The sequence below is a fragment of the Numenius arquata genome, chromosome 1, assembly GCF_964106895.1.
Source record: "Numenius arquata chromosome 1, bNumArq3.hap1.1, whole genome shotgun sequence".
Lineage (NCBI taxonomy): Eukaryota > Metazoa > Chordata > Aves > Charadriiformes > Scolopacidae > Numenius > Numenius arquata.
In genome coordinates, this window is record NC_133576.1 from 5,831,012 (window position 1) to 6,119,369 (window position 288,358).

A 288,358-nucleotide genomic window follows, 5' to 3' on the forward strand; every position below is an offset into this window, starting at 1 on the left:
TTAGGTGAAATGATGGCTTGTTTGCATTTACTAGGGCACTGCTTGCTTTCTTTGTCCCCAGGTACATTTTTTCTATGAAGACTGTAACCTGCTGAAGGAAAGGAATTCCTCTTATTCTCTGTTTGTACAAGACACAGTACAACAGAGACCTGATCTCGCCTGGGGCCTCTAGGCTTTGTTATACTGGTTATTCTTTAATAATAATTAAACATTATAAGCTTTTCAGAAATTAGTTGTAAGTCTCCTTTGTTTGCTTTATTTAGGGGGCTGTCAGAAAATAAGTCTGGAGTCTCCTCTTCCTCTGCCCAGAAACCTGGAGGACAGCAGAGTTCAGGATTTGCGGCAGAGCAGCAGTTTCTCAGTCACCCCATTTTTGTCTGCCACTGCGCATTGGCACGACGTACCCCACCTAAGAGTATTAAATAATTTCAAGAATAACGTATTGGACACTCAGCACACTTCAACGCAGATAGTTTCAAAACTCACTTTAGCAACGGGGGAACCAAGCCACAGCCAGGTTAAATGACTTACCCAAAATCACTTGCTGGTGGTTCATCTAATGGAGGATGTATCCCAGCACTCTTCATCAAATCATCAGAGGTTTTTGTGCCGTGCAGTAGGAACCAATAACACTTCCATGTTTTGGACATAAAACATTCAGTGTTCTTGCTTACTGGAGTAAATGAATTACCCGTATTTTCGGAGCACTCACTGTATTCCCATAAAAGCCTTATGCTACTGAGCAGAGGTGTTGACACTCTGCTACCAGAACCACAACCTCGCCTAAAATCAGGATTGACTCCTTAGGGCTGATGAATGAATTAATGCAAAGTGTTTGGGTTCCATCTAGTGGTTACAAACTCACCAGCAGCTGTGTCTCAAATGGGCTGCTTTTATCCCGTGCCTCTCACCCAGTAGCAGCCGGGTAGCTGTGACAATTTTTACTATGTCATCATAGTCATCACCACATATTTGGTCCCTAACTTAGTTTCTGACCAGTCTTTGACCCCTTGACTTTCTGAGTCCTTGACACCCACAGGGTTCTGCCTCCCAGCCACTGCTTTAGCTTTGTCCCTGCTCATGGGATGAGGGGCATCCAGCAAGGAGAAAAAGTCCATCCTGGTACCACAGCTGTGCAAGATGCTGGTTCTGCAGCTGAAAAGAGAGATTAGGAAGACCTAAGTGAAAAATTCCTGTACTTTGCACTGACAGCATGAGATTTGATGGGTCTGATATTAAGCAGGGAACAATCCAGCCTGCAAATTGCCCTGTTATTACTGATGGGATTTTTTTTTTTCATTCCATTTACATCCTTTATGACTGGGAATTTTTTGGATTTTTTTTTTTTTTTAACAATCTAAACTTTTGGTTTGTGTTGGATCTTAGCTTCATTTTCATTAGCTTAATTTTTCCTTCTCTTTAAATTCCTATAATTTTCCTCTACTATCGCTTACTCCATAGACTCTGAAACGTAGCAATCTTTCATGTAGCCCAAAGAGCTGCAAGCAACTCCTGCTGATTTTCAGCATCCCACTATCTGACAGCAAGGGGGATTACTGAAGAGAGACTGAGGAGCTCAAGGGACTCACCACGCTGCCTTCAGTGTACTGTTAACTCTTGTGAATTCCGGCTTATGGCTAACAACTGGTAATGTTTGTGAAGACTGCTAATAGAGAGAACGAGCAACTGGGATAAAAAGGCTGTAGCAGAGCATGCTGGCCAGTGTGACGAGCACCTTTAGCTGATGGCTGGAAGGTTTTGGCCTGCGCAGAACTAGAGCACTAGGAGGAAATTGTAATCTTGGACGATGCAGATAAAAGGGACCTGGCTAATGTGAATACTGAGATACAAAAGACTGTCTGTTTGTCTTTCAGAAGTTCAAAGGTAGGTAGGTAGGAGATAGATAGATAGATAAGATAGATAGATAGATAGATAGAAGAGCAAGTAGGACACAAGGTCAGCTGGCCTTGAAAAAGTATGTTTTCAAGAAAGCAAGAGAACCTGGAACCCTAGAAAATGGGGTATCCGTAACAAGGCAGGTCACAGAAAGCTACGCGGAGGCCTGCGGCAGTGCAGTACAGCAGGGGTCAGGTGTGGATATTGTGTTGGATGAGGCAATAGGCAGTGCTAGAAGGATAAGCCCCCTGTAACAGAACACAGAATGGGCTTGACCAGATGAGGCTGATGAGAACCACACATCCTTTCCACACTGCCCTGCTCTCTAGTTTTTGTACGACTGCAGCGTAACAGTTGTTAGTAGACTATCTGAGGTTTCAAGCTGAAATCTTTAACGGGGGGTGGGAGCTATTATCACTCCTCCTCCCCTCATAGAATCACAAGGTAATTCAGGTTGAAGGCGACCTCTGGAGGTCTGCTCATCCAGCCTCCTATTCACAGCAGAGCCATCTTCAAGATTAGATAGATTTTGCTCAGGGCCTTGCTTAGTCAAGCCTTGAATCACTCCAAGGATGGAGATCCAGCAGCCTCTCTGGGCACCTGTCCCAGTGCTTGACCACTCTCACTGGGAAGAGATTTTTCCTCATATCTAATTGTAATATCTCTTGTTCATGTCTGTTGACTCTTGTCCTTTCCCTGTGCATCTTGAGAGTCTGAATCCTTCTTCTGTGCAAACATCTCCCTCCACACTTTTCATAGTAGGGTACACAATAAGGTCTCTCCTTTGCCTTCTCTGCTCCAGGCTCGACAGCCCAAGCTCTTTCAGCCTTTCTTCACGTGTCATATGCTAGAGCCTCAACCAGCTTGGTGGTCTCCCATTACTCTTGTGCCAGTATGTCATTACCCTTTTTGTACTGGGGAGCCCAAAACTGGACACAGAATGCCAAACACTGTCTCACGTGTGCCAAGCAGAGGGGAAGGATCACTTCCCTGGGCCTGCTGGCTACACTTTTACCAACACCGCCCAGGATGCTCATGGGCTTCTTTGCCTCAAGGTCTCAACCTGTATGGTCGCATGGGGTTACTCCCTTCCTGGCGGCAGGACTTTGTGTTTGCTCTTGTTGAACTTCATGAGGTTCCTGTCAGCCCGTTTCTCTAGCCTGTCAAGAGCCCTCTAAGTAGCAGACCTACTTCTCAGCTGAGCAACTGCTCCTCCCAGTGGTCCGTGAGCTTGACAAGGGTGCACTCATTATTTAATAAGATGTTAAACATGATGCTAAATGAATTTCCAGGAGGGTTTGTTCCATAACCTTCTAGGACACTGCAGCTTGCAGTGAGGTTATCTCCACATGCAAGATATGTTAACATTGGACATAACAGGCTGGAGAGGTGGGCTCAAGTAAACCTCATGAGGTTCAACAAGAGCAAGTGCAGAGTTATGCACCTGGGCCGGAACAATCCTCAGTATAAATACAGACTGGGGGATGGGGTGTTAGAAAGCAGCCCTGAGGAAAGGGACCTGGGGGTGCTGATGGATGAGAAGCTGGACATGAGCAGGCGATGTGCTCTCGCAGCCCAGAAGGCCAATCCCATCCTGGGCTGCATCAAAAGAAGTGTTGCCAGCAGATCCAGAGAGGTGATTCTGCCACTTTACTCTGCTCTGGTGAGACCTCACCTGGAGTACTGTGTGCAGGTCTGGAGCCCTCAATATAGGAAGGACATGGACCTGATGGAGCGGGTCCAGAGGAGGGCCACCAAAATGATCAGGGGGTTGGAGCACCTCTGCTGTGAGGACAGGCTGAGGGAGCTAGGGTTGTTCAGCCTGGAGAAGAGGAGGCTCCGGGGAGACCTCATAGCGGCCTTCCAGTACCTGAGGGGGGTCTACAGGAAGGCTGGAGACAGTCTGTTTACAAAGGCCGGCAATGACAGAACAAGGGGTAATGGCTTTAAACTGGAAAAAAGCAGATTTAGATTAGACATTAGGAAAAAGTTCTTTACCATGAGGGTGGTGGAACACTGGAACAGGTTGCCCAGGGAGATGGTTGAGGCCCCTTCCCTGGAGACATTCAAGGTGAAGCTCAATGAGGCCCTGGGCAACCTGGTCTGGTTGGGGGTGTCCCCGCTGACTGCAGGGGGGGTTGGACTAGATGACCTTTGAAGGTCCCTTCCAGCCCAGATGATTCTATGATTGCTTCATTTAAAGGTCTGCACTGTCAAGTTTTCCCTAGTACCTCTTTCCTCAGAAAGGTTGAGAAAAATGTAATCCAGGGCTGAAAATCTTCCCCCTCTTTTCCTTCTACCACGAACGATGAGCACATAATTTGTATTGGGAAAATTGCTTTTTGGTTTAACTGGCTCAAAGTCTTCCTTGGCTGACATAAGCTTACCTGGAGGATTTGCAGTTGTAACTATGACAGCAAGACCCATTTTGGGGTGCTCATGGCCCAGCCTTGGCAAACGACCTGAAGAAACTCACCTATTAGAACAAAAATATGAGTGCACGCAGGGAGCGTATGGATCAAATATAAAAATTATCTGGAAGGTAGGTGCCCAAAACTGGTTATGTTAAAGGGGAATGTGATCATCACCCAGATCAAAGAGTAACTGGGGAACTTCAAGGATGTCTTTGAAATAAAGCAGCAGCATGAAAAGAAGTAAAAGAGAAGCATGAAAATTTGTGACAGCAGGAGAGAGACCTTGGACTGGAAACAGCAGGAGCCAAAATCTGGAAGTCTGGCACTGTCAGAAGTCACCCTGCAGTCATCCCGACTACTGCTTCGGCCAGACAGAGCAGCCTCCCTGTTGGGTGCCATGGGGAGCCTGCACCCAGCTAGCAGAGTCACCACACGGTGCAGCCAGTAAGGATCCACACCCGGGGCTGCTTATGTGAGCCTGTGGGGTGCTTTCTCACCGACCTGTGGACCAGGAGATGGTAGAGAGCAGCACAGGTACCCCTAAAGCTGGAGAAACATAACTGCAAGTAGGGGCACCCTTACTTCCAGAAGGATGGGGGGTTTGCTTGTCCTGTGAGAGGAGAGGTTTTTGCATACGCCTGTGTAACACTCTGTGCAACTAGAATTTCTTGAAAATAGTAATACTTTGATCCTGATTTTTATTTAAATTATTAAGAGCACCTCTTCTCCGAGACAACCCTCACAGCAAGGATTAGTTCAATTACATCGACCTTCTAACAGTGATCTCTGCCTTCTGTGATAGAAGGCATCCCAAGCAGAGGTCAGGCCATGAATGTTACTACGCGTTTAGTAATGTGGTGATGTACACTGCTTCTGGGCCTCTACGTCTCTATCTTTGGCTGAAAGAGGAAAGTGAAAACCCCAAAATAATAACACTAAAAACCATATATGGTGAAACAGTTATGGTAGAGGCTGCAGAGATGAGGAACTTCATCCAACAGCTCATTTCAGCATGCTTTTGGGAGCGTTGTGGCTGGTTTCCATCTTTGGAAACTCCCTTGTCTGCTTAGCGCCCCACAAAAGCAGGAGGACACAATTCACAGCCACCTATATTGTTGTCTCCATGGCTTGTGCAGACCCTCTCATCAGTGTCGCAAGCATGCCCTTCGTGCTGCTCCAGTTTATCTGGAGCAGGTGGATGCTGGGGAACATGATGTGCAAGCTGGTAAGGTACGTACAGTACCTCACCCCTGGAGTCCAAACATGCTCCTCTCGATATGCGCGGATCGATTCTACGCTGTTGTCTACCCCCTGAGCTTCAAAGTGTCCACGGAGAAAGCCAAGGAAATGATTCTGTCTTTGCATCACCAGCTTTTATCTGCCCGACTACACAGAACAGGGTGCTTCAGTCAGCTCTCCCAGGCTCCTTGTGTAGTCCCCTGAGTGTCCAGCTGAAGCACTGTCTAAGAAAGATGCTTTAACTAAGACGGTGTGAGCATCTCCTTAAATGTCTGCTTGTTTGACATATTAATGGTTGATAGCTCTGCCCATAATTGGCTCACCTGTAACGAAGACTGGAATAGCACACTGCTGTCAAGAAGAAAAGGACTTATGTTTATAAGCTGTGGCATAGTCTGTCATGCCCTGCCAAACCTATGGGCAGAACATCAGTTGAAGCTGTAGAAAGTTTGTTGCCTGCATAATTAATACATCCTCTGGACAACATGAGTTATTCCAGAAAAGCTTCTCCAGTACAAGTATTCCCCCTAGTGAGCAGCAATAGAGAAAAAAGAAGTTTTCCTCATTAGTGATTGCAAAGGAATTCAGATTTTCTACATGGCAATAAACAGAAAAAAATAACTTTCTGAACTAGGAAAACTTGTAGAGAACCACTAGTCCAGAGAGAACTGAACAGATGAATGAAAAGATCGGTTGGTATGCAATGCACAAAACAAAGGCCACTAAAGACAGCTATTAAAATTCTCTTCCACCACGAAGTCAACAAAAACAGTGACTGGAAATAGTTCAAATGCAAGCCAAAGGTTTCCAAACAGACTCCTCCATGAATCATAGGCTTAAATTTGCACAATCTTTGCTGACGAAGCAGTTTTAGCTACAGTGACTCTAGATTCTGCGGAGGTTGTAGGAATGGTCCCTATGGCAAAGGGATACGATTTTATAAGTAACTCCGGGTAAGGGTAATCCCCTACCCACCAGGGAAAGGCTGGAGGGATTGAGTGCCAGACTTGGCTGGCCTGCAGAAAAAGCTTCTAATCTGGGTCTTCCTCCTAGTACAACCAGGTGGGTGGCTGAAGACTATGTCAAAATTGGTTTTGGTGGTTTCTGACTCAGCTAACCTTTTTGAAAAGTGCATGATTTGCATGACAGTATGCTTATTTTTGCGGAAAGTTGAGACGGCTGAAAAGAAGTCCTCTCTTCTATTAAAAGAAAATACTGAAAAACAAAAAACAGGTATGTCTGCCACAGCATCTGATTAGCCTGGTACTTTGAGGCCATATGGTTAAATTATCCTCTTTTGGTGGATTTTTCATTGGGACTTCATTTTGCATGCGTTACAACTTCCTTTTTTCTTTGCCGGGGTGCCATGGTAGACATGACGGCTCCTAGCTCTAGAAGCCTAGCACAGGCACACTGATAGGCACAGAGGCATCCCAAAGCATGGCAGAGAGGGAGTAGCAAGCTTTTTCAAAAAGAAAAGGGAGTCCATTTGACAGAAGTATCCATAGACCAAATCCAGCCTGGGAGCTGTCAGCAGGATAGGTTTGGTCTTCACAATGGAATAATCTCCCTGAACGTCTCAATGGTGATACATCAGTCCTAACACTGTGGTTTATTTTCACTGCTGACTCTCGGGACCAACCCATAAAAGCTGCAGTGACTAAAAATACCACCCCAGTGTGCTGTTCTGAGGCATCAGCACTAGCCAGACATGTCCTGTTCTTGCTCCCACAAACCACCACACTACAACACAGGCAAGAAGGGGGACAGTTGGGTTACTTCAGGCTGGAAGCCTGGTCATGTCACTGACTAGAGAAAGAAGGTGGATCTGAGCTTTCTGGAAAGCTATTCAAGAAAATAGCCTGGAGAAGAGAAGGCTGAGGGGAGACCTTATCTATGTTTACAAGTACCTACAGGGTGGGTATGATGGATGATGTGGAAGGATGATGGAGCCGGATTCTTTTCAGTGGTTCCCAGCAATAGGACAAGGGGTAACGGGCACGAGCTGGAACATAGGAAGTTCCATTCAAATATGAGGAAAAACTTCTTCAGGGTGAGGGTGACAGCGCACTGGAACAGGCTGCCCAGGGAGGTGGTGCAGTCCCCTTCTCTGGAGATTTTCAAGACCCGCCTGGATGCAGTCCTGAGTGATGTGCTCTGGGCAATCCTGCTTTGGCAGAGGAGTTGGACTAGATGATCTCTAGAGGTCCCTTCCAACTCTGACAATTCCATGATTCCGTGATTCCCCACGTTAAGCAAGACCTCCTGGCAAACATAAGCCACGAGGAGTGCCAAAGGAGTGAAAGTAGCTTTGGAGTAAGAAACAAGTGGCAGTAACATTCTCATGAGATGGGCTAGCACGAGGCCACACTATATGAATATACCTGAATAGGGGGGCGCCCTCACTTTGCCTTATTGTTCATCATTTTCCTTCTCCTCCAAATAAGGAAGAACACAAGCAACCCTCTCACAGCAATGGCACAGACTCCTGGCACAGAACTGCTATGGACAAAGTTACTAGCCACAGCTTCCCGATGTCATTTAGTTGGTCACAGGAAACAGTTTAGCTGGCTGAGTCCAAGGCCAGGTCCTTCGTCGACCAGAGCTGTTGTGAAGAAAGCTGGAAGTGAGGGCCTGTCCCTCCTGTCCCTTGGGAACCAATTTTAAGATGAGGCTTTACTGCTGGCCCCTGCCTGCATTACACTGCAGCTGAGCAGAAGCTACATCTATGCTTAGTCTCAGACCTTTACCGGTTTGGCTCTGGCTCAGACCCAGGAGCTCTGCTTCCTGGCTTGACCTCAAACCTGCCCCATCATTTGCCCTGAGCTGTGTCTGACCTTGACTGCTGTCTCCAGCCCTGATCCCAACCCGGACTTGCGGCTCTGCACGGGGGGCTCCCTTGGTGGAGTTGCTCATGGCTGGCTCCCCTGGATGCCACACTGTGCTGCCAGCTCCCCTTCCCACACTCCCTGATGTCTGCAGTGCAGTGCAGCAGCTGGAGAGTGAGAGAAGCGGTAGCCACAAGAGTAGCCACCACCGTACATCACTTGCCAGTGGCCAGGCACAGGCACAGGCCCGGCACAGGTCGGGGTGAGGGACGAGACATTTGGTTTAAACAGGATTCCCAAGCAAAATAAGGGCAGCCCCCACGGAAACGCCAGCCAGCTTTGTCTCAGAGAGCTCTGTTCAAGGCCAGGGAGCTTCTTATCAGCATTGACCTAGAGTCCAGGCAGACACAGGGTGGGGAGTGAATGCCACCAGGGCCCTGGTGGTCATGGCTGCAGGAAGAGTACTGCGTAACAGAGGGCATGGTAAGATCACCTCATCTAGGGAACGCGTAAAGATACTCTTGCTTATACCATTTACTAACGGCTACGCAAGCATAAACCAGTTTTCTTTGAGAGAGGTTGAGTTGAAGGATCTGCAGGGGTCAACAGTCGACAAGTTACCGTTGTTAAGTTGTACAGTTGGGTGCTGAAGCGAGAGCAAAGTAGGCATATAATGGTTTAAGGTAAGAAAGGTTTTACAGCCCCTACTAATGGAGCAATAAGAGCAGCCGGCCTTGCAGAGTTTGCACAATAGGTTCTGGAGATATTTTAATATCAAGTGTTCTTCAAAAGCACTAGCACAGTAGGGTGCGTTTTCCAATATATCTAGAGGTTTGGTCTTTGACAACACCATGCCTCTAGTGATATAATAACTGAAGTGCAATGCTCCTATGTTACTGTATTCCCACATAAAAAGATTTACAAGTCTATTGTGAAGGAACTAGATGCTGGATTTTGTTTACAAATGCACATGTATAAAGCATGCTTAAAGAGAGAATCTCCTTCCCTTAGGAGAAAGCTCCAATATACATCCTATCTCTTACCTTTGCCAAGTCTGACAGAGCGGTTAGAAGATCTGCTAAGGATTTGGTTTTTCACGAAAGCTTTCATGATGACTAGAAAATGTATTAAGGTTGTGTCTCATTATTTTATTCTGCAAGTTACGATTGTGTGCTCCCCCATGGGCCCCAACCTGACCTTTATCTCCGGTAACCCTGCCCAAGCGATAACCACCCATGGTGGTCATAATGGGTGCATCTAGACGTGATGGTAGGGCTCAAAGGTGGTTTCAAGGAGACAGATAACAACACAATAGCCAAGGGCTAACTTGACCAACGTGCCCACCTCACCACAATACCGGTACTGTGGTCAATATGCAAATATGACTGTAAGTCAATCATCTTAACCCCATAAATAGTGAACAGCCCAAGAGCCCATTAAGCTCTCCTGCACAGCAGCGGGCTGCATGTCAGGATCTCCCCTTGAGTAGGGACGTCGCTCAAGGTTATTCCTTGAGGTTAAGAGATTCCTTGCTGCAACAGGTCCTCAGTAAGTGGTTTATAGCATGCTAAACTTTGAAATCTTAGTTAACTGATACAGAGGATTGATTGTGCGTATATAATCCTTTAGATATAAACCATTGACCAAGCCTGGGACAGGGACTGGATCCAGCTGCACTTAGACTCCTCTCTGAAAAGGAGAGGAGTCCTTTCTAGCAAGTCCTTTCTGCTCCTTTCTAGCAAGGAGGTCCTCAATTCAATGGGAGGGTCTCCCGGACAGTTCTGCCTAACCCTGTCCTCTGTGCAGTAAATAGCCAAGTGTACCTTGCCGTCGAACCTTGTTAAAACACTGACATATTTACTATCAAAGTTTGTTAAATTGCTGTTTTATATCAATAAATAATTTGCTGCTTCTCTCTCACAAGTGAAGTGAATCACTCCATCCCTGACAAAGGCAGGATGGCAAGCAGTATCACCGATTATTTGTGGAGGCATGGAGTGAATACGAGTCCCAGATTCTCAGAGGAATGGGCTCATGACAATTGACACAATTGGAAAGTCGTTGAAGAGAACTTAAAAGTAATTAGGCACTACACAAGGGACGGAAAAGAGAAAGGAGTTATCTGCAAGATGCTAGGTATCTGTTTAGAAGCTGCATACTGAGAAAGGGATAACAGAAATAGCAAGAAGGACCTAGAGAAGGAAATAAAGAGTAGGAAAGCAACTGAGTTACTGCTGTCTTGAACAGCTGCAAAAACAATTACAGGAAAAAAAAGGAAAAAGACAAAACTTGGGAGAAAATGTCAAAATTATACTTATACAGGCTCCCCGCCCCCCTGACATTGTACAGATCAGGAAACTAATAGTATACCCTGAAGACTGGGATGGAGACATTTGAACTGATCCCGATGATAGTGAGCCAGAAGACGATGATCCTTTGTTCCCCACAAATCCTCCTGAATGTGAAGTCAGACCCATTGTTAAAACAGAAATAACTGTGGGACCGTGGGGTGGTCACCTGCGAGGTACTACCCAAACCATCCCCTGGGATACGTTTCAATTGAAAAATTTGCAAGAGAAACAGAAACGCAGGTGAAACTGAAACTGAATACTTGTGGCAAGTATGCTTAAGTGGCAGCGACAATGTTGAGTGGGGATGAAGCAAACAGCTATTGGGGTCTGGGAGTTTTTGGGAATTTAGGACTCGACCCAACAGATACTTCTATCACCAGCTGAGCAGCTTACTGGGCTGGTGGAATCAACACCATGGAGTGGGGTGAACCCTCCATGATCCCCATGAAATATGTGAGCAAGCTATCTACAGCCATCACAAAAGTGGCTTGCATACAAGCCATGCATGAATGAGGATGCCACGATGTTCCACTATCTGCTACAGTAGATTCCGCAATGTTAAAACCACTAATTAGAGGAGCCCCAGCAATCCTTAATCCCCATCTAGTTGCAGAGATTAAAAGAGATACTGAATATAATAAACAGGGCAATAATGCTCCCAAGCAACTTCCTACACGGGTAGAATTAATGCACGGCATTGCTAACTACAGCCATGAAATGGGCTGGGACAATGCACCAGCTGAAAAACAAAACCAGAAATCCCGGGGAGGAGATCACAAAGTAAGACCTGTGAAACAGGGAACAGAAATTAAAACAAAGGGAAACAAATTTAAAAACTTGCAAACACAGTCTTGAGAACGGAGGAATGAAATATGGAGGAAAGTACGAGCCCTATGCATTCCCAGAGCCGCGATTCAAGGTCAGCCTACTGGCATTATCTTGCGTCTGACTGAAGCATTCCAGAAACAAGATAACAGTTAAAGCAAGAGCTGTGTTTCTACTTCTTTGAAGGGAGAATAATCCCTTTCTCCCACTTAGGGAGGAATTGCAGGACATGAAGTCAAAAAAAAGAGTGATGTCCGGAAGGCAATTGGACCTGCCTGTCCAGAAAGTAGTGGCATATCAGTGGATAAGTGATGATGGCCAATACATATTATTAATTCTAATTGGTCCTTGAGAACAATTGGTGCAGTTTTTAATAGATATGGGAGCACAAATTTCAATACTAACACAATAAGATGCTGAGAAGCCGGGCATGCAGTCCAGCTGGCTGCCAGTTAGACTTTGCACTGCTTACACCTCTGACATTAGTAGGCCAGCCAAGTTCCTACCCATCTTATCATCCCCTTACCCAGCCCATATTTGTTTAAACGGAAACTATGGGAGACTATGTCAAAGGCCTTGCTAAAGCCAAGGTATACATCATCCATTGGCTTCCCCTTGTCCACAGGGACAGTTACCTTGTCAGAGAAAGCAAATGAGGTTGGTCAGCGTGCTTTGCCCTTGGTAAATCCATGCAGACTGCTCCCACTTACCTTCTTGCTCTTCTCGTGCCTGGAAATGGCTTCTATGAGGATTTGCTCCACAACCTTCCCAGGGACTGTGGGTGAGGTCAATAGATTTGGACCATCCTTCTTGCCACCTTCTTGCAGATGGGTGTGGTATTTGCCTTTCTTGAGTGATCAGGAATCTCCACTAACTGCCATGACCTTTTGAAGAGGACAGAGAGCAGCCTCACAATGATGTTGGGCTGCTTCTTCACCACCCTTGGACCCATCCGCTCCGGTCCATGGGGGTATGTCCAAGTGTCCTGTATGTCCAAGTGGGTTAAGTGATCCCTAATGTTATCTTCCTCTGCTGTGGGTACTGCTTCATGCCCATGGACTCTGATAAGAGGCTTCGGGACTTGGGAGACCTTAGGGCAAACCCTACCAGTGCAAACTGAGGCAAAAAAAAGGACATTGTGAACTACAGCCTTTTCCATACCACTTTTCACTAGGTCTCCTTCCCCATTGATCACTGTGTGCACACTCTTCTTGGCCTTCCTTTGCTACCAATGTCTTTACAGAAACCCCTCCTGCTGCCCTTCATCTCCCTTGCTAATTCCAGCTCCAGCTAAGGAGCATTGGCATTCATCACCACATTTCTAAATGCTTGTACTACTCCCAAATAACCTCTGTCCCTGCTTCCACCTTCCGTGTGCTTCATTTTTGTGTTTTGGCTCAGTCTGGATCTCCATATTCACCCACGCTGGCCTTCTGCCATGCCTGCTCAACTTTCTGCACACTGTAATGGACTTGGACTTCTTGGACTCTGAGGATGTTGTCCTTGATGATCAACTGGTTCTCCTGGGCTCCTTTGCCCTCCAGGGCAGTTTCACATGGAATTCTGCCAAGCAGGTCCCTGAAACAGCCAAAAACTACTCTTGGGAAGTCCAGGATTGTAATTCTGCTGTTTGTATTGCTCACTTCTCTCAGGATCTTGAACTCCACAGTGCAGAAAAGGCTGCTCTCAACCTTCATATTTTCAAACTGTTCTTCCATGTTGGTGTACCGCAAGGGTATAGCCTCCTCTTTGCCTTCCTACCCTGTCTTTTCCAAAAAGCCTCTATCCACTGGCTGCAATGCTCCAGTCAGGAGAGCCATCCCACCATGTCTCTGTAATCCCAATTAAGTCAATTCTGCAACTACGCATGGACTTCTGGCTCCTCATGTTTGTTCCCCATGCTGCCTGCACTTGCCTACAGGCATTAGAGCTGAGCCCCAAACTGTGCTGCTTCTACAGAGGAAGTGTGAGGGCCCCCTCTGTCATGGTGTTCCCCAAGTACACTCACTGTGACCCTTGCCCCCTCACTTCTCTCAGGTTGCAGTAACCTTGAGGTCTAGTTGCTGCCATATGCTGATGCTTCTGAAGAAGATGGAAAATGCCACGTAATGGAATACATTTAGCTAGCTGAGCAGCAGGATGACAATACATTTCTCTGAAACCTCTGCGGGTGACTGCATGAAGCTCACAAGTGACATATTTATTTATAAAGAGTTATTAAGTGTTTATATTTATTTATTGATATCCTTATAGATATGTAGCTGCAGGAAAACCAGCAATTGCCTACAAAGTCACAACCACCTTTACCACTTTAAGCGTATTTGGAAGAGAGCTTCCATGTCAGCCAGGATGAGCAGGATTAGGTTCTGCCTTCCATGTTCTTTCCAGCTACTGTCCTAGATGACTTCCTAATCTGTCTTTGTAGCCATTGTTTCCTTTGCTGTGGTTAAGGGAAGACAACTGGGGAGCTAAAGAACAGAGGGGGAAAGAGAGTTTGGGCTTCAGGAAAGACCCTTTTTCTAATGAAGAGAACGAAGAGCAGAGGCTTGCTATAGGAGCTCATATTCTGTGGAGTTAAACTGGACAGGATTGTCCATCCCAGGAGAGTCACAGGAGCAGTGTCCTGGGAACGCTGGTCTTCATTGGCAGTACAGGACATTCTGCTGTCTCTTCTGGTGCTTTGACATATGCATGGTTCCATTCATGCTGCACTCATATCAATATGCCTATTTCTGTTTAAAATCCCTACGCTGGTACAGCTTTAACATATTGTCACAGCCAGCCTTATGTACAGAGCTTATTTTTCCTCTGTAGAGAAGTAACTTCTCAGAAAAAAAAAAAAAAGGTCTGCTAGGAATACATTCATGTTATGAGGTAAAACGTCAGGGTGCCATTCTGGTTTTAAGGAAAGTCATTTCCCCAGCACAGATTTCAAACGCACAGAAACAAAAGCCTTTACAGTAATCTCTGGAAGCTAAAACCAGTGGAATTGTTCCTGGTAGAGGAAAACATCTCATGCCAGAGGCAACAGCCTGAGAAAGGTGAGGCTGCTGCAGTTCCCTGTCCCCAGGTCCAACTAGTAGCGAGGCTGAAAACGTATTCCCAGCAGGCACATGCACACAGGGGACATGCACTCACCACATACAGACATACACACATTGACAGTCACACAAATCACAGACACTCAGAGCACTCACATGAACGTAGACAGCACCAACGGCCTCTGGTCAGGAGTATATATATATCATACAGCCCACTAGTGAGAATATATATACACATAATAGAACCATAGAATAGTTTGGGTTGGAAGGGACTTTTAAAGGTGATCTAGTCCATCTCCCCTGCAGTGAGCAGGGACATCTTCAACTAGATCAGATTGCTCAGAGCCCCGTCCAACCTCTCCTTGAATGTTTCCAGGAATGGCACATCTACCACCTCTCTGGGCAACGTGTGCCAGCGTTTTTCCACCCAAGTATAAAAAATTTCTCCCTTATATCTAGTCAAAATCTACCCTCTTTTAGTTTAAAACCATTACCCCTTGTCCTATCCCAACAGGTCCTGCTAAAAAGTTTGTCCCCATCTTTCTTATAAGCCCCCTTTAAGTACTGAAAGGCTGTAATAAAGTCTCCCCAGAGCCTTCTCTTCTCCAGGCTGAATAACCCCAACTGTCTCAGATTGCCCTCACAGGAGTGTGTTCCATACCTCTGATCATTTTTATGGCCTTCCTCCATACCCACTCCAACAGGTCCATGTCTTCCTTGTGCTGAGGGCTCCAGAGCTGGACACACTACTCCAGGTAGGGTCAACATGGGCCCGCTTCTCGCATATGTCCAGGTGCTTCTGGATGGCATCCCATCCCTCAGGAATGTCAACCACACGACTCAGCTTGGTGTCATCTGCAATCTTGCTGCACAGATGTAAACATACATCTGTGGATGTGGATCTCTCCAGCAACTGGGCTCAGACAGTCTGCCCAGTCACCGCCCCTGGATTCCAGTCTCCCCAGTTGCTGGCACCCAGACATACAAGTCCCCAAGGCGCAGCCTTGCACCAGTACAGACTGTCACACACATACTCCCCTAAATTACTCTGTCCCTGCCCAGCCAGCCCCACACCCCAACCCGCTCCAGGAAGGGACCTGTGCAGGGTCACGGTTACGACTTACAGTGAAACCAGTGTCAGCCCCAGCCCAGTCCCCACACTGGGGACAAACCTGGTCTGAACTGATTTCACTTATTGGGTGGTTGGGGGGGGCAGGCTTTTCAGGTGAGAGGAGAGCCCTACCTCCCATCAGATGGGCTTTTATCACATAACCTAACAGTCTCCACACAACAAAACCCTCAAAATTATGTTGAAATCCTCAGGCAGATGTATACCCAGCCATCAGCTGATGAAGCAGACAGTACAGAACCTGGGGAAGGTTGTGCAAGAAATGGGGGAGGGACGAGAAAGCAAAGGTCCCAGCACGTTCTGCAAAATGCTATCTGAAACAGCCTGGGGAAACCAGAGCCAGTATAATAGTTGGTTGCATGGGAGTGAGCCAAAGCTGAGACATGAAAGAGGGTTCTCAAGAAGTAGAATGGCACCAAAGATGAGAGAAACTGAACGAGCCACATACTGGAAAAGAGGGGAAACGGTTTGGCACCATCATTCCCAGGGTGTTTCTGCATACTTTAGCCATCCCCAGAGGGACAGAACTGCTGATGCAGACAGAGCTACCAGGCAAGCCAGGCTGTGCAGGCTATTTAGAGCAGGAATAGCCACTTCTTCACACACAGCAGAGAAGGGTTCACACAGTCCCACAGGATTGAGCATAACAGTATATCGCGCGTTTGGGCAGGCAAGGCAAAATTGTTTATCAAGATCCATCTGCCTCCAGTTAAGCTGCAGAAGCTGCATTTCGGTACGCATGCATTTCACTCAGTTCCCCCGCTTTCATTCACCTTCATTCAATTTATTCAGCGTCATTCACACTGTCAAACCCCATACTCACAAGCAGCGAGGTGCGTGTGCCCAACAGGTCTGGCCAGCCCCCACGCTTGTGTGCAATGCAAGGGAAGATGGGCACCAACTATCACACCCTTATGGCATCTCTGGAGTTATTTCTCACTGGCAGTGGTAAACTGCCTTGGACGGATCTTTTGTGCCCAATAGTGGGTATGAAAATGGGTATGAAAATAGCCAGCACTTACTATGGTGGCATCCCTGTGCTTCACAGTCTGGCTACTTCTGCCTCCACACACTTCAGGCAACAAGTTTGCCCATTTTCTGTGTTTCTTCATTTTGAGTGTCTGAGGCTGTGGTCTGCTTCCTGTTGGACTAATAGGAAAAGAAATGGCATTTGTGATGTGCATGATGGTAGGGTCTTCTGCAGACAAGTTGTCTATGATACAGAGTGCAGGTCTTTCTGGTTTGAGAGAAACAACGTACTTCTCAATTTTACTGCCTTAAACTGTGTTTTTGCTCACCAACACAGGTCATTCTTCCCACCTTTGTTCTGCTGTTTCTTCTGGTGCTTACACACACCCATTTCCATTCATACTTCGCTCGTACCAATTGATATTTCACTTTCAATCTCTGAAAGCTGCTTCAGCTTACTAGAGAGTCAGGTGAATGCCAGAGCCAAGGTAAACAAGGAGAAGTTACAGACGGAACTAGAAAACAGCAGAGAGAAAGATGTACAGGGATTACATTTTTAGCAGCAGCAAGAGGTTACATCAACCCAGCCACTTTTTCAGTGGTTTCTAACTTTAAGCAAATGGCTTGATATATAGGGCTGGAATTGTTCACCGTCATGTGAAAAGAATACCGATTTGGGACTCCTTGATAGAGTGATCCCTTCTGCCTCAACCCGTTGTATCGTTTCACATAAATGGGTTCGGTTTGAAGCTGGTAAGGAAGTCAAATATCTGGGGCATTCGTATTTGCAAAATATTATACCAACAAACAGAACAAATCCAGTAGCATTTCTGTTTGCTCTCAGTCAGGACTGATCCAAACCCCTTCTTAAGCATACTTAAGTGTAGAATACAACACGCGTGCCAAGGCTGTATTGGCAGATTCTTTCTGCTCGCAGTGCCTCACTTTACTTTCCTGCTCCATGCTGTTAATACTGTTCCAACAAGCTATCCAGTATAGCTCCTCTGCTCACATAGTTCAGATTTCTAAGTGGATTAATGTACAAATGCATGTTTTCACTGGAACTGGCTGAAAAGCAGAAGACAAATACAAGCAAATGACTGAAAGGTTTTCCTGACGCTTGATTATTATTTATTTACCGTTTCAAGTTGGCAATACCTTGCTGACTCACTGTTTGAATCATTCTCTACCTTATCTGTCAGTCTTGAAACTACATCGAGCGTGGATCTGAGTTTTATCATCCCTGACAACCTGCTGACAATCTGAGAATGCACGTATGCACACCTAGAACATAAACCAGCCTCGAACTATCAATTTACTTTTCTAGAGCTAGAACTGATGCAGAAAACTCCTCCTTCTACCTCTCCTTTCTATTGCTTTTTAAAAATTACTTCATTTGTTCAAGTATCACAGCAAGAGGGAAATATGCCCAATGAAAAGATCCTTCCATAACCTTCCCTTCTGCAAAGAAAGAGCAAAACCACAGGCTGTATCACCTTGGTCCCATTCTTTGAGGTGGTTCCCTTTCTATGACGTGAACAGAGATCGTGACTGCGACTGTGCAGTTTCACATACCTTTCAAATCGGGCATTAGCACCAGGCAACGCAGGCTGGCATTCACTTTATTTTTGAGGTTAACTTCCTGATCCAGAGGGAGCGGCTGGTACTTAACTGTTTCTTACGCTTGCATTGCCGAGGAGTTTTGAGTATGAAAAGTTCATCTCAAATGGATTTAGCGCTCAGCCCTCTCCCCACCTTTCCAATTCAGTATTTGCCATGCTTCTCCCCAGCCCTGCAGACCCTCCCAGGCTCTGCTTCAGCGTTAACAGGAACCAGGGTCGCTTGTGGTTTCATAAGGGGGTATGAAACCAGACTTGATCTGTAGCCGACTGCCAACGTGAAAGAAAGAAAAGTAATGGAATTGCTACATAAATACTGGAATTATTAATGTACGCTCAGTTTTTCTCCTACATAATAGGCTTAACGCTCTGTACCACGTTTGTGTTAGTGTAACGTATAGGTAGAGAGAGCAGAAGCTAGCAGGAAGGTGAGGAACTCCTTCAGAGGATGCTAGTGCTCTGCTCTACGTACACATTCTGGGAGGGACTAGCTGGCATCCACACTTGATATATAGGTACCAATAACAATACTATATATGGAATTTCATCCCAGCAGCAGCTCATGTCCAAATCCAAACATCAGAAACAGCAAAGAATCTGGCATTTGAAAAAAAAAAAAAAAAGAAAAAGAAAAAGAAAAAAGAACTCCCCCCTCTTTCGATCACTTCTTGCATTATGGCAATGGAGCTGGAGAGAGGTCAAGAGCAAGTCCTGGGAGGAGAGGCTGAGAGAAGCGTTCAGCCTGGAGAAAAGGAGGCTGAGGGGAGACCTCATCGCTCTCTACAACAACCTGAAAGGAGGCTGTAGCCAGGTGGGGGTCGGTCTCTTCTCCCAAGTCACAGGCGACAGGACCAAGAAGAAATGGCCTCCGGTAGCACCAGGGGAAGTTTAGGATGGATACTAGGAAAAAAATTCTTCACCGCAGGGGTTATCAGGCATTGGAACAGGCTGCCCAGGGACGTGGCGGAATCACCATCCCTGGAAGTATTTAAAAGAGGCGTAGACGTGGTGCTTGGGGACACGGTTTAGCGGTAACTTGGCAGCGCCAGGCTGACGGTTTGACTTGATGCTCCTCAAGATCCCTCCCGACCCCGACGATTCTATGCTTCTATTTGCTTCCTGGCTGTTCTTCAGCCGCCGAGGGACCTCCCCCGCCCTCCCCCGCCGCTTCCCGCCTCTCCCCATCGCCTCAGGCGCCGCTCGCCGCCCAGCCCGCCCCAGTTTCGATTCCCGCCGTTCCGGCTGAGGCGACGAGGGTTGCGGGGCACGATGAGCGACCCGGCGGTGTGCTGCTTCCTCACCAAGACGCTGTGCGTCCAGGGGGGGCGGCTGGGGCTGCCGGAGTTCCAGCAGCTCGTCGGCCTGTCGGCCCAGCAGCTGGAGGAGACGCTGTCGGCGGCGGGACCCCAGCGGTTCCTGGTGGTGCGGTGCGGCGGCGAGCCCTCGGTGCTGGCCGTGTCGGGCGTGCGGGTCTGCACCCGCAAGGAGTGCGGGGGCTGCGAGCGGCTGCACCTCTGCAAGGGGCACCTCTTGGGCAAGTGCGGCCTGGGCTCCAGGTGAGGGCTGGGGGGCCGGGCCGGCCGTACCCCCCCCCCCCGCGGAGGGAAGGGGAGGGGAGCGGAGCACCCCCCCCCACATACACACACCGGACCCTTTCCCCGGGCTTCTCCTCGGAGCGCCGGTTCCGCTGGAAGCGCCGCTTCGGACCCTTCTGCCCCGGCTCCCCGCCGGAGGAGAAGCCTCGTCCCCGGCGTGTGTCCCCCCCCACCCCGTCCTCGTCGTGTGTCGTCCCTGTCCCCCGCCTCGTTCCCGTCGTGTCGTCCCTCCCCCCCCCCCCCTTCCCACCGGCCGGGGGTCGGGCACAGCCTCCTTCCGGGTGTTTCTTACTCGCGAAGGGCCCGTTTGCGATTCTGGCTGTTTTGGGTAAAAGCCCGAAGTGATAGGTTACAGTTTTCTAAAGCCGGGTTTTCTTTGTCGGTATTGTGTGTGTGTGTGTGTGTGTGTGTGTCTGTGTGTGTCTCTGTGTCTTAAAGCCGCTTGGCCGCCACACCCGTCCCTCAACACCCCCCCCACCTCCCGGCACGTGGATGAAGTAAGTTTGCAGCTATTAGTTTATAAGTTATTAGCTATAAGTTTGCAAAGGGATTGAGAGCACCATCAGCAAGTTTGCAGATGACACCAAGCTGTGTGGTGTTGTCGATACACCAGAGGGATGGGATGTCATTCAGAGGGACCTGGACAGGCTGGAGAGGTGGGCCCAGATGAACCTCATGAGGTTCAACAAAAGCAAGTGCAGGGTCCTGCACCTGGGAAGAAACAATCCTCGGTATAAATACAGACTGGGGGATGGGGTATTAGAAAGCAGCCCTGAGGAAAGGGACCTGGGGGTGCTGATGGACGAGAAGCTGGACATGAGCAGGCAATGTGCTCTCGCAGCCCAGAAGGCCAATCCCATCCTGGGCTGCATCAAAAGAAGTGTTGCCAGCAGATCCAGAGAGGTGATTCTGCCACTTTGCTCTGCTCTGGTGAGACCTCACCTGGAGTACTGTGTGCAGGTCTGGAGCCCTCAATATAGGAAGGACATGGACCTGGTGGAGCGGGTCCAGAGGAGGGCCACCAAAATGATCAGGGGGCTGGAGCACCTCTCCTATGAGGACAGGCTGAGGGAGCTGGGGTTGGTCAGCCTGGAGAAAAGGAGGCTCCGGGGAGACCTCATAGCGGCCTTCCAGTACCTGAGGGGGGCCTACAGGAAGGCTGGGGGGGGTCTGTTTACAAAGGCCTGCAGTGACAGGAGGAGGGGCAATGGTTTTAAGTTGGAGAAGGGAAGATTTAGATTGGATATTAGGAAAAAGTTCTTTACTCTGAGGGTGGTGGAGCACTGGAACAGGTTGCCCAGGGAGGTGGTTGAGGCCCCTTCCCTTGAGATATTCAAGGTGAAGCTCGACGAGGCCCTGGGCAACCTGGTCTAGTTGGGGGTGTCCCTGCTGACTGCGGGAAGGTCAGACTAGATGAACTTTGGAGGTCCCTTCTGGCTTGGACCAATCTATGAGTCTATGAATCTATTACAGGCTGGCCAGAGGTGGTCCTTGGTTTAAAAATAACGGTAAAGGGAACCAAAAACCAATGCAGAAGTGAAAACCGGTGACAATCGATGGCAGCAGTGAGCTCTGATGGGAGAATTTGCAGTTTAAGACCCACCCCTCCCCCCCCCTTTGAACTGTTGCAGTGTTAATAATATGCTGAGACCGCACCAGATTCTTCCTCTTCTGCCCCAGCAAAAAACACTTCCCTGTGCACTCCGGTCTGAAGAATGTGGAGGGCAAAGGCCGTGGTCTGGCTCGGAATGATATCAGCACAATACTGGGATGCTGAGATTTTCTCACCGTTTCTCGCTTTGCAATAGGCTTCTGCGTGATTCGCTGTCAGAAATATCCTGTATTTCTAACATACATACATGTAGGCACTTGGCGACGGATGATGCTGTGTGAACTAAAATGTGCAATGGGGTGATTTCCTTTGTAACGATAAACCCTTCTGCCCTCTCAATAGCACTACATACTTTAAGTCACTTTTGTATGTGATAATACTTAATAAAACGAAGAGTATGCCTTTCGTGGCAGGGAGGTTGATTAAAGTTGAGGGGGGACAGAAATACCGCTAGGTGGACAACATGGGGGCAGAAATACTGCTAGGTGGACAACATGGATCAAGACAGAATATTTTTTTAACTGATAAGGTAAAATCTAGCCTTGCTTCCAGATCTTGCATCTTTCTTGTTTTAGAATCTCAGGAAGAAAAAATGTCTGTGCAAGTTACTGGGGTCTTCCTGTTTAGTGGAATCAGGATTCTAGTCCAGTTAAAGCTGTTTCTGGCAAGTAACTTTTCATTGCTTTTTTTCTAAATGTGTTATTAAACTCAGCTGATTAGTTATCACTGTATTTGTGGACTGTTTCAGGCTTTGACTTAGAAATATGTACTTAATTGATGTAGATCAGCGTGTGACTGTTGGTGGAATCTGAAATGAACTGTGGAGGAACTCCCAGTGATGACTCCCACCTTGAATACTCTGTTGCTCTCTACCTTCTCTCTACCTTTGTAGCCATTAGTCGAGTATCTACAAAATCTAGTTATCCTTAGAAAATCATTTCTCAAGACCAAAGATGGCACACTTCAGTTGTTCAGGTTTCACATTCTTCTTTATTTGCTTAAAAAGCAACGTGTGCAGCGGGTAGTGGGGTTCAGCAGTGAAATGTCCACACAAGGGTCTGTAGAAAAGGATTGGGTCAGATTGGGTCTCCTCTTTCATGAGGAGAGTTTCAGGAGTTAACTAGAGGCTAAAAGGATAAAGGGAACAGAGTCTTGAATCTGATAGATTAACAGGTACTTTTACTGGTTGAGTACGTCTAGACTTAAGGCTGTATCAAATCATGCTTTTGAAGAGCAGGGCGTAAGGAAGCTATATTTTGCTGCACTGAACTAATGCACAGGTTGACCATGGTTTTCCTCTTATTATTGATTTGCAGTATCTTTTAAAATAGATGCAAAAAAAAATTGCAATCTCTCTTTCTAATACATACTCACTTCAGACATTTCTCTTGGGTTAGTAAGTGCACCAGTATCTTTGTTACTGGGTTTGGCTTTTTTTGGTTTTTTTTTTTTTTTTTTTTCTAACTTCCCAGCCAGCAAAGATAACAAATTGTGTTGTTTTCAGCTTCATTATCTCTGTTTTACACCCTCAGATTCTTGCATCTTTTTTTACGTGCCGTCCCTGGGATAACAGTCTTTTTCCTTCACAAAATCAAGGGTGTTGCAGCTTCCACCGTTGTTGATGTGTTGCTCTAAAATGAGTTTTTTCCTCCAGCTGTTCAGATCGTGTGACTTAACTTGCTTCTTGCTGGAGGGGAAGAAAGCGTGGCGTAGACTGACTTGGCTTCAAGTCTGTGCTGCTAGCTTTCTTAGAAGTGGTCTGGCCACATAGATGTTTAAAATGGGGGTAATAATGCTACTGTATTTCACAGGGTTACTATGCTGTTTGGTCCGTTCTCTAGCTAATTACAGAGACCATCTAAATGTTCACAGAAACTTTTGCCAAACTGTCTTTTCTCTCTATGGGTTTTCACAAGTTGCGCATTATCTGAGGTTCTTCTTTAAATCAACTTGAATGAAGAAGTAAACATTGATATTTCTGTGTATTTTCTTGCAGATCTTGCAAGTACTCACACGACATCACCAATGCTGAGAACAAAAAAGTTCTAAAGTCCCATGAGTTGTCTTGCCTCGATGAGAATGACCTGCGAGTCCTGCTTCTCCAAAATGACCCTTTCTTCCTCCCTGATGTGAGTTGTACTGATTTCTTAAGAGAAGCTTTTGTTAATTAAGAATGGGAGAGGGCAAAGAGAATGTGAAGTTTTGATCTCAGTTTCAAGCTGAAGCTGTTAAGATACGTAACAATAATATTAAGTTTAGTCTGGATGAAGTATGAATGGGAATGGCTCTGTGCGAAAGCACCAGAAGAAACAATATAGAGCCAGGGTTGTGAAAGTGCCGTGTACTTATTGTTACCGCAAACTGGCAGATAAAACTTTCTAAGACTCAATTTAAAGTTTTAGAAAGCAGGCATTCTTTATTGCAGCGCTGGGTGCGCAGGGGATCGCTCCTCCTATTGTGCACAACAAATGCTGTCATTAAGCCAAATTTATATGACAGGTATATGTATTCAATATAATATCAAGAAAACACTAGCATATACTTTACATTTCCAAGAACTCATTTACATATTATAATGAGCCTTTAGACATGTGTAGTTGTGCCTTCTGGTGGTCCTCATCCTGAATGAGAGTCGTTTCTTCCTCAATCTTCATCTTCTTCATCTGTCCTTTGGCTTACTTTCCATGTTTGCAAAACATTCTAACTGCTTAATTAGCTATTAGAACTAATGATCTTCCTGCTACCATCTGTTTGTCAGACAATGTCCGTATTTATTGCATCCTTGTCTTAGGCCAGCATGTTCTCAAGGCAACATACATCCTTTCTTATCTTACCAAGTCCTTGAAACGATTTAGGATGGTTACTAAAATAGCTCTATTTCTTCTCTAAAAGAACATTCCTACAGTTTAACCAGTTATGGAATACATAAAGTCTGCTTTAGGTATCGTACAACTGAAAAAAACTATCAGCAGTAAAAAAGTTAAACACTGAGGAGTGCTTTGCTTACGTAAATACCAGAAGGCTGGCACCTGGATAAGGCCATGTCATCTGTGACTTGTCAGCAGAAGAGGTGGGGTCTGACAGCAGGAAGTGGACAACACACTGATTTGCACGCCATTCCTGTTACCCCAACAGGATAGCCATAAAGTTACTCAAAGCAAGCAAGCAAACAAACAAAAAAAAAGTCAGCAGCTTCACCAGAGATTTACAGATGGTGAGGCAGGCAAAGCAGAGGTGAAAGATCACAATAATTGTACGTGTTTTATGGGATAAAAGGCCTGACCAAAAACCAGTTTGTTGGCTCTTCTCCAAGAGACGATGGAGACTAGGAAGCATATTTTGGTGCTTGGGGGAATAGGGAGGCGAGAAAAATCTATAAGAAAATGACCAAACGACTGCAGTCAGTTTTGTGTAAAATCTGCCCCTTTCAAAGTGCGCTGAGTTCTTGGGCACTAATTTTCTACGATGCAACCTTTGTCCGGTTTGTATGCAAGTCATCGATTTTGTTAAATTTGGCTGAACAATCCATTCTGGTTCTGAATGTGTGTATAAGGGCAATGGTGTCCTCAAGGTATGGCTGTTTCAAAGCCAAGAGTATCCTGTTCTGGCTACAGCTGTTCCTGGTTAAGAAATTACCAGAATACTGCCTGTTACCCTGGTCTTTTGGAGGTTATGATCTCCACAGATCTGTTGGCATAACAGTTTTATTGTTTTCTTATTCTCTTCTGTGACAGTGCTGGGCTTTGACAAAATAGATGCTTTTTTATTGTTGGTAGTGTTTTAAAATATGTTATGGTGGCAGATTCAAGGAGCATGGTGGTGATGAGCAGGGAGGATTAATAATATTTTTGTCCTGCTCAGCTGCATCTAAAATATAAGTGTTTCTTGTTTAATTAATCCTAGCAGTGAGCAGATAGTAGAAACCATCATTGATTGGTATTACTCTTAAGCTTTTATCTATAGATCTATTCAGCCATCACCACTGGCAGGCATCATTAATTACTCTGATTGAGCACCTTAACTCATATTATGGCTAAAATAGCAGAAACAACAGAAAACAGTGATTGGTGCAGGCCATTCATAAACCTGAGAGCTGGGGAGGGTGACGTGATAGCCAGCTTGGCTGTTTCCTGCTTAGAAATGCTGACTGGCTTTGTGTGTGCTGGCAAATGGCATATATGAAGCTCTCAAGCAAGAGGAAACTTTGGTCTTCTGTGACCTGAACTGGGGTGCAGGGTAAGAAAAACACAATAGCATTGCAAAATCAGGAGGTTTTACACCGTCTCTCACCTTTTCTCTGGCTTGCCCTTTTTTTTTTTTTCCTTTTTCTTGGCAAGTGCAAGGGGCGGTGTGCTTTCTTGATGGAGTTAAATAATGGATTCCCTGTTTAGCTGACACAGCACTTTCTTCTGGTTTGGTATTTTATTCTGATGCTCCCGTGTAAGAATTTTCTGTTGCATACTATATCTTTTAATGCATCTTCCTCTAGATGCTCTACAAAATCACTCTCAACCAGATTCAGTGTCTTTAAATCTCTGGGAGTTTCACTTTGTAGCTTAAGTGGCTGGTGTCTCCACTACTCTAAAGTAATATTTTGTGTAATGGATGTTCTACGCACTATGTTTATGTTTTTAGTACTCTCTCAGCTTTTATCTGATGCTGTATCTTAGTTGCTTTTTTTTCCTACTCTTGAGCAGGAAGATGCAAGCACGAAAGCAATTCCTATGCTCTGGCGCCCAAAACCAGTGTCTGACTTAAGTCTTATGCTTTTTTTGGTAGTTCTTAAACTAGCTTCAGGCTGTGTGAAAAACTGTGCTCTCTGCTTCTGGTTTTAATTAGCAGTATTTCTGCAGGAGAAAGTTTTAGAAAAGAGAGGATATTGAAGGTAAGAGGGAAAAAATGTGTTGGGGAAAGACCTGTTAAGGAAGCAGTGATTGTAAGTTTTTTTTCTAGAAACATCAGGGAACTATATTACTCCTTTGAACCAAGGGGCTGCTGTATAAATTCATATCACAGCCCTTAGTTTGTGCTTGACTTTCTGTCTCTGGTGGATGTTGGCCTAACTGCTCGTTTCCAGCTCAGTAACCTGAACAGTTATCTCCACTTGGAGAGGTAGAAAAAATTTGCATCTTTAAAGCCTTAACATATTCGTCTTGCTAGTTAGGCACTCGTATGAGGCATCTATATTTTAGATGAGGGTAACACTTCGGGTGGTATCAGGCCCCCAAAATAGAGAAACGTTCTTCAACTGAGGAAGACCATTCCTTGGCAGTGGTGTAAGATTTGAGTTCTTTATTGACTGAAGTTGCAAAGCACCTCCCACAAGACTGTTTGTTATTACCTAGCACTTGCATATGTTCTTGATACATAGATCTTAGAGTGCTCTGTAGATGATAAGCCTTTCTGCATTCTCCTTGGGCAAAGCTGGGAAAACGAAGGAGAGAAAAATGAGGTGACTTACCCAAAATTCTGGAGTAGGTGAATAATCGCTTGACATTGGCAGGTGCTGGTGCTTTTGGATCTCACTAAAAAGGCACATGATGTGTAAGATAAATAACTGGTTACTACTGTAGGTTATAATGAGAAGAAATCTTACGTGTCCCTTCTGATGTTGTGGGAACCCACAACAAGAATAGCATCAAACCTCTCTGGGAGGACCATGGCCTGCTGGGCAGAATTCCCATCCATGGTGAGGTTCAGCACCTTACTGTTCTTCACATCTTTACAGTATTTTTCTGAAAAAAAACCCAAAGCTATTCATCTTCTACCCATATAAATCTGTATGTTCTAGGTGGTACACCAAAGTTCACTGAGAGCATTAAGCTCTTATGCAATGCTATAGGAACAAGCTCTTACAAACAGTACATACAGGTTGTATTGTTAAAGGCAGTCCATGCTGATGGCATGGTATGTCCTCTCATTATGTGGCTGTCACTGATGATGACGTATGGGCCTCCACAACCAAGGCCTGCGGGTAAATTGCCTAGAGTTGCCAGAAGTCAGTATCTCCTCATTTAATGTCTTCCATGGTGGCCTGCTACATTAGCTGAAAATAGGTCCAAAATTCATTCAGAGGGTGATGGAGCTACTGGAAGAGGAGTTTGGCAAAGTGCCACTGAGATGATGAAGGGACTGGAGCACCTCTCACGTGGGTACGGGCTGAGAGAGCTGGGTCTGTGTAGCTTGCAGAAGTAAAGGCTCAGGGGAATCTCATCAGTATTTACAGACACCTGAAGGGGAGGGTGTGGAAAGGGCAGAGCCAGGCTCTTTTCAGTGGTACCCAGGACGAGAGGTGATGGGCATAAACTGAAACAGAGGAGGTGCTTTTTTACTGTGAGGGTGACTGGGCCCTGCCCAAAGGGGCTGTGGAGCTCTCGTCCTTGGAGATACTCAAAAGTGGTCTGGACACAATCTAAGGGAAGCAGCTGTGGGTGGCCCTGCAGGGGAATCTCTGCTCAGGCACCTGGAGCACCTCCTTGCCTTCCTCCTTCTCACCTTGGTGTCTGCAGGGCTGTTTCTCACACTTTCCCTGTCGCCTCCCTCACTATTGGGCAGTGTTTTGCCCTTTCCTAAATAGGTTTTCCCAGAGGTGCCAACAGCTTGGCTGATGGGCTCAGCTGTGTCCCGCAGTGGGTCTGTTGGAGCCATCTGTGTCTGGCATGGGGCAGCTCCCAGCTCCAGGCTTCTTCTCACAGAGGTCACCCCTGCTGCCAGCACCTTGCCATGGGCACCCAACGGATTGTAACACTACTGAAATCATTTTGTGATGCAGCTGAACTTCAATATATAAATTATAGGCATAATTGCAAGGGGGTAAATGGGAAATTGTGATGGAGTTGCACAAACGGGGTGCAGGAAAACATGTAGAAGTAAAATCTGCAAGATATCTGGTAAAACTAAAATCCTGCAGAGCAGGCAGGAGAGGTGTGTGATGGAAGCAGAATAATGCAGTAGAGCAAGCAAAACTGGAACAAGTCCAGATCCCAAAAATAAGATGTCTAAAGCAAATGAGAGCATTCTTTGGTGTGTTAGGGGTAGAAAAGCATAAAGCATCCACAATGACAGAGGGAAGATGGGGAAGAGAGAAGACAACCCCTTTTGGTTTCTGCTTCCCTCAGAGGCTAAGAACTGTCAAGGACAGTAACGGTCAGTCCTCGCTGAAATTACATCACTTACGTGGCTCTGTAAGCTCCCACCTAATTTAGAGTAACTTTGTGAAGGCTAATTGTTCTGTACACGATACTGACTGATGGCGATGAGAAACTCGCTTCTGGCAGTGGGTATTATTGTTAACAAGTGTGAATCCAATACAGAGTTGTTTTGCAGTTGAAACTGGCCTGATTTTTCAGGCTTTTAAACACTGCCATCCCAGCAATCTCCAGTTCCCTAGCTGATACATAAATCCATATGTACTCAGTTGCAGCACAGCGTAGAAACTGTCTCTGTTGCTTGGAAGAGGGGTTGGGAGGAGATTTGTGATGGTTCAGGTGTGATGCTGGAGCTGCCTCTGGACAGCTATGTGTCTTCCTCAAAGCAACTTTCTTGTTATGGGCTGCTCCTCTATGCTGCAGGAGCCGGGAGTGTTGCTGTGGTGCTTGGTGGGCAATATGAAGGAGTTTTTTTGGCGTGTGATTTGTTCCCTGGGTCCAATTCACTGCATGTCTCTTTTTCTTTTTTTTCATGAGCAGAGGAATATAGAAGTGTGTTGCTTTTTCCATACGTAACTCTAATCTCAAATCATTCTTCTTACCATTTTTAGATGCCCCAATCATCAATGCAGAATAAGCTTTACAAGTAGGAAGTGCAAATGCAGTTTCAGCTCCATGAGATAATGCCTCATTTGACACAGGATGTTTTTATGGAGACATTTGTTCTTTGTTATGGTTTTGATTTTGGGTTGGTTTGTTGTTGTTTGGTTTTTTTGTTTTGTTTTTTTGTTGATTTTTTTCTTTTAAATAGAGTAACTGTGAAATAGTCATTTGTTATGCAACTGTCTTGCTTAGGCATCCCATTCTTGTTGGACTGACTATTCTTTTTCTTGGACAAAAACCTCTGCACAACTTCAAAACTCAAAATGCATGAGTCAGCTGAAAATGCCTGCTCTTCCATTCAAGAAATCTGTCCGAATTAAAGAAATCACAATGAACACATGCGTTTTAGTCACAGTTTTTCCACTCTTAAAGCTGCATGCCTATAGAACAAAGAAAAAAAATTACTGATTCTAATGTGCTTTTCCATTTCATGTTGTATCTATCCTCCCTATTTCTAGGTCTGTCAGTTTTACAACAGAAAGGATGATGCCTGCATCCAGCAAAACAACTGCAACAAGCTTCATATTTGTCGACACTTTCTGCATGGGGAATGTAGATTTTTTCCATGCAAGAGGTCTCATAACCTCTTGGGTGCCCATGCACTGGCAGTGTTGCAAAATGGAGGCATTGATGGGCGCACAGCTTCAAACATCCAGACTATATATGATCACAAGCATGCGGACTTCAACAAGGAACTGAGGAAGGGGAAAAGTAAGTTTTAAGAAACACTGGGTTTGGCAGAGGTAGAAGTCATTCTTGCCTTACATCACAGCTAAACCCCATTGTCCTTTCTGTGCTTTCAGTGCACTACCAGAAACCAAGAGAAAAGGTATTGAAAAAGCCGGCAGATAGGAGGAGTAAAGAACTGAGGGTACCTTTGCAAACACTGGGCTCCATACTGCATACACCACCTTCAGAAGGTAAATATCTAGATAAGTACCAACTGCTTCCATGTGGAATCAGCTTTCCTAGTTCCCCACTTGCGATGCATACGTAGTTTTTCTTTTCCTTCTGCCATTGATTTGCTTTCAGGAATGGAGTAAGTCATGGCTGAGTTGTGTGGGAGGGAGAGCTGCATTACTGTTGCCTAAAATACTGCATGCAAAATTGCTGTCGAGTGGCTGCCGGTAACTGTGACTGACTGGGATTTGTAACTGCCATTGCTGATCTGTTGTATCAGCAGTGGGAGTGCCGGTCAAAAATTATGTGTGATGGACATAATCCTCAACATACAAATTGGGATGTTGCCATCTAGCTGAGGTTCTTGTCCAGCAGTGCTGTTCATTCAGTCTTCTCATGCAGGTCCCGGTAGCAATGTGCCTGATCAGAGCCAGCACCAGTTGCCAACAGGAGCTGGAGGTAAAGACAAAGGTATGGATTGTTTCTAACCCTCCAGTCTTGAGATCAGTGGTTCTCATTGGGATTTGGTTTCACACAGCCTTACAGCTCCCTATGGTAGTCAGAGTGCAGCTTATCTGCTTGAAAGCCATAGTACCAGGTGGCCTGCAAAAGAGTGTGATTTCTGCCCGAGCATTGTGCAGGTCAATGGGAAGTAGACTGGGATTGATCTCTGTACCGTTCTGGACACATTGCTTCCTTTCTGGGTATCTTTCCTTGCCTTCTGTCCCCAGGGAATGGATGTAGCTTTGTCAGTAGAGCGTTTGTTTTGATGTAACTTCCAGTGAGTGAATAGGAACTCGTAAATCTCCTGTCCTCCTGGGCAGAAGGGCCTTGGCTTTAAAGCCTGTCAGAGTCCAGTACTCTCTGAACTTTTAGATTCTTTTAGATATTCCATGCATGGAGGGTGTCATGTTTAATATCGAATTCACTTATTTGAAGATAGTTGATGTTACACGGGTGTTGTAGGTTAACCCCAGTGGGCAGCTAGGCACCACACACAGCCACTTGCTCATTTCTCCGCAACCCCCAGCGAGGCAGGGGAGGAGGAAAGAAAGAATAAAAGCAAGAAAACTTGAGGGTCAAGGTGGGAGTCGGGGGGAAGTGAAGGGTAAAGAAAGAAGAAAACAAAGCAAGTGACGCGAAGGCAATCACTCACCACCTCCCACAGATAGGTTGGTGCCAGTTCCCAAGCAAAAGGTAACTAACTCTCTTAAAACTCCCTCTTTTTGCTTCAGTTGCTGAACATAATGTTATGTCGTATGGAATATTTCTTTGGTTGGTTTAGGTCCTCTGCCTGGTTGTGTCCCCTCCCAACCTATTGTGCCCCCACCCAAATCTGTTCACTGAGGAGGCAGGGTGAGAGATAAAGAAAGCCTTGATGCTGTGCAAGCACTGTTCAGCCAAAGCTAGGGCATCGTGTGTTATCAGCATTGTTTTGGTCCAAAAATCTAAACCACAGCACCATGGTGCTATGGAGGAGATTAACTATGAAGGAGATTAACTCCATCCTAGCCAGGCCCAGCGCAGTGAGATTTCTGATGTAACAGAGTGATGCGAGATACATTGAAAAAACAATAAAAATGTTAAGTTATGCTTACCAAAATACAGCAATTGCAATAGTTCAATCACAATACCAACTTGATTCCCATCACAGGTCTGTGTACTATGCTCACTGTCATGACACTGGGTATCCCCAGTCCCCGGGAAGGAATAAGTGGGTTGAAGCGAGCTCAAGCCCGTTTCTGTCTTTGAAGTTCTTTTGCGAGGTGTGTAGTTTTTGTACTCCTGTGTTGGGCTGAGCTCTGTATTCACTCCCCCCGTGCTGGTCTGGCTAACTCAGGCAGATGCTTGTGGTCTTCTAATGAACTCAGAAGGAAGTGCTTATGCCACTGGTTGACCCACTCGTAGCCATTTATCTACAACAAAGGCCACCCTCTGGTCCCCTTTGTGTTGAGACCAAGTCAGCTTCTTTGCAGCAGCTGTGGTCAAGTCACACAGCTTCATGGCATCACCCTTGCCTATCTCCACTGAAACTACCTTCCATTGTAGGGATTTACTGGTCAGTCACAGAGCCCTAACTCCTGCAGGGGGCTGTACAGGGAATAGTCAGATCCCCAAGTGCTTAACTTAGCTACTGCAGTCAGCTCCTTGTTTTTTTCTGGGGCGAAATACCAAATTCAGTGTCCTTCTCTTAGAGTTGTGTGTTGTTAGGGCAAATAAGGACTGATGTATTCTTTCTTGTAGATAAAAAAGATGATTCCTCTACAAAAGGTTTGAAGGACGACAAAGAAGGCAATTGTGATGAAATATGTGTGTTCCATGTCTGGAAGTACTGCAAACACAAAGGTAAGCTTTATAAAAAGTAATGTTATCTTCAGAGAGCAGCAGTAGCAGAGGCACTCCCTGCTCAGTGCCTCAGACTAGTGGTGGCACAGGAGTGGTGGTGGCGATTGTGCCTTCTCACTTACTTACTCTGTTTACAAGTCACTAATAAACATTGTCAGAATTACTGTTGTGGTTTCCGCCGAATTTACCAAAACCAGACAGACAGATGGCCCTCCCCCCCCTCCCCTTTCTCCTCCCCCCAAGAAGAGGAGAGAGGAGGAGAAAGAGATAAGGAGATTCAGAAGTTTAGAATGAACTAAACTACTTTAATGAAGAATCAATATTAAACTAAAAATAAAGAAGAAAATAATGAAATAGATACAATATATACAAAACCGTATCAAGCTCCCAGGATGACAGTCACATCACTGGCAGGCACTGGGGAAGTCCCGGAGTGGACTCCATGATGGATGGGAACTGGATTCCAGCTCTGGAGTCAGGAACACACGGATTGGGATCAAAGGCAGATGAACAGACTGAGTCCTCTCTGGACATCGGCCATCGCAGGAAGGGGGCTGACCCTTTGATCCCTCAGCTTTTATACTGAGCATGGGGCAGATGGGATGGAATACCCCAGTTGGTCAGGTTTGGGTCACCTCTCCTGTCCACTCCTCCCCACCGATGTGACCCCTCTACGTTTTTTCCGTTTCCGACCCTCTAAGGGGGCAAATAACGAAATTGGCTGCCCTTGGTTGTTATAGCAATAAGGATAAGCAAGGGCCTCCCTGCACACCATTCCTTGGCATGGAGCACAAACATTGATCTTATCACTCTGAGAACGAGCAGTTTTCTCCACAATATGCCGTTAATTTCCGAGAGTTAGAGGAGGCCTAGCTAGGATGTAAAGTTACAGAACAGAAAATTGGTTCGATTTTACTTCAAACCGGGACAATTACAAACATAATAAAAAACACATACAAACATAATAAAAGTCAAGTGGATACACTTAAACCCTTTCTGCTCTAGATGATCCATCTATGTCCTATTTCAGTCCTGTTGATGGTGTCAGGCTTTGGGTATGTTTCTGTGGCAAAAACCCTTCCAAGTGTTAAATGTTACACTTCCTGTAACTTTTAGCATAATGCTGGCTCTAAAATGGATCTGTCATCATTGACAACTGGTAACTGTTTCTTTATTCCTGCTATATCTTACATACATCAGATAATAGCCATATTCTTCCCCCACTAAGTCCTTTAAAAAGTGATCTGAGGCATTACAACATCTTAAAACAGAGTAGGTGTACCAGCTAAGCTAAAGATAAATCTAGTCCTTTGTCTGGCAGTGGCAAATAACAGGGGTCTGGGGGAAAATACAAGTATAAACAATTGAATTTGGGGGCTGTCCCTGAACAGTGACCTAACCCCCAGGTTAGGCTCTTCCTTGGTTATGAGGAGGTACCATGAGATTTTTCTTTAAGTGAATTTGTCCAGTCACTTTCTAAAGGGCTACTCCTTTTCTGACCTCCTGGTCTTGGTAAAAGATCCGCTTAAATTAGATCAGACTGTGTTTGCTCTCGCTTAGGATGTGGATAACTGTGATAAGTTGCCTGATAACTGTGTGGTCTGAGGTGTTTGTTTGTATTTAGTATTTCTGTAGTGGGTTTGTGTTCTGGTAAAGGTGCATTTCTCCCATCAGAAGCTCCTTTTCTGAGAGGCAGATGAGTAAGTTACTTTGGGGCTTGATAATACCTCTTCATAACCATTACTTTGAAGAGATACGGTACTTTAAAAAATAAATTATCTCTTTTATGGGTGTATTATGGGTCATAGAAATGAAATCTGGCCAAGGGAGACCAAGTGTGGTTTTGTCTACAGTTTTTCAAGTTCATTTAAGCACAGTACTTTCAACACAGGGTGCTCTCCAGCCCTGTTAACAAAAAGAAGGAAGAAAGGACTGAATGACACTGTTGTCTTCATAACTGGGGTTAGTTTCCATATGTTCTGTGGTCACATACATCAGGGGTCAGGAACGGTGAAGCTCCTATTGGCTGTGTCTGTGCAGTAGCTTCTCCAGCCTTTTATCGCCTTTCTCAGACCCTGCTTCTTTAGGATCAGACTTGAGGCTTAAGTTTATGAACTTTTGGACCTGCATAGTGTGAATGGTATCCCTATGTGCTGGCTGTGGAGGTCAGACTCGGGGCAGCTATGCTGTGACCGCCAAATAGCTGAAAAGGCTTAGTGTCGGGTCCCTCTTGGGGGACGTTCTGTGGAGTATTGCAGTCTTTTATGCTGCCTCATTCATTGGCAGGGCCACATTCAGGCCCTGGTAACCACCCCATAAACTCTAAGGGACTAAGGGAAAGAGAAACAAATATATCAGAGTGCTTATGTGATGTGTGGACTAGACATTTTACAGCTGAGAAATACGGTGGAGTGACACAGGGACACACTTCCTATCTGTGGCCCTGCTCACCCAGCTGCCGAGGTAGAGCATCAGCAAAGGGAAGGCTGTGGTTTCTTTGAAATGCGTTTGGCAGTACCAGAGCTCATGTTGCTTTTCTAGATAAGGCTGGAGAAACACTCCCCCCTGTGGTTCAAACGTATTTCCATTTTCAGCACTTTGTCATTATTGCTCATACTAAACCCCGTTAGATAAAGCCAGAGTGTGAAAAATGCTTGGGTTTTTTTCTTCTCTTGTCTTGCTCTCTGTGTTATGACTGCAGAGCTCTTGACTGTGTCTGATCTCATTACAGATAAATGCAGATTTGTTCATTACCATTTGCCATATCGATGGCAGGTGTATAACGGGATCAACTGGAATGACCTTTCCATGATGGAGGAAGTTGAAAAAGCCTATTGTGACCCAAAAAACAGCAGGTATAATGATGCTGGGCTGCTTGCTTAGTGGTTAGGCCCCTGAGGAAAAACTCTTGTTTTCTTCCTAAAGATGTCTGACTTCTGATTCTCAGCTTCTCAGAATCTGTGAGGATGTACAAAGGAGAATTTTTCTTTAAAAAGAAAAGGTGATTGCATGGAAATACCACCCCATTTTTGTCTTCTAAAAATAACACAGCGGTATCTTGCATTTTAAATTTTTTACAGGGTAACGAGAAGTAGGTGGAATTTAGCGCTTAGAATATTAGTATTTCAGATAATGAATCATAATTTATTTATAGTACTTAAGTTGGGCCTTTTAACAGCAGTTCAGAGATGGCCCTTCTGTATGGCTATTCTGTTCCTAATACAACTAGTACCTATAATTATAATACCTATAATGTGCCTAGATGAATTTTATGAAATGCCTTTTTTTTTTTTTTAAGAGAGTTTGTTTTCCCTTTAACTCCTTTCTGAAAGCCCCACTGTAGTTTGCCCCCCTGAATTTGTAGGGGACGCCAAGTTTGACCTCAATAAAATGGTATAATCATTTTGGCCCATGCTCTTCAGACACCAGATGATTTTGATTTGCAGCTTGACTAGGCTGCTGAATGCTGCAAATCACAAGCAAGATTCCAAAGAGGAGGCTGCTTTCCAAAGTCTTTCTGCCTGAGAGTGAATTTTTCAAGCCTCCCAGGAGTAAGAGTCTAGGTGGCTCCAGAGATGAATGCTATTTGCAGAACTCACAGCTGTGATTGCATCCCCTGTAAATCCTAACCACAGGATAAGAACAGAGTTGATAAGCTGCAGGTGTTTGCTGGCAAACTCAGTCAGGTGCTTATCAACTTCTGGTTTTTTGTACTGAGAAAAACTGGAACCATGTTTGTTTATTGCAGAAATACCTTTTGCCACATTGTACATGTAGCCCCAGACTGTCTGTAAAGCTGGCAGCACAACATCTGGTTAGTGATTGAGGTGGCATTCATTGTCTCAGAGGCCATAGTTTGCTTCTGAAGACTGGAAACGGTTTTCAGAGCTGCCGTGCATGCTGTGGGAAATACTCCTATTTCAGACCCATTCAGGCAGTCACATATATTAAAGAAAATTGCATCATGTTAAACTGGGGATTAGAGCATAAAAGGTACACTGTTAACTATAATAAACCCAAATTTGTCCTTACAGCATACCGGATAAGAACATTAATTTCCAGACAATGACCTGCTGTTCTTCTTCACTTCGACGCCTCTCTACACCATCATCAGTCACAAAACCCGGATTTGTATTGACTACACAGTGGATTTGGTATTGGAAGAATGACCAAGGGCAGTGGATTGAATATGGAGAACAGGTGAGTCCACGTCCTGTGCTTTGAATCACTTCTGAAGAAATGCGTGGAGCCTCTTCCCCCTGTTCCCCTTTACTCAGCAAGGTTATTTAAGCCAATACTTGTGCTTGAATTTTATAGTATCAAGAAAGGCAGTGAAGCTACAGATGTTAACAACAGATGTGATAAACTGATGACAGGCTGGAGGGGAAGGAACACAACACACCCTATCTCCTTCAATATGAACGGTTGTCTGTCTTCGTGTCTGGATGCTTTCCTGACAAAGATCTTGTTGGTAAATGCAGGAAAGCAGAATTCTTTTTTTTTTTTTTTTTTTTTTTTTTTTTCAGCTTGTGTTGATCAGACTGTTTCTGATGACGCATGCTGGTGTTTCTCGTCAGATTCTCTTTTGGAGTTGTCCATGGCCTCTATCCACATTTAACATGTATACACTGTTCCTTGAGATATATTGCCTTTGAAATTTTTCGGGAACTAGTCTTGCTTCTCTTCTGAGCATTGTCCTGCTTCCTTGGACATTCAAGGATTGCTCTGCTCTCTCAAGTCAAATGTTACCTTTTTCCTTGGGTGGCCAAATCCTCTTTGGGAGTGATCAGTTTGAAAAATGCAGGAAAAGAAATTAATAAGGAATCTGTCCTTCCCCCAAGGCAGATGAGTTTTCCCCATCGGGTTTACAGTATAACCGCACAAATGGCAGAACACAAAGGTGACCCAGGGATGTGGAAAAGTAGGTAAAGATGATGGATAGAGTGACTCTTGTAATGGTGGGCCTTGATTTCAGTAGGCAGCTTAAATGGAAAGCATCTCCATCAGCATACCCTCGTATTTGACATTGTTTTGTACATTAGAGAATTATACTTGCATCGTGGTTTAACCCTGGTGTTGCGGGGCGCATTTAGAATCTACCAACTACGCCAGTTCGTTGCAGGGGAGATCTTAGACTGTTTAAAGAAACATTGCCAAAGGTAGCAGCAAAAGTAGTTTTATTGAAGTAGGATGTTGTAAAGGTGAGACTTAACAAAGACTGATAGCAAGGTTCACTCTATTGTTTACTGCACTGAGGATATAATAATAATAAAGTGACCATTACAAAAGCTTAGTATGGTATAATACAAGGCTATGCGCCATATCGGTCACTTACCAAAGATCTGCAGCTGGAAAGGGGTCTCTCAGCCTCAAGGAGTAACCTTGAGAAGCTTCCAAGCTCAGGGAGAGATCGCTGCTGTGCAGCCTGCTCCTTAGCAGGGAGAGCTCAAAAAAGCTCACTCAGGCTGTTGTACTTACGGAATAAAGTGGTTGGCTCATAGTCAAATTACATGTGGTGGAAAAGGTAAGCATGAGACTCCCTGTACCCACAACTTCCTTTGTTTCTTGATAAATTAGTCTTGGAAGGACCACCTACTATTTGTTTGTTAGCCACATGATCAGTGTTCCAGTTCCCAAGCTCCTGTGCGTCAATGCTCACCATGTCACCCCGTCTCTGTGTGGGTTTTCAGATTGGAGCTAGAGAAGTTCATGGCCCGATCATGGCCTAGGCCTTGAGAAGGAGGGTGGTTCAGGCTCCTACTTCCTTTGGAGCCTGAACCAAACTAACACTAGTTTGGTCAAGGAGTTGAGTGCATCTGTCACACCCAGCTAGGTACCACGCAACTGCTTGCTCAGTGTCCCCCGCAGCGGGATGGGGAAAAAATCGGAAGGGTAAAAGTGAGAACTCGTGGGTTGAGATAGAAACAGTTTAATAGGTAAAGCAAAAGCCACGCACAAAAGCAAAGCAAAACAAGGAGTTCACTCACTGCTTCCCATCGGTGGGCAGGTGTTCCGCCATCCCCAGGAAAGCAGGGCTCCATCACGTGTGAGGGTTACTTGGAAAGACAAACGCCGACACCCCAAATCCTGCCCCTCTTCCTCCTTTTCCCAGCTTTTATTGCTGACTATGACATGATACGTTACGAGTTATCCCTTCAGTCAGTTGGGGTCAGCTGTCCTGGCTCTGTCCCCTCCCAACTTCTTGTGCACCCCCAGACTACTCGCTGGTGGGGCAGGGTGAGGAGCAGAAGAGGCCTTGACACTCTGTGCAAGCACTGCTCAGCAATAACTAAAACATCCCTGTGTTATCAACACTGTTCTCAGCACAAATCCAAAACACAGCACCATAGAAGCTACTGTGAAGAAACTTAACTTTATCCCAGCCAAAACCAGTGTAACTTGTTACAGAAATTTAAATGGGATACATGTGTGTCTGTCATTGCTAATTATGTACTTATGTGTATGTTATGACTGTTTGGTAATCACACTTAAGGCCAAATTAGTTCTTCTGTCCTTCTACCCAAACTACTTATCCAGGGTTTAGTCCTGACTGTGTTTATTCATTACTCTTCTCTCTTTTTTTTCCTCCAAAGGAAGAAAAGAATACCATGAATGCACCGTCTTCTGCTATTATTGAGAATTTGTATCTAGCAGATCCAGATACCACCATATCTTTCCAGGCTGGCTTGCATCATTACCAGCTCAATTTTAAAGGTACTCACTTTAAGGGTTTTAATTTACAACTCTGCAGTGCTTTACAAAGACTAACTTCCAAATTATCCCAGCTTTTGGAAGCTATGATTTTTTACTAACACTACCAGATATATGCATTGGAAGGAAAAATGAGGTAGCGATTGCCCAGAGAAAATTCTATATAAAAGTAGCATTCCCCCTTACTCGTTGACACTATCCAGATTCATGTAGGATCAGAAATAAAAAGATATGTAGTCTTCACATAAAGTCATAGTAAACTTTAGGTGAGTTAATGCTGTGAATAGTAAAAATGAAAAACGAAGCATTTTCCTGTGCTGTTGGAGAAACATTTAAAGAGTGTGAATAACTCAAAGGAGCAATGAAGATAGACACAGGTTAAATAACAGTGTTAAGGGAAGGACAGGAAGCTTACATAGGCTTCGTGCAACTGTTGTTCAGCAGATAGAATTGACGATGAGTATGCCACTTCTCGTTGACAAATGACTGGCATTCATAAATAACCCCATCTTACAGACTTGTTCATGACTTCTTCTTTTTCCTCCTCTTTTCTCCTCAAGAAATGACCCAGACAAACATCTCTTATAAAACTCGAAGACAAGTCTGCAGGCGACCAAAGTTTGTGTCTTTTGAAGACATGCAGAAGATAAAGAAAGGGTAAATGGTGCTTTTTAAGTTGTTGTTTTTTCATATTTCAGAAGTAGTTATAAGGCAGCATGGCTACCAGTGGTTGCAGTAATCGTGCAAAGAATGTAGCTGTTGCTAGAAGGAAACGTACCCATTTGACTGAACAGAAGCTATATCACGAACTCCCAGCTTGATGCATCACCTGGTTTCTGGGGTACGTGTTACTCCAAGTACCGCACCCGTAGGACTGGTGATGGACAGTTGTTTCATAAAGAAGCAAGTGAAAGAGAACTATGGCAATTGAATGGCAGCGTACAAAACCCAGCTCACAGACTGAGACCGTTCCCGTGATTTGTTTTGTTTATTTTTAAGTGTAGGAATTGGCCAAAGGGGATGCTTCTGATCTGAGTGTTCAGAGCAGGACTATAATCACTAACACTTTGTTTTCTTTCTGATTATAAACAGCCAGAAGGATTCTTCTATTCCAAATCAAACCTGTCCTGACCATTGGGATCAATCTGCACTGCCTGAGTTGGGATACAAGGTACCTTTTTTTTTTTCTTCTTTTTTTAACCCCTCCTTGTAATTCTGATGGAAAGGAGTGGTTCAAAGGAGGATGCTGCTTAACGAAGCAATTGTAACTGGGTAGATGCTAAAAAGGGACAGGATTGATTTCTTGGGTAGGTGTGCTAAAGATCCAGATGGTCTCCCAAGAGCTCTTGAAAAAGGTGCCAAATTCTCATTAACTTCATCTGCATTTTAGGCATCTATCTACATGCAAAACCAAAACTCACCGAATTCAAGATGAAAAGATTCACTGTTAAAAAAGTAAAAATGGCTTACTTTGGTGACTTAGTGGACCAGTTAAACAAGGGGCTTTTATGAAGTGTGTATTTCTTCACTAGAAGCTGGGCTGAGACCAAACCTTTTCTGTGTAGGCCGTTAAAAAGCCATCCAGTAATAATACCATCATGGCTGTTGGTGGACTGGAGATCTAGGAAAGGAAATCTCTATGTGCTCTTTAAGTCACCCAGTACTGTCGCATACATCATGGATCTGAGCACAGACCATGGCCTGAAGGAACGGCAGACATAAAGAGGTACAGCAAATAATATCAAAAAAACAGTTGCAGTGATCTCTTCAACAAAACAAACCCCTGTCAGCCCAAAGTCTATGGTCCTATTTGGTCTACCGAGACCAAAAATGTGCAGGTGTTTTTTAAATTATTAGGTCTAATGGTATTAGGAAGCAGTCCTGGAAGAGCAACAGAGACTGTGGAAATACTGCACTGTGTTAGAAAAAAGGCATTTCAGTGATACACTTGTCCTTTTTTATAGTGGTTCTGACCCCGATTAAGGGACAGCACAAAATGTGGAGCATAAGAGGTTTTTCTTGTTGACTGTATCACAGAATCTTGTATGATGCTGTCCAAGTTGTATTGGCACAGGTATCGTGATGGCTAGGGACAGGAGAGAAGTATAATAATCATATTTCCAGAATTCTTTCTGGCTACTTTCAGTTAACAGTTCCGTTGCTACTCTCGCTCTTTGTATTTTCTTTTTCCTAATGTAGTTACATTGGCAGTGGCATGAGAACCAGAAATACCATGTATCTCAGCTTCCATGGGCTGGTTTCTGTTATTCTGCTTTGTGCCGAATGTTTCATTATACTCTGACTACTCTTTTGTGTTGGATTATGCCTTACTCAATGTAACACTAGTGTCTGGCCGTGTGTGTGTGTATAGCAAATTTCAATTAAATAAATTTGATATTTCATCAGAAGTGTAGGTCAGCTGCTCAGTACATCAGCTGCCTTTAAATAGTTGTTCTTCAAAATTAGCAAAAACCACTTAATTTTTCAAGATTGTAAAAGTGTCAGGTGTCCAGCACCTGCTGAATGAACTAATAATGAGTTTGTGTGGAAATCTGGCAGCCAGACCTTTTGAAGATTTGGACCTGTGATATTTTCAGCTCTGTCAAAATAATACAGGATGTAGCTCATCAGCTCTTCCTTTGGCCTGTCAGCAGCTTAACTGATTCACATCAGCTTAAATTTTTCAGAAGAACGCTAGGAAGACAGGTAGCTCAGTTCTTTTTAGGTCTCCAAGTTGTATGTACTTAACTGCTTCCCTTATTTACTCTGAAAACTTCAGTCTGAATTTTAGTTGGGTCCATTTGAGGTGTTTCTGGAGTCGCTGAGGTGAGTGTTGAGAGGCCTTGGAATGCCATGTGCGGATCCACGGTATCCCTGGTGGTTATTTGTGGGGATGCATGAAATAGAAGGACCATCTCCTTTCCAAGAGCTGTTTGCTTGCTGAGTTCACACCTAAGAAAACCATCTCTTGTAAACTGAGTGCCTTTCATAGGAAAGGAGGAGTTAATTCTGTACCTAAAAAATGACAAAGCCCACAGTACCTATTGGTACTGAAAGCCTGGGCTAGATTAAATATTTCTGTGGGACCCTAAGTTTGTTTTTTTTTTGCAGTAGGTAATATTGGGACTGGCTGGGATTCTGCATGCGTGTGGTGACCATTGTAACGTCTGAAAATTACGACTTGATGAATTCCCTTCTCTTCAGACATTGACAAATAATCCTGGCAAAATTTGCTGCGCTGGAAGTGACCCATTTTAAAAAGGAGCACCTAAGTGAGATAGGGAGAAAGTCAGCTTTGCTTAAAAAGAGCGGTTCTGTTTGGGTAACATTGCTTATTTTTTGAGTGTTGCTGTGTCTTAATCTCTAAATCATTTAGCGTCGTCGTTCTGTAGAAAGTAGAGTGTAATGAAATGCACAATGGAAATTGGAATCACCAATTGGAAAGTTGTTGTGGATTTCTTCTGTCTTTGTTTAACAAAGTGGAATTGGTAGTTGGGAAACCTTTTAAAGGCCAAAAAAAAAAAAAAAACGGAATTGATACTCTCTTGGAACTTTGTGCTTGGTTTTAAATTGTTTCTTTAATGTACAGCTGAGGAATGTGTGTGTGTTATGTTGGGATCAGTCATCGTGTGGCCGCTGTGTTGCTGAATCCTGGCACACGTGCCAAAGATTGCTGTGCTGTAGCAGGAATGGGAGCTGATGCAACATAAAGAGTCTGTCTGCGTACTCGATAAAACATTAGTTCTAGTTGGGTCACTGTCACTAATACAAACTGTGCTGCTTCCAAAACCTAAGTTAACCACAGATCGAGGTTTGATACCGCAGAGTACTGTTCTTGTGCAGTCATATGCTGTCAGTTACTGTCAGGGCAGTGATTCTTTCCCTGCTTCAGAATCTCCACTCCTTGATAGTGTGTTAGCTAATGCTTATCCTCTCTAGGATTTTGCTTTTTAGGTCTGAAGATGAAAAGAGCTAAAGAAGTTACGTTGATATGAAAGTATCAACCTGCAATAGCAATGTGGTGTTACCCTTTATTAGCAAGGCAAGCGCCCTTGGGGACACAAGGACAATCCCACAAAGTTTTCGTGCAAAAGAGAACTGGCTTCGTTGCTTGGAGGCCATTGTATGCTAAAATAATTGAAGTACCTTTCTTACAGGATTAGGCCTTGTACCATGTGGCTGACCCTCTGTTTTACCCAGAAGGGTTACAGTTCCTCAGTAAAAGATGCAGCATAGCAAAAGCATATTTGGAGTCTAAGTAAGAATTGGTTATGGATAAATAAAAGACGTAGTACTGGAATATAGTGACATCGTTTTCATCTTGTAGGTGATGGTGAGCAACTTGAGCTGTGGTGTCACAGAGCATGCAGATAATAAATACTTGCCTATCCAATTTGGTTTGTGTGTTGTGTTGTAAAGAAGCTTTGGAAATTATTCTTGTGTTAAGACACGGGAAATTTCATTCAACGTTGTAAAAGCTTTTTAATAAATTTAAAGAAATAATTCTTCCTTGTGCAGCTGACTTTATTCTTAATCCATAGAAGGCTTTCCTATGATAGACCTCTTCTTCAGTTCAGTAAATATTTAATGCACAAGCTGGACGTAGTGTCCAGAAAACCACTTCTTTATTTTCTTTAAGCAGCTGTGAAATGTACATCCTATTTCATCTCCTCTCTAAACTGAGCCTTCTAAAGCGTGGAGCTTTTCCCTGCCAGGTTAAGATGTTGATTTCTTATTACCTCCTAGGACAACTAAAGCTTTCTTGCCTAAAACACAACTCTGATGCATGGGATGTTGGGCGTTCGCTTGAAATCATCTTGAGTTCCCATTTGGCTTAGGCAGCAGTAAGTGGAAGGTATTAGCAAGTGACATCAGCCTGCCACCATGACGCATTTTCAGTCAAGTTTATGGAGGATAAGTGTTTATTCTAGGAGATGAAGGCACAGATTACATTGGAGGAAAAAATGGAAAATCTATGCGTGACATAAGCAGAAGAGCTCAAATCATGTTTTAACTGTGTTTTGCATTAACTTTTCTTTGGGAAAAATGTGCGTTTCTTGATGGATTTCTATACATGAAAAGTATGGATAAATAGACTTTGTTTCCTTTAAGAAAGGAGGAGAGATATTTGTTTAAGCAGGTATTTAGTGTAACACTTCTATTAGAATCTTAATTGTTCCGTTATGTTTAGAAATGTAGATTTTTTTCTGAAGTCTATATTTAAGTGCAACTTTCCAAGTTTTAACTTTGAAAAGTTACGGAGCGACGATGCTGGGAGGTTTTATGTATTTTGTTTCTTTCCTCTTTAATAGCTGAAGCTCCCTTAAATGTCTGGTTACAGATAATACTGTTGTCTAACTTCCCCCCCCCCCCCCTTAATCAGCTTTATATATAAAACTAATATTATCTGGAATAACCAGTCACGCTTTCTTTTTGAAATTTCTGTTTCATTGAGATTTAAAGTTACAAGTGTCAGCTCTTACTTGGAGTGTCTGTCCTAATTATTCACATAGTCATGATCTAAAGCATTAAATTAACCTTCATAAGTATAGTTTGGGGACCCTTCTGAAAGTATATCTGCTGTAACTAGGTTCTACATGTTATGAGCTAACTGAAGCCTCATGCCTTCTTTTGTTTTGGTTTATATTTTATAGGCAGTGGAGCTCAGTAATACAACCTCTGAATACGACAATATAAAGCAACTGTTCCATCAGACTATGAAAGGCTACAGCATCCTTAAAATACGGAGGATTCAGAATCCATCTCTCTGGAAGGTGTTTCAGTGGTTAGTATTTGTTTCCTCATCCTTCCATATGGGGAGGGAGTCTCCAAGAGCTGGTGTCCTGTGTCGTCTTCTAGGAAAGGGAAGATGTTACCACCTGTGCTTTAGCATGACTGGTATTTCCTTCTTAGGGGCAGTTTCAGGAGTGAAATTAAGTGTCTAAGACATTCCAGAGAATGCTGTGCCCCCGGATGGAGGTTCCTTTTGCTTGGCTCCTTGGAAGATGAGGGTGGAGGATGGACGGAAAGACATGGATGATGCAAAATTGGGATGAGGATATAGGATGTGGAATAGTGTATTGTCGCTGGGGTTGAACACTGACTGCCTGCTGCACATGTGTTCTCTCTGTTACAAATGTCTACCATTAGACTGTGTGAAATGCTTGCTAAGAAAGAAGTGGGCAAAGGTAAAGGGTGCTTGGGCCTTTTTATTTTTTTTCCTGTCTGATTTATTTAAGGCTTTCTCAAGATTTGAGTACTTTTACTGAATGTAGTTAGTGTTCACTGAGAAAGGATCCCTGTGCTTTAACTTGATGATCTCTGAGTTCCGGAGCTCCTTTCTGGTCTTCAGCATCCGCACCAGTGATACTGAACTCCAAGGACTTACGCTCTTACAGCATTTAGCAGATATCACCTAGTGCTAGTGACAATAAATGACCGTGTTCAGGTTAATTTGGTTGCATAGAACAGTTGTGTAGTTTGAAACAAAAGCACTGATATTTAATGGAAGTATTCAAGGACTGTATGGGTTGGTAATGGAGAAGAAAAATACTGCTCGAATAAGTACTTTCACCTGTGAAGTTCCTGAACCCAGGAAGTTATCAGCTAATAGTTTCATAAAACCATCTAGTAAAACTTAAGACACTTCAAAACATGTACTAGTGGGGACTTTTTATCCCCCTCCAATGGGATAATTAAGCTGACCAGGTAGAGTTTGCCAAGTTCTCAATGAGCAAATTCCAGTCCGTTGCTCTTAGCTTCTGATTTCCGCGGTTTACAATTTGGAAGGATTCTTGCCTCTCCCCAGCTCTGCTTACTTTGTAGCTGATTAATTCCTGAAGAACATTACTGTGTTACCTGCTTCAACAGCTTCTGAAAACCTGTGGGATGTCTGGATGCTGGGAAACGGTGATGGGATATACTAGCTTGAGCTTTCCATTGTGATTCCTCTTTTGATGCTGGTCAAAGCTCGGTCTGACTCTGGCCTAAATCAGTAAGGTCTTCAGTGGTGAAAGAAGGCTGGGTTTCTCTCCTTCTGGCTCTGTCTCCTCAGCTGCGCTGATCTCACCGAGGGGCAGGAGCTCGGGGTGGAGGGCAGTTTGAGTTCGCTAGGAGAATGAAGAACAAGCTGCCTCTGGCTTTTACCCACTGCTGGAGCATGGAGGCTCTGGTTAGCGCCACCTCCACTCTGTGCAGAGAGTTTGGGGGTGGGAAGGGACAAGAGGCATTAAAGCAGAACTAGTAGGACCCTACAGAGAAGCAGAAGTGGGGGCTATAATAGTTTCAACGCTTAATTAAATTCACTGAAGCAGCCAGAATTATCTAGAACTGCTGGGCAGTGGTAGCAGCATATTGCTCATCTTGTAATTGTCCATCGTACTGCTAGGATGTCTCACCTCCCAAGCTGAGAGAAGAGAAAGCAGACTGGAATCTCATCCAACCAATATTTGCATGTACATGGTATACTTTTTTTTTTAAAAAAAAAAAAAAACCCTTTCACCCTTTTTTTCCATGGTTCTTACTCTCCTCCCCTGCATTTTTATATTAGGCAAAAGGAGCAGATGAAAAGGGAAAATGGAGGGAAGGATGTAAATGAAAAGCTTCTCTTCCACGGAACCAAGACCTCCTTTGTGGAAGCCATCTGTGTTCACAACTTTGACTGGAGAATTTGTGGAAGCAATGGAACTAACTATGGAAAGGGTACGTAGGAAGTGACTCTGCGTGTTAAACATCTACTTAGACTCCCCTGATAATAGAGCAATAGAAGTTTTGAAGTCTTTTAACTACTGAGGGTGGAAAAAAAGTGGTAAAGAATTGGTTTTATGCTCTTCCTTCTGGAGAGGGCAAGAATTTGCTTGGTGCAAGGGTAAGTCTTTTCACAAGGTCTTAAGAGAATTAATGTAGGGATTTGAAAAAGCCTGTGTTGCTGAGGTGGGATCTTCTGAAGCCTCAAGGTCATAATCTGAACTTGCCAGAGAACTGACTGCTGGTCTTCATGGTGGGGAGCAAGAAGGTTGTGCATTCCCTCAGTATGATTGTGCAAGGTCCTTGTGTTTTCTTGTCTATCCCTCTCACCATAACACACATACCTGTAGTGATTTTGTATGTTTTGAGGTTTTTTTAAATTATTCCTTAAATAGCAAATTCTGAATGGAAATTCTGTGGTGAAATCCTTTCTCTTGTAAAAATTTCTATGGTACTATGTAAAGTAAGAGGAGGCCTGAAAGTTGGGTCAGATACCTCTTAAAAAGCAAGGGGATGCTCAGTTTTCACCGTCACTTCATACATATTCCTTATAACCGTGTTTCCGTATTGTTTTCTAGGAAGTTACTTTGCTAGAGATGCTTCCTATTCCCATGCGTACTGTCAGCCTGCAGTGAAAACAAACACCATGTTCGTGGCTCGTGTGTTGGTTGGAGATTATGTTCGAGGCAATGCAACCTATGTTCGGCCCCCGGCAAAGTCTTTTGATGGGCTTCGGTTTTATGACAGCTGTGTGGACAATGAGATAAATCCCTCCATTTTTGTTGTCTTTGAAAAATACCAGATTTACCCAGAGTATATGATAGATTATAAGGAGGAAGAAAAATGTATTATATCTTAGAGGAATCGGAGCTGTTTGTATCGCTCGTTTTCCGTATTGCAGGTGTTCTCGTATTTGGTGACTTCTTTTTTTTTAATACAATGCCTTGGAATGTTAAGCCAAAGAATTTCTGTATTGAGAAGGGCTGGCAAAACAGATGTTAACGTGTGTTGAGACTTAATTGCCTTCTCTTCTTGTCTTCCTCTCTTAAGTAAGCCTAGACACTTGGGTAACCATAGCAGGAAAATCAGTCATGGGATGGGAAATCGAATATTACAACTTCTGTGGGCAAATAACTGTAAATGCACTTCCTTAGAAATCGAGAGGATTTCTCTTTGTGAACAGTTCACTTAGGGGGGAAAATTAAGACTTCAGTAGTTCTTAAGCAACCTTTCAGGTTTTTAGTAGTCAAAAGATTCTTCTCAGTCCAGAATGTGGCTGTTCTTGATCTATTCGTCTACCACAATTCTAAACTAGTCAGTGTATGTAAGAATGACTTAACTGAGTTTTCAAAGTTCTGCTTCTTAATGCTGATACTAGTTTCAAATTTAAAACGATAAAAACAAAAAACATAAAAAGCTTATTTTAAATCTGTATCGTAAGTTCTCAAGAAGTTTCATCTGTACAATGGCAGGTAACGGTTGGATCATTACCAATGATTGTTGGATCGGAAATTTGTTGGATCAGATTCTTTTCACAGATCTGCAGTAACTTGCTCTGTAACCTATAGAAAAATAGAGCTCAAGCGAAACTGTGAAAGTAACAAGCTACGAATAAGCAGGTACTAAAATTTGGCTGTTTGTCTGCAACTAATGGCTGTAAGTGTATAAAGGCCATGGGTCATGGTTTAGCCCCAGCTGGCAGCTTAGGACCATGTAGCTCCTCGCTCGCTCCCACCCCTGTGGTGGGATGGAGAAGAGAAGCAGAAAAGTAAAAATGAGAAAACATGGTGGGTTGAGATAAAGACAGTTTAATAGGTAAAGCAAAAGCCGCGCACGCAAGCAAAGCAAAACAAGGAGTTCATTCGCCCCTTCCCGTCGGCAGGTGGGTGTTTAGCTATCTCCAGGGCCCCATCACGGGTAAGGGTTACTTGGGAAGGCAAAACACCATCACTCCGAACGTCGTCCCCCCTCTTCCTCCTCCATCCTCAGCTTTATATACCGAGCATGACGTCACATGGTATGGAATATCCCTTTGGTCAGTTGGGGTGAGTTATCCTGGCTGTGTCCCCTCCCAGCCCGCTCCTTGGCAGGGCGGTGTGAGGAGCAGAAAAGGCCTTGACTGCCTCGCAGCAACCAAAAACATCAGTGTGCGATCATCGCTGTTTCTCATCCCAAGTCCGAAACATAGCCCCACGCCAGCTGGTAGTAAGAAAGTTACCTCTGTCCCGAAACCATGCCGTTGTGTCACGACGAGCCAGCCTTTCAAGTGAACGCGACCACGTATTTTCTCAACGTGAACATTTGTTTAGCAAATGCAATAGGACAGGAGAAGCATCTTAAGAAGCATTGATAATTTCCGTCCTATTGGTATAGACTTAATTTTCGTTTCTTCGGAAATACGACACGGCCGGAAGGGACCAGTTATGTTCTCTAGAGGCCGGTAGCAGAACTGCTGTCGGAGACGTTTCGTGTACGTGTTTTGTTGCCCATGTTGCGTTGGGCAACTCGCTGGGAACTCGCTGACAAGTGTAGTTCCTCCTTGCGTTTTGAGGTCGCGGTGGGTGATCCTGGATATTGCTTCCTTGGGTCTGGTTTTCGATCCACTGGCTTGGTCTTTGTCAGTGATGTACACCCCTACTAACAGTGGTTAAGCCTTTTTTTATTTTTAATTAAGTTACATGCTTTTTATTGTCCCCAAAAAGAAAATATAGAAACTCTTAGAGAATTTCTACTGAATTTTAATATGGAGTTTGTAAGTTAATAGAACTTGAAGACCCTCTGTACAAAGATGTCTTATTCGGGACGTCCAGCTGTTCAGAGGGAAACTTGCTGAGGGCAGAGGAGCTTTTATTTTTGCTTTCAGGTAAGCTTTATGGCAACACGAATAGCTTCCCGGTTATTTGCATCTTCGATACAAAGCTGACATGTACCACTCGAAGTTTCCAAGTTACCAAGAGGATGGGGAAATACAGAAAAGTAGGAATTAGAACTAAAGGAAAACGTGCCGGTAATGCATTAAAAGGGGAAGATTTTACAACTTCTTAAGCTCTCTCTCTCACTTTTGTTTGCCTGTAGAGTTCCTGAATCACTGAGTTTTGACATATTTGCAAGCAAAATGTGTTTAATCATTGAGTTTTGCCGTATTTGCAAATAAAATGTGATTTTACTTACATTTTGCTTGTTAGCGTGTGGTTTGTTTATGGTATAACTAAACAGAGCTAGTGAACTAGGCACTTAATAGATGCGCTCGGTGTCTTCCTTTCATCTCTGTTTCTAAACCAGGGAATTACGTGGATGTAGTTTTGCATTTTAGTGTAGGTGCTTAGCTAAGTATGAAGGATAGAATAGAGTCTGGTACACGGGGAATGTTTCTGTAAATATAGAATCATAGAATCATCTGGGCCGGAAGGGACCTCCAAAGGTCATCTAGTCCGACCTCCCCGCAGTCAGCAGGGACACCCCCAACTAGACCAGGTTGCCCAGGGCCTCGTTGAGCCTTACCTTGAATGTCTCCAGGGAAGGGGCCTCAACCACCTCCCTGGGCAACCTGTTCCAGTGTTCCACCACCCTCAGAGTAAAGAACTCTTTCCTAATGTCTAATCTAAATCTGCTTTTCTCCAGTTTAAAGCCATTGCCCCTCGTCCTGTTGCTGCAGGCCTTTGTAAACAGACCCTCCCCAGCCTTCCTGTAGCCCCCCTCAGGTACTGGAAGGCCGCTATGAGGTCTCCCCAGAGCCTCCTCTTCTCCAAGCTGAACAACCCCAGCTCCCTCAGCCTGTCCTCACAGCAGAGGTGCTCCAACCCCCTGATCATTTTCGTGGCCCTCCTCTGGACCTGCTCCATCAAGTCCGTGTCCTTCCTATATTGAGGGCTCCAGACCTGCACACAGTACTCCAGGTGAGGTCTCACCAGAGCAGAGTAAAGTGGCAGAATCACCTCTCTGGATCTGCTGGCAACACTTCTTTTGATGCAGCCCAGGATGGGATTGGCCTTCTGGGCTGCGAGAGCACATTGCCTGCTCATGTCCAGCTTCTCGTCCATCAGCACCCCCAGGTCCCTTTCCTCAGGGCTGCTTTCTAATACCCCATCCCCCAGTCTGTACTGATACTTCCTAACTAAGATAACTCTTAATACCTTAATATGAAGGGGGCCTACAGGAGACGTGAGGAGGGACTCTTTGTCAGGGAGTGGAGCAATAGGACAAGGGGTAATGGTTTTAAATTGGAAGAGGGGAGATTTAGATTAGATACCAGAAAGAAATTTGTTATTGTGAGGGTGGTGAGGCACTGGAACAGGTTGCCCAGGGAAGTTGTAGATGCCCCATCCCTGGAAGTGTTCAAGGCCAGGCTGGATGGGGCTTTGAGCAACCTGGTCTGGTGGAGGTGTCCCTGCCCATGGCAGGGGGGTTGGAACTAGATGATCTTTAAGGTCCCTTCCAACCCAAACCATTCTGTGATTCTGTGCTGCAGTAGTTTGGTTGGATTCCATGTAATCAAACAGCTGCTTTGAGCAGTTGTTAGTCCTAAAAAAAGGGGAAGGAATAAGGTGAAGTAGTAGCAGAACTACTGCTTTTAATACGTAGAAATAGCCCGGTATCGATTTATTCTAAGGATTTACTTTTTTGAATATCAAGATGAGTAACTTTTAAAGAATCTGAACTAAGCACCTGTAAGACACAGGGCTGCGCTTCTGTCCGCCCCTGCGAGCTCCAAGACAGGCAGGTAGATGGTGAATGCCAGCGAGACGCTGACAATTTAAATCAGTCCAAATCACAAAATGCAGAGGAAGGACAAGGGAAGGAATGGGAACTCCGGTGCTGTGCTTTACATTGTCAAAACTGCGCTTCCATAGGTCCGGCAGGAAACGCTGCCCGGTGGGGGTACAGCTCTCTCGTGCGCAGCGTGTTGGCTGTTTGATCGGTGCAGGGTTGGGCTGTAGATGAGAGGTGCCCCGGGAAGGAAGGAAGACGAGAACGTCAGTCGGGGTAACTGAGCTGAAGAGGGAAGAGAGCTAGAAAATAAACCATACTCTGAATGCAGGAGGATGGAGCACGAAGGCAAAAAAAAAAAAGATTCCCCCGCCTACTGGCGCTTCAGCCTCTTCCTCACTGACGTCAAGAAAAATACCGTGGAAGAGAAATGCCGTGTTTGCCACCGGCTGACAGGAATCCTCTGCCCTTTCAGCTTGGTAAAAGGCAGAGTGTGCGAGAGGAAAGGTGTGACGCCTCGTGTGGCAGCTGCGTAGCCGCGGGGAGGAATGATGGTTCCCGGCGCTGCTGCAACAAACCAGCTTCAAGGTAAGAGACCAAATCAAAGCGCTTTTTCCTGATAACCCACAGAATTTTGGAAGTCATTGTTTTTCATTCCTAGTGACTCTGAGCAGAAACCGTATTTGTTTTTTTCCTAGCAATCCTAACACTGCCTGCTGAGTTGTCACTAGCGGGCCACGTTTTTGACTGAAAACAGCCTACGTGTGATAATAGCACTTTGTCACCGCTGATGCTTTTCTTGGGTTTCTGGATTGGCCAAAAGCAGGTTATTGACTGCCCTGCTCTACCCGCCTCGTTCACTGGCCGGGTATTATAATCCGATTAACGGCTCTGGGGGAGTTCAACAGGCGCGGAACAAGCTTGTTCAGAAAAGGTTAAAAATGCATTTGCTAAGGGTACAGTCTGTGTTTAACCCACTAACTTCACCTTCTTTTAGGCGCAGCATTATAGGGGCTATACGTGAGAACAGATACTGCTGCTCTTGACTTTCGGATGCCTTGCTTTCCTGTCTTTAAACCGAGTGAATAACTACTGCTCGTGTCTCAAACACAGAGCCCGCAGAACGGCATCACGGAATGTGTTATAAGCAGAATTCTTGGAAATATCTGGGGGGGGGGAAAACCCTCTTAGGAAGTTTGTTGCGGCTCCTTTGCTTAACAACAAAGCGTAGGCCAGAGGCAATCCTCGCAGTCAGCAGCCGCCTTAGTCACGTCTCCTCCCTCCACCCCACCCAGAACCCTTCAAGTATTAAAGACAGAGCGTGTTTTGTGGTATCTGTGAAACGGCACGGCGTGAGCAGAGCTCCCTAGCCCCTGCGAGGCTCCGGGGCTTTGTTTTGCTTCCTGGCGCGTTCAAGGCCTCTGCAAAAAAAATAAAAAATAAAAAAATAAAAAAAAGACGCGCCGTTGGTGACAATGCTGAAAACGTGGAGGCTGTGAACGTGCAGCCGCGTGGTTGTTCTTTGGGTTCTTACATCTCAAAGACAAGGCGGCCACGGGTGGGAGGCTGCAAGACGAACGCAACGCCATTTTTTGGAAAAAGGACTTGAGGCCTCGGGGCAAGCCCGTTCACTCGTGCCAAGTGTTGTCGTGGCCTTTGAGACTGCGTGGTGGATGTACACAGGTAAGCACGATGTCTCCTCTAAAAGTCTTGGTCAGTAGCTATGCACGCAAGGAAGTTAAAGAAGCTGTCGCTTGCAGAGGCTCCTGCAGCTGACTGAAGCCTTTATTTTTGTATTTGAAAAGATCTATACGTAGCATGGTCCTCGGTGAAGTTCTTCCTTTCCTGTTCTGCTTCCCACTGAGCTACTCTGTGCTCAGCGCTGTACTGGGCGCTGGTGAGGCCTCACCTCGAGTGCTGTGTTCAGTTCTGGGCCCCTCACTACAGGAAGGACATTGAGCTGCTGGAGCGTGTCCAGAGGAGAGCCACCAAGCTGGTGAGGGGTCTGGAGAACAAGTCATATGAGGAGAGGCTGAGGGAACTGGGCATGTTTAGTTTGGAGAAGAGGAGGCTGAGGGGGGACCTCATTGCCCTCTACAACTCCCTGAAAGGAGGGTGTAGAGAGGTGGGTGTTGGCCTCTTCTCCCAAGGGAATAATGACAGGACCAGAGGAAATGGTGTAAAGTTGGGGCAGGGGAGGTTTAGATTAGATATTAGGAAGAATGACTTTACTGAGAGGGTGGTCAGGCACTGGAACAGCCTGCCCAGGGAGGTGGTGGAGTCGCCGTCCCTGGAGGTATTTAAGGAACGTGTAGACGTGGCACTTCAGGGCATGCTCTAGTGCCCGAGATGGTTGGTTTGTGTCTGTTTGTGGGTGGGTGCGGTGTGTGGTTGTGGGTGTTTGGTTTGATTTGGTTTTGGTGTTCTGGAATTTTTGGGTGTGGTTTTTTTGGTTTGGTTTTTTTGTTGTTGTTTGTTTTTTGTTTGTTTTTGTTTTTTGTTGGTTGGACTCGATGATCTCAAAGGTCCCATCCAACCAAATTACTCTGTGATTCTGAGCTACCTGCTTGTTAATTATTTTCCATAATGGTAACTGAAAACAGTTCAGCCACAGCATGGTAAAGCAAGACAGAATGATTCGAGTATGTCAGCTAAAAATAAGGGGAAGATAAGGCAGAAAACCAGAAGATCTCATCTATGGGCAAAATGTGTAGTACTAGAATGAAAAAGCTTCTAGTCACGTTCATGGAAGAAAAGAGGACACATACTGTTACGGGTTTATGAAATTAAGCTGAATAACCCATTTAAAAGCTTCATGCGTACAGGCAAAGAAGTCATATACTTGCTGCTCAACTGAGCACTCTTCGAATTTATTGATGTAAAGCAGCCAAAATTCTCAACCACATTATATCAAAAGTACTACAAGCGTCATCCTTAAATTTGTGTAGCAACGGATCCCATAAACTACAAGCGTCATAAACAGCCCCCAGATTTCTCAGGCTTTTGTTCCCTAATAAGGTTTGTTACATTCCTTGAGTAAAAAAGCTACCTGGTGAAAGTCATTGCTTGAAATGCGCCGATTAAAATAATGGGAAAAATGTAGGAGAAGTTCGGCACAGAGTGAGCCCATCACAGACACGGCTGGACAGCTAAAGCAGCGATGAAGCTGAAGAACAGGTATCTTTGACTGTGTGCAGGTTTCAAAAGGCTGCACACAAGGATGCAATACCCTTACCTGGTTTCAAAAATTATCCCTGATTTCAAATTAAACTTTTTTTTTTTTCCTCAAGTGAGGGCTGGCGGAGGAAGGGTTGCAGCAAGGCACTTCCACATCTTATTCCTCTATGCAGGAACTCCAGGGGTAGTGCAGGGCCAGCTACGAAAGTGTTTTTTTAGGTCAAAAGGAAACTGTATGTGGGATGGGGCTGCTGTGGGACATGGGGAAGAGCCCGAGCCAGACAGGAAGAAGGGGCAGGTGTTTGTGTCTCAGAGAGCTTGCAGATGTGATACCAAAACCAGAGCTTGGGCAGTTGAAGATTGTGGCGTTTCCATTCGGATAAAAGAAGAGGCATTAGTTCATTTTTTGGCTTGAAATATCATCTTTCCCTTCATTAAGGATTTCTGGGTTACTGTTGCAAGGCAATCTGTTAGCTCAGCTACGCTCCAGGAATCCAAAGGCACCAGAATTTCACAGAAGTACATGGCTCATATTGTGCCTCTTTTGCAGCACCAAAGTTTGTCACATCACTTGTGCCGGGACAAAGCTTTGTATCAGTTCCCCTTAGCTCTTTTCCTACGGCAGAAGCTCCCTTCCAGTCTTCACCTCCTCTGAGATAGCCCTATAAAGTGCACGCTTTAACACTGGTTTTAAACTTTACTTTGGTAACACGCGGGGACTCGTGCTACTGAGTAGTAAGACCTGACTTTCCAAAGGCTCAGGTAAGCACAAAGACACCAGTCTAAACTACCATTCAGAGATGGCACTGTTTTAGCTGAAATCCAGACTTTTGTTTTCCTGAAAGATGTAAAAATGCCAAGGGAGTACCCACATTAGAATAGTCGCAGTCAGCTATTATCCCTCTTGTCGGGTTTCGGTCACATAGTAATTTCAGAAAGCTCTGAGGTGCTATATTGAATGGAAAAAGTTTAACATTTTATGAGAGGAAGTTTAAAAATATGCACCTGGAAAGAGATCCTGAATGCAGAGCAATCTGTAATGCCAGTCTCTGACTCATGCCTGAATGGACTGGAAGCTTGATACGGAATTCAGTTGATGCCTGTATTGGCTCTAGCCCCATACTTTCCTATTAGCCACATTTAAAAGGTCCGTTTGAATTACCCGAGCAGTTTACTGATTATTTAACATATTAACAAAGTAACAAATCGGGCCAATGAATGATTGAAATCCAGGCACTGTTACTGTACTGTATACAATCAGAGTCAGAGGGAACTTTCAGGAAAATATACCAGAAAAAGCAGTGTCCCGGGATGCTTCAGAAAGCTGTGCATTATCAGCAGGTTATCTTCTTTTTTCTTTGTGGAATCATCTAATCTACAACCTCCTGAAATACAACAGCTGTATAGTTTTTTTTTAAAGAAATCATCACCAGATCTCTGATTCATAGGGTACTCTTACCTACTATGAATCTCTAGCATGGTTTACTAGAGATTACTAGAGAGTAGACTGGGTTTACTCCCTGCGCCCAGTCTTTGATTGGAAAGCTTATTGCTCTTTCAGCTGAAACACAGAGGAACACCTTATGCCATTGAATGAACAGCTGCTGCCTTCCTCATGAGTCGCTCCGTCATTGGTGAGTTTGGTCTCATCCCATCACGTTCCCTCAGGAGGCACCTGGGTAAAGAGGAGAGGTAGGAGAGAAACGGGAAGGTGGTCATGATACAACATCAGAGATCACCAGCAGTATTCTTGTAAGAGGAGGAAAACGGTAACCAAAAGGCCTGCAGATTTCCCTTATTTGGCCTTGGTGGTCAGTTTAGGCAGAACAGCATTCTCCTCAGCACTGATAGAGACTGAACGTGAGCACTCAGAGATCAGAGCGCATGGAAGAATAATTCCGATATTTCGTTTAATTTTCATATATTTCAAAGAGACCTCGGGAGGTGAAGAGGCAAGGCTTCATATTGGCCCGAGGATCCATTCTTTAAAGAGCGCAGGCAGACCCCGTCAATACGTTTCAACAGAACTCAATATGGGTCAATGAACAACATCTATGATTTTTACCCAACAAGGTTCTTGTGATTTGTAGTAAGGCAACCTCACAGATCAGGCTCTCCACGTCTTATTTACCAATAAAGCGCACGTCATCATTAGGATATACTTGATTTTTTAGCAGTTCACGGACGTTTAGCAGTCCATTAAGTAAATACACTGAGGAACAGGCAGGAGGCCACATTTTAAGACAGAACCATTTGAAAATCAACTGCCCTTGAACAAATACAGATCATTCATCCAGACTGTAAGACTGTACTTTTGGAACTGGAAGCTATTTTACTTTTTAATCCTAGTTAAATGTTACTACATTTAACACAAATGCTTGCACATAATTTTAGCCTTAATTTAGGGGTTTGAGTACACTCACTACTCCTTACTTTTAGTAACAGTACTACTTCCACAAATCCTCATCAGGAAAAATGCTCACCTTGCAAGGTTTCGTTTGGCTTGTGATTTAGAATTTAAAGCGGCATGAATCAGTAACTGGCTGAAAATATCTCTCTGAAAAAAAAAAAAGTCAGCAAAAATACAAAGTAATAAGTAACTTATAAAATATTGCTGGTTACAATGTCTCGTTTACCAAATTATTAAAACCAGGAAGGAAACATGTCACCAAGAAAAATTAAATAGCTAACTGCTAATAAGTGTTTGCAAACAGGATTCAGTCAACAAGCAGAGTTTAGCTTTTCACTTTCTGAGAATGAAGTGGTGTTAATACTGTAAGTGCCTAATGGAGGCTACTGGAAGAGGATTAAGTCGTATCAAAAAGTCTTTTCTTGATCTCCTTTACCTGAGCATTACTGCCTCCTACTTGGATTAGTTGATAACGGATTGGGTACAGCAGGTCTACAGCTTTATCACAATTCCCATTTTCAAACTCTACAAAAGCCTGGCACAGCGGCAACCCCAAACTGGGAGCCAGGGAAAGCTCATGGTCTTCACAAGGTGCTCTGTAGAAGGAGAAAGTGGTTAACTCCTGTAAGTCAAGTTATAAATATGCATATTTTATTGCTAGTCTGTCACTGCCTGCAGATATTTGGTTTTTTCTACAAAAAAAACCCCAGCAAACAGCTCGCCACACAGCACAGTGCCTCACTGGCTTTGTAATATAAACTCTATTCCCAGTGACAGTTCTCCAAGTCTGCTCTTTTATTCTAACCATGACAGACTGCTTTTAGGCCCACAAACAGGAATGGATTTTAGCTAGCTCTTAAGTTTTTTTGGTTTGTTTTATTTTTTTTTCACTTTTTTATTCTTAGTGCTCGTATCCTAACTCATTTAAGAGCAGAAGAGGCATATAGCATGACAATCTGCCTGCAGAAGGAAGTATACATTCTAGCAGGTATCCTTGCCAATATTAAAAAAAAAAAAAGTAAAAATACAAGTAACCAAACTGTAGCTCTTTGATCGATAGGCAAGACCTGCAGAGGACAACATGAAATCATGTTTTTCCACTGCTACAGAAGGAGCTTACAGTGATTAGATCTTGGAGGTGGTGTCATTTCCGTGCCAAAAGGCTGGCTGGCAACAAGAGGGCTTTCTATCCCAAGTAATATAAATTATTCCTGAGAATACAGTGTTCAATGCTATAAATTCCATCTATTGTTTAGAACAGATTTTTTCTGTAAATTTTGCAATTAAATCTTTAAAATTGAGGAACCTTAGTCACTGGCTTCTGTTTTGAGAGCTTGCAACGACAGCTGAGGGTCACACTCCCACACTAGTACCTTAAATTTACGAAAACACAGAGCATACCCTGTGCCCTCCTTCTTGATGAGTATTACTAATTGCTCATTTCTTCCACTAGGTCAGTGTTGATTTTTCAGTATGCGGTGTTGCCCTATGTGTTTATCATTCCTTAAACAAAATACGGCACCCTGGAAAGTCAGAAGCGCACAACAGATGTGCATGTTAAGTAAGCAGTTTGAGATAGTTAATGATGAAAACGATGAAACAATTCTTCATTTAAGAATTTGTTCCAGCTCTCTGAGAAAATACACACAGATGGAATTCACATTTCCATCTGTGAAAATATGCACATGATATCAACCACCAGAGAGCGCCGTGGAATACTTTACCAAAAAAAAAAAAAAAAAATATATTCTTGCCAACTTCAAATTTCAAAGGCTAGGGAAAAATAGCAAAGAAAAGCCAAGAATGACTGTTTTTTGTGTCAAGGTTTTATAAGTGCTTTTTTAACAAATACAAAACGCAACTTGGGTACCATTTAGCTGATCACGATACACATAGATTAATCTATTAAACCAATCATTAATATAATCCCTTCATCTCACTGTCTGTTTTCTCAGATCAAAATTAAGCTTTATAATACTTCAAACTACAGCTAAAAGTGTCCAGCTGTATTACTACAAAAGACTGAACACATAGGCCAAAGGAAGCACCGGGTGAAGGGATAAGTAGCATACAGTCAGTAGTGCTTCCCTGACGTGGTGTGTGTGTGCAGTTTGATTTACACTTACACATTTATACACTTACACCTACACATATTCACCATTTCCTACCTTAGACAAATCAGACACGCTTAAGGCTTGATTTGACAGTTATTTGTTTTCATAAGTACTCTTAAAAAGTTATTTTTTAATTATTTTTGATTGATGGGCATTATAGCTAGGAACAAATAGTGACAATTTCAGGTTCTCCTTCCTTCTTTTTTAAAGGTAGCAATAGATGCTGAAACAGAGGAAAAACAGGGTGTAGGGGGGAAGAAACTGTATTGCTTCAGCAAGCCAGACATCTTATCACCCTGAAGTTCAGAGGACAAAATATTTATTGAATACAATACTTTAATTCACTTGCTTACTTGGCAAGCTCCTGAAGAGTTGTTAAAAGCTCATCAGTAGTTTTGTGGTCTTTGGCTCCAAGTGAGGACATCAAGAAATGTACATCATTGAACAGAAGAATGTGATCTTTGGTGTGCTGCTTTGTAAGCTTGAGAACGTTGTTCCACCTGTCTCCAAGCTTTACACCTGATAGTAAATAAAATATTTTCCTCAATAAAAACACCACATGCAAAAGCATGACTTTGCAATATACTTTTAGTCAGCCAGCATAAATAGCATTCCTACTAAACTCAAGAAAACATTTCCTGATGTGGCAAAATTTAGAGCGCAATGATCAGCCTGGCATATTTGGGCAAAGAGTTTATTGACTGTCCATAATTTATAACCAATATTCTAAATTGCATTATGTGAGGTTCTGGCTTTATTACGAGATTACTCATGTCTTCTTGGAGATGATGTTCATAATGAACTGCCTGTAGCAATCAAATTATACAGAGTGATAAGATGGGTTTCATAAACAAACCCAATGCATGATTAGTGTTTCAGCAGAATACTGTGAAAATAATACTCTCCCCCCTTCATGAACTCGAGTATATAAACACTCGCAAGGAAAAATGCCACTTACTTAGGAGAGTGCACAAAAGTCAGAGGCTTATACACGTGTACTAGCTATTTCAATTAGTATCAAAATAGAAAATTAAGTATCTAAATTAAATTTACTTCAAGGAAGCTCTACAGCTTTTGCGAGGCTTATGTACTTGATTGTCCAGCCTCAAATCTCCAGGGACAATACAAGTGAATTTGTCAGAAGAGAAATATATGACCTATGCTAGCCTGAGCTGAATGGAATACCACAGTGCAGTGGCATGGAAAAAAAAAAAAGTCTTGGGAAGAATAAAGGTTATGCACATTATTGGGAATATCCCATTGAGACTTTTCTCAACAGCAGAATTTTCTTCCGTAACAGAAGATTTCTTCTGTAACACTGACCAAGCTTGCTCTGTAAGTATCTTTAAATACTTCTCCAACGTGCAAGGCAGGGGAAAGGAGAGGCAAACCTGTTCCCCTTACAGTTTAAAAAAGCATGGCAGGTGGATATCCTACCTTCCAGATGAAGCCTATACAGCATCGAGCAGTTATCTACTATATCCAGCATGCTTCCACTCAACAGACACCGGGGAGCAATCTGTAATCACAGGTATTCATAAGCTGCCCAACTGATGTGCTAGTGGGAACTTACTCAGATAATCAAACTTATTTTCGCAGTATAGAATTAATTTTATCTTCTTATCATTCAAAAATACCCTCATTGCAGCACTTTGCAATGACAAACACTTATATTGCTTTATTTGTGTTGTTTTTCCAGCTATGAAGTTAAACTCTGTAAGTATGGCGAGTCACCAAGGTATTTTAGTTTTTCCAAAATAGTACCATAAATATTACTTAACTTTTTCAAGGTTAGCAGATAGGAGTCTGCCCTGTAGCTTTCTTAATCCTTGCATTATTTGTATAATCCTTACAAAGATACATTATCCTATCTAATTTGATATTCCTTATTTACAAAGATTATTTTGAAATCCAGACAGTAAAGAACCATAATAATTTAACTAGGAATGAAAAGCATGCTTTTGTTGACTTAGTAGCTAACTCAGTTCTTTGCAAAGATAACTTGACTTCATAGGAAAATTATCTTACATCCTTTTAAAAAGCTTTTTTTCAGCAGGAGCATTTAGACCTACAAAGCACGAGCATGAAACACGGACAGAATGGGAAACAGTACCAACAGTGCCATTGCAGCTCTTTCAAGCACAAGTGTAAGAAACACTTGAACTATGTAATAACATGCGCGTCCTTTGGGCATTTTAACAGTTAAGAAACAGTTTCCCTAAAAAACTGTAACAACAGATGTAAATAATACATATACATATATGGCACACTGTGATAGGTTTCAATCTTACACAGAAGGAAGAACGCACGTATCATGGTCTTAAACACGTTCTCAGTAAAGAAAAAAAGGCCCCTACTCACGTGATTGTCATAAATTGTCAAAGCAGCTTCATAGTCACCCTGTAAAAGCAAACGAGGACTGCATGATTAACCAAAGACATACCTACAATTAATAGATGTCATAACATTACTTCACAACTGCCTCACGACTTAATCAAAACAAACCAAGTCAGAGAAACCCTGAGGTATTAAAAGAAAGAATGAAGCCTAAGATAAACCAGGATTTACTAGGCAAAATAATCAGTATGGCCAGGTTTCATTTAATAATAGAATCACAGAATCACAGAATGGTTAGAGTTGGAAGCGACCTTAAAGATCATTGAGTTCCAACCGCCCTGCCATGGGCAGGGACACCTCCACTAGAGCAGGTTGCTCAAAGCCCCATCCAGCCTGGCCTTCAACACTTCCAGGGATGGGGCATCCACAACCTTCCTGGGCAACCCGTTCCAGTGCTTCACCACCCTCACAGTAAAGAATTTCCTCCTAATATCTAATCTAAATCTCTCCTCTTCCAATTTAAAAGCATTACCCCCTGTCCCGTCCAATAGGTACCAATACTGGTGTTAAGTTACACATGAAGGAGAAAGACAAGCTATTACCTCTCAATTCTAATGTTCCTTTCAGGGATTTCTGCAAAAATTAGTGCATCCCACGGTGTATGCAAAAAGGTAGGAAGAAAAATAATTTTAAGCAGCCAACAAAAACGTTGCACAGGTAGAAGGTGGCAAAATAAACAAGCTACTAGACTGCTGTCGAGAATTATGCTCCTTCTATGTTAATAATACGGAACACAAGCAAGTTGCTCTGTTCTCAAGTACACTGCCTTCTTGATGATGTCACGTTTGTCACCCTACTGAATTGAACCCCACGAGTGCCAAGCATTATTAAATACAAGGAAATTCAGCATTGCAACCAGACAGGTTGGATAAAATCGCAACCATTTTTAAAGTGTTTCAATAGCAAGAATTAGTAACATTAATAATTAATAATATGGGTGACCAAATTTAGAGCTCCTTGCCTCTTCTTTATAGTCAGCAAATTTTTGGGCCAGCAAATTAGTACTGAATTTGGAGAGAATTTTGTCTAATTCTTGTCTGAAAATTAGAGATCCAAGTTCATCTTTCTGTCAAATAACTCTGCCAAGTGTAATTAGTGAGACTCTTTGATCTTCAAACATGCAATAATCTCACAGCGATTTTTCAACGTGCAAAGATCATGTAACTTTGACCAATGTAATTAAAACTTCTCAAAATAACTGTAATAAAGGACTAGCTTGTAAAAATGGCATTGTGCTGTTTTATAGAAACACCTCTTTAAACAGCTGGAAAAAAAACCTGTAAATGTTAGGTCTGCCTTTTAAATAGCATTAGATGAATGACCTATCTGGACAATAAAACACCTATGTGAAAATACCTCCTACCTTTTCAATAAAGTATAAAGCCCAGTGCCAGTAATTATGGCAAGCAAGCATATCAATGTTCTGGAAAAAAAAAAAAAGAAGAGAGTAGAGAAAATATTATTTACAAAATAACTTCCTATTTAAACATATCTAGTCAGATTTCTGTTTTCAGCAAAACTGAATACTTAATGAGACAGAAAAGACAAGAACTTTAAATCAACCTGCCAGGATACCTTCTCAATTGGTACGTTTGCTTCTTGCTCAGGGAGACGCCTCAAAAACAATGTTTCCCCCACGTCATTTTCCAGAGAAGAATTTCAATTGCCTCAGAATTCACCCTTCTGCAGCACTTTTTTTTTTCCTTAGGAAAAAAACCCCACAATCTATAACAAGAGTGAGATTTATCCTATCCAAAATTAAGGAATTGTGTCTAAAGTAACCTGGATAGTCAGTGGAGAGAGATACCCACTTTATGAGGGCCATTTATCCCATCCGTCCAGACATTCAGCTTAGACAGAGAGGAATTTCTTCTTTAACATATGTTATATTATGGACCAGATACCAAACGCATTGGCAGTTCACAAGATGAGATGAGTATTTGCTGAACCGTACCAACTTTGCACTGTCCTTTTCAGCAAATCCTCTTCCCTAGCCTGCACTTCAAGACAGCATCATTGCAGTTCACTTTAGTGAGCACACTGAGAATCGACAAACAGGAAAATAATTCCATAATCCTTTGGTCAAAATTGAAATACCAGAAAGGTTCATCCCTTTCCTCTCATTCTCTCCCAGTGCTGTAGTTAATGTTCTCACAAGTGGAAAAAGCATCTTCGTGAAAATGGTGACAACTGTCAGGAAGCACAAAGGTTCCTAGTGAATGTCAGAACTTTATGGTGCTAAGATAAACATTCTGGTAATCTTTACTTGCTTAATATTAAATCACAAACCAAACCTGAGCAACTGATGTAGTTAAGTGCTTGGCTGATAATATCAAGTTTACTACAATTCCAAATGTCATACAAACAAGAACATGGGATTACCTCACTGAATGAAAGAACCCCCTTTTTCTGCTGCTGATTTTGAGTTCTGAATGAGATTAAATTGCTAAAGGAGAATGAAGCTTGCAGGTTACTAAATAAATAAATAAATAAATGTAGGCTATGGGAACTCATTCCAACACCTCATGAGAAAAAACATTCCCATTTAATACTAAACAGCACTGTTTTGCCAGAGGAGACCTCTCTGCCAATTTGCCCCTTTTGATTTTGTGCTGAAATGTACGTATAAAACAAATGGCATCCGATTTTGGTGGAGGGTGGTGGAGAAACAAAACTATAAAGTAAAGAAAACCTGTAGCAAATCTTTGCCACTTATTGGGAAGGAGAAAGATGGATTAAAAACAACATAAGGAGGCCAAATACTGTGGCAATACAGGTAGATGATCCTGGTCATTAGATAAAAATTTAAAATCACCAGGCAAAATACAAGCAACTTTATTAAATCCCTGAGAGAGACTTGCTGTTTTTTGATGCGTTTACATTTTAACGCTCTGTATTCATGATGGCTAAGATGAAAAATATTGCACAAAAGAAGCGATTATAAAAATCACTATAACATCACCTGTCATAGATCTTAACTATACTGCGACAAGCACAAAGGTACATCAGACAATTCTACTTATTGATCTTGCACTTTATTACTTTATTTTAGTTGGATAAAGGCTGTAAATGACAAGAGGCATGCAACTATTTTAACAAAGGGTTCAAAAATTGATGCAAAAGTCAGTGATGGGGAGTTTTTATGGTATCACCCAAACTATCAGCCCCCTGTACCACCGTTTCTTTAAAACCAATAGAACAAGGGGCAAAATACTTTCTGAGAAATGACAGATATGAACCTCAAGCAAGGGTTTTCTGCCTGCACTTCCAAGCTTGGTATCTTAACTTAAAAAAACAAGGGCAAAATAAACAGTCCTTCTAACCTCATTTTCCAGCCCTGCTCTTTGGGTGAGGTGGAAAGGTCAGCTCAGATGACTCTAAAAATAGACTCTTACAGGTTCTAACAAATTCAAACCTCTCAGCCTTCTACTTTGAATATGACACACACAATCATTGGGAAAACACATGCTGTCCAACACAAATACAAATTACAGCAAAGGACCATATTACTGACTAATTAAGCTGTTCAATACTCTGAGAGATACTAAAATTTGCTGGGAATATAAAGCAACTCCAGTACCCCAGAAGAGAAAAAAGCATCATTTCGCTTTTCTTTACAGTTGACCTTTAAAAATCCTTCCCTATCCAGAAGCAAACAGATATTTTATGCATCTTCTAAAACCTCTTATTTGACTGTGTCGTTTCACACATCATCTCAGGTGCTCATGAAGAGCTTTAGCCAGGTTCCTCAAATGACTCTCGGTGCCCACCTCAGTCTCAGCAAAAAGCTTGTGAACATATCACAGGCCACTTTAGTTTTATACACCACACAATAAATCACATATATATAAATCATACACCAATAAATCACAATTTTCACGTCTGATGTTTCACCTGACTGTAAAAGGCCACGTGAAATACCTAATCAGTTCCACCAGGAAAAAGAAACTAGCAGGGAGGGCTGCGTGTGCGTGCACATGCATGTACAAACCACACACTTGCTGAAAAGAGTATTTATTACAATATTCCTAGTTAAAGTAAGGCAGTGTGAGAGGACAGTCTGTGTGAATCCCGGCCTACTGACATGTTTGGTGTTTGTGTACAGTCATAATAACGATGGCTTAAAGTAGTCTACAGTATGTGTCCCTCTAATACACCATTTTTTTCTGCCTCTTGGTTCAAAAGCAGCATGGATAGTAATAGTACCTCAAGTGATAGTCTCTTCTAATATGTAAAATTTTCATTGTTTGTAACATGTCTACAGATAGGAAGGAATTGCACACAGAGAAATCAAGAGTTTGGCTGGAAGAGATAAAGAAGAGCTAGAAGGACTTTTCCAGAGATGCTACAAGAATGTTTACCTTCCAGTTGGTTTCTGTTTCCTTCATAAATTCTAACCCTTTCTTCACCTCTGCTTTCATTTCATTTATGTGAGCTATAGTATGTACAGACCATGCATCTGTTTGATTTATCGCCAAAGCCTATGAGTGAAAAAAGGGAAAACATGATGAAGCTTGCAAACTTGCAAATAACAATATTTATCACTGCTGATATAGAAACAAGAGCCTACTTTTCACCTGATGCATGTTAAGTACATCCCTGTACCGTTCCAACTAACCACAGCCAGGAACTGATTTGGACAGTAAAGGAAGAAAATATTTATTGGCTGACTTCACTTCCCAGCTTCTACTGCATAGAAATGAATACCTGCAAAATACTTTAAAATGCAGGCTTTAATGAAGATTATCATATGATGTTTATTTCGCAGACGTGCATCAGTACCGGCCATGAAAGAACTGCATGCATAGGCATGGTATATTCCAGGACGTAGGGCATTGCAGGTTACCATTTCTTTTACAAGAACATGGCCAGCTCTGACTATTCAGCAAATTCCTCTTCCTTGCTCCAACACCTCCCACTAGGGTTTTAGGCATTTCACAAAGTTAGCCGTTAACTTCATAGACGCTCAACGTTAACTTCCAGTCTCTGTTGTCACTTTCAGCAATTTGATGTAACAGAAGTTTGGCAAAAACACCCATTAGAAATTAATTGTGTCTGAGACTCCTGGAGGACAGGGATAATCCTAAGGACTGGAGAAAGTCAAGTATAATTACTATCTTCATAAAAAGGAAACAGGCCAGCTAAAATTGATCCCCAGGAACATTATAGAGTTAATTGTTCAATAATCAAGAAACAAGCATCTGGGAAAAAAGGGAGAGGGAACCCAAACAGGATGGATTGTCAAGAGTGGATTACATTAAACCAATCCAACATTCTTTAATAGGAGTAAACAGCCAATTATACACGGGAGAAAAAGCAGATGGGATAATATATGGATTTTATACAGTGTTCTGACACCATCTGACAAGGCATGCTTATAAACAATGGAAGGAAATACAGTCAAGATGAAACTGCCAGGGTATGGCATAGATGTGGGAATCTTCCTAAGGAATAGTTCGTGAACTCTTTCTCTTCATAAGCATTCTCTTATGCAACTCTACGAGCGTTTCCATGTTGAGCTTTATCTCTTTGCTACTTCTACTAACAGCTGGGATGATGGAGCGAGTCAGTTCATGGCATTTGCACAAACCGCCACCCAGAGATAGGGACCAGGTTTAAGAACTCTAAAACCTTTTAGCGCTAACAACAGGCAGTTTACCTCACGGGCAAGCTCCTCAGCACGATCGAAAAAGTTTGTCTCCATGAGTCCAAAAGAGTAGTAGCCCTTCACGTAGCTAAGCAAAAGGGAAAAAAAAGTGCATCATCTATTTAGAACTAGATTTAAGCTAGGACTGAAAAAGCCTATTAGAAATAGCTTTTAACTCAAAATAGTCCTTACAATTCAAGTTACAATGATGGTTCAAGTTTGCAGAATAAAGCACAATTAGCTCATACTTACAGGAAACGAGAGGCCCAGAGACACCAGCATGGGAAACACTAACAAGATGCACATCACCAGTGTTTTGAGAACTGAGATCTACATCTTTGTTCTGTGCAGCTTTTAATTCTACCTTATATAATCTGCTGATCTCCATAACCTTTGCAAGACGCAGAATTAGAAAGCTAGGAGACAGTGCTGTCACCACAGTGATCTCAACATCTCAAAAGCAACACCTAAGGGTAGCCTTTTGCACTTGCTCCAGTACCCACAAAACTATAGTCAAGCAGTTTCATGTGAAGTAGCCCTTTAAAACTGGTTGTAAAGCATCCCCATTAAGCCACAAATGCCCAATGTAAAGGAAAATTAGGGCTGTTACACGCTCTTACACATATACCTGATGCAGTCATCTTAAGAAATATTTAACAAGTGATAGGACAAGAGGATATGGCCTCAAGTTGCACCAGGGGAGGTTTAGATTGGATATAAGAAAAAAATTCCTTCACCAAAAGGGCTGTCAGGCATTGGAACAGGCTGCCCAGGAAAGTGGTTGAGTTACCATCCCTGGAGGTATTTAAAAGACACGTAGATGTGGCGCTGAGGGACATGGTTTAGTGATGGACTTGGCAGCGTTAGGTTAATGGTTGGACTCGATCTTAAAGCTCTTTTCCAACCTAAATGATTATATGATTAACTGCTATTCTATTTGCAAATTCGTAGACTGCAAAATACCACAGGATATGTTTCTGCTTCTCAAAGTAAGCGTTGGGGTTTTGGTTTTAAACTCCTGAGGCAAAGGAACTACTAAAATGTGTGTGGCATGTTGCAACTGATTTATTTCATGGATCGAGATGAATAAAAGTTGATTTTATATTTTTTTTTCCAACATATGAATTCACATATAACTCTACATCCCTGTAAACCTGAGGACAAGGAGTACTTGCCAGGTTTTTATACTTCAAGAAATGCGTGGCATATGGGCTTTTCCTGTTGCTTTACAATTAAGAGGACAACAACTGGCACTTTTGTAACATTGTGTCCAGAAAAGTTTCTAAAAATGCAGTCAAAACTGCCAAGTCGTCTTACTTCCCCAACAAACGAAACCAGCATACGGTAGTAAAAACAACTAAGGAGTTTAGATTTTTCCGAGTTGAGGTAACACAACTGGAAAAATGAGACTCTTGACACTCCCCTCTGTGCCATGAGATTGTGGGTACCTCAGCTTCATTATTAGGTTAGCCTTCAGTCTGTATTGTCTGCACTGTTTGTGGCAGAAAAAGAGGAGAAAAGATTGTGCTGGATATGGAGGTACAGTGCATGGGTCTACAGCAACATTCATAAAGTATTCAGAAAGTTATGGTTGCCTGCGGGTTGTCTATTCATCTGTCTCTAAGGATATGTCTTAACTTAAAATTTAACAATTTTTTTTTTTGTATAAAGGTAAAAGCTTTCAAATAGTTTAGCAGGTCTTAAAAATTTTTAAAAATTATCCCAAGTAAGTTTTTATTAACTATTCACAATGGATTCAGATTATCCTGAATTAACTTTGGGAAACCAAAACTTTCAGAATTGAATTAAAAAATTTTTTTAAAAATTCTGCCTTCCTGTCAGTCTTCGCTGCACCAGCTGTTATGGTATACGCCAGAGATTTATTTCAGAACTACATTTCCAAGTTACAGCTTCCTTCCACTGACGTGCTCTATCACCCACAATGTGATTCCGAAGGAGTTTTGCCACTGCTCTCAGCGAGGACATGATTTTATCCTGTTTGTTACACGCCATGTGCCATATTTGACAGCAAAATTTACTAATTGAGCCACAGGTCGCTTAAGAAGAAACACTCAACAACAGCGTCAACAGGGATACAGGAGAGATGTGGTCAGGTTTGATTCACATCTAAGCCCTCGATTTTGTCTACATGTTTGTTTCCAACAGATCCTGCTATTTAGATGTGTCTGAACTCAAAAAACACAAAGTACGCGCACACCAGATAAAAAGTAATTTTCAAAAAGAAGCATGACCCACCTGCTTAGTGGAATATCGGGTGTCCAGAAAGGATAAACCCGGGCAACAGAATCTCGCATCTGTATCTGATATCCCAGGTAGAAATAAGTGTCGTGGGAAAATTTGAGGGCTAGCAGGTCAGTTGGGTGGCTCTGCAGAATCTGTTCCCATAGATCACAAGCTTTTGGAAGCTGGCTAGAAATAAAAAATTAATTTCATTGCTGAGAGATGGCACACATACCTGCCTCTACTGTTAGTTCTAAACTCATGCTGTTCTGAAAAATAGAAAATTCAACATCAAATGACTTTGTTTTTTTCCTTGAAGGAATTCCTTAGTCTTTTCGAAAGTAATAACGGCATTATCTTCACTGAGCGCCTTCTGGGAAACCTTTTGACAGAAACATCCTTGGATTAGAACAAGTCACTGTAACACACACGGAAAATGAAATGAGCTTAAAGCGTAAGTCTAAAGGTTTTCCTACAGGGCTGAACAGTTTTTACAGAGACCTACCATAATTAATATAACTTCACACGTGCAAAGACACCTTCCCTCTCCTCTAGCGAAAATCAAACCCATAGTAACAGGGCTTCAGTAGCTTCCTCTTTACCTTTGCTAAGAAGTACACGAGGCAAATCCACGCTCACCTGTTTGTTTGACAAACAAATGATGGAAGTGAATCATTACCCCATACCTTCTGCAGTGCACGTTCATCATATTGAAGGGAACAGTGGGCCTCTACACCACTTCTGACTCTCTGCTATCTCCCTATTTTACAGAGGAAATAAGTTTTGACACAGGGAGAAAACAGAAGAAAGGTCTGTTTGTAGCTCTGCTTCTGTGGATCCAAGTCTGTGTTATATTATATTGGACCTTACTGTAGTTACGCATTTAGTTTCCTAGTTCTAAAGCATATATTCCACTGAAGGAGCTGTGACAGCTTTAAAACAGAGAGTGCTTAACGATGTGAAGCAGTAGCAATAGAGCATCTCCCCTCCTATGGTGCTGCTCACTAACTAGCCGTGGTGCTTACAGTTTGGAGAGATAAATTCAAGAACAACCACTGACATCTCACCCTGATCTTTTGCTAGATCTCAGCTAGTGTCAGGCAACACTAATACCAACTATCTCTTCCACCTCTGGCGGCTAAACTCTTCACAGTCCTTTAAATGGGATGACAGTGAACTTACCCACTGGCAAACATGTCCAGTGCTGATACATGAAGCTTCTCCCGCTCAGTCAGTGGCTGTGATTTTGAAAGCATCATCATCGTTCTCATTGCACTGTCCAGCTCTTTGTTGAGCCGCACTGAACTTCCAGTGCCGATCAGCTCCAAACCATTAGCAATGACATGTCCCATTACTACAGAAAATAGCACGTTACAACTTGAGCTGTACAGCATTGCAGGTAATTCATCTCTACGTACAGACGAGGCGGGGTTGCTTGTTTATTTGGAGCAAGACTTGTACACACGGGGGTCAGGAAGTCTCATAAGCCTAAAGTTTTTACAGGCTTTTGATGATAACCACTTGAAAAGACTTGAAATGAAAAGAAAAAAAAAACAAACGAAACCACACAAAGCCATCCCAACCTGCTCTAGACTCTGAAGAAGTTTTACAGAATTCTATAACCCAACACTTTGTTTAGGCAAGTGGGAAGTAAGTTAAATACCAAGACAGAAGGTATTATCCAGCACTTTCCATGCTCAGAATTAAATGTTGTACTTACCAAAATTTGGATCTGCTGCTTTTAACTTCGAGAGACACCCCTCAATACCTCCAAGGCTCTCATCATTGGCCCAGGTTGCGTACTGTAAGAGAGACAGAGAGATGGTTGAGGAATGCCTGGTGATATTGGGCTTTTTTTCAATGTCTCGTGTAAAATCCAAAAGCAAGCAAGACAAATGGCTAAAAGACAAACTTTGGATTTGGACAGGGTCAGCATAGTGGGAAAACAGAAAAACTGTTTTCTTTAAGGTAGCTTGGCCACTAGCAGCACTAATAACCATGGATTTCTAGGTGGTTTATGTCCACTGGTTGATTCTCCCACGTCAAGCAGGATGAGTACACTGGCTGCAGTTTTCCCCACAGCTGCAGCATCCAGCATAGCCCTCTGCTACGAGGTTTTTCTGCTGCCTGCTAATGGCTGAACTCTTTTAGCAGCCTGATTGTGAGGCTCTCCCAGTTGGTAAGAAATTTAAACATTGACTACAGCAAAGACTGTTTCATGCACAAACCCCTTCAAATCACATTTTCTTACACTTTTTGGTCATACCTGGGTCAGCGTAGCATCAAATAGTTTACAGGCTTCATTGCTAGTAGTGGACAGGACAAGTCCAGCATCCTGCCAGGCCTGCACAATAAACAAATAAAAACCTGCTCATTTTACACGCTCATTTTCCAGACTACGCCAACAGATTTTCAAATTGATGGTGTTTTGATATTTTCGTCAACTAAGCCTTTTTTTTTTTTAAAAAAAAAGAGAAAAGCTGGAAGGACAATGTAAGCAGATACACAAACAGTTGTAGTTACATCTGAAGACTCAGTAAATTGGGGTTAACAGTGGGAATAAAGAAGCAACAAATTATAAAGTGTAACAGAAAATCTTGATGGGTTACGCATCTCATAATGAGACTAATTCTTAATTCATTAGAACTCAAGTTTTGGCTAGTGCCCTGCTGCCGACACATCTCGTGTGAAGCAGACACGTTAGAATAAACCCCTGTTTTCTTATAACTGAAATCAATACCTTAAGTAACTTGTAGGCCAAATAGCCTGAGAGAGCAAATCCACCGAGTCGTTGGAGTTCAGCCAACAAAGAACTTGGATCACAGGCTTCTACACAAGCCTTATGAAAGAACAAACATGAGCATTTGATAAAGCCAAAATGCAGAACAGAATCAGGCTGCCACAGTTTCTTAGCAAGCTGTGTAACAGTGACTGAGGTGCTCCATCTCCTGGCTAGCTGCCGGAGAATGAAAAGAGTTTATAAGGCAGATGTGCAGTTTACTCAATGGTGGAATTAAGCAGCAGCAGCTACAGCACCCTGGTTCACGGCTGCCTCCATTACTGCTCACTTAAGTGACTCAGGCAACAAAATGAAAAATCCAATGCCTATTTCAAAATGCCTACAATGTGGGTGCCTACAGCAAACAGGCATGTAATCTCTAGTTGCTTGCAGGCCTTTTCTCCCACACAGTATGGCCACACAGCCACAAAGCCTGTCACCTAACAAGCTGAGGTGCTTCACTTGGCAACCCATTCATGTATTTTAATAACATCTGGGTTTACTTCTACTAAACACTCTCCATTCAGCATTCCTTTACCATACCCATCACTGCCTCAATAACCGTAGGCTTCTCAAGCACAGTCTTACATTCAGCACACCATATATATTCTTGCTTAAGTATACCCACATTTGAGGAGCTGCCCCAATCACTTCAGCATTACTTTTATTCCAGTACACAGAACACACAGGATAGACATAAAAAAAGACCTAGGGCAGCCAATTCAGACTCCTCCTAATGGGGGATCAGTCCTCGCAGATGCTGCAAGAATTCAGTTCATCTCATTTTACACTTTAGGTATCTCCTGGTCCAAATGACCCAACTGTCAAAAATGTTAAGTAACCAGGCAAAGACACCTACATAATACTATCCCAAAGCTTTGCCACTGTGATTGGATTAAAAGCTCACATTCCAGCAGCTCAAGCGCTTGCATGTTCAGTTACAAGCCTGAAAGACTAGACTGGAATGTAAAATTACAAATTTTCTTTACAATCCATGCTATATCCAGAAATAGTGTAAGAAGAAAAGTCAAGAGGGTAGCCAAGTTAGGCCTGCTACTTACAGGCTGCCTTTCAAGGCGCCCTGCAAAATAGGCCACAAACCACTTTCATCTTTAGTTGTCTAAAACAAGCTCCATTTGAAGCAGCTCTCTATGTCACTGACTGTTTTGCACAACAGCTCGAGGTATTTGCCAGGTAGAAATTGTCATCCCATTCGGAGGGGATTTGTTAATACCAAGATTCACTGGAATGAAAACGTCTGCACGAAAGCATGAGAAAAACAAGCAGAACTAGGGTTACTGAAAAAAAGGCCTGCATCCATCACGAAGGACGTTGCTGATCTAGTTGAGGTACATGCTGTTTCCATCCTCTAGAAAGCCTCTGCTCTGCCAAGGCAACTCACCCCTTACTGGAAGATTCCTGCTCTGGCAACAGGAGGATGGCAGCAAGGCTACCATGTCATGTATGCCACTACTACTCCTGTCGGCATGCCGGTAAAAGAGACTGCAGGGAAGAACCAGCCTGTAACAGCTGCTGGCTCCTAAAAGATCTGTCCTAAAACTTATCTGTTGTTGCCAACCAAGAACCAAAGAGCTACAGGGAGTACAGATGAGCCAGCACCCCTTGTCCTCTGGGTCGTACGCAAGTGGTCCTTCCCAGACTACTTGGGACACTCATGTCTTGGGGGCTTGTCTGTACTCAGGTATCAGACTGTGACTGAAGAAATACACCAGAGGGGGGTGCAAGCAGGTAAAAATCAACCTGGAGAGTTTGTAAAACAGTTATCACCTCCCATTTCCATACACGCTGCCTTTGAATTCTGTTACGCTAACTTCCCACCACCTTCCTCTCTAACTCCAGAAGAGACTCTTCTCTGTGATGCTTCTTGAAGCGCCATGGCCTTGGCTCTTCTTGCTGCTTCTTGGCAAGACCAAAGCCTTGCCCTTTTCTCCTGCTTTAATATGAGAGTTTAGTCACAGGATCTGGCAACTCTTTATTTGTATTTTTGTTCCTGCTAGAATCCCAGCTGGCTCTGAGGAACCTCTGCTCTTTGCAGTTTGCTGTTAGCACATCCTCTGATACTCCAGTGGCAGCCCTCCAGAGTTCAGGAACCTACAACACTCTCTCAGAAGATCTTCAAGGCTTCTTTTGCTACCTCCTCCTGCCTAATTAACCAAAAAAAAACCAAAAAGGAGTAGAGTGAACTTCATCAGGAAGAAAGCACGCAAAAGACTAATCAGTAACCAGCTCCTGCAGACAGATTTTGAACCCTTGGACTCGAAGCTGGTTTAGAGTTAAAAGAAGGAGGCCCACAGAAAGGGCAGGCCTGCACTATGAACGCGACCCAGAGATGTTCAGGGACGAGTTTGCTTCCCCCGCGGAAGGGAAGGCTGCAGCGACTCATCCCCCTTTGCAGATCCCACCAGCAGCCTCACCCCACCTCAAACCCACCCCGAGTGTAAGGGTTACTGGGGGGGGGGGGGGGGGGGTCTCAAGGGGACCAGCTCCCACAGAGGCCTCACCACACCGGGACGGCCTCTCTGCGCCCTCCCGTCAGCCTCAGCCGGCTCGGCTCAGCATCCCTCCCGCCTCAGACCCAGCAGCCCCTCTCCCAGCCGGGCTCTCGGAGCCTCCCCAAGGCCCACACGGCCGCACACCGCTTCCGGGCGCCCGGCAGGAGCAAGATCCACGGGCAGAGCGGCCGCAGTTCCCCGCGCTGGGTCCCTGCGGCGGGGCCGGGGAGGGTAGGCGGGTCGCCTCGCCGTCCCGCTCCGCCTCAGACCTTGCCCTCACCTTACAGTCTCTCAGCGGCGCCATAATCCCCCAACGGCGGCGGCTCCGCTGCCGTCGTCGTGCGGCCCCGCACCTCCCGTCCCTGAGGGAGGAGGAGGAGGAGCCGGGGCCGGGCCAGCAGCGGGCGGGGCCGTGCGCCGCCCGGCCCGTTGGCAGCGGCTCCCCGCCCCTCACACACCGTGGCTCAGAGGGGGGGCTGCGGTGCTGGGCACGGATGTGGTTCGTGAAGGTTATTGGCCCCGAAACGCTTGTTTATGGTGGCATCGGGTACATCCACACACGATCCGCTGTTGCTGAAGGTAAATACCTTTCTCACCAGCCGTGCTCGGGGAGGAGGGTGGGAAGCAGCCACTGGTCTCCTTGGAGCCCTTCTCCAGCAGTTGGGACACCCCAACTGTCAACCTCCATCAGGCTGCACTCCACTCCAATGGCTGCGCTGCCTCCTCTCCTTCGCCTCCTACCGCAATGAGAGCGCTCCATCTTCTCCTCCTTCAGCTGCTCGGCTGCTGCCCCCGAGGCTGGGCGGCCTCCTCTCCACGCCTCCAGCCACCGCCCCTGCTGGTCACCTGCTGGGGCCCTCAGGGACAAGTCTCTCAACGGCGGGACAACGAGAGCTGGGTCTCATGCCTGTGGAACAGCACCATGACCCTGCGTTACCAGCCAGCCCCAGGAGCAAGACCAGAGGTGGAGAGGAAAGAGGGGCGGCCACCACTCCCACCACACTGCTTCTGGTACCTGAACTCGGCCTGGGTGAAGAAGACAACACGCTGGTCAGGCCAGGTCATGCTGCAGGCAGGCCTCCTACGTGAACACGCTCCTCCAGCCGTGGCCTCCAGCCTCCTTACAGTGCAATGCTCATCTGCTTCATGTGCTGCACCCGAGTGCCTTCACCAGAACCTGAGCATCGAGATGTCTGGGCAGGATATGCATCTGTTCGTGCTTTGGCCGCAGACACACCTGATCCGCGTGTGGCAGCCAGTACATCTGGGCTGGTGTGCACGCCTCAAGAGTGCCAGCTGGCAGTACCGCTTCAGCAGCCAGGGAGGCAGCCCCTCTACCCTCCTCCTTCCCAGCAGCGAGCACCAAGACACGCCACCACCTGCTGTCTACCCAACAGTTGAGTTGCAACAAACCTGTGCCACCTACTACAGCTACAGCTTGACTGTGCGGTACAGGCATCAGGGGCTCCACGTTGCTTCAGTCAGCATTGAGCAGATGCCTCAGATAAGCCTCAGCCTCTCTCTCAAGGTAGAGCCCGACGTGCTGCACATTCTCAGTGTCGGCTCCAAGCTCCTTAATGTTCCTCAACAGCCCCTCAGCCTCTCCTGGAGGCTTCAGCCCCTTATGCCAAGGACGCTGGCCTACAAACTGGTAGACACGCAGGCTATAGGAGGTTGGCTCTGTTCCTACAGTTCCATTACTCTGCAGAGCAACTTCTGTGCTGTTCCCGCACCTCAGAGCCCAGGTGAGGTGGTGGTGGCCAGCATTTATTTTCATGTTGATGGAAAGAGGTTTGAGGAATTGACGGGAGAACTACATCTACTCAATGGTACCCTGAGCCTAACAGCAGGCAGAGAAACTCCCACACATGTCAACCTTCACCCGGGAAAGACTGACAGGAGCATTTACATTTTCAGGTACAAACACGGAACGTTTTACACAACCAAAGAAAACAACAGCCCTATTTCCACAGATAGCCCTAACACACGCACTGTGTTCTACCAACACAAGGAGCTCTCCTACTTACTCTCCATAGAGTTTGTGGCCTTCCAGTGGTACAAGTTCAATATGTACCTTTATATGAATCAGAAGAGGGCTTTGTTTAGGTCTCTGGCAGAAAGAGACCTTGAAGTCCACGTTTTCAGCAGTGGCTGTCCTTTTCTGCAGAGCTTTACTTATTTAGTGTGGTTTATCCCTGCACAACATCCGATGCTACAATGTGAGTGGACCTTCCATCTGCAGCTTTTTGCAACACAAAAGGACCACCTTCTTCAGAACAGCACGTACACATACAACAATCATGTAAGAAACGCCACACGTTTTGTCCGTCGCTCTGCTTTACCCTTTGATCCAGAGAAATACACGGGGCTTGTGGCAAAAGTGAACTGTACCAGAAGTGCGCTTAAACCGGCTCTTTTAGGAGTCAGAGTCAACAACTATGCTGCAAAAACCATAGAAGTACCAGTGTCAAGCCAGAAAGAATCCTGTTTCCTACGCCAAGTGTTCATTCAGAGACCTGTTCTTCATTCCAATGTCCTGCACCAGAAAAGGGGGGTACCTTTTTTCCTCTATGTCAGATTGATATCAATCTGCAACGTTGGTGTATTTACCAAGTCCTTGTGGCGAATCTATCGTGTTCAGGACACAACAACTCCTCCGGACTGGGATAAACCAATGAACTCTTCTTCATTACATGGTATAGATACAATACTCTTAACTGTTCCCAGTTTTACTTTCGATTACGGGTTGTATCTGTTTAATTTCACTGTTGAAGTAATGCCAGTTGGTACCAAAAATGTCCTCAGGGGCTCAGATAAAATTTATATTTCAATTGAGCCTGCTGATCTAGTGGCACATATTGCAGGAGGCTCGTTCCGCAGAGTGGGTTTTTCTGATAATTGGATTCTTGATGGCTCTGCATCCTATGATCCTGATTCACAGGAAGGACTAAAAGGAATCACATTTACTTGGTATTGCACTAAAGCAGTATCAGATTATAAAAAAATGACACTCAGCCCAGGAAAGGAATGCCATCCAGCCCAGAGGGATTTGAAATGGTTAACATCCTCAGGTCCAGTTCAAGTAATGCCACCAGAACCCCTCCGAGGAAACGCTGTATACTACTTCCGTCTAGTGATTCAAAAGGATAGAAGGAGGAGTAACGCTGACCAAACCATACAAGTGCAGCCTGGCTCCCCACCCCTTCTGGACGTGATATGCCTTGAAAACTGTGGTAACACTCTAATTCCAACAGAGAGATTTACCTTGTCTGGAAAATGCCTAAACTGTAGATTAAGCAGCCAGACAGCCTACTACTGGTCCCTTTTTTCAGGAAACTCTACAGAAATTAGCTTTGACTGGTCTTCCAGAACCTCAACAGGGAGGTCTGGGGCTTACCTGTCTATACATGCTCTGACTTTTACAAAGACTGCACATCGATCCTACATACTTCTGTTGAAAGTGACTACCTGGGATGGTAGGTCCTCAATCTACAGACACGCATTTAAGGTAAATTCTGCTCCTAGGGCTGGCAAATGTAGCATCAGCCCACACTGGGGTACAGCCTTTCTGACAAAATTTGTTGTTCAATGCAGTGGATTTTCTGACAGCAATTTACCTCTGACATATAAAGTGATAGTAGCTTCCACAATACCCCAGACTACCAAAATAACTTCTGTGATGGAAAACACATTTGGCCCAATTCTGTACTTTGGTTATCAGCCTAAAACTCCTCCATCTTTTCTCCCAGTTGGAGTACCCTCTCAGAAGTACATGTTGACACTTTACGTTCAAGTCCACAATTCCCTTGGGGTGTTTACCCAAGTGACTTTAAATGTCCGTGTAAAGGACCCAGTCACCAGACAACCACTAGCTCTTGTGTTTCACCAACTGCTGGAATCAGTGACCGGTTCAAGCGCACCGATGACATCTTATCTCCAGACTGGAGATTATTTTAGCGCAGGTTATTTGGCTTATCTGACAGCCTCGGTCTTAAACTATATTAAAGCTAAATCAACTCCCCAGTTCCCTAAGGTTTCGTTACGGGAAAGGCTGATTAATACAGCCCTGAATATTTCAGTTGACAATGCAATGGAAATCAACCAAGTAGTTGCTTCTCTTTCTCAAGCCACAGAGGAAGCTGATGAAATGAGCATTAGATCACAAGAACTTGCCATTAAGAAACTGAGAGAAGTAATGAGAATGCTGAAGATACAGAGGAATGAGAGCCATTGGTCTGAGGAAGTAGAAATTCAGACCACTGGAATACTAAGATGCTTGTTCAACATCCTGAGAGCTGCTCTTCTGCCTCGGAGGAATGTCAATGTAAGTGGAGTTAAACAAGTCTTCTCCATCATGGACTATATAACAGAGATAATTTTCCAGGGCAAAGTCCCTGGAGAAAAAGAAACTCTAATGGAAACAAAACTTTGGAATATCACTCTGAGGAAAGATGAAACCTGGAACATTTCAAATGCTTTCTCTACCAGAAATACCTGCAGGAATTGCTTTTATCCATCGCTAGAAAAGAGAATGTATTCAGAATTGCCCCAGAATGCTGTGATTTCCACTGCCCTTTTTGAGTTTGATGAGAACCCCTTCCCTTGGTTAGGTTACACATCAGAAATCACAGCGGTCTTGGGGTTCAAAATGGCAGAGACCAGGGCTAACGGGGATCTAGTAGGGATCATGCCTGAAGGAGTACAAATTACTATTGCTAGGAAAGAAAAGGATATTTCAGCTTTTTGGTTAGCAATAGGACCTGATAAAACACAAGCTTACACAACTGGAGGATTTAGTTTTGAAGTCAACAGAAATGCCAAGAGCATATACATCCAGATCCTGACAAAATTAAAAGTTACGTTCAAGGTGCTAGTATTTACAGGTACCACAGTCACTGATGCTCATCCCATAGCTTCATTTGCTGCTTTTCACAACATGCCAACAGTTGCAATCAAAAATGAGACAGCTAGTGCTGACTGTAACATTAACAGTCCCTATATTATTTGTCTCCCAGAGTCACTGCTGAAAGCCACAGCTCAAGAAAACTGTACAGACACTTGTAACATCTCCATTGTCTTGCTGACATCCTACATTGTAAGGTATCAAACCCGGAGACTGGTGAATGTACACATTTTTAGTGATCGGTGCTTATTTATGGATGGAGTTCAAAGTCTGTGGAGAGAAGACATGTGCAGGCTTGGCTCCTTGACTGACTGGCAGAAGGTACACTGTGTCTGCAAACTGAAGCAGAGACGCAGAAGTCTGTCAGCTCACGCTCTATCAAATGCATCCATGTTCAACATCAGGTTCCTGGCAGCCAAAGTAATAATTAGCCCCAACACAGTAGATCTGGGACAAACCCTGATAGCAGACATACCTAAAAACCCAGTGACCCTCTTAACAGTGCTTGTTATTTTTGGTGTCTATGTTCTTTTGTCCCTCTGGGCCATTAGAAAAGACAGGGCTGACAAAGGCAGCAAAGACAAGATTATAGTTCTGCCAGACAATGACCCCTTCGATAAAGTGAGCTATTTGGTCACTTTATACACGGGCAGTCGTTGGGGAGCTGGAACTAAAGCAGATGTCTTTCTTCAGCTCATCGGACAGAATGGCACAAGTGACGTCCATTGTTTACGGCACCCGGATTTTCTGCCTTTCCAACAAAGAAGCACCGACTGCTTTCTCTTAACTACCAAGAAAGACTTGGGAGACATTTGTTCCTTCAGGGTCTGGCACAATAACAAGGGCTTATCTCCAAGCTGGTTCTTAAGCAGAGCCAAAGTTGAGAATATGTCCACCAGGAAGACCTGGTTCTTTATGTGCAGGAAATGGCTTTCTCTTGACAAGGGTGATCACTTACTAGACAGGACATTTTCTGTCACAAACCCCAAGACACCTCTGCCCAGAATCGATTATTTTTTGATTAAACTTGCCAACAGCCTGGCAGAGGGCCATCTGTGGCTTTCGATTTTTTCTCACTTTCTCACTGGCACTTTCACCAGGCTCCAAAGGTTGTCTTCGTGTTTAGCAATATTATTATTAAACTTGCTTGTTAACATTATGTTCTTTAATGCTGACAAGAATGAAGAATCTCCAATACACTTGAGGTATCTGAGATCAATAACAGTAGGAATTGAATGTGCTTTGCTTACCATACCTGTGGAAATGATTATAATTGCCTTATTTAAGTATTCCCAGAAGGAATCTTCTCCTCAGGGTGTGGCTCAGACAGACCCAAAGGTAAGTTCACCCCTCCCGGCTGAAAATTGTAAGAACTGGAAGGAACATTTTTCAAAAACTTCAGCACAATCGAGTAATAGTATTCCCTTGGAGAACCTTCCTGGTCCCAGCAGCTCACAGAGCCCGCCATGTTCCAGAACGACAAGAAGCAAGGGAGCTTCCCAAAGCTGGAGCAATTGCACAGTTTCTGAAAGGGATGCAAATGTAATTGGAACAGAGGAGCACACGATAACCGCAAATTCCCCTCCAATGGCTAAGGCCTGCCAGAGAAGGCCAACATCAAATACCAATTTTAATAATGATTACGCAGAAGGAGGGGGCAATTTTCAGAAAGGAAGGAAACCGCCAAGCATTACCTCCATGCCCGTTCACAAGAGACCACCCATAGTTCTTTGTTGGTGGTGTGTCTATCTCTCCTGGGCGCTAGTTATAGCTGTCACTGGGATATCATCATTTTTCATTGTCGTATATGGTTTGTCTTATGGTTATCAGACTTCACTGGAGTGGCTTATAGCATCTGTAACGTCCTTTATTGAGAACGTGTTTTTCCTTTCAATTCTAAAAATCAGTTTTTTCTCAGCTATGAGTACAATTCTTCCAAAATGCTGTGAAAACATTGCATGGTCAACTCAGGGAAAGTATTCTGAGATCAAGTTGACTAAAGAAAAGATGACTGCGGATAAAATGAGAGAGATGCACTTGAAACTTGCTGAAGTCAGAGGCACCAAGCAGTATAAGCCTTTAGAAGCTGATGAAATTGCAAACATGCAGAAAAGGGCAAAAATTGAAGCCAAGGCATTTACTTTCACAACAGGTTTCATCAGTCACCTTATCTTTTTAACACTGGTATTAATTCTTGCCTATTCCACTGAGAACACCAACAGTTTCCACTACAACCGATTCATCCATAGCCAATTCTCTCCCAGACTCTCCAGTGTAGATAAGCTAGAACATATCTACGTGTGGCTGAAAGACTTGTTCTTGCCTTTGATCCACAATGACATTCAGCCAACCTTTCTCCCCGAGAGCTGGTCCAAAATCATTGGTTTGCCTAGGATGAGGCAAGTGCGGGCTAAAAGCACTGAGAAAAAATGTTTCCATCCTCACAGCTTTATAAATAACTTTGTGATCAGTAAAAGCCAGTGTCTTCACAAATATGGCACTGACATCCCAGAGAAAGGCGACTATGCTGGCACTTGGACAAAGGTTGCCAACCAGTCTGTTCCTAAGGATGCCAGCAGTTACAGTGGGTTCACTTACCAGCAAAACAGGACTCCATGGACGTATTATTCATATGGAGATTTGCACACATATGGACCAGCAGGATACACGTTTTACTTTTTCCCTAATGAAGGAAAACCTAATTCAACGACAAGGCTGGATGCTCTACAACAGAGCAACTGGCTTGATGATAAGACATGGGCTGTGATCATTGAACTAACTACATTTAACTCGGATACAAATCTCTTTTGCACCATCTCAGTCATATTTGAAATGTCTAATTTAGGGATCATAAAACCAAGTTTGTCAGTACATTCTTTTGCACTCCCCCTTTTTCATCAGCAAACTAAAGCTCAAAAGTTGGTGTTCGGAATTCTTCTTGCCTTTCTGATCATTTACATTGCATATGAGATTCATACCATAGGCCAAGAAAGAAAAGATTATATTAAAAACATTTCCAATATAATCAACTTGGGCTTAAAATCAGCATTTCTCCTTTTTGTTCCTTTAAAGTTCACAAAGTTTAAGATGGGAGAAGATACAGTGAAGTTTTACTTAGGTCACCCAAATGATTTCATTTCTTTTCATGCAGTTTCTCATTTAGATCAAATTTTAAGGATTACTACGGGCTTTTTAGCATTTCTTGCAGTTTTGAAAACTCTCAAATATTCTCAATTCATTTATGACGTGCGCCTGGCACAAAGATCAATTTTGGCAGCCCTTCCCGGGATCTCTTCAATGGCCCTCGTGGTAGTGGTGTACTTCTTTGTATTTATGGCTTTTGGCTACCTTGTGTTTGGGCAGCATGAATGGAATTACAGTAGCATGATTCACGCAGCTCAGACTGTATTCTCTTACTGTGTCTCAGCTTTCAGAGATACTGCATTTTCATCCAACAGGTTTCTGGGTGGTCTTTTCCTAGCCTCTTTCATGATGGTGATGATCTGTGTCCTGATCAATCTCTTCCAAGCTGTTATTATGTCTGCTTATGCAGATATGAAAACACCCGTATATGAAGAACCATCTGATGAAGCACAAGTAGTTACTTTTGTATTGCAAAGGCTCAGAAAGATATTTTATTTTCTAATCTGTAACAAATCCAAAACCAGTGAGCCTGATCTTTTTCACAGTGTGCTCTATGGACAGCCTCAGAGAAGACGTCAGCAACATTTAGGGCTCAAGAACAGAAAAATAAACGGAAAAAAGATGGTTTATCTTGTCATATAAGGAAGGAAAGATTTTGTATCCAAGACCACCTTTACTCTGTAATACTTGCATTTCAAATAAATGCTCATAAATAAATTACTTGCTTTCAAGAATTTCTTAACATTCAACCCCTTACTAGTGATTGTGCTCAGATTTTCTCCAGACTATTTTGCATCGATTTCAGCTGTCATGGTGTGTGTGGGGGCGGTGTTTGAGCCCAGCTGGCAGGTAAGCTCCCACCCGGCCACTTGCTCACTTCCCCCCCAGAAGCATGGGGAGAGAATCCAAGGGCAAAAGTGAGAAAAAGAACTTGTGGGTTGATATAAGGACAGTTCAAGAAGCGAAGGAGGAAAAAAGCCCCAAACCATAAGTGATGCAAAAGCAGTCACTCACCCCCAGCAGATGGATGCCCAGCCGGTCTCTGAGTAAAAGTTACTTCCAAAAAACTTCCCTCACTGTAATTTTCTTGCTAAGCATGATCTTCTATCTCATGACATTACTAACTCCATGTCAGCCAGAGCCAGCACACAGGGGAGCTGGTGGCTGTTTCACAGAGGTGACGTGCTGGCAGGTAGCTCGTGAGTCTGAGCCGGACTCTCGCCTCTGGCTGAGAACATGCTAATACAAGAGCAAAATATGGCCTAAGATCTGAAAACATTGATAAACCCTCCCTACTCACAGCATAAGACTTTAAAAAAAAAAAAAAAAAAAAGACAGAACAAGTTAGCAAGGTGCAACTTGACAATTAAAATTAAAACTTTCAAAACATTACATTGCATTTGCATGCAGAAGACAGAGTCCCTTTGGAAGACACTAACCACTGACTACAAAATCCCGTTATACAGCCTCAGAGGGGTTAGTAAACTTCTGTATTATCAAACAGGGCCTGCAGACTGGTCGCTACATCACCTCCTGTAAGGGAAGACCATCATAAATGCATTCAGACTATTAACCAACTGGTTAAGTCAACTGGGAAGACCTGTCAACTTGGTCAAACCCCCTATTTCCTATTCATTATGCTGGGGGCATCCTCCAGGCAGTTCGCTTCGAATATAAAGAGACCACAGACTTGTAGTAATTATTAATTTTAAATCTCGCGTGCTCTTCACGGTGTGATGAGTTTCCGGGGCCCGTTACAGCTGACGGGCGTTGTTGCCCACCGGCCCTCAGCCCCTTGCTCCTGCCGCCGCTGGCCACGGCCTGGCAGGACCTGCCGTTTCCGAAGCCAAAACGCCTACCCCTCCCCTCCCCTCCCCGCCCCGCTCCCCTCCCCTCCCCGCCCCGCTCCCCTCCTTGAACTCCGGGTGCTTTTGGGCTCGGCCCGTCCCTCACCGCGGTACGGGCCCAGTCCCCGAGACCAGCCCGAGCCTGCCCAGGCCCCGGCCCAGGCCCCGGCCCCGGCCCCGGCCCCGAGGGAGGCGGCGGGCAGGCCCCCGCGCATGCGCACAGCGCCACCTGCCGGCGGCGCAGCGCGGCACCCGGTGGCGCTGTCCCTTTTAGGGCTGAGCGGCGCCAGGCCCTCAGGCCGCAGCGTCCGGGTGGGCAACTGGGAACGCGGCCTCTGCGCCCGCCCGCCTGTCGCCACGCGTGGGCGGTGGGTGCCGCGCAGTTCGGGTGGGCAGAAATCGGGCGGCTCTGGTTGAGCCGGGCTGCGGCCTTCCCGCCTCCCCCCTCGAAAACATGGCGAGCAGGGCGGAGGGCCAGGCCCTTTTGGCAGCCAGGCCCCGGTGTAGGAGCAGCGCGGGAGACGCGGGCTCCCCGGGAACGGTTCCCGCCGGTAGATAATATTGTAACTAATGAAGGGGCATGGGCGTGAATGATTCTTTTAATCTCTCTTCGGCAGGCAACGTGTCTGGGATCTGAGAGGAGAGGGGTGTTTCTGTTCTCCTTGCCTGCCGGGATCCCTCACTGCAAGACGGGTGGCAGGAGCCCTCCTCAGGGCAGGACCCAGACTGGCTCGGCTGTTGCTGCGGAGGCAGAGCACAGACAGGCCTTCTCCGTCACGGAAGACAGCGAGGAAGCCTGGCTGCAGAGGTGGGAGAGCAGTGTCCAGCACCCTGCTTTGCGTGGGGCGGGAAAAGGTTTCAGATGTGCGCTTCCCGCCTCCGGAGTGCCTGACTCCCTGGAGCGCAAGTTACACTGAGAGGGGGGAACCTCCCCTTCAAACTGCAGAAGCAAATGTGACAAGAGTCTAGGCGAGAGAGAAAGCATGAGTCTCCTGAGCAGAAGCCTGCTGACCAGGGTGACTGCTTAACAGGAGGGATTCATGATTCTGGAAGTAGAGCCAAAGCTTGGTTCTGAGTTGGTTTTTTGTTTTGTTTTGTTTTTCTACATAAAGGCTTTAATATAAGATCTGTTCTTTGTTTAATAGAGTGTAGTGGCCACGGATTGCTTTTTCTGAAGAACTTTGTGAGTTGAGGTCAGAGCTACAGGATGTTGAGGTCAGAGCTACAGTCCCCTTGAAGGGGACTGGGGAGAGGATTCCAGGGAAGTTCAGAGCTGTGCGAGGGCACTGCTTTTGGACTTGCACAGAGGAGCTTCAAGGAACCTAGGGAATTTAGGGGAAACCTTTGTTTCCTGTCGTGTGTAGGCATGGCCAGTATGAGGTTGCACTTGAGCAAGGTGGTGTTGGGATCACAGCTTTGAACTTAAAGCACCGTAGAGCCATGCAAACAATCAGGTACTCAACTCCCCATGAAAAATGAGGGGGAGTTAGGAAGCTCACAAGATACATGAGAGATGGGGTACCACAGTTTCTTACTGAATCTGCTCTGAGAACCTCAGTAAATATCTCCATATCTCAGTGCTGCTAGAAATGGTCTGTCTGCATGAGGAGAGAGGCTGATCATGTGGTGTTCCTTCACACTTAATCCAGACTTGCTCGCGGACCTGTTCGTTGGTGTTTTCTCTAGCTGGCTGTTCACAATAGCTGGGATAGTAAAACTTGAGGAACACATCTTCCAGAGGAAATGGGCATGCCAGTAAGAAGGTGTGTGGGTCTATGTACATGAGAAAGTATATGTATAGTAGGTACAAGTCTTTATTCTCAGGCTTTCTTGAAGATGACGGTCTTTACCCCATACCCTCCTACCCCTCCAGCAGTTTTGTGTGTTCTTTTCTTTTTGAAGGTTTTGATTTACTTTGTTGTGCAGTCTTCAACTTGAGCTCAGTCCTAACAAACTGAGGGCCTCAGTCCCATTTTACTGGAAAGAATTCGCTTGTCTGTGTATATTAATACTGAACATCTTGCTGGTCACAGGGGAAAGTGGGCACTGGCTGTCGCAGCAAGGACACTGTAACATGCAACCCCACATGGTGGTGACTGAGTATTTGCTTACGGTACCAACTTTGCTTTCTGTAGGGAGATAAATCAGTGAAGCTATATATATTTCTTTCAGGATTATGTCAACTTGCAGCGTCTCATTTCCCAAAACACTGTGTTAGCCTCTCCTCGTGTATTTCCACAAAATCTTGGTGTTGCTATTTTTAAACTCTGTTGGAAAGTGTTGCACTAAGTTTAGATTGTGCTTAACCAAGCTGATACTTTCAGTGGTACATATGTGGCCCTCCATAACTTTTCTTTAAGGACAACTTAAAAGGAATGATCATCACTTATATATTAATAGAACCTTACCACCTTATTCTTCCCCACTATGGATATTAATCTAACAAAGCTATATAGAGAGCTACAGTTTGAAAGGAAGACAAAATCAGTTCAGGGCAGGGGGTAAGCTATAGCCATAGCATACTTATTTGTTGTGTCTATACCAGAAGGGAGATTTAATGCAATCAGAGCTCAGGTCTGGTTTCCCTGTTTTGGCAAGGAATAACTGTAATCCAGAACTGATGTTCACTTTGGTGAACACGTCAACATTTGGATCTCCTGCATTACCTCCTCTCCAGTAAGTCCCTATAATTGTTCTGTGAGAAGAGCAGTAAATTTGCCTTCCTTTAATTTCTAGGCCATTTTACGTATAGAATACTAGAATCGCATCATGGATGATGATGTGATAAGCTTTGTACCCTTCTTAGAAAAGCCTGTTGTAAGAGAAGGAGAAGAAACGTGAATGAGAGTGGTCAAGCAGAAACCCACATATGACCACAGATTGATTCTGGGGGGAAGGAAAGGAAGAGCTAATGACACTGTCGTTTTCCCTCCTGTCAGGACTGTTTGTTCTGTTACACAGCAAAGAGATCCACCATTCGCTGTGATTCTGCGACCGAATGTGGAGATGGCCTCTACCATAAATGCTTGGTCAACTTGTTTTTATTTTATTCTATCATTCATTCTTGCTGTGTGATCCACTTAGCTGGGCTTTTAGCAACTGAGTAACTTTTAACTGAGATGCTGAAATGAGAATTCCCCACAGCGACTAACAACGATATTGCCAGAGGCTGGGGCTGTACAGGTCCAATGTGTCCAGTAGAGGACAGTGGTATACACTGGTTAATCGGTGCCTTGTTGCAGCATTCCTGTCTGAAGCTGTTAAATTCTCGCCTAATTTGAGATTCTTCTTTATTAAATGCTGTCTAATTCAGAGCTGGCTGCCTGCCATACTCAAGTAAGGAGTACTCAGGCAAGATTTTTTTGAGTGTTGGTTTCTCAGCTTTGTTAAGTCAGGCAACAATGGATGCCTTTTTGAGATTAATCTTGTGTTTGGAAAGCCTTTTTACCTAAGGAAGGGGTTTGATTTGCTTGCCTCCTCTCTTTCTGCTGACACACCCTGCTCAAACATTCGCTAGGACTGTTCAGAAAACATGCTTGCTTTCACACTGTGACCACCTAGGCTGTTTATCATACAGCCACAGGGAGTCCACACAAGCTGTTGTTAAAAAGCAGGGCATGGGGCCTGCTATATGACCCCATACCTCGAGGGAAGCCTGTGTGCTCCAGTGACCTCAGTTCCTTCAGAGCAGAGAAAACACGGCAATACCAGCACAATCCCCCCGGCTTGAAGGGAGAAGTTGCTGCAACAAGTCAAGGCTTAATTCAATCAAGTGATCTTTGGGAGAGAGGTAATAAGGGTAAAAGTTCCAAATGGCCACGCTTGGTGAAATTGCATTGCTGGGCTAATTCGTTAGCTAAACCCATGGTAAGTCACCTCAAAGGAAGAGCAGCGAGGCAGCCAACAAGTGACCTAAACGTGCCTTCAGGGCAATAACATGAAGGAACTGGAGGGAGAGAGTTGTTCACCTGGGGATTAACTAGAAAGTGAGAAGGTTCTGCTGTTCCATCTATTACCTGAGCAATTAGGCAACAGATCACTTTTCTGAAGGAGGTGAGTGCATTCCTGGTGCTGAAGTGTATTTAAATTTATATCACACCAAACACTGCAAAATAACTTGGCATTTACCAGGCTATGAACTCAGTGGCTCCTACGCTTCTATTAGAGAGCACTCCTTCCCATAGAGAATCAAGCTGTGAATATTTTAGTAGGTCATTGTCATCAACAGTGGATACTGCAGGAAAATCTTGGCAGAAAAAAGAAACAGGGGTTTAATTGGAGAGGATTAAAGGTGTGTCAGTGTTGGTTTTATCTGACACCCTTTCAAATCAAAGTCTATGTCTGTTCGTAGGCTGTTTGTTTCTTGTATAGTTTCTCTAGTTTATCGGTGACTCAGAAATACATGAGTCTCCCGTGGAGTATTAAGAGGGGCTTAACCTATGCATTGTAAAGACTTGTGCTAATGAGGTTTGAAGCAAAGAAAATCAGATTACTTATCTGTGCCACTACTTTGCCACTGACCCTGACAATTTAATGGTGATTTATTATTTCTGGCATGCCTTCCAGGCCTGTTAGCAGAATGCTTCGAGCAGAACTGCCCTGAAGTTTTTAGGAGTCCCTAGAGAACTGCACTGAGAGCCGTTTCCCCACATCCATATCATGTATCAGTCACAGCGTGGAGAAGCACTCCTATAGCGCTGCTGTCTAACCCGTGCCTTTCTTTTACTGCAGTTTTTTCCTTAGTATGGCATTTAAATCTGTGTGCTTTACCTTTCGCCGTGACACGTGGGCCAACCTCGCACACGTCCTGCAGCGTTCTGGGCTTGACTTGGCAAGTTTCTGCTGAGCGTGCTAGTTCAGTGTTTGCTTCGTAATCATGCGAGTGTGGGTAGCTGAGTTCTTTTCAGAAGAGCTATGCATGTGCTTAAAGTAAGTATGTGTTTAAGTACCTTGCAGCTTCCAGCCAAAATGGCAAACACTTGGGCAGAATTCAGTTCTAAACAAGCTGTTCTAGAAGACTTCTTCAGTACATACCAGCCAGCCAGATATTTGACATGTTACTGGGACTTGGTGCTGCTTCAAAAAACTTCAAGGACAACAGAAAAAGCCAGTGTTAGCACTGATGATGATTTGAGTCACTTGAGGTCACAAATTTGCTTGATGATGATTATGAAGGGATTAGTGCCCTGGACTTTTATCTCCTCAAGAGATCCTTCATCCTGTTGTTGGTATGCTAGAGAGAAACGACTTCTCACTCATGCTTCATATGTCTGCTTGGAGGGGAGGCAGACACCTTGTCATAGTTGTCATATCAGGCATCTTGCTAAGATGGTGTATACGGCCAAACCAGTGAGCTTTGTGATAAACCAATGTCTGTCTCGACTGTGGTTTTGTACCAGAGTTGCTTCTCTGCATTTGCTATCTCACACAAAGATGCAGTTCTTTTAATTGCAGATGAGCTTTTTGGAAGCACTAGAAGCTGTGTGAGAGAGTGCGTCTTAGGTCTTGTCTGCTTGGTAGTTTAGACTAAGGATGTGAAACACACACATAAACTGAAAGCTTGTTAACATCTGCCATTAAATGTCTTTCTTCAGAAGGAAAATGGCTTTGTTTTGTTACATAGCAAATTTTACTTCTGAATGGGAGCATTCACTCTGAAATCTGTACCCTCATTAACTTCACACCTTGAGTTAGTGACCTTAGCTTTCCCAAGTGTTGCTGTGTAGACAAGCTCTTAGGACAAATGATGTTCCCAGTGGAATAAAACTTGGTACAGCTGATACCAATCACTTGTAAGCTAGGAGTAAAATGGAAAGCATCATAAATTCATCTGTGCCTTGCAGGCAGGATCATATGCTTTTCAACTGGCATAGCCAAAAATCTGTTTGTACATAGATATCATTCCTTCCCAGTGGTAGTCACTGAACAGATTCTGTTCTACATGCCGATGGCCTGTAAGAGAGCAGGTGTTTCTATATCTAACGTACTTCGGCTCTGAACCCAGGGCTGTTATTTTGACTTGGAATCAGGACATATTCATTCCAAAGTGTATGAGCCTCACTGCCATAAATACTTTTTTTTTTGTTGTTGTTGTTCTTAGTGTTTTGCTTTATTTTAGAGAAAAAAAATCACCATGATGGTCTTCTGTATTTGACTTAAGTGACTTTCCATACTCTACCTTTGTAGTTAATTATTTTCCCTTTTTAAAAAAAGGCTGATTACAAAAAATTGCATACAGTGTTTGGGACTGAATCTCATTCGCACAGGTGGGTGTCTTGGTATTACCACTGATTACCTACAGACAAGGTATGCTTAGGTATGTTTGGGGGCTTATCTGGTAAACCTAAAGTGCAAGGTCCCAAAAGCAGACTTCTTAGTTGAGTTTTGTGTATAGTTTGAAGAATCACTGTTTTAATATACAGGGAGAAATAGGTAGCATGTACGTGCCTTCTATCTAACTGAAAAATCTGAGAGCGCTTAGTTAATTAAATTCTCTCAGGCATACCTGTGAGGTAGGGAAAATATGCGATATCCAAGGGTTACATCACTTTTGAAAAAATGTAGTTGCCTGAGGTATTCACAGGGATTTATTTATTAAACCAGTACCCAGCCCCAGTTGTGTTACATTTGAAGAGCTTCCTGTACTACCAAAATGCCAGTAACAGCAGTGGAAAGGCTGGTGGTGAAGGAATGATGACGTAAGGGAGATTATTCCCAAACTTAAGTTTCGGGATTTAACAGGACTTTCTGAACTGGGTGTCTGTTACGAAGCCTCTGTAACCTCTGAGGATCTTGGGGCTCCCTGTTCTTCTGGAACATTAGATGGCAAGTAGTCACAGCTCTGCTTCACCTTGCCCCTAATTCACCTTAGCAGCATATGTCTCTAAGGATTCAGTTTCACCACATAGGGTGAGCAGAAATAGCAGCTTACTGTCATTGAAAGAGGGAAATACAGGTCCCTCATCTCAGCCCTCCCTTTTCACTGGCTGTGCAGTTTTGCCTCTTACCTTGTACTGCTGTTAGCAGTTGTTGGATTCCTCTGCAAGCCAATTTAGTTCCCTAAAACAAGAGGAAAAAAAAAAAAAAAAACCAAGTTGGAAAAAGAAAAAAAAAGGTATTTTTTTCACTTATTACCACATTAGTAACTAGTGTGATGCAGGAAGAGTGAAAATGTAGACCAAGTGTTTGATGTTGACTACCAGCTGCACACTGTCTGTGTTTCAGGATGTTTCAGACTACCTCTGGTCCTAGCCTGTAGACTGAATGGCCATTAGTTGGGCATTCACGTTGAAATGTGTTGGGTGTGCTTCTGGAGCATGTCTTTCAGTTTAGTTTCATCTGAAACTGTCCAGTTTTGTGCACTTTAAGGTTGTTCCACAACACAAACCAAGTGGGGTAAGCGAAGCCAGGCAATTTTTTCTCAGAGAAAACCCCTGAGCTGAGCTAAAACATAAATAGAACTATGGCCTTGGTGAACTGAATCAGCTCTGCTGGGGAAGGGTATGGCTGCAAAGCTAGAAGAGTGGGAATGACCTGCTGTCCTTTGGCAGGCTGTATATCTGCTCAGCTGTGAGCACACACAACCTAAATGCTGAGATACTGCCCAAATCGGCATTCCTAGTGCTTGCCTTCCTAACGGCTTGATGCCAGTTCTGCTTCAGTTAAAAAAGCTGGCAGGGCTTGCAAGCAGAAAACTGCATGCCGTGGAAAGTGTGAGGGCTCTTAGCTAAAAGCTTAAGTTTTCTTGCTAGCTGCAAGGCGAGTGTGTCTGTTCAAGACAATGGTGCAGGTGAGTGAGGATAACCAATTTGCAAACTATTGATAGCATTTCATTTATGGATTGGGGCAATTTTGGGGCATGCACACAGTTAGCTGTGCTTGATCTGATCATACCTACCAAAATCAGTCCCAAGAGCATACTTGCCACACCATGCTTTTTTGAAAAAGCATGTGACTTTCAACTAAAGTGCTATCAGTGAAGGACAAGCTCCCAAATGTAAATCGGTGGTCAAGATTTTAAACAATTCATCTTGTAAGCACCAAAGCTGATGAAGCAGGGCTTCCTATGTTTTATGTCTCGTGACTGATAGCTACGGCTTTGTAAGGGGTGTCTGAAATCTTTCAGACAGATGGACAGTAGCTTATCTATGTGCAGATCCTCCGATGGGTATCCTCCATGAGGATAAAGCAGAGTCTCCCTCTCCTGCCTGTTTTCATAAAAGTTGCAGGATCTAAACTTTTTTGAAGGTACCTCCTCCTCTGTCCTGTGTGGCTTGAATGGGCCAATATCCTATCTAGGCAGAGGGTGATTACATCAGCCTCATTTCCATAGGAAGCCAGATAAGAACAGGGAGCCAGGGTTAAGCTCCCAAAACTCTATTCAAAGGTGAACCAGAAGCAAAGAAAAAGACACAGTACATCATTGCAACACCTACCTTTCTGGTACCTGTCTCCTGAGCGGGGTCCCAAACCCTTTCATGGCTCCATTTGCAGTTTGTGGGAGGAGAAAGGCATCGCAGAACTGGATTGGAATTAGGTACAACAGATAAGAAGTCGTTTCTTGGGAAGCGCCTTGGTTGAGCAGAGGATTTTCCAGATCACAGCCATACACTTTGTTACCTAAATTCTTTTATGGATCAAGTTTCAAATTGATAGGTGAACTTCATAGCTAGGCTCCCAGGCTGCAGTTTCTAAACCTATTTGAGGAATTTGGAAATCTAACTGGGACATGGGAAACCAACTTGATTTGGGAGAAGATTTACTAATCAAGGTTTGCATAGTCAATTTTCCATTGGATTTTAATTTGCATAGCCAAATCACAGAATCATAGAATGGTTAGAGTTGGAAGGGACCTTAAAGATCATTGAGTTCCAATCCCCCTGCCATGGGCAGGGAGACCTCCCACTAGAGCAGGTTGCTCAAAGCCCCATCCAGCCTGGCCTTGAACACTTCCAGGGATGGGGCATCCACAACTTCCCTGGGCAACCTGTTCCAGTGCTTCACCACCCTCACAGGAAAGAATTTCCTCCTAATATCTAATCTAAATCTCCCCTCTTCCAATTTAAAACCATTACCCCTTGTCCTGTCACTACACTTCCTGACAAAGAGTCCCTCTCCGGCTCTCCTGTAGGCTCCCTTCAGATATTGGAAGGCTGCTATGAGGTCTCCCCGGAGCCTTCTCTTCTCCAGGCTGAACAACCCCAGTTCTCTCAGCCTGTCTTCATAGGGTTCCACATCATGTGGAATGTTCCGCATCAATTTAATCCTCTTGCAGGTGTGTTCCCAGTATTGCATTTTGGAGCTAACAGATTTTTGCGTTTCTTGTAGGTAGCTTAAAGATGGACGCTCCCAAAGAAGTTCAGCCTACAGGAGAGTTCAAATGCCAGCTATGTGGCTTAACGGCTCCATACACGTACTATGGGCAGAAGCCACCAAATGCACGCTCTATTGTGTAAGTACAGTCTTTCATGTTACAGACTTCATTGGAAGCCCTGTGCTGTGGAATGACGTGCGCTGCATGAACCCGATAACATGCCATATTGCCCCTGAATATGAGGCTTGGTACTAAAGTGACCTTCTTTTTCCAAAGGGAAGAAGTGTTAAAAATTGTCAGCATTGATAGCCAAGACAAAAATCAACTTTCCCGTCCTGCTTCAATGCCATGCAAAGATTTAATCTATTCAATAGTTAACCTATTTCCTAGCTCCACTGACCACCCTACTATTTACCTATACCGTTATTTTCTTACTAGAATATTGCTGCCTGTCAGCCTAGCATTTCTGGGAATAGCCCTTTGCTTACAGCTGTGTCAGCTGGGCAACACGTAAACACAGCATGAGTTAAATATATATGGCAAAAAACACTTTCTGAGAGCTGTTTGACACGATGTGGAGTTTTGAACGGCAATGTTTGTGTTTGTTTTTTTTTTTTTAATTAATTAGACAATTCTTTGGCAGATTGTATGACATTAAAGTGTGTGGAAATTTAGTACGTATTTACATTTTAGGAGACCGAAGCTTTTTCCATTTCTGCTAAGTAGGGATAGTTTGACTAGAAACTATGCAGTTACGACTTCGCAGACATTAAATTCCCCATAAAACAAAGTACTTAGCTTTAAATGTACATGTAGCTCCATTGAGGCCATCCTGGTCAACAAACTCATGAGGCAAATATGGTGAGGAATTCCCTGGAACTGGAAGTCAGGCACGTACTCAGCATTTCACCCCACTAAGGTGGCTCAGTTTCTTATAAAATGGAAATAGCTCTTGATTACCACCTGCTTGGGCTGTTTTCCTTGGGCAGCTGTGTTTTTATCATTTCAAATCCCACTGGTTTTCCCTTTTCCACTCAGCAGAACAGTGGCCCACCTTTGATCAGATCCATTTGTAAAGAGTCTGAATCAAAGCTGAACATGAATCTTAACTTTAGGTTATCCAAGCTCAGTGTTAACATCTCAGCTTTATTTGCATTACTGAGATTCAAAAAGCGAAAGAATAATGCTGAAGCATAAGTCTTCTGTATATGCATATAAGAATATCTTTACACACTGTCTATTGGCTTACTTTCTGGTCTACTCATGTGTCCTAAATGCAATGCTGCAGTAAACATATGCCAGACATGAAGGTTTGTACAATGGCCAGGTCTCTACACTGATGATGACTGCATTAAGACTGTGAATCTTGCAAGAGGAGCTTTGCAAAGGCAATCCAGTCTTTTGTACACTAGGAGACTTGTTGTCAAGGTGATCTGCCATGTTAAGATGCCTGATCTTTCCTAACAACGTAAGGCTTGAGCCATACCATTTTTTGAGTAGACAGAAAAAGGAATATGCTCACAGACACACACATACGTGCGTGTATGTATGTAATACAAGAAGAAGGCAGTATGAGTTAACAGAATACCTTTTAAATATGTATTGTACTCCATATTACTACAGAATCCAAGTTTGATTTAAATCCAAGAATAAGCCAGCCTTGCAGGTTGCCCTGTGCATACAGATGCCCAGCTGACTTCTGTAATATTTTGCCTGGAGCTCCCAGGAGGAATAAGGCCTTAGTCTTTCCCAAGCAGGTTGCCAAATTATTAATAAATGCACTCCCTTAATACCCTGAAGGAAACAGTACATTCTGTGACATAAAGCATATTTCAGGTCATTGTAATGCTCCGTAATTGCAAGCATTGTAATGCTTGCAAGAGGTGGGATCCTTACCTTTACAGCAGAGACGTAACTAAGAGCAGTAAACCTTTTTTATTCTATACTCACACGTATGCAGCTTCGGAAGAGAACTTCTAATTAGAAGCTGTGCAGTTGAAATGATTACTTGACAAGGTACTGAAGTTAGCCATACTAAGGAATGCCTGTCATAAAAATGGAAGATAAAAAAAATACTTTAAGGTAGAGCACTGAGAAAAACCTAGTAAGATAATGCTGAGAGGATCACAAACTGCCCTACTATTGGAAGACAGATAGGAAGTGCGGTATAGGAATGAAGGCAAGGCACAATGTTGGTTTTGAAGAGGAAGGGAACTGCGTAGCTTGCTGCAGTGTCTCACGTAAAGCACTGGGCCAAGCAAATCAAGTAGAAAGGGCTGATGCCTTTTCAGCCTCTGCAATTTCCCCATTTCGGCTCTCCCCTACTGTGAAATCTACCCTTAAAAGCCTGAAATTATTCTCTCGTAGGGTTTTGGAAGAAAGCTATGTCATGAAGGATCCTTTCACCCCCGACAAGGACAAATTCCTCATCCTTGGGTCTCATTGCAGTTTGTGTAGCAAATCAGTGTGCGTTGGTACAGTAAGTAACAAGCAAAACAAGCTTCTCCAATCATTTCTTTTTGTTCCAGTCCTGGTGACCTGTTAGAGAAAAAACAAACAGCAAAAACCCAAACAGCCTATTTTTAAGGCAAGCTAATTGTATGTTCTTGTTGAGTCCCCCAGGTAAAGCTCTTTGTGTTAAATTAAAATGATCAGCAGCTTTAAGTGTTCTATTTACAGATGAGCGCAGTCCAGCCTCACAAACATAATGAGTGCTCTTTCCCACTTTCTCAGCACATGAAAACGCAAGGGAAATCACATATTACTTCAAGACCTTTAAGGTTGGGTAGATTGTAATATACTAACAGTAGACTTTTTTTTTTTTTTTTTTCTCCTGTAAAGGGGATATAAATATCCATGGATGGTTGGGTTTGCATCCACAGCACAGGGCTACCATTGTATTTGCAAAAGCTAAGTGAGAAAGAGCGTGAGTAGGGAGTTGTGCAATGCTGTGATAGCTCTACAAAGAAGATTGAATTTGAGTAGCAGCTGGTAGGCAACCTTAAGCTATGAAATCTGAGTGCGGTTCAGAAAGGTGGTGTAAAATTACACTTGTCTTAATTCCTTCTCAGCGCAGAACTGGTCCCTTTGTCTGCTGTGAGTTCAAAGCAAAAATGAAGACAAGTTATTACACAATTATCAGTGTCTGGAGGCTGTACTGCGCTTCTTTGAGGCAGTACAATGAGTTGAGAAAACTGAGGTTCCACTCCTTTCCCTTGGCAGGCCAGTTCTGTGGTTGAAAGCGATTTGGGACTCCTGCAGTAGTCAGAAATCAAGCATGGCTCAGCCTGTGAGGAGACGTCCCCTGACTGTTTACACTGTTCACAATGGCATGTATTTGTTACGCCAGACACCATTGCCCTTACAGCAGCCGGATCCCAGCCTTCTCTTTCCAAGTTGTTTGCTATCCTAGGGCGACGTGCATAAATCTAGAGTGCAGGTAATAGCCTGTGTGAGAGCACACCTTGGTCTTAAGTATCATCTTTAGCAGTTTTCAAATTCAACCTTTTCAGCCCATTCTCTAATTACTGTGGTTAGGGGCCAGTTGCAGTGACGTGACCCTTACTGAAAGTAGCTAGTAGCAGGAGTTTGGAAACAGACGGACCTGTTAAAGGCACCTGTGAAGATGTAGAATATTTTTTTTTTTTCCATGATGTTTGGTGGCGAGTTATATTTCTGGTGGGACAAAGTAATTCCTCTGGCCTCCTCAGACCATGAGGTGATATAATCCAAGCAACTGAGACAGCTCTTATGCCAATGCCAGACAACTTCTTTGTGGGGACTTGAGGAAATTCTCTTGAGCAAAACAAAGGGTCAAATTACACTGTCAAAATTTAGACGCTTGAGCAGACACATGCAAAAGGAAATTGGCACACTTGGACAAGTTTAGCTGCTATTCTGACTTGCAAGGAGTTAGCACTAAGGTTGGATTTGGTCCACTGTCTTAAGAGGAGCGTGCAGTTACACCTTTCTCCTGATCAGGTTTGATTCCTATTTCTGAAGTCTTTCTGTCATTTACATGAATGAAAATCACCAAAAGATCAGACTAGAGCTGCAACTGAGATTTTTTTCTTTTTTGGAACTACCTGAGGACTACACGGGAGTCAGATGAAGTGCTCTCTGGTTATGTCTTTGATAGCTGGGCTCAAGTTTCCAGAGCCAAGTAGCTCAAGGCAGTTGTGTGCAGGCAAAGCTCGTATGTGAGCAAGATCTTCCGAGGGACAGTGTCCTCATCTTGGCTGGTAGTTGACTCACTCCCACGCACAGAGGAAGAGGCAAGTGCAGCTCGTCAGATAGTTTGGGCTTATGAGCTTGATTCCTGCCCTGACACGTCAGGTTTATCCCTCCTTTTTAACAGCAGAGGATTAGCAACTCAGACACATTTTGGGCAAACTTGAGCACAGTTAGCTATTTTCATTCCCAAATAAAGGATCTTGAATTTATGAAGAATTCAATGGATATTTCCAAGTCTGACAGTTAAATCTGTCAGAAATAGTTTCAGCCTCTCAGTGTCTTTCTACGCAGTGTGTATTTCTGAATGAAGGTGGGGCTTTTTCTTTTTAGAGATTTAATAATGCTTTCAGTTAATCTAGGGCATAACAATGTAAGAGGATATTAGCAGTGAGCTAATAGAAGTCTCTTCTAATCTTTTTGACGTTGCTGCCTATTTTGGCTATTGTAGAAATACATCAATCACTTACTTGTTATCTGAGTCTTCAAGATTCCCCTGATGGTATCACTCAAAGCAAAACCTTGATTGTAAATAATTGAGAATAAATTTCTTACCCAACTGGCCAGGCCAGATAGTGAATCACACGTATGACTATGGTTTCAAAATGTATTTAGCAATACTGCTTAGGTAACATTGAAAGAGATCTGCAGAAATGATAATTAATGCTTTAAAACACCCACACCACAAAACAGGTAAACACATACTATTCCTCTTTCATGTGGGGAAAATTAAAAGTCCAGAGAAGTAAAAACTTACCCAAGGCAGTAGAGAGAGCCAAAGTTAGGATAACATCTCTGTGGATTGGGTTTGGTTCCTGCTTGTGCTTGACCCAAGTAGATCAACTCGGCCCTACGCTGAGTGTTTCCATAATGTTACAAGAATTGAGGCTGAAGAAAATTATGCTTTCTTGAGCCTCTTTGGCAAAGAAGCTGGACCAATTTGATGGAAAGGTTTCAGTGACAGGTTGCTTTCATTTTTATGTTAATTCAAAATAGTACTAGACTAACCTGTGGCAAAATTAAGACACTTCTGACCTTAGATTTGGCATATGGCTTGGATTTCATTTGCCATCTTTTGTATCTAAGGAGGCTTAGACACAGATCAGATTTTGGGCTTTTCATGAGACAACCCATGCTAGCTGAAGTGTCTTTCCTTACAGTTGCTGTGCCAATGAAAGTGAAGACTTAGCAACTGTTCTGTATAATGCTCATGAACTGTCTTCAAGTTTTCTCTTAAGTCTCACTCAGTTCATTTACTCCAGTCACCCTACTGAACCGGTCTTTAGCACAGTGTATTGATAAGTGCCATTATTTCCAGCCCAACTGGAAATAATTCTAATGATTATCAGTAACGTCTTAAGACATGTCAAGACTCCACAAAAAGGAAGATCATAAAAATGCTTTTTAAAAAGTCCTTAGGAAGGTCGAGTGCCTTTCTTCCCATTTCCCTTTCAGAAAAGGGGAGAGGAAAAGGATATAATCTGGCCATATTAGTAATTTAAAACAGTTATTCTTTTATTGCAACACTTACTAAACACTGGAAAAGAAAAGATGTGGCTTTTGGAGGAAAAAGGAGGAAAGGGAACACGTTTCATCCCTTATTGCTCACCTCAGCAGAAAGTGACTAAATACTGACCTTGGACATGACTGTAGGTATTAAGTGATAAACATAATACTACAGCTACTTTCTGCTCGACTTCCAGTCATGTGAGGTCAATCCTGGACATGGTTAGGCTGAACTTTTCCTTTACATAGAGTTTCCTTTACAAACATGGTAAAGATAATATCCCCATATATATTACTTTCAGACACGATCCGTCTGAAAACCAAAATAAACTCTGGCATTATGCTTTGGTAGCTCAGTTTTGCCTGAATTTTACTATTAAGTTTGTAATTGAAATGGCCCCCTCTTGCCTTGGTCATGGAAGGGGTAAAACATATGAAAGAATGAAGTGTGGCCAGCAGGTCACGGGAGGTGATTCTGCCCCTCTACTCTGCTCTCATGAGATCCCACCTGGAATACTGTGTCCAGCTTTGGAGTCCTCAACACAGGAAGGACATGGACCTGTTGGAATGGGTCCAGCGGAGGGCCACGAAGATGGTCAGAGGGATGGAGCACCTCCCCTATGAAGACAGGCTGAGAGAGCTGGGGTTGTTCAGCCTGGAGAAAAGAAGGCTCCAGGGAGACCTCACAGCAGCCTTCCAATATCTGAAGGGAGCCTACAGGGGAGCCGGAGAGGGACTCTTTGTCAGGGAGTGTAGTGACAGGACAAGGGGTAATGGTTTTAAATTGGAAGAGGGGAGATTTAGATTAGATATTAGGAGGAAATTCTTTCCTGTGAGGTGGTGAGACACTGGAACAGGTTGCCCAGGGAGGTTGTGGATGCCCCATCCCTGGAAGCGTTTAAGGTCAGGCTGGATGGGGCTTTGACCAACCTGGTCTAGTCTCCGGAGGTGTCCCTGCCCATGGCAGGGGGGTTGGAACTCAATGATCTTTAAGGTCCCTTCCAACTCTAACCATTCTATGATTCTATGAATTAAAGGATTAAACCCAGAACCCTATCAGGATAATGGTCAAAGAAGGGCTTGACTATACATAATAGTCAATGAGGCTGAATAATCCCACGACAGAGAGCAGAACTAAGGGTGTGTGGAACCAGTGCCCAGATGTGCAATGGTTCATATTCATGATTTGCATGAGTCCCATTGGCCAAAATCAGCAAAAGTTGGCAACTCCTTTCAGCTAAAAGAATGCAAGTTGAGCACCTGTGAGGAGCTGCATCTGAACGTCGGAGTTCCCCAACTGCAGAACGGGGGACAAGCCTCTGCCCTCCTTTGCCGTTGCCCAGGAGCAGCCCGTGGGGCAGTGTCCATCGCTGTGGAGCCGTGAACTTAACCTGGAGGCGGCGGGGGGGTGGGGGGAAGCTGTGTGCCATTTTGCAATACAAACAAGAATAACAGGGCCAACTTAAAACTCTAATCTTCCCTTTTTAATTGGCAGCTTAAAGTATTAAGGATGCTAAAAGACAAAAAACAATAGGCTCTGGAGGTTGTGCAACTGAAATCCAGTTTCAGGGCTTTTCAGAGACCAGGGCTTCACACTGGCTCTGAATATGAAGGGGCCTGGCAGTCAGTGCAGAAAAGGACAATAGATGAAGAGAAGTTGTTCCTCGGGCTTGAAAGTCACACAGAGGCAGGCTGATTGTGATTTTGATATAATCATCTGCTGAAGTCCAGATAGTGATATGGGAAACAAAAGCAAGAACAGAAACACAGAAATATCCGAGCCGAGGCCTCCAGGGAAAGGCCAGCCACAAATGACCATGGCAAGAGGAAAACTTTGCTATTTAGGTAAAACGCACGGAATCCATTACTCCCAAAAAGATGTCCCGATCCATCTGAACGGATGTCTTTATTCATGCCTAAATCCCCAAGAATAATCCATCGGCAACACCAGCTCCAGCTTACTCATTAAATCCCATTTGGAATTTAGTGATCAGCATGCCAGGAGAACCGTGGGTTTCAGTCTTGCCGCAGGGCAAAGGAATAATACATTAGTAAGCTTTGCTTCCAGTTGCCCAAACTGTACTGCAAATAGGTTAAAATATTCCATCAGTTTTGCTTCTTCCTAGTCAGTAACTAATACCTGGTTAGAGCAAAGTAGGTGAAAAATAAATACTGGGTCTGTAACGCTTGCTAACCAAATCAACTGTGAACAAAACATGTCACATCATAGTGTCATTCCATTTCAAGGGCAGGGAAAATGCTGCCTTTATGCACAACAGCTTTTATACTTTGCCATCAGGAATTCAGAGAGGAGACATCAGCTCAGCCTTTAGTACCGTGTATGTTTTTAGCTGTTAATCAAGCAAGTGCATTTATTCAAGGTAAAGGTGGTTAAATGGATGAAATCTCTTAGAGGAATACTGTGCTATTTAGGTAAAACCGTGGAATCCATTACACCCCAGAAAGATGTCCTGATCCATCCATGCTGATGCCTTTATTCATGTTTAACTCTGCAAGAATAATCCATCAGCAGCACCAGCTCCAGCTTACCCATTAAATCCTTTTTGGAATTTAGCGATCACGCCAGGAGGACCATGAATGATGCCTGAAGGACAAGCCAATTGTTAGGAAATGTGTTGCTGTTCTCTGTAACAGGGAGCTGGTGAAGGTCACTTCTTTAAAAGGAGCAACACGATAGTCGATTTGGTTAGCGATTGTTGCAGACCCAGTTTTTATTTTTCACCCGGTTAGCTTTGACCAGATGTTAGAATTCTTGAATAGGAAGAAGCAAAATTGCTGGAATATTTCAACCTAGAAGAAGAATTTAATTTAGAAGAATTCTAAATATAAATGTGGTTTAATGGAACTAGAACTTCAGCAGTTCCATTTTGTGTATCCTGCTAATAATGTTATTTTCTTTACAGGAATGTAGTCTGTTCTACTCCAAAAGATTCTGCCTGCCTTGTGTGAATGAAAACCTAAAGGCCTTTCCTTTGGAAATACAAGAAGATATGAATAAAAGGAAGCCCCAACAAAAATCCTTCTGTAAAAAAGGCGATACAAGAACATAAATACTGAAGAGAGACAGTTATTTGGCTGGGGCTTCTCCTCTCTCCTTTTGGAGACTATCATGTTGCTCCTTTTAAAGAGGTGACCTTCATCAGCTCACTACTACAGAACACAGTAACACATTTCCTTACAATTGGCTCGGCTTCAAACGTCATCGCGCAGCGATGGCAGTGCCAGCAGTACGGCCTTAAGGTGTTGAAGAGCCAGAAAGGGAGGCAGACAAGCCTGTTGTCACCACGTGAAACGCTCATAGGAAAAAACCTGAACATACAAAGCGTAGGAACCCTGTCCAAAATTTCGCATTTCTTATTTTAATGTTTTGTGTTGTTCTTGACACTCTTACAGTGTTATGAAAATCCGAGAGAGATTTATCTGGCTTAATTCAGTATACATCCAAGAAAGTCAGTATACACCAATAGTTAACCTGACAGTGCTGTCCTGCTACGATTATAGTAGGCAAGGAATTCAAAGCTTTATTTTTAAAGTCTAAAATAAAACTGTTATGAGAAAACGTCACAGATGCCTGTAGAAAAATTCATCAAGATTATAATCCAAACACCATCACAGCATAAAGACTTCTGAAGGTAGGTGCTCTTAGAATAAAATATCAATATAATAAAATTAAAAATAAAATTATACTTACAAGTCACTTGCACTTGCATTCACTTTCCACTCAATCGTCCAGGCCATTTCGATACAGTAGTGGGAGAAGTTAAGGACCTTTAATATGTCTAGTTTATGTTTTACAAGTAGAGATGACTTCCTTTTCACTGTCACATCAATTAATCTGGAAATAGAAAAGTTCAGTTAATAAGCCCAATTCTTTCCTGAACCTGGCAACTGAACTGCAGCTAGAATAGGGATTTCGGAAACATCGTTTCAGTCAAAGAAGGGTAAAAAATTGTTGGGGAAACAGCAGGTTTTTTAGATCAAAAATTAGCTTCTCAGTCATCTGTGTTGACTTTGTCTTAATTACAAGGAAGATTTAGGTGACATTTATATAAAACCACTTAGTTACACGCCTTAAGGCTATGTCTAGAATGCTCCCTCGTCACCAGATCACGTTATTGACTCGAGCTCTTGTTGGTCATTGGGTCAGAACCTGTTCATGCCTTGGTTAACAGCTCCTCTTTTGTCAGCTCCTCCATCCATATCACTTGTCGTATGTCAACATCGAAACTCCATCATTTTAAGTAGAATGAACCATGTGTCTTGTTAGAGGAAATCAATATTATTTCAGTGAGTTATTTTTACTTCTTTAGGACACTTGAGTGTCCTAAAATCTTTCTTTAATCTGCTTTAAGACATAAAATACATACGCATCTTTAATTGCCAAAAAAAAAAAAAGATGCATGTTGGAAGTCAACATTTCAGATTCCTTTCCGTAGTAACGAGACTAAGCTTTCAAAGACATGGATATTAAACTTTATTTAGAATGGGTGCTATTAAATTTCAGGTCCATGTTAGACACTCACACGGTTTAAAAGCTGCAGGATGGCTCCTCTGTACAAATAAAAATCTCTCTCCTGTGCTAAAACCCAGAACTGTAACGAGAGTGAGATGCTAGAAGGAGAACGACAGTGCTTTTCCGTCTTACAATGACTCCAGCGTTAAGCAAGCTGACAAAAAGCAACGTCGTTCCGCGAGCTCACGTTCTGGGCTCGTACCAGCAAATGTCTCTCTAAAGGTCTCTCTAAAGGTCTCTCTTGTCTCACAGTGTTTGCCACAGGTTGTAGCTTAACTCTTAGCTTGGAAGTAGGTTTTAGAAGCTTGGTTACCGCGGTTCCTCTCTAAATGAGGAGGTGCCTTGGGGCTGGGAGATGCACCCACCGATGTGCTGGGAAGGACCTAACGTTCCCGAGCTCTTTTCCCTCCTCTGTGCCCTTTAAGAAAAAGGCAGTTAACTCATTAATTCATAATCATTATCTTTGCCATCGTGAGATGATGGAAGAATCATTTAAAGCCCTCAGAAATGACCCTACCTTTAAGTACTTGTTAAGTTGTACCAGAGGGGGAGTAGACTCAGAATTAAGGGAGAGCAGGATCTGTAACTACAGGCTTTTCAATTTGGCCCAGTACAGCTCATTCGTTTAGCTAGAGTCCAACAGAAGAAGCCAAGTTAAGAAGGACAGGGAACTGCTGGAGAGGGTACAGCAGAGGGCTACAAAGATGATCAGGGGCCTGGAGCATCTCTCTTATGAGGAAAGGCTGAGGGGCTTGGGTCTTTTTAGTCTGGAGAAGAGAAGACTGAGGGCGGGGATCCAATCAACACCTATAAATACTTAAAGGGTGGGTGTCAAGAGGACAGGGACGGTCTTTTTTTCAGTGGTGCCCAGGGACAGGACAAGGGGCAACAGACACAAACTTGGACATAAGAAGTTCCATCTACACATGAGGAGGAACTTCTTCACTTTGAGGGTGGCAGAGCACTGGAATAGGCTGCCCAGGGAGGTGGTGGAGTCTCCATCCCTGGAGACATTCAAAGCCCGCCTGGACACGTTCCTGTGCAACCTGCTCTGGGTGGACCTGCTTTGGCAGGGGGGTTGGACTAGATGATCTCCAGAGGTCCCTTCCAACCCCATGTGATTCTGTGATACCCATGTTTCACAGTTACCTGGTTCCGCATATCTCGTAGATGAAGAAAAGCATTACTTCCAGCAAGTACCACAAAGTGGTTCAGTAGCCCAGGGTCGTCCGATGTGTTCCGTCATCTCTGGTCCAGGCTTTAGGGATAGAAGGCTGACCTACGTGCGGTTTGGTATTTCCTGGAATGACAAAGGATCTGTGCCCAGCTGTTAAAACTGAGGTATCCTACATTCTCGTATTTATTCCCATTCAACGTGGGCGTTATGGTCCCTGTATCATCCTGTCTCGGTGTGGGTGTGATTTTGCAGCCCAAGTGCCATCATGAGGCAACTTCGCAGCCACGAGGCGTACTCTTTTAAGATCGGCAGAGCCTTTACAGTTTGATTTCATCAGGTTCCCCGAGTACTTTCAGTTGCTTAAAATCAGGCCCTCAGTGCTCCTGAGCACAGCCGAGGAAGAAATCTGGCTCTTTACCCTTTCCTTAATTTTCCTTCGGCACTCTTTTTACCAGCTTCCCCAGGTTCTTGAGGGAAAAAACCATTCTCTGTGACGTACCCTCCCGACCGATTTAATTGAAGCCGTGCTCATCCAATTAGTTCGTGTGCTACCCTTAGAAGAAGGGTATTTACCACACAGAAGCGTATTCGGTGCTTGGTGAATTTAAGAAGCCTCTGGAGCTGGTCATACTGTCAGTGGGAATGGATGGACACAGCAGGACAGCGGGTCGGCAGACAAACGGATGAAATACATATATATGTATGTTACACACATTCCTAATTTAAAAGGTATGTCTAACGGTTAATCAGCACTTTCAAGATGCTTCAAATACCATTCCAGCTTTAAAAGATCCTCGCAATACCCGCATCTTATTATGTAGTAAACGTATTTCATATAATTCGTTAATAGCTAGTTGATGCTAACCCAAAATATCTGGGCGCCGCTCCCCACCAAGGCTGCTTACCCACTCTTGTTCGCTACCGAAATCGGCACGATTACGCCCCCGCTATAAAGTGAAGCAGCTCAGGGTTTTCTGAAGCAGGGCTTTGGATACCAAATTAAGGCAAAAATCATTCAAGCCCTTCATTAGAGTAGGGCAGCACAAAACACGCGTCGACGCCAGCGGTACCATCGCGGAAGGAGCGACGGGCATCGCCATTCCCAGCTCCCGATTGCGTAAACGTTTAACACGGGCTATTCGGTTGGGATGGAAAGCGGTTGTACGAGAGCCCAGAACACAACTACTCGCGTGGACGTCCAAGTTACTGGTGCGTGCACGGTCCCTGGCTGAGGGACTGGGTTGAGACTTGGCAGCTGCTTCGGGTAACGCGCAAGAGGCAGCAGCCAGCAGAGGGGTAACGAGCACGTTTGTCTCAAAACCGTGCCGTTACAGAGACTTACTTCCCTGGAAACAAAAGATCAGCACAAGTCATTAAATTCACTTTTAAAAATACTTTATTTTTTTTTTAATTTTTTTTTTTATTTTTAAAACCATTAAGGCAAAACCGTGTTTCAAATTAACTGTGTTTACATTCAATCTTAAAGGATGACAGGTTTTTGTTTTTGATTTTGTTTTTGTTTTTGTTTTTCTTTTTAAAGCACATAGGTTCCTACCAGTCTCTATACAAACAGCATGAATTCAACCTCTTATTTTTAAAGGGTGGGGTGGGGGAATAATCAGAATGTAAAAAAAAAGCAGAAATATGTTGAGTTCAAGTTTTTTTTTCATCCTAGATCAGTAGGTCGGTGACATCTGAGAATGCATCATCCTATTCAGCTATAGGTCATTTTTACATTCACAAAAGTGCAAGAGACTTTGTCTTTCCTATAAATCCCTGGGAGACCGGGGCTTCCATTCTTTCTTGAAAATGACATTTGCATTGTTCCGACAGAAAGAAACTTGGGACCTTGGCTTGAATTAGTGGTATTTTACTGGGAAACGAGCATTCCATGAGAATTAGGTTTGACTACTCCCTGCAAGAACTGCCTGCTCTTTGTAAATTCCGTATTTACTGCAGTAAAACGTACCCCAAACCTCCTAAAAACACAGGTGACCGGAAACAACGATCTGGGTGGGTTTTTTTTCCCTCTTTAATATTGATATCTCGATTTAATTAAACACTTGTTAGCTCTAGCGATTAGGGTTTGGCAACGTTAGCAAAAAAATGTCCTTTTTTTTTTTGGTGTCATATCAGATAACAGACAATTTAAGCCGTGATAAAGGGGTTTTAACATCATGATGCAATTAAACTGTTGCGTTACGTTCCTAAAGACGACTCCAAGCAATTGTTGGGAAAAGCTGTGAAATAGCAGGAGCAGAATGAAACGCAGCTCATCCGAGGAGCTGCTACAACAGGCTTTGTCGACCAGTTAAGAGGGGTGTTCGTGTTAAAATGGGGTACAGCGAAGCCTTCATTAGATTTGTTATTACTAAAGAAATAACTGAAGCTATAAATGTTCTTCCGCTCCTGAAACCAGTATTTGTGGCTACGGAGATGGAGCCGCGGCTTCACGTACCCGCCTATCCCACGGATCCATTTCCCAGGGGAGACGGATGAACGATTTGATCGGGAGCGTCTCCCTCCCGCCACCTGCGCAAATGCCACCGGCAGAAGAGCCCCGGGAATTTGCTCCGTGTCCCTCTGCCGAAAGGCGCTGCCGGCGAGTGCCCCGGGGACCTGCCTCAACGCACAGGGGGCGGCGCCGGCAGCTCCGTCCCTAACAGGAGGGCAAAGGCACTGGGTCTCGGGGAAGGCCACCCGACGCTACCGCGTGGCACGACGTACCTGGAGCATCTGAAGGTGCCGGAGGGTGACCGAGTGGGGATTTGAACAGCGCTTGACGCGGTTGTTTGCGTATGAATCATTCACCAGAAGGTTTGCTAACCTTCTTGCAGTTCCTGTTGTGCGTCACAAACAAGAGTTTGAATGATTATACCCCACTCCTACGCGGCGGGAGCAGAATGCACCACTTGCGCGTTGCCAATAGTTTGGTTGGTCGGTGTTTTTTCCCCACACCATCCTTTGTGGGTTTTTCTTAAACCACGAAACTTCTTGCATTGATCGTAAGGCTGGTGTCTCTTCCACAATAGGGATTACTGTACCTGAATATTCAACCTGAGAAAATACACCGAAACGTTTAAAAACAACTCTAAAGTACCTTACGCCCAATCTTGCAGTCCTTATTTAAGGCCCAGCCTGTAATCAGATTAATCGCCTTTGTGCGTGCAGCCTATCACCTGGGCAGAGGCAACTCCTCTGGAATTGAGGTCCTTGCAATGGAATCGGACAAGGTGGACTAACACAATAAAGGAGTTCAAGAAAAAAAGCCAACAACCCACAAAACCAACACCCAAAACAGCTTCAGAAACCGAAAAATACTTAAAAAAAAACCTGCGAGCACGTTAGAGAACACCAAAGAGGAAATATCCTTGCCCTAGGATGGCTTTAGTTAACAAAGAATTTGTATCACGTGTTTACAGTGTAAAGTGACGCATCTGTTAGTACCTTTTACAGGGGTTTTTCACTGCTGCCTATGAAATAGAGGAAAATAAAAAAAGTAGCGGTAGGTTACCACAAGAAAGTCCAGTAGAGCTTTCACAAACGTGACACAAACATCTTAGTAGGCAATATACCTGTACGGCGACACCGATCAAGGGAAAGTTTCAATTCGCAGTGATTTAGGGCAATAAAATTTTATCTACTCCAAATAAAATGCAGTAAGTATTAATCACTGCTGGAACATTTGGAATATACTGTGCTTGTACGAGATGCTGTGTTTTGACTACAGCAAAATAAAAGGTATACTTTTAAAAAGGCAATTCACCTATATCAGGATTCGTTAGCAGGAATGCCGTAGGCACAGACTGTCACACCTGAATCAAAGGACACAGAACCCCTATGAACAGATTCCGAATCCGTCTCTACTTAAGCTCATGAAGGGAACGCTCCTGTAGAAAAGCCAATAATGGCATTTCAACGTTTTGTTTTGTACTGCCCAAATCGCGTCTTTTTAAATAAAGCTATAAAAACTGCAGATCAACCTCAGTGCAGGCAGCAGGAAATAATCCTGACAACACGCACTGTTGTTTCTAGGAAGCCACGAGTCAGTTCCTCAGAAAATACCAGTACCAGAGTACTAACAGAATGCAGCTCTTTTTAGCGCTCTGTTCAGACTTCGAAGGAAACGCGACTACCATGCCGTAAAGCAAAGATGAACCTAGTTCTACAAACTGTCTTACACGTTGGTGAATTCGAGTTAAAACATTAGAAATACGCACTTGATTTGGGGATTACAGCTCTTCCTCACCTAGACTTACTTTTATTAAAATTAAATAAAAGGAAGTCTACGTTCTCTGTGAAAATATATTTTTAAATTGCGTTACAATTGCCAATACCAAACACTGATAAGAATTGCAGAATTTGTGATGCTTCTTCACAAACGATACAGTAATAAAGACCAGACAGGAATAAATAGCAGTTTGTCTTTGACTTCAGGCCCATCATGCTTATCCCATAAAAGTAAATCTTTCCTGGCTGTACAAAAGGGTTCACAAGATAAAGTATGAAACAAATATTTAAATTAAATAATTTACATATTTTTCTTAAAGCACCTCTGTAATATAATTTAGTGAAAGTTTATACCTTGCAATTATATTCTTGTATTTTACAAATTGAAACATGAAGAAATGGTATTACATTAAATTAAAAAAAAAAATCCCACAATACATAACAATATCAATAATCTTAGATCAAACCCACATATAATTTAAATCTCTAGTAAAAGAAAGATAATAAAGCTGATTAAACCCAGACGAAAAAAAAAAATAATTATATGCAACTGATTATCCAGAAAGCACGTGAGATACAAGCAAGCACCAGATACCACACTACACCGTCCATTTCAACACTTACTAAAAGATTAAGGTTTTCAGGGAAGGACCATTATTTGTAAGACCTTAAGCTTAAGCAATATCACAACAGCTGCAAAAGCATTTGTTAAATGTAGTTGCAGATTTGCAACTCCATTAACCAGGGATGCTTTTAAGGAGAGACAGAGCTGAAATTGTTCCTCTTCAGACACAGCACTGGCAGCTACAGGGTAATCTTCTCCAACTGCTTTGTCTGAGACGGCGTGTAAGTCGTTCAGGTTTTCCATTAGAAATAAGGAGGAAATTCTAATTTAATAGTATGTGACCCAGCTCTCGTGATGAATAAATCTCCCCAAGTTTTAGCAGTTTGAATAAACAAACAAATGTTTAGATGCTTATTATAAGCTCTTTGATTTGCAAACTTGTGCTAGCTCTCTCATGAGAACAGACTTAGTGCAACTGCTGGTATTTCCTAAATCTGTGCGGGCCAGAAATAATGCAAAAATATGCTCTTTGGCAACACTTCAGCTTTCTAGCAGCTGGCTAGAACCAAAGTGCAAGGGCACATGGAAATGGCAATTAAATAAAAAAGAAAAAGACTTCCTTCAATGCGAAAAAAGATTCAATTTCTGTAAGTGAAAGACATTCCTATGTATTGCCTGCCAATTTGTGGCAATTAAAATAAAAGTGGGATTCTGAAATTAAAAAAGGTACAAAGTAACTGATTTTTTTAAATGGCAGTTGTGTGCTGTTACACTGAAGATAGTACACCTTTAAAGAAAATATTTAAGAAGGAGATAAAAAGTGAACATCAGTTTTCCCTAATGCTTGACAAAACCTTTTTTTATTCTTCTCCTTTGTCAAAGTACCTAGGGCATCGCAATTAAAAAATTTAAAAACCCCAAACAACCCCCAAAAATAAGTAAGCTGCAGGTTTGTTGAAAATTTAAGTCATACCATTGTTTCCTAGGACTTTTCCCTATCCATCTGTTGTCTCTTGCCTTAAGCTGTTTGTGGGTACCTGGCTGCTGACCAAGGTTATTCAGTGCTACGATAATCAAGTTCTGTTGATAAGAATCAGATCAAAACTGTACCTAACAAGCCACTAAATTTTTAATCCTAAAATCTGATCACTTTATTTCCTCCATAGAATAAAAGTATTTTAAAATATTAGATGATCTGTACAAGTTGGAGATGCTGAAGGTTCCTCGGTAATATTCCTCAAACTAGTTCAGATTGCCAACTTAAAAAAAAAAATAAAAAAAAATACCCTAACGCAAACTGAGCCCTTTTGAGATCTAATTGGCAAAAGCCTGTTGTAGTCACCTACTGAAGTAGCTAATTTCTAAATTACACTTTTAACGAAGTACATTAAGAACTTCTTTTGCCCATTAACACTCAGGAAGTGACTTGTCTGCCCTGTGTCGTTCTTTGAAGGGACCGTGGGTATGTGCAGGGTGCAGTGTGGGCAGTGGAATCCAGCCAGAATTTTAGGCTATGTTAACATCTTGTTCGTATTTCTGTAATCCAGAGATGCGTTCTTTCCATATTTTTTTTTTTTTTTCATTAAAGGTCTGCAGTTTAATTTAAAACAGGAATCGAGCTTCAGTATCCAAGGAACTAGTTAAAAAAAAAAAAATAAAAAAATGCTTGCTGGTTTTCAACTAACAAAACAAAACGGATTTGGAACAGGAAAAATGCACATTATGCACTTTCCTAATGTCGCTAATAGGAACCTGTTAGAAGCAGCTGCTAATACAGCTAAATGTTATGCCTTCCAACGAATGATGCTGGTTTTAATTCTTTATAAATTCTCAGCAAAACTAATTATTTATTATGAGATTTTCATGGGGTTTTTTGTTGGTTTTTGTTGTTTTTTTTTTTTTTTTTTTTAAAAAAAGTTTCAGTAAAGTGTTTTAACCACTTTTGAGAACAAGAATGGGAAAAATACCTTTTGTCCACACTGACTGTGCCTGATTTTCCTGAGAAACTTCACTACACCCAAACTATGGAACACAACTTTGAAATTTTCCCTTTGCGTAAATCTGAGCTTTGGGGGAAAAAAAACAACTTTCAGCTTATATTTTTTTTTTTTTTAAAACCTAAACTTAAAACAGTTGGCTATTAGAGTTTCAGCAGGCCATCGTAGAATGGCTAATATTTTGAATTTTTTTTTTTTTTTGAGTAAGCAATATTGGGTGTCAATTATTTCAACGCTCAATGTCTCATGCCTAAACCCCACAGTCCCTTAGTGAAACGTGGCTGACTTGAAGAAAGCAGCAGCACTGCTAAAATCCTGGTGTTGTTTCTGAGGGCATACTACCTGCTGCTGTAAGACACAAAAGACAACCTGTTTCTTATCTGCTGTTTCCTAGCTAGACCAACAATCCTCTCTTCAAATGAAGTGGTAGAAATAGCTGCAACGTAAGGCCTGTTCTTCCTGTTGCCGACTGGGGACAGGGGAAGGGGAGAGAGTTTTGTGTACGTGCATTTATTGTTTCTATCCTGCCCCAGCTGGGCACCAAATTTGAGTCCTATGCTTCGATATTTTACACTAAATATATCTGACGCTAACACCTCTGCTAATGACCATCGCCTGGATAAATACCAAATAGCTTTTAAACCTGTAATTTATCCACTGTCTAGCCGTGCCAGCGGGCCAGTAAAGAAACAAATGTTGTGATTAAAATAAGAATCATAGTGTGATGTTCTCATTTTATCGATCTTACTTAATTCTTGCAGTGAAGGTTTAAGATTCTGAAGTCTTCAAATGTGCTACAATAAAACAAGTACAAAGTGTCCTCCTGTGCCACTGAAAGCTTAACTATTGTGAAAATGCTAAGATTGGCTCCTGAGATCTTTGTGTTACAAAACATATAGTAAAATAAGGAAAAATAATGTGAATTTACCATATTTAAAAAAAAAAAATGAAAAGAAACACACACCACAGTGTCTTGCATGCAACTAGCATTTTTGTGTGGTACTCTGATAAAAGATCCTGTAAAATGGCAAAGTCAACCTGTTTTGCTATGGCTTATTTTGCATCAGGAGTAAGTGCTATTGTAAAATCAGAGCTTGCTCTCAGGAACACCATAAACTTTCAACTGTGCTCTCTTTCGTAATATTACACAATCAACACCTACAAACGCTGATCTTGGTAACACTGTCACCTTACCCACTATGGCTGTATGGACAACGACAAAGATTGGTGAGATAGCCTAGCTAGCACTTCTGTTGAGAAGGCCTAAAAAGGACTAGAAAGAAATATATCCGAGAGGATAACTGGAAAAAAAAAAAAAAAAAAAAGAAAATAAAGAAACTGTATTCATCAGAAAAGTAAACAGGTCCAAACAACTCTATACTGCCAAGACACTTGTCAAGAAAGAAGGTGCCTTTCCCATACAATCATTTCTTCAGAATAAGCTATCACTGCACTAGAATGCCGTGCAGCCGAAATTGTTTCTTCTGGGCTAGGATCAGCTTTTTCAGTCTCTCCAAAGCTCTTGCTAATTCAAAATAGTATTTTTAAGTCAAAAATGCATCTTGAGCTATTACAAGTTCTCCAAAAAATACATGGCATGATATTTTTCCTCATTTTCATATTTCATTAAAGCACTTTTGCAAAAAGGGTTCCATTGCTGTAAGAAATGGTGTAAGAAACACCTGAATAGAGCATCTCTGCTGTATTTTAGATAACTCTTCAGCTTTTATTTCATTTTGTAAAAAACCCATCTTTTAAACATGCTAATCCTAAGGTATACCAATGTAATACTCTATGAAGCTGCACTGCATTTCATGGAATTAAAGCAGCAGCGGATCAAAGGTCTTTCAAATTTTTTAGAAGTGTATGTACAGTAATATCCAACCATTTGATACACCTAGACTGACTGCTGTAAGAAAAAGTGTTAGTTGGTTCTCAGTAATTACCATTAGCCAAAAGTGCATAATCTTTATGATTGAGCATATACCGGAGAGAATTTGCTGAATTTGTTACATTAATTCTAAACTGACTATGCCGAGAGGAAATACAATTTTGTTCATTTCTGCTACTTAACATTCTGATTTATTACACAAATAACGTATTCCTTACCAATCTGCAAATTCCCAAATAAAAGAACCATTGTAAGACGCTTCGTGAGCACTATGATCGGTATTTTTTCGCAGAACTCTTTCAAAAGAAGACAAAAGATCCCGAACCAAAAGAAGCGTAACACTTCAGTTACCCAGTTTTTAGATTTTTCATGCTCCTGGCTGAGTGAACAGCAGATAACTGTGCAAGTAGTTTTGCTCCCATCTGTTACTAGTATTGCTCGTCTTTAAATATTGTGGAAAAAAATACTAATAGTCCCTAATACATATCCCTGTAGATTTCCTGTAGTAAAGGGTGTAAATGTGCATCGGATTCAGTCTTCTTAATTATCTGAACAAGTTGAGCGTGCTCTGTGACAAGTTGTCGGAGGTCAGCCATTTTTTGGAGAAGTTTCGGGAAGAGGAAGGTGTCATCAGGATGGTTGGTTTGCAAGTGAAGTTTCAGTACATGCACAATGCTCTCCTGCATTTTTTCAATGTATCCTACATTTACAAGACCAGGACGATCTGTTCTCAAAGCAGACAAAAGATACATGTCATAATTTTATAATTTTTCTTCAAAGTAGGCTACTTCATAGATTCTATGTTATAGGCTGCAGCATATATTTACATTGTACGCTGAGGGCAATGAATCTTAAAAAAAAAAAAAAAAAAAAAAAAGAAATAATAAAAAAGTAGTCTTCCTTATCTCTTTGGCCAAAGTTTGCCAACGCCCACAGTTATTTGAGGAGAGATTTCATACTACTAAATACAATCCAAAAGAAAAAAACCCACAGCCCCCCAAACCAGCATAAGTATCCAGCCTAGGAATCCAGTTCTGTATTCTGTATATCCTGGTAACAGAATTCAAACAATAAGGAGGGGGAAAAAGCATGTGGCTATTTCTAGAGAGTTCTTGAAGTTTGGTAGCAATACGGCAAGACAAATAATAGGCTTTCACTCTTGGTTCCCACATGTATATTGCCATAGAACAATTATTGACAGGATGTAGAGAAGCACCTATTAAGGATGTTTTACTCTTTCTAGTATATGATCTCATTTTCAGCTACTTACAGTCCTGTAATACCTTCACTTTCCAAATCAAACTTCTCTGTAAGAAGTCTGGGACAGCAGACTAAACATGCTTCTTGAAACCTTAAGCTAGTTCCAAGGAGAAGGATAGAGGGGGAAAAAAAAAAATCCAACCCCAAAACATTTTGCCTGCAAAGAACTCTCTTGACGTTTGAAAATACGTCAAAATACCAATGTATTGTGCAAAAGTAATTCAAGATTTGATGGGAACTTGCTGTCTAAACTAGTACATGAAGCTTTTGAAAGTCTACAGATTGTATCTCTCTTCTTGCAATTGCTGAGGATGCAACATAGGAAATGAAACATCCTCTGAGTTTGGCAGAAAACAAAAAAGGCAGGCAGGAGCAGTTGTTGGAACTTTCTTGATCTTTTATTTCCCTTTCTCTAAATGCTTTTGGATAGTTTTGAATTTAACCTTAAGTATGAACATCCTAACTTTCTAGAGGAAAGAAAGGAGTATAAATTACTATTACATTTGTGTCCCTTCACTCACAGGCAGTTCAAACAACGGGCATTTAAAAAAAATAAAAAACAACAAGCCTATCCCATATCCTTAGATACTATGAAATAATTTTTAAAAATACCATCAGCTTTTTTTTTTTTTAATTAGCTAAGCAAGCTGTTTGTTTAAAACAGCCTGTGATATTAAAATCAGAACACAGGAAGTGCATCAGAGCTGTGCATTTGTGCAGAAGTCATTACATGATGCAATCAGCAAATGTCAAAGATGAGCAAAGCTATAATCTGCACCTGCCTCCAGTCTCATTACATAGACTTTTTCTGCCCATTTGGAGGATACAAATACTGTTTCCAACCCAGCCTTAAACATCAAAAAAATAAAAATCCTCCAAAGCCCAAACAAAACAACCACCAACACTCTTCATATGCCACTTTTAAAAACAGAGAGTAACTAGACCCCTCTGTAAGTGAGCTTAAACAGTGATTCCAAGCACGTCTACAATGCTGCAAAGCAAAACACAGGATCAAGACTGTTAACAGTTACACAGTATCTTCCATGAAACACACTACAAGGGAAAATGATGTTGTTAGTGGTAGAATTGAATCTTCAAGAAATATGTAAGCTTTTCCATTAAAAGTATTAATTCACATGAAGAAAATGTTAAAATTTATTACCTTAAAGAACAAATAGGTAATGCTTACCTCCACAGCAAATGATGGCAGCAACAAAAAGGGATATATCGCTATCATCCAATTCTAGTGCATTAAATTTCATTGCAAAATCAAATTTTGGCTCCATTATATCACAGAATGGCTTTCTCAGGCTTTTCAGGAACTCCCGGGTTATGAAACCATTTCCATAGGCTACCAGCATCCCATCCTTGTTCATCACAGATGCTAACATGGCAAATATGGCTTCATAAACTCCATATTTTAACAGTGTCACTTGATCATTCAAGTCAAGACTGGAGAAGCCAGGGATAGATTTGGCAAATTCAGTAAGTTCTGTGACAGTCTCTACAGACGTACACTGGCAGCAGTGGAAGATTCGAACTTCTGCTTCCTTGTTCTGAATACCATTGGCTACCAATTTCGCCACCAGGGTCTTCTCTGCCATACATAAGGTATCCATATCATGTATAACAAATGGCTACAGAGAAAAAAAATACTAATGCAGTTACAAAATAATGGTTATTAATCATTGGTTTCCTAAAGAACGTGATTTTTGACAAACTTTAACTTTTGTGCTAGTCAAGTCTTCAACTATCAATAAACCTTGAGTTCTTTCAGAGCTCTGCATAAAGAGAAACCACATATTACAGAGCTACAAACTGCAATTTCTAGGAACAAGCCTGCTCTGTAAACAACAATAGTAAAATGTAAGTATGTATGACGTATCTTTAATCTAGTTTTATGTAGTCGTTATAGCAAAGATCCAGAAGTACTGTGCTTAGTATGCATATATCCAGTTCCAAGCAAGTCCCAGAAGGTTCACAAAAGACTTGTATTACCTTCTCCAGAAGTCCACGTTATTCTGCCTATGCTCCTATCGATTCCTAAGCTAACTACACTTGATGCACATCATGAAGTTTTCCTGAAGTAGCCTAGCAGGAATACAGACAGTCATTTAAATATAGGACAGCATATTTGCACAAGAACGTAAATCCTGTACTACTCTTGTGTTTTATTATCAGATTTTTATAGACTATGTCCCAGCTCATCTACCAGAGAAATTCAGCTCATCTTCCTAGCTACAGTTAGTGCCAAGTCATCTCTAGACCCAGAATCCCACTAGAATGTCAGGCAACACAAAATTCAGTCTTGATCATGGTCTTTTCCATACCCCCCTTAATGTATACGTCATGAGCCAGTCTCTTAAAATGTCATATAAAAAAAAAAGCATTCAGACTTTCTTAAGAACAGTCAGAACTCAAAAATAGTTTGATATGTATCTGAAGAGTAGTAATCAAAGAGGACAATTCCCTACAGCAAAACAACAAACCTCAACATTTCCCGGCCTACCAAAGTCATATCAGTTGACCTCGAACATAAATCTAGTTCCAGAAATGCTAAGAAAAGCACCTTGCCTGTGCTGTCTTGCTCATCTCAGATTAAATATCATGAGGAACACTTGGTGTCCTGTTAGAAACTCATAGAATTCACTTATTTCACTTAGAAAACTGTCAAACGTGCTGATTTCCCATAGTTTTCCACTTTTTAAATGCTTACGGCAACTACACATTCCATCCCATTTCAGTATTTAGAGTTGTATCGAACAGCACTTCCTACGCGCATACAGATACGAGCGGAAAGTGGCAAAGCAATAAACCCACCATATTTCTAAACCCTCTAAAAGAAGTAGGCTATCTTACAATCTTTTTGGAATTTATCATCATTTCACTATGCAGAAAACAAGTATGGCCAAAGACCATTTAAATTTAAAAGTGATACCTCGTCGTCATGAAAAATGTTCATTCATGCAGAAGTGAGTTAAAGTGGTGCCAAGAATTAGGATTCACTGAAATCAACTGTTAATGTATTGTTCAGAAACTGGTGGATTACCAACAACAAACCCCTCATTTTTTTTCTGTTAAAAAGTCAGAAGAAAATTAAAATGCCTGTTTTCCCAAGAGATGATGAAATAGATTAAAGAACCTCTCTTCTTCCCTGCAGACTGAAGAATGAGGAAGCAGCCTGTTTATAATATAGTAGATCTAATTCCTCATTAATTTTTACTTGTAAATTCACCAAGACACATGCAAGCCACTATTAGCTTGTCAGTTGGATGATTATAATCTGAGAGCTTTGATTGCATAAATGCTAACTCAAAAATTAGGGTGCAGTGATCTAGAATCCCTACATGTACAATACATATTGTAAGTTATGATTCTGACGTGATAACAAGCTTGAAAGGGACTTTTATGCAGATAGTTACTTGGTAAGGTGTTAAAACATGGTATTTACTGTAGGCTTCTGTCAGCTTGTACCCCAAAAAAGTTTAAGCCTATGCTTAATTTTAAGGATCTCTTTAATCCAGTGAAAAAGACTGTGATAATTCATATGTCTCTCTCTTAACGTAGAAGCCTGTATGCTTGGCTAGGCGAGACTATAATATGCCAAATTCCAAATTTAGAAGACAACTTGATTACAATTTTTATAACACTCATCCCCACAGTTATATGGTTTTTATTATGGCATATGTAAAACCTTCCCTGCAAATTTTTACTAGTATTAAGTATCTTATTTTACCAACAATTTTATCTTCTACATCTAATTAACTTAAATCACAACAGAATTAAAAAAAAAAAAAATGCATAAAGTGAAACAAGTCAGTCCTTACAATAGTTATACTATCTCATGTGCTACAAAACAAAAAGCAGTTGATAGCATTAGACAGCCAAAGCTCTTCATTGTCTAGTGATGTTTTTGTACCATATTCAATCATTTTTAGGAAAATTATTCCCAATTCTCAAAACAGTATGGCTCAGAGTCAAATCTCAACGATGTTGTGCAACTAGTAAATATTACACAATACATATTAATTAGTATGACCTAAGTACCATACGTAAAATTCTTACAGAACATTCACTATTTGGTATAATACTTTGCTAAGTTGCCCTGAAAGAAAAATGACCTCTACAGCGTATGTGTCTTCACAACCCTGCTTGCTTCTCCCTTTCAAAGTAACCATACGTAAAGATCAGGAAGGCTGGGTGAGGAAACGGCCAGAATTGTAAACAAAGAATTACAAACTCAAGTGTTCTTTCCCCTCCTGCCATTAATATTGTTGTGATTAAAACAAAAGTCCTACGGATCTCCTGTACACCATAAAAGATAACAGTATTTATCCTGGCATTTGAGCCCCAAAAAAAAATTGTAATTTTTTTTTCACTTTCATAACAAGAAATTAATGATGAACCATTTCCCCCACCTATACCAAAAGGTATTTACATTCAGATGTCACTTTTTTTTTTTTTGACTAAGAACTGATTTTCTTTGCCTTGTGTCTAATATAATTTAAGGTTATGAGCTTCCATTTACAAGTTAATCACATGATTTTCCCGAAGCTTCCTATTATTCTGATAGTGGCTAGAAAAACCTATATTTACTACAGGTATTTTTTTTGCATATTTCATGTCTGTATCAGCATGATATTTATTGTCTAAAAGATTTGCTTAAGAGTTTAACAAATCATTATAATCACCTTATGTACTCACCAGCTTTACTTTAAAGTTACAGCAAAAGTACTTACTGGATTGTTATTAGTTTTCCCTGCAAGGATGATTCTGGCTTTAACCTTGTTCATATTGAAGTTTTTCAGGTAAGCATCATGAATTCTTTTGGCAAGTGATTTAAGATCTGCCATTTCTGAATCTTCGACATAATTTTCACCTGTTAGAATTTCTGCTTTCAACTTGGCTTTCTCAGACCTTGGCATTCTTCCAAAACGTATTGCTGATGGGAAGACATAATTGTAAAACAAATGTAAGTTATACAAAAACCTATGCCTTTTACCGTTGCCGATTAGATAAGTAAGACTTTCTGTCTAGAAAAACTGAGGTAGAGGTAGCATCTTTATTATCATAAACTCATGAGTACAAAAATCTCATCCTTTCCAACATAGTCAGTGACTATTAAGTCAATATGCTAAACTGAAGGTAATCAGATGTTTCAAATCGCAAACTGGTATCTGCAGTGAGCTAGAACGCATGCCTTTTTCCTTCTACATTTCCTAAGTAGTTGTATTTTGTTCTCTTCTTATTATGTTCTACAACTCCCAACATGAAACTCAAAGTCCACCTTGGGAATTTCGAAAAACTGAGTAAACTCATGTCAGGAGCTTGGCATAGAGCACACATGCCTGCTGGAGAGCTGCCTTGGGAGTTACCCCACAGGGAACACTGCAACAGAGTTGGGCCCAAATCCCATTGCTGATTCTGAACCTGCTGGAACATTCAGTTCTTTATGCACCAGATGTTCAGTTCAACATATCTGTACTGGCTAGTGAGAATAAAACAGATGAGAGACCTGGATTTATGCTCAAAGCCTATAGTCAACAAAACCTCATCCTAGACCCAGCATTTTATGCTTCTTTTTTCAATAAATTCACCCTTCAAGACTGGAGAGGATGAGAATAGGGTTTGAGTACCCAGTCTAGTCACTAGGATATTATTTTGAGAGGTAGGAGATGCGAGTTTGAAACACCACTGGATATGGAGGTCTCCCAGTTCTTGGGCAAGTGGTCTTGCCATTTAGCAATAAATAGTCCACATCCTTCTTCAGTTTCAGTTTAAAACTAAACCAGCTTTCTTTTTAAAAGGGCCCTTATGCTCTGATGGCGTGCAAGGTTTTGAGATTGCTAATATAGCTGGTTATTCTTACCGCATTTCAGTGGTGTCCTCGCACCTCTAGTGAGAGGACAGAACCTCACTGCTTAGAGTGAGCAATTCAGAGCATGTGCAGAATTAGCCCTCAACATGCCCAAGGAATTTTCTCGTGACAAAAGGAGGTGTCTGTCCTGGTTTGAGGTAAAACAGAACCAACTTTCTGTTCAGTAATTTTACTTCTTAGTTAGGCCTCTTCTAACTCTCTGGAATTAACAGCATATTGTGCAGAAAACTGTCAGTTCTCAGAGTGATGAGACCTGTGTTTAGAGTTGATGCCAAGGAATGGTAGGCAGAGAGGCTCCTGCTTAAACTTATTGCTATAACAACCAAGGTCAACCATAACTTGGTTATTTGCCCCACTGGAAGGTCGGAAACAGAAAAGCGTAGAGGGGTCCCACCTGCAGGGAGGGGCAGACAGGACAGGTGGCCCAAACCTGACCAACAGGATATTCCATCCCATCTGCCCCATGCTCAGTATAAAAGCTGAAGGATCAAAGGGTCAGTCTTTTTCTCCAATGGCCGACATCCAAAGAGGACCCTGTCTGTTCATCTGCTTTTCACCCTGATCCATGTGTTCTTGACTCCAGAGCTAGAATCCAGTTCCCGTCCATCGCTATATCCAGTCTGGGACTTCCCCAGTGCCTGCTGGTGATGTCATCCTTGGGAGCTTGATACAGTTTTGTATATATTGTAACTATGTCATCATTTTCTTTTTATTTTATTATTAATATTTCATTAGTTTAGTTCCTTCTAAACTCATAAATCTCTTTATCCCTCCTCCTCCTCTTCTTGGAGCAGGAGGTGGGGGAGAGCATCTGTCGCCTGTAGTCGGCCAATTCAGCCTAAACCACAACAGTGTCTCATGACATATGGAGGTCACTCTAGGCATGATGTGAAATACAGTTTTGGATTTCAATGGAAGTCCAAAATAGAAGACCTGTTTGGAATCTGGCCATGGGTCTATTGGAAAAGTAGAAGAATATTTGCTCTAAACCAAAACTTACAGTTTTAAGGCCATTGCTGTAAATCTAGTTCTAGCTCTTTTCCTGAGAAGTATCGCCTGCAAGTTAGCAGTCATCTCCTTCCCCCGCTGCCTCCCATGTGTTTGCTGCAGTAAAACTGCTAGGCCCTTCAGCTGGAGCACAGGTGACCACAATGCTTTAGTAAGATGAAACAGCTTCAACTGAACGTTAATTCCTGCCAACCAGCACAGCTCCCTACTCAACTCCTGCCCCTGAGATGTTACTTTGTTGGCTGGCACACTTCCTAAGTCTGCTGCTTCATGAAGGTTATCACCAATACAGAAACTATCAACCCTCTCCCAATGGACCTTAATCTCGGTCAAGGCTCACCACAAGGGAGCCAGACTTCCCCAGAACCAGAAAGTCAACCCTCCAAATGTTTCTCGCTAGGACTCTAGACTACAGTGCCATAGGCAGCTTCCCCAACCACATCCCCGCCCCATCTATCTTGTCTGCATAGTTTTCTTAAGAAGTTTGTCTCTTAACCCACAGCTTTTTACCTAGCCCAGCATTTTCACCTACTTTTCACCAACTCCCAAATTGCATCTGCTCCCAAGTTCAGCCTTGACACTATCAGACCTACGTGAGAAAGGCAAGCTGCTGTCATCTGGCCAATCAAAATGTGCTTCCTCATGGCTTGGCCTCTCCCTCTTTTCCAAAGTTGCTTAGCAAGCTACATACTGTGCATAAAACTGCCTTGTGGGTTGAAATCGGCCTGTAAGCCACAGGCGTACCAGCCTTATCTTAAATCATTAACATAAACAATAACATAATTTTTAAAGTGGATATCTATACACTGAATTTTTACCATTCCATTTAACAAGCCACCTACTAGATTCCTGTTCCACAGTCAGCACAGATGTTCACCCTCCCCCCCCTACTCCCTGAACCATCTTCCCAAGAGCTGTTGCACTGTAACCTGAAAAATAACAAAGCCTGGTTTCCTACAGATTTCTGTCCTACGTCAATCTCCCCCACAATGAGCTAGTTGTTCTCCTCTTACTCCTTCACAATGCCCTTCATCAGAATTCTTCCGGTATTGAAACTCGTTTCAATGGGACTACTGGTGCCAAAGTTCTGGGTGAAGAAAGCAACTAAATGAACATTCATATGGACAAACAGACAGCCAGCACAATTGTGTAAAGCTCATAATAGTACATTTGGCAGCTGTGTATCAGTTACATTAACTACTCATTAGAGAAACTGGTGTCCCCCCACCACAATCAATACAGTAAAAATCCGACTCACGTGTAAGTAAAAAAGCTATCCAGTGCCTGCTTCTAGAAGCAGACCCTGGGCAGGAACAACTAAATTTATTAAGGGCACTCTTACCTACCATTATGTGACATTCCAACTGAAAGGCACTTTTGGAAACGACAGTATTGGCACTTATTACGATTTTTTTTCTGAATTTTGCAGTTGCGATCACATTTATCATAGATGAGTTTTAATCGAATCGTTCTTCTAAAAAAACCCTATAAAAAGGTTGAGAAAACAATATGTAAGTTAAAGAATGTTGAGTACTAAACTTCAATCATACAGGTAATTTTTTTTCTTTTATTGTTTATTGATGTCACTACCAAAATAATATGCAAAGTATAACCTGTCCAAAGGCAAGAATGTCCTGCGCTACTCAGTGAAGCGGTGTGTATGAAGGCATGTATGGAAGGGGAAACACGAAAGGAGGGAGTAGCTCAACGCTCTTTCTTGGGAGAGGACCAAGAGCCCAGAGTACCTGAGTAGATTTGCTCTTAAGGATTAAGCAAAACAGTCATACGCTGCTTTTGTATGTGTTCTCTCAGCGTCCTCTGTCAGAGACAACCTTCCTCTTTCATATGCATAAGTCACACAAACACACAGGTTTAACGCATCTTTTCTTCACGCAGCAGATGTGAGGGGTATGACAACACAGCCCGGTGTATAGAAAAAGCCAAAGACACAAAAATTAGTGCTACAGAGAAGCCTGTAACTCAACAGATCTTACCGTGATGTCTTGATAACTGCAATGTAATGCTAGTCTCATACTATGAAATCATAAGGTTAGCAAAATTTTTTAGAGACATTGCAGCATTTTGCTTCACATGACATAATAACATGTCATTTAGACTGTGGGACACATCTGACTATGAACTGGCTCCCTATCTCTAATAGAGATTCTAGCAGTATTCTGTAAGATTTATATTTGAATTATCATCTTCTGACATTGAGCATGAAAGAAAAGTGTACACATATACAATTCTTTCTTTCACCTTTCATTATCATTTAGAGAAGAAAAAAAAAAGGAAAACTAAAACATTAAAAACATTAGAAGGAAAAAGAAAAGAATCTTATAATTCCTGGGCCATATTATCCCAAAAATTATACATTAATGATAACATTGATTTGCCCCAGAGATGCGCACTGGCCCCAACACTACAAGAGGTACAATACTAAGTGATTCAGGCAGAATGTGGTGGAGATGAGAAATTCAGGATTTATTACTGCTGTTATGGAAATGTAGCAAACTCACATGCTTCTCGCAGCCATACTCCCAACACAAATAAAACACTAGTGGAGCAAGTAGGCTTTGACTTTTAGTCACAGTTTAGTGTTTTAAGTTGGTTTAGCATTTAACTAACTATATCCAGAAAAGCAGCATTAAAATTATCACTGTGAATTGCCCCTGCTTGATGAAGGTCTGGTATTGAGTTATGGTATCCAGTTATGGTACTGGAACAATTTCTTTCAGAAAAAAGATCACAGATTGGTTTATTCTTTAAGTAAAATATTTAATTAATATAATTCTAGCCATTACAATTATGTAACAAATGTTTATCTTCATAGAACCCTGTAAATAAAGCAACATGATTTAGGTTCTTAAAAAGAAAATTACGACTGTACCTTACAACCTTCACAAGCATGTACTCCGTAATGGTAGCCTGAGGCTTTATCCCCACAAATTCTACATTCAATGTTTAATGCTCCACTGGGTGATTCATCTATGCTACCTGGAGCTGTGGCAAAATTAATGGATGAAGGACTGGATGCTGGTGAAAGGGTGTCTAAAAGAAAAAGGAACACTTCAAAAATACTATACTATCAAGGTTGATACCATTTCTATACTAAATCCACACAAAAGTGAGCTTATTCTGAAAAATAATCATGTTAATAGTCATTAAGTGAACCAATAATTTGGCCATAAGTGTTTGAAAAATAATTAAAATGTATATTAACAATGCAAACACACACAACATACAGGGTGTACCCTGCTAATTTTGACAAGACATACAATGTCAACAAACAAAAAGCCTTACCAAAGTAACCCTGATAACAAGAACTAGGATGATGATAATGGTTCTTGAGGATTCAATAAATATGCACCACACAAAGTAAGAGAAAAACCAAGCTCTTTTGGATTTTCCCATATTCCATTTTTTACTTTGATTTTTTCAAATATTTCTCAATTTGATGTGAACGTGAATTTTTTTTATCCCACAACTTAATATAAATAACTAAAAAGTACTGAATATTTCTTTTAAATCAAGGAAATTTTCTTAACCTTAAAATGCATATATACTGTCTTCACAAATAAAATAAATTTGAAAAGCAGTATTCACTTGTATCTACTGCTCAAGACAAATGGCACAAAATACCAAAAATACAAAAAAACCCCCCAAAAAATCACAATGAAATAGAACCCTGCATGACTCCAAGCGTGTATCACAATATCTGTTCAACCTGTGACTCGCTCTTTCCAGCAAGGTTACTAATAGCTCATCTTGCCGTTACATCTTCCATCTCTTGTGCCACAGCGTTGAGCATCAGATCTTCTGCTATGGTACGACAAGAGACATATTCCTAGGTCACCCTGAGTTACCCTTAAGGTACACTTAAAGTCCCTTTGACTTTTGAAGAGCTACTCCTAGTTTTAAATGCTGGTCTAAACCAAGGCCTAAAAAGCAGTTCGACAACTTCTCTTTCTAAAGAATTTTCTCAAAGTGAAAGCATGATCCCGCTGAACAGATACTACAAGGAAGGTAACACAAATGTCTGCTTCTAAGATAATCCAGCAATAGAAGCCTTGCTCAGATATTTTACCTTTTGATTATAATGAGAAAAACATTTCTGAATTGTTGTACAATGAAATAAATTCTCCAGATATTTTACTACTAAATGAACGTGTTACAGAACTAACACATTCCAACCACAATTATTTCAATGAATATTTCCACCTTATTTGAGGAAAATATTTTTTGAGGCCAGAATTTCTTTTATCTTCCATCTTGCAACTTGCACCACAAGACTTCAGCAAATTAATGGGTGTGTTATTTTAACAGAAAGATTAAGAAACACTCATGAATGTAGGTCAGCAAGTATTATGTTGGAAAAAACCTTGGCGTAGAACTCAGAGTCTGCATTGCCAGCACTGACAAGCCCACGGGCATCAGAGTCATCGAGAACAGCCTAAAACCCAGGATTTTTTTAAAGTGTGATTCCTATTTCTTTTTACTTGCCTTATGGAATTTGAGCCTTAAAAGTTTACATTTTCCATCTTCTCTAACAGCAAAACTAGAACTTTTTGCAATGAAAACTGGATAATCAAATTAGAAAGTGACAGTAGAAGCCGATGTAAGTTATTGTAGGGCTTGTACACACGTACAAATAATTAAAAAACCTCATGTCTCAGAAGGACTATGTTATAAACCCAGCACGTAATAACTTCTCTTGTACAAGGCAAGATCTGCAACCGAAAAGGACCCAAATCATACTTCTACAAACATTCCTCTGGGCAATAGTGCCAAGAAGCAGGTCTCCTCCATTCAAAATTCACACTACCCATTTCAACCATTTTAGCAGAGGCACACCTCAGTAGTATTAGGGCAGTTTTTGTAAGATAAAACTGTGATCACAGCCTGGGTATTGATTTAAAGTAAGACACCCCAAATCGAGACATAATGTAAAACAACCAGAAAGTTAATCATGAACTGCTTAAAATGGCTCTACTGCTAAAAGATTTGTAAAACCAGTTTCAAAAGGAATACTTTACTGACATTGTTGCAGTGTCCCACACCACTTCAATTATTTATATTTTGTTGTTTCAAACAAAGCCTCTTGCAAAGATCTTTTGACTAGAGACTATATAATGTATTAGCACTCTGAGACTGTTACTTTAACCAGGGTAGAAGTCATTAGCTGAACAATGCTACTGTTGAGAAGAGGGAGAAACCAGCATGTTCAAAACATCAGTACGTTGAAACATACTGGAGCTTTCAAGGGTTAGACTGTACATTCTGGCAAACATTTCACAATACTTTTGAAATATATGTGATTTCAAGAAACTTTAAAAGATGGGGAATTACTTTTAGTGCAATATTGTGACTTCCTAAATGACTACAATATATAGTAACTTCTTTGCTAGTATAGTGATTTTTAAAAGTTATTTTGAAAAATGTGTTGACACTAATAATAATTTAAAACAACAACTTTATGTTACAGCAATTTTTCAGTGACATTTGCCCAATAAATTAACTTCAGCCTTAAATGTTTTAAGACCATACTATAATCAGCATATATATTTCTAGTGTCACTTAGTCATAAAAAAAAAATTACTGCATTAAAAAGTTTTTAATTTCTATCACTATGTATTTCTAAAAGAAAGTTTTATGGTAAAATCAAAAGTATCTTACCTGTTATAACTGACCCATCAGATCCTGGACCATTTCCCAGTGACTGGAACTCTGTTAAACTTAAAGCTCCAGAGCTATCATCACCTAGAGACTGAGAGAGGTCTTGAATGTTCTCCATACCTTGCAGGAACTCTCCAGATAAAGGGCTGCCTATATCATCCTCCTCTAAGGGAGTGAGGGGATAAAGCTGGTTTTCGGTGTCCACCATTTTGATTAAATAGAGCAGTCACTCAAACTTCTTTACACTGGTGAAAGAATAATTTAAAAAAAAAATAAATAAACCCCTGTACTTAAAATATCAGAATATCTATTTTTTTAAATATTTGAATCAGTTACAGCACACTGAATACATGAGTTCTATTCCAATAGTGAAATATTATACAACATTCTGTTGCTCCAGAAGCTTTGTGCAACATGAATCATCAACAGGACAGATTAAAAAAAAAAATCCCCCAAATACTTCAGTATGAATTAAAGTTATGACAACATCAATCTGTAGATTGTTGTTTTCTCTCCTTTGCTGATGAAAGTTAAATATTGTGTTTCTATAGCAGGCACTATGCCCTTCCCACCAAAATTTATAGAAAAAGAACAAATACCAATATGCACACGTATTATGTTTGAGCAGTCTTTGCTCACCTTATCTAACAGCTTTAGATATGTTGATTTGGTCCTCTGTTCTCATCTCTTTTAGATTTGTTCGATAGGTCTTAAGACACTGCAGAGAACAAAATACTGTCTTATACTAATATCTTTGTAGAAGCGGGCCAAACTAATACTTTTTAGCCTACTTCGAGCGCTCCAGCGTATCCAATCCAATATATCTGTAATTCCTAGAGTTAGTTTTATTTCCTACAGTGACATAAGTTTTTAAAGTTGCCTTCAAAACTAGCCACCAGTGTCATCAACTTTGAGTAACAGCACAGATTTCTAAGAAAATGTCACAAATTTTAATTCTTCTATTAACTTGCCCGATAAGGAATTAATAATTGTACTGCAGAATTTTACTCCTGCTGCGTATATATACTTCTGCTAAAAGAAACTCATCTTTTACACCCAGTAGCTAACACTTGTGTTACACTCGGTATGCGTACAAACACATACTGCTGCAGTCTTGGCCATGCAATGAATATGCACGGGCATTTAGAGAAGCTCTGGCTGTTACTGTGGTTACGGCTCAAAGCTGGCCTTTGCAAAGAACACGTGTTCGCTGCAGGTTATTGTGAAGCTTGAAACTGCCAGTAACTGATTATACGGGGATATACAAATGCTGATTTTACAATAAAAGTGCTATGTTATGATAACAAAAAAAAAAAAATCTTCCTTGACGTTATCTAAAATTTCAAATACCAACTAGTTTGATTCCTATGACACCAAACATTTTCTATGAAGGAATCAATCCTTTTCTTTGATCATCTGTGACGGGTTCATTCTACGAAATTCAGGCATTTATCCTGGAGAAAAAGCGTATTTTTTTGGCTATGTAACTGACCAAAAGGGTGCAGTTAAAAGTAATACAAAGTGCTGACTACTTCTTTACAGACTAATGACAAAAGATGTGAAAAAACCCTTCAAAACGTTTTGAAGCAAGATATCTACAATCAACCCTTTCATCCCCAGGTTGATGGCAAAAGGCTGCCTTCAATTACATTTGCTTTACACGGTATTACACAGATGTAACTGGGGGCAGAATGACCTACTCTAAAGAAGACTAAAAGTTTTTAAATGTATTTATTTTTCAGGTGCACTTACCAGTGCACGCTGCTATTTCTGTCTGCTATTTCATGGAAAACCAATAGTGTGTATATATGACTCCCATAGTGTTTTCCAATGTGTTCACTAAATGACTATAAGGCAAACCAAACAATTTTAAAAAATAATCTGTATTTCATAAGGTTTTCTACTCCACAATTTGCATCCTTCCAGCTAATCGATGTTATTTTAAGTATACACATTAGACTTGTCAAAACTTTCCTTTGATTTTCAGAGTACTCAATTTTTTTAATTGTGATACCAAATGGCTGTAGAGGTACATTCTATGTGCCCATTATTCGTTTTTAGCAAAGTGAAAAGGCATAAAAATGGTAACTGCTCAGGTACAAGTGTAATCATAAACTCTGACAATTAGAACAAAACGTGTTATATATCTTTAGACAATTTATTACAGCTCTGTGCACCACTGTACCTGGTTTTTTTTTGTAAGAAAATACGTCGAGGGTAAAAAAAAGTTTACTTAAACAGTGTCTAGTTAGATAAGCTTTCCTGCAATTCATGAAAATAATACTATTATAGTGTTTAGTTTGTGGCACATTTTTTCTAATCCAAATAGCATTGTAAAGCCAAGATACAGATTTTTTCCCCAGTCTAATAGCTTACCATGTACCTGGAAGGACAGAACTAAAGGGGTAGCAGACACAAACACACAGTAAAATCCAGAGCTTCTACTCATTTTACTCAGTTCACACACATAACTGGACTTCTTTATGAAAGTAAACACTGAAGATTTCAGGATCTGTGCACCTTAACTGAGATGACAAAAGTTTTCAGAAGGTTCATTTTATTTTTACTAATAAAACTAAGCCAAATACAATATACAATTCTTAAGGCTGACGACTGAAATGAATCACAAATTATAAGAATCGGATCTCTAAATATCAAACCAAACGAGATAAAATTCCACTCTCCCTTGAGTAAGAAAAACCCCAGCTGCTGTCACTATTACTAACATGCCGCCTCATACTACAAGGACCCTTAGTAAAGACCTATTTGCCCAATTTCTTTGAAACAGGGTAGTATTAACTCAAAGAAGTAAAATACGTTCTATATCACATAGCATAGTAAATAAGAATATCTAGGAGATTATGAATGTGAATTTATCCACGATGGCTAACACCAGTTACAGAGAGATATGTTACTGGTGATTTTATTTGGATGTATCACATTGTTACTCTATCGCTATGCACAACTTGCCTGTATTTAAAAATAACGCTCAAATTAAGTTTTCCAGTTTGATATATTAAATACTCATTAGGACATTGTGCCAGACTGCCAGCACTCTAATAGAATATTTATAAGCAACACAAGAGTTTTCACGCGCATCTCAACTTCTTTCTGAAGGGATCAGTTGAGATGCTGGTGCAGCTTTTAAGAGCATCCAAGCAATACTGTTTGTGATGCCTAATTATTTTACAACGTAACAGAACATTATACTGGAACACTGAAACAAAATAACTTCTTTCACATAGAAGACTGAAGAGTAATTACTATCAGTTATAGTCCTTACAAAATTTCCATAATCTGAAACTATTTAGTAAAAAAAATTCCAATTGTCACTTCCTTTTAAAGCTCGACAGTTGTCCTGTCTTATAGAACAACCTTCATTTCTCTTATAAATCCTACCAGGTTGTAACCTGAAAATATATTGAGAAGTATCTACATTTGATACTGTAACATACCTGACCATAGTTACTGAAGGAAAATAATAATCAGAAATTTGATGAATGATAACTCTAAATAAAAAACTACTTCAAAATAAAGTAATTAGCCAAATGCTTTAGGAATGTGTGGTTGCACACCAAAGGAAAATGGCACAGATTATTGCAGATTATCTGACAAAGATTTTATTGCTAAACCACCTGCATTTATTCAAAGCAACACTTCCAATCTCCTGAAGACTCAAGATGGAGAGTAATTTTGCAGATGGCAGCGTGCATTTATAAAACGTTACATTCACAAAGGAAGAAAAAGAATCAACTGCAAACATTTCTGGTTAATATCATCTGTTATTCTCTGCCAGTAGTTTCAATCTTGGACATCTTCGTAAAATTTCTCTGTTGAGGCAGCATGAACCTGCTCAGTAACACCTGGAACTAACTGCTGTTTGCTGTTAGTTGTCCAACAGAGTCCAAAACATTACATTATGCACCTGATATCCCTGATGAAACTGGAAGATAACATACTCCAGTTGAGAAATGAGAAATCACTTTTATGTATTTTATTTGTTAAAATGAAGTTAAATTGCTATTCCTGTGACATGGCTATTTTGTAGTGAGGGAAAAGAGTAAAGAAACCTTGATCTAAGTTGGTTTTGTACTGATAGCCGGGAATAATAACAACTGTTCTTTGGCAATCCAAAGGACAGTACCAAATGTGGCTCCCTAAGGAGCCATCAACAAAAAAGGAAGTAAGGAACGGCAGAGCATATGATCAGCACTGCTCCTCCAGTGTGCTCTTCATGAAGTTCTCCCAGGCTAAAACAGTTGTTCACAGCCCAGAAACATTATATTCCTCTGCAGATATGTATCCTGGACTCAGGATAGCTGGCGAGGTTCCAAGAGGCACTAGGCTCCTTGTACCCAACATTACTCCAAGTTCCCTATTGAATCACATTCACCTCTCCAAGTATGACTTCTGCGTCCAACACAAGTATTTTTAAAAGATTAAGTGAACACTGAAGCCTACCTTGAAACAAAACAGGTATCATTTGACAGGAAAACAAAGGAAAGGCTTGATAGCTGAACTCTGAACATGGCAACAGCTCTTTCAGCAGCTCATCTGGTATTGCCTAAATTGCACCACGCTTTACCACATTTTCAGTAAAAATTTAAAATTCAGCAGTCTTTTTAAAAGCTGAACACATATAAGAACAACCTAACAGCTAGTGAAATATAAACGAATTGCTTATTGTTTTAACTATTAAACTGCATACCCTTTTGTACTTTCAAACACTACTAGTAAATTACAGCTGCTTAATCATTACGGCTCTTGTCAATGATTAACTAGCTGCCTTAGTAAGCATAGCCATTATATAACCATTTCTGAAGCCTGTCAAAATATACCAGTATTATCATTACTGAGAACGATATAATGAATATTGTTTCCATAAGCACAGAAAACTTTTAAGTTAATAATAAACTGCCTTCTGTCTTCTGTGTATTTTGTGCACGTTTACACATGTGTACGCTTTAATTGGCGGGTTCCACTTAATATGCATTGATCCTTGCTTTTTTGAAAATAAAGCTTCTAAAATAAAAAGGGTAATGAGTATGAAGCTCATTTAAATAGTATTCACAGACAGTACTTTGCTTTACAAAGGTGCTATACATGTTACAACAGTAGATGTGGTAGCTGCAGCGTGGTAATTCCACTCAAACATCTGTGTAAGTCAACATTTGTTCTTGACTTTAGAAAAATTCTATACCACAAAGACATTGGCAGAGGATTGTCTCAGTTTCCCATACAATATTTAATCTCCATATCCCCCTTTCCTACACCCACATACAAACACCCACAAAGTAAACCGAAAACAAGGGAGTATGAAATAGAAAAGTGAGAACACAATTTCATGAAATTAAGGTTTTAAGAATAAAGAGGTTTTACTGGTGCTCTCTCACAGCCTGTTATCTCTGAAATATGTCTATTTTCAGAAGTTCTCCTTTCCCACCATCACACTGCAAACACCCAATAAGTATAAACCTATAAACTTGAAACAGGTCTTACAGAAATCGCAGTCAGATTATCAAAGGAAAATACCTAATCATGCAGCGATCAGTTATTTGCTTCATTGTTGGAAAGGGATGATGTCAGACTAAACCCCTGGCCCTTCCACATTTAATACTTGCCACGCTAGAGATAATCACTGTAAGGAAACAGGTCTCTGAGATGCAAAGGTCTCTGAGAAGCAGTAACAAAGTCTGGATTAACTGCATAAACAAATTGATCGTGTAAAGGGCTTGCTTGCGAATACAAGGTTAAAGTTGAAACAATCATTACCTCTAGGTCATTTTGAGAATGCTGTGGCTAAACACAGCACCCTTAAAACTCATGGCTGCAGTAGATACTTTTAGAAAACTTAGGTGAATGGGAAGAGCCTGAAATATGTAAGCTACAGGATATTTCCAATATCCTAATTCAACAAATAAAACCAACTGAAAATAACAATAACTGAAAATAAAATTTGGCACCGAAAATATGAGCTCCAATCCCCTATCTGGGAACAGATGCATGTTTTCTTCTCTATCCAGTGATATTTGATTCAGTTTTCATACTTTGCAACCTTACATACTAGTAACATTTTATAATTTATGAAGTATTAAGAACCTAAGAGAATTTACTATGCATGCAGTCTTCATCAAGACTGCCAGTTGCATCCCCCCCCCCAAAAAAAAACCAGAAAAACTTTGTATTTTTTCCTTCTACAGTTATACTCCAAGACATCATATACAACTTACAAGCATCACAACTTACAAGCATCCTTGCCTTTAAAACGAATCAAAATACCCTAAATTTGAAAAATGCAAAGTTAAGTTCTTAAAAGTTATGTAATGAAAAATTCTATGCAACCTTGATTATGCTACCTTATTTTTTTTATGCACTATGGTAGAATGTACATACATGCTGCACAATGTTCTTCTTTTCCCAAATCATTGCCCTTATAAATGGGCAGTGCACTAACCAGAAGTGGAATTACACAGCTTGTAAGGCAACCTGGTCTATGTCAGTCTGCAGCAGGAAAGAAGCTGTTAATTTATTGGTTGATCAAAAAGGAAGAACATTCTTTCCCTAAGCAAAAAAGGGAGAAAAGACAATCCTCTTTTTTCTGATCCATAAGTACTTGCAGAACTGGAGGAACACTAGAGTTTCTTGAAGGAAGAATACAGGCAACAAAGGCTAGTGTACTGGCTTCAGAAAGTGAGGACCATGATGAGTTTTACTCTGAATTTAGAATTTCTCTAATTGCATCAGAAGCTACAGAGATAACACACTTCTAATCTCACATGGGAAGAGTTGATAAAGCTTTGAAACACTGCAAATATTTTGCTGATTGATATTAAAAGTGTTAAAAACAATATAAGAATATTTTGTTGTTTTATATTACTCAAACCCAAGCAGAACTTACTGAGCCAGGCAGCAGCATTTCTTTGGTCCCAGGATTTTCTGTCCTGTTGCATTTTAAAAGACATGATCCAAAAAGAGAGAGGAAAGGCAAGATTTTTTTACTGAAAATTAACAATTTTTATCAACTTTTCCATACAAGTAATTAGCCAACACCATAAGCAAGTACTTTTAAAGATGGGACTAAAACAGAGGAATTAACAGGCTGTACAAATAAATCAGCAATAAGAAGATGCACACAAGAGCAGTGCTGATTAATGACAGCTCGGGCGTGAACAGTAGCACATAAGCAACTGCCTATATACGTTACACTAAGCAGAAGTATTCTTCAACTAGGTGTACTCCACCAGACTGTCAGGAGCATATATAATTCTTCTATGTTGCAGCACCAGTCGAAGAAAATGTAATAAGAGATTTTAAAATTACGATTATTTTGTGGCCTATTCCGAATGGATGTTTTCCAGCTATATAGAAAGGTATAATGGTGCTGCCAGAAACTCTTGTATCATGCAATATCCATGATATTTGGGATGCAGGTTTGCCACTAGTTTAACAAAAGCCTCAGTTCTTTGGATGTCACTGTTTTGTTAGTTGTTCTGTTACTTTTACTTTGAAAAAATAAGGAAATTACTTAATAAAAGTATAAACTGGAACTTATAAGTCAGTGGTACAAATCCACACTTTTCCTGGTGCAAACCACTTTCAAAAGTAAGAACATATGTAAGGGGACACTAACATAAGCAACACCTGTCACACGGCAAGAAGAGTATTACCAACAGTAAAACGTAATATCAGCATACAACTTTTGTAGAGAAAACAAAGAAGGGCTGTCAAAGAGGAGGCAGCCATACTAAATATGAAAGATTCCTTACATAATATTCATGTGCAAAGCAGCCATAATGCAGAATCTGTATTAATAGACATTTAAGGCTCTAGGAACATCTGTTTAACATTTATGTCCCTCCCAGGCAAAAATCTAAAACCTCAATCTGTATGATTAGAAAAACACTCAGTTAAAGGCAAGACATACAAAGTCATCTTGGATTGCTAGACAAAATGCTACCATATCTCTGTATGAAAGAGAACTTTGAATTGCTTATAACTGCAGCATATACAAAGACACGGTTAAATATTTAGCATTTGCAGCAATATCACAACCTACACAGACCTAAAAACCCCAAATACTTATTGAAATGATTGCTTAACGCTGCTCAGCTACAAAAATTTGGGCAGACCCTACACAGAAGCAGACAGAAAAAGACAGCCAAAAAGCAACTAATCGGCCAAGGGGAGGAAGGGGAAGGAAAGCACAAACTGAAAAAATACAGAGAACAATGACATAATCACTAACAGTCACTATTCAACTACTTTGCAGTTACTGAGCCAGCTTCAATCTCTGTTGGCATCTCCCTGTAGCTTCTTTCCAAGATTTAGTGGCACAGGGTAGAAGCTACTTCATAGGTCCTGACTCTCTCAAGTGGAGTCTCATTGCCTAGAATATATTAAAGGAAGATAAAGGTCTCTGAACGGGGCCACTCATCCCCCTTTTAAATGCAACATCTCTGCTTTAAAACTATTCAACTGCTTTCTATACCTTCATGATTATATATTCACTGCTTCCTCCAATGTTTTTCTTTCAGTTATGTAACACACGCATTATACTCTAAATAGTTCTAAAAATTGGGGGGGGAAGTGTCAAGATTACTGCTTAAGAAGTAACTAATAACAAAACTATTCAGGAAGTAATTAAACTATTTATCCTAAATATCATGCCCTCTCGCTTTCACACAACAGATGCAATTACTAACGGAGAAAAAAATTACAAAGCAGAAATCAATTTTTAGCAAACAGACGTAAGAGGCGTATTCATCTCACCTAATGTCAAGCACCTCGCTTACATGTTTGGGTTGCATGGAAGTCAGTGGACTTTCCTAAGCCGTGATGGGTCTTTGAGGCCACGATTACAAATTAAAAAGCAGTACTTTTTGATCAGATCACTTCCCTGATCTAGTTCACTGCAAAGCCTTACAAATATTTACGCTGTCTCAAGGGAGGGAGCAGAAATAATTGGTTGGGGAGAGGGATACACGTGCTGCTGCACAGCCAACAAATACATGTGTATGTGCAGCCTGAAGCCTCTCTGAAGAATCCAATGACTGTATCAACAGGCTGGACCTGTAAAGCAGGCACGTGCATTGCCTGAAGTAAAGCAGCCATGCCTCTTAAGTCTCTGATGAGAGCTCAGAACTGCTCTACGGATCAGACAGCATCTCTATTAGATTAAGCAGTATCATCTTTTTACAGGGCCAGGGAACTGTCATATAGGCTCAGGAGATCATGCATAGTTATTCATTATCCTTCCAGCAGTAAAACTCCCTCAGAAATCCAGTAAATGGAAGATACAGGCATTTAGTCCGAGTTGAAACAACACTCTCCAATAAATAAAATAACAATTCCAGTGCTGGACACTCAAACTGAGAGTAGAATCTAGCTCAAAGAAAGACTTCAGCTGCTTGTAAAGAATAAAACCACATCCTAGCATCAAATGGTGTTCTAATGGGAATTTTTAAATTCAACAAACCCCTCCAGAACTTGGTAACTAGAAACTCAGTTGAGAGCACTTTACATTTACATACATGACTTTTACACTAACTTTATATTAGACCAGAAAACATATTTCACCAGATTTGACCCACAACATTAGACTAGCCAACCTCTAGCAGACAGAGCTCAACTTAAGATGTAAATATCACAGTTATAGGTTATCAGTACAATGAGACCTGAAGCCCATCTTTAAATTAGCCATTGCTAACCCCTTTAACAACAGGAGCCAGACTTGACTTCATCAGCAATGGGACATAAAGGTTTTGTAACCTTTGCCTTTAGGCTCCAGAGACAAGACCTACAGGTCTACCACCTCAATTTTACATCTATCTGAAGTCATGCTTGCTTTCTTCCACATATATGGATATCAGATGTGACACTACTGAAATTTGCAGCAAGGTCCTGCTGATCAAAGATAAATCTGTTTTTCCTACCTCGCTTCTGTAAAGAGTGGAGGTTGGGGTATTGCTTGGAATGACATCAAGCTCAAATAGATTCAAGTCTGCACAGAATACCAATATGACATTGAAATTTTTTTGTTTGCTTTTTTCTCCTCTAAACATGAGGTTTCATATCCAAAAAGGGAATACTTCGGTGGTTTCTGCAATCGGGAATAGGAAGACCTGCATTTCATTCCAGTGAAAGCTGAACTGAAGCTAAAGTCAGAAGTACCTGTGTGTCAAAGTAAAGTGTTCAAGAGTCTGTTTTAAATCTATGTCTGCTGAATCCTTTAAATTATCGTAAGAGTTCACTAGTCAGGACCTCAGTATCAGTCAATAGAAATATCAGTTAACATACTATATAATATTATATTAGGGTTATTGGTAACCTATAATGTTCTCCTTCACTTTCCTATTTTCCTCAAGAAGTGTCTTTGGTGGAGTCTTTGTTGTTTTTTTTGTTGTTGTTGTTGGTGGTGGTGGTTGGGTTGGGTTTTTTGAGGTTCTGGGTTTTGTTTGGTTTTTTAAACTACTTTATAATCCAGTCTGATGTCTAGATGATTCCTGACATAAGTCAAAGTCATAAGTGGAAAAATTTGTTTCAAAGTCTTTAGCCTTGCTTCAACTTTTATTGTCAAGATGCCTAGAAATCCTGAAAAACTGGCAATTTTCAATTTTTTTTCTTCCTCTATTTATTCTGTTTCTGTTTCCACTTTTATAATAAATAATGAGCTCTTACACATGGTTGAGAATTGATTACAAGCTTGATCTATAGAATAAGCATACTATTATTAACATGACCTAAAAAAAAAAAAATTAGCCTGGACAACAGTATGAGGGAAGTTTATTCAATTGCTTACATTAGGTATTAATGCATGTAAAGCAAATATTCAGATTGGAGTTAATAATATCCAGTATTTTTGAGGTATGACCAATGAAGCAAGTATATTTTATTAAAGAAAGATTCAAAAGAACAGGACTTTTTTTTCCTGCAAGAAAATAAGCCATGGCAACATATTAGTAGCCACTATGTTAGAAGGTACTCTGTGTTCTCTGATAGGTGCTCTCTTTCAAGTTCAAATACAGTTTCACAAGTACTACTGACAGCTACTCAGTTTCTAATAAAAATCCCACTTCACCGATACATACACATTTATGCTTGCAACACACTCTACCTTTTTCTTTTCCACTCTCCAAAGAATCTCCACGTTTTGCTCTTTATCCAATGGGTTTCAATGTCAGTATCTGTCACTTATCTTCCACTCAAACTATCCCATGCTTGAGCAAGACTCAAATGATTACACGCGTTAATCATAGCAGCCACAGAAATTTGTGCTTCAAATTTTTACAGATTCTAAATCATTCATGACAACATCTTGTAGGTGATGAAGCTAAAAGAATACAGTGTTTAGCGCACATGCTCCGTGTGTTTGATGAACACTTACATGTGAAGACCACAACAACCAAGAAACAAAGATTTGATGCATCATTTAAGAGGCTGTTTTCTTTATATGTACATTAAAAGCTAGGATTTGATTTATGATTGATATTTGAACCAATGCAAGGTCACATTCGGACAAACACGACATTTATGTATTTGCTACTTGATCCAAGGTCACGTTCACACAAATGTGTCATCTGAGTATTTGCTATATTTTTATTACTCCGTAAATGAACTCAAAGCTCTCTAACTTTCCCCATGTGTCCCAAACCTCCTTACCCATTTATTTGGAAGTCATCTGTTTTTTCTAAGTTTTGCAATACTGTACAAATGTCTGACAAGCTAATTATATAAGCTAAGATCTTGGATTGATTAATGGTTAGGGATAACTCGACCTCAGAAATCAGTGCTCAGATTAAGGCTAAATCTGGTTGCATGGTATGCCCAGAATTAAGAGAATTTTTTAAAAAAAGAACAAACCAAATATCCCACAAAATCTATATTTTATGAACTGCATGCACATATTAGATGTCCTAAACCATTATCCATTTTTTAATAAAAATATTATATAAAAATAAGTTTGAGTGGTGAAGTCAAAGTTGATTCCAACATGTACAGCACTTACAAGCAGCCTACGCATCTGTCCTAACATGCTGCTCACTGGAAACTAGATCCTTAAGACTAAGTTGGAATGTTGCAATTGTTTCCTTACACATGTGACTACGGCATCTCAGATTATGCAAAGTGGCTTCTCAACAATTTTCTAACCATACCCTGATATCTACAGAGACTTCATTTGTTGAAGGATAAAGATATCTGAGGGTAAAAGGCAAATACAAATTGCATTTTAGTGTGGTGACTAAATGATTATCTCCAATATAATCAATTTTTGAAGTAAATAAAAAGTCAGTCCCTTGCTAAGTCTCCTGCAGAGTACATTTTGACTACATATGGTAAAAATAAACTTCAGAGAGCAACAAATTAAAGACATCTGTGCAACTAAAATTGTCAATTAAAATTATAATCTAATACATACAGAGGCAGTGCCAAGCAAAATTTTTGGCCATTTTCCATTAAACATATTGACTGTGCTATTACATAAACCTCTGCAACTCAGAAGTTTTACTTGCTCACGTGCTTGATTAAAAAAAAAACCAAAACACAACAAAAACCCCCACAACATACACGACTGTTCTATCCAGAAAGACATCATAACTTTTACAAGCAAAGCTGTCTAGTAACTCTAACAAACGTGAAATTTTAGACATACTATGTTTATAAAAACAAATAAAAATCAATTGCCACTAACAGAGTCAAAGACTTTGACGTGCTTTCTAAAACTTTGCTAATATTTCACCAATCTTTGGAGTTCGTGTATATGCATGGATACCTTAAAATGTGTCTTTATTAACTAGGATATAAGAATCACTTTTGTTTTATATCAGCAGACCTTTATGTGTGATAGCAATTGGTATATATTGTCGATAATTCCTTATTGGCAGGACTGGTAATGACATACTCTTGAGAACTTTGAATCCCTGCTGTGTTATAAGTAGAAATATCTGCCTTAAGCTTAAATTATATTAAAATGAAGGTTAAGAAATAATTAACAAATCTTTTGTTCTGTGAGCATATTTACTATTCCCGTATGATTTCAACCTTGCTTACTCTTTGACAGAAGAGCAAAGGAACATTCCTATGACAAATACTTCTACTGAATACAACCGAACTCAAGGCCATGTATTATATATATATATATAATAATAATAATATATTATTATTCTGCCACATAATCTAATATTTTACAGATATCCAGTAGTTTTGAGTTTATTGACTAGTAACGAAGTATTTGAAGTTGTTGTTTAAACTCACAGGATTATATATAAGATAGAAACCCGAGAGCATTAACTTGTGACAGTAAAAATTTTCGTACCATCATCACCCCACATTGTCCTATCCTGTCTCCCTGCTCTTTTCCCTTCTCACTGCACTTACAGTTCCCCCTCCCCACACAGCGTCCCTGAACTACTGACTATGCAAACAGTAAACATGCTGTAGCTGGTTCAGAGCTACGTGTTGCAACTGGCTCCTGTGCTGATTGGCAATTGACAGGCCAAACAGAACAGATAATTGTTGAATTCATATTGCATCATTTCCTCTGTAGGGTCAATAAGGTGTTTTCCTTTCTTCTTTCCAGTTACCAACTTTCATAAAAATTACAGAACTTTAATGCCTTTGCAACCAACTAGCCAAATTTGACAAGCCTTGCAGGTTCAAAGTTATTGGGTGGAGGGAGAGGACAGCAGACCATACTGCATATATCTGACTTTCTTGGGTAACTAGACTAAGACAGATGAGAAAACAATCCTGAAAACGGTTTTCAGTGTAACTGTTTTGGAGTATAACTTCCACAATAGATCTGGACTTTTGCTCCCTTTTTTTTTGGTTGTTGTTTTTTTCAGTTTGCTTTCAGTATTTGTCTTATATTTACTTTGTAGAACACACAAACAGTACAATGGGTACATGAAGTTATGTCAGTATTTGGAGCATTCTACAATTTTCCAGGGTCCCTCTCTTTGACTCCTAATCGCATACTTTATTATGGAAAAGATAATTGGCTGTCCTTGAAATAGTGGTTAAATATTCACTTTGGCTGAGGATTTCTGACCTGTGGGCAAAAATACTAGTTCTTACAGACATCTTAATGGAAACATTCTTCCCAAATAAAGAGCTATTGTTTTGGAACAATACTTTTTATCTAAAAAGAGAGAAAGGAAAAAAAAATAATAAAAAGATATCTTAAATTACGTAATGCAAAAAGTTGAAAGATGGTTTGGACTTTTTAGCATACCGAGCATACCGATTTAAGATTGCTAAAAGCTTCACTTGAATCTTCAACCTGCCCTTCAATCACAACCTGGGCCTTGCAATCCCCCTTTTTTAGAACATGTAGTCAGGAACAATTTCTCTACCTGCAAAACTCCCAGATTTTGCCACCCCAGTCTCATCACACAGGTCTGCTCAGAACAATCAAAATTAAAAAAATAATAATAATAATAAAATACAACTTTGCATCTGTATCTGTTACTACAATAACTCTCCTATTATGACCAGCATTCCTTTAAAAGGAACATGAAGCCTCTTAGCTTTCTCTTTTTATATACAGCTTAAACTTCCACATCTAAGCTCAGTCTCCTTCTTGTTTTGGCTTGGGACAAAAGTCCAGTTATTTTGGCATCTGATGCTGCAATTTTTGCTTCAAAGACCATCAATAACAACAAATATCTTTCTGCCTCAAGTATACCTCCTTTTCAGTCTCCAGCACCCTCCCCATCCCCAAATCTCAGGTTTCAGTTTCGGCTTTACCCTGGCACACTCAGCTTCAATACTCTTTCAGCGGTCTCACTCCTCTCTTTCATAAGCCACGTCAACCCATCCTCAAATCACCTCCTTCATCCCCTCGGGTCCTCTAGTCTTCTATCTCCGCCCCTCTAGTATCTGCACAGCTGCACTCTTCTCACCATCTGCAAACCCGTGCATGATTCATCACCAAACATAACAGACCATGATTATTCACTATTTGAAAAGCTACAGTGGAATTTACATCTGTTTCTGGAAGAGATTCAAGAAGCCTGAATTCGCCTTCTTAGCAGGGAACACCACCACTGTGTATTTTCGGTGCTTTTATTTCACTGATAAACTTTATTTCCTTGCCCAGACATAATAACATGACATATTTGATAACTTAAATTCAGCTTAACAGAAGGATTTATATCCTATAAAAAGAGAATTACCCTCAGACATGATATTGCAGATTTAGGCCCCTTCCGCTTGCAAATGTCTTTGTGAAAATTAATTGAATAATCCCAATGGGCTAGCTTTCATACTCTTCTACCAGCAGACAGAATCTAATGTCTTCTATAAACAGCACCTGGAGTTGTGTAGTTTACTTATTCTTCAGCGTACTACAGTTTTACTCATTCCTTCAAAGTATTTTTACCAGCTCTTGTTGCTCAGCTATTACATTTAAATAAATAAATAAAAACTGCTAAAAATAAACCAACTTTGATTTAATAGCATGCCACAACTCAGTGTACCCAGAGTGGAATGCGAAACAAAATTCTTTCACTTTTTGTTGTTGGTGGGTTTTTTTGTTAAGAAAAAGGCCTTCAGTTTTGTTCTGGTAATTTAAAAATTCTTAGCTTAAAAAGTCTTTCTTTGTGATAAATGTATCACACAAACAAAATTTACATTGAATTAGCATTGCTGACAGGAGTCTTGGCAACAGGTATGAATGCAATGAATCTACATTTTTTGGCAAACAGACATCAAGTACTTGTACTTCCAAGCTACTGACACGTCAGATAGAGGATATACTTGGGACACATGACTTCACAGTTCTAAATCAGGTCACTCGCTACAGTATAGAGATCACAAGCCTCACACTCCCGCAGAATCAAAAAACGTCAAAATGCAACCAGTTATTTTCCTGACATCTAAGCTCGCTGTTCATCCTTCATATGACACGAAGGGTGTCTACTTACCAGGTTAACAGCCCTATATTAACTAGAGTATCGCCATTGTTGCCTGCTTGCCACCCCACTTCTCCTCCCCATTTCTTTTAACTAAGGAAGCACCTGAAAGGTGGAAGAAAAACAACAGTCCAATGGAACAGCCAGGATAAGAAAACCTGTCTAAGAAGTCATATATGCACCTTCATATACCAGTTTTAGAATCATAGAATCATAGAATGGTTAGAGTTGGGAGGGACCTTCAAGATCATTGAGTTCCAACCCCCCTGCCATGGGCAGGTACACCTCCACTAGAGCAGGTTGCTCAAAGCCCCATCCAGCCTGGCCTTCAACACTTCCAGGGATGGGGCATCCACAACTTCCAGTGCTTCACCACCCTTACAGAAAAGAATTTCTTCCTAATATTTCATCTAAATCTCCCCTCTTCCAATTTAAAACCATTACCCCTTGTCCTGTCACTACACTTCCTGACAAAGAGTCCCTCTCCGGCTCTCCTGTAGGCTCCCTAATTTTTTTAATTCACTTCATAATGCATTTTAGCTGTCTGAATCAGACTTTCAAAAAGCATTTATAGGGACACAGAACTCACAGCCCTCTGCAGAGCCAAGTGAAGTTGTTGCAAAATAAAGTTCTGGTAAGGGTACAGTTAGACAAGCCAGCTTAAGTAATGTAATAGCTCCCCAACATCAAAAGGATATCCCTTCCATAGCTCCCTGACATTGTCAGCCCTGCACCTTCTCTCTCCCTTCTTCATTTCCAGCCACGCAACTCCATCCCGCCTATGCTGGCTCTCGCACTTGTCTGACCTCTCTGGCCGCATCTATAATAGTAAATAAAACAGGGCCAGAGCACAGGCTTGAGCCACGCTGTTAGCATCCTCTCTGACACCATTTTGGCCCATACCAACTTGGCACTCTCTCAGACAAATGTGCAGGCATGGTTAAGGGGACAGCAAACGCAGAGCAGCAGACTGCTCTCCGCTGGTAGTTTGGATGCAACCGTGCTGTTTCAGGAGGAAGACTGTTAGGTGTGTGCAATCTTGCCACTTTGTGCTGAGCCCAGAGAACAGTCCCTGGCATATTTTATTCCCTAGCCTAGACATAGCCTCAGAGAAACAACTTGGCTAATTAAGCTGGTAGAAACCTAACACTGGATAAACATAGCTAGAGATAGCTGAACAGACTCACTAAGGGGCAGGAAAAAAGGAAAGCTAGAAACACAAGGGATGGCAGCAAAGGAAAAGAAGCATGAAGAGGGAGCCTGACTGATCTTTAACACCAGTTGCTAGATCAGATCAGGCCATGCTGTGCAACCACACCTCTTGCTGTAAGCCTGGTATTTGCAGGGCTACCAGGAACAACATAGAGATGGCACATCCTAGTCTTTTTTTCTTCATACTTATGTGTTCATTCATATATATATATATATACACACACATATACACACAGACACCCCCCACATAGAAGACAATAAAATGAATGATAGCTGCAAACTGAACAGATTCTGAAAGGATATATTCTATAATCTCTATATTCTGAAAGGATATACTCTATATTCTCTATATTCTGAAAGGATAATCACTATTACATTTCCACAGGATTCATAATCTTGAGAAAATGCCACTCCTTGTAAATTTGGTTACAATTATGGTAGCTCAGTATGCTGAAAATCAGATGCCCAAACCATACGTTTAAGTTGAAAATTTGGCAGCTGTTTGAAAATATTGGCCTATTTATGTACAGTTAAATCTCTATGGAAGCACAGTACACAAAACGTACAGCTGCTTCTTTTTTCAGAAGCAGTATCCTGTCCTGCTTGTCTCTTAGTTACATGTATACTAAAGCTGCTACCTGCTTTGCTTCTAAACAGACTGACCTGCATAAATGCACACAGTAGCCTTGTGTCCTGAAGTGGACAAGAACAAATAAATTATATATATTTTATATATATAAAAAATTCATTTCAGAGATAAAAAAACAATTCAAATTTCTTATGTGCTCTTGTCTGTGGGCAGCTATGTGGAATATGAATAAACACATTAGACCATTTTTAAATTTCACATATATACAGCATAACAATGTGAGTCTACCTTACGCTCACAGAGCAAAATTTCCAACAATCAACTGGTCAGAAACAACCACCACAGAACATTCTTCCTGCTTACAAAGCTCTCTAACAGTGAAGCTGCATCCATACAGCATCTTACACTGACAAAAAAAACACTCAAAACCCCCTCCCAATGCAGCACACTTACTCCAAACTGAATGTTTACCTACAGACTAAGAAAAAAAGATTTGAAAAAATACACCTAAGCATTTTCAACTTTGCTGAGTAAACTTCAGTGTCCAATATTCTGTGCATACCTGCACTGGCTAGTTTTGAAAATTATTCTTAGCACTCCTAACCTTCATAGAGAATCTAGTTCTAGCCTCCATTAGAAACAATTTTAATGCTAGCAATGCAAAGTTATTGTAATCTTCCCCTGAAAATTGCAAACAAGCCAACAATATTCACTACGACCTGCAGGCAATTAATTTTATGTTATTTTAACATCAGAGTGGGTGAACTCATCGACCGTTGTAATGGTGCATTCATCAGTCCTATTGTAAAGAATGCCATCAAGCACTGCCTGCTAATAAATCCAGGAGACTCCAAACCAGTCTCTTGACACAACACCCACCTTCTACCTCTTCCTCACCCCCAAATCCAAATGCTTCTGCATTATATTTTTCAGCCTTCCTTCTCCAGGGAACGTTTTCCATACATGTTGAATAAAGATGTGAGAAGGTTTAGTTCTGTTTACTATGACTCCAATTCCATGTACTTTATAACATTCTTGCTGGAGCAGAAACACTAACAGAAGGCTAGGAAATGTCAAAAGTAATTCAAGTCTTCACTTTCAAATAGATTTTGCAAATAGAAGTTCTTACCATCTGAACATTCACATTCTGGTTTAAATTCAGTGTTTTCTTCTGTGAATTGTTACAGCAATCATTTCCAGTAAAGACTTACTTAAAACAAAACAAAACAGCAGCACTCTTATTTGTGTAAAAAAAAATGAACGGCAATACAAGCCTATATGCACATAATAGAACTTACTCAGACTGTGCTGGATGCATGGATACACACCACAAGACAGTAAGCCCTGCCTCCAGACCTTAATCATAGGCTGTAGAATAGTTTCAAGTGATCCATGTTTTTGTTAAATCTAAATAACATTAGGAAAGATCGTGGTATCGTTTTTCCATGCAAAATACATCAAACTCTAAACTACTCACAACAATAAATGCTAGCAGCTCCAGTATATTATACACTCATAGATGAATAAGAAGTTACTCAACCAGCAGTTAATTTGCACATCAAACAGCAGCTCTGGTTTTCTTCTACATAGTTATCAACAAACTGAAATTGGACTTACGCGATACAAAAACATGAAATACAAAAATATTGGACCAACTCACTTCCACATGTATTTCAGCTACCTGCTGGAATCAAACGCCAAAGAATCTTACAACTTCAGTAGGTGCTAAATACTCTGAGTTCCCCAAGGCAGACAAACTTATGAACAAGTTTCTCTTGCTATTTGGAAAGATTAAGTCAATAATCTCTTAGTTTATAAGTTTTTTTAAAAAACCATGATAGTATATCAGCATTTCTAGATAGGGATATGTAACTTGCCAAATGCTTGCAAATCTATCTCATACTGTTAGTGTTTCCACAGGCATGACACAACATGAACTTAAAAAAAATAAATTTAAATTAATATTGTACCACAGAACAAACTATGCCTGTTTGGTAGTTCTCATCTTTCAACCTCCAAAGCAAAAAAAAAACCAGAACATTTCTACAGCTTATGCTTACAGCATTTTAAAAGACAACAAACAACCACACAAACCAGTCATGTAACAACTCAAGCCTCAATCAGGATAATAATACCAATGAATTGTATATGAAATTTTAGAATGTGTATTAATCTGTGCACGAGAAGTCCCTCACTGGACACAGAAATTATACTTCCTAGATACTTAAGAGACACATGCAACGCACTTATAAATAAATATTGTTTCATAAGCAGAAACTATGATAACTGGTATGAGGAAGTGGAATCAGATTTGGCAACATCTCAATGCCACATGCAATCTGGTCACACAACAATCTGCTCATATCAATTTAATGTTTTTAAAACATGCCAAATATCACACTCACTAAGACTGAGAGATTTTAGTTTTATTTTGAGGATAGCAATAATTTAGAGCCTAACCTTATCAGATAAGTACTTTTTCATTCAGTGAATATTCAGCATTCTATTTCATTAAATGTTGTTCAACGTCTGATTTTACAGACCTGGTCCTGTAAAATGCTAAGCACTCTGCTTCTAAAATATTAAGAATTCAGAATTCTACTGGGTAGCATCTTCATTCAACTTTTGCATAGAAGTCTAACACAGCAACAGATACTGGAACATAAGGAAATGTTACTTTGTTCTCCTGAGCATGCTACTACTTTCCATTTATCAACTATTTGTTTGCACTACTTGCTCAGATTTCTTTTCTTGTCAGTTGACTATACATTAGTCACTCTTTACAAAAATTCTACCTCAAATGTTTTTCATTCTCTAGTTGTCTAAAGCAATACCAAGATAGCTTCCAGTCCACATACGTACTCACCACTTTATAAAGCATCTTGCAAGGTTGAAACAGAAGGCTTTTTCCAGAATGTTACCTTCCCATTTCATGTGCGCATCGGTGATAACAAGTGGCTCTTCACGAATACAATGTTGTTGACATTCCTTCTTAAAAAAAAAAAAAAAAGTCAACAAAATTTCCCCAGCTTACTATTCTAATTTTATATTGATATAATCTAATATAATGCTTTTTAGTATTTCTTTATCCTTCTTCAGAAAAAAAGTCATTCACTTGGGCTAAAATTATTTTTTAAATGACTGAGGTTTTTAATACAACACCTAGTTTTACAGCAGGACTACACTGACATCTAGCTAACTAGGGTATATGACTGGTATATCACTTTATCATTCTGATCTTTCTTCTCCATACTAGAAAAATTCAAAAGCACTCAACTGAGACCACTACAGTGAAAGCCTTGTGCTATTTTAATTATCTGTTATAAAGGGAAATATTCATAAAGAGCATTCTCACAAACATCGCAGTCTTTATGTGGACAAACTGTTAGAGTAGTTACGCTTTTTGAGGTGCACACACATACATCCCACAAGATCTCTTTGCAAAAGGCAGAGATTTTACTTTTCTATGCTTTATAAGGCCAGTTTAAAAATTACCAAAGCATACATATCTATAAAAATAAGTAGTGGTTTGATTAAACTGACTCGCCTGGCAATTCAACTAAAACCCAAACAAATTAAAGATTCAGGGAGATTTTGCAAAAGCAGTCAGATTAAATTAAAAGTGTTAAAATTCCAAAATGCTGTAAGAAAATACTTTTGTGCTTTAATAAATATAAATTCAACTTCATTTATTTTCCAAGACAAGTATGGTGGTTTTTTTTTCCCCACTTGCAACAAATACTCGATGTGTAAGAGAAACAGAACTCAAATCTCAGCAGGTAAGCTAAAGCAAAAAGAAAAAAAGTGCTATTTGATGAAGTAAGAGCTTCTTTTAAAAAAAATACTAAGAAAATTTACATTACCCTCCTTGACTACATTAGGTCAACAGTGAGCACTACAGTCTATTTTCTAGAACAAGATGAACATCCTAGGCCATGTATCCTACTCTCCGGTAGGACATTATCTTCTTTAACATTTTTAACACTCAACAGATAAAACATTAAAAGCATAATGATACAAAATCACAACTGAAATACAACCCTTCCTGCATGGTTTAAAATTCATAATGTCCTTTAACAAGGCTACAGTATTGAGGGGTATGAGTAGAAAATGAAGACATTAAAGAACTATGGAAAAGCAAGTGAGAAAACCACAAGGTTTTTTGGCTGTACAGGTTTGTAATGAGTAGCCAAAACTCCCTATGCCACCTGACTGTAGAGGATGACAGTCGATATAAGGCATCAGCAGATTGATAAGAACTTTTTTCCGGACTATGCCAAGTGTTCCTTCCAAACATGGGAAAAGAAAGGGAGCATGCTGGCTACGCAGTTCTACAAACCTCTGATAAGGTCTGCGCACGCTCCCATCCTTCTAAAACACTACGTTGCGCTACTTAAAAATCCAAAAAGTTGCCACTAAAAGTCCCTAAGAGCCAATGGCTGCTTGATAGCTCATGCCAAATAACAAAGGTTATGATACTGGTTTAGCTTTGAGTAGACTTGTGACCACATCACATGAACCACAACTGCCGTCAGTTTCAGCATGAGACCAGGTAACCTCAATACTAAGTCAGTGATGCAGAATTTATAAAGGAAACCACTTTTTATAGCATATCAGTTTTGCTACCTGCAATGATCATGTGAATTTCAAGCCAGTAATCAGTGCTAAATGCCAATAAGAAAGTCTGTGCATGTTCTACAAGTACAGTTTGATTAAAACTTTCCTTCCCAACAAAACTTATGCAACGCCTTTATTTGTGCAGTACTAGTAAGACATCCAATGCCACCAAAGTGCCAAACATCATTATTCCAGATAATCCTGTCTGACGAATCCTGTACTCATACTTCATCCATCAGAGAGCTCAGGAACAGCTATTCACGTCAGTGAGGCTGTGCTAATCTTAACATGAACACAAGGCAGTACCTTTTAGCACTCCTTTCCATTACTTTCTGAATGCTATCTTTTTCACTTGCTTTTCAGCAAGAAAGTGGACAGCCCCTGTAAGGACAGTTAAGAACATGTTTTTCTCATTAAATCATAAAAACAAATACAGGGGGAGCTCTCAGTGGCTTACTCCTCACTCCAAGGATATAGGACCCTCTTCTGACCAACCAACCAGTAAAAGCACAACATGCCCGGCCAAGCCAAGTCAAGTCAATAAAGATAACCTCCAAGCACGTATGTTCTCCCTAGTGCCCAACTTCATTCCTCAAACCAGGTTAAGGACAATTCAAATGTGCTGGATTTAAGAGACATGACAGTTGCAAAATAGCACATGACAGGACATTGTCTTCTCCTCTGTTCCCCACCCACTAGCACCCCGAAGTCTCCCCACAAAGTTTCCAAGATCGCTCTTTACCTACAAACGCCAGCCTCCACCAGGGCCGGCTCTTGCTCGTCCTTTAGCCCCTCGGACCCCGGGGCTGCCGCCCACCGCGGACCCCTCACGGTGGGCAGCCGGCTCCGAGCCCGAGCCCAGCAGCAGGGAACAGCTACAGCATCTCCCCCGGCCACCTAACTCCTTCTGCTCGCCTTTGCCACCGCCGGAGTTCCGCCAAGGGCTTCAAAACGCGGCGACGAGACAAATAAACAAATAAAATTAAAAAAAAAAAAGAGAGAGAGAGAGGGCGAGGAGGAGAAAAAAAAAAAAAAGACAGCTCATTAGCAAATCCGCCGCCGTGTTAGTGAGGCGGGGGGCGTCACCCAGCCGCGCTCCTACCGCCTCCGCCCCCCTCCCCGTTCTCCCCCTCAGCCGGGACACAAGGCAGCCACAAGGCATCGCAAGGGGCGCGGAGGAAGGAGAGGGGGGGGAGAGGGCGGGCGCCCCTGAGGTAATACCGGACAGGGTCGGGCCGGGCCGGGCAGGCACCGCCGCCTCCCCGGCCGCGACCCGCCGCCGTCGGGGCGCTCGGCACGCGCGCGCCGCACAACGCCTGCCAACCGCCGCCAGCCCGGGCCATCAGCGGCGGCGACGACGACGACGACAGCAGCAGCCGGCCGGCGCTGCCAGCCCGGCGGGGCGGAGGTAGGCGAGGGGCCGAAGGAGAAGGAGGAGGAAGAGGATGAAGAGGAGAAAGGCGGCAGTACCCCGCTCCTGCGCCTGACTGACTCTGGGCGGCAGGGTGACAGGTACCGGAAGTGAGGTCGGGGCACACACCTCCCGCAATGGCCGCGCGCGATTGGCTGGGCGGGGAGAGACCCTCCTCCTCCTCCTCCCTCCCTTCTTTACACCCCCCGCCCCTCCCGCTCTGCTCCCTCCGCGCGCACCGGCGGTTTAACGGCCGGGGCCGACGGCGGGGGGAGGCCGGGACGCGAGGCTTGAGGCGTCGAGACTTTCCGTCAAAGGCGAATAAAGCCCCGGCGGGCGGAGGGACGGGCCGGCTGCGGGGGGGCACAGTCTGCCCTCGCCTTCCCTGACCCCTCCGGCGCTACGGGGCGGGAGAGTCTGAGGTGCGGGGCGAGGGGCCGTGCCCCGGGCCTGAGGGGAAATGCGGGCACCCCAGCGGACCGTGGCGCAGGGGCTTCTCCTTGAGCGCGGCCGGCTGTAAAACGAGCTTTGTCGTCTTTAGAAAGTTATCGCGGGTGACGTCTACAAAGCAAAGCTTGAAATCGTGAATAAAACCCAGCAAACCCCTGAACAGGGTTGCCTAAGGGACTTTGGCTTCCTGAGGCTCTTTAAATCTTGGAAAGGTAAGCAGACCATAAATACAGTAGTCTTAAAAGGGGGTTACCTCCCCCTACAACTTGATTTCTGCTCTTCTATATTACATATCTTGATGATCCTCATGATTGTGGTCATCACTGTACAAAAAAAAGTGTCACTAGGGTTTTTAAATCATAGAATTCCATTTTCACTTTCATGTTCTCAGTCCATTTGGGTGGGAAATAAAAAAAAAAGGAAAAAGCACTGTATTACAAAAAAGCACTGACCTGAGTAGTCAGTATCACTAGTGCCAGGAAGAGAAACCGCTATGACCTATTTCAGATGTTATTTTACAGGTACCAAACACATGTGCAGCTTCTGCGTGTCTTTACTCAATGGAAACACAGTTTGTGGCAGTACAGGAAACAGAAACACAGGCCCAGAAGGAAAGCAAGGAGAGTGCTGCCCTGGAGGCTTGCCCTGTACCATATTTAATTCTGTACATTTCTTGTAAGTTTGGGCTAAGCACATAGACCTGGACTCCAGAGCACTCCATACAGGAACAACAGTAATGGCAGAGGCTAAAAAACTGGCAGAAAGCCAGTCAATGCGTCAATGTGAACTAATAAAAGGCAGTATTCACAGCAGAAAACAATCTAGTGAAAGCCCTCACATTTACAGTAATTTAATGCTTTTTCAGACACTTTCAAGCCAGTTCCATTCACAGCTCAACTTACCAATTTGTAGTGTTGCTCCGAGGTCTGTCCCAAACTGGGCCAACACCCAATGCCACAAGAATCAGTTCATTTAGAAAGTTAATTCCCAATTTTAACACCTATGTATTTCCCCACAGCCTGTGTGTAACAGAGCTCAGCTGATAGCAAGGATAAGGGACTATTTCCATAAAAGGTGTTCTCTTCCTCTCTCTCTTCTCCTTCCTTCCTTCCTTCCTTCCTTCCTTCCTTCCTTCCTTCCTTCCTTCCTTCCTTCCTTCCTTCCTTCCTTCCTTCCTTCCTTCCTTCCTTCCTTCCTTCCTTCCTTCCTTCCTTCCTTCCTTCCTTCCTTCCTTCCTTCCTTCCTTCCTTCCTTCCTTCCTTCCTTCCTCTCTCTCCTGAAATATACACAAACAGAATAAGCTTCTGTGCAGTTACAAGCATATACTCGTTTTCTTTGGGTATCTGATCAGCTTTTAAAACTTTCCTCTCTTGCTTGTCGAAAAAGCTGTGGAGAGTGAGGACATTTGTATTTGAGTTTCCATATTGAACTTTCAGACTGGATTTAGGAGGCCTGTTTGCATGTGTACTTTTATTGCTGGTCCCTGAGGTGACCTTGTACAAGCACTGCAGTACAGTTCTCAAAAGTAAGATCTTGGTATGGTTGCGGGCTTTTACCTTTGGAATATACGTGTTTTGAGGGATTTACCACATCAGGGCCTTGCCATTGCCAGTGAGAGGCGTGCCAGCCTGTCTAGGCTTTATCCTAGCTGTTGAGCTCAGCTAGCTTTTCTGAGGGCCAAATAGATGTTTCATACATCTTGTCCTGGCTCACACACTAAGGCTGTCCCAAAGGCAGTAAAAACACAAAATATTTATTGGCATTTAAAATGAGTTGTGGGCTGTTTCCTGTTTATGAGCTGTGGGTTTCCCATCCCACACTCGCTGACAACCAAACTCTTAGCAACCTCTGTCTACAGCGTGGTCAGCGAAGAGGACCGTGTTATCCCAGACACGGAGAAGAGCTCTCTTAATCCCTATTTTGGAAGTGTTTTCTTCTAAAGAAGTTGCATACATTTTGTCCATAGAAATGGCTGGTCTTGCAGAAAGCATCTGTAGTGAAGGAGGAGACTGTATCCCACATTCAAAATATGTACCGAGGAGACCATACTGATTCCTTTTGTACTGAAATTGCTTTTTAAGTGTAAATTACTTGACTGGATTGCGTAAATTTGTATCTCAGTTCAAATCTTAATAACATACTAAATATCATAAACATCCATTAGCTATTTAAATGTGCAAGCTTTTACAAATCAGAAATTAGATTATTTACTAGGCTTTAAGCTGGAATAGGCTTTAATTAGTGTTATATTCTATTAATATGTAATAACCATATTACTATTGCCTAATAGCTTGCCAGTTGTGAAACCAACAGACAGACTTGTGCAGTTGTTGATTTTCCATCTTTCCAGTAGCCAGCTGGCTTTGCCAGAGGTCTCCATGGCGGTGCACAGCATTTCTGTCACAAAATATTTTCATTTGCAAAACAAAAACACCTTTCCATTTATTTAAAGGCCCGATGCAGAGTGTCTTCAATTCCGTGGAAGCAGATGAGCAGATCCAAGTCAGCACAGACTCATCCAGAAGTTTGGGAAGTGGACTATACCAGCAAAAATTGGCAGCGCATTCGCCACCTCCTCCAACTACGGGTAAAACACAGGAAGTGGGCTGACCCCATGCTCAAATATTTGTTCAAATGTGTGGTTTCTCTTGCTGATCTGATGGTAGAGATTTTAACATAGTGTGCCTTGTTTTTACTGGGTCATCATGAAAGACTTTCCTGTCGAAGTCGATATAATAAGTATAATAGAGCCTTCCCATTTAGGTATTTATTTGAACAGGAACTACAGCAACGAAGCATCGTAGCCAGCATTTTATAAGCTGAAATAGCGTACGTATGGTTCTGTTTCTCTGTGTGACTACTGAAGTTTTACTGAACTAACATGTACTAAATGAAAATCCTTTTAATATTATTGACTTACTCTTCTTAAAAGACTAGAAGTGGCTGGACTGTCACAAGACAGCAAGTTTTATAAAAAGAGGTCACTAACAGCAGTTTAGAAAACTAGTCGAGTGTAATTTAAGACTTTTTGTGAATAATGTTGTGCATGCTGAATCCTGCTCATTTGTTCTCGGTCAAAATAAATCAAAGACAAAAGTCCTACATGATAAAGAACAGGAGATGATTACATCTGATTTATTTAAGTCAATATATGGGTTATATGCATACACAGTATGCAAATAAAACATTAATAAATGTTAATAAAATGTTAAAAGAACAGTTCTCTCATCAAATCAATGCCCTTAAAAAAACCCCAACCACCAAGCAAACTGGTGAAACAGAGGAGACCTGTGAGATTTATCTGTCCTGACATTCCATTATGAAGCTTTGTCCCAGCATAGCAATATTGTTACAGAAACGTCTGTGCTACTTTGTGGTGGTGTTGTTTTTAGGGCAGGATGATTATGAGGGTTGGTTGTTTTCAGATGCACATCTCTGCTGGATTAGAACAACGTTCTAAGACTAAAGGTGATAAAATATTTTAAAATAAATCATATGAGGCTCATGTGCCAGATTTTAATATGACAGGTTTTGGATGGAACTAGGATGCAAGTTACAGGTTTACACAAGTCTAATGTTCCACAAAACTATTTAGACATTGGATAGTGTTTTTTTTTTTTAAATCTAAGCTGAGATTTTATTTACCAACTAAATAAGCAATTAAAGTTCTTATTTACATTTAATTCTCATTAGAGATGTTTACCTTGCCATCCCATCAATGTAAGGTATGGACTCAGTCATTCAGATTATCATGTATATCCGTATTTGAAATTGATATTTCAAATACTTTGCTCAATACTCTTTACTTACTAGTGAAATAATTCATTTTTTGTCACAGTGTCAAGATCAAACATTCCAGATATCTGTTTGTCTCTTCCTGGGTCAAAAAAGCTAAGTACAGTTGCACGTAAGATGATGATGTTTTAAACTCATCAATTAACCCTTTCTAGCCCAAAATGTTTAGAATTTCTCTAACAACTGATATTCTTTTTATGCTGGTGCTGTCATCATCACTATGGATATCTATATTATTGACAGCAATTGTTGAATTAGCATTTTTTTAATGTGACAATTCTCTCCCTCCCCTTCGTTATTAATGTCAGTCTGTTTCATTTCTCCATTTTAATAAAAAAAAAAATTTTCTTTAAAGAAAAACTGTTAGCCGCAAGCAAGCACCTTTCTTACAGCAATGCAGGATGCACACAGTAAGGGTGAACTGAAAAAGAGGGGGGAAACAGTACTCCCCCCAAGACTTTCCTGAAGCCCGCACTTGAGCCTTCTGCAGGATATGAAGGAACCATAGGGGAAGCTATCAACTTGAAAACAGTTTATGGGAACAAGCAATTCCTCTTAAAACTCAACTGTGCTGTTCTTTTCCAAATCCTTCTCTATCTTCTCTCTGAATTTTTTCTTCCTCGAGTATAAGGTTCCTTTTCTATACATTTCTTTTGGTACTGGACACTGTATTTATTACCAGATTCAGCAGGATTTAGCAGACTTATTTATGGTTTTGTTGTCTCTGAGGACTGCTAAAAGATCAGTTAGACTTAGTATAATAAAACTATACAATTTTAGGAAACAAATCACTGCTCGGTATCTTGAACTAGGGATAAGTTGTTTTATTCTGTTACTGGGTGGCTTTGCTCCTTTCTTTGATGTGTCACTGAAGGGATAACAGTTTCTTCCCATATATAAGGTTTTTTTCCTATTATCCTTGTAAATAGATGTACTGTTAACTTAATTAAGTCTTAATTTAATTAATTAATGCATTTTAATTTATCAATCCCTGCATTTCTATTGAAATAGTATTTCTACTGAAATAGTATTTCTACTGAATACCTTTTCAGTATTTCCTGTTTCAAGGAAAGAGTTTATTTCCTTATCCAGGCTTTTCACTTCTTCCTGCTTGTGCTCTGTTGGCTCAATGAAGTCTTTGTTGCCCCTTTTTTCCCAATCTCAGTTTCACATTCGGTGTTTTATCTATCTCACTGAGATTCTCTTCTTGAGCGACATCTTTAAAATCTCCCCCTGTCATCACCACCATAACTGTGATTCATCTCTTACTCATTAGTTGACTATTGCAACATCTTTTCTGGCCTCCATTCTCCCCCCTCTCCAGCTAAAGCTATCTATTACTATCCCTCTTAAGTCTATTATTTACATCCACTCCGTACCCCTCTCTGACATCTGCTTCCAATTCCCAACCCTTCTTTTCTGTAATACCCTGTGCTCTCCCTACAGTCCTTTAATTAATAATCATGCAGAAAATCTGCCCTTTCCCTGAAGAGCTTGTATATTAGCAAGACATACTAGAACAAAAAAGCAAGAAAGAATGTATGGTGGAACATGTTTCTTACCGCAATTATTAGCAACTTCTGCTTGGTTTTCTTCAAAATGTGTTCACCTATATGCTTCTGCAGCATGTATGTTCTCCCTTGTATGCCTAGATTAGTTTATGCTGTAACTGGTAAATTCTCCTAGCATACTTGCCCAGCTTCAGTTGTAGCCTTAATAAGCTTCAGTGGTTTCTGCACCTTTGCTCATGTTTTATGCCGATTTCCAGAAGGAATTACCGTGTAAATGTCAGCTTGCCGTGATCTCATCTCTTAGTAAATAATTCAGTCCAAGTTGGAACTTATTTTTTGCCTCCATACTAAGCATGTACACTTCAGAACAAGTTCTTCATGCACCAAAGCGGTAAACACGTTTATTTAGCAAGCAGATGCAGTGATTTTAAAAGTTGTGGTATTGCCAGAGAACCCAAGGAGAGTCAGTGTGAATCATGTGCATGTATATTTGTTTTGGTGCAAAGTCTGGTGGCTTTTGAAGGTGAGTTTAAAGCTAAGCTGTTTTGACTTGTTTTTTTTTTCACTGAGGCATTTAAAGGGAAAGTACAGGTTGCATGCTGCTTTCAGAGTGGTAGCATGTGGCCAGCAGGTAGGATACCCACCCAGTGTCTCTGGTACTTTGTACCCAACGCAGTGCATTTTCCAAAGCTCATCTAATCAAATCACAGTTTTGCAGTCCTCCGAGGTCCTTGAAGCAAGCAGTTTCTTTTCCTGTTTGCTCGTACTACTGCAAATGCAGTTTTAGAAAGCCCCTAAGATAATTTTTTTTCTCCCCTGGAGAAAGGATAACTATTTGTCTCATGCTATCAAGTAACAATTTTGAGTTTGGGTTCTAGGGTGTGTAAATCTGAGCCTTACTCAAAGCAATTAGCTGAGTAACTATTCAGCTTAAATTGTTTTCCTACCCTGTTTCCAGGCTATGACTAACACTCACTGTGCTACACCCAGTCTTTTCCAGCATTCACAACGGACATACTGAGCGTGTGCTAGAACTGCCTTGTATGAAGAACAATCATGTATTTCATTTCTGGGCTCTTTGCTCAACCATTGCATATGTACAAGTCAGATTTTTAAAGAAAAGGAACACACGTATAGTTGGGCTGATGCTTTGCACGTACCAGTTTTTCCTTCATGCTTCAACTGTCCATGTTCTCATTCAAGTATTTCTCGCTATTCTTTAGACTGGTCAGCTTTGCTGTGTGAATAGGAACTGCTCGTAACTAAGTCCTAGACAGATTTTTTTAAAGCAAGGCTGTAGTTCTAAGATTGTTTAAAGTGCTTGATAAAGTAAGTTGCAAATGACAGTAAATAACACAGAAAGTAAACAGAAGAGGGATGTGCAATGAGATTTGAAAAAACGTGCAGATTTTCTGTGCTATAGGACAAATTAACTAGCTTGTTACTTTCTAGAAATTGAGGGAAGGCTCATCTCAGGTCGCTAGCGGAAAAGCAACAGTTTTCTGATCCTGTGGCCTCAGAAACCTCCCAACACCCAGTTTCACCTTTTTTGTCCTCATGCAATATTGCACCACTCCTCAATTTTCCCAGCTCCAGCTCTTTGCAGGGCTGTGCTGTGAACCAGATCGGGGGACCTGTTCCACTGAAAAAGAATAAAAGAGAGCAGCAGGAAATAAAAATGATTTCCTGATCTAATTCATGGCACACCCTCCATGTCCTAGAGAGGTGGCGTGCTGTGATGAAGGAGTGCTGGCTCAATTGCTTCCATCTGCATTACCTCTGAAATCAGCCCGGCATCAAACCACAGTCAAGCCTGACCAAAGAAACAGAGAAGATGACTCTAGCAGGTGACCTTAAGGGATAAGGAAAGAGAGTAAAGGGCTTATTTTAGTTAGAAGGCAGCTATAGGGAATCCTGGAAAAGGAGGTGATTTTCAACTGGATCATGAGGAGCAAAGCCAGAAGATGTCTGTAGGACTGGAGCACGAGCTAAGTCCCGGTTGTTTGGACATGAGGAATGTAAGCAGCGGCAGGAGATGCGACACTAAAAGATTTCTGAGCTTGGAGAACTGGGGAAGGACGTCATTTCAGTAACACGGAAGCATCAACTACTAACACTGTATTTATCCAAACCATAAAGAACTATTTTAAATAAGAAGAGGTTTCAGAGTTGTGTTTAGCTGGAAGATCTGTGTGGGAGAGGGGTGGATACCTGCGGACCTTGTTAATAATTAAGTGGAGGAGTGTGTTAAAGCCTATGGAATGGATAGCATGGTAGTAAAAATACCGTGACTCACCAAAGTTGGAGGTTAGCAAACAGGCAGAAGTAAACAAAATCACAAATGACAGATCCTTGTGCTGCTAGACCTGTGTGTCTTTAGTGAAACCGTGCCTGAAATGCTCCATTCATTTCTGGAAACCTCATGGAAATAATTTGATACCAAACCTGCAAGGAATAAGAATTGTTACATCCAAAGCTGGATGCAAATCCAGCATGTTTTCCAAAGCTTTCCTATAATATTTGCAATATTCAGTGTATTTTCCAAACAACGTTGGTTTTTTTTTTCTCATAATAATCCCTGAGCTAATGTCTTGACAGTTAAAAAAAATACACAAAGGAACATTTTTTTTCTCAGACCAGTTCACTCACTTCAAATGCAGCAAGAGCCAGAATAAAAATCTGGACATATGGCTGAAAAAAAGCAACAGCAAGGACTTCTATAAGCAGGAGGCCTTTGAAGACTGCTTTTCTGTATACTTGTGTCAGCAGATGTTTAGTTTTTAACTGAGTTACTCTAAAGGGCTTCCCCCATTTTTTTAAATTGTCATTAACTTTTATATAATTATATTAATATAATTATCTTCCTTTCTCCCTTTTTACCTCCTATTTACAGCTTGAGGAACATTTAGTTCTAGAAACTGGCAGACAAAATTAATAATGTTTGAATGTAAAGCAGCAAATACTCAAAAGCTGGTCCCCTGCCAGCTGCCCACCTCTCAGGGTTCGCATACACTTGCTGTCTGGGTTCCCTGTTTTGACAGTCATAGCTGGAGACCCCAAAGGTTCCCAAGCCAGCAGGAAACACCAACGGCAGGACAGGCAAACGCACCAGGTGAATCATCAGTGCCATTCCAGAAAAAGCTAAGGACAAGCAGCATCATACAAGAGTGTTCAATTAGAGTGATACCAGAGAGTTTTGCATCCATTTTGAGTCATGCTAACCTGATTCCAGTTTCTTTGATTACCTAATTCATCTATGTGTAACTCTGCAAATAATTGCTAAAGAACACAAAATATTTGCTGTTTATCCCGGGGTTCAGCATTACAAATGTTTGTTTAGTGTCCAGACTGGGATTTTCAAATGTATCCCATAGCTCAGTATACCTCCAATTTATTTCAATCTAATCTGGAAAGAAAAAAAATCTTGTCTCTATACCTACCCTGTATGTCTCATCTTGAAATGTTTACGTTCTGGGAGTTTACCAGTTGAAGCTATGTAAAAGATAAAGCGCCCTGTCACTCTCCTGCATGTCAGCAGGTTTGTCATCACACACACACACACACAGACAGACACACAACACACAAAGCCTTTAATGCAACAGACACAGAGCGAACTACCTGCACCACTGAAAAAAATGGGGTGAAGGCACTGTTATGTTATTATAGGGTAAATGAGGCTAGATTAACCAAGGGTGTGAGTGTGCTGACATCACCTAATTACTTGGTGGTAGAATTACAAGTGCTGTCTCTCCACTTCAGATTTTACAGTTAGATTAGCTATTATGTATTACTGTGCTCTAAGACAAGTGCTTTGGTGTAAGTAAAAACAAATTCAAGCCTTTTTTTTTTTTTTTTTTCAACACAGTAAAGCTCTAATCACAACACAAAGTGAAAATGTGTCTTTTTTTCTTATTAAGGTAGTGCTACAGGCGAATTTTAGGACTGGAGACTGAGTCAGGAAGAAATCCTCAAACCGTGGTGTCTCAGGCTACAGTACTATTTTCTTATGCTGTTCTGGCAGCAGAGTGGTCTTTTGGGATAACGTTGGTGTAGCCGCTCAGCATTTCTGAAAACAGAAAATCCTATTCCCTCCTCCTAACCTTTCCTTCAGGAACAGTCTCCACCGTTTACCTTCTTCTGGCTTTGGTATTTTTCTAACCCCTTAGTGAGTCAAAATTTGACTCACTAACCTGCCTGGATAGTTTTCTTTAGGTTAGTGAGTTGAGTTGAGTTCAGTTGTCTCAGCTGGGAGCGACCGAACACCAGAGCAGGCACAAGGGTGAGGAGAGGACCTCAGAAGGGGGCAGGAGGAAGCGAGATTTTAACCCTTGCAGCTGTAAGATGTTACATCATTTCAGTTGTTTGTTAAACCATACCTTGGAAGAAGGTGGTAAAGGTCACTCGCTTTGGATATTTAAAAGTAGATCAAGGAGTGGTTGAAATCACCATTGGGTTGTTTGATTTTCTATAGCACCGATAGTAGTTTTATTCCCCTTTTATTCCCCCCATCTTCAAACCCCAAAATCTTATAATTTCACTTAACTTTGTAGAGTGCTCTTTGCCTATACATAGCTAAAGATCCTAAGACAGTTTAACAATTTCATTTGCTCTTAGAGAAAAGACAAAGACTTGAATCAGTCATTATCTCACTATCATTCCATGAACGATATACAGGAAAATATGTATCATTAAGTAAATAAATGTGAACTATACAATTAAAAAATCAGAGTGGAATACTTCAATCAAAATGTACTTAAACCAAACCCAATTAAGCTCTGATTAAAAATAAAATATTAAGACAATGCTGGTTTGGTTTTTTTTTAAACTCTGTAATTCCTAGAAGAGCCTAGTTGGAACAACTAAACCTTTTTCATTATTTTTTCTGTTTCTAGCTGTTACGTTGTGTTTTTTCAGTCCAGAAACAAAAACTTTACAGCTGGTATATATATATTAGATTTAGAAATACACCTACAGATGTTAAATTAATCTAATCAGATTTTAGTTACCTTTTGAGACCTAGCTACAGTGTTTTCTTCTGGAAGGTATTCACATTTTATTTGTCCCTGTGGTTCATGAAAGTCAGGCTGTCTTTGGATAAATTCTTTGGATAAATTATGGTTGACTTCATGTTTTTCACAGATACCCATTCATGTCCATAAATTTGAAAGATGTGTATTGTACTACCAGAGAATGTATTTTGAAATCAGTTCTAGGTTTGGTTGCTAATCTGGTGGCCCTGCTTTTCTCTTCTGTAAACAGTGTTAAATGGGGTCCAATGGGCCCAGGTCCAGCAAGGCTGTTCACTAAGTAGCTTCCAGGTGGAGTTACTCCGTTGTGAAGGGATAAACCCTACATTAAAAGAGAAGTTTGATAATACAAATGTAAGAAAATCTATACTGAATGCTTCTTGCAATATATATATCTATTTGCAGCTTTCTGAATTTGGATAGCTGAACTGGATACCGTTCCAGCAAGAAACAACAGGTTGTACCCAGAGCAGCCGGTACCTGATACAAGGTTTCTGATAAGCTCCTGGATACCAAAAAGATTATTGAGCAAATGTTTGATACAATAGTCTACTATGTTGTATTGTTTTTCCATTTCCGATCACAAGTCATCATAGGGCTCATAAAAATTAGGTAATTCAATTCCAAGGCTCTGTTGCTCCAGCAGAACTAAAACTTACTTTTAAAAAATATTCATGTGCCTTAGGAGAAAAAAATAAAAAATTATTCACTGGATTAATCACTTGGAGCAATGTGCTAAATACACTGAGCTGTTCTTTTTGTGGAACGCGAGGATCAAGCCTTCGTTCTTGGCAGCCACATCCTTCATGCCGTGCATACTGTAACCCATCGTTGTTATTTTTTATTCATCACGGGAGAGCAGAGTGCTTTACAGCAAATAAAGGGATAGCTCCTCCCGGAGGAGCTTATGCTACAGCTGGAGATAACAGCCAGGAAAGAAGGGGGGAACACAGGGGTCACAATAAAGGTCACACAAGCTTTCGTGATGAAAGCTTGAGGTGGCACGTATGTTTTGTTAATGCCGCTTTGGACTTAGTGTGCTTCATTGATTTTTATGGGTGGTATTCAGATTGAGACTCAGGAGTGGGAAGCCGGTATGAAAAAAAGAGAATTACTGTGCTGTTGAGATTTACCAGATGCAGAGACATCATGGAGAAAAGAAATGGAGACCTTCAAATTGTATTTTGTTGACAGAGAAGAACTTTCAGTGGAGCCTGCAGGCAGGACGGCTATCAAAAATACTGCCCTTTAGTCTCTGTTAGTACCAGCCAACCTGTCCACCCCATACCCTGTGAGCACTTGCGCAAAATGACTAGGTTTTACCTCTTTCTTCAGGGATTCTGTGTGATAAAAGTGTTGTGATTTTTTTTTGCCTTGCCAGATTCACCAGTGTAGAAGATTCATAGATTCATAGATTCATAGATTGGTCCAGGCCGGAAGGGACCTTCAAAGGTCACCTAGCCCGACCTTCCCGCAGTCAGCAGGGACACCCCCAACTAGACCAGGTTGCCCAGGGCCTCGTCGAGCTTCACCTTGAATGTCTCCAGGGAAGGGGCCTCAACCACCTCCCTGGGCAACCTGTTCCAGTGTTCCACCACCCTCAGAGTAAAGAACTTATTCCTAATGTCTAATCTAAATCTGCTTTTTTCCAGTTTAAAGCCATTACCCCTTGTTCTGTCATTGCCGGCCTTTGTAAACAGACTGTCTCCAGCCTTCCTGTAGACCCCCCTCAGGTACTGGAAGGCCGCTATTAGGTCTCCCTGGAGCCTTCTCTTCTCCAGGCTGAACAACCCCAGCTCCCTCAGCCTGTCCTCATAGGAGAGGTGCTCCAACCCCCTGATCATTTTGGTGGCCCTCCTCTGGACCCGCTCCATCAGGTCCATGTCCTTCCTATATTGAGGGCTCCAGACCTGCACACAGTACTCCAGGTGAGGTCTCACCAGAGCAGAGTAAAGTGGCAGAATCACCTCTCTGGATCTGCTGGCAACACTTCTTTTGATGCAGCCCAGGATGTGATAGAAACAAAACCAGAAAGTTATCTAAAAAAACCCCAACAAACAGCAAAATTACATTCTTGTCTTTCTCCCATATCATTACCCAAAAGAATCAGTGGTCAACACAGCAAAACTACAGCCTATGAGACAGCTGATGGGAGGTCAGTTCTCATGCAGACTGCACAATAAAAGGCAAAGTTACAATTCTTCTCTCAGGGGTAACATACATGGATGCATAAATTTCTTGTATATATTCACTTTTTACTGACAGGTCTCCAAAAAACTGTGCCAGAACTTCATAGAGAGTGGAATGCAGAAGCAGAGAACACGTCGCTTTATACTAAACTTTCTAGCATTAAATGGATTTAAAAAGCATTGATTTTCAGAAAAAAAAACCTTAAAAAATAACTATCTGCAGTGCTTAGCTTTATGAAGCGCAATCATCTAGTGTTAACAAAGTTATTCTTCCTATTTGCCAGCGTGCACAGAAACCTTACACTCAGAAGTGTATAGTCACTGTATAGTCATCATCATCACACCGTTTTTAAGGAGTCAACCCTGCAGAAAGCAGCAGAGCTCACCGAGAATGCTGACAGGTCGTACTCGCGAGTTGTTCAAGCCATTCCTCTAAATATCAGCCAAAGTGAATTTAGCTACTGCAGGTTTTTCAAGGACTGCGTGTATGGAATAAACCCATCTTTTGTCTTTACCTCAGGCAAAACACATCCTCAGACCCCGCATGAGACGGCGCACACTGAAGCCCGAATGGATCCAAGAAGCACATCTTTTTTGGCCCTACAGCACGGGTGGAACTTAAATCTATAGCGCACCAAAAGAAACTGTGTTGTGACACACTGCTGTAAGCACACAGCCGCACTTCCCACAGCAGCTTCTAGCAGCTGTAGAAAACAGGAGCTAGAAATGCCCTATTAATTAGCGTCTCTAGCTTCTCTTTACCTGATATTCACTAGGCTTTACCTTCTGCTGCTTTGCAGAAACTCACAACTTTGCCTCTTTCCAGTTGCATTTGCTGTCCTTATCTACTGCATGGACTGGGTTTAACTGCAGTTTAACAGCTGCAGGGTTTTCATGTTCTTCTCTGTATTGTTACTGTTTTCCTTGTCCTGGCACCATAAATGAGGTTGCTTTTTGCCAAGTTCATAGTACAGAGCAAGAAGTGGCTTTCTCTGCCTTACTGCTCTTCTGCTTGGATATAGAGAAGGTGTTGGTACTGTTAGGAAACAAACAGAAGGGTTGCCCGTGAGGATAAGCATTTCCTGCTATAACAGTTCAGAATATACCAAAGTGATTCTGAAGCTAGGAAAATTTCTTATTTATAAAAAATCAGTAAAAACCGTGTACAGTACGTATTGTAGAGATGTCAGGCCTGATGACAAATTAGCGGGAGTTTGATATAACAGGTGGTATTTTAGAATGACTTTTTAACATTCAAGATGTTTACATGGCTTTTCCACAAGCACCACCTACACAAAATGAAGACGAGTGCCTACCTACCAAAATTTTAGTCAGATTGTGTGCTGGAAAGCACACAACTTTTAGATTTAATAGAATCAGTTTTATCTCATTTAAAATATTTATCTTTGCACTTGTCTTACAGCATTACAAGAATACAAATAGGTAATTTCCAGTAAACTAATTTATTTTTTTTTAATCCCAATAAAATTTTATCTCCACAAATAACAAAGAATACCCCCCTCTGAAATTATTTAAACCTAAAAATGAAATATTTTCTGTTTAAATTACTCTCTGGTTGGAACAAAACTTTGCAGTTCCTCTTTCAGGATGTTCTCAGAATCAGACAAGCTTTATGGCACAGACAGCAGAATCTGAGCAACTTAATCATCAAAACCACTAAAGTAAACCCTAAATCCAGTTTTAGCAAATCATAAAGTAGAATTATCCAGTACTCTATGAATAGTTTCGTATTACCAGCAGCTGGTTTAAAATAGTAACAGGACAATTGTGCCATCCTCTAAAATAATGATTCTATCATAGCAAAAATATTTGCATGAAGTAAACGGACATTGAGTAACTGTGGACTTTTGTTCCAGTGGTTACGTTGCAACAAGCCATGTTAAAAACAAGGTGGAGAGACTAGAAAAAAACTGGATGTAAAACAACTTGCACCCTTTTTTCCATTCTGCTGCTTATAAGAGTATCCATTTGTGCTTTGAACAAAGACAAAAAGACTTACTTCTACTACCAAAAGAAAACCCCCAAACCCACCCCCCGTAAAAGCTGAATAAACGCAGTTCTTCCCTATTCCTAATCCATCTGACTGGTACTTCAGGCTTTGTGATTTTTCTTCTTTCTTCTGAAATCATCTAAGAGACTTATTGCAGGAAAAAAGCAACTCTCATATTGTTTGCCATTTTCATGTAGGGCCAGACCCTCAAAGATGTTCTGAACCTATGATGCACTTTCCTGAATCATAACCCTTAGAAGAAAAATTGAGCTTATCTGTTATTTGAAGAGAGGGGTGACTAACAAGCTCCAAGATAAAGAAATTTAGGATACAGTCTCCCTATGTTTAGACTCTAAAGTTGGAGCCATCTGAATTTGATGTCTTGATTCAGTTTCTGCAATGTAAAAATCACTGTTACATTCCTTTCTGGGACTGTAACTCAAGAAAATTACCATCTCCAGGTGGCTTTTTTTTTTTTTAATTAAATGAAAAAGGCTTAAAATGTCCAACAAAATTCACAATTCACCTGTGAATACAGCTGATTTTACAGCTGTCTCTAAAGCTCACTGTTTGCAGAGATTTGGTGAATATCAAGGTGCTCTGAATATTCACTTTGTTATTTCTTTTAAGAGTGCAGTTCCATGCAAAGTCCAAACAGAAAAGTCAGACTTTCTTATAGATGCGATATTGAATCAAATAATCATGGTGGACCTTATCTTTTTGCAGATCCATGCTCTTGGAATGCTTTCTTTCTCACTGTAAAACACTAGTGAAGTTACAGGAATCCTTTTACCGAGCGAAAAGCAAGTTTAAAAATATAATCAGGTGTAGAAGAGACTTGAGCCATCAAGGGAAATGGACTTCTGCTTCTTTATATTCCCTTGGGTCATGAAGGCTAACACCACGATTAGAGGTTTACCTTTTAACTACTTGGTAACATGAACGATGCATCGCAGAGCTCCCCTGAGCTCTAGAGTAGCCCTGAAGTTAGTCAGGTGCTGTGATGAAGGTTTTAGAGAAAAAAAAAAAAAAATATAATGGGTTGTCGAATATATTCTGAAGTAGCCTGTATTTCTAAGAAGAAAAGTGCGATTTTTGGAATTATGGTCTTGAAAATTACAAAGGTTTGTTTTAATTTCTGGCCAATGGCTTTCCACAGTAATTTCAATATGTCTTTCATTGTTCTGGAGCTTGACTCTCTATTAATCAAAATGAACACTAATCAGGAGAAAGAGAAGAGGGCAACTGCCTTGAGAAGAGAGTAAGGCCCTTTAAAAGTTGACTGTTTAATCAATTACTGTGTTTATCTAATTGATAATAAAGCCAAATCTCTCCGAAATTCGGAATTTGAGTTTTCAGTGATGAAATTTATACCACCCCTCAACCTGAAAGGATTCTAAAACTGAAGGTCCCCTGCAATTTTGCATGGAGGGACAAGGTTGAATCACAAATTCAAATTATGTATTTCAAACACAGCTGGAAAATATTTTTAAAACAGTGATGACAATGACTAAAAGGCTATGCTCCAGGACATATATCATGATTGCTGTTCCTGTCACAGAAATCTTTTGTAAGAGACTTTACTGCATTCTCAAAGAGGTAGTGAAGGAAAGTGTAAGCTTTGAAGATCGTCTCTATGCACTTTACATGAGATATTCTGCATATCAGGTGGAATACATTTTAAAGAGAAGCTGGATTCTCTCCAGATTTTCCTGGGGAAAGGTATCTCCAGTGAAAAGCTAGCAAAACCAGAAGTTTAAAGTGCTGGAATGGCAGCGATGCTTGGGGCTGATTAGCGCACATCCAAAGGGCTGCATCCAGATAGCCTAGAGCTCTCTTACTACTGCATGCTTTCTGTCAGAGTATTGAACCTAACTGTTTTATTTAACAAAGGAAGGATAGCAAAGATGATTTTTTAAATCCTGTCTATTAAAAGGAAAAAACCCTGCTCTTGCCTAGATCTGTGGAACAGGGCCACATCAAGAGAATAGTTTCATGAAGGAGAAGGTTAAATGAGGAGTTTCTTTCCTTTTGCTGAGCTGTTTTGGTCCTTCAAGAAACACCATTAATGAGTTGGATGTAGTCTGCATGTGTTTCCAAGTGACTGTAAGGCTGCTTACCAAATACCTGTTGAGCAGGCTGTCCCATGCCATTGGCCTGTAGATGGCATCACCCTAAGATCATTTAATGAGTATTCCTATGGAGACTTGGTGTTGGGAGTGCAATAGCATAGGTGGAGTTCCAGAGAGCTAGATACAATTGCAGTGATGTCACCTCCTTGTGCTGTTTTAGTTAATTGATTTAAATAACATCTTATTTTAACAAATTAAGTTCTTGATTTTTCTTAGGCACTTCTCAGCCTTGCTATTGTGTTATGATCCTGTATAAAAATATATCCATATTAATGATCTGTGAAAAGATTATATATTTGTACCTGGAATGATTGCTCTATTCATGTTAGTCTGCACAAATATTCACTGCTTTCACTGGGAAAGACCAAACCCAATAAACTTTCTACATTCTTCGTATTTTTATACAAGGTAGTATTCCGATTGTGTTACCGATTGTTCCAGCTTGGGAGCAAGCTGGAAAAATTAAGGACTTACTTTAGTAGACCTATTTCTATACATACACACGTTGTATGTGTGCTGGAAAACAAAGCAAACTTAATTTCCCATGCATTTTGTGTGATGGCTACATCAGCTACCCACCTCTTTTCCCCTGCTTCCTTTAGCTACGTGTCCTTTGTTTTCAGCCCTATACTGAATACTGGTACTTTGCCAGTAACCCTCATGTGGGGGCAAAGTAGCCCAGCTGGCTATTTGCTTTTGCAGTGTCAAGAGACCACATCACTGGGTAAACACTAATCTGTGTTGCTTTTGACTATTCAGTTGCCAATTTTTCGTCATTTGTGAGGATTTGACTTCTTTGAATCTAATATCCCTCTGGCAATTTTGGTTTAAGTCAGACTGTGGGGTTTACATTGCTCGGTCCACATCATCTCACTGGTCACCTACCAGCACCCAGTCTAAATGCAAGGGACAGGAGTATCCATCACCAAAGGAGAAGCATATTCATTTTCTTTGGGCTGGTACAAAATACTGTAAAAAACTGCTGTATATGATATGAAATTGCACATCTAACAATTATTTTCATCACCGTTACTAATATACAAACTATAGCTTCTCTATTACTTTTGGTACAGCAATAACTCAAATCAAGGAATGTTTCTTTGTGTGTTGGGAAATTTCATTTTTGTACATAGCACACTAAGACCTACAGATTTCTTACACGAAATTCTAACTACATTTTAAGTGTTCTGATTGAGACACTGGAACAGGTTGCCCAGAGAAGTTGTGGATGCCCCATCCCTGGATGTGTTCAAGGCCAGGCTGGATGGGGCTTTGAGCAACCTGCTCTAGTGGAGGTGTCCCTGCCCATGGCACGGGGGGGTTGGAACTTGATGATCTTTAAGGTCCCTTCCAACCCAAACCATTCTATGATTCATAAGGAACACATAAGCTCGGTGTAAATTAACAATTCATCTTTTCTCTGATTTCTAATTTGTATTTATATCTACATATAAATAAATAAGAAAAAGAATAATTTTAGGCAGTTTGCAGTGATGGTGTTTTCAAACTGTTCAGCACTAATGGTTATTAATGACACTTAAGAGAATGATAAACATCTGACCTCTAGTGGCAGCTATCTCACCAGTAACTGTAAAGCATGCTTGATGTGGAAGAAGTGAGGGAGTAGGAAAGGAGAAAAAAAATGTGGTTATAGAGTAAGCTGGAGTTGTGGAGTGGACCCTGAACTTTCTTTAGTTGCTTTGTTAGTTTTTGTTTAATTATCTTTTCTACCAAGATCCCAGTTCAGAATCCAGGATATTTTTGCTTCTGAAACTTTTATTCTTGAATCTTCAGAGTTTATTACTATGTTTAAGAAGCTCGCGTGTGGTCTTCAAAAGGAGATTTTTCCAAAAGAAATACAGCAGTATCCTAACAGGTTTTATATCTTCATATAGGAAGTTTTTGGTGAGTTTGTCGCTTTGGTTGTTTCCCCTCTGTGCACACACGGTTATTCAACAGGCACATTGGGATGCTCATTAGACTTCATTCCTTCTCCTCAACTGACACATAACATTTCCCCAGTGAAAATACATAGTTCACTATCAGCGCTCTGTACATCAAAGCTTTCATTCCTATTGGGCTAAAAATACAGAAGCTATCCCATAAACAAAGGTCATAACCTTTCTAATCAAGTGGTTAATCTAAATATTAAACCCCCTTCATGAGAAACAACAGTCTTGTTTCTAACCCCCGAAGGATTAAATTTCAAAGCGCTGGTTAACACAAACTTTCTCCTAAGCCAAAGACAGTATCTGCAAGCTAAGGGTAAACCTACTTTTCATTACATCCTTGTGAAGCCTTCAGTCCACTGATATGGTCTTTTTAACATGATGGTGGCAAATCTGCAGGAGGACTGGAGCAATATCAGTTTCAAAGGGTCATTATTTTTTGAGTTACAACAATTTACACTTATTTCCTGCAGCCAAAATGAAAAAGAAATTATGTATGACTCAAATAATTTTGTGGAATAAAAACAATTTATATGAAGATATTATTTCTGTAAAAACAGCCATGATAGCAAATATTTTAGCCCATTTAAACAATCAGATTAATTGGAACATAATAGGGTAAATTTGTGTTTTCCTTATGGCTGACAATCATTGATTTGAGAAGAGCATAGACCAAGTACTATATTGTCTCATTTTAATGTTTCTCATAAAAAAAATTAGATTTTCGTAGTTCTATATAAACATCCTTTTATGTTTTAGCCATTTATATCTTTTCTATTTAATAGAAAAAAAATACATAGTATTTTTCATCTAGAAGCCTCTGAGAATCAGATTTTTCTTCTGTCTGTTGAGACTAGTTCAAAAACTCCTTCCTTATCGTCAAGGTGTTTTGGCACAAGCCCAAAATACCCAATGGCTTGTCCTACACAAGATGTCAAAATGCATTAACAAAAAAAGATGTGAATTTAAAGTGAATATAACTCGAGCATATATAATTTCTCTATGGACACTCATTTAGGAGTCAGCTGGCCGTAATTACCTTAACTTAATTCACGCTCAAAGTGAATTAAACTGAAGTGAACGAATGGTTTATCAACACGGGAGAGACACTGTAAAATAAGCTCAGTGTAAATTCACAATTCATCAGCTACTTTGCTCTGACTTCCCTTGTGGAAATACAGCTTGCCCTCAAGGTGCCTTTGTATGAGGTAACTTAATTATTTTAGGGGGAAAAAAAGCTATATATGGAAGTGTAGGCTGATTGATAGCAGGTGCAGAAGTGACTGTATTTCAGTGGTGCTACGTGTAGAAAGAAGGTCAGCGTATATCATCTGTGCAGTTGAAGTTTCTCTACCGTTTTGTCACCATAATGGCACTTTCTATGCTATAGGGTCTATTTTGAACTGGAGAAAGTCAAGTAGGATTTTTGGTGTTTCCATAGCAGGGGAACCGGCAGCAGATTAGTACCAAGTACCTGGCGTACCATCAAGTCATATTTTTATTCACTATTCAGTAACTTCACCATGTAGGAGTGTAGAGAAGCCTTTACCATTTCTGAATGAAGACAATCCAAGAGCAGTTACATATTTTAAATTTACACCATTACCCATCTTGGTTTAACTTTACTGAGTATCTCGGTATTAATTTTCCCCTAAATTATTTCCCACATCTCTTTATTCATTAGATTTAATGGCATTTTCTGTCAGCATAAACAACGCAATGCAATAAGGAATACGGAGAAATATCCCTACTTGCAGTGCTCCCTTTAAATTTAATCAGCATCGTCAGGCAGTCTCTGACATTATTATCCAGTTATGAAAACATCCCTGGCCCGATTCATTCAGCCATTTCTGCTCATTTTTCCAGGCACAGAAAGTTTGTGCCGTAGCACGCCTTGTCAGATTTGGAGCCCTTCCAGTACCTGATGAGCATATTAACAGTGCTCCCATTCATAGACGAGAGCCTGCCAGTTCTATCTAATTTTAGTTAAGTTGCTATTTATAGTTAGATGGCTGCGTTTTCTCTTGTGAAAGCCTTGCAACTGCTAGGCACGGAGGGAATATATTTTTGTGCTGTTTTAGTTGGCACACAAAAAGTTCACGGTTGTAATTTACCTAAGTCCAAAATACTCTGCAGTCCTCCCAAAGTAACAGCGATGCTCCACGTAATGATTTCCACCAAAAGCATTGTGGCAACTGTGGGCTATTTGCTTCTCAGTCCACCCAGATGCTTACCACGTCAACGGTATAGGCGACCCAGAAGTCAGAGGATACTACAAAATCATAGTCTTTGCTAAATATTACTCTATGCAGAAAGCTTTTAAGGTCCAAAGGATGGGAAAGAGGGGAAGAATTTTGGGTCGGATATCTCTATGCTGTAGCACCTCTAATACAGGACAACTGAACTGAATTCTTTCTGCCTTGTTTCACTGTATAAGAAAGAGCATATTAATAACAGTAGTAATAATACCTACCTTTTCACCACAGTATTTATTGAGAATATATTCACTAACTTTGCAAGTAGTGTTAAATGCCATGAAACATGATGGGGAAGAGACTCTCCACTGTAGACTTGGTGGTCAAATTTATATATCCAGGTTGTTACAGTTTAGACATATCATTAACGCACCAAGAATTTAAGCTCCACGACATATAATGTATATACGTACGTGTGTGTGTGTATATATATTGGAAATTGAGAGACAGCTGAGAGGAAATCAACATTACGGTTCATTTTATCTTGCAACAAAACATGCGTATGAAAGGCAAGCACTTTGAAACTATGTACTTTAGAAATACAGTGTTCAAATCATATATAGATGCTGTATGCTATCATCATATATAGATGCTGTATATATATATATATAATCATATATAGATGCTGTATAGATGCATAGATCATATCAGATGCTTTGCTGATGTGCTGCAAAGATGTATAACGATCCTTGGGCAAACACAAGTTGGCCTCTTCCAGTTAAAAAGACACTTCATTACGCATGTCAGTAATTGACAGTTTGTTCCCAGTTTTGTTGACGTGAGAGGATGGCGGCTGAAAAATTAAATTTATTTTTTGTAAGTTGAAATTGGGGTTAATTTCAAAATTAATTCTGACCTCTGTAGAGGGAGGTTCGAGTCACAGAGTTTCAGTCCAGATTGCAGCATTTTGGCTTCAAAACATCCAAAATTGGTAGTGTCTACTCTTGTTTTGTTTCTATATAGGCCTCTGATATTGGTAACATACACCTCCCATATTTGTAAGTGGGGTTTGCTGGCGTTGTTTAGTGTCATTCTAATGTCATATCTTGCTTATGTAGAATACATATTCTGGTCATCCCTCCTTCTTGCTCCAATAGCCATGAAGAGTTAGAGGTTGGAACAGATCCAACTATAAGAGTCACAAAAAGTCAGAAAAGAATCTTTGTACTCATCAATCTTAATCGCATTCTGATTCCTAGATAATAACGTGTATCACAACAAGAAAGGGGCATTGAACCAGCAGAGATTTTGGTTCAGCTGAAATTCATATTCGGCCTGGCTGGGACTATGCTGAGGCGGAGCTGAACTGGAACTGAACCAGAAAAGGAGTCAAAGAAAGAAATAATGGTGTGACTCTGTGGATAATGTGGTTCACAGGACAAAAAATAAATTTTTCTCTATTAATTTGTAGCTGACTCTTCTGCATGATAAAAGTCCATCCCCACCAATCCAGAGGTCACAGGCTGGCAGAGGACTCTCATTCCTCTAACTTTCAGAGGCAGAAACAAGCTTTAGCTGTATGGTTGTATCGGTGAGACTGTATGTCTCCCTCCCTCCTCCTCCAGCTGAACACAGATGTTCCAGAAAAACGACTGCTTTAGATGTTATTGCAGATACAAGCTGCAGTGTTGCCTAATGAGAATTACAGGTAAAGCTGTAACACAGCTTTAAAGGGGCCCTAGATTAACAAATATTTATATTAGTTTGAGCATGATTTATGGCAGATGAGGATGTTCCTTGTGCGTTGCTGGCAGGATAACATTGAGAAACCCTTACAGCTGCAGGCGTATTTGGTTTTTTTTTTTTTTTTTTTTTTTTTTTTTCAAGAGGATGTAGAAAGAGAGGTGACGCTGCACACAGTAAGTGGAGGTGACAGCATCAGCTGAGGGCTCAGAGTCCAGAGAGTTTCAAGCTCTTGTGTCACTGGAGAGCCGAACACCTGCGTGGCGGGTAAAGCACATACGTGTGTGCTCGGCCAGCCCGTGGTTGGCATCATACCTACATCTCACCGAAGTCCTCAAAATCTTAAATAGGACCAAGAGGTAAGCAGGCTTTCTGCTAGAAGCCTATACCCCAGCTTTCCCCTTGTGCGGTCAGGCAAAATGACCAGCTCCTCACAGCTCGGTCAGATCATGGCTACGGCTCCTCTGGCAGAAACCCAGCCTTCCTCACAGCCCACACGCTCTTCTGAATGCTACTTCCCGGGCGCACGCATTGCTTTCCCCCCGCCTTCCCTCCCTGCAGCTCATTGCAATAGCTTACTAACCCTGCTCTATAATCACAAATCAAGATTTTTATTTTTTTTTTTTAAACAGACTTATTTCCTAATGGCTTGATTTAGTCACTTCTGAGAACCTCCTCCAAGCGTAGCTTTTCAAAATCCCCCCCATTACAATTTAAGACTCATTCTTACTTCACAGGCTGTCAAATATTCCTCCTTGCACCACATCAAGCCATCTTGTTTGCTTATCTTGTGTTGCTTTGCGGTGTTGATTAAGCAAATTAATTATACTGTCCTTGTTTGCATTCCTGTATTTTATGTGTCTTTGCAGCCTTCCCAGAAAAAGCTGACGCATTATTGCTGCTCCCATAAATTGTACTTCCTGCTACATTTTCTTGCAACCTATGAAGACATGTAGATTCAGGCCCAGTGTGCTTTCTCTTCATAAATGCCTCCAAAGAAACTTAATACATCACCACCTGTTGCTCTACAGCCTATAAGAGAGAATTAAAAAAATTTCACGTGGTGACCAGCCACGGAAGCTTCTCCTGCCACCACCTGGTGGGTTGGGGCTGGGTTTTGCAAACACAGAAATGCAATGTCTCCATCCTGCATGGATTTTATCTGGCGTCGGTACTCCTACTCATCCCAGGCATTTACAGCACTGATGAGCTTAATCACAGTGACTTTATGGAACAATTTGAAAATAATCACCCAATATAAATTGGTGACGTTTTTCATACACCTGCGGTACTCAAACTGCTGGTGAATTTTCCTTTATGGAGAAGATCTGGCTGATAGTGAGGCAGAGATTATAACTTCAGGGAGGGTTTTTACCTGGGTGCTGAAATAAGACATTTTTCTCTACAGCTAATATTTGCCTTTTCTATTTGTTTTAAGGTAAAGCAACCACTTCCATCCTTCCTATCCCTACCCCAACTCTTTATGTTTTAGGTCTATTTTAGTTTGTTGTTCCCAAACCAGGAGCTGCAGAATCATTCTAGAGTGTCTTGACTGATGCTGTGTCCATAGAAAATTTAGGCTTTTATAGTAATAACCTTCCACTCTCTCTCATGGCACACATTTTTGGGTCTATAAATACTGGAGTCTCTATCCAAAGTAAAAGAAAATTTGAAATACTGGAAGGACCCATGGCTGCACATCAAGGAATCTTGACAGCTTTTAATTTCTTGACAATCTTTTAATTTCCTTTTGCAAGATCCTTGCTGCTACAGTTTCTCTTTGCCGGTATGAGCCAAAAGGAGTCGAGTTTTTTTGTTCTTCCATACTTCTTAGAACTTTTTCTATTCAGTGGCAGCCAGCTGGCTGGTGGCTTCATCTATCCCTCTTGTCTTTCTGAACTGGCACCATTGCAGCTGGGCTTCCTGATTTGCCCAGAGGTGTAGCTGCCCCAAAGGTTTTATCTCCTCAATTTTATGTCACATGCAAGCTCACCTTGGGAAGCTACCTGCTGTTAATCTAAATATTTTTAGAAAACATCCAGCTCTTATTTAATATTATTTGATTTTGTTGTGAGACTGTCAGTGTTTATTCTCTTTAGCCCCAGCAGTTAATCATATTTTGAAATCTTGCATGTTGTTTGCATTGGGAAGATTAACTGATAAAGATACAACCTGTATTTAATTTTTTTGTACATAATCCTATTTATTTACAAAGAATGTACTCAAAGTGCTGTTTTCCCAAAAACACCTCTCTGCTTGCATTTTTGCTTCTGGCTTCTGTCTTGGACACACCCAGCTCCACCAAAACAAGGACCTGGCTCCTACAACAGTTTTCAGAGTCAGGAGTTCTATTTTTGAGGCTTCAGCTCACAACCTACCCCAGTATTGTCACGCTGATTTGCAACTGTCGTGGCACCATCGTCTATTTCAGCTTTCAATAAACAAACTGGATGAAAGGAGCTGTGATGTCTACCAGTTTCAGTGAGGTTTGTGACTTCCTAAGGATCAAAGACGCTCTACTTGTAGGAACTACCCAGCCTCAAGCATAACAATTTATTACTGCTCTAAAATATGATGCATACTCTTAGTACTAAACAAACGACCACAGAGAGTTAAAAGATGAGACAGAAGTTAACTGTAATGCTTACAGGGTGTTCAGTATTTTACTACCGTGCAGAGCATCGCTAAACATCCCCAAAGCAAGGTGGCCAGTTCAGCAGACTACGTTCTGGACATGTTATTTGAAAAATCAGGAATTTTTGTTCTCCTGGTGCAGCATTTCTCATTCCAGTCTCCACACGCAGTTCACCTAAGGGGCACGTTGTCACTCTGCGGCCCTTTCCTTGTCGGCATGGAAGCCTGCCTTTTTCATCTTGCCTGCTCTCTCTTCAGGAAACCACATTGTCCTTTTAGACAAGGAGAACATCAGTTCTGTAACATTTTCCCCAAACAAACTCATTATGCATTTTTTCCATGAGCATCTAACTGCGGCTTTTAAGATTTCATGCTGTGTAATTCATTTGTGAATAAACTCTTCCCCTGAAAAGTTGAAATTAAACCAAGCAGCTTACTGCTCACATCAAAGCCAATACAAATAGGCCTCCACCAGGGACCGAGGGAAGCGGCTCCGCAGCTCAGATCTTGCGGGGAAAGGAGCATGAAGTTGAAACAGAAATATTTAGAAGTGCCAAAAGGGAAAGTAACTCTTCTTTCAAAGAGCAGCTTTATATTAAGTCGGTAACACTTGCTGCAGAAGAGTTGAAACTTCGTATAAAACGCTATTGTACATGGAAAACATGTTAAATAAGTAAGAAGGGAGGAAGGAAAATGTTAAGACAGATTCATATTGGGGATTTTTTAGACATACTGAAGTTTCAATTCTTTTCTTTATCATGTCTACTGCTTCTTTACGGATTTTCTTAAATAAAATTTTCTAATATTTTAGGTGTCTCAGTTTCTGTCTTTTGCCAGAGCTTCACATGCATCTCCCAGAGTCTCAGATGAATTTGTGAGCTCAGGTTCTAACCCAGATTCCCAGTGTTTGGAATTTGAAGTCCTTGTTTTATATTTCTGATGCATCTATAGTTGTAATACTTCCACATCCCTGCTGCGATCACTGGTGTCCCAGTCTGACCTTTCTCCAGCTTCTCTTCAGATCCAGTTTATTTCAACTTGATGCATTATATTAATCCAGTGTTTCATTCTTCAACCTTGCCATCTTTAATACGCATACTGACAATTTTGACAGTGTTGAAACATTATCTTTCTCAGCAGCTTCCACGTTTCTCTTCAAGTCCTCTCTCCCAGTTCCCCTGTACTTACTTCAACCTTCAATGGACATTTACACCTGCAAGTCAATAACGGTGCTTCTAAAATCTCTTTTCCCCTCACTCTTTTTTCCATGACTCCCTCTTGCACACTAGGAACTTAAATGCTTCAACAGCTGCTGAATATTGAATTGCAGGAGATCCTTCTGGCTCTCGCTTGGCTTGCAGAATCTCACACACTCGAGAGTTTAGATATTGTTTGAGACAAATTCTCAGTTTGAAGACCAATTCAAAAGGAGTTATTTTAAGCTAATGTATACTCCATTGACTAGGTGATATCCTGTTGAGCAGGAGGAATTTGCATTTTGAAAAACTCAAATTGGATTGATCAGGTTCAGCTTCAGACTCTCTCCAGCATCAGATTTCGATCTCCTGACTAAGCCAACTCCTTCCACTACAGGTTCATTTTGCCATCCTCCCAGCTCAACTAATTATTTTTCCAGCCTGATCACGTTGCACATACGCAATCTCAGTTGCATTTTCGTCACCTGTTGAGTCACTCCCTACGTCCTCCTTTCCTCCTGCTTCTAATTTTCCATTTTCAGGATTCCCCCCAGCTTTCGGAGAAAATGGACAAGCATTATCACGTTGGTTTTCAATCTTGTTTTGGCTTGCAGTACTTTTAACCCACTAAACGTTTGATTTAGCATCAGGTTGGACACATTTCAGGGCATTAATTACAAACACCAAACCATTAGTGCATATATTCAGACCTTATTCTGCTTTTTGGGAACTCCTGTTACGTAGTTAGTCAATGTTAGATAATGCAAACATAAAAATAAATAAACAAATAAATAAAAAAAAATACTTCAGTACATTGACTCTATTGTTCAATCAGAAAAGGAATCACATCATGGCAGGACAACTGCCATGAACAGGATGAAATAGGCAAAATAAGTATGATGAAAAAGGAAAACTCACTTTAAGGTCTATGTTTTGATGAAATAACTGCTATTTAGGGTTTTTTTGAGTCCTTGTCTTTGTATTAGTATCTTGCAACAGGAGTAAGTTAATCTATGGTTCTGAACTTGTTTTGATACAGAAGTAAATTAATTCTTTATTTCCAGGCTGAGTTGTAAATGTTTTAAAATGAAGTCTCCTACTCTTTTATTCCACAAATGTGGAAATTTACTATTCCATATGGAAACAAACTTGAAGCACAGGTAAAGTGCACAGACAAATCTTTTACCTGTAGGCTGTATCCTTGGTTGCTTTGATTTATGTATCACTACTGCAGTAAACAGAGCTTCAGTTAATGAAGACAGATATATTCTAGGGTTTGTTTTGTGGTGGGGTTTTCGTTGGTGTTTTTTTTTTTTTTAAAGCCTCCCATTAATACACCACAGGAAAGACATGGATCTGTTGAAGTGGGTCCAGAGGAGGGCCACAAAAGTGATGAGAGGGCCAGAACACCTCTCCTAGAAAGACAGGCTGAGAGAGTTGGGGTTTTTCAGGCTGGAGAAGAAAAGGCTCCAAGGAGACCTTACAGTGGCCTTCCAGTACCTAAAGGGAGCCTACAGGAAAGATGAACAAACTTTTTAGCAAGGCCTGTTGTGACAAGACAAGGGATAATGGCTTTAAACTAAAAGAGTGAAAATTTAGACTAGATATAAGGAAGAAATATTTTACAGTGACAGTGGTGAGACACTGGCCCAGGTTGCCCAGAGAGGTGGTATGTACCCCATCCCTAGAAGCATTCAAGGTCAGGTTGGATAAGGTCTGAACAATCTGACCTAATTGAAGATGACCCTGCTCATTGCAGGGGATGTTGGACTAGATGACCTTTAAAGGTCCCTTCCAACCCAAACCACCCTATGATTTTATGAATACAAAATGCAGTTGTCTCTTTTGCTTTAACAATAGCTGATTAGGGTATCCCTAATGCACTAATCTTCTGGAGGTCCCTTAATACATCTATTAATGAAAGATCTCTATTTATTGATCTAGCCGGGCACACACTGGCAACAGATACATCACTGTGCTTCCTCAAGAATGCAAGAAAAGTTTTGGCTACAAAGACTCCATAGTTCACTTGCGTTTAGCAATGTATCAATAGAGTGCATGCCAGGCAAAACACCATATGGATGTAAGTCAACAAAGAGCACTATAAATAAAATGAGATTAATAGATTAATTTTTGCTCAAAGATATAAGGTGTTGTGATTTGGTCCTCAATATCCATGACCTCTAATTTTTGAGGACTAGTTGGAACTGTTTATTTCATATTGTGCCAGAAGCTATTTTGCTTCTGGAATATTGCTTTAATATATTTTATGCCAGAACTCATTAGTGTGACATACACTTTTTACATATTTCTGTTTTCTGAGGAAAAAGCATTTTTGCTTTCTCAGAAAATAAAAATAACTAAAAGCCTTGTATTATTCCCAAATCCCATGACAATTGTCAATCTCCTTTTCTAGGTTCAGAAAAATCAGTATCAAAATATTGTTGGTCCAAAGTCACACAAACTGCCAGTGTTTGCACGAACATACTAATTAGGCTGCCAATGTACATGTAACTACTCAGGACTTGTAAGGCCACACCTGGAATTTAATCATAGAATGGTTAGAGTTGGAAGGGACCTTAAAGATCATCTAGTTCCAACCCACCTGCCACGGGCAGGGACATGTTCACTTTTAGCGCCCCAGCTCTAGACATTGAAAAACTGGAGAGGGTCCATTGGAGGGTCCCAAAATTATTAGAGGCTTGGAGAACCTGACATATGAAGAAAGGCTAAAGGAAGTGGATTTGTTCAGCCTAGAGAAGAAAAGGCTTAGGATGGATCTAGTCTGTGTCTCTAATGCCCTAAGAAGGTAGTATCTCCATCTTCTCTACAACTATCTTCAAAAGGATTCCTAGTGGCAGGACAAGAGGCTGTGGGCACAAGTTGCTCTAGAGGAAACTCCTTCTAGATATAGGAAAAAATTAACTCTTCAGCCAGAGAACACCTGAGCATTGCAATAGGCTTCACAGAGAAGTGGTGGGTCATTTCTTGATGGAAATATTCAAGACTTCGCTTGACAATGCCCTGGATAACCTAATCTAAGGTGCTGCTTTCAACAGCAGTTTGGACCAGGTGATCTCCAGAGGTACCATCTAACCCAGACTTTCCTGTGTATCAACTACGGGGCTTACAGCGTCACGTCCAGCGAACTGTAGGTGCATGGGGGGACGGAGGGAGAAGGGGTGAGTTCAGGCTGAAGTGTGTAGTGCTAGGATAGACTTAGGGCACAAATCAACAAGAAACGGCATTTCATTAAATGTTTACAGAACAGCTTGTCAAACGTTGCTAACATGAGCAGAGCTTGTCTGTTGCTAAAGCATCAGCGAGACGTTTCCTCAAAGTCGCCAAGCTTACTTAAAACCAAAATATAATCTATTGCACTAGCGCTGTCATAGCTACTAGCTGCCGAATGTAGTTCCTCCTAAAAGTGTAGTGATGCCTGGCTGTTTAAAGCGCGGGAAAATAATGTTGAGTCTCTTAAATTAGTAAATAACAGCTGATACACTAAGCATGTAAAGCAATGGGACATCAATGCATTTAGTTAACAAAGTTTTTACGTAGCGTGTGGGCAGACAGTCGCTGGATAGTATTAGTTGAATGGCTTCTTAAGTGAAATTGAAGTCTAAATCATCCAGTGTCCCCAGGAAGAGGCCTATATATATTTTAGATGCAAGAGTGAGAGATTGTGTCAGCAGATTGATATATATCAGTTTGCTTTTAATTAAATTTTTTGCTTGGCTCTGGAGTCTGCTGCTATTTATTGTAGCCACGGAATTGTGGTGTACTGCAGTCCCTGGTTGAGACTAAGTACACTATAGAGCCATAAGAGTATTTACAAGCCTTCGTTTTTGATTCATGAGTATTTTCTGCTTGTAGCTACGGAGTAGAAAACTCAAGATATATTGAGGAGTTTTTGTTCCTTCCACATAAAGAAGCTGGATCTAGATTTGCCACCAAGAGAAGAACGAACATTTTCAATGTTTAGAAGTGATCACTGATTTCTATTATTACTTTATCAGCAGTACGGTCTATATTTGAGTCTTTGGTTGTGTAGGAAACAAGAGGCTGTGTTCACCTGAAACTATTAAGTGTAAAGCAACAGCAAGTGTAAAAGGTTCAGTCCCCTCAGCTACTGTTTGAGAGTTAACCAGTATCGGACAGTTGTTACAACGTCCTAGCCATGCTAAATAAAACCTTCAGGTTTTGTGCCCTTAAACTTACAGTAAGTCTTGGTATATAAGCATATAGTGTTCTCCCTGTTGTACAGATAAAGACATCATTTGCTCCTTTCTACGGTGGTGCAGTATCTTGACCTTTCTTTATTTAAATACGCATAACAGCCCAGCAAGCAGTGTAATACAGTTTAAGCTATGACTTTATACTTTCATTCTATCATAAAACCCCAGTTATGTGTCCCACTGGAACGGTTATAATTAAGCACACAAATCAAGTGCAAGGGCAAGAGTCTCCTGACAGAAAGAACAGAATCTGAGGAACATCTTCATGACTCTTGCATAGGCCAAGTGCCTTATATTATAAAGGCAGTGAAACATCATGCAAAAATTACTAACTTTCACCCCTAGCAAAGTCTGCTATCAACTCGAGACTGCTTTCAGCTGAAAGTCTACCCTTGGCCAAAGTCGAGGAGCCACACAAATACAGCAGCTTTGAGATTTATCTTCACCATGTTTATCCCCACAACGTTCTTTTCAAGCCAAGTCACCGCTGCAAAGCAAGCGTATCGAAGAGAAGACCAACTAAACGAGAGCAAGTTTAGTACTGTGGCAGCTTCTCGCCAAAACTTTTTAGAGCCAGCGCTCCTACCATAAGAAAAGCCTTTTACAACTTTTAAGTGTAAGTGAAAGAGCCCCTTCATAAAATTAGACTCCATCCTTCCAAGGATCCATCCTTAGCTGAGACAGGAATGCTACATCTGCTATGGTCTTCCACATATGCCTCTCACTGCTCTCTGAGATCTCCACTGTTTAACCGTAACAGCTTGGGAAAAAAGCACCTCTTTTTGATCATTTTGAATCCGCCATTCCTTACATGTCTTACTGCATTAGGCAGGACGCAGTTGTTCCCTGCTCATCTTCCCCTCATCATCAGTAATCAAAGACTAAACTGAGGGCAACCACTTAGTAAATTCCTGGGATCTTCTGATGAGGTCAGTCATCAAAACAACATTGAAAAAGAAAAAGGAGGTAGCACGTTCATGTTGTAAGAGGTCTTGTCATACATCATCAGTGACACAGCATAGTCAAAATACACAAGGACTGAATTTGATATTACACTTACACACGGACTGTAGCGTTAATGTTTCAAAAAGAGATTGCTGATTGATGTCATCATACACAGCACATACTGTGAGGAAATAAGCATGAAAAATTCAATAATCGGTAGGAAAATAGACAGCTAGGGAAACACAAGGATCCCAAGATTAAGGGGGGGGGGGGGCATCCATAGCCCTTTCCAGCAAAGTTACATCACTCACCCTTCTTTGCATTTCATTTTGGAGGGAATCATGTATCTCAGGAGGAAATCCACAGCTGTGACCTTCTAGTGAAAAGCCCCAAGATTTGAGGGACTACACCTGGGGAAGAAACGGCAGCGGTGGTGGGTAACTGAGCAGGGTAACAAATCTCATGCAAATTATTCTCAATAACTGGTTTACTTATCTTTAAAGATATTCTGTGTTGAAAACTAACTTTATAAACTTGAGTCACCTCTGGACTCAGATAAACAAATTTATTTGCAGAAAACCCCAAGGAGGCAGTTTTGTGTTGGCCAGAGCCCTAGGCTGTATCCGGAAGGGAGACAAATTTCTTTCCTCAGAGAAATAATAAAAACAAATCTGAGAGAAAGGGAGCACATCAGAGCTTGTCTCATTAATGAAGGGAACAATACTGTAGCTGGAGGGGATTATGGCACTCACCTAGGAGGGAAAAAGTTCCAGTTTCTGTTTCAAGACCAGGGGCTCAGCAGTAGGTGTTGGCTCAGGAGTCATTTATTGGCTGTAATTACAGCTTTCCTCCCTCTTGCCAGCTGTTTTGCTTTGCATCTTGATGTAGAGTGTTTAATGCAGGCCATGGTCCCGCAGGTGACCCCGTGCAGCTCTGCCCTGTGCTTGTGTCACCCTGTGTTTGCTGCAAGGTCTCACGTTATCCATCTGCAGAGCAAGGGCAGTGCTTGTATTTGTCCTACGCGCTACAGTTTTGGAATAATTGATGAATGCATGTAAATACTGCTATAAAGCAGAATTACTCACAGCATTACTTTCATCATCACACCATCATGTTGTCGAAATGAGGCATAGCTTTTCCTCCGCTTCTCTATGAAAGGCTATCACAAATTATTCTCCTTCAGCACCAAAAGCAGAGGTACCTCTGCAGGACACCAGTAACCTAGAAAAGCATAGGTCAGTGCCACAGTAAGAGATGGCAGGAGATAGAAAGCCTGTTCAGATGAATGTGGGACTCCTACCTACCCCAACGCTATGTGTCTTTCTGGCACTCTGTGTCTAAAATTCATTTAATTCGCCACTGGTATTTTGGGATTTCCTACGTGTGCTAAATCATAATAAAAGACATCCACTGATGGCAGAGCATCCCGGCTCAGTGGATTACAGAATCCTCCCCAGCCATTGGGTAGGGCCGCCTGAGACAGCTGAAATCCACTTGAGATTGAAAAGGTGTGAGCAGTAAATAAAAGGAAATCCTGGATCACCGAATAGCGTTCAGCTCCCACACTTTGACCTCCTTTGGTCCCTTCTATATTTTGTTAAGATCATATTTCTTTACGTGCTGCCTGGCTTAAAAGCCGTCATAAATCTGTGGCGTGCAGTAAGAATAACAGAGAAGGCACCGTGTAATACAAGGGGCTATAACTCCATCCCAGGCACTCAGAGGGAGTCGTAAATCAGCCCGGCGAAGCTTTAGCCCGGAGAAGCGGGGGCCGAGGCTGGGATGGCAGCAGCAGACTGGCCGCTGCCTGCCGCACGGTGGCCACCAGACCCTGGCTTCCCTCGGGCTGAGGTGAGAAGCCCACAAGCCTCGGTGCTTCCTTACCGGGATGGGGGGGAACAGCCTTTCCCTTCCCTGCTGCAGGCAAGGGGCTCGCCCCTGCCTTCTTCTGTTAATGGAGAGCTGTGCCCAAAGCCCCATGCCCTCTGCCCGCAGGTATCACTGCAGGCTGCCCCGGCCCCTCATGGGCTCCCTCTCCTCTCCCTCCCTCAGCCATCAGGCTATCCAAATTAAGGTACCAACTGTAAGTGTCTAATGAGTAACACATCCTCTGTGTTTCTGATGATTAAAGGCATCATCTCCAATTAACACAGAGCACCAAAAAAAAAAAAAAAAAAAAAAAAAAGAGTTCCCAGGGTTCTCCAGGCTTGGACAGTGATAAAAACGCTTTAAATATTTTGGGGGAAGAAGTGCAGCTTACTACCTTTGGGGGAAATAGCCAGCTGAATGCGACATACCGCTGAAGGTTTGTGTATCGGGAGGTTGGAGCAAAGCCTGGCGACACCAGTCACATCGTGTGCACCGAGGCGGTTACCTCCGCTTGGCATCATCCGTGAAAAGGAAGTCACCAGGTGTTTGGGCTCACGGATGGCCAAACCACACCTTGTCTCCCAGCCGCTGACGCCGAGCGTGGTTCAAGCAGCTGTAGGCAGGAACGCGCCACCATCAGCTGAGGGCAGTTTCCTTTTGTAGCTGTTTTAGCTTCATGTGAGCAATGACCGTTTCTTTTTGTGTGCTCACGGACATACCCGCACTGATGTAGCTCCTCCGTTAGAAATCTGGGAATAGCTTGAGCTATGGATATACTACCATATGCCAGATAATACAATCTCCTTTTCTTTACTCCAGTGTGAAAAAAATCTTTTTTTCAAGCGTGGAAACTTTCTGAGGGAGATTTTCCTGATTCTCGTTGTGCTCAAATTTTAATAAAATTGGGGGATGATCACTTTTTTTTCTTTCCGTCAGCTAGTACAATATGATGGATGTCTGAAATGTAATGTATTTATAAAAGTTCTTTTTGCTACTGTTAAAACTTCTTAAGCTTTGCAAAAGCTGCTGAATTGTAAAGGGGAATGAAACGGAAACTAATTTCTCCATTTGAACTTCCAAAGCGACTCCGAGTTTTGATATGATGAGGAAATAAATGGTAAATCATTAAATCCTGGGCCATCAATCATTTTCAGTTAGCCATGGTAAATAGCAAAAAAGGGAGAGAAAAAGAAAACATAACCAAAGTTTTGGACATGTCGAAACTATAGAGAGAAAATAAAAGTTTTAATATTCTAACCATGAGTATCGTATCCCTAACCTCAGTGGAGGTCACTGGAAGGAGCCAGCAAGCCAAGCCTAAATAAAAATAGGACCTATGGGATTCCCCATCTGATTTTCAAATAGTCAGTGCTGCAACACCATTTGTCAAGCTCGCAGGGTAGCTTTTTAACAGATGTTAAGAGAGACAGTACCAAATTCAGGTTAAATCCAGAGAGAAGAGCGTGTAACTGTCCACATGGGAATAATCTGCTCAGGAAGGGCTGTAAAGACTGAGATTAGGTTGAACCCTCCCAGACCCTCCAGGGCTGCACACTGTGGGTCACTCTTAACAGTTCCAGAAAAAGTGAGATGTTTTCATCACCAAATTCGAGATGTTTGAAAGACCTGCCTTGCTGTCTAAAGGAAGATGGATTAAGCTGCCATTTTTCACAAAAGGTAAATGCCAATTTACCTTATCGGGAATTATTCTATTTCCAGTTTATATGTTTACACAGAGAAACATGTAAGAAAGGTACTTTTATTTGTGTTAGTTCTAAGGGCATCAAGTGTTTCTCGCTCTCTTCCAAGTGTTAATTAAAAACATATACTAATATGTAAACTGCTGCACACTTTCAGCTGATTGAAAGTTTTTAATACACTAATGCCTTTGTTTGCATTATAAAATCTCACTTGGGCTTCTTGAAGATGGAAATATTATTGTTTACATTTGAATATGCAAGCTGGACAGGGAAAATCTCAAGTAAGAGCCTCAGGCCTTGGCTGGAATACAAACATAAGCCACATCAGGGAACTTGGTTACAACTTGGTTGTCTCTTAACCTGGTTACTCATATGGTTTTGATTTGTGTTAGAGACTAGGCATGAACTGTACTCCACAACCAGACAAAAGCCTTTATAGCATCAAATGCTTAGCATGACTGGTAATCATTACTGTTAATTGTAAAACAATTAGAAGTGCCAAAGTGACTTAGGAACACAGATCTATTTGAAAATCTGTGGGCATTTTGGGCTAGGTTTTTTGATGTCTTTGTCTTGCTCTGTTCAGCAGTGCTGGCATTGATTTTTTTGGCGAGATCCGGGCATCCAAGTCACCGAATCCCAGATCCTCGTAGACATTTTCAAAGCCTCCCATCTCCCATAGTTTTTATAATGGAAGTTAATACCTGGATACCTTCATGGATGGTTTTGAGCCACCCGGATCAGAGCCATGCCAATATAGCTTTCAAATGTTTTGTTGATGCTCCTGTCACTCAAGTATTGTGTGCTGCTCTTAGGGCTGGCCCAAGTTTTACTTTTTCCTACCGATTCCACTTCTTGCATCTGCATTGCAGCAACAAAGATGTCTGTAGCTCAGCTGCCCGCAGCTCCCCCAGTTCCGCAAAGCCCACAAGGGTGGATGCTTTTTACCGGGAGCCCAGATTTGCTTCCTTGATGTGTCCTCAGTGAAACTCCAGCGAGGCACAAGGAGAGTAAGCCAAGCAGACACGACTGTGCTTCAGCATTGCTGCAGGCAGGTGCACCTATAAGCCTGTAATAAAGGACCTGGGCTGTGTGTGCTACAGCCCAAACCTGAGCACAACTTTGGGTTCAAGAACTATGGGAGACAGCTGAGGTTGTACTAAATTGCAGCTAGAGAGTGTGCTTGAAGGCCCTGCAGCATATCCTGGGTGGTCCTAGGGGAAACTCTTCTCTGCCAAGAAGAGGCATGCCCATCTTGATGTCAGTGCCATTGTACCAAAGGCCTGGCTGGGCTGGGGGGTCTAAAAGAGGGGTTATGAGCAGACACGCTCCTTGAGCTGACTTACACGTAGTTAAACAGCCTTTTCCAGTGTGGGCTACATCTCCCCCCTCAGTTGGATTTGGGTAAAATCAATGGCATCAGCAGGATTTCCTGGGTGCAACCAGAGAGGTTGTTGCCTTCTTAGAGCTAACATCCTTTTGAAGTCTCTGAATCTCAAGAGTGCGTTGTTGGATTTTTTTTCCTAGTAAAAGTTTTTAAAGTCGGTGCCATTCTTTTTGCTATGAGACCTTCCAAACATTATCAGCAGGTGGGGGACCATTTGGCGCATCCTGTCATTGATTGGCCGAGATGGGCTTCAGCTCTCACACTTCCATTAAGTGTATTAATTCATGTAGTAATTCAGACCAAGGCAGAGAGCTACGGGAGAAAAGCCCAGCAGAGCAAACACCTCTCACGCAGAGAGAGAGACTTGAAGATACAAACACTTCTTGGGGTCTGTAACTCTTGCAGCGCTTTGACGTCGCTTTGCTCCGCCTGCAGCGATGCAGCACACGCGGGGAGCTCCTGCCATGCAAAAGCACTGGGGGGACTGACCGCTGGACTGCTGCGTCCCATCCGCCTGCCTGGTGAAAAAGTCAATTCAGTGCAAGAGGTGGCATCTTCCTGTTTGGATAATCATTTGTTGGTATTCCTGGTTGTTTTTTTTATTTTTTCCTAAACATAACATAGTTTAACCATGGAGTCCTGGTCACATTCCAGTTTATATAACCACCACCTTGCTTTTACCAGTCCCTTTTGCAGTTTTAATCCAATTCTGTACCCTCCCTCTCTTCTCACCTTCAATTTGCTGTTCTGTTTCATGACAAAAATGAATTTGTTTCATCCATAATCCCAATAACCGTTATTCCCATCGCTGGTATGCATTCATACTGTGGGAACTGCACAGCGTTCGTTAAGAAAACCTCTCCTTTGGACTTAAACAGATTTTAGCTACACCACCTCTAGGCAACTGCTGTGCACAATCACACTCATGGTAATTAGCAATACGCTCAGGCCTCCGATTCTCTGAATGGTGCATGTTTTTTTACCACAGATGACTTCCGCTAACATTTTGTTTTCTTCTCATTTAATATTTGTCTCCCAGCGTGAGCACAATTCTGGGACCAGGCCCTCTTTGGAGAACCTCTCCGAGCACAAAGGAAGGCAGGCGTTTTTTCTTTGCTGTTGAGCACCAGCTCCCCCTGTGCAACCCCAAGTGCCACTCCTGTTTAGCAATATGCCGTGTGTCATGTTGAATCTGTACCAGCACGGTCTGGCGTGCCAGCTACGGTCTTACTGCATTTTTGGATTCTCTCCAAGTATAAATCCCCCTTTGTAATTTGCCCTTTCAGCAGAGCGGCCAGGAACTACTTCTGTGTTCAAGGTCTTTGCCCTCTCAAGAGCAGCCATGGAGGAACAGCCCCAGCAGCTGGCACTTCATGGTACCTACGCAGCCACAATGCTGGCTTTTCACAAGTGGGGCTGGTAGCACAGCCTGTTATTAGGGTTATCCAGATTGTCTAAAACCATATACCTTTACTTTAGTGCTTTGCCAAATGGAGTGAAAATTTTCATGCTGGGCATCTGGTTTTGGAGAACATGGAGGTTGGCTCACATTAAAAAAAAAAAACAAAAAAACAAAAATAAAAACGTAACAGCCTTGAACGGGATCATGGAAGAAGAGGTATAATGCTCCACACATCCATGCAGCAGAGATCTAAAACTCAGCAAAGGTGGGTTTAATGTCAGGGATCTGCTTGATGTCTTCGTTGTACCTATGATCACGCTGGAGTCAAAATACCATGTACTTTCTTCAGGGCACAGGAGGGGAACTAACGACTGAAATCCTGACCTCACAAAAAATCCCATACCCACTGATTTCCACCTGGTCTGTTATAAGCAAATGTACAGGCTTTGTTCCAGCCAGACATATTAAGCTTCTGCTTATCGACTAATACTGCTGTTACACTAAAAAACACCCCGCAACATGTCGAAGCAGACACAGCTTATAAAAGTGTATGTGATAATAAGCACTTACCATGTTACGTGTACTCATGATTATGCTTTTTCCTCACACCTAGCACGGGCAACACAACACCACATGGCCTCAAGAACAAGTAATGCTGACTTGAGTTTAAAAAAACCAGCTTGTTTTTCATCATGATTCCAGCAGCCCAGGCTACTACTTACATTTTGACACAAACATTTTCAGTATAGACTCCTGGAAAATATTTGGTACCACAGAGTTTTGCTTTAAAGTTTCTATTGGAGTTCCCATTAGCTGTAATGACACCTACTGCTAAGGACAGACCTGATTAACTGCAGGCTTGCACACTGCTAAATATAGGCACATGTTTTTGCATTTACTGTAGATCCTTGCGAAGAGAACGCTATGGAATTTGTTGGCCCTTTGTTTAAATGGGATTGCCAGAATGACTAGAATCTGAAAACTCACAGCTCATTACCAAGAACAAAATGCTGACCCAGGCAGAGCCAAAAGATTTTAAAACAACTTCAGAGACAGCCTATTGTAGAACGCAGAGAGCATTTTCCCTCTTTTCACCTCTTTCTCCCATGCAGAACATTTGCTATGTAGTTACTGAATGTAAGATTAAGCCAGAAATTTCCAGCCAATTTTGTATCCTGGAGAGAAGCGGGATGTTTTAAGCTACACACAATGCAATCACTACTCATGCTCATCTAAGATGTTTACACTGCAGCTGTGAGTCTGCATTTTCAGCAGAAGAAAGAGAGTTCAGAATCTGCAATGCATGTCCCGCAGCCCTTGAACATGGCCGGCATGGTAAGTATCCTTACAGCAGTTTTAAATTAAGAGATCCTCTTTAAACAGCAAGAAGAAAAGAGAAGATTAAAACCAGCCACAGTATCGCCTATTCTCCTATGTTTTTCAGACACGCAGCAATTTTTCCTCTTCTACCAACTGCCTTATCCCGATGAACATGAGTGAAATAACATTCCTAACTTTTCATTAAAGGTGTTAACAAAAGGTCCTGTTTTGAGGTGTTGAATGACCTCAAATGCCACCTGAGACCAGATACGTGTGGTATTTTTGGACGAGAGCAGCAGTAAAATACCCGGTTCTGCTGTCAAATGTAACATCAGTTTTCTCATTTGCCTTCGCCCTGGACGTCTCAGCTTGCCCAGCTACAGATCTGAGGGTAATGCTTTTTACGTGAGCAAGGCTTTCTTTTGTGTAGCATGTGAGATAGGAACAGAAGATTACGACTAACTTAAGTTTTCACTCCAATCTACAGTAATGAGATGATGTAAAATCAAAATATATACAAATGGTTATACATACCCAGTTTGATACCTCTGCTCTTAAGGTAACCTTAAGTTTTACATGATTCTTATTTCCTGGTATATTTTGCATGTGGGAGAATGATTTCTGTGTACACAAACAAAAACAGCACCATGTTGTTATATTCCCTTTTTTTCCACAGTTTTTTTCGTGTAAGACTCTGTATCCTCAAAATGTCTTTAATGGACCTAACGTTTTCTGTCCATGGTTTTCCAGGTGCAATTTGTGCCTTTTAGATAGCAGAGAATTCCCTTTGGGGGGCATTTACACATCACGAAATGAGTCTGCTTAGGGGAAACTGAGGGTACAAATCAATGTCTGGTTTTGGTTTTTTATATCTGTTCCTTGATTTGTACTGTTACACCTTTTCATTTGTAATGTAAAGCTGACCTGCTGGAGAATGTTGTGTGACTTAACCTGGTATTATTTGTAGAACACTGGAAGATTCATGAAGGAGAGGTGTAAGGTTGAACAAAATAAGTGCGTTGCTAGTAAAATTTGTTGCACACAAGATGTCAAGGAAATACGAACATCTCAAAGGAAAGTTCACAGCATTTTTTGAATCGTTTCCCACAATAACTTCATCCCACTCAAATGAACCAGAAATGAAACAGATCAAGAGCAGACAAACTTTGAAATAAGCAAAAGTTCTTTAATTCAATTTCTCACGCTAAAGACTTTTAAGAAGAGAATTATTTTGCAAGCAGTTATTAAAAATAATGCAAGACACTAAATTTAGAGCTATTACGGACAGGATAATAACAACTGTATCTGGACTTACTTTGCTGGTCTCAGAAGTGTATTTTAGCTCTTGTTTTTCTGTGAATTAAGACACTGATGTTGTTATGCTGCTTATCAGGGAAGGCAGTAGGTTGTATAGTTATCTCCTGATTGGGGCAAAATCACTACCCTGAAACCACACAACCTACTACCTCATCCTGTTAGAGCATCAAGGACATCTTCTGAAGGAAACTAACATTTCACCATTTGCAAGTAAGACTCCCCTAGCACCCTCTAGCTCACAAATTTCTAGCCTTCAAAAGACCACAATTACCTCCTGTCGGCCCTTCCTCACAATTCTACCTGGAAGTCAGTCAGAATTGGCGGGGTGACTCCAGAGACATAAGAACCACAGCGGCAAGCACTGTCCCTCCCAAATTAGCATTATGTAATAAAAAAGCAAGTTAAATCAGCATACAAAAACTGATTAAAGAAACCTCTTTACTTAGGGCTCAAGCATTTACCACTTCCAGGGCAGAATACGAGCAACTGGAAGACATCCTCTTTGGTTTTTGTCCAAGTATTCACTTCATAGTTTCTCAAACAGCCTATGCAAAGTACATTTAAATGGCTGCTGAATCAAAAGCGGCATTTTCCATTGAATATAAACACAAATGCTACAAAGTCATGGAGAAATGTGTCAGCTGTTTCCAAATGGCCACTCTCATGGCAGTCCGAGAAAGCTGAGCGTGAGCAAGCCCATTGCAGATTGGGTCGTACCTCTGTCCCCTGTCACTTACACCCCTCCTTCTCTGAGGAAATGACAAAAAGGAAATTGCTTCTGAACCTGAATGAGAAATAAAGGAATCTAAACATTTGTGTTCTTTCATAACCCTGCTACAAGAACCAAATCCAACATGTAGACAGAGTCAGAGACTGTTACAGTTGAAAAATACTTGGTCTTTTGAAGACGTATCCCACGATGATATCACAGCCACTTCAGGAAAGACAGTAGATTGTATAGTTATCTGACAGGCAGGGCATAACCCTAAAACTATACAACCTACTACCTCACCCCAAAGGACAGTCAGACTCTGATCAGATGAAACATAAGCTGTATTCCCATCTGGATTGCTTGGTGACAACCTAGAAGGGAAAAAACTCTGGAGACAAATATTAACAGTCTTAAGTCTGAAACAGTTTGCTATATTCCAGTCAACGTTTTGCTTAATGAGCTCGTTTCACGTTTGAAACGTTTAATAGATTTGCAACTTGTGAAGTCATGTCAGTGACAAGATGCACGAGGGGAAAGAGGATACAGCATTCATTTTTAATAAATGCACTTTTGTACTTCCAGCTCTGACGTGACTGCATCTCATCAAACCAGTTTTGTCACTTCAAGCAAGGCATCGCTATGACTTAAAGAGTGGATACTGATTTAGAAGGATTGTTTAACACACTTCTAGATATTCCTCTGTTATCCTAATGAGGAAGAGCTGAGTGTCCCTAACTGACTTCCCCAAATTCCGCATGGATAAATCTATGTCTGAATCAAGAATTTGTCAAGACTACTAGGAAATCTTATGGCCTACTTAAATAATATGCTACTCCTCAATGGACAGCAACCCAGCTCTGAATCAAAGGCCAAACTAGACATACCCTACTCTACTACACAGACTTTGGTTAATATGACTAGCAAAAATGCCACTATAGAGTAATCTACTCTAACCTCACACTTATGCCAGAGTTTGAGGGGGTTGTTATTCCTCACCGCCTCGTTTGATGGACAGCCACACTTCTCATTAAGGGCAGATCTAAAGAAGTGGAAATAACTGCAATACCAGTTTATACTATAATATAAATAATGCTTTAATAACTTTCAATGCAAATGCCCTAACTTAATCAGTTAACTTACTTTTTGTTAACAGTAAACCAAAGAAAGCAATAAATGACACATGCATCATCCGTACCCAGAGAAACTAAAGTGGTGTTTCACTATCAAGCAGATCTCACCCCAAAGGTGGTGATTCAGGAGGGATACTCCAATGCTTTATAATCGATACGGGGACCTAAAAAGAGAGGAGCAAGAGAAAACACATACATATCAATTTCATTTCACAGCATACTGAAGCAATTATAAAGTGAGTGAGAGCACGTGCAAAAGCAGAGGACAGCATCGCTGTAGATTTTCTCAAGGAGAACCATGCACAGCACCAGCTTTCTCACTTGGTTGTTACTGCCACGAGTATTCCATGGCCCACGGTGATCCCCAATTTCAAAGAGAGCGGCAAGAGACAAAGTGTAGTGAGAAAGAAAAGGTATTTTTTGAGGTAGACTTAAGAGCACTGCAGAGACAGGCGGAGAGAGGTATCAGCTACTTCACCTTTAAGGAACAAACACACTTTCAAAGGAAGCAGAGAAGGAAGGAGAATACAGATGTCTGACCAAATTAGGTATCAACGTGTTAAACTATAAAAGGCAATGTTACACCGTTAACTTCAAAGATCATTTCACTGCAGTGGACTGAGACCACGCGTAGAAAGAGGTTAGTGGTTACTGTGAGCTGTACATGGTGCATATTTGTTGCACAAAATAGGAATGCTGTAATTCCGTCTGTGCTGAGACCACTTTATTGGAAGAAATACTGTACAGCTCCAGATTTCACATCTTGTAACATTAACGCCCTTGTAGGCCAAAGAGGATATACATTAAAATGTTCTCTGTGTAATACACATAAAGAGTAGCATGAGAGATTTCAACATCTCATTAATGTAAATGGTAAAAATTGGTAGGAGAAGCTGCTCTCTAACCACTATCAAAGAAACCCATTTGGAAAGCTCTGCAGTAGAAAGCATGATAGTTTTCTCTGTGTACTTAAGTGTTTTAAATGTCTGCATTTTCTGAGTGCCAGCTTTTTGGCAAGGTCAATTACTTTCTGAATAATCCTCTGAAAAGAAACCCTATCCTGTACCTCTGTTTTTTAGATAAAATATTTAAAAAAAAAAAAAAATCTTCTTTATGCATGCAGTCAGAGATCTCAATATTTTTCGCAAGAGCCTAGAATTTGTATTGAAGCATTGGCTAAAATTCTGCGCAGAAGTCAGTGAATTTTAGCAGTTCTGGGTGGGTACCTGTGTATTGTGCAGTCACCTCACAGAAAGTGCTTTCAGTGTAAAATACCCTCTCCTTAGCTAAATATAACAGCGTTACATAACACAATTGGAGGAAAGCTGTGCATTGTGTGATTTACTTCAAAGTGAGACTTTTGTATATGCATTTGCTTTATAGTGGAAGAATAAAAACAACTTAACCTTTCAGTGTAGCAGCTCTTTATGCTGCATGGTCCAGTGAAAACAGTCCAAAGGACCAATCTGGCATTAAAAGGATGTGTCCACAGTAATAAAAAGCCCGAAATACCCCACAGACCTAAACACCTCCACCCCCCGGAAATTTTGGATGAAGAACCTACTCTTATGGCTGATTCCAGTGACTCTAGGAGACAGAAATGAAAATACAGATCCAAACAATGGCAACATTTTGGAAAGCTTGAGTATATTCTAGGGATTTACATTGCCTGCCTATCTTTAACATATCTTGACTTCACTTTCACTTTTATGTGCAATGCTAGGTGGGAGTTTGGAAAATGTTCACCCATGGTGAAAAAATAGTGAGCTTTTATTAACCAATTCAAAAGGATTCTCTTATTTTCTATGATGATAATGATGTTAAAGATTCTTTTCTCTATGTGCAGTTCTGATATAATGTGGCCTTAATGTATATGTTCCCACAAAAATAGTTTTTTAATTCACAAAGATATAGAGATAATTATTTGTGAAGTACTATCTTCTATAAGATCGATTATTATGGGTATTAGTAGTACCCATTACCAGACGAAAATGGGAAAGAATGTGCTTTATGCAACACCTAAAATTAATTAGTCTTCTGCTCTCACAAGCTGCTCATAAACTTATTTTAATTGACTAGATCACCAAACAAGGATGAACTTTAAAATACTTAATGAAAGGAAAATGCATGTTCATTTTCTTTCTATGAAGACGACATGCATACAAAATAACTATCTGGCAAGAGTTATGTTTCTAGTTTAACAACTGTTTAATACTAGGAAAAATATGACATTTCCATATTCCAACTCTCACTGCTCACTGAAAAATGTCTTGGAACTGATGTTAATACATACATCAGCAGTCACTTTTAAAAAGGCGCAGGGCCAAGTCCGTCGTTTCTATGATGTAATAGGAAAGAGGATGGTTTTAAAGTTGTGTTGCTATATAATTAAAAGCCTTACTAATTAACAGACGCCAGGACAAAACAGACCAAGCGCTTTGCGATTTCAAAGCACCTTCCACCCAAAAAACTCACAATGACTTACAAACGCAAAACCTCACTGGGGCCCCGGGAGGAAGGCAAATGCCCCGGGTGCAGGCTTGAGGTGGTGCCCCGTGACTGCTCTGGGGCAAACAGACGGCTCAGAGGCTAGTGACAAGGTAAGGTATTCCCCAGGAAGGCTGAGGGTCTGGATGCAGGCCAGATCAGCTGTTTCCAACATGTCTCCATATAATGATTATCTTGCTTCCAAAGTGGTGTACAGTCACTGCTCCACTCCTACAGACTATTTATTAACTATGAAAAATGTCACAAACATTTTCTGGCAAGAGCAGTTGTGCAGGAAATGGCTGAGGTTCTGCTACCCTGGATGCCGAGGCTAAGGGAAGATTTTTGACTGAATTAACAGGCCCTGGGCAGGAATTTGAGCTGCTACATCATCCTTCCAGGACAGGGCTGTGACAGAGCAGTGCTACGGCAGGTTACTTTTCTGGAGATTTCAGACAGAAATTATTTGGTGGAGGGAAGGATTCAATTTCCTGTGACCTACATATGAGGAACTCGACACAAAAGATTTTCAAATATATTTTTAAATAAATATAACAAAAATGACACAGTGCCTTCATACACTTGCATCCTTCAAGAAGTAAAAAGTATTCTACAAACACAGACTCTGTGACTCCTGTGAAGTAAGACGTATATCGTGATCTTACCCATTACTGAAATATAGCTGCTTCCGAAATGGCAATCGACAGCTCTTTCCCCAGTTGTGATTAATAATACAGGACAGATTCTGCCAGAACTTCAGGCAGGCACAATGGGAAATACCCACAGGACCATGCCTCCACACAGCCTTATCCTACATTCAGTGGGCAGGCACAGGTTTTTCTAAAATTTTATTCAGTTAGGCACCTGCTCTAGACAGTTCTATGTACAACTGTTTGTCTTTCTCAGCTGGCTAGAGAAGAACATTAGCCCGCGTACACGAAATTGGTAATATCTTTAACCAGGCATTTGTATAGCCAGACTGTTAACTAGGAGATCAAATTTATCATCCTCTACCTTTGTGATAACGTCCAAATGGGTGATCAACTTTGGCTGTGATGTTTGTTCATCAATGAGGTTACTCGGTGCTATAACATTCGGGTGCGCTGTTCTGGTTTCTACAAACCCTCTTCACAGTTTTGCCTGGAAACATTTTCCTCAAAGTCATCAGGAGACTTCTTTTAAGAAGGGGAACAATTCATACGCCTTCGCTTGGCCTTAATGGCTTTGAAGAAAGTCCTGATGATCCAATACACCACAAATAGTGGGGCGCAGAAGTTAAAGTCAACACTTCTGGATCCTTAGGCATCTTATAAATCAGAAAAGAATTTAGGAGCCAATGACTACTTGCACTGAGCAGTAGTTCTACTAAATCAGTTATATAATTTTTGTTCACCTTTGTCTACTTTTTTATTACATCATAGGTACTGTAACAAGGTTTTATTCAATAAATAATTTTAAATATTCACTGAAACAATTGTCTTTGTCTAACTGTTTGCAAATATTTGGGAAAAAGGAGCAGCTGTGAAATGAGTCAGAACTCTGTGGCTAAATGGCTCTGAGCTCTGCAATAACTTATGTATGTTCCTAAGATCTTGAATATTTTATGTATGAGGAGAAAAAAAAGCAACAGAACATAAAAACATACAAATGTATTATCTTAAATAATTCCATCTCACATCCTGTAGCCTGACTACCAGGCCAGAACTGCAAACAAGCTTCCTAACTCTCATCTGGATCCATGCAAAAGTCAAGGAAATTCCTCCACAGAAATGACTGCTCACATAGCACGTTTCAGACAAGGTTTACAATGGTATCTGAAAAATGGGATGCGCTGAATGGTAGCTGCTTTAACCTACTGAATGGATGTAAAGAGAGATCAGACTGGCAGTAAAGACAAGGAGTCGGTGCTGGGTGTACATCAGAAGTGTTTCACAGACATGTTCTATACATATATATTAGGCATTCATAGCCTTACTGCTGTAAAATGCCTTGAATGTTCAACAGATGCTTCAAAAGGGAATGCACTAGGAAAAAGTTTTCCATCAAAACACCACCTCATTTTTCTTGTGTTCTGCTTATGCGAACTGCAGTACCTACACTGACAAAATTTTTATTTTTTCTCTTGCATTTACGTCTGAGTTTTGCTTATGTAATACTCTGAACGCTAAAAAGCCATAAAAGCTAGTATTCAAGAGAATGATGAACACTCAAAATCTCTCAAAGCTTCCACAAAAAGAGAAATTAAACCAGGGCTAATCACTGGCTGCTTTGTATATTGCACTTGTATTCTTAAACAAATAAATACGTAAGGAGATTTTTTTTTTTTTTTTTTTAAATAAACTCCAAAAGGAACGCAGAACTGTTCAGTGCATTAGGAGCTATTTGTTTTGTAGGACTTAAAATATTTATCTTCCGTGTTTTCCTAGTGTAATCTTTCCGTCTACTTACTTCCCAGCCGGGTGTGCTGTGTTCGCCCCGATGGGCTTTCTGCCCAGGTCTAAGATGGCTGCCAGGCGCGACAGGGAGGGCTGCGAGAGCAGCAGCGGCAGCAGCAGGGACTCACGCTGGGCTGCGTTCCTGAGCTCTCCGTGGCAGAAATGACGATTACCAGACACCAATGCCCAGAAATCGGGGTGAGGCCAGCGTCCAGGGGAGATGAAACCTGTGTGGAAATGGCAAATCCACCGGGGGCACGTGAGGTACTTCTCATGAAAAACAAATGTTACAGGTAGTCTTGATATCTCACCATGCGTAAAAGCAAAAAGGCAAAGGCTGGATTATCTGGGAGATGGGTGTCTGCGGTAAAAGGAGATGAAGCTGTGACAAATTAGGGATTGTTTCTTGTTAAGAAAAGAGCTAAGAAAACGTGTCAGTTTTATTTTATCTTGTCAGAGATAGCAGGAATAGAAAGGGCACATAACACCTTACTGTAGTAAGCATTTCTCTAACACTCATAATTTATCTCCATGTTCTAATGCAGATTGTATTCATGCAGATGACACGAAAGTCAAATATTAATGACAACCCCCCCCCAAATATTCATTCATTTTAGGATGTCGATATTCACTTATTTTGGAAGAGTTGAACTCACGTAACTTGGCTGGCATCAACCAGATTTGCCTAACATCTCTGACCACAAAATCGGACACTTAAATCAAGCACCCTTATCTTTGATATGATATGTGATGTCCAACTCTTAAAAATTGTGCCTTTTCCACTTCTCCTTGAGCCCCATGAAAATAAAAAATGCAGCCGGGCACAATCACTGATGCAGAGAACAGTCAGGATCACGGTCTTCCAACATCCCTAACTAAATACTCAGCCATCCCACAAGCAATTACTTGAGTAATGTTTTTAAGTGTTTTTTTAATGGAAAAAACCCCTACTACACGAAGAATCTTAAATAAGCCATCTGACTTCTAAGTCAACCAGATTTGGCTTTTTTAATATGTGCAATTCATACAGTATCAGACATAACCTATGTGGTAGTACTGATAGGAAATGTTATTTATTCCAGTTCTTTATGTAAGCTAGGAAAACAACCTCAACCAGAGTCACAAGATTGTGAAAACAATGTTAATCTGACATCTTCTTAAAAACTACCATCCCCAGTCTCAACACACAAATTCCTTCTTGGGAAAACTGAATTTTCACTCTGAAAGGGATTTAAATCCTTGGAAACTGTTTTCCTTTTTAAAAGACATGCAATAAACCAGTATGCGCAAGTCCTAACTTAATTAAGCACCACGAGGGAATGTCTGTCAGGATATGTTCTAAGCCTCAGCAAGAAACTAAAATTCATTTTGCAGAAATGCAGCTGCATCGGTAATTCTAGTTGGTAGGAAAATGTCTTCTGCCCTTTGACCTATAAGGCTTTCATTTTAAATTTTAGCCTTCAGTGAGACCAAGCAGCTGACAGGCAGGAGTGAAGAAATTAGTAGTCTGGGACCCAGGATTAGACCAAGGGTCTAAAATAACCCAATGTTACATGGATCTAGACTAAAATTCTGTATTTACATCAATGCACGCTTACATTTGCCATCACCACAAACAGGATAAAGTTACTCGAGTGCTAATGAAGAATAAGCTTCGTATTACAACAGACAAGCAAAATCCATCCTTTACAAACCGTTCATTTGTCATGATCACTTTAGACCCGTAGCATTTGAAATGGTGGCTAGCATTACACGAAAAGCTGGCATAAAATCACCAATCTATGTAGGATGTTTGTTTTAAAATGCTGTTAAAAGCTTAAAATCCATTTCCATTTCAGAACGATGTTTTGAGGTCTGGACTGCATTTTGGCTCAAGACACTGGGCTTGTTCAGTCTGACAGTTACAAAGCAGAAGCCTGGAAGTTCACATACAGTAACACAGGGAAAATACTTGTACAGGCCTTCAAACCAAAACTGTAGTGGGCTGTTTATTTCTGGTTACTCTTTTCTGGGGGGGAGAGAGGAGATGAGGCTATAGGTGAGGCTGTACCTTAAGTACTGTGTTCGGTATTGGGCCCCTCACTACAGAAGGGACAATAAGGTGCTGGAGCATGTCCAGAGAAGGGCAACAAGTTGCACCAGGAGTGGTCTAGGACGGATATTGGGAAAAATTTCTTTACAGAAAGGGTTTTCAAGCATTGGAACAGGCTGCCCAGGGAAGTAGTTGAGTCACCATCCCTGGAGGTACTTAAAAGACATGTAGATGTAGTGCTGAGGGACATGGTTTAGTGGGGAATTGGCAGTGCTAGGTTAACAGGTGGACTCGATGATCTTAAGGGTGTCTTCCAACCAAAACAATTCTATGATTCTACAGACCTGATCCAAAAAGCCCATTTGCAAGAGCAAGCATTTCCACTGACCCTGTCAGACGTTTTCGTGTCCCTGTTAGGCACACCAGCAGGCAGCGCGAGGCCTCCACCAGCCAAGGGACAGCCTGCAGCCAGGGCGGCGTGCCTGCCTCTGGAGGTGCAGTGCCTCCCTGGACCATGGTCCTGTCCTGCGTCCCTTTCCTCTGCCATCCTTCTGGAGCCCCAGCTGGGCCTTCTTGCACACCTCTAGCTCCTGGGGACCTCCATGGATTTGATGCTAACAACACTGCACTGGTGAGGCCACAACTGGAATATTGTGTCCAGTTCTGGGCTCCCCAGTTCAAGAGAGACAGGGAACTACTGGAGAGAGTCCAGCGTAGGGCAACAAAGATGATTAAGGGATTGGAGCATCTTCCTTATGAGGAAAGGCTCAAAGAGCTGGGGCTCTTGAGCCTGGAGAAGGCTGAGGGGAGACCTTTTCTATGTTTACAAGTACATAAAGGGTGGGTTGAAGGATGATGGAGCCGGACTCTTTTCAGTGGTTTCCAGTGATAGGATGAGCGGCAACGGGCACAAGCTGGAACATAGGAAGTTCCATTTAAATATGAGGAAGAACTTCTTTAGGGTGAGGGTGACAGAGCCCTGGAACAGGCTGCCCAGGGAGGTCGTGGAGTCCCCTTCTCTGGAGATTTTCAAGACCCGCCTGGATGCAGTCCTGAGTGATGTGCTCTGGGCAATCCTGCTTTGGCAGCAGAGTTGGACTCGATGATCTCTAGAGATCCCTTCCAACTCTGACAATTCTGTGATTCCGTGAACACTGCTCATTATTGAGATTATTTTCTCTTTTTAGCTATTCCTTCTCTGCGGTTACCAGCCGATGGATCTCACAGTAACAGCTTTGTTACCACCCTTTGATACTGTCTCAAGTTGTGTTATGATTAAAAAAAATATACACGTGTGCTTTTGTCACAATTGCTTTGCCTCTGCTCTGATCAGTTGTTTTCCATTTGGAGTACTCCATGCTGCGGGCACAACAAAGACACCGAAAAGAAAGCTTACACATATGCTCGCTGCATGAGCTAATTAGATTACCAGCCTCATTAGCCATCCAACGCCAAGCCTGGTCTGAGACCCACACCAGGTTTACACCACACAAGTCTTAAAAAAGTGAGAGGGTGGAGGGGAACCACTGAAAATTGCTGTTTTCATTGCAAGGGCCCGATTTGGCCATTTGCACAGAGAGGGAGAAGGCTTTTGGAGTGTTGGGGGTGACCGGGGTGGTGACACCGATATTGCGATATGGCACAGGGACCTGCTCCTCACAAATTACAGGCGAGGAGTTCGGGTGGACAGACACACGGTGCTGCCTGCTCCGGCTCCCTCTGCCCCATCTTTGGTTTTCTCAGGTGATCGGGGCTCTCCACAGATTTACTCTAGTGCAAGTCTTTTTACCCGAGACTAAAGCTTTCACGGGTTAAACATTCATTAATGGACTTAAAGCAGGGCTTCAGGTGGTAGAGAGTGAGCAAACCTGTGCCAGAGCTTGACGGTGTGTTAAACTCTTTGTGTCCATTATTCATGATGCTGTTGCCACAGGCCCTAATTTTACATAAATGAAAGTCACAAGAGAACTGTTAGGATGAGCAACTAGGAAAAGCACAGGAAAAGAGCACCTCGTCAGCTGGTATTAAAGACACAGTTTAGTATTACATTTTCTGATTTTGAAGCCCCTTGGGAGTGGAAATACACAACACATTTTCTCTGAAGAGTGACAAGCTGAAACCTAAAATCTTGAAGACTGTCTTTAGAATCAAATTCTTCATGTCCTCTGCACAACTCCATTCCAATTCCTCACAAACAAAAAATACATAATCTGTTATCTCCAAATTCATGTGCCTTATAGTTCCTTTTAGCCCCTACTTAAAAACTACTAAAATCTTATCTTAGCTATCATGTAAGCTATTGTTCTGCGCCTGCTTTGGGATGCCGGAAGGCTTCAGAAATTAAAATCTGTCAGGCGACGAGCATATTATACCTTCTCTGAAGACAGAAACGTGCACACTAATAGTATCAACCCAGCAATACAGCAAGCAGACTTGGCGCAACTGAAATAATTAATTCCCCTCCCCTTACCAACATAAAAAATAAAGTCATATAAAAATACCTACTCTTCTATCTCACAGCATTTATAGCAAACATATTGGACAGTATTTAAACATTTTCCTGTAGGAGAAATGTCTTTGAAATAAGCTTCAGGCACAGAATCCATGACATGTAAATTAAGATATACTTCACAAGATATATCTTAGTTGTGAAAGTAGGTCATGTATTTAAGGCATTTCTAGACTGTGTTTCTTGATGTAAATATTCTGAAAACATCCTTGTGTGTATAGAATAATATTTTAATTATTTATCAGATTTCATTCTCAAAGAACAGCAAAGGAACGGGTATTTCTAAGAGTCCTCATAGGGCAATAAGCGTAAGTAGTTCTTTATAACTTTATGTAGTATATTCCCTAAGGGAACTGCTTGTTCGAAGCACACCACAGAAAAGCTGATGGAGTAGAAAAAGTTGATGTGTGAAGATCACACGCTGCAAATGTTGGGATCCTGACTAAACAATGTCATGAAATTTTCAGACTTTTACTAACTTGCATTATTTTGGGACTCTTGGAACTTCCTCAAGTCTGCTGTTGGGTATTTGTTCACCTCGCTATGAGCAAGTTATTCCATGAGCAAAGTTATAGAGAAAAAAAAAATGTAGAGAGAGAGAAAGTAAGAAAGCAGGAGAGACTATGTGTTTGTAATGTGAATTGAGTTTCCAGGCCAGAATGTCTATCAAGAGAATCTAAAAAAAACCCAAGGAAATTCAAATCGGCACTACTATCAATTTATCCACTAGGTGTCACAAAATAATCATACAACCAGATGAAAAGCAATTATACGTAAAATGCGTCAGTGTACTACATCAATGAAGTGCTGCTTTGAAACGAAATCTGTTATAAGAGCAGATGCAGGAAAATGTCATGAATCTCATGAATATACATACTGTCAGGAGTGTATGGGAACCTGAGCCATGACACACAAAAGCTGTTGCTAACCACGGTGTATGTCATGTAATGGATTCACATACAAGCGTATAAATGTTCCATTAAAAAAAATCTTCCTAAATCATAAAAGCAGTATTATCAGTTCTCAGAATCGCAAGTCTTATGCTTCTTGCTTTTTAATGCTTTAGCTACTGAGTAATGTATTATGTCAGATTCTCTACAAATATGTAAAAATCCCTCCTGACTACAGGGAAAATGCTACAAAGAAAACAAGTTCTGAGGGCTAAAATTCATGATGGGAAGAAATAAAAATATATTGTTAATATTACTATAAAATCACAACACATGCCAAACATTGGAATTTGCAATAACAGGCTGATAGGCACTCCTTAGACCCAGACTATTCTTATGGAAGGGTGTATTGTGAACATTAGGGTAGAAAATTACCAAGTCATTCTGTAGCCATTATTCACGAAATACTAACCTCTACATTGGAGGTATTTTTGTTCTTAAAAAATTTCTGGACCATTCTAAATTAATGTACATGTACACCTGCACTCATCCCAAACACTGACTGCCTTAAAGGATCAAGGCTGGGCTGCTGAAACAGGTACTTTCATTTCCAGAATGGTTCTCTAATAACTGTAACTTTTCCTCAGTTGCGTAAAATTTTTATGGGCCGAGTAGACTCCAGTGTGAATTTATCATTATCTGTACTCACGCATAATCCACACGACTAAAAATATTGTAATCAATAGTACATGCAACATCATAAAGTAGAACAGGCCATTTAGATAAGAGGAGGAAACATACCCTGGACATTTTATATCATATAAACATAACAGTAACAGAGCCATATACACTCTGCTGACAAGTGCCATTTCATAAAGCCAGCCTAAGCAATGTTAAAAATCCTTCCCCCTTTTCAGAAATGCAGTGAAGGAACATATGCCCTAATAACTGCACTATATGTTTATACTGCATTTTATATGTTTTATCATGGTTGTAAAAAGCAAGCGTTTTCAGGGTGTACCACATAATAAGGTTTCGACTTTTTACATAGTTTTTCTTTATAAGATGTGCTTTCTAAATGTCAGAGCTGGCCACCAGTTTTCAAAGCTTTGAAATACCTTCTAATGTGGGGATCCTAGGAAGGAAGCTTTCCTTCCCTCCAGTTTTCCCTCCTTTTTTAAGCAACTCAATTAAATACTTGTGCTTACAGGAACACAGGTACAAAGCTGAGAGAGGAATACTGTTTTTTTCTTCCGATACTAGCATAACTTAATCTGTATATGCTAAAGGAATCTGGTGGTTGTGAAACATACTTTCAGAAAACCTGAAAACTATTCTCTAAAGTTTTCCCCACATTAAAACCATTATCTGACTTTAAAGAACCCTCCTATGATCTCCATTTAAGCTGACAGAATTCAGAGCCTTGTGAAGTCAATGAGAATTTTGTTATCTGACTTCAATGAAGCTGCGATTTCCTTCAGGCAGAACCATACAGAAGAAATGCAGAGGTAACTATTCACTACGTAAGCCCCCTGACTCTTTTGATGCCAGAAGGTGAATTGGTCCAATACACAATGTTATTAATTCCTCTCTAATTTTCAACAAGTTGTTCCCTTTTGATCTTCCAGTGGTTCAAGTCTGCGATATTGGTCTTGTTTTAGTCTTTATTATGATAGAATGAAAGAACCACAGATTAATTCAAGTCAGAAGGGCCCTCTGGAAGCATCCAGTCCAACCTGCTGCTCAAAGCAGGTCTAATTAGATCAGGTTGCTCAGGCACGTATCCAGTTGAATCTTGGACACCTCCAAGGTGCCCACAACCTCTCTGGGCACCTGTTTCAGTGCTTGACCTCTCTTTGGTAAAAAGATTTTCCTTCTATCTGACTGGAATTTTTCATGTTCCAACTTGTGGCTGTTGGCCCTCATTCTATTCCTGTGCACCCTGAGAAGAGGCAGGCTCCATTTTCTCCTTACCCTATGATCAGGTAGTTGCAGACAGCAATAAGTTCTCCCCTTTGTCTTTCTTTATTCAGCCTGGGCAGACCCAGCTCTCTCAGCTTCTCCTTGCTTACCATGAGCTCCAGCCCTGGCTAGATTGGTGGCCCTCCACAGGGCTCGTGTCAGCATGGCAGTATCTTTCCTGTAGTAGGGTGCCCCAAATTTGAGACAATGCTCTAAATGCAGTCTCACAAGTGCTATAAAGAGGGGAGGATCGGTCTGCTAGAGCTGCTGGCTATAGCTTTGCTAATGCAGGCCAGGATGCAGCTGGCACTTTGCCGGAAGGGCACATGGCTGGCTGACGTCAACTTGTGCACCAGGACCCCCAGATCCTGTTCTACAGAGCTGCTTCCTACACAGTTGGCCCCCAGCCTGCTTCATTATCATCTCACTGATGGCAGTATATATATACCATTTCTCAAATTATCAATATTAAAAACTTTTTTTTTTTTTTTTTAAAATTTGAAAGCTTATCTGTCCTAGGCCTCACTTGGTCTCAAAGTACCATGAGTAAAACAGCTTAGGAATGTGAATGTCCAGCAAATGTGCTTCCCGTTAGCTCTTAATGCCATAAATCTAAAATCCTTCATACTACTGCTAGAGAAGCGCTTCCACTCAAATCTTAAAGCAGCTTTAGACAAGATAGTAAGTCTCAACAGCAGCATACAAGACACTTACTTTTGCGTAGGGCAGGCTTGTAAATGCATGTGGTTCAGAGGTCCTGCCCTTATACATCAGTATTTCACTTACAATGGAATAACTTTAAATTACATTAAGAACTATAATCATATTCTACTATCATTTGCTTTTTCATATCTGCCGTATTTCTGCCACTAGAAATAAGCTTGAAGAAAGACATCCAGCCCCAAGTGCACTATTCCGGGAAAGTTTAGGTTTAGATGAGAACATTTATGCTCATAACTACATGATTTTTAACAAATCTTAATTCAATATGAATAACTAGTTCAAGCTGGTTTCTGCTCATTAGTGAGTAGTTGGAAGGAACTGGTTAATCATTGTTTGTCATCTGCTTTGGAGAATCAACACTGTACAGAACCCTTTCTGCAGCCAATGTAAAACCACAATGCACGGAGAGCACTAAAGGAAAATCCTGTTTTCAGCTATGTTTTTTTTTCAGTGCACACTAAAATGGTAAATATTTTGTGGTTAACCCCCTCTCACTCTTTGACAGCACTTTCCTCTGGACAGTGGTCTTTGTGGTACATACCACATCATTTAGCAGTCCTTATAAAGGTACAGCAATAGTGCTGTGGAGAAGCATTAGTGGTCTGCTCAATAACAACTTACTCATGGAGAGCCAACACATCAAACCACAGGTCACCTTTCAGAAGGAGGTCAGAAGGCTGCAGGCTACATACAAGATGCCACCTGTGGACTCTGCTGTAATTTACATTGTTAGAACACAAACCTAGAGAAATATTAGCAACATTATTCATTTCCACTCCCCTCCTCATCTTTCTTCACATATGAACAGTAAACTGGTCCTGTGGACTCTCCATCGGATTTCCTGGCTCAAAATGAAGGCAGCCCCTTTCAGATATTTGCAGTTCTCTCACGAAGGTTCTGAATTCTCTCATTAAAATAAATTCTAAGTTCTTCTAAACATACAGCCCAGGACTTAAAAATGCTGTGTTGAGTAAAAGGAAGCATTTGCCTCCTCACAGAAAAAGTGAAAATGAAAGAATAAAATTGGTTGACTGTCCATGCTACTTTCTGCCTCATCTTCCCCATCTGATGGGACTGACAAGAGCCGTGTCATAATTAGAGAGGAAAGAAAGCTTCCATTTTTAGATTAGTTTTGGAATCCAGAATCTTCCTCAAAACATGCATTTGCTTGAAAATGAGGAAAAATATATGTGAATGATGTAAAAACATTCCACTTAAACACATAAAGATTGCTGGGAAAAGGCTCTTCATAAACTGAGGTTTTATTAAAATGTACATTGCTAACAAGTGGCAAAAATACCAGAGGAACTGCCGAGCATGAGAAAATCAATACTGCTAGGCTCACTCTCTTGTCCAAGATCTAGCACCAGGGGCCATAATTCAGGTTATTAAAGTCTTTTTTCAAGATTGATTAAAGTTCATTTTAGTAACATCAGCAGGGAACCCTGGCTCCAATGATCTTAATATTGAGAGCGCTAAAGACTGCAGTCTTCCAGCAGAAAAGAAAAGCGTGTTTCTCTAGGCCGTCTTGCAAACACAGAACTCACAGTGTATTCAATCATTAGAAAGGCCTGTCAGTGAAAAATATTTTTGCTTTAAAAAACCTTATAAAAGAACACTGGGAAATGTTCCCTCTGACGACTTCTTGCTCAAGCCATAAACTTTAATCATCCTCCTTTTCTTTGCAGATCTCCTGAGATATATACCTACTAGGGAGACCTACTCTTGCAGATTTCTGAGACCTGCCGATGGTTTTTAATTTGAGATAACTGGTACCAACAGAGGTCTTAAAAGGAGATCATCCAGTAAGCCTTTGGAGACTTTAGGGTTCAGGACCCAGTATTCTCTAATGTGCACTACAGGACTTTCTGAGAGCACTGCTGAGAGTCCCCCTCTATTAAGCTTGTAGCAAGAGAAAGAAAGATTTAATGAGAACAGTTCACAGAAGAGCTGCATTGTCTTCCAAAAACTCAGCAAAAAAAATCTTTGGAACAGAGAAGAGAGTAAGGTGAGAGGGAGGAAGGTCCTTTGGGTGTGCAGAAATTTGAGTGAGCTGGAATAATTTCACACCTGTACCACGTATTTCCTTCATGATCTTGGGCAAATTTTTTGGTCAGGCTTTCAGAAAAGTAAGTTCAGTTCTTCCGGCTTGTTTAGATGCTAAAATAACTAGTCAGAGTTTCAAAGGCAAACTGCAACCCTGCAAACATTACAAGATGAGCTGACCCATGCTGAATGCTTTTAAATATCCGGCCTCAACTGTTGAGGCTATACATTTTAAAGTATTCATGTCTGTGCTTCACTTCCACACCTGTAAAACATTATGTTCCTGTTTCTATGAGCTGAGGAGAACAAATCTGTGATGTCCTGAACCAGCTTTGATAAACAGTGAGAAAATTATATAAGTATGTTGACTGATAAAGGGAATCTGTTTCCAGGGGACCCATCTCCTACTTCTGGCTTTGACAAGAAGGGAACTGTGTTTCTACAAACTCCAAACTCATGATCATGAGATGCCACAGATGCCAGGGTATGTTGCTCTAAACTCTGCGGGGAGTCTGACCTTCCGGGCAGTCACGGCAATGAGGAGGGCACTTTTGACTCCTTTTTTAAACCAAGACCCTCGAACATGTGTCTGTGTTGAATTCAACTGTTTGCGGTGCAGGTTATTATTATGCAGTATCTCATTATAAAGCAGAGATATTTAGATCAAAATCTGGCTTCCCTTCCTAAACTCAGCAATGTTCTTTGATAGCAACAGGATACTTAACCAAACAATTCAGATCCTGGTTGTGACAGATTAAGACTATGTCAATATGGACATCTTAATCTATCTTCAAATTCTTAAAGGTCTCTTAAAATACGTTGCATCTACCATAAAGGTAGCTTGCTTAAAATTTAACTAAATTATTTGGACTTGGATGAATTAGGATTAATGGATCCACTCTCAAGACCAGCTCCTGGCATTCCAGATCACCCTTGTTGAATTCCCTCAGAAGGAACACAGTGTTTCTTGGAATTATTTTTCCAAAGCAATTTGGAAATACTTTAATTTACTGCTCATTAGGGTTAGATTGGCACAGACAGACCTGAAATACCTGCAAAAGTTCTCTCTTTCACGCCTCAGCGGGGTCCAGCAGAAGCCGCAAGTCAAAGGCCTTGCCAGCAGGAATTTCACACCAAGTTGCTCCACATTCTGCAGCCATTTTTTCTTAGAAATTGTTACATTAGATAAGTTTGATTTAAAAGACCCATCAGAAGACACATCAGCAGTTTTCTGCAGACATGTAAGACTAGAAGAAAAGCAGATTATTAATGCTAGAGTATCACCCTTACACTGGGCAGGAATCGGGCACAATAAAACATAAGGTGTGGGCGAGTACTTTCAGTCTTTATCTACAGCAAGACACAGGTATATAGGGCTGCACTCTTGTAGACACAACCCAAGACAGACATAAGAAGTCTATCTTGTGGGTATATCCACACGAACGTCTTCGGTTGAGGATCATGTATTTTTTATATACATTTTCCATAAAAATCAACAGCCTTTCTCTAGCATTCAATTCATTATCCACACTCCCCACATTGCCACATCAACATTTTATTTGAAGTATCAGTGATAGCAGCCCATCAAAATTTAATCGCCACTTTCTATAATTGAAGCGTCTTAACTCTTGATTTCACCTATGCTAAGGTTATCCTTCTCCTTCTTTTAAAATTCTAATGATATTAAAAATAAAATACTTTTCTACAGCATGACTCAGAAATGCATAATATTCCTTTCTTCAACTCATGGTAAAGGAAACACATATAAGCAAAGGCAAAAGAATTCTCTATTCTAGTCTGTAGCTTTATACTGAATCTTGGGTGTCATACGAACAGGACTTTTAAAGAAAATGTCAACAACTGTAACAGTTACATAAGATATAGTTAGAAAAATATTTTGCAAGGAAAAATGACAGTTTCTGTCACTTGAGAAGATGATTTATACTTCTGTTTTAGAATTCAAGCAGCCAACATGTGACCTGACATTTACTAAAGGAAATCAAAGAGACGTTCGGCAAGATTACAAAAGGAAGAGCATTAATCGTCCTATACCAGCAGTTCCTCTCTGTATTACAGAAAGATCTGCATAGTCTTCCTCTCAACATTATGCAAAAAAATAGAAAGAGAGGTCACAATAACAGATCTCCCTTTTGGCATTTTGTGCTAACTTGCTCAATTTACGAAGGCCATCTGGTGCTGTTTATGCTGGCCTTCTTGCATTGTGTCTCATGTTGTTCTTTATGGACGAGCGTGATTCACGGTTCACATTAACTGTGTGTTTTAAGTTACTCTGCAAGCAAATTTGACGGTTAAAACTGCGTAAAGAATGTATAGCTGCTGATGTACACATTCCCCACATGACAGAACATAGCAAAAAAGGATACCAAAGGCAAGGATGTCCAAAAAGGAAAGATGGCAGGTCAGGTGAGCTGGCTTTTATTGCAGGCTCTATTATACACTTCTTGTATTACTTGAAATGATTACAAAAGCCCTTTGGGGCTCAGTTTTATCACTTGTTAAATGGAGATCATAACTCCCTATCTCACAGTTATACTATGAGGTTTATTCATTAATGGGTTCAGTTCAATGCTGGGCAGATGGTCAATACAAATTTTATGCATCACTGAAGTAACATTTAACCTCAGAACTGAAGTCGCATATAGCCTTGTGCCAGTCTCTTAGCAGTCACAGTATAAATATTATTCAGTCACATTACTGAAAATATTTGAGAGACATGAGGTGTTCGTAATGCTGGCTTTGCATTCCTCAAGTTACAAATCTACAGGATGGCAAACGTAAAAACATATTCTTTAAATGCAGTGGAAAACAGGTACTAGCACATCTCCTTGTAATCGTTATAAATGACAAAGAAAAGAGAAAATGGTACAACTCCTGCATTGAGTGTACGGTGATTGAAATGAATCCATGAAATTATTATTTTAAAGTCTCAAGAATGACCATTTATAGTGTCTGGAGAGATTTCAGTTTGGTGTTGGGAAAAGGGTTGTTTTTACTGGCCTCTGCCAAAAAAAAAAGCTCATAGATGTGACTGCCATTTACCTGTAGAAATACAGCTACAATTCAGCATAGTAATGAACTTAAAGGCGTATTTTAAAGATATTTATAAAGATATAAATACTTTACTTACTCTGGCAATCAAACAGAAGAAGAAAGTTCTTTTCAAAACATCTTTTTCAAGGTTTCTGAGGACTATTTTTAAACTTCACTGCCAGAAGTAATCTACCATGAAGACCTAAGCACCAGCAAGAAATGAATCTCCATTGTTATTGCTATGCGTACCTTGTAATTTCCTCTGCATAGATGACCAATCTTCACTTCTTTCATCTTCTAACTTGGTTCCCCAGTAAGTCATTCTTTCTGTTTCAAAAAAGAAAGAAGAAAAAAAAATATTTATGTTATCATTACAGGGGAAAAAAGTGAGAAAAAGACATACAGATACTAAATGCAGGCCTTCCAAAATCTATTCTGCAGGTGAGGAATGTGCTTCAGTAGAAGACCAGTGTCCCACTTCAAACTTATTTTGAAAGCCTTAATTGAAGGTAAGTGGGGCACGAACGGCACTTTGTAGAGGGACGACTCTACCCTCAGGGAAGCACTATGACTTAAGATTTCTGACACTACTCAATTTAGCTGCCAGAAACCTTGAAAGCTTCAAGTAAAAAAGTCTCCTCTACTTTCACAGCCGAGCAATTTTAAAGAAAAGTTACCAGATAAAAATATTTCAACCTTTACTTCTGCATATTGCCTTGGTTTCAGTCCTTTAAAATTACTATACTGATTGGTAGTAGAAAGATTAACTGTGCTCAGACTAATCAACCAAGCATGTACATCAATATATCACATATAAATTATTCATAAAATGTAGTATTCAGCAGTTTAATCTCAGCCAGTGATACTAAGTTTTTTTGATAATGCATCTGTCAGTAATACCTTTGCATATGCTTTGTAATCACAAACATAGAAACCACTAATTACGTATAAAAATATATACAGTATGGCGAAATAATAATTTTTGTTTTCTTCTGCTGTGAGAGTGATAGAACTATGGAGAACATGAAATGACGCTCTAGACAAATTATTCTGGGTCATCCCAAAGAAGTGATGCTATGACTGTTCTCTGCCTATTCATCAGACTGCATGCTAAATCTATTCACTTCTTACCACTTCTAGCTTTATTCAGTTTATTCTGCTGCTGTTTTGAGGAGAGGTTATTTTTCTCTATGTCATTAAAATTTACATATATGCAACAGCAAATCAAATCTCCATGGAATACTGTTTTCCTCTAACAAAAGACACCTCTCATTTTGGCACTTCTCAATCTGTGACCACTGTAACATGTAAGTGCTTCACAACTCCTGTTGAATGCTACCCTCGCAACCTCACGGTAGAAAAACTATTGCCTTTGTTTATAGAATAGGAAGATAAAGAGGCAGAGAGAGGATACAGCTTACTTTACCTGTCTAAATTAAGATGATAGAACCATATATAGTGTCAGTAGATACAGGGTCCTTCAGAGAGAAATCTGTAGTGCATATCTAACACAGGTACCCTGAACCAACCCCTTAGGAGCCTTTCTCTTTTCTCTCTCCATAGCAGCAGCTTAGGAATTACCTATACATGCAGCTAAAATCATAGAATGCTTTGGGTTGGAAGGGTCCTTAAAGATCATCTTCTTCCAAATAAATCTAAATGCTAGTGAATATTCTCTTCACTGCAAGTCTAATAGCAAAGCCCTATATAGACTTAAGTATCCTAAAAATTAGGTTTGGGTTACCCACTGTGAGATACCTGGCCTTGGAATGAAACACGGTAAGGCATCAGAGTTTCCCACACAATCTACAAGGAGAGGTGAAGACTTCAGACTGGTATTCCTATGCTTGGATATCAGACAGGTCTTCATATCAATGCCTATTCACCCCTCATTCCAATCCTCTCCTTCTGTGAAGTATCAATCATGTTAATGTTATGGCCTTTATAAGGCTTTACACTCCACCGCTCCACCCCCTTTTTTGCTTTATGTCCCAAACTGATTTTCCCCAGCTGTTTCAGTATTGTTCTTCACTCCACAGTATACCTTTATACTTTTCCCACAATTTTCCTTTGGTAAGATTTTTCTCTCTTTTGTTGCTGCTTCCATAGTTCACCTAAGTACTAGAATCGTCTGGCTTATTTTTCTCAAAGCCACCATCTTAGCACTGCTTTAATTTGCTTTAGTGGTCAGAGACCAGCTCCTCTTCCTCTGCTCCTTTGGTGACATAATACTTCGCTCTCTATTTAACTTACTCTGAAATGTGCTGGTACATCTGTGTACCATTCTGAACAGCTGAAAGAATTTATTTTAAATTGTCACAGAGTTTATTAATAAAGAAGAAAAATGCACGTGTGTATTTTTCCTTAAAACAGAATACAGGTACTGTACAAAAATGTACACAAAAATAAGCTTTAGCCTCAGTCAGACATGTGGCCAATGGGAACCCACAGGCAGAAAAAAAGTTCAGACACAAGATGGGATAGAAATGCAACAGATAAAGAAACTCTTCAAACCTGACTGCCTTAAAGCTGTGTAAAGAATATGTGTTGATACAGTGCCATATTGAGATTTTATAGACATGGTTTTCAGACTATTCCATTATTACAAAAGGCTACAAGCCTACAGATGTTTAGACATGAAGAACTTTACTCAGTCATGTCAGTGTTTTCCTGACTGGGTCTTAAATTCCTTCTCCAGAGGACTAATAAGAAAACCTTCACTCTTAGATTTATCATAGAAGAACAGCAGTTGCCAGATATATTTCTGTTGAAACATGAGAATGTACAAGAAACACTATGTTAAGCTTGTGTCCATTTTCTGAAATGCACTATGCCCATGATTCAAGGGCTTCAAGAACTTAAGTTAAATATGGGATTCAAATTAAAGAGGTGTTTCTGTATTGTTCTGAATTGGGACATAATTGAACATCAGACACATTGTTCCCCAAGCAACAAATATGACCATCTCTAGCAAGAACTGTATTTTGTGAGTAAAAGTAAAAAGAGAACACAAAACAGCAGGAGTGAGTTAACTATAGTATTCGGAGACAGTAAAGTGATACAGCCTGAGAGCCAGAGAACTAATGATAATGCATATCTAGAACAGAGAGTAAAATTGTCATTTGTACTTAATATCTACATACTGGGATAGTTAAGCAAATCTACATCTAGTTTTAGCCAAAGTCACAGGGCTGTTGGGTCCCCACTAACCCAACGCACCAAAAAAGAGTGCTAAAGATAACCTCAAGGATTTATGGCTGACAGTGGAAATCAGTATACCTGTTTTAACTTAACCTGAGTACATATTTTGAAGGCAAATGGGATAAGCCACCCTTTTACCATGGCAGGTTTCAATACAACAGGATTGCTGGTTTAACTCATGATTTTTAAAATGTAATTCGTACACCTAATGACAGTAGTGCAATACGAAATGCCAAACATTGTATAACTGACACATAATGTCCACTAAAATGAAAAAGTCACAGTTCTCTTCATAGCAATGCAGAATGTTCACTTTATGGAAAGAAAGGGAAAATTATCCTTCTAATTGATTAACCCTCCCCCCCGAAACAACACGACTGACTGGAATCCCATTGCTGGGGTCTTTTTCACCACTTGAGCAATAGCCTGCAAGTATTTTTTGAGAACCTGCCACCCAGAGCAGTAGGTTTGAGTCTACATTACCTCTACCTGACTTCCAGGAAGTGGAACTCCATTGGCTCACTTCTATATGAATTATTTCCTCCATGCAGCAAAACATTAGTAAGCTGCAATTTACAGTGACCCTTAACTAGACTATTGTGATAATTTCACAACTTTTACAGGTTCTCCTTCCCTCCTCCCTCTCCCTGTACAGGTCAGACTGCTGACTAATCTTTCTTGAGAAGTTTTAACATTTTTCCTCTCTGATATTCAAAGATCCCTGTGTACGCCACTTGATTCACGGACTGAAAATCTTTGCTTTTCTTAGTTGGAAAATCTTAGATCTGAAAGTAGCAGCAAATTCCTGCGAAGAATTAAAAGCACTTGCTCTGAGAGGTTCTTTGTAGGGAAATGTTTCCTTCCAGAAACACGCTCACAATACTAACATAGCTTATACCAACTAGGTTTCAATAATCTAATGTATCACATGAAACTTGTGAAGAGTCACTTCCTTGTTCACTGCCTTCCCTTGGAAAAAAAGTCTTCCTCCAAATAACTACTACTAAGAATACTAAAAAAAAAATAATTGTGAACTTACCCAAATAATGTAACTAATAGCACTCATGTAAAAGAATCAAATGCTCACTTCTGTTTCATGTGGACTAAAGCATTTGCTCACTGAGACACACTGTGAAAAAACAACCTAACCACAACTGGAAAAATAGGCCTATGCTGCCCATTATCTCTACCATCATGACCAAACCAGAGCTTTATTCCTTTAAAATGGTTAACTAATACTTGCTGTCTTGAAATAAGAAATCTGATTTAACAAAAATGGATTTGAGCTCTAAATGTTCCTTGAACAACATAGTGTCCTCAGTGTTAGCTTGCTGGATGTGATACTTGCGTTTTTTAAATTTATGGAACTTCATTCAACTTTCAAGAAATAAAGCAACTATCTCCTAAATATATCTTGGAAAACTATAACTCATTTCTGCTTCACCTGTTCAAGATAATCTTGGTGAAAGTAAGAGAACATATGAAAAGCATAAAATAGCATTTGTGGTCAAATGCGGTTACGTGACTGACAGCCGGGAGATGAAGCCTACTAAAACACAATGGATAAGGCTGAAGTAGGACCTCCATGAAGTGACACCACTAATCCCATTTTAGGAAAGTGTAGGCTATGAATCTTCTTTGGAATAATTTAATATTTGCCAAAAGACATCCTAGGTGTGGTAATTACAGCTATTTCCTATGCCCATAAGCTCCACAGCCTGTGCAACTCTACCAATATAAAGGCAAATGCAAATTTTTGTGACATGATGCCACTTCAACCAACAGTAGAAAATGGCTTCTTACAGTCTAAGCCCTCAAACCACCTGCAAAGACTGAAAAAATGAGGTTTATGCTGAAGTAACATGGAAACAATGAAGGCAAATCAAAACCATTATGTAAACAAGCAGTTTACTAAAAATAATTAAGAGTAAGTTAGTTATTGATTGCATTTGAACAATCTTGTATTTGCTGTCATTGAAGATGACTGTTCATACATTTAGATCATTTGCAAATGGCTGGAATACATGGACTTAACCCCAGACTTGTCTGGCGTTTCACAAAATGCACTGTGCAGGCCCATATGCTAAAATATTGCATTGTGAATCCAATCGTACAAATAGCAGGTTTTAGCGTAAGAATGCTCTGGCCTATGGCAACTGTAGTCCAGGATGATTATCCACATGCAGTGTGACTAACTTGGAATAACCACGGCACTTCTGCCTATTTATTCCATATACATACCACTTGTATTTTTTCCATAACTACAGTCTACTAATCACTGCCCGAAACAAGAGAGTAGGCCAGACAGATCCCGGTTCAGACTGTTAATTCTTAAGTACTTAAGATTTTTAACTGAGGGGATTGCATTTCTCAAAAGTTTTGTTTAAAGTACATGCATATTGAAATTGCCACGTACTTCTCAGGCTAGAATAATTCACAATCAAATGCTGCAACACACTATGAGCAGGAAGAACATCACTGCAGGTGGAGAAGTGCTGAAACTGAAGTATAGCTACTGCAGTTCCTACAGCCTTTCTCCGATTCACCGCAGCACGTTTCACAGTAGAACTGCTGGCCACTCTTAGCCATCCATATCTAGCGGTAACATTCAAACCTTACTGGGAATTTCCATGGAAAAGGCTTTGGAAACAAAAATAAAACACAGACATTAGCAACTACGCATTATGAAAACAATGATGAAAACTGTCAGTGTAATAGCAGATGAGCCCGACAGAAATTTTGCTCCACATATGATGGAATAGGAGTCACACGACTACCAGAAGGGTGTCCCTGGGGACCGACCTGCGTGCAGCTAAGGGGGTGCTGCCGGCTCCTGGGCCAGAGCCTCAGAACATCACCCCTTTGCAGCATCTTTGGACCTGCCTGGGGGAACAACATACTTTCCTAGGGAGCTACGTGAAGCAAACTCACTGATCTTTTATGCAAAATACAGCAAGGGCCGAGAATAAATACTAACACACCTGATTCTGAACGCATCGGTCAGGAAAACCAAGGTAGGTAGCCAGAAAGTACATTGCTCAGCGGGTATGCTAAGGTTTTGTTCCTGTGCTGAATCAGCAGTTGTATCTGGTACTGCTTTTGATCCTTGTTTTGTCTTTAACAAAGAAGATATGTAACTTCTGAGGTAAACCCATATTCTGGAATGTGCTGAACAAATATTTCATAAAAGGGGAAAAGTTTATCTTAAGAGTCATTTTGATGTCAAATGATTTATTAGAACTCAGAGCCAAAACAGGTAACAGCCCTAAGGAAGTGCTGAATCTTTCAAAGAATTCAACTTTCAGAGGAGTTAAACACTAATACACGAACAGGAGGGTTAGGATTTGGGAGGGAGGTGAGAAGCAGAGTTTTGCCAATCAAATAAAGATTTCCCACACGTATGTCCATGCAATTCTGTGCATCGATACCTGAAAAAGATGCAGGCATTAAAGAAACGCACACTTAAAGAGGCTACTAATGAGCTTACTTCTGTAAGAAAGTCTGGATTAATCAATGAATCTTTCAAACTATCTAACCTGAAAAATAGCGTTTGGCAAAGTCCACCGACATCTGCCACAACTTTATTTAGCCTTCTGCATTCCCTGGAGGTACTGCATAGGAGCTGCTCTGCAGTACCACACAAGAGCAACTGCAGACAGAAGGGAATGTAGACAGACATGCAAAGTGTTTAAAATAGGAAACACAGGCTCTGTGCTGGGGGCTAGTGTAACAGGTGTATATATATTGGGAGCTTATATTAATGAGGCTTCTGTTACACACGCACAAGGCTGCCAGCAGCCTTTTCAGAAGTAGATGGGTATTTTGGTTAAAGTCAGACAGAGTAACCTCGTAGTAACCTCTAGTCTGGCTCACAGCCACTAGGGAGGACGCTGAAGGACTGTCCCTTGGTGCTGCATTGATTAGATTTCTTCCCATAATACATCCAGTGTTTTTGCTCAGTAAACCTTACTGACAATTGAATCAAGAATAAAGAGTGAGAGGGGAAATAAAAGCTGATCTTCATGTGAAAATGGGCCATAAAATTAACAAGGTTCTCAACATCAAGTAATTCTGTCTGCTCTATTGTGGCAAGAAAATCAGAGCCTGTAAAATACATAAGCAAGCAAGGAGGCAAAACAACAAGCAAAAAAAATCCAAACATTCATACAACACCAAAGTCGAATATTTAAAAACACAATACTTAAGAAATCTAAACGCTTAACTTTCCCTGCTAACATTTAAACATTTCCTTGTCCATATATTGTACATGCATCGTTTTTTGATACTAGTTATGTTGGCAAATGCACATTTGCCACAATCTTTTACAGTGCTGTGGAAATGTTAATATACACGTTTCCTAATTTCTATGTCGTTCAGCATCAACAGTGCACAGAAAGCGCCTTCACAAAAGCAAACAAAAAAGCCACAGACTCTTAAATAAAATGTGGATGATAAACTGGGATGTAACAACTCTACAGTGGAGCAACTTTTCCTCCAAGAATATTAGCATCAATGCACTGGGGTACTATAATCCCTCCACCACCCAGAACATGCTCTAATCTAGTTGCTGGGTACTGAAAGTGCACTGTTGTCAGCTGGACTGTGGGGCTGATTTATTTCAGTGAAGGCAGACTGAGCCTATCCACCAGGAGACATTTTGAATGTACAAAACTTTAATTACGACTGCAAACAAACTTTCACAGAAAATTTTCACGTGAATGAGAATTTGCAAATGCAAAGATTCAGTACAAAAGTCTGTCAGACTTGCTGAATTCTTTAATGACATTTCAGTCTTTTGCCTTTTGCAGCATGCTAATCTGCCTCCTCCAAAGATAGCGGATACTGTCTTTACAAAAGGTTGGGCCGGTAGAAAACCAGGAGCCTGCAAAGTTTGGTGGTGGATTACCAGTATTTTTTTGCTAGAACGTTGCTAAAAAAGAAACCAAACCCCAAATCATCGTCATCGGAAAGACAACTGTAACACTGAGCGTTCCAAACAAACAGCCCATTCATTTAAGAACGGAACACCACTTTCTATCAATAATGAATCATCTAAGCTCTGAATAACAATTATAACACTCACCTACTTGGTAATTCATGTAAGAACAACTATGATCTTTCTAACGTAAACATAACCTACTACCAAGTATTAAAGTAGAAAGGATGAATAGGATTGTCACGACTTCAACTATCCGTACTGCAAATAAAGTAAACTAAGTATTTTGCAACATCTGGAGTAAGATGGGAACATAATATATAGGATTGCTTTAATAAGGCACATGAGAACACACAAATGATTCATTTATATCTTCGCTAATAACACAAGTGCTCTCAGAATGGTCTGTTATCCCAAAGTGATTAATATAGACAGGAAGCCCGGTATAGCATGCAATGTAATTTTTAAAGGTTTATACCTGTATCTGGATACCAGACTAGATCTTAAGTATATCTACTCAAGCTACACGTGTTATCATAACTGGGACCTGATAAAGGAGAGCAAAAAAAGCTTCTTGCTACATGAAAACAGGTGTCTAATATCAAAGGGAAACAATGGTAATGACCTTTAAATACTGGCATTTGTTTGAGGTCTTCTCCCTGACATCTTTTAAATGAGTGACTCTGGTAAAGTAATGTCAAGAAGCAATAATCAGACAAAAAATACCCAAGTAAAAAGTCATCCCCATAAGCAGCCTAACAGAGCTGATGCTGAATGTTAGCAAGCTTTTTCACTTCTGGAAACACAGGCACTGCAATTTTTACAATTTTGTTGAAAATACTGATTTCTGACCCTTTGACATTAACTATGGGAAAGGAATGAAAGCTGGCGATTCACCTGGCACTAGCTTACATTCCTTGCTGCTGCTGATCTGTAAAGTCCTTTTGAGTGTCCAAACACTGTGCAAACTAATTGCTTGCAAACTGTTTGCAAAATTTGCCATCTACATTCAGAGGAGAAAGGTCTTACTTAAAAATAATTTAAAAAATCAATTACAAAATAAGCCCAAGCACCTTCAGGAAAGAAAATGAAATTTTTCATGGGGGTTCTTTATGTGTTTTGGAACTTAAAACAGTTGTGTGGCAAATATATGATACATTTTGCACAAATGGCACTTCAAATATTCAAATAGAACTTAAGATTCTGAGTGCCATGCCCTTCCTATATCTAACATCTCCTTTTCAGAAAAGGCTCAGGAAAGAATCAGACGCCTGATATACTCCACGGTGACAGTCTGTCCTCTACCATTCAAACAAGCAATGCATGGAACTGTAGGATGAATTTCAAAACATACACTAATAACATACCCTACTAAGAGACCTTTTAAGTCTTTCATTTATACCATAGGTATTTAAGGAGGATGAACTAAAACCATACATACTTATAAATTTATCTAACATGTGCAATAAGTTACAAAAGCATGAGTACCAACATCACTAAAAACAAGCTGCTTCTGCAAACCTCAGAACGGCAGTTTTTTACGGAGATGGAGACTGCAAAATTTTGCAGGAAACCTACAGAGTTTTTAATCCTCTCCACTGCCACAGCATTTAGGGAAACTCCAGACTTTCCCTGGTTTTTGGCAGAACAAGAGTCAACAGCCCTTCTTAGAATTATTGGCAAGCTGCAGACCTCAGCTGAGAGATCCCAAAAGAGAGTTACTAATCTATTCATTTGTAGGATGCATTGTTCATATGTGTGCTCTGCTGGTGGAGCACATCATGTCTGCTATTTTAGAACTGCAGTTCTCTGGCCAGCATTGTCCTCCAAAGTTCATTATAGGCTCCCATGTGCTACGAGGATAACAGAAAGGACAGTGCAACTCCCAGTTTCAGTTTCTTTGTCAACTCTGAATACAGTTTGTGACATTATACTAATGGGATGGAGGCAGGCCATGGAAGGTATGTGCAGATAAGCCACCCCCACGCACTTTAAGTACCACACAGAGAAGTCTTCCTTTCTTCTTGGATCGTCTCTCTACAAGCCGTGCTCTTGTGGCTCACGCACAGTGAACTGATGTATAAGAGTTCAACTAAAAATAGATGGCAATAAAGTTCTGCCAGAAGAGGTGTCTGCTCTGGATCGTTCCACCAGCAAATGGTGTTTCCAAAAACTATGCGTGGAACCCCATATGGCTGCCTTCCAGATGTCAGCAACACAGACGCATCTCAAGGAAGCAGCAGAACATACTTGCTGCCTGTTAAAATGAAACACGTAATGGAAGGGGCCTAGGAGACTAGACAAACACAGAATACAAGCCCTCATTATTGCTACTTTAAAAAAAATTCTTTTGAGTTATTGCCTAAGATATGGCTTATCAAAGTGGTAAACATTTTAAAGAAGTCTTGGCATGAATGTTTGTGTTGTGCTTGCTGAGGCAGCTGTCCCTGGGAAAGATGTATTTATACGTAGAAATCACAAAAATATGCTAATACAGTTATGAATCCATAAGGCTAGGAAGTACTATCATAAGCTGCCTTGTAGTTCCAAGATTGTTATTTTGAATTAATGGAAAACCACTTATTAATCCCCCAAGGAACCTAGATTTCAGACACTGAGTAAAAAATGCTTTTCTGTAGGAGGAAAGCAAACCTTATTAACTCTTAGTTACACCTTCAGAGAATTGACTGGAAATCCAGATGTCTTATCTCTGTGACCTATGATCAGAGTCCAGATCACTTGCACCTTTGTCTACAGTTTCACCTCAACTAAACTCGCTTTGCATTGAGTTATTTTTTGTTACATAAATACTTACTTGTGGAGGCTACTGTTTAACTGAAATAAAATAGCTCTTTCAGAACTTCCCCCTTTATTTATTGTTGAGGTAATAAGACTGTTTGAAATTAATTCATGATTCACGTGAGATGATTTTGGGCATTTTTGGTCCAATGCGATGGTCCTTCCAGTTTGATGACTGAAAACATCACTGTTTCTTGCTGATCCTTTAGAAAATCAAAGCCTATGATGAATACAATGGGTGAGGGTCAGTCTCAGAAAATGAGTGACCCAAGAAAAAGCTCACTCATGAGAAAAAACACACAGGTAATACACTTACGGAGGTATGCTCTCACTGTAGTTGGTTATTTGCTGGAATACAGTGCTGATACTTTTATATTCAAGTTATATTAAAAATCTCCCAGTTAATACACTGTTAACATGACTGAGTCATGTAGTTCACATTTTTCTCACTACCAACAGTGATAGGTATATTTGCCACATATTGGAGGAACTTCAAAGTAATTTGTAAGCACTAACGATAAGGAAGCATTAATCCTTATTTTGCAGGTGAAAAACATATGTACAAGAGACTTCTGAGCTTTTGTGTGAATCACTGTGGCAAAGGCACAAACTTTAGTTGAATTACCTACAACCTCTATCACATCTATATGAACAGCTTTCTGAAAGAGCATGGTAGACATAGGAATCTGTCCTGAGAAGAAAACAGAAAGAAGTTTCAGTGTAATCCTCTTAAAAGAAAGCGTAGCATCTGTATGCAATTCCCACCTCAAAAGCCAAAAGCCAAAACCCAAGAACAAAACAGTATGTGCTATATTTCTAGAGAGCACTTTAGTCAGGTGTGGCAATTTCTCTGTCCCTCCTTGCTCAGTCCATGACAGCAATCCCTGCCTGGCAGTCGGCCTTGTTTGGAGGATTTATTCCCTGTTATGTAATTCCTCATTTTTCTTGCAGCTTTGAGATTTCCCTGTAGATGTTATGGGTGAGAAAGAAAGGAAGAACGACTCTCCAGAAGGAGTTTCAGATGCTTTATTTTTACTGCCGTACACACCGTTTTCTGAGGTGTTTAGCACTAAGGGTGCAATGTATTAAAATGATTGATTGATTGCATTTTAAAAATAGAAGTACTGTTCTGATACTGGGATTAACTATTATCATTAAGATATGGGAGAATTTTAAACAGCTTTGAAGCTGCACCCTACTGTGAATGTAAAGCGCCCTTCCCCATCCCCCCTTGCCCACCTTATACACACAAAATAGAGTTTTTCATAAAGGAACGAAGTAAATGCCACTAACTTCACTCCTCACACCGTCTGTGCCATGTCCATAGGACCACAGTACCAGCTCCATGGTGTCCTTTCGATTCCCACTGTGCATTTTTCATTTGCTTTCAGCAAACTTGTAGCATCACCCCCCCCCCCCTATTTTTTTTTCTGAACAACGTTTTGTGTTGCTCTATGGGAGAAGCTTAATCACAGCTATTTTGAAGGTTCTTATTTTTAAATACCCTATATATTCTAGATCAGATCTTGGTTACTGCAGGGGCTGCAAATAATATTCAGAATAAATGGCGTAATTTGGTGGCCTAGTACAGCGTAAGCAGGTTCTGATTCAGAGCCGGGTGAGCGGCTGCAGCTACAGGGAGACCCTGCCAGCAGCACGGTCGTGCCAACAGAAAAGAACAGTTGATGGCATCTACCCAAGGTCAGCTCCTCAAATTCGGGAGCTGGTTTTCTTCCAGACACTGTAAAGTCGCTTGTTTAAATGCAGCCAGTCGGCAACAATTAAGCGTCTAAATAAAACATGCAGATTTTGTACTCCTTTTGAAATCTCCTCCATGCCACGCTGTTTATTTTCTATTTCTCACAGTCTTCATTATCCAACAATCAGGCTACAAAATGGCGGTCAGAGTGAGGCAGACATTTTGTAACTGTCTCATTAAAAGCCTAACAGAACAATGAAAATGCGCCGAATGAAAAGAAGCCAAAAGGAGCATGTAGCGTTGCGGCGACCGAGCTTTTAAGCAAACCCTTTATCTTGTTTTGTAGCGAAGTTGAAACAAAACCGCGCTGAGAAGCAACAACCTCACCGTATTTTACCCCCGCGGAGGCAAAATATAGCCTAGGGCGGCCCTTTTCCAACACTTTCACCTCGGCGAGCGCAGCTCGTCACCTATCTGAGCAAAGGCTCTTCTGTGTCTACTGTGCGCCATATGGACTCAAGACCACCCATTGACAGTGACTCAGTCGCTATAATCTTAACCACATTCTTCCCTTGAAAGTCCAGACGCTAATGTTTTCTATTACAGCTCCAGGAACTTTACAGTCTTCAGCACAGCTTTTAAAGCACTTGCAACAAAACCAGCCAACGGACGTTTAAAGAACGGAGCCTACCTCCGTCTCGGCAGACAACTTTTCATTCAAATTTAACTATCTACCTCATGTGAAATTAGCTAGGGATAGCAAAAGCAGAACAAAGCAATGCCGTAGCTGCTAAAAGCAAAATGCCCCAAGAATTAATAAGCACGTTCCTTTTTTTTCTTTCAACTGTGTACCCACCAGACTGCTCCTAGAAGTATTAGCAACCGATGTATCCTAAGAAGCAAATATGCAAATCTTTAGGAAAAAACTGCAAAGCACAAGCCACTCATTACAGATTTGTGGTTGGACTCGATGATCTCAAAGGTCCCTTCCAACCATGAAGATTCTGTGATTTAGGTACCTGCCAAATTTCAGGTTTAAAGATTCAGACATTTTTACACTCTTTCCTAAGAAAAAAACAAAACAAAACAAAACAAAAAATCCAAAATCAAAACCCAAACCTACAACAGAAAGACTACGTTTTTCTCACCTACCTATAAATAAAAAATGGCTGAGGGAATTTTGCTTACATTTGCTTTCATGATACATAATGACCAAAGAGCCTGGGCTAATGCTATATTTGAAAAGGGGATATAGGTTTTAGAAAAAAACCACCCTGGAATTTCATAATATAATGAAATTATACTTCCTGAATTTCCTACAAATTTCATTATATAATGAAAAACTAACCATTATTGATTTTAAGGCAGCTCTGATGTTGAGGGACTTGCAATACAAAAGTTAAATCAGCAAAGCAGGTAAGGAATAATAACACAGGCATTACACAGGTAACGCGGGCATTACGCAGGCACACCAACGTTAGAAGAGATCAGGTTAAAGCAACACATTTCTGTTCCCTCTTTTCTTACGAAGACTTGCACTCCGGTGTGATGCTGCTACTGGATATTCCATGAGCCAGGTCATGCAATAGGCAACTGAATGGGAAGAAATGGCTGGCCCTCAAGAGCCTTCCCAGAGCGCAGGTGGCAGAGTGAACCAGCTACCTGGAAAAACAGCTTGGAGAAGCTTATTTTGAAGCTTTATCTCTTGGTGGTAAACGAAAGCAAGCTGGTGTGCCTGACTGTGCTGAAAGAAGACTCCTCTGAGCCCCCCAGAGAGAGCAGGGTAAAATCTCCGAAAAGGGAAGAATTTAGCTCACAGTTCCCATACGACTGTGACACATTGGTCACTAACCCTACATCGCTCTGCACTTTTACACGTGAGAAATTCCCAAGCTACACGCTGACCCCTCCCGTCCCAGCAAGGAAGAGGTACAGCAAGTGATTTGTTTGGGCCGCCTAGATCTGTGGTGTATATATATATAAAAGGACAGGAGGAGAACGATTACCACAGCCTGTACCCTCGGCGGAGCCAGAGCTGCGCTGGACAGGCATGCGTGCGATGCTCTTAACATATGGTGGAGGTCCCACTCCAGACCATGCTACAGCAAGCCCTGAGAGAGACGCCTCTGAAGAGTCCAGCTGCTAAACGACCCCCGTCCAGCCCTCACGTGAGGGCTGCCTCTTCCAACACAATATAGCCCTCTGTCTTTCATGGGAGATGTTATTTCTCCCAGACATATTTCGCGGCGTCCTGTATCTTTGCGGTGGGGCTAGCAATCTGCCGCACTGCTGTGACAACAGGTGGGACGGCTCTTTCGAAACTTGAACAAACCTGCCAAAATCTGGACGCCTGCCAGGCTTACTGCACAGACGCTGTGTTCAAAGGTTACGACCCATCTCTAAAACCACCGATTTAAAAGCCATGTTGATTACAGTTATCCTTTGCTTTTGTTGCAAAACCCCAAAAATCGGGGAAAGAATTCCGAGTTCGGTTACAAACTTGAAAACAGGCCTAGGTTCATGAAGAAGTTCCCTAAGGGTCGTGATCCTTCAGAGTTAAGCTAACTCCAGTCTGAGCTGGGAGAAAAAAGCTCAGAGTTAACGCAAGGTTTCTCACTGGAAATGTGGGAAACTCGTGGTTTGACAAGATTTCCTTGCGAAGCCAGGTGAAGTTCAGTGGTTTCTGTGATATTTCACAAAGAGTGTCTGGGTGCCTTTGAACTTGAAACTCAAAGCAGAATCCAGCAGCTGCAAACTTAAACACAGCAAGAAAAAGATTACGAAAAAAATGTTTGCGTGAGCTTCTGGGAAGAATACATTGAGTTTCACCTGCTGACATTTGAAAACGCAAAAGTCTACACACCCTATTGTTCAACTTCAATTTAAATAAAAACATTAGGGAGGTATGATGGAGGCACAGTTGCATTACGCTTTTGACTTACCTAAGTGAGGTACCTCTGGGCGGACTGCAGAGTCCCTGTTAACTTTGCTGCCTGCTGCTGTTCTTGCAACTAGTTACACTGATTTCTAGAACTTACGCAGTGCCGTCCCCACAGGCTGTATCACAGCCCCTTTTCTAGACCCACCAAAGCTACCACGGCTTACTTTCAACAATCAGGAGGGCATGAAAGAGAAGTTGGTTCTAGCCCTTAAATTTGGAGAACCGGAATTAAAAAGACAAACCAGTCATGTGGGTTTGAGGTTTGAAGCGGTATTTGCCTTCCAATAGCACTTTTCAGTCATCTCCTCTACAACTGCAAGCTTTCAAGGCTGATGAAACAAATGGCTTGGAGTCACTTCCATGAGGGGTATTATATTAGTTCAGGACAGTGTGAATCTCTGTGCTGTTTGGCGTCTGTTAGCTAGCTGATGCAGAATACTTCGAGCACCCTGGTCTTCTGTTGACAAAAAAGAGCAGCTTGTAAGCAAGAGAGGGAAACCAGTGTGGAAGAACACCGTTCGCGTGGGCATCAGTGGTCTACAGCCATATATATAACTTACCAGCTTTGGTTTGCTGTATGTTAGAATAGGACCAATCGCATCCTGTAGGGAATTTGTAATATTTTCTATTTTGAAAGGGCTTCTCCTAATAGCACTGCAAACAGGAGACTCTACATGCAGCGCATACAGTTGTAAGGGAAAAAGTGAAAATTAATTTAGGCATGCAGGAAACAAAAGTTCTGTAAGCAAAAAAAAAAGAGAAAGGTAAAATAGGAAAGGAAAAGTGAGATGATTACAGACAGATGAGAATAAAGATTAAAAAACAACTGGCAAAAATTGGGAAAAAGGTTTAGAAATCATACTGAAAATCATATAATGGGGACAAAAAGAATAAGCATGTTAATTATGGCACATTTCTTTGACACTTTTTTCTTAAGTGTAGCAAACTTTTTGAGCAGTAAAGAAATGTTAGTATTGTTTAATTTTGATTCTACTGTTAAATCACTAGAGAAAGAGAAAAATCCTAGATTTTGTCAGCACAGTTTTTGTCTTTGGGATTCCACTTCTTTAGTGAACTGTTCCTTAACCACTTGTAAGTGCTGGAAATTATATATGCTGATCCTAGAATAATATATACATACACACCCCACTAGAAGTTTCCAATTATCCTTTAATACAGCAAAGCTGTAAGAAAATTAATGATTTGTATTAAATGGTTAATCAGATAACCACAGGGTCACTGCAGCATTCTCCCTAATGTTCTAGTTTCTGCCTATCTGACTGAGTGAAGTTTTGGAAAAGAAGAGCAGAAAAATACTTTGTGGAGAATCACAAAGTACCACATCTGACTTTTTATTATATAGTTCTGTGTTCATTTTTGACAAATCTATTTCCTAATGGAGAAGCTTATATAGATAAGAGAGTCGAACTGATACAGCTGTGAGCCTAGAAGTGCTGTGATTTTTGATTGTGAACCTGGATAATACTAAAGTTGTAAAAATCATCTGGAATAAAATGAACCACAGCAACAACAAACCCCAGAGTGCTTTCTTGTTAGTTTAAAAAGTACTGGATTTACCACTATGACCTAACGTATGTCTTTACATACACTCCTCTTCTCTTCATCATTTATGTAAGACCAGTTGCCGTGACAACTAAAAGAATTGTTTTAATAAAGCAATGTCCCCCTATATTTTAAATATTGCAGGTTCCTGAGACAAAGAAATCCACAAACTCCAACGATACAAAATAATACAACACAAAAAGAAGCCGAGGAAAAAAAAAAGGAGAACCCTGGACACCGAGTGAATTTTGCATGGAAATGGTATTTCTGGTCCACAACTCCACGCACAATCTTACTGCTTATTATAAGCTTTATTACCGATACCTCCTACATCCGTAATTTCCTTCTGTGTCCCCATGGCAAACCAATCAAAACCTGTGACTCTTAACTAAATTCTAATAAAATAAGCATAATACAATGCAAGTATTGCGAGGATATGGTCTTAAATGCCAAGAGCTATATATCTACCGAGACCAAGGCATCAGTTAAAATCTGATGTGAGACAGTGATGAAAGGCTTGTGAAATGCCAAGGGAGAGCAGATCCTGCACATCTGAGCAAACGGTCTTCAAACAAGACTACACAGATGGCCCAAAGGATCTTTGCAGGATCCTGTCTTTGCAGGATCAGGTCCTTGTAGTGTAAGTAGCAACCCTAAAGCTTACTCTTAATTATATAGACATGGAGGTGTATTGGGCAGCACAAATAACCAGAGTCTGGTAGGAAATTCTGGGAAGGAAAATGTGGACATCTCGGTTTACTGGAGTGAAATGCTAACTCTTTAAATTCTCCTTGCATGTTGGCATTCTTCAGATACGGACTTCTGTGTGCTTTGTGCTGGCCTGGAGTGACTTGTACCTATTCCACAAAGTTATCCAGACTGCTAATAGTTAACAGAAAACGTACAAAAAAGAACAATCACACATTGTCAAGGGAGATGAAATTAAATATCCCAACAGACATTCCTGTTCATACAACATTCTGGCCAACAGGCTTCCTCAGATACTACAGTGATAACAATACAGTTAGTTTCATTATTAATGCTAATTCAATGGGATTTTAATGGAATAAATAGTTCAAATTAGCAATTTCTTTTAGGAATTCTGTGCTGGCAACAGCAACACTTGTCTTTCTGTAAAGCAACAACAGACAGCTTAAACTTCAGGTTTGCCTCCTCTGCAACATCAGGCATCACATTACTAACCCGGAGCTAGGTAATCATTCTCCTGCCAACCTTAATGAGTTTTCAGCTACATAAGTGGGCTTCAAACTAACAAGTGCAGGTAGTATTAGCAGCAGCATAGCCACTGCAGCATGGTGTTCGCAAGGGACTCGTTTATCTGCCTTAGAAGCTGATCTCTTGTACTGCCACATCCAGACAGTGTCTGCGACCCAGACCAGCCGGCCAGAAGCTGGTTTGGGTATGCCCTGCTAAGATGCAGTTCTGGCATGGGCTTCAACCTAGTTCTTACTCGTGTGACAGTTACTACACTGAAAAACAGCGCTTGGACTACCAGGATGATTTGATTAGCGGCACAGCATGACTGGATTAGCAGCTGATGCACTGTATTAACTCAAGTTTGAAGTCTCTCGCCACTTCTCTATTGCATTACCGATTTAAACATCGGTAGCACTTGTTCTTCAAAACAGGCTCCCGAAGGACAAGCTGACTCAAGTGAAAAATACCACTCCACAAAACTAGAGGTTTTTGTGGGTGAATGAAGTTAAGGTCCCAGTAACACTTGAGTTGGGTCTGTAGTTAACACTTCAGTGAAGAGATCTCCTTATTTTACACATGCACACTCAGAGTTTATAAGATTTTTACGCTCTTTTTTTCCCCCCATAAAGTATTTATTTTCTGAAATACTTTTAGAACTGTGTAATTAACACCATGTTTCTGATTTTACATGGGAGGCTGCTTTTTAAAGATATTTTGAAGCATAAATTCTGCACAGACTATTCCATATATGTTTTTTACTTTTAAAAGCTCCCCTCTGCCACATTACATACTTCTGAGTAGGAATCACAGATTATCTAGTTTAGAATCATTGTTTACAGGAGTTTCACATTCAAAGTTTCCATCTTTTATTCCTTCACAACTGTGAAAGAGTTAATCTCACATCTTAATGGGAGTTTACCCTTAATAAGAAAGCATTAAAGCAAGCCAACAATAATAAGCTAAATGAAGGCCATTCTTTTGCCTTTTGTCAATATTTTCATAGCGACAAATACATCAAACACAAGATATTTTTTAAGGCTTTTATTTTTTCCCTCTTTGTAAATCATAAATGCTTTGGTATATTTAATTTCAAAATGAGTTCCCTGTGGATTAGACTAACACGACGGATTAAAAAAACCTGCCCAAAGCCAGCTATATCTTAGATGGAAAAGTACACAAAATGTTCTTTTGCTATTTTTCCCTGCTCGTTTTCTAGCTGTTCCTCTTTCCCCTGCACCTAAAGACCAAGCTGTCTGCGTTAATCAAAAAAGTTTCATAGTCCTATTCTGAGACTTCAAAACACCGTAACATTTTTCTATATAAATGAAGGATTTTAGACTATATTCCGAGGAAAAGAGTCAAGTGCCTAAATATTTGCTATACCACACAGATATAGCTGGCATATTCATGTGGGAAGAGGTAGAAAATTCCTCCCTGCAACATGAAATCAGCCCTTGAAAAGCAGAGGGTATACCTGCATTTTGTGACAGTCTGCGCAGGCACTACTTGCTGTCTGTTTGTGGGAGAAGAGTTTGAAATGTGTTTGAAGACCCAATGGACTGTTACTCCTGAATTTCTACCAGTTTTAAACCTTCCTAAGCAAGGTCGGAGACACATCTGCCCAGTGAGAGGTGTTTGTAAGACCTGACTGACTTTTCCATACAAGGGCATTGGCCAGCCTCTGAAAATATTCCTCTGCAATACTTGCTTGCCAGAGGGGATTTATTTTGCGGACTTGCACGTCCTTTCTCCTGTCCTTCTGTCCTTATACTGGTTATATATGACCAAGGGCTCCTCAATGAAATGTTGAGTACAGCTGTTAACAACTGCTTTAACATATGGACACTAGCCTTCTGTTAATGGAATAGGCTGGGGCTTGGTTCCCATCCCCATGAAATCTGTTTGATGGTAAGTCCTTTTCCTGGAAAAAGCTTTTGTAGAAACTGCAAACTCTGGTCCAACTGTGGACAGATGTAAAGGCAGCAGTGGCAGTGGTGGCAATGAGACAGCTTATGGATGGGGTTATAGCATGGCCTCAATGCAGAGGGGAGGTCCAGGCTGGACCCCCTCCTCCTTCATCCAGCTGAATCAGAGAAAGGAGTCTTAAAACTAGAAGCAAAAGAGACAGAAAAAGCTTTCTGTTCAATAAATTGTCGATTCTTCCAGCTGGCCCCAGGCAGCTGTGATATCTAGAAGCAGAAAAAGAGCCCACTAGGAGAACACCATGAAAACAGCCTGGGATCACCACTTCCTTAGGCGTTTGGTGCCCCGACTGGACCTCATCCAAAGTGATAGTGTCCCCTCTAAAAATTTTGCAAGAGTGGTAAAAATAGCGACAAATTACTTACAAATGGCATCCTAAGTTTTAACAAACTTCTTGGAAGAGAGCGGCAGGCATGCAGCATGAACACAAAATAATGAATGCTAATTCTCAGAGAAACAAAAGTCCCAGTTGCAGCTCCAAAAGATTATGAATTTCAGCTTTAGCATGGATGCAGTTTTGGTTACTTACCACGTATTTGAAACAATTGAAGTGGTTTTTTTCTGTGTTTATTTTGGAGCTGGCTATTTTTAAGGTCACAGTCCCTGCTAAGGGAGGAAACTGAGTCTCTAGGGTATTGGGAATTAAACAGAGGAAAGAAAAAGGCACGGAGAAAGTAGCTGCCTTACAGAGAGAACTCAAAATGTTTTGTTTCCTTCCTTGTTCAGCCTGTAGTCAAAAAAGAACTTTACAGTAAACATTAACTCATGTTTTTCTCAAAAACGAATGTAATTCTGAATTTCACAGGAATTCTTCTTTAACTTTTTCCCTCCTGGAATCCCTTTTGATAAGCTGCAATATAAAGGGACATTACCACTTGTCAATTGGTTTTTCCAGCTCCAGAGGTTGGGCTTACCACTCTCCCGTCTGTGGTGGCTTATGTAATGGCACCTACGCCAAGCCAAACATTTTGTGTAGGCAGTGCTCTGACTTGGAGATAGGAACGAGGAGGTGCGGGGAAGGCAGCAAATCCTTTGAGAGTCTTGGAAAAAGCACTCGAGACAGAAATCAACTACTGCAGAGGGCACACACTGCGCTGAGACCATGGACTTCAGTACCAGGAACCAGAAGAAATCATTGCAAAGGAATGGTGGGGGAAAGGTTGGGAGCGAGTGAACAGGGAGGCTGCAAAGACAACCGAGACAATTCCGCCATAGGGAAGTGCAGAACCTACTGCTATCAGCCTTCGGTCTGCTCTCTCCCTGCTTGAGGAGGTCACGCGAGATGTTATCTCAGCAAAGCTACGCTCCATATCTGACAAAAGGAATTCACTCCGGAGTCTTCTGTGTTAAATAATGCAAAGAAGGATCAAAGCCAGCAGCTATATGAAAAGAGGCTTCTTTCATAACTTAATTGCTCATTTGCAAAATAGCAGTGTTATTTATTTAAGCAACTATGACCTTTTTTGATGCACTGGTAATGTAAATGCTCATGTGTGGGTGTCAGAAGAACATAATGATAATAAAATACTAATACCTTAGATCAGGAGTTGCCCAATCTACTTTCCTGGGATAACATCCCTGTAGAAATACAGCTGTATTGTACCTCTCTGAGGCAGGGGTTACAGCTGTTTTGAATTTTGTCCCAGGCTCTGCATTTGCAGAAGAGAAATACATTTGCATGCGTTTTTCAGATGTCTTTTTCTCATGTGCGTACCATAAGAAATACCAAGATTTTGGGAATCCCTCCTTTAAGCTAGCCTCCGATTTTTTTGTCATATCCCAGACTATGGTAGATGTCAGGTATGTTCCTCCAACTGTAGTGCCATGAAGCATTATTTTGAGGTGCACAAGATGTCTTTCAAGGCTCCAATTAAACAGATAAAGCACGTAAAGGCAGGGAACAGCACATGTACACCATTTCAGAGGACATGCAATGTCAACTAGAATTGGTTAGGAAACAGTGTGACTAGAACAACATCAAGAAGGCTAGAAAGTGAAGGAAGACATTCCCATAACTTAACAGTGGTACAACACTAGACATAATCTGCTCCTTACTTACAAAGATGTCAGCAGTAAGATACAATGATTAAGGGAAAGTCTCTAGTCTCTACTTATTACTTGGGCCCAACTGGGATATAGGACACCAAGAAAGTGCAGCAGTTATTGAAACAGCAGATTGTAAGAAACTCTGGGGAAAAAAAGAGGCAGGGGGAGATACAAGAGTTCTATAGAGTGGAAAAACAAGGAAGAATTTAACCAAATTATTCTTAGCCAGTGTTATTTTGTTATCAGGAAGGGAGCGCTCTCTTTCATGCCCAGGCATTACAGTAAGTAACTTTTGTTTCAGTTAGGACTCCCAAATTTGGGACATTAATAAAAATGGGACAGGAGCCCATGACAATATAATATACTTTTCCCTTCAGAAATTGTCTTGTAGATGTATAATGCATATGCAATTTATCTTTAGGTGACAGCTATTTGTTCATATGCAGCCTGACCCGAGTAGGGTACATACCTGGACCCTACTTTCCAGTGACACAAAAAAGCTACAGAGCTTTTTCTTTTAATCATCTGCATAGATATTCTGTAATACACATTAATGTGAGCATGTAAAAATACAGAACTGACTGTGAAGGGAAACTCTGTGACCTCTCAATCCCATTTAAACACATTAGTAGGCTTTAATAAAGTCAAGCAATATCGTTAGCTATATTAGCACAGCTAAAGAGTCCTTGAGGTATAAGAGAACTATGCATGCTAGAATGAAAGTATCAGTAAATATCAGAACTTATGGTATTAAAGCCATATGGTTACCACATTAAAAAACCAAACTTAAGAGTTCAGGAAGAAGATTAAAAGCCTGTAAAGTATATTTAGATCGTGAATACACAAGAATTAGGTGTGTGTTTTGGGACTTGTTTTATTTAAATTCATCAATACATATTTCGGAAGGCAATGAGAAACTCTGCAAGCAGATGATGTTACTCAATAGAGCTTGAATATGAGAATATTCCTTCTGACATGCTGAGGGAATGTAGGCTTACCAAGAAAGATGTTCTAACTGAAACATGGGAGTAATTAATTCTGAAAGAATGTGGAAGCTGCATAGATAGGAAGAGCACTGTGTTACTCTCAACCAAAACCAGGATATAATGCTGAGGGACTGCAAAGTTTTCCAGAAGTTGAAGCTGTGTCAGGATGTTCTAACTAAGCACACGTTGAAGGTAGCTACTGGTTTTGATTTGCTAGCCTTCTGAAAGAATAAACACCTTCCAAAATGTGAACAGTCTACTGTGCTTTTAGCAATGTTTTTTAAAAGCATACTTTACCTACAAAGGAGGAGAAAAAAAAAAATCTGTTCAAGTGGAAGATCACTTTCTCAATGCACATTAGGTGACTTACCAAATGTCACATTACTTCTAAGTCTCCCCTGTTTGCTTTGACATCGTATCTGGAACAGACAGCAGTAAGAAGACTCTGGTTTGCATGTTATCAGTGAATCTGAAATAAAGAAAAGGATTTTGTTTCAGAATTACTTTTATTCTCCATGCTACAAGGAACGCAAGCGCTGCCAAACTTCAGTACTGACATATCTGAAAGTCCCACTGAACTGTCCAAGACAACATCCCAACCCATCAGAAGCCAGTACCAAATGATTCCATACATTTTGATCTAAGTGAAAGCAATTGTAAAATAAGGTCTCATCTACAAAAGCTTCTTACCCATAACATTTATTATAAGTCTAAAGCTCACTTAATTTTTTCATTAGGTCTGTTTTCAGTGGCATGCTGTTCAAAATATGACCGTTGCTTAAACAAACTGGAAAATTTGCTATTTCTAAGGCTCAGATTTTCATTGCGACCATTTCAAAAACTCTCCCTTATGAAAGAATGCCACATTTGTATTTATGAACAGCATGGCTCATGCACTTTCACCCTGATTGGAATACTTTAATAAAAGCAAAAAGCTTCAGCTTTTTGTAGCTGAATCTCATGAGCATGCAATGCAGCAACCCAAAGTATCAATTTAATTAAGCTCCATGGCCTTGACTCGATACATTAATAATCATCACTATTTTTATCAAAATCAAGAAAGAGTCCATATGAGTTGATAATGGAACAACGCACCTCCATCACTGCATGACAACATCAAACTGTATAGAAAGAATACAGTATTCTGATGATCTCTGCAACAATTTTTGATCTGGACAGGCTGGAGAGGTGGGCCCAGATGAACCTCATGAGGTTCAACAAAAGCAAGTGCAGGATTCTGCACCTGGGAAGAAACAATCCTCAGTATAAATACAGACTGGGGGATGAGGTATTAGAAAGCAGCCCTGAGGAAAGGGACTTGGGGGTGCTGATGGACGAGAAGCTGGACATGAGCAGGCAATGTGCTCTCGCAGCCCAGAAGGCCAATCCCATCCTGGGCTGCATCAAAAGAAGTGCTGCCAGCAGATCCAGAGAGGTGATTCTGCCACTTTGCTCTGCTCTGGTGAGACCTCACCTGGAGTACTGTGTGCAGGTCTGGAGCCCTCAATATAGAAAGGACATGGACCTGATGGAGCGGGTCCAGAGGAGGGCCACCAAAATGATCAGGGGGCTGGAGCACCTCTGCTGTGAGGACAGACTGAGGGAGCTGGGGTTGTTCAACCTGGAGAAGAGGAGGCTCTGGGGAGACCACATAGCGGCCTTCCAGTACCTGAGGGGGGCCTACAGGAAGGCTGGGGAGGGTCTGTTTACAAAGGCCTGCAGTGACAGGATGAGGGGCAACGGTTTTAAGTTGGAGAAGGGGAGATTTAGATTGGATATTAGGAAAAAGTTCTTTACCACGAGGGTGGTGGAGCACTGGAACAAGTTGCCCAGGGAGGTGGTTGAGGCCCCTTCCCTTGAGATATTCAAGGTGAAGCTCGACGAGGCCCTGGGCAACCTGGTCTAGTTGGGGGTGTCCCTGCTGACTGCGGGGAGGTCGGACTAGATGACCTTTGGAGGTCCCTTCCGGCCTGGACCAATCTATGAATCTATGAATCTATGAATTTAACTTACACCTTCAGGTTTTCATTGTTGACTGTTTTCTCAGTTGCTATAAGATCGAGCAAAAGTATGCGAAGCAAAGAAATCCTGTTGCACTGAATGCGAGAAACTAACTGATGGGAAAAAATCATCTACTTTTTACACTATGCTGTGTTTCCTAGGAACAATCCCCAACCGCCCCTCAGGACTGTTCAAAGGTTGTACCGAGCTGTTCCTGCTCTTCAGTTACTGTTCAGTTACACCACTGAGCTGCAAAATCTAGTCATGGAGATAATAATGTTTACTATGTTTGCAATTACTCCAAGCATTCCGGTACCAAAAGCAAAAATACACCATCTTCCTCTGTTAGAAAGTGGTTGAGAAGGTAGTTTTAGCTTCAGGAAACTAGGACCACGCTTATTAAGTAGGGCTCATTATAATCACGTCTTTTCTGTTACCCTCGGGTCTGTAAACTTGTTAGGAAAAAACCCTCCACAAACCTCACTTTAAGGAAGGCCTCGTGCCAAAATCTACACTGAAAAATTCTAACCATCTTTTGTACAGATTAAGCTCTATCCAGGACATGATAACCATTCTTTTGCAGTGGCTGAACTCTCACTTTATGCCTCTTCAGAATGTTACGCCGAAATATGTTTCCTCATTCTTCCTGCGTGAGAGCTGTGCAAAAATCTACTGCTGACACAAGCAGCAGCATATCCAACAGTGAAAGAGCCTGTAAATGTCACTAGCCAAATATCTTTTAATTAAGAAGGAAAACACACCCATGATGGAATCCAATTTGTGTTTGACTGCATTTAAAACTTCACAACTTACTAATTCCAAGCAATGATGTGCCTAGCATTTTGGTAAGGAAGTGCAGCTTTTTAACATATCATCAGCTAGCTGTAGTTGCTGTATTATTCATGTATTCTTTCACCTTTCCCAAAGCATGGCTCATTAGAAAGGAGTTTGATGCGGCTTGCTATCTTGAAGGAAAAGTTTTAAATAACACTACAGCAACAAAATATAACTTCTCTCATTTTTCTGTTTCTCGGATTTCTGCATTTCTAAAGAAATAAAGTAGTATTAATAAAATACTCCAAAAACCAGCTGCTGTAATAATTATTCATCAGAAAAAAAAAATCTGTTACAGATTAAAATATATTAAAGCCGTTCACAATTAGCCTGATTGTGTCCTTCAAGTCAAAGGGAGTAAACCAAGAAACTGAGTTCCAAGGTAAAATTTACGATATGGTTTTCATTAAGCACCTGCTGCCACAGGTACTGAATAGGCCCGACATTTGTTATTCCCCAAAGCGCTGCACTGAAAACGCACACGTGAATTAAAGAATCGCACAAAGATGTGCATGTGCCTAACGAGGCTTGCCCCCATGCAGAGAGAGATTAGTATATTCCTCGCCTGGACTCTGACAGTTGCCTGTGCACAGTTACGCTTTGGCTACAAAGAGCAAAACTCTCCGCAGGGTGCTTTACTGTGATTTCATTTTCAAGGGAGGAGTAGTATTTAGTCTTGCTAATGACATTTTCCAGAAAGTGCTTCAGATACATTCTTTCCCTCCCCAAAATTATTTTTATGATCATCAGTACAAATTAGGCTCCCAAGAATAGACTGTCTTCGTACACATACAATATCAAATTGAACAGATCAAAATCTCATCTGTTTTCTTTTCTTATGGGTTTTTTTCTACAATGGATATATACATATTTGTGTATATCTGCACCGCAAACATTACTCAATTATTTAAAATAATATTTAAAAAATATAATATAAAATAAAACAAATAATAACAACTTTCTAAATTATAAATAATCAATCAAAAAGAAAACCAATACTCAGCTTCTACCATCAAACCTATCACTTCAAACTGCTCTGCTTCTATAAGCAAATTAAAATTTTATGCGGCCAGTACTGAGAATCCAATCTGAGCCCGATCCTTTGCACATAAAATGCCTTGCCTTTGCTCCAAGCTCTCAAAGCCAGCTCTGTTCTGGTTATCTCCTTCACATGCCATATGTGTCCTACAGCACATTAAGTGCCACAACATCTTGCCTCCCCTAGAAAATGCGGTGGCAGCGCTTACACCGTATTTTGCATGCCTACAAACAGCAAGTGCTAATTTCAGAGATTAAACAGGTTTTCTCTAACCGTAACCACCATCTATATATTGCAATGCCACTAGCGATTTCTTTCCGCTTTACTTGATCCAGAGCTTTACTATACCGCTATCTATTATAACTTACATACATTTATCTATGCACATACATATCCATAAAGTAATATGTTCTATGTTTTTATCCTCTGAAACGTGAATTAAGGAATTGTCTTCGGTGACAGTCTGCTCTTTTGTCTGTGCATTACCAGCAAAAGAATAACAATGCTCAATGGATTTCAAACAAGAATTAACAAGAGGAATGAAAAATATTTTATGTAGTTCCCTTTCTTCATATGCACAACTAAATCAGGTGTGTCTTCTCGGTATTCGTGCAGATAGACACTGTTTTCATACAGTTATAAATAATCACTGAGATTATCATCACAGAAAGAAGTTAGCGGGGAACAAACACATAAAAAGCCTTTGTGGTTTTGTTTATTTATATACTGTATTTCACAGCACTTTTTCCTATCATAAGTCAATCAGTTAGATTTTGCTGAAAGAAACCTTGTCCAACAACAGCAGGAAAAGAAAAGAAGCCTTGGAATTATTTTCTCAAAGAAACTAAAAGCAAACCAAAACATGGCACAACATTCAAACGACACTGTATTAGAAATTATATATGAAATTTTACCAGCTGGGGCAAAACCGGCAAGCTAAGCATATCCCTTTAGCTCTGCCATTCCATTAATTCTTCACTAGTGCACATACCTACAAAAGACTTCAGCTGAATTCCAGTTTAATCTCTCCCTAGACTATCCTGGAGACATTCTATTTAAATATGTTCTCATTTTCTTCATGTCATGTTATGTGTTTCTTCCCTGGAAGTGCAGTGTGTTGTCCTGAGAGGGTAATGCAGGTAACATTTAAGATATAATTGTAAAATAATAGTAGCGTTTATCAACTCTGAATTCCAGCGGCACTATTAGTTCTCACAGAACATACCCACGTAACTGGGGCCACAAGCTCTGGGACTCCAAAACGCTGCAAACCATTTTTAGCTCCAGCAGCAGGGAAGGAGGAAAGTCAAGAGAAGCAAATTTGCACAAAGACTGGTGACTACACCGAGTCTGTCCTGGTTCGGAGACTTGCCCATAGAACTTCGTCTTATTCTCACCGAAATACAGTGTTTGTGTAACCACAAGGAAAGCTAGAAAAATGAACTATCCATAAAACATATTTGAGTTTCCCTTTCAGTGGCAACTAAGTTTTCAGTTGCAGTTTTGCACTGAGCATTAATTAATTCAACAGCAAAACAATGGAAGACTGCGAAGTCTAAGACTAAGTCTTTAATTTCAGTTTTCTTTGTCTAATCGTTGATAAAAATATCCTCAAATTAGACACTTAGAGAGTAACAAACCCGTATGTAGCTCCAAAGATGTAGATGAAGTGTATAAACTAAATGATGTACCGCTAATGCAGGTATAACCTTAAAATACACAAATTCTGTCTAAAATCCAGGAATACCCAGTTTACAAGATCACCATCTTTGCTTTTTACTAGCTGCTTTCACCTGAAATATTGTTGCATTTTCCAGAGTCCTACACTGAATTAAAGCGGTCGCTTTACCACATGTGCTCTAAATAACTAATATTATTTCAGCGTCACTGGAGTAGCACAGTGCAAATGGAAACTGTATTCTCATCTCTACTTCTAAATTGTACTCCTGCCCTGAAAAAGTAGAACGCATGTGACAAATTCAACGCCCTTTGTACTTTTCACCAGTGACACATTACGGGGATGACCCGTGAAGGTTGGGCATCTGACTAAACTTATGCACGTGAGTGGTTCTCTGTAACCCAGAGAAACCTACGCTGACCAGCCACCAAAAAACCACTGAACTCTAGTTAACAGAAAAACAAGCATCCTTGCAGTTAAGTGCATCTGTCACCCAAATCCAGTTTCCACTTCCATCACCAAGGAAAGCCCACCGTGGTGGCCTACATGCTGGTCTGTATGTGCGAGCCTAGAAAACCGCATCCTCTTTCCCGCCGTTTCTCTCAAAGGCTGCGGATTATCAGAACTCTGCGTAAAAAGCTGGGTGGCGGGAGATCTGCAGCTCGCAGCCTGTGCTGGGTGGCCCGAGGAGGACACAGAAATGAACTCTATGGCAGGTGGCTCAGAGAGCAAGTTCATACATGCTGGACAGAAACTCAATCTTTCTAAAGACTTAAAGAGGGTCTACATATACACTCTTCTTTTCAAATCTGTTTGGCAGTCACAAACTTCAAAAGTCTGAAAACCACTCCTTTACACAAAAGCTAATCCACTGGCACGTGCGACAGGATGCTCAGGTTTGCTCACTTCGTACTCCCAGGCTGAACAGCTTGCTGAGCCCTGACACCCAACAAAAAGACTTGAGAAAGCCTTCCTATCGTTGGATGCATATTTCCTTCCAATATTAATACGTTCAATCCAGGGCAATGCAACATGGATGAACATCTGAAAACAATACGGCTATGTGAAAACGGCATGCCTGCATTTTACACAGTTTTATTTTAGTTTTTTTCATTTTAATTATCAAAGCAGAAAGAAGTTTAGGTATTGAAGGTTGTAAGTTTAAATTCATTAAACTTGTAAGTTTATTTACCTAAGCAAAGAAAAATCAGCAAACTGAAAAATAACTGAAAAATATTTTCAGTACTCGAAGTAACCGACATTAAGTAGGGAAGGGAAATGCATATTTTGTTTTAATATGCAATTTTAACATAACACCTACTTAGGATGGTATTTGAGAATTCACATAAATATTTTAACATTCTAAATTGCATCTTTACTGTACTCTACATAATCACATTTATTATTTTTATCATTTTCACTGAAACAGAAACCCAGTAAACATAAATTTAATTTCAGTACCTTAAAGCATAACAGAGCTGTACCTTTGCGTGCATGCAATGTCCATCTTTGCTGTGCCCAGGACTATTTTCAACTGCAAATGATTCCTTAAGCTATAAATGCACAGTAAGAGACATAACTGGCTGCATGATTGAAATGGCCTCCGGAAGGAGGATGCAAAATCTGAACTGTCACCTCCAACTCTGTTTCTCAGTGACACGGAGGCAGAGTTCCACAAATAGCTGGGAAGTTATATTAAGAGGTTGTGTGATGTCCTGCCAGGGTCTTTACTAGGCTTGTAGAGTACAAAGGTCATATATTATTTATTTATAGAGAAGGAGGATATTGTACAAACCATATGAGGTTTTTGGAAGCTTGTATTTCTAATCTAAATGATTCTGTGATTCTGTGAAATAACTCAATGTACGTCACGTTTTGAGGAATGGTATTAAAGTACACCTATAACTGAAAGGTGTCCTCTTTAATATATGGTCTTGATTCAAGAGGAAAATCAAGATACGTGCTTAAATCTTTCTCAGCTGCGACAGAGATTACCTTGGTTTATGGTTTAAAAGGAATTTACAGGAGACTTCCACCTCCTTTAGATAGTTAAACTGAGCAGTGCCGAGATGAGGATTCCTCTTATTCTGTGTTTGTAGAGTGTTTAGCACAGCTTTATCTTTTTTTCTCTACACATAAAATTACTTTCTCTTCTGCATTTGCATAGCACACTGTAGGAGTTGTTTTAAGTATAACCACTATGAGTCCACCCCTCTCAGCCTTAACATGCATCCCTTTATGATAAAGAGGTTGGTAAGATTTGATTCTCACCCCAGTTCTGCCATCTAGTAACTGCAGTCGCTTGGTCAAATCACTCCTGCCTTGCTTCCGCTCTCCTGGGACCAGGTAGTAGAGCGCTAATGTTTGCCAGACAGCTGCTGTGTGGCTTAATTATCTCCACAAAGGAAAACAGAATTACTGCAAATTGTTGTTCAAGGACTTGAAATGCATGCCATGTCTGTCAATAATATCAGCAAATCAATCAGTATTTTGAGTACATACATATACATGCTGTTCTCTAAAAAATAAACACCTTTTCCTTCTTTCCAGTTAAAGAAGAGACTAAGGTAGCCTTCAGTCCTGTAGTGAGCCCTGCCTTCCCTCCCACTCTTCACTTATTAACATCCTGGAAAACTAAAGCATATTGTGCCTCTCTCTCTAGACACTGTTTTTATTTTAACATTACTGATTTTCAAACTTGACAGAGCCTTTAATAAGACATAATAGGAAAGCTGAATGTCAGTCCCAAGAGTCAGGAAAACACTCCATTTTAACCTGTCTGAAATGCAGCAAACGGCTTCAAGAAAGAAAATGAACAGACAGAATTACTAAAGTATTCTGTGTTAGGATACTGCTATTGTATGGGTATGAACCCCGAGTATACACGAGACATATACGCCCTCTGGAAGATGCATAAAGTCACTGATTTTAGAAGTTTATCTTTGAGATTTTTTGCTTAGGCTGCATTTATTTTGTTTATAAACAGTATTCAGCCAATTCAATTTAGAAATAACCTGATTTCCTGCCTTACCTGAAAAATACAGCTATTAGCGATCTTCCTAATGCAACGAAGGTGGTCATTGCCAGCCAACACCAATCTCATAAAGGTGGGCTTTATGGTGTCCTTTTATGATGTCTTGATGGGCAGTACCATTTTCCGAATGTACCGATCCTCACCGTTTCCTTCTGATTTCTGCTCAACAGGAACACATGATGGAAATAATCCCATTTTTTACTACTTCTGGCATCTCAAGCTACTCTTGACATTTCTTTTGATGGGTTCCATCTTTCACTGCCAGCAACGTATTGTTCATGGCATTTTCTTACACCTTCTCTCCTGTTGTCTTTATGCCTCTCCATTGTTAGGATGGCCTTTTATTCTTTCTGTTTCTTTCCCCTTTACTGTCTGCCTCTTAAAAAAACTTACCAAAACCCAGAAACTTGTTTTGTTCAAAACACTGGATTAAGCTTAAGCATCCAGGTTTATTTCCTGCACCGAAAGAGATTTCAAAACCGGCTTCTCTATTTTCCAGTGCTAAAAGCCCACCACTGATGTCAGATTTTCAAGCAAGCTCAGCATCGACTAGTTCCTGCTTCAACTCTTCTGATCAGATATTTGGAATAGCTCAGGGCCAATAGAGGTCAGCATTTTTGGAAGTTCAGCCTTTTGTTCTGCTGTCTAAATAGGACTTCACGATTTTTGACATTCTGGCCCTAATCTTTCAGTGCCCGAGTATGTCATATGAAAACAAAACAAAACAAAAGGTATTTGTCTTCTCCCGAGTTCTATCTTTGCCTAAAAGGAATTCAGGATCTACATGGTCAAGTACTGTACTATACACAGCTTGTCTTGAATTTTAACCTGTAACTCTATTATAAGACTCATTTAAGAATACCACTCATGTAATATAACGTCATACATTATATTTACTATAATAATTTGCCAAAAAGAAGATTTTACATTTAAGACAGCCCAATTTCAGTGGACTAAAACATGCAAAGTCTGTTTGCATTAATAAACCTTCTCAAAATGAAACCCAGTACGGAAAAACTCCCACAGGCAGCAAGACTTTATGGTAATTTAGTTAAAATCAGTCTGTCAATATCATGATTTCGTATGTTTGTTCGGCTGGTCGTTTGGTTTTGCAGGAATAATCTTATCAGTCTGCAAAACTTGGTAAGTAAATAGTAATTTTAATACTTTGCTCTTTCTGTTGCTTTCCATCTGAAGCTCTTAATGTGTTTTACAAACACAGCAAAAAGCTCTGCTTTTTACTTAACAGAAGATGCTACAAAAGAGCGACCGTGTCTGAGGGCAAAGAGCAGCTCAGGCAGTTACAACTTGCTCATTTCCAACTCTGCGCTATGCCCATTCTGAAGGATAGATAAATCTGCTCACTCTTTTCATCTCATAACGTGAGGGTTCGGTGATGGGCAGGGGCTCCACGGGACCTGTAGAACCTTATACATGTTCTCTGTTATGAACAGAAGAGTCTAAGAACAGTCTAACCTTAAGCACACCTTGTGACTTCTGGCAATGTCCTAATTCATTAACCACAGGTGTGTTTATAAAACACTTGTTCTATCAGGAAAAAAAAAGTACCATCAAACTCTTAGAAGGTGGAAAATTTGACAATTTAACTCTCAAAGTCTTTCTGCTGTCCTTTGTCTATTTAAGTAGTATTTAAGCATTTAATAGCCCATTCTAATGGGATCTTGTGCCTCAGTATGTAACAGACTGATGATTTCTCTTCTTCCTGTCTTCTTTAAATGGCAGAGTTCCTCATGCACCCTTCCTCTGCTCTTCCCACTTCTCTCTACCATTAGCACTGGAAGGCTGAAAATCGCTGAACACGTTGATCTCAATGAGATCCCAATTAGGATCAGCGCTCTACACAAAATGAAGGATATCCAACACACATCAAACGACAGCAAAGTCAAAAGCGTATGGTGTTTATCAAACAAATATTTTTAAAAACCCAAACAAAACGTGTTCCAGAAGCATTAAATTTTAGAAATATAGAGGTACCTCAAGAATAACAGCCAGACCCAGTAAAGTACCCTAGCATATATTTAGTCTGAAACACGGCACTGGAGTTAAACATACGCTTAAACACTTCCCTTAACTGGAACCTATCGTAAGTTTTTCTGCTGTTACAAAATATGGCCATACTTATAATTGATATGGCTGCTAAGACATAATTTCTCTTGATCTACAGACCTTTTAGGTTAGTAGGTATCTCACTGACAGGGCTACGCTGTCCAGGATTACTTAACTGTGTTCTATCTAGCACACCATTCTAACTTCTAAAAATGAATCACTTTTCAAAAATATAACCTCAGTAATCCTTTTCTAGTTTTGCCATCAGATTCCATAAAGCATCTTTCCATTTTGAACTAGCAGGAAGTAGTTTCAAAACAAACAATAAGGAAGTGCCTCTTCCTAACACGTGTTAACCTGTGGAACTCCTTGCTACAGAGTAACGTGGATGCTCGGAGTTCACTGGTCTCAGAGGGAGATGGCACAAGTTTACAGAATAGAAATCCACTGAGGATTATTAAATTAAATAGAAAGAAACTATGCTTGGCTGTGTACATCTCTGGGATGTAGAAGTAACACCAAGGGGTTACTTGGTCAAAACATGATACACAATTTCCTTGTTCTTACAGACTTCTTTAGGCATTTGGTTTTGGCCAGTGCTGAGGACAGGTGACAGTCCCAGCGGCTGAACAATCCACCCTCTCTCTGCTGGATGAGTCCTGGGACTAAGCTCACATGCTCATTCTTAGGCTCAGATGTTCCAGCCCTTCCTAAAGGGAACTCCTACTTCTTGCACACTGCTGTTAAGTGAATCAGCGATAGTTAATCAAAATGTAAAATATTACAGACTGAGGCTTAACCAAATCCTGTTTCAGCCTACTAGCTCAAATTCAGCAAAACTGTTTCAGTATTTTTTAATTTTCCTGCTTTAAGGAAAAAAAAACCCTATTATTTTTTTCAGTTCCACCCAAAACTAAATAGCTCCAGACACAGTTTTAGAATAATAGAGGTTTCATGAATATTTAATGTAGTTCACATTTATATTCAAAATTAAATTTCAAACAAAAAGTTAATGACATTCAACAGAATCAAAACTGCTTTATTGCTTACCTCAAGTTCTATCCATCAGTTACCAAGTTTAATGAAATTTAATTCAATCTGACCAGCAGCACAGACGTCCCCTAGTACTGTTAGCTACGACACGGAGCAAAAATGATTGAATCTGTGAGAAACACTCTTTTGCCTCTTCCCAATTCCTATCTAGTCCTATCAGAATCAGATGTAAGATGAAATTCCACCAGAAAAGTTTTTCTCATGAGACTGCCAACTGATTCTGCAGCTTCAGCTAAATAACAGACTTCTGTGCACTGCTCTGAACAGATCCTCCTAATCACTCTTTACAGGATATGAGAACAAAATTAGAAAAGGGGAGGGGGATGCGACTAAAGTAACATAGAAACTTCACAGATCTTTATGTGCCATTTAATACTTTGTGAGCAGCCAAGTATTTATGTTTGTCTTTTAGGTAGAAATTTTAAGATGCTGAATTTTGAAATGGATTATAATTGTGCCAACTGAAATTTCATTCAAATAGACTTGGCAATCAATTCCACCACTTATAACCCATAAGAAACGCTTTGGCTGCAGTGTAGCACAAAGGACATAGTTACTTGGAAGTATGCTTTCAGTTTCAGGAATGAAAGGCAAATTTTAACGTCTTAAGAAAACTACTGCATTGTTTAGATTGAAGGCAAGAATTCTGCCTCCTGTCTTTATTCTAAGCAATGCAGCAGTTTCCTTAAAATGCTGAAAATTGCCTTGCATTACCAAAATTGAAAGTGTGTTTATGGGATTTTAGCTAGGTGGGATTACCATCAAGGTGCACGGTCTCCACACATACTGTTGGAGACACAGGGTCATCCTAATTATCGTTTCTTTGTTTTTTGAAGTGTAGTGAGAGGAAAATCAAACCCCTCTGAGGTTCAGAATCTAAGCCATCTTTGCATGATTTTTATTACTAATTTTCCTGCATCTTAAATCAATCCTCCCACTACCCGCAAGAGGCTACTGGGATCTGTCCTGTGAACCCCCTCCTTTTCCCCTAGCATACTTTTCCGTGATGATCTCATTCTCCACTCATATATCTTCACATTCCATCTGTAGGCCGATAACTCATAAATCTGCCCCTTCTTTCATGGCTTGTCTCATTTCATCTCATCCTGTCTCATGTCTCTTCTTGGGTGTTTTGTTGTCAGTTATGAGTCATTGTAACTTAAGCTTAATTCACATCTGAAAACCTCTTCCCTCCCCACATTAGCGTTCAATATATACTACTTAGTCCAATGAGTGCCCTGCCTCCAGAAAAAAAAAAAAAAAAAAAAAAGAATAAAGGAAAAAGGAAAAAAAAATAAAATTCTTTTTTTCTTTAACATTATGAAGGAAACCACGCTTTTAGATCACAAGTTCAGGAACCTCCAACATGAAGGCTGTCAACTAAATCACCATTATGTCTTAATTTTTTATTTTCTTCCTCCCCAATGTCTTCATTGCATTTAGATTTTACAGCTGACAGCCAACTAACCACTGCTACCTAGTCTTCATTTTGCAGTAGGAGCTGCTCACGCCTGGGCTGCATAATAGGTGCAAAGCTGTCATTTTGAAACACAGGCATCCGAACGTCACCATCAGCTTAACAGCACCCAGACATCACTGTCACCACTCAATGCAGAATCAATGTCCAAAAAAAGTAACCGATACTCCTGCACTTTCTGAAACCATCGCCTTGGTTACAAGATGCAGCAAACAGGAATGAAAGAAGTGATTAACACAATTAAGTGGAATAATCCTGTATCATATCCTCTATTAGTATTTTGATTCTAATTCTTCCTATACTCAATGCACAGTGGTTTGGACTGAGAAGGACTAGGGTTCTTAGAGTTTTGTGGAGTTTTCCAATTAGGAAAAGTTCCTTTTAAAATGCCATCATCTTCTAGAAATACTGACTGTGATAAATACACTGATTTCAAGTTTTTCAGGTCCCAAAATTACAGAAAATTTGTGAAATAGAAGTACTGCTTCTGTGAAAACCAAAATGAATTAAAATCTGCATATCTCGAATATAGCAACACTTGTAAGTAGCTTTGTTATATTAGAATTGTAATTTATTTAGAAAATAGTGTATTGGGCTAGTGTTAAAAATATGAAAGGTTTGCAATAAGTATTAAGTGTAATTTTTTCCCTAAAGGAGGAAAAAAAATCTTCCTTTCTAAAGTAGCTTGTTACTCATAGTTATTCAAATTATATATAGTTTGAAATTTCTAAGAGGAAAATTTGACTTTTAGATTTTTCTTATTTTGAGGGAATTAGAAGTATTGGAATGATCACAACCTGAAATTCGAAGTTAAGCCTATTTCCCCATAACTGTGAGTTTTTAGAACATAAGTAAGGTCAGTAACTCATATCTAAAATACTGGATGTTTGATTTGACCACCACCTTCAGGTACATAATTAGTGCTTAATTTCAGGTTACAGAATGTTCTCAGGCACTATTCTTCCTATCTATTGTCAATAAAATTTGTATAAGGCTCATTTCTCCTGTCTTAAGAGTGTTAACTCTTCTGAAGAAGCCGCATAACTGGGTAGTTAAACACTTTTTAATCTTGAGCGTACTTATTTTCAAAAGGCTTAAAATTAACATGCTTTAGATGCAATTAATCTTCTTATAGGAAAATAGTATCACTCTTCAAAGTTGAAGAGAAACTTTTCCTAAATCTACATTAGGAGATTCTGACAGCAGTTTCCTGTTCCTACAGCAAAAACCGCAGCTCCAAAGAGAGACTGAGGATGTTTCTGAAGGCCAGTGGTGTGACTCAAGGTTCAAAAACACTTGGAAGAAAACCAACAGTTTCCACCACTGACTTGCATTTTGTGATGCTGCTGCTAGGAACTACTTGCATTGGAGGATCAATGTTACAAAAAAAAAAAAGCCAGTGAAGACAAAATAGTGAAATGAAAAGTACTACTAATGCTACACCAACATTCACTGGTCCCATGTGTTACATCTGTATTACGTGTAGAAAAACCTGCTGCTCTGGGATTTAATTCCAATTTTGTGTATGAGTTATGTGAGGCTCATGCAGATGAAGCAAACTGAACAAAGTCAAAGAAGTTTGGTAGCAAAATCCGAAAAAGTACATCAATGCTGTCTACGAACACACTGCCAAAACCACGGGAATGCACACATAATAAAATACAAACTTGAATAAATATCTGGAAGCTGATACAGTGTGTAGTTCAGGAATTAAAAAAAATATTGAGTGACTTTGCTGTTTACTCATATTTGCTTTTCAGACAGTCACATATGGTATAACATTTAAGAAGACTGATTCTTCACATATTAGTGACATAGCCGTTAAATATATGCCCTTGGGAGGTACCTCTGCTTTTGTGGTTTTGTTTAAAATATTTAATTATGAACAATAGTTTGCAATGTTAATTGTAACAATTTAATTATTGTAATGAGATAATATAAGATTGTAATGACTATACAAGTAAAATGTTTTCTCTGAATCCACTTTGTATTGATGCACTCTGCAAACACAACTCTTACCTTTACGCCTGTTAGCAATCCCATTTGCTTCACTGAATTAATCAGCTATAAAGGGACCTAGCTGTGTACAGTCGATACCTCTATACTATTATCATAATAAAAAAATGTACATAATTACTTTCTGCTATTCAGTTATCAGTTTGCTCATCTATAGCACGTGTGTCATCACCTGCTCACAAGGAGCTCTGAAAAGTAATCACACAATTGTTCTCCTTGCTTCAGAGACACATACCATAGACTGAACAGACCTATGCTACTTTTCCCTGTATGTGCTCGTAAAACAAAAATCTATTTTTCTACAATCTAGAAATTTACAACCTTTCTCTAGATTACCCTTCCAACTACAAAGTCCTATTTCTGCACTGGGAAGAACTGCAAATGTCTTATTTCCATTCAACTGTACACACAACACATACACTACTTAAATCTCACTAAAATGCTTGAGGCCTATCAAGAGGTACACAGGACCTTCTGTCATCTTTGGGAACCAAAACGAATTTCACCCTCACTGCAGGCCTCACCCAGGGCTTACGCAGCTCCCAGGATCTCATTCCTGAGGTCACTGGGAGTTTTATTGTGCCTTAGCCCATCAGTAGAGGAGAGCCCGTTCATTTTGCTCCAGCGAACATCAGAAAAGAATCTGCTTTCTCCACCGTTCCTCAGATGGCCATCAGTTCTCTGGGTAGTAATAGAAAGAAAAATCGGACTCAGCCAACAGATGAGATGGAACATCCAGAAGCATCAATATGTGTTGAACTTTGAGCTGCAACTCGGACACGCTACTTTTTCAACCTTGGCTTCGTCTTGAAGTTGCGTGGTGGCATTCTGACCACACAGCTTTAATCCTTCTTGTGACTTTTTCATTTATTTTATGTTGTTTTATCACCACCTTGCGTGAGTTAACAAGAACATTCTTCTTCAAGTGCATAAACTGCAGAGTACCCCACACCCTGCACCAATTACTGGTATACATAACAAAAGCGCAAATACCTGAACTCCTTGCAGATTAGTCTCGAATGTCTCCTCTTTGTGTGTCTTGAGTTCATTTTGCTGGATTACTACTTCATCTTTTTAGGGGCAGCCTGGGACAGATAAACTGTAACAGCAGAAGAAAAAGCTACCTGAGTATGATTTTTGTCAGAAAATGCAGAATAAACACAGCAAAAGCCAAAACATCATAAAATAAACATTTAAGTACTGTTACCCCCTACTAGTCTGTTTTACTGATAAATGTGACATATCATGCAGAGCAGATAAACAAGAAACAGTAAACAATGTCATTTCATAGGAAAGGATGGAAAATATTTGCACATTTCCTTTAAGCAGTGGTTTTGAACTTTTTGAACTGAGCTGCGCTCACGACTATCGGCAGGGATTGACCCTTCGGTGGATTTAATCACAGAATCACATTCTTCCCTTCTTCAGTTGACCCAGAAAACATATTAACTCAAGTACAGTATCTCCCTTAAGATATACACCTAAGTCCCACCTTGCTGGCTTGGGACCACTCACACAGAGTATACACTTTAGAGCAAAACTACACTCAAAACCTAATGAAAACTTTCCCTCTATTGGGTTACTTGGGAACTGGGAGAATGAGAAACAAACCATTTGTTGTACAGCGAGGCCAAATCATCTACCACATAAACTGGCATAAGCTTGCATTGTGATGAGTGATGCTGTGCCAGTTCATACAAGCAGAAAATTTGGTCGCTGCATGGGTAAAAATCTCTGCGAAATATCTTTGAATTCATCAGAATAAACACCAGAAAAGCCTTTTCTCCCAGACCAGTAGGAAAATGCTTGTTCTATTTTTGAGAAAGAGCCAGTTCACTGACATTAACAAGGAGATAAATTAACACACACACACAAATACTGCAACTTCACATAGATCTAGATGAGAATGAAAATGTTACAGAATGTCCAAAGTACACCTCAGTTCTTGTTCTGTATTTTTCTTGACTCCCCTCATCTTTCAAAAACCTAAACTCAAAATTTCGAAGATCAAATAAAAGGCATTCTTCTCCTCACTGCCTCTTCCAAATCCTGTTAGCTGGTGGTACAGAGTACACAGTAGACATACTTGGTGCAGGACTGAACCACTCTCTCACTGGATGTTGCCTGGACTGAGAGTCCGGTCGTCGCACGTGTACCATAACCACTTCTAGACTGCCTGTGTCCATTCATCTACATCAGCTGTTATTGCCAACACGCTGTCTCAATTTAAGCTTCACGTTTATCTTAAAAAATAACCATCGGTATGATCTGAGTTTTAACACTCCTTACTCTCCTGTCTACTGCAAGCGACTGCATGTTTAAAAATACATATTCTAAGTTAATAGTTGTATACAAGACTTAGTTTCTTCTACCTTCAAAAAACAGCTGGATGGAAGTTAGTGGTCATCACAGATAAGCAGCTCTACCAACCAGACACCATCGTGGGCCTCTAACAGTCACAAGTCCAAGTTTCCACTACCCCCTGATTCTTCAGTTCTTTACTTATCATTAGATACTGATTACAGCACATGGTGGAGTGATGTGTTATGTGGTCAAAGGCCACACAGCAGCATACAGGTCTAATTCAAATCCAGTTCCAGCAGCAGAAGACTGACATGTTAGTTCCCAGTTTCAAACGCTTCCGTTTGCTAAGTTTTGCCTTTTTAGTAATATCAGAATCTACACATGTATTTCAAATGGGTTCTAAAATGCATCTACTGTGCATGTAAAGTACTTTCCATAAAGGTATTCTTTCATCAAATATCGCTGAGCTTGGATCTTTCATGAATATTGATGCAAGCTGAAATTTTGAAAACTTGGGGCAATGTGATTTTAGAAGATGCAATCTTCCCTAAGAGCAATTTCTGAAGATTTGGGTCCCTTTGAAGATTCCTGAAGCTGACCAACCAAAATCACTAACTATTTTCCAATCTTAAGGCAAAGTATATTGTCAAAGGTGATGGAGTGTCCACTATCTGGAAGAGATCAGAAGATTTACACATCAGTAACATCCCATGGAGTTCAAAACCATGTCCGTTCCTCGTAGCCAAATTCTGCCATTAGCAGCAAGTATATAATCTCACTGAAGTAAGCTGTGAGGCTAGAGTGGAACAGGATAGATAAAGAAGACTCTGTGCACCAACTGCAGGGATTCTAAAGCTGAGGATCTAATAATTAGTCTTATCTCTATCAAGGTGCAACAGAATAAGCTGAGAAGAGCAAGAATGCCTGACAAGGCCCTAGGGCTCTTCACAGCTGCAGAGAAGTCTCATTGTTCTGGAGAATTTTAAGTACGAGCTCATGTGGAGAGAACATGAGAAATTCCTTTTTCCTGCCATGCTGCTGATGTGGGTATCTTTATGTGGGTATCATCTTTATCTGATGTGGGTATATTTAACAGCGAGTCCTGACTGCAATGTCCTATGCAGCCATCAGGCTGGTTTTCTACAGACAGCAAATTCCTGTTTTACAGGCCATCCCTTCAACCGTCTGGAGGAACAGGGGTGTCTCAGCAATCCTTGTTGCAGCTATTTTCTGTTACCAACCACTTCCATATTCTCTGAAGAAAATCATCAAAGAATTAGTTACATCAAAACCAAAAGGGAATGTATGCATTTTGCATTTGCATGGTACTATGGACTCACAGCTTTCTTCTACTCTGACAGAAATTGCATCATGGGTCTTTTGCAAATTCCCATTGAAAGCAAGTGGAATTTTGCCTCTGGCTTCAAGGAGAGTTGGAATGGCTTTTGTGTTATTTTAAAGTGCAGCAAACAATATCCTTTTCCTTGGGCAACATAAAATACGGCACTTGGGATATAAAAATTTGTTTGACTATGAAAAAGGACCCAAAGCTTCTATTTTTAATGCCCCAGCCCTTTCAATGCCTACAGCCCTCCAGCCAGCTGCACTGCTTTAACAGAACAGCAGTAGAAGAGAAACTGGAAAAAACACCGTAACTGAAATATAAGCAAATGACCTAATCTACAACATGGATCTGCAGTAAGTCTGATTCCATGGCCAGTGAAGTCCAAGACAAGTTTCATCTTCAAAGAAAGGAGCAGAAGATCTTTACTCAGTATAATAAAGTGTGAGCAGTTTGCAATTTCATATAGTTAAAACATGTTGACCATAGTGAGTAGTTATGCCATGTGATTATTTTTTTTAAAGTTTCCTAATGCTCTCACAGGGTCCAGAGATGTCTTTTTGTGTTTTCTGAGAGAGACAAAAAAAGAAATGGGGTCAGAGGGGAAGTAAATAGGAGGTTTGGGTTATATTACATCTTCCTTTCTCAAGCAGATGACAAATTTTATCATTCTTACTTCATGATTAATTTGTATTGCCTGGGATATTGTTAAGGCTTTCAAGTCTTAACTTAATTCACCCCAGTATCAACTGACAAAGCAAAATCAGACCTTTATTTATATAGCCTGCCAAAAAAGTATTACTGGCAGGCCGAAGCATGCAGACAAAAGCGAATACCTTTATTTGTTTCGTGATTTGTACAAACACACCTTTTGCAGCCTCTAGTGCACACCTAGCAATTCTGAAAACCCAACAGCTGCACGGTACCACTGATATTTATACTAGACTGGGCAAGGAAATCCACAAGGAATGCCATTTAAATAGAAATTCTGACCCATAGCGTGACTACCATACTCCATCGATCTGTTTTCTGCCAAACGCAACTAGTCCGAGTCTGCCATCATTTGTCCCATCTGCCTTTCCAGGGACCCTGCTCCGGCAACCTCATGCAGATAAATCACCCGAGGAGCTTGTTCCAGGAAGGGCCTCTAACGCTGCACGCAGAGAGGGCAGATGGGATTTGCAGCAAGCCACAGCTTGAGCATCCTGAGAAAACGCCACTCCTTAGCCAGCCCCTTGCCTGTAACCGTAACGCATACAAGGGACCTACCCGGAGCCATTTGCCTCCAGTCCGTAAAAGAGAGAAACAGCGCTGCTCTACCTCACAGGTACTTTCAATGGTTGAAATGAGTAAAGCTTTAAAGGCTGTGAAAAACTCAAATGCTACCCGAGTAACATCCAAGAGCCACAGGCACGCTCTTCATTAGCGCTCAACGCAACCATGATGATGATTTGAAAAAGCTGAACTTAACATTTAGAATCTGACTGAAGAGATTCGGACCTGACTGGAGAGTTTAAGTTAGAAGATGTACCTTAAAATAACCTGATCTAGTTCAATGAGACTGTCTGTACCAAACCCGTATTGCTATTTTTACTTCCACAGTGGAACTGGACTACCATAAATACTGACTTGAGAAGACCACAAAGAAAACATGCTAGCAAAAATGACTCAGAAATAATTTTAGCTACATAAAATGCCTATGCTGCTCTGGCATGTTCCATCAAGAAATAGTTCATAAGATTTTGCCTTTAAGGTTACACTTATTACTCACATGTACAGAAAACAGGACTTAGGGCAAACCATCTGTATTTTAAATGCAGGGGATTGAGGCATGGTAGAAGAAGAATGTTAATCCTCTCCTAAGAAATAGTGCAAAAGACCATCCAAAGGAAATAAATAATTTGTGGACTATTACTCAGAGGATTTTTTTAATTTTTTTTTTCAGTTAAACATTTCTTTCTTAATCCTTTTAGGACTATAATATCATCAGTCTAATTCAAGACTACGTGCCTTATTTCCTCCTTCCCCCTCAGAAGAAGGCCATACCAATCAGCGTACGTTAATCTTGCAAATCAGTTTCTCTGAAGGGCTTGCTTTTCTCAGCAGCTGTATGCTGGCTTCATCCCGGAGCTGAAGTCAGCTGCTCTGGTACTTGCCACTAAAATGCAGAATGTCAATCACTTACACTACTCACGAGAATTAGCACAACACAAGTCTAATTAGAAACTAAACACTGTGTTATCTGCAATGATTCGGAGATGGAGTTAAGTTGATGCATGTTTTAGGAACCTTTCTTGCTGCACAGTAGTTCATGATAACAACCACCTCACAGCTCATTAGCGAATCAAAATATTATACTGTATAAATACTACTTTGCTCTTTTACATTTTACAGAAGCCCCAGGTCTCAGAAGCCTCCATTACAGAGTATATGTGATTTAGTTATATTGGAACATTGTAGGAAATGGAAAGCAGCCCTGACTGTCCAAAAACAGCAAAATGGAAGCCAATATACTGTATACTTTGGTCCTCTCTCTATAGAAATAGTCCCAACCAGCCTCAAGACATTTTAAACTGAAATACATATTGGCAGAACACAAAGAAACTATATACTGTATGACGCCGTACATGAATTCTCAGTACTTCTGCGCTGGATTTATTTCTTTCTCTCGCTCTTTTCGGCAGAAAACAATGTAACCCACTATAAATCTGCAAGCTTCAACCAGAAATCCAAATGCGAGGAGGGGGAAACCTGGCAAAGAACTAAAATCAAAGATGTAAATGTTTAACAGCAGAAGAAGGACATGAAAGGATATGAAGCCATTTTTCTGCACGGTTTCTCAAAATGGGAATTAGAGAGCACAAACGTAGACCACGTTCTCACTTCTACTTGAGATAAACATTTACAAGCTATTCATTTTAAACAGGAAGACGTAGCATTCGGACACGACCTTTAATTTTACTGAGTCTGTGAAGGCAAACCACCACACAGCTCTACTGCAATGCAGTTAAACATCCAGGAAGAGATGCATACTATTCCACTGCTTTGTTATTACAGGTGTGCTTGATTTTACATTCAACGAGGAAGGTGCAATTTTACGGCTGTGTGGAAAAATCTTTAAAATGTTTGCGGGTGGATGTCTAATGATGCCAGGCTGGTGTTGCAAAACATAAGAAGCAGATAAAGCATCGAAGAAATTGCCTACGTGCCAATGAATGAGCATTTAGGTAAATAATACTAAACCATACATGCATAGATTTGGTGTCATTACACTATTATTATCGATGTGTACCCTGCTTTTGTTCTTTTAAAAGGGTGCAATTCTGATGCATTATCATTACCTTTTGAGTTAGAAGCCGAGAGAACTTGAAAGACACCAACAAAAGATAGTGGAAGATTAATTTACAGAGAGAATCTGCAGGTTTTGCAAAGCCATAATCTACTTGTAGCTTGAAAGATGAAACACATTTCTTGTTTGTATAACATTCCCCACATTTCCCATATAGAAATACCTGCAGACATTTTTTTACTATGGGAAACTATTATAGAAGACATCACTTTGTATTAACAGGCAAGTATATATTTATAGCGTTTTCTTTTTAAAATTACAATAAGTCAAAGGTTGAAAGGCGACAAGGTTGGACTTCTATATCCCAACCTGAGACACCTTATAGGTGGATCTCCTGGGCAGAGGAGAATGCTTTGAAACCTTTGGAAGGGGTATCGGCAAGGTCTCAAGTTCTGCTTTCCAACACTGACATTTCCAGAATTACTGGTCATTTTTAAACCTTGGCTGACAATCTTTAAAAAAAAATATTCTAATATCCATACAATCCATGATAGAATCAGTAATTCTGTAGGGGAAAAAATATTGTACATTAAGGGTAGAATTCTTCCCCGTTGTATAACTGGTTTCTCATCATTAAGGGCCTTAAATAGACCCCTCTGCTTTAGCTTACTATTACTTTCCACCAGGAGAAGAGTGAGGATCCCTTCAAGAGGTTTATTTCAGGCTTAGAAAACAGTTAAATCCAACACAGGCCACAACAGAGTACCAAAGCTCTGGAACAGGCGATTCCAAAAACTTGAGAAATTTTCTTTTAATGAAGCATTAAATACAACCATGAGTTGGAAACACGAACTAACTGTACCAAACTAGAAAAAGTCTTTTGCATTATTTAATAACCTGGCAAAATGCTATTGCTGTGTATTATTTTTAAAAACTATAAATGCTATTTACTGAAAGGCAAGTGTACTATTTTCTGTGAGACAAATACATAGGGCTTTGTGAGGTTCCGTAATTTTCTGGTAACTCACTAGTAGAAACATGATTTTTACTTGAAAGTGGTTTTTTTTCCATTCTAGAATACTTTTAATGCCATTTAGCTTTCCTCGATGATAACACATGCAAAACAAATATTGCTTGTGACTCTAGCAACTGCTTTGTACACTGAGACCAGGATTGCAATTCACATCCATAACACACCGGAGTGAACTCTCACATCCTAAAGCATACGTTAACTTGATGAAAATCAAAACTAGAACCACTATCTCATTAGATGAAATGCAAACGGCCTTCTCGCACATCATTTCTCAACGTATTGTGGGCAGCGAAGAATATTTAGGAACAGTATTTTATATTTCTATCTTCTTCCACATGAAATGTCTGCCTGTTCAACAAACATTAGCAAGGAGACCTTTGACAAGACAGCAGTGTATGATGTGCTGGTGGAAAGAAGGCAGAGAGAGGTAAAGTGACCTGCAGAGGCCACGCAGGAAGGCTGGGGCACAGCTGAGAGCAGAGCCCTCACCGCCCTGGCACAAGCCCTCTGCTTTCAGCATGAGTTCGGTTTCCCTGGTTGGAGAAACACGTAGGAGGTGTGACAGAGAAGTCTTCCACCTCACCTTTTAGGAGGACAACTGTATGAAATTTTATGAAGAAAAAAACACGTCCAGCTGTTACTAGGTTTGGTTGCCAATCTAAAATTTGACAAACCAGCTGAGAATGAGCAACATGTTTGAGAGTACCTGGACAGCAAGTCATTGAAAGCTGGGGTACGGGTTTCTACCTTCAAATAAAACTCAGTTTCACACAATTCTAAGCAGGCAGAGGAATTACCTGAAAGCTTCTGCTAATTTTCAGTTGTCTTCCAACTGAGAAGAAGCAGTAACTGAAATTACCTAGCTTGGTATATCCTACCTATGAGCCTCTGAAGAGAGTATGTATCTTTCTGGTCTATTAAGGGACAAAAATGAAGATAAGAATCCAAATTTAAAGCAACACTCAAGTGCTGGGAACAGATTTGTCAGCACTATGACAGCAAATGTATCAGCATTAACTCATGATTAAAAAGGAAAAAAGGGAAAAGAAGGAAAAAAATGACTTTGGGAAATACATAAAAGTTAGCAAGCTTGCCTTACTCTAATTACAGAATGGTCCTGGCTGGCATTTCCAGCTTCTGTAATGGCACTGGCGTGTCTGACTTTGGTGCAAAATTCTGATTTTATTTTTGTTTCATGAAATTTACTGTTCTTGGTTAAAAGGTTGATTGTTTGTTTTTTTTTTCATATGCAGATGAAAATGATCTAACTTGAGATGGATTAGTTTTATGAATAGGGCCCAGAGACATTAAAAAAAGGGGGGCCTGTTTTATGCAGAAAAACTAGTACAGTCCATTTGCAGCTTAACAAAACACTAGGATCTTGTTGCAAGGTGTATAAAGCTAGATGTTCTTCTTCTAGTCCTAGGACTGCTTTCAGATTATAAACATTATGAGCTGTTTTTTCTTAAAATTAATTGCTATGAATCCGGGCCAGTGTGGTCAGGTGAAAAGCAGCACAGGGCAAGACTGAGTAATGAGAATTTCAGTTAAGCCTCGAAACAACATTAATAAAGGCAACATCTTAAAAAATGTGTGCATACATACATAATGTATATATGTATGTTTCAGATAGTTCTGTGTTTCTGGTAATAACTGTGGTTATTGCACAGAGAACAGTAATTTGTCCAAACCAAACCATAAATAATTAAGGCCAGGATTTCGAAATCGGATCTGTGTGGGTGGATTTTTGCACCCCCGCGGATTCAATGGCAGGATCAAAGACTAGGAAAGCCAGAAATACACTCAGAATCTGAATATTGCTGAAGTACAGCACCTGGTATTTCCAGGGCGGGGAAGGGTCTGTTTTCACTGCCACCCTCCCACCCAAATGCCTCACAAACAAACACTTTCAAAGCAGCAAACAATCACATTCTTGTCCCACCCTCCCCACAAAAGCCAATTCCCACCACATCCATTTCTTTGAGTTAGAAGTTAGAGCTAAACAAACATCAGAGCTTGCATTTTGAGCTTCACTCCTCCTTACTCTTCCAATTAAAATAATTTTAGCTTAAGTCCCTCTTTCCACACTATTTATCAAAAACTTTTTTTTTTTTTTTTTTTTACTTTCTAAAAGATAAAGTGTTTATTTTTATTTCAGCTGTTCTGAAAGTCATTAGTGAAAAACTACACCCATTACTAGCGGAGACAGCACGGAGCAGGGGCAGATCTGCCGGCTCCCGCTGAGGGAGTTGTTGACAGCTGTCGCACAAGAAGTCACTTGATGCTGACAACTGGACAATACCAGCCCACAAACTGAACTTCCACTTTTGGACAAAATTACTGAGAATGCTGTCAAGTTCAAGTACCTGAACAGAGTAGCTCTATTTGCCCAAGCTGATCAAAGAAGAGATCACAGCGCTCTGCTATTATTACCCAAGTATCCTCCTGAGGACTTGTGATGGTCAGGTATTATGTGATGGCAGCACATCTATGAGCTTTGCACCCTGGCCATCAGGAGACACTGCAGACACTGTCCTGTCCTCTACAAATCTCAAGAGTTGCTGGCTTGCTTTCTCTCTTCTAGAAATCTCAAACCCCCCCCTGCTATTCTCTTTGACAAATCTTGGTCACATTTTCCTTCTCCTCCTGCTCAGTATGTCCGGAAGGTAACGAGGGAGGTTTATGTCCAACGGGCATTTATGTGGATGCTGTTCAGTCCCTTTCAACAGAGACATGCCTGTCGAATACCCTAGCAGCACCTGGAAGAGAGACAGGCTATGAATGAAGGCTATACAGCTGCGACTCAACCTCACTAAAAATGAGGTGGGTTGGTTGTAGAAACTTAAAAGTTAATCGTGACCGTGACTGCAGCTGTCCCTTGAGGGTGTGTATGTTGCCAGGGTGTCAAGCGTACACGTCATACCTTTTTATTTTTCCTTGCATTTTTGGTAAATTTGTGTTTCTCTTGATACAAGAGAATTTGTTACAAGAGAATTTGTTACAGCTGTATTTGGGAATCTTGACTTAAATCACCACCAGAATACAGCTCCCATTCATAAGGGATAAAAGGATAAATACTATGGCCAACATTATGGACAGAATCAGCCTAGATGATGTCCCCCAGCCCCATTAATTTGTGGGAGAAATTCAAAGCTGATCAACAATTCAGCTGACTTCCATGGAAACAGGATTTCAACTCGTGAATCAAAATCGCATGAGGGCCAAAAACGCCAAACACTGATTATAAAAATATTTTTCCACATTGGGATTCTCAAAATAAAAGGCAAATAGTTAAGCAGAATAGGAATAATAAATTCACAAGGGACTCACTTTTCATCATCCACATTATCTTTGTTTTGTACAGTGCATATCTACCTGGTATCCAAACACATTCTTTGAAGATTTCATTAAATGCCCAAAATATCAACACATTTTCATGGTTTTAACATCTTTAAAAACTTAGAAGCAGAAAGTGCCTATATGCGGAGAAGACACATTAGCGTTATGTTTAGTTCAGCACCTCACCACAGGCCACCTCAAGAGCTGGACTTTGCCGGTTTAGGGGAATGGCTAAATACATTTTTACTGCGTTTTCCAGTGGAAACATTATCTCTGCTTCAGAATTGACACTTCTCTTGAATACCCACGAAAGATATTTTATATTCCTCTGGAACATATTTGGAGTATATGATTTCTCTAAGCAAACAGGGATCACTGTTAGACTTTTGTCTTAGTAGTAACTGAGGCTCTTGCAATAAATACTTGCAGTAACTCTTAACATTGGCAGTGACAAAGCTGGGTAAGAATTAGGTTATTTCACCATTTTTAAGTATTGCACTGAAGGAGGTTAACAGTCCTGTTTCAGTTCACATAATTTCTCATAATCTACAGAATAAAACCAAATCTGTAAATACCCAGTTCAGCTCCAAGGATGCAGAATAGCATGTGGTATTCTGCATTATACCAAAACTGCTTAATTTGTTAACATCTTACTGTCTAGGAAGAACTTTTTCAGATCACTTCACTTGGAGAAATTTTACAACTGCTATAAAGCTTGTGTAGTGTTAAGAACAAGACATAGCTCAGATTTTATATATATGAAAATAAGACAAAAAGTTTAGCAACCTCATTTTTCAGCTCGTAAAATAATCAACAGATTCCCTTCCAACCTAAGGAGTGGGAAAAAAAAAAATTAATTCAATAGCTTTAACTGAAATTACTGGGAGTCTGTTCATGCCATTCAATGAAAATTTTATCTGGCGCATAGCTGGTGGTTTGTTCGTTTGCTTTTTTTCTTGCAAATATCTTTATTATTTAGTCAGATCTTTAAGATGGTTGAATATTTTTCCATTAACTTTTCAGTTTTATGCCCAATTTTCTTTTCGAATAAACCACAAATACTGAAGATATTTAATGAAACCCAGCAGAATACTTTAGAACTGTGTATTTATTCTGCTATGGTTTATTTATTCTTTCTACATATTCCTGGGTTTAAGAAATGTTCAAAGCACTACCCAAAATAAAACAGCAATGTTACATGAAACTTTTTAACTCAAGGAATCAGGGTTTCCTAAAGATAGCTTCTAATGAAAGTCAGGGTTGGTTTTTTTCACACCACCTTTACTGATGCAATTATATTTAATCACTGTTAACAGTCAAGATTTTTAGCAGCCAGATGAAGTATACTGTATTAGCTTAATAACCATATCTTTCTCAGCCTTTTTAAAACCTGCTTGTCTTTTCCATTGGAGCAGAGAGCTAGGGGATTGGAAACTTCCAGTGATTCTTTTGTAGACTGAAGTGCTTTAACTGTGTCTGCTCATATGAGAAGACAATTCTAATTCTCATGGGTCAAGAAAGAGAACAAACAAAAATCACGTTACCTTTTTACGTTAGCCAGAAGCACATATTTTCAGAAAGGAAACTGGACAGAAAACATTAGCTGCTGCACCAAAAATATACAGGCATAAAATAAAATAAATAAAATAATTCAGGAAATTTGAGACCCAAATCTCTTCAAAGTTTTATGAAAAAGAAAGCCCATGCATTTAGAGCTAAATTGGATGAATCCATCACTAGACTCAATACCCCAAAGAAAATGTGGCGCGTAGTATATTAAATTAATAAAAAACAAACAAATGTACAGCTAATAAGTCTGAAAATTCAAACCTTAAGTTCCTCATTACAAAAGCCACAAGTGACTTTCTAAGCAGAACTACCCAAACCACTACGCTGTGTCCCTTGGGACAATCAGTTTTCCTTCTCATCTTCTTTGCTGCTTTTGTACTGATGCATAAAAGTTTAGTTGTCTGGGGCCCAACCATTTTCAGGCAGCTTTGAGCAGTCACCAGTCTAGTGATGAGATGATCATACCTGATGAAAGGACAAGGTTAACTCACAATTTCTGAGTTACTGTTAGTGTTTCATGTACCACATGATGAATAACAACATGAGAGGCCCCTATTCTTCTACGATATAATTGGCTTTTCTTTAGAGAACAGTGTACAGAAACACAAAAAATGGGGGTAACATTCAGGTCATGCTCAGATAGATTAACTTCCTGGTACCACTTTCAAACATTGTCTTCCTAATTCTTCTCTCTCTGAACCACAGACGGGTCACCACAACTTTCCTTTTGACAGCTGTTGTGCTTTTCATCCAAACATTTGGTGACTAACTAGGCGTTGCTAACCCAAAGCCACCTAAAAGCTGGCCTTCACTAGGGACCAGTTTGATTTCCTATTCCTTCATACAAATTGAGCGCTAGAACAGCCTCGTTTCTTCTTCTGATGAAGCAGAACTTGCTTTCACCTTGCCAAAAACCCCATCATAGAATGGTTTGGTTTGGAAGGGACCTTAAAGATCATCGAGTTCCAACCCCCCTGCCATGGGCAGGGACACCTCCCACTAGACCAGGTTGCCCAAAGCCCCATCCAGCCTGGTCTTGAACACTTCCAGGGATGGGGCATCCACAGCTTCCCTGGGCAGCCAGTTCCAGTGCCTCACCACCCTCACAGTAAAGAATTTCTCCCTCGTATCTAATCTAAATCTCCCCTCTTTCAGTCATACTGCCTGTTGGTTTCCTTCCGCCTCCTCTATCTCTGGCCAAGGATGGGAGAGCCCCCGAAGCATCAGCCAGACACAAGCTGCACAGTCACTACTGAATTATACCCTTGTGACTCCCTCCCTATCAGCCCCTAAACGTTACTTTGCTTGTGTGCATTGCTCACAGTCTTCATTTCACCACTGCTCCCGGATGGCTGCCTCTGGGTAGCGCTTGTCCTGCCCTCTGCTTCTCCGCGGCGCCTGATGTCCCTCCCCAGAGCAGTGCTGCTGCCTGGCTGGCTCCATGGCCCCACCGCCGTCCCAGCGGCTGTTGATTCCCGAGCCTGGCACAAATACAGTCGGTGCAATCAGTAGCTGAAAACATCTGTGGCGACCACTTTCTGCAGTGGAGACGTGCTACAAGCTGTTGAATTCGCTTAAGCCTTGCTGTAAATTTCCTCCTGTACCCTTGAAATTTTTTTGTAACTGTAAGTACAGCTGCTTTTTCACAAAAGAGGCTGCGTGCAGCACTGAGACCTCAGTAGCGATGACTTCCATGTCCCTTCCAGCACGTGTTCAGAGGTGTGCACCAGCACACCGCCACAGCAGCATCCTTCATGAGCCCATCTCTGCCCTGTTTCCTGGATTCATTTGAAGCGGAGCCTGTGGATTGCAAGAGCGGCCGTCGTTTTGCTCCTTTCCCTGGACAGTTCAGCTGCTCTTGTTCTTTGATTCATTCCTTTAGGGTTAGATGTCTTTTTCTCAGCAATTCCTCCCATAAACTGGAATCACATGTCCCACAAATGATCCTGTCTCTAATTAGGAGATCTTTCATGTCTCTAAAGTACATGTGCGTGCCAGAATTCTCAGCAACATGATGCAAGCATCTATCCGGTTCTCTGCTTCTTGCTTTTGGGATTTAGAGAAAAGTATCCCTCTGCTACCTCATGTATATTTTCCTCAAATATCTCCCTCAGCTGTTCCAGGGTTCGTGCATTCGTTCCTGGCACTTTTATTTCACTCTTTCATTTTGTCCTGTGAAAACGTAAAAAAGCTGTACCTTCATTTTGTCATTTTTATTCCCTTTGTCAGGTTCATACACAGACACGATTCTTCCACAAACACACAAAATCTTCTTGGCCTGGAAGTTTTGCATTCCTAGTGGTCTGGTTCCTTACAGGGCATTAATTTGCCCATTTCTAGGTGCTGTTACTCAGACTTTTTTCTCTCTGTGGGTCTCTCTCAGCCTGCCTGATGCTAACCATGTTTCCATGCACAGTATGCTAGGTAAATAGCATGAGGGCTCCACATTTTTGCAGCCAACTTTTATATGGGTATTAGGAGAGCTTTACTACATATAATACGTGGATATTTCAGTTAGGTACAATGAGAATAAAATATCCAGTTTTTCAAAATGGCAAACTATGCTCTTCTTTCCAAATTCCAGTTGGGCTGCCACAGCCACAGTGACAGGAGGTTGTTCTGACAAGCTCAGCAGACACCTCTAAATCTTCTGAAGTGTTCTCCCTCGCCTCCCTTCTGCCTAAGTAAAATAGTACATTTCTTTTCCTAGACTTCTAATGGCCATATTTAAGCAAATGACAACATTCCCTAATGGGGAGTTTCCTAAGAAGTGATGGTGTCAGTCAGTCTCAACTGCAGATAAACATTCTTGCTTGAAAATTTCTGGAAGCGTTGCTTGAACCTAACAAATCACCTAGCAGAATAATTTTTCTCTTCTGCAGCACAGCTCCTCGACTCTGTAGCAGACACAACCTGTTTCCCCATTAATTCATGCCTCTAAGAGCTTCTCAGCTCCATAAGCTGAAGGGAAATTATGTTTTAATCAAGTACATAAGCTCTAAAAAATAGTCAGAGGCTCTGCTCTGGGAAGATGCTAAAGCCCTGTAGGAACAGAGCTCCCCTTCAGTCCCTCCTGCTGGGCTGAGTTGCTTTGCAGGCGCAGAGCGTCTCGCCGCCTTGGGTTGAGTAGCTCTACTGAGTCACCACCAAAGGTCCACCTGCCTGAGGCAGGGCATCAGAGTGCTCTCTGACCACGCATCCTTGATTCGTAAGTGGAGGTGGCCATCAGCATCCACATGACAGCCGGCACTTCAAAATGGGTCACACACAACCACCCCCAGGACGGACTGACACAGTAAAACAGACACAGCATCCTTGGGTCAAGTACACGAGCCAAACAGGAGAGTAAGTGAAAATACTGCAAAGATGTGAGGATTGAAATCGTTTTGTGAGGTTACCATATGCTGAATTTGACTTGGCCATAGAGAAACATCATGAAGCCACACCACCGAACAACGCCTCACATCCAACTGGTCTCCTCTCAAGAGAAGGAAGGTGCTGGAATTCAATCTTTCGGCACCCCTCTCAGAAACATAAGCGACAACAAATTTTAAGCGCTAAGATTTGGGATTGGTGCATGCAGGCCTTTCTTTTTGCAAATGTGATTTTAAGGCTCAATGTAATTGTTGCTAAAAATAAGGTAATAGAAGGGTTCCGGTCTTGCACTGTAATGAACTGCAGGCTCAATTGTTTGAAGAAGTAAAATTGCACTGATGAGATCAGATCAAAGACAAACGAAAAATCAGATATTTCCTCTCGAGGGTAAAAATTTTAGGAGGGTCATGCTTTTTCAAGCAGCACTTACTGAGGTTTAAAGGCAGAGAGATCTTGTAGTCAGATTTAATTCATTATCAAAACAACAACAACAAAAAAAGAAGTGGGCACATGAAAACTCCAGTGTCAGAAAATGCTCAAAGAAAATCAAACATACCAGTTCCTATTACCGAGTAGAATGTGGGGCCAATCTTGCTTTGTTTTAGAAATTAGCTGCAACACAGACAACAGAATGGCATCAGTAACAGCTACAACTGTCTACCATTCCCAGGCGGTAGACCTCCTGCAAAACTTCAGAGGCACCACCATTTTTAATTCCTTGCCAACAAATACACTTGTCATGATTGTTGGGATGCCAACCACTTCATGACAGAACCCAAACAGCAAGAATTTTTAATCCAGGGAATACTCAGAGCAATTTATGTCAATCCCAGTGCCTCATTCCAGAGTCTGAGAATAATATATCGCACAGCTGTTACTATTATATCTAGTATACACTTCAAATTATTTGTTCTTTTATCCTTTTTTTTTTAATAAATAATTGGGTTTTGTGGCAGTTTACTAAATCTGAATTTTGTGCACACACAATTTCGTTGTCCAAAAATACTCAAGAAAACGGAAATAAATAATTATTAAAAAAACAACAGAGCAGAGAGGCCAGATAATTGCTTGAACCCAGGTTGTACAAAATCAGTTTTACAGATGTACCTTCTGATTATGTCAACCATCCTAGTAGCCCTAGACTCACTTGTGATTTGTGGAGCTCCTCCACAGAGAGCTGAGTGGTCAAATGGCATTGATTAATTTCATGTCTACCTGCTAAGCCATATCTAAAAATGGGAAAAGGACACACTGCACTTTCTTTACACTGTTATCCTATAATCAGTATTTGTAGTCAGAGCAGTGGTGCTGCATGAACCTATGAATTTAGAGCAGTTTGTGTGCCCGTGACCACAGCGGTTCCACATTTACATTAGAAATAACATGCCCTTGAATTTACTTTTCAACAGTGTGCACTCCTGAGTCTTCATATAGCAGAAGCAGTTCTCTCCCATAAAAAAATAATTCATTTAAAAAACCCTCAACAAAATATAAGAATCATATCCTGAATATCAGATGCTTAGATTTAATCAAAGAATACCAGATATACCTGTAAAAGGGCTCCAATATCTTCAACATACCACCTTCTCCTATTCTGCTACCAATCTCAAGAATTGCTACAGTCTCCTGAAAGGCACATCAGGCTGGAACTGTCTACAGTCTTCAAAAACAGAAGACAAGAGAGATAACGACCTCAAAACTGGTAGGGTTTTACCCAGCACCGAAACCCGGTTTCTTAAAAGCAAGAGAGATCTTCTTCATTAGAGGTCCAGTGTAAAGGAAAAACTAAAGACTGGCCTCTAAGCAGTTCTTACGGGCCAGATTGTCTGAAGCAAGGCAGTACTAGGCACCGAATGGTAAATGAGAGCAAAGATAAGGTTCCTAATTAAACATCTCCATGGCTGAGTTACAAGCTGGCTGGATGCTACAGCCTGTGGGCTGCTCAGAGTGCTAAGGGACTATCTGAGAGCACTATCTGAGACCTCTAGGAAGCGGTGAAATTCAATGGGGAGTTTTAAATCAGCTGGAATAGTTCAGCTGATCTGTGCCCTGCAGCAGTGACACCAATGTTGGGATCTGGTTTCATACCTGTTACTTGTTCACAGGAAAAGAAAACTTGCCACATCACCCAGTCATATCACTAAGCATGCCTATAAACTACTGGGGCAGGGATGGAGAAAACATTGGGAGCCCCAAGAATCATCAGATGAGAGATTAAACTGTTAATGGAAGTTGTGCAGTCCATTCGACGGGAGGCTAGTTTAGTACTAATGCAAAACTATGTCCTCCGTACCCCGAGGCAGAGTAGAACTCGCTTTGAGATACGAGGCAGCATACCCCACAGCATGTCAAATTCCTCACCAAGAGCTAAGTCCAGATTATTGTATTTAAAATTGTGGCTATTTCTTAGGGGAGAAGACAGCAGGTGTCTTTAAGATCCATTTATTGATTCTCTGAGGTGCATTTAATTTACTAAAAAAGGCATGCTTCTCAAACCCATTTCCCTGAAAGCATCAAAACCACACAGAAGCCCAAAGACTGAGCAACATAATGTCTGATACAATAAAAAGACAGAATTGTATTAACAGATTCGTCTGTTCAGATTCTGAATAGATTCGTCTGTTGCTGATGAATGGCAATGTCATACTAACATTTCAAATTAGAATACTGGCATCTTTTTCACATCCCCTTTCTACCCTGATTTTGACCGCTCTCTGTAAAGAAATAAATACACAAATACATATTCATGAAAAAGAAAAACAATGATGTTAACAAATTATGATAATTCCTAAAAAGGGCCACACGTTGCTAACGCTTCTCTGAACTGTAGTGATTAGGCTGCTAGTGTAAATAAAAATACAATGTTTCAACACCAAGACTCTTCAAAATTCAGCACTGAATAATGTATCTGGAATATATGATTTTTTTATTTCCTCCAACGTCAACATTTTTAGTAAAACCCACTGATGAGGTTTAATTTTTATTTTCTGCTTGTATATATTTAATAGCTTTTAATAACTAGGCCGCTTATTTCTGACAGTGAAATGAAGAAACTAATTTTTACTAGAAAGAATAAATCTTGATGCATTTTGCAAAGCAAGAACACAGAAGACTGTCATGCTTGTGACAGAGGTGTCCTGAATTCTCCTGATAAAAGCAGCACACCTCTTCCTAGTCAATTTAACAGGCACTGGTTCCAGTCTCAAGCAATATAGGTTTGCGGGTCATTTAATCATAGAATGGTTTAGGTTGGAAGGGACATTAAAGATCATCTAGTTCCAACTCCCCTGCCATGGGCAGGGACGCCATCCCTTGAACACTTCCAGGGATGGGGCATCCACAGCTTCTCTGGGAAACCAGTTCCAGTGTCTCACCGCTCCCACAGTAAAGAATTTCTTCCTAATATCTAATCTAAATCCCTCTTTTTCAGTTTCAACCCGTTATCTCTCGTCCTGTCACTACACTCCCTGATAAATAGTCCCTCCCCATCCCTCCTGTAGGCCCCCTTCAGGTACTGGAAGGCTGCTATAAGGTCTCCCTGGAGCCTTCTCTTCTCCAGGCTGAACAACCCCAACTCTCTCAGCCTGTCCTCACAGGAGAGGTGCTCCAGCCCTCTGATCATCTTCGTGGCCCTCTTCTGGACTTACTCCAACAGGCCCATGTTGGACCAGAGCTGGACGCAGTACTCCAGACAGGGTCTCACCAGAGTGGTGTAGAGGGGCAGAATCACCTCCCTCGACCAGATCATCTCCTGTGACTTCAACCTGCTAGACATTGGGTGCCCAGGAACGGGAAGTCACCATACGTGATGAAGAGGATATAGGTGCTTGCAGAAACAACCCTTCCATCCAGAACAGGTTTTTTAAGTAGGTAGGAAAAATCACCCATCTCATCTCACTACGTACAGAGAAATTACGCTCCTACTACTTTAAACATAGGATAGTTGATAGGAACTATCCACTCGTTTGATGTCTATCTGTCTCAGATTTTGCTTTAGCTGGGTATGTAGCTTCCAATGATGAGAATTCATACATGCTAATCACTGTTTGTTTAAAAATTCAGTTTCATTGATTACTAATATAAGCAAGTTATTGGGAGCACTCAAGTAATATTATGAGACAATGAAAACATTTGATAACCTCTTTGGTAATTTTAAAAAAAATATAATATTTATGGAAATTAAAGAATATGTCTCATACAAAAATAATAGAAAGACTATGACTTACCCAAAATACTCTAACGTAACATTACTGCCTTTCTACCTTTCTCCTGGTTACCCAGGGAGTTTAATTACCTTCTTATGCTATTCCTTGCAAGCTCTTTTGTTCCTTAAATCTTCAAAATAAAATTTCTCTTTTCAATGTTAGCTAGAGCTGAGCCACTTTTTCTGACAGGACCTCTTGCACGGGAATTAGATGGAGAGAAAGAGCTACATACTGATGACCACTCCCATATTTATTTAAGCCTGTAGACATTTTATAGAACCTATCAGAAAAAGCTTTGAATTATAAGAAAGATACATTCATCTCACAATCACTTTTCAGCTGGAGATTCAATCAGACAACCGAGTGTACGAACAAAGGTTTATATTTAGAGGACTGAATAGAAAAAGGTTGCAGTTAAAGCACAAAGTCCTCAAAATTTAGAAAATGCCAAAGGTAAGGCTCCCCTCTTCTCAGAAAAAGCTGTTTTGAGGGAAATTGCCCTACTACAGTAACTCTGAACAATACACTCAGCACTGACAGTTCATCCCAAATATTTTATGTTTGGCAATATCCTAAGGAACTGATAACAATGCAAATATGAGGCAACCAGCTTCTCTACAATTAACTTTCCCTGCTTCACTACTATCATTTTAGTTGGAGAGAGAAAGTAAATACTTTTCCAATGAATTAACTAACTTGAGGATGTATCTTAATCTTTAGGTTACATACTGTATTTCTATTCCAGCACATTCCTCCTCTGAAAAAAAAAAAAAAAAGAAAAAAGGATTATCAGTCATTTCCTGTGGACTGGCAAGAAATCCAGTCTTGCAAGAGCAATTTAATACTGCAGCAACTGCACTGTCCATTTTCTGTATTAATTTCTCACCAGTTAAGATCTCCTGTGTACAAGGGAATATGCTTTTCACAGGTGGTTTAAAACACAGCTTTTGGTAGGAAAAGTCTAAATGATTCAATTTCTTGTGGAATTGCAAAGGAAACTGCAGCTGAGAAAAAAACCCCAAACAACAACTACACAATCAAACTTCTTTCTTAATCTGAACACATGTAAATTAACTTTCAAGAAATGTTACAAGCACTAGGTCAGCCTTCCCCCTCTGCTGGTTTGAGGATTTGAGAACACCATGCTCCCTGGGCCAGAAACTAAGAAATCAGAAATAAGCAAACTTAATTTGAATATGTGTTTGCACCTGTTTTCAAAGCGCCCCATTCCTCACTTTGCAACAGGTTAAGATAAGGCCAAATCTACTGATTTCCCCTTCTATTTATATCTGGAGCAATGCAGCATCAGCTGAGAGAGTCAACTGCACGTATCCAGGACATGGGAAGCATTGGAGAACAGTTTCTCCTCCCTCTGAGAGTATCCAGAGCAAGTGTATGTGAAGGGAAGTTTATTGTGCATTAAAAGACTTTTAAGGTGTGTTCCAAAAAATCCTTCTCTGAATACATAAGTGAGAACCATGAGAATGAGAAAACAGTAAGAGTATTGAATGACACAAAGGTTAGTTTTTCCAAAGTAAACTATATTATTACTGAGAAAACTGTGAAACAACATAGCAATAAAAAGAGAGGCTAATGTTTATTGTATACATATAAGATCTTCTGACTACAAAATTATTTTAATTAGTTAAGTGTGACAATATCATTGGGCATTACCTGATTTTATTGTTAGCTGGGTTTCTTCCTCAAAAAATGAACTTCAACCTGCAGAAACTTTCATCTTAACAAGATTTCATACGTTACAGTTCTTGGAACAGACCACTTCCTTAAAAATACATGAGGATCAAGTTTTAGAAGATTTTAATTTAATCTCTGGTCTTGCAATTTATTCTGAGGTCTAGTCTTAAAGAGATACATGTATTACTTATGTATATCAGAGGCAGCAATAATAACTCACTATTTTCTTAATAAGAACAATGACCTCTTAACCAGATTGTTTTTTCCTCTCTCTCCACTTCTTCTAAGAAGATTTTTATGGTGAGCTATTTATGTTTTAAATTCAGTGTAAAACATATGGACACCTGAATCTCAGCTTTTTAACACCACTAGCACATAATTAAAGACATAATGGAAGACAAAAATCAACAAACTGATAACATTTCGTCAATGGAAATCATTACTCCATATAATTATTTTAAGGCCTTGAAACTCACAATCCCCCAGTACCTTTAGAGCAGATATGCTCAGCCCCAAACAAATGTCCCTAGTTATTGCAGAGATAAATGGGCTTCCTAGCCAACAAATACAAGCTATTTTGGACCAAGCTGTGAGAGCAGTCAAATCATAGACCCAAAGGCCCTTAGAGAAACTGTGTTGCTGGCAACTCTCTTTCTTACACACCAGTGACCCTCCAGGACTGATACTTCAGCTGATCTCAGCTGTCTCAGAACTGACACAAAAGATGCACAACCCCTGAAGTTAAAACGTCCGTCACACAGTAAATCCTCAGACACAGTAAATCCAAAACAATGTATATATTTATACACACGTATGCATGAAGACACGTATATTCACCCACATGTGTTTCCTATGCAAAACAAAGTAGTATCATCCTATGCCAGGATTCCTGTTCAGCTTTATCATGTTCTTGATTTTATTCATATTTGGACCATGCAGGCTACAGATCAGTGCAATGGATTCATCAGCAAAAGGGTAGTTTACACCAGCCATTTCTAGAAATAAGACCCTGATGTAACGGTTATATAAGTCTCTGCATGTTTTCATTAATACCTCTGGTGGTCTGGGGTGTGCACAGAATTTGGTACCGGCGTATAGCTATCATTTTTATCTACAGCATTTGGAATGATAACAAAAAATAAGTATGCATGCTTTTCTTTTACTGCAGATACACAGACGATAGGAGGATAGGGGATATCCAGATTTAAAAAAATAAAAAAAAATCTGCATGCTATTGATTCTCCCACACTTATTACCGACTGCTATGTCTTCTACCACAAATATTCTCTTTGATGTTAACAAGAAAGATGAGCTGCAAAGGCTGCAAGAATGCTTGTGCCCGTTACTGTCTTAATTATAAACTTGTCTGACTATAAACAAATGAAAAATAAATTGTTTGTATGCCCTGGCCAATTCCTACGGCTATGAAGTGAGCATTCCATTATTTGCCATAAGAAGAATTTTATATTGCTATGAATGTGAACACCTGCAATATTGAGAACTGCACCCAATACACATACACACATTTAGACCACAAGGTCTTTCACATGAATTTTAGCTATATATGTATGTATGACCTGAAACAGAAGCTGGAGAAAAGGATTCATGTATATGAAAAAGTACTGATATCCCTTGGAAAATGCTCTTTATATGAAATACTATGACTACAGTCACAAAGAAGGTATCGTCATGACACCCCAACTATCTGTACTAAGCTGGTATAGCAATAAGAAAATAAACTAGAAGAATTTAGTTCCCTAAATGTAAGATAATGGATGCCACTACTGAATACAAATCAAAACCGCTAAGAACAAGGCAACAACATTAACTACAGACAGTGCAAATAATTCAGCTATTTCTCAGGAGCTAAGCAAGCCAAAATATATAGTACTACTCAGCAATTCATACTTTCCCTACTTACACTAAAACTTATTTTTCATAGTTAAACACTTCTGTACTTTGACATCTATTATCAAAAGAATAAAGAAAACATAATATATGCTTTCATTTTTTAATAGCAAACAATTTCTTCAATTATATATATATTTAATCCCAGTAATAAACTTGGACTTGTTGTTTCTGTTTTCATTAATTGAACAAATATTGCATTGAAATTTTCTTACATGGAAGTGCTCCTATAGACATTTCAGCACAGAGGTCAATGCACAAACAGTATCTTCTCTGCCCTAGAATTACACCTTCACGGTTCATATCAGCTTCTACTTTACAACTAAGCTGTTTGTTCTTTTTTAATCTTACCCCAAGTTTCAGAAGAATCTTCTAGGAGGCCTGCAGGCAATACGATAGAAAACCTTTTCGGCTACTTTCATCCTGCCTTTTGAATGACGGTTCAGATGAGGAAGAGCTCTTTCAGCATTAAAGTGTAATTCTTCTGCTGTAAATTTCAGACTTCTTACAGGATGACTGCATCCAGGCTGATACACTGAAAAAAATATTTAAAAAAAAAGAAAAAATCTTTCACCGTGCAGAAACATGTAAATATGTATCAACCGAAGCAGCAAATGTCTGTAAGGGTTTTCTTTTTTCTGCTTTTGTAACTGTTGGGCAGGATCATCAATATTAGCTGTAGAAGAAAGGATGCCCGAACTCTGCTTTTAGATCTCAAACATACAAAGAGGTGTGTACAGAATTGTGAGTCTAAAAATCAAAGTTTTACAGAAACCTTCATTTTTAAAAATTGGGTCCTATACCAGAGTGTATGCAGGGAAGAACAAGCCATTTTTAGTGCTCACATTTTATCTTCACAGGGGCAGCAGTTCTCAAACACGTTCCCCATACAAGGATTTTACTCTTTTTGTGTCCTTTTTCTCAACACGCTGCTAGATACTTCTCTATCTTAATCCATTAGCTTCATGATCGCACTGCATAGAGCGACACTCTTTGTCAGGAGACTGCACTGTACCACGAGAAAAAAGCAACAGATCGAGCAGTGTGCACATATATTTCCAACTGCTCTCTGTACAGTGAGACAAACTGTAAAAGAAAAGAAGTTATCTGCATTGTAAAGCAGGACAGCAGTATTGTTCTGAACAGTACGCCGCATGCATTTCAGTGATGTGAAAAGGACAGGCACCTGCTTTTTGACTTACAAGTCACGTAGACTGTAAAATAACGGAGTAAACCTGATCTGATGAATTGTCCAGTACAGGAGTAACATTAACGGTTTCTCAAACATCTTGCAGATTATTTATTACAAAGGTTTTCTAGTATGAAGAGTAACCGTATTACAGGCAGCGGCAGTACCTCACTTTGTAAGTGTACAGACTGGAAATTCACACTGGAGATTTCCTAAGGATGCCATGCAGTGTTCAGGAAGCCAGAGATAGATTCAAGCTTGCAATGTTGATTCCAAGATAAAACTAATTTATGGCTGAAGAATTATCACGCTTTTTAACCAGAGAAGGGCCTCCTCCACAAAGCTCGTCTCTCGCTAAAAATCCGTTCTGCAGTTTGTGATAGAGGGGCCAAGCCTGGTGTGCGGCGAGAGACTCATCCCCATCTGCAGCGTGTATCTGGAAACCAGTCATCTCGCGTGATTCCAACCTCGCAGGGACAGGAATTCCTGTCGCCCTGCTCACACAGATGCTTGCGGACAGCTCAAAGGCTCCTGCAGCAGTATCTGAGTATCTTGACAATTTAAATTTTGGTGGTGATTACAGTGCAAGATTTACATATTTAAAAATGCTCGTCCCGGACAGGTTAAATATATAAATAAACCCCCACATGTATTTACTAAAATTAAATGTATTTTTATATTTAAATTGTATGTAATAAAATTAAATATGTGACATATTAAATTTAACTGTACCCACGTAGAGTACACAAACATACAACTTTCTATAGAAGCATATATGCTGTTGTACTCAGCAAGCAATTCATTTAGTGGTAGAGTGATTAATTTCAATCCATACTTCTAAATGCACGTCTTAGAGCATTAATGTATACTTTAATTACTGTGCCAAGCAGATGTACACATAATAGCAGCTATCATTCTAGAACTTTACAGACATGGTTCACTATTTGAAGAAACCCTTCTTAGATGAACATTCACCTTCCAAAAGCAACAGACTCTTGATCGTATCAATGTTGCTTAATTTCAAAATCAAATCACAAATTCCATGATACTCAGTATTGTTCTTAAAGCCTTGGCTCCTGCAGTTATGCAATTACAAGACACTTAACAATTTTTAAGACTAAGTATATCTCTAACCCTCGTGTTTTATGCTTAAAATCTGTGTCTCAGCAGCTCAAAACCATGCAGCAAAGTAAAAGAAACTCTACAATGTTTTAACATCTTATAGCAGTTAACCCATGTCACGATTTTTGAATCCAAGCTAATATTTTTCTATACTAATACCTGAAATTAGTAATGCCACACTATTAACCCAGGAATCTGCTGTGAAGGCCACGGCCAGGCCAGCCAACAGCATCAGCTCCTGGCAGTGCTTCCAGCTGATGGTCAGCAAAAACACCCATACACCTTAGACGAGCTTGGAGAGAGCAGTATGGCCCACATGCAGCCACCAAGCCTGTCCCGGCTACACCCGTCACGTGGACCTGCGTGTGACAGCCCCAGCAACATCTGGATAGGCTTCCTGTGTCACTCATCAGCTTGCCGAGCATTACCACAAGGTAGACAGGTTAAGGAGGAGGATCCCCAAGACGGTCACGGGTCTGGAGCATCAGCCCTGTGAGAAGAAGCTAAAGGAACTGAGCTTGCTCAGCCTGAGGAAGAGAAGGCTTTGGTGATAGCCTTTCCATACGCGAGGGGAGGTAATTGAGAACTGAGAGCCAGGTTGTTCACAGTGGGGTGTGGTGGGAAAACAAGAGACAACAGACATAAGTTGAAATGTGAGAGGTTCAGGCTGGAAATAAGGGAAAACTTTACTGCCATGAGGTCAGTTATGGAACGGAAGAGGCTGCACAGAGAGGTTGTGCAGTGTCCATGCTCGGAGGCTTTCATGACCCAACTGGATGAAACCCTGAGCAGCTGATGCTGCTTTGAGCAGGACGTTGGACTAGACACCTCCTGAGGTCCCTTCCAACCTGAAGGATAACCCTAGGATCATTCTGTGTTGCTGACCATTGCTGCCTAACTGACATGTTTTCTGGAGCTAGTCTCTTCTCACAAGATTTTATTTGCTCGGTTCACTCCTTAGAGCCCTCACTATGACACCCTTGAGGCCCCAAAAGAGTGTCTTATCTAGCACCAGTGTTTTTTTTTCTCAAAGAGCCAACTACTCTTTCAGGCACTTGAATCCCAAAGTATTTTAGCAAATATTCTGAAATCCATGGATTTATTCTAGATGGTAATTGCTATTATCTAATGAGTAACCCTCCTACAGTATCAACATGCAAAACACAGAATGAAGTATCTGTAAGATTTTTTTCCTCATCATGAACGAAATCCAACTTAGTCATGACATTTTTCCCTTTTTAAAAAAATACAACCCCACATCTGACTTTGACATATCCCTTCTCATGGGGGTCAAATCAGCTGCTAAAACCGCTGGCATAAATGTATTTCCATTATTTTTTTCCTGCATATGTTCTATATTTTCAGCTCCCAAAGCACACTCATGAAATCAAGAACAGCCCTGTGCAGGCAGGCAGCTTCCACACGTAACAGAACATCAAAGCACATCCACAGCAAGGTCCATGAAATAGACCTCCATACATGTACCTGTTTTTATTACTACTATAATACAGAGCATTATAAATGTGACAATATACGAAGGAACTGGGAAGCAGGAGTGTTGAACTACCTAGAACTTCAATCACCTGACATTTGAAAATGCTCGTGTGGCTCATACATGAGGCCCTGGGTACATTTTGGTACACAGAGTTTATTATTCAAGTCCAAAACCAGTATACAGTGAACTCACTGAAAAAAAATAGTCACTAGAACTAGTAAGAAATATACAGTTATAACAGACCGCCCCAAAGCACTTCTAAGACACAGTTAGCACAAACCTGCTATACTTTTATTAGAAGACCACCTTCCTAAAGCAACCGGTTTTCATCAGTTCCTAGAGTGCTTTTGCTTAATTTCTTTTTCTTGTCCAGCTGTGCCCTAACTTCCATTTTGCTAAGGTATATAATTTTCCCTAAGAAAAGATCAAGTGGACAAATCAGGTTCCCACTTCTGGCACCAAGATATTACTGAACTCCATAAGCTATTAAGGGGTTCCAAACTACGGCAAACAAGTCCCCCAAGGCTTACTTAGGAAAAAATATAAAAACACAGGTCTAAGCTTGCCAGAGTGTCTGCCTCTTACAGTCATAGAAACCTGCCTCAGAAGAAAAAAAAAAAAAAAATCTTTATTATGTATGAGGTACAGACCATCTGTGGTGGGCTCCGAGAGCCAACTTAAAAGAAGTAAGGGGGGAGGGCAGCGTTCCCAGCTGCATTCACAGTCAGTGAAGAGCTTGAGACTCAGAAGCTGTTTGTGAGCAGGAAAGAGGTGGTGGATTAGGATGAAGAAGGATGTACAAGACCTGTCATTGCGAAGGATGAAAAAAAAACATTGTTACATGCATACTGTGTGTAGGGGTATACGGAGATAAAACAACACGAACAAAGAAAACCTGGTGAAGAGAAAAACATCAGCCCATAAAATACAGTTTTCTAGGAGCGCTCTCTCCCTGTCACTGTGGTGGAAGGAGGACAGAGAAGGTAGTACTCTCATTGTAATATGGACCACTGAACTCCTCATGACGTGGGAAGTAAGAATGGTAGCAATGAAGAATTTGGGGAGGCTTTCTTATTTACTCTTTCTTTTAAACACATCTTTCCATATTAGTTTTAAAAATTTTCTTAATTCCCTTGACTTCTCTTTTCACTACTGCCACTACACATATCCGTATTAGCTAGTTACTATTATGCATGCCACACAGCTCAATAGTGTTTCGCTTCTGAAAAGGAAAAAATAACCTTGTTTTTTAATGGTAACCACCGAAACTTGAGTTACATTTAACCTTCCCACCAAAAAAAAATCCCTTGAGAACATTTTCTAACTTCTAGCAGCTTGCTATACATTTACGGGTTTGCAGTTCACTAAACAGGACAGTTACATTAGTTACCGTGACTAGGTAAATATGAGTAAACCTTTCGAAGTGACTGTTGCTGATTCTGTCAGGAAGCAACTCTATTTATAATCTCTATTCAAGCAAAAACCATCCCAAGTATTTGTCCTGCTATGTAAAAATTTGCTGGCTTTTTAAACACTACAAATTAAACCCTGGTTTCACCAATATCCCTGGATCAAACCCTGCTCATCTCTCTGGGGCCAGGATTTCACCTGGAATTTGAGTCTGTATGTGGGCTAATCCTGTACATACTTACCTGTGGATGGAAGGGGCACTGACATTTGAGCTCTGGTGAATCTTGACACACGCTGAAGTCACTTTTCCCAGCGGTCTGCTCCACCTAGCTGCTGGAGATCCTGGCTCTCCGTGCTGAGTCAGCACACGCAGACCTAAGGCATGCTCCAGCAGCTTAGCAGAAAAGTGATGCATTCTGAAGGGTTTGAGCTGAACCTGGGGATTTTGCAATGAAGCAGCTAAGGTGTGGGCACACGTTCCCTCCTGGAAATTCTGCTGAGGAAGCACTAATCCCCAGCAAAAGGGTGGAGCAGGGAGTTTGGGGCAGCAGGAACTTAAACGACTTCAAGGAGGTTTGCCAGAGCTTGTCTGTCAGCGCTGGAGCTTTACTCCTGTAAAGAGTCCTATCAACTTCAAAGGGGCTGCGTGCACCAGGGCAATTACTGACATCCACTTTGCAGAGAAGGCTGAAGCCTAATTAAAATATGTATTTTTTTTAAAATGTGCATGATGACATCACTTTCACTTTGTTAAAGCACTGCAAATACTAGGAGAAACAGTGCAAGATTATCGTGCTTAAATTTGCTTATTTCTTTAAAATAAGGTCAATTTTGCATACATGTGCCAATATCCATAGAAAACTTACTAACTGCACCCCTGCAAATCTATGCTAATCTGTATACGCTAGCATAAATTAAGACGAGTCCTTGCTATAAAAATGCCTTTCTATCCACGTATCTCGGAATACGCTTATGCCTAAGCAGGGAATTTTAAGTTGTTTCCCAGACTGTTCCTGTATTCAACTGCAACCTGTTTATTTTGACCTCAGTTCTTAGAAACTGTTGATGCCACGGTAGAAATATGCTGTGTGTTCCAACAGGCAACAAACAGTCCTAATGACAGAATACTCCATCTGTGCTGCCAGAGCGTACAGCCTCAGTCTATAGCTCGTATATGCTCTAACTGAGCATGAACGCTCGAAACGCGGAGCTTGTATTGCAAGGTACGTTCTGACATGACAAAACTATCCGAAACAGGCCTTTGTAAAGAGTCTGAAGTTAGACAGTTTACAGCAGTATAACCCAAATGCACCAGCAGCACTTTTATTCCACCCTCACTGTTCCGATTTTGTTATGTACAGGGCTTTTTAGGGTTTTTCTAATGTTTCAAAACTACAAAGTAAAGAAAACTGACTAAAAAATTGTCCACTGCTATCAAAAGGTAAGAGCTAAAGCATGCAGAACATATGGCACTATTTACAGCAGGCTAACACGCTGAATTCAAGGGAATTTTCCATCAACCTCGTACTCTGGAAAAGGTATATTACAGAAAAATTCATGTGGGGATCCTTTAATTTTTCTTGCATCTTCTCTTCTTATACGATGCAGCTGTGGAGCAACACTCACTGGTATTGGTAGCATGAAACGGCGATCCTTTTCTTTTACCAAGGTCTGGTACCAATTACCATGGATTTAGAGGCACCATATAAAAGACACTGCTGATTTGTTTCTAAATTTGTATCTTGATTAAACTGTCAGACTATAGCACAAAAGCAGAGCTTACCTGACTTTAAAATGCTACTACAATAAATTATCCAAGGAAGTGCAATACAATTTGAAAATGCTTATAAACAGATCAATACTATGCTTTATGTTTAGATTTCAAATTTTGCTCATGCCAAATCAAATGGAATAGAAGCAGCATTTTATATTCAAACTGAAAACTCAGTATGTTGCAAATAAAAAAATGTATGTGAGGAGAGACTGAAACAGGATTTTAAAAATCAGCAAGTTCACCAAGAGAATGACAATGGCATTATTATTTTCAAAATGACTTTTAACTGTACTTTGGTACACAAAAAAAGCAAATATGAAAGGCCAAAACTTATATTCTCAGGAATACTGATGTAAACCTCCATGGGTCAGAATAACATTTTTCAGCATTTAGCCTTGACAACACAGAAGAATTTGGTCTCCCCCTGTTAAAGCAAAGTTGCTTCCCCCAGAACAGCGTCAGTGATACTGAATATATTTTAACTATCTAGAATATCAACATCTAGGATTAGTGCTGTAAACATACATAGTGATTGCAGTATAATGAAAGAAAAAGTCAACATAAACATGGTGAAGCAAAATCCACATCAGCCACACAGAACTTCCAAAAAGTAATTTAGGAATTAAACTACTGTTATTGAAGCTACTGTTATTAAACTATGATTATGAAAGCTTTAACAGTATACTGAACAATTCTATATAATGCAAATATTATAAAAAAAATAAAGATTCATTTTCAATCACGATTACAAGCCATCGCTTTTCCTAAAGCTTCTGCTTTTTTTGCCAATGTTCTTGTATGTCCTAACATAATTTTTCTACTTACTTTTACATGGTATACATGTAAGAAAATAGTTATTCTAAATTAATTACTTAGCATGCACCCTTCCAGAGAGGGAATATATGATAAAAGTATTACATAGTGAGTTCAGGCATATTTTTATACCCTCAAAAGAGGGTAATTGATCCTCCCCTCTCCCCAGTTTCAAATGTGGAACTTGGCTGCTATGGGTTCTTTCCCACACAAATCAAGCCTTAGCTCTTTTGAATTGAAACAATATGGGATGATTATTGTGGGAAATTTTTTACTGTTACTGTAATTCAAAACTTTCTGTACCCAATTTTGCATTTTCTATAAATCAAATACCCATTTCACTTAGGGCTACAATTAAACAGAGGAAATCAAAGACTAACTTCTAAGCAAGTCTTGCTATTAATCATAGGATGAACTAGTAGTACAACTACTTTTACTGCAGTTCCTTTCTGCCTGAGAACTACATTTTAATCTAAAGCTTGAGCTCTTTAGAAGAGACGGTGTCACACATGAGACAAATTAAATAAAGGTATACTAAATGGTATAGCATTGCATGCTATTTAAGATGGAAGAAAAAAACCCCAAAGCATACCGACTTCTGTAGTAACTCCAAAACAATCACTAGCCACAATACAATCAATCACAGTTATTTATAGAAGCCTCTCTCACCTTTTGACACAACAGAAGCCTGCTAAAAAGTACAGCGCCGGCAACGTTTGCACTAATGCAACACTACTACAGAGACAACTACTCAGAGTCTGATGCTACAATTACAGAAGGGATCATGCTTTTCCCTTCAGCAGAAGCAGCCACGGAGTCACGTCGTTTGTTTTATGCATCTGAACTGAAATATATCTTTTTCTCCTTTTGGAAGGATAATTTACAAGAGCAACTGATTTCAACATTGAAATTTAAATTTAAAATATGACATACAAACGCAAAATTAAAATACTAGTGAAAAATGAAATCTTGTGGAATATGTAAACTCAAGGCTTCTGTTTTTTCAAACTGGAAGTCAAAATGATACATTTTTATTTCCTAAAAACAAAAAAACGCATCTTGATTGCTAGACAAAATAAAATATGAACTCTTAAATCAACAGAAAGACATGTTTCACCCAGCTGTCTTCATTTTTTTTTTCTCCGTTTCTCAAATTTTTTTTTCATGTCATTACTGTTTTTCGGTGCCCAGATATTTTTAGGGAGATGTTTAATGCCTCATGGCACTACTCTTTGCAAAACTCCTACAGAGGTACAAGTCACTGAATTATTTGCAGCAGTACATCCACAGTAAGAATAAGCAATAATAATAATTTATTCATAAAACACATACTCAAAATAAAAATTGGCTTCCAGTTAGACACAGCCTGCAATGTGTCTATCCCATGCTAAAAAGAAACTTTTTACTGATTGCAAGATAAAATTAAAATGTACCTTGCAAAAATTTGTAAAAAAATTTTTTACAAATCGGAGACAAAGAAAATAGCTGTGAAGAGTTTGGGGAGTTATTGGAAGAGCTTCTTACAAAAACAAAACAAAAATCTTCCCAACACTGACTTAGGATTCAAATCCCGTGTTTCAACACCGACAGAAAAGTTTTCACCTCTGACAAGAATTAGATTTAAAGAAGTAAATGACTTACTGGAACTACAGACTGAAACAATGTTTTACTATTGATTTTCTTCCTAACGAAGATTTCTAATGCACTTGCAGATCTCATTATCTCTGACAATGAACTTCTGGAGCAATCAACACCTCTGTTTCTCAAGAGGTGCATTCAAAACATGTCAGTTCGTCTGTGACACAATGAGTTCCCAGGTCTTTGCTTCAGTGTGCCGAAACCTGCTCATCATTTTGAGCGTATCATTTGCCAAAGCTGAAGGAAAGGGGAACCTCTCATTTTGTCTTCCTCCCCGATGCGAGCATCAGGCAAAGGCAGGTACTGACTACACAGGAGATGTACAGGAGAAAACAATGCTTGGAACCATAGCCTTGCCTACCAGTAATTTTGGAAAGACTGGATGTGAATTGACATAAAGAGTAAAGAAAGAAAAGGTGGCGAAACCCCAAAAATCAAACACAGAAGTTTTGAAATCTTGTATAAACAACATGAAAAAAAATGGAGCACTTACTCCACTTAGATAGTTACAAACCCTGCCCAACTTAACAGTCTAACATCTGTCCCTTCTCCTCCTCTCCTCAGGTTTATCACACCAATTTCTCCGATTTGATCTCAAAACGATACTGTAAATTGCAGAGGGGAAACTGCCTGCCCTGGCTAGCTTACGCTCCTTGGTGCTCAGGACACCTACGCACATCTTGGATGGGAAGTGTTCTCTCAGCACAGGTAATGAGAATGGAAGAAGACAGGTTACCAGAACCACTCAGGAGCCAGCTGGAGACACCTAAATGCAAGCACTAGAACATAATTTGGGGCCTGGCAGCACTCACCTGAAGATTTTCAGCACTATTAATAATCAGGCTATAAAGCTCTCAAATTGGGCAGAGGACTACTAGGAAACACTTCAGAAAACTCTGGCTGTAGGTCTCCTGTATTTTCGCTTTGGGTTCAAAGCCCTGTTCTTCACACAGCCCTTAGCAGCTGCATGCAGATGAGAGGAGAGGGGAAGCAGGGGTAGGAGTGGGAGAAGACATGGAAGCTGAACAGAGTCTGGGACTACCAGTGGGTGCAAAAGTTAAGTCCTATGCGTGAGCCTCTGCAGGATCTGATTGTCACAGGCAAAGCTAGAAAAACGTAGGGGGAAAAAAAAAAAAAAAAAAAAAAAACCACCCCAAACAGTTTTTACAGTATTCGTTAAAACACAGTTGGCCTCCTGCAGCAACTGAAGCCGTACAGCTTTAGCTGGCTTGAAGCTGTCCACATGGTGGAACCAGTGTGGCTCTCTCTGCACCGAGTCAAACCCTCGCCTGCTTCCCAACTCCGTGCATCACGTGTGTGGCTGGGGCACTCTCCAGTGTGCCTGTGCCCTTGATGAGAAGGAAAACTGGAGACAGGGTGCCTGAGAAAGCCTGCTCGCTTGAGCCGACTGTAATTCGCTACACAATGCCAGTGCTGCACGAACCAGGCACATTTGCCTGCCTTCTAGAAACTAAACTCTTAACACAAACAGAGGCTAGGTTGCTGTAAAAAGAAAGAAATCCTAAATTCAGCTACATTCAGGCAAGCAGTAGGCTAAAAAGAATGGAAATATCAGATAAAAAAAAAAGAAAAGAGTCAGCAAACAAAAGGTTTAAAATATGCCAGTGCCTTTATTTTTAAAAGCTCCCTCCCAGTTTTCTATTCTGCAGGGAGCACATAAAATGTTATGATTTGTAAGTTTTCGTTTCCATGGTCATTGTTTAGTATTCTGTGAAGGTTTGAGGGTTTTGGTTTTGGGGTTTTTTTAGTCAATGATCTAATTAACCTCCCCACGCAATCTTAAGATGCTATCGACATGCTGGACTTTAATTATTTGTACAGCAGAATCTTAAACTGGAAGGGCCACAGACCAGGCAATTTCACCGTATCTTTCTACTGAGCTGCTCAGAGTTAGACTTTGATTTGGGGTATATCCATACAGATGCTCTCTGTGTTGCAATCTTTCCTATTACTTACGAATGCATAAAACAGAGCAACTAATTTACAAGATAGTGGTGATAAAAGAAACCTCATGGCAAGTAAGCAAGAGAGCACATAACCTTCCACTTTGGTAGAGAATAGCACCGAATTGTGGGAGGCAGAGGAGTCGCCTCCTAAAGCTATGAGTGAAAGTCTCCATTCAAAGTTAGTCAAGGACTAGAATAGCAGCTGCAACACAGATCCAGACTATGAGATGCTGCCTTGTGCAAAGCAGTGTTTAACCCCTCGAATTCTGCAGGCACTGCATTTCAAAACAGTCCACAACTCTCCCTTCACAGCTCAGTGTTCTCTACATCTATGTTGTACGTGGTCTATTCAGACGTCAACTGTTTCTCATGGAAGAAATCTCGTGGGCCACGTCAGTTATCTCCCAACTCGCAAGGGGAGGTGCTGAGGCAGAGGAGGAGGAGGAAACTTGAAGAGGCTCTTACTGTTACACCCAAGGCTGACTGTAAAAGAATCACCCAACAACTTACTCATTTTTCCACACAAGGGCACCACAACTCCCACATACGAATTCCTCATTAAGGCCTAATTTCTGGACTATAGCATGTCTAAGGTACATAATTTGCAAACTAAAGGATATTATATTAAAGGATAGAAGAGTAACTAGACAAACTCTTGGGACTGCAGATTATACTGATGAGTTAACACCATTGATTTCAATGGCACAACAAAAATTTTCTTTGTACCCAGTATTTCTCCCAGTGGCTTCTACACCAGTAGTTCACAGTACATAAAGGACATAAAAAAGCTGTGTGCTATCTGAAGTGGTTTGAGTGGGACTTAAACTATATGCAGGCCTTGAACTAGTCATGTGCAAAGAGGTGAAATTCACTCCGTGAAGAATGGCTTTACTTTTTTTAATTGCCATGAGAAGCAATACCCACTAGACAGCGATGTGAAACACAGCCATTGATCACCTGGATAAACCTTTTCATTACAAGCGTTTCTCAAAAACACTCATTTGGAGCTCTAACGAAGCCTGCAAGTGCACCGGCAAAGTAGTTTTTTCACCTTGATCTCTTGATGTCAATTGAATTGCGAGACTTTTCTATTTGTTCTTCCACTATTTGCAACTTTAACACATGCAGTTAAGGCATAGGCCTGGTTTTTCACAGACTGAAAAGCTTGTTACCTCTTCCTGCTGAACCTTCAATTAATCTGTATTTTAGGTTAGATTGTATCTCAGGAGGAACACAGGGATGACATGAAAAGTTAAAAAATTCAGGGATTTGATACTGGCTCACTCACCCCCCCTTTTCCACCTGAAGTTCAATCCCCCACCAGGCGGGTGTGTAATCTTTCACCTATTCAGCTCAGCAGGCATCAAAAGTTAAAAGGCTTGCAGCAATTATTTTGACAATGATGGAATTTTAGTGC

The 288,358-nt window shown here is 40.9% G+C and overlaps 5 protein-coding genes and 1 long non-coding RNA gene across 7 annotated transcripts in view; 3 read left to right on the top strand and 3 right to left on the bottom strand.

The window, feature by feature from the left end:
- The first annotated feature begins 19,580 nt into the window (after nt 1-19,580).
- LOC141467173 (protein mono-ADP-ribosyltransferase PARP12-like) lies at nt 19,581-47,891 on the top strand. Its single transcript, XM_074151559.1, has 14 exons — nt 19,581-19,867; nt 23,515-23,647; nt 29,788-30,040; nt 30,133-30,282; nt 30,632-30,700; nt 32,474-32,575; nt 35,307-35,430; nt 36,610-36,775; nt 39,169-39,289; nt 39,847-39,943; nt 40,379-40,457; nt 44,941-45,071; nt 46,836-46,987; nt 47,611-47,891. Exons 1-14 carry the CDS (start codon nt 19,581-19,583, stop codon nt 47,889-47,891), a joined length of 2,145 nt encoding a protein of 714 aa, XP_074007660.1.
- A 6,628-nt stretch (nt 47,892-54,519) lies between these two features.
- Nucleotides 54,520-75,375, bottom strand: TTC38 (tetratricopeptide repeat domain 38). The gene is made up of 14 exons (XM_074168308.1): nt 75,298-75,375; nt 71,992-72,069; nt 71,446-71,527; nt 70,908-71,079; nt 69,741-69,914; nt 67,497-67,572; nt 66,199-66,318; nt 63,201-63,260; nt 61,802-61,840; nt 60,878-60,959; nt 59,794-59,959; nt 57,763-57,922; nt 57,400-57,473; nt 54,520-56,591 (listed from the first exon to the last, which is right to left on the bottom strand). The coding sequence occupies exons 1-14, from the start codon at nt 75,319-75,321 to the stop codon at nt 56,498-56,500; spliced, it is 1,401 nt and encodes a 466-aa protein (XP_074024409.1). The 5' UTR covers nt 75,322-75,375; the 3' UTR covers nt 54,520-56,497.
- Nucleotides 75,376-75,762: 387 nt separating this feature from the next.
- PKDREJ (polycystin family receptor for egg jelly) lies at nt 75,763-83,706 on the top strand. The gene has a single exon (XM_074158189.1). The coding sequence runs from the start codon at nt 75,763-75,765 to the stop codon at nt 83,704-83,706; it is 7,944 nt and encodes a 2,647-aa protein (XP_074014290.1).
- Nucleotides 83,707-85,174: 1,468 nt separating this feature from the next.
- CDPF1 (cysteine rich DPF motif domain containing 1) lies at nt 85,175-103,677 on the top strand. Of its 2 annotated transcripts, none has more exons than XM_074156158.1 (5): nt 85,175-85,279; nt 85,529-85,719; nt 94,239-94,362; nt 96,592-96,703; nt 102,885-103,677. In XM_074156158.1, the coding sequence occupies exons 3-5, from the start codon at nt 94,250-94,252 to the stop codon at nt 103,029-103,031; spliced, it is 372 nt and encodes a 123-aa protein (XP_074012259.1). In that variant the 5' UTR covers nt 85,175-85,279; nt 85,529-85,719; nt 94,239-94,249; the 3' UTR covers nt 103,032-103,677. The 2 variants fall into 2 exon arrangements, with proteins under 2 accessions (XP_074012259.1, XP_074012267.1); XM_074156166.1 differs by having other exon boundaries at nt 85,175-85,223.
- Nucleotides 103,678-112,375: 8,698 nt separating this feature from the next.
- Nucleotides 112,376-151,999, bottom strand: PPARA (peroxisome proliferator activated receptor alpha). Its single transcript, XM_074160292.1, has 9 exons — nt 151,976-151,999; nt 151,248-151,449; nt 148,755-148,876; nt 128,177-128,421; nt 125,391-125,551; nt 123,847-123,985; nt 120,354-120,556; nt 116,804-117,251; nt 112,376-115,078 (listed from the first exon to the last, which is right to left on the bottom strand). The coding sequence occupies exons 4-9, from the start codon at nt 128,382-128,384 to the stop codon at nt 114,831-114,833; spliced, it is 1,407 nt and encodes a 468-aa protein (XP_074016393.1). The 5' UTR covers nt 128,385-128,421; nt 148,755-148,876; nt 151,248-151,449; nt 151,976-151,999; the 3' UTR covers nt 112,376-114,830.
- Nucleotides 152,000-194,710: 42,711 nt separating this feature from the next.
- The window catches only part of LOC141470489 (uncharacterized), a 102,239-nt gene continuing 8,591 nt past the window's right edge, over nt 194,711-288,358 (bottom strand). Inside the window, exons 3-8 of the long non-coding RNA XR_012463486.1 lie at nt 275,885-276,068; nt 252,468-252,573; nt 236,646-236,744; nt 213,153-213,230; nt 199,704-199,917; nt 194,711-194,932 (exon numbers count right to left, since the gene is read on the bottom strand). This is a non-coding gene — a long non-coding RNA (uncharacterized lncRNA). The remainder of the gene's footprint in view (nt 194,933-199,703; nt 199,918-213,152; nt 213,231-236,645; nt 236,745-252,467; nt 252,574-275,884; nt 276,069-288,358) is intronic.

Excerpts from the sequence above, each read along its gene's own strand:
- LOC141467173 (XM_074151559.1), top strand. The coding sequence starts at position 19,581 with ATGAGCGACCCGGCGGTGTGCTGCTTCCTCACCAAGACGCTGTGCGTC. Across the intron at positions 36,776-39,168 it reads GGATTGAATATGGAGAACAG|GAAGAAAAGAATACCATGAA; the intron begins GTGAGTCCACGT and ends TTTCCTCCAAAG. Across the intron at positions 46,988-47,610 it reads TGGAACTAACTATGGAAAGG|GAAGTTACTTTGCTAGAGAT; the intron begins GTACGTAGGAAG and ends ATTGTTTTCTAG.
- TTC38 (XM_074168308.1), bottom strand. The coding sequence starts at position 75,321 with ATGGCGCCGCTGAGAGACTGTAAG. Across the intron at positions 67,573-69,740 it reads CCCGATATTCCACTAAGCAG|CTACGTGAAGGGCTACTACT; the intron begins GTGGGTCATGCT and ends CCTTTTGCTTAG. Across the intron at positions 59,960-60,877 it reads GTATAGGCTTCATCTGGAAG|GTGTAAAGCTTGGAGACAGG; the intron begins GTAGGATATCCA and ends ATTTACTATCAG.
- PPARA (XM_074160292.1), bottom strand. The coding sequence starts at position 128,384 with ATGGTGGACACCGAAAACCAGCTTTATCCCCTCACTCCCTTAGAGGAG. Across the intron at positions 120,557-123,846 it reads AGTTGGAATGTCACATAATG|CAATACGTTTTGGAAGAATG; the intron begins GTAGGTAAGAGT and ends TCTTCCCATCAG. Across the intron at positions 115,079-116,803 it reads TGCCATCATTTGCTGTGGAG|ATCGTCCTGGTCTTGTAAAT; the intron begins GTAAGCATTACC and ends CTTTGAGAACAG.
- CDPF1 (XM_074156158.1), top strand. The coding sequence starts at position 94,250 with ATGGACGCTCCCAAAGAAGTTCAGCCTACAGGAGAGTTCAAATGCCAG. Across the intron at positions 94,363-96,591 it reads CCAAATGCACGCTCTATTGT|GGTTTTGGAAGAAAGCTATG; the intron begins GTAAGTACAGTC and ends ATTCTCTCGTAG. Across the intron at positions 96,704-102,884 it reads AATCAGTGTGCGTTGGTACA|GAATGTAGTCTGTTCTACTC; the intron begins GTAAGTAACAAG and ends TTTTCTTTACAG.
- PKDREJ (XM_074158189.1), top strand. The coding sequence starts at position 75,763 with ATGAGAGCGCTCCATCTTCTCCTCCTTCAGCTGCTCGGCTGCTGCCCC.